At 45.2% G+C, this 286,883-nt stretch overlaps 8 protein-coding genes across 18 annotated transcripts in view; 4 read left to right on the forward strand and 4 right to left on the reverse strand.

Moving 5' to 3' along the window:
• The first annotated feature begins 10,538 nt into the window (after nucleotides 1-10,538).
• On the forward strand, nucleotides 10,539-24,827 carry ADORA2B (adenosine A2b receptor). Its single transcript, XM_055001598.1, has 2 exons — nucleotides 10,539-11,386; nucleotides 23,373-24,827. Exons 1-2 carry the CDS (start codon nucleotides 11,031-11,033, stop codon nucleotides 24,058-24,060), a joined length of 1,044 nt encoding a protein of 347 aa, XP_054857573.1. The 5' UTR covers nucleotides 10,539-11,030; the 3' UTR covers nucleotides 24,061-24,827.
• Nucleotides 24,828-24,923: 96 nt separating this feature from the next.
• ZSWIM7 (zinc finger SWIM-type containing 7) lies at nucleotides 24,924-45,849 on the reverse strand. The gene is made up of 6 exons (XM_055002009.1): nucleotides 45,419-45,849; nucleotides 39,611-39,714; nucleotides 35,896-35,917; nucleotides 30,948-31,050; nucleotides 26,539-26,643; nucleotides 24,924-25,437 (listed from the first exon to the last, which is right to left on the reverse strand). Exons 2-6 carry the CDS (start codon nucleotides 39,684-39,686, stop codon nucleotides 25,318-25,320), a joined length of 426 nt encoding a protein of 141 aa, XP_054857984.1. The 5' UTR covers nucleotides 39,687-39,714; nucleotides 45,419-45,849; the 3' UTR covers nucleotides 24,924-25,317.
• Nucleotides 45,745-54,491, forward strand: TTC19 (tetratricopeptide repeat domain 19). The gene is made up of 10 exons (XM_055002008.1): nucleotides 45,745-46,001; nucleotides 46,946-47,055; nucleotides 47,312-47,422; nucleotides 48,270-48,308; nucleotides 48,440-48,496; nucleotides 49,645-49,706; nucleotides 51,059-51,153; nucleotides 51,339-51,496; nucleotides 52,233-52,395; nucleotides 54,010-54,491. The coding sequence occupies exons 1-10, from the start codon at nucleotides 45,812-45,814 to the stop codon at nucleotides 54,186-54,188; spliced, it is 1,164 nt and encodes a 387-aa protein (XP_054857983.1). The 5' UTR covers nucleotides 45,745-45,811; the 3' UTR covers nucleotides 54,189-54,491.
• A 440-nt stretch (nucleotides 54,492-54,931) lies between these two features.
• Nucleotides 54,932-177,432, reverse strand: NCOR1 (nuclear receptor corepressor 1). Of its 10 annotated transcripts, none has more exons than XM_055001560.1 (47): nucleotides 177,351-177,432; nucleotides 164,434-164,611; nucleotides 162,628-162,758; nucleotides 160,123-160,318; nucleotides 158,843-159,025; nucleotides 156,737-156,850; nucleotides 150,889-150,945; nucleotides 146,361-146,413; nucleotides 144,133-144,199; nucleotides 142,924-143,096; nucleotides 141,685-141,775; nucleotides 140,291-140,469; nucleotides 138,099-138,153; nucleotides 136,391-136,492; nucleotides 118,422-118,552; nucleotides 116,835-117,052; nucleotides 112,246-112,308; nucleotides 106,535-106,674; nucleotides 105,022-105,148; nucleotides 102,559-103,114; nucleotides 100,293-100,422; nucleotides 99,419-99,617; nucleotides 96,943-97,116; nucleotides 94,974-95,134; nucleotides 94,495-94,615; nucleotides 93,447-93,548; nucleotides 91,181-91,281; nucleotides 90,012-90,183; nucleotides 89,700-89,840; nucleotides 87,787-87,870; nucleotides 85,946-86,202; nucleotides 84,180-84,534; nucleotides 81,537-81,761; nucleotides 80,736-80,942; nucleotides 80,498-80,647; nucleotides 78,734-78,907; nucleotides 78,028-78,193; nucleotides 75,040-75,542; nucleotides 73,864-73,995; nucleotides 72,544-72,689; nucleotides 71,572-71,795; nucleotides 70,269-70,406; nucleotides 68,008-68,150; nucleotides 64,783-64,836; nucleotides 61,947-62,168; nucleotides 58,517-58,702; nucleotides 54,932-57,573 (listed from the first exon to the last, which is right to left on the reverse strand). In XM_055001560.1, the coding sequence occupies exons 2-47, from the start codon at nucleotides 164,539-164,541 to the stop codon at nucleotides 57,386-57,388; spliced, it is 7,599 nt and encodes a 2,532-aa protein (XP_054857535.1). In that variant the 5' UTR covers nucleotides 164,542-164,611; nucleotides 177,351-177,432; the 3' UTR covers nucleotides 54,932-57,385. The 10 variants fall into 10 exon arrangements, with proteins under 10 accessions (XP_054857535.1, XP_054857531.1, XP_054857528.1 ...); XM_055001556.1 differs by having other exon boundaries at nucleotides 105,010-105,148; XM_055001553.1 differs by having other exon boundaries at nucleotides 141,685-141,805.
• A 10,017-nt stretch (nucleotides 177,433-187,449) lies between these two features.
• PIGL (phosphatidylinositol glycan anchor biosynthesis class L) lies at nucleotides 187,450-246,782 on the forward strand. The gene is made up of 7 exons (XM_055001291.1): nucleotides 187,450-187,724; nucleotides 191,159-191,258; nucleotides 220,810-220,900; nucleotides 233,526-233,593; nucleotides 239,955-239,986; nucleotides 243,037-243,170; nucleotides 244,297-246,782. Exons 1-7 carry the CDS (start codon nucleotides 187,460-187,462, stop codon nucleotides 244,393-244,395), a joined length of 789 nt encoding a protein of 262 aa, XP_054857266.1. The 5' UTR covers nucleotides 187,450-187,459; the 3' UTR covers nucleotides 244,396-246,782.
• Nucleotides 246,783-246,879: 97 nt separating this feature from the next.
• On the reverse strand, nucleotides 246,880-254,280 carry CENPV (centromere protein V). The gene is made up of 5 exons (XM_055001292.1): nucleotides 253,774-254,280; nucleotides 252,320-252,418; nucleotides 251,966-252,035; nucleotides 249,157-249,271; nucleotides 246,880-247,088 (listed from the first exon to the last, which is right to left on the reverse strand). Exons 1-5 carry the CDS (start codon nucleotides 254,052-254,054, stop codon nucleotides 246,964-246,966), a joined length of 690 nt encoding a protein of 229 aa, XP_054857267.1. The 5' UTR covers nucleotides 254,055-254,280; the 3' UTR covers nucleotides 246,880-246,963.
• Nucleotides 254,281-268,696: 14,416 nt separating this feature from the next.
• On the forward strand, nucleotides 268,697-271,801 carry UBB (ubiquitin B). The gene is made up of 2 exons (XM_055001071.1): nucleotides 268,697-268,781; nucleotides 269,631-271,801. The coding sequence occupies exon 2, from the start codon at nucleotides 269,637-269,639 to the stop codon at nucleotides 271,692-271,694; it is 2,058 nt and encodes a 685-aa protein (XP_054857046.1). The 5' UTR covers nucleotides 268,697-268,781; nucleotides 269,631-269,636; the 3' UTR covers nucleotides 271,695-271,801.
• Nucleotides 271,802-272,313: 512 nt separating this feature from the next.
• Nucleotides 272,314-286,883, reverse strand: part of LOC129344406 (uncharacterized) — a 34,615-nt gene continuing 20,045 nt past the window's right edge. Inside the window, exons 10-19 of one of the 2 annotated variants that reach the window (XM_055001016.1) lie at nucleotides 285,778-285,931; nucleotides 285,002-285,080; nucleotides 282,503-282,592; nucleotides 281,705-281,795; nucleotides 281,455-281,547; nucleotides 277,636-277,664; nucleotides 277,086-277,165; nucleotides 276,187-276,285; nucleotides 275,103-275,197; nucleotides 272,314-274,628 (exon numbers count right to left, since the gene is read on the reverse strand). In XM_055001016.1, the coding sequence (XP_054856991.1) occupies nucleotides 274,464-274,628; nucleotides 275,103-275,197; nucleotides 276,187-276,285; nucleotides 277,086-277,165; nucleotides 277,636-277,664; nucleotides 281,455-281,547; nucleotides 281,705-281,795; nucleotides 282,503-282,592; nucleotides 285,002-285,080; nucleotides 285,778-285,931 (975 nt within the window). In that variant the 3' untranslated portion in view covers nucleotides 272,314-274,463. The remainder of the gene's footprint in view (nucleotides 274,629-275,102; nucleotides 275,198-276,186; nucleotides 276,286-277,085; nucleotides 277,166-277,635; nucleotides 277,665-281,454; nucleotides 281,548-281,704; nucleotides 281,796-282,502; nucleotides 282,593-285,001; nucleotides 285,081-285,777; nucleotides 285,932-286,883) is intronic. The other variant, XM_055001017.1, reaches the window with a different exon arrangement.

Below are 286,883 nucleotides of genomic sequence, written 5' to 3' on the forward strand. Positions count from 1 at the left end.
ATGAGAGGGAAAAAATAGACGGGGTGGGTGGTCGTAGTCATAGTCATATGGAATAATAAAGGCCTTCCTCTGCCAATGTCTGAACAGAAAGCGAAGTGGATTTATGATCGTGAGTAAAGTCCCGCAAGAGAGATTATTTCAATTGCACAATATCCACCAATGTGAGGTCCTCCATTATGTTTCTTCTTGCAGCTGATGCCGGAGCAGCAAGAGCTTTTTGACCGCAGAGAAGTCCAGTGACATCTTAAAGACTACATTTGTTCCCACGAAAGCTTTCCTGAGTCAGAACGCATTGAATCATGCACTGAAGCGTCCATCCATTAAGCAGATACAGTTCTACTTAATGCGCTGTGCATTCGATGGAGTCGTCTCGGCAGCCTAGCGTGCCTTCTCATCTGGAATCGCCCACTTTTTTTTTTGCACAGGATGAGGCCAGTGTGAAATTGCTCAGGGTATACCAGCCACTCTCCCAATAGTTCCCGGTCACACTTTTGTGTGACTATATTTGTAGAAATGCTTTTCTGTGGATTTGGCACTCATTTCGTTTTACCAAAGGGGGAGAGAACAAGAGGTTGAAAGATATGGGCAAAAGTTGAGGCGGTGCGAACTGACAATGTTCTTTTGGTGCCTAAAGCCTGTTTCTGATGAAAAGAGGAAATGGCCTGTGCAGGGCTTTTTTTTCTGGGAAAAGAGGTGGTAGAACTCAGTGGGTTGCCCTTGGAGAAAATGGTCACATGGCTGGTGGCCACGCACCCTGATCTCCAGACAGAGGGGAGTTTGGATTGCCCTCTGCGCTGCTCAGTGGCGCGGAGGGCAATCTAAACTCCCCTCTGTCTGGAGATCAGGGGGCGGGGCCACCAGCCATGTGACCATTTTCAAGAGGTTCCGGAACTCCGTTCCCCCGCCTTCCAGCTGAAAAAAAGCCCTGAGCCTGTGAGAGGGAACACCTGGCCCAGCCCAGCATGTCACCTGGGGAGCTGCAGAAAGAGCCGTCCCCTCCCAGAAGTTCCCTGTTCTCTTCTCTTGATCATTCAAGCTTTAAAATCTGCTTCTGGCCTTTTCCTGCAGAGCAGACTTCATTGACGTTCAGTATTCAAAGGTAGCATGGATTGGTAACTCAGGTTTGGTAGACCCTTGCGCTGATTTGGGGGCGTTTCTCTTGGTCTTCGATTGGGGAGATTGAATTCATATTCATCCCCTCAACTATGAACCTCACAGGGTGACTTGTTCTCTCCCAGCTCGCCTCTAGCACTGCTACAAGATTTCACATCCCTGCTGTTTTTGCTGTCGCTTTTTCCTTGAGCACAGCAAAACTCTTCGTATTTTTGCACCCATTTCCTCTTCCCTTTGGGTCCAATTTTTCCAGTTAAATTAGCAAAATTTTTGCATAAAATTGCTGCAAAATCGGCATTTAGATGCTGTAAAAGAAAAAAAAAGATTGGGAACACCAGCAAGGAAAATGGGTGAAATAGAATTGGCTTATGACAACATTGTATGTGAACAGAAGAAGGGGCGTGCATTTTTACATATCTACCAAAGGAGGGGAGGGGTTTACTGGGGAGATCAATTGGATCGAAAGGAGCCTCTTTGGAGGAACAGCAGGGTGTTGAAACACCCCCTCTAAGGAGGGGCAGTGATGGTTTCCAGGCGGAGGTGTCAATCTCTGGTGCTTTGTGTTCAAGGAATGATTAAGTGACTCAGCATTTTTTAGCTGCTTGGACAGGTTAGATTCCAATCCACAATGGGGTAGATGGCCTGGAAGCCAGAATGTCTTGGCAGGAGTTGTCGCTTACATAAACTGCTGGTTTGCCTGTTCTCGCCAGACTTGTAGAAAGAGGCGGAGCAGTTACATTTCAATGGCATTCTTTTGGGCGCTAGAAAAAAACTGCACGGTGGCTATGGGGTGTGGTCCAGGAAGGTATGTCTTTGCTTTGTTGTGGAGAAGAACTCTCGGATCTAGGCACCTGACGATAAGCCTGCTGTTTGTACAGCTTCTGATGTGACCTCTGCCCACCCCAACAGGAGAAGCGTGCTCCCCAACCTTTAACCCACAACAGATAGGATTGTCAGTGTGCCAGAAGAGGAGAAGGCTTACTAGACATAAGACTACCTGTTGCAACTCTGCATATTGATCTCTGTAGCCACACGTTTGCAATCAGCTTCCAATGGTTTATGTGATCGTTGCACTGGATGTGACTGGCAAATACAATTGCCTGTTGCTTCCTGGCATAGATCACTGATCCTGCTTCCTTCAGCCAGACTCTACTAGGAACATTCGTTCTTACACTACTAGGGTGTAATTCTGTTTCCTTTCTGCAATGGGTGTGAGTGGAGGACCTAGCCCCACCCCACCCCAAGAGAATTACTCCCCATTGGTGAAGGCTGCCTGTTACATCTCTGTGCTGGGCATGCATCCTTCCAAGCACATGGCATGCCCAGAATAATGACTCGGGGAGAGAGACAGTCGAGGCGAGAAACTTCCCAAAATTTCAACAGCATCGTGTGTGTTTTGAGACGACCGACATGTTCACAAGCACAGTCCACTTGCCGCTCTTGCAAAAAACCAAGCACAGCCTTGGTCTTTTAGGCCACGGTGCCAGGCTTGTCACATGCCTATTTAGTGGTTGGCGCCGAGTCTGTTAATAAACCACCTTGGCTGAGCAATGCCGCGTGGCCCTCCCTCCCTGCAATGTTGCTGTAAACTTTTTACTTGCACCAGCCTGGTTGCCTTTGTACTCCACTGTGGGATTGTTTTTCAAACAAGAATGACGAGGAGCAAACGTAACCTGCAGGCCCGGTTTGGGTGGTGGTTTTATTTTTCTAAGTCTTAAAAATAGATGGTAGCGCCCAGAGTGGTGTATCCTCTTGGCATCTGCGTGGCCCAGAGGGAGCCGGCTGTTGCCATCCATGGCCAGCCGCTGGAGGAGCTGTCCCTGCCGCCACCTCTCAGCGCCTTTCCTGACAAACTGGAATGCAATTGACTTTGAAAGCAGAGCTCCCGCGATGCCCATAAAGAGTCAGTTAGCAAGAATGACAGGAAAAGGGCATGTCCAGTAATGGAACTGGTGTATTGCATCTGAAAGCACTGGGGGGAAATTATTCTCAAGGAGGAAGAGAGGAACCCAAAGAAAGCCCAGCTGGGTACATCCAGTCCTGGCAGTGACCAAGCAAATGCTTCTGGGAAGCCCACAAACAGATTGCTACGGGCACAACCATTCCCTGCATCACAGGGGCTCCATTTGTGGCTGTCATGGCCAGTGGCACTTACCAGACGCAAGGATGGCCTTGCAAGATCAGACCAAGAGCTCTCTAACCCAGCACCCTGTTTCTAACAATAGCCCTGCAAATAACAACGGGGCTTTTTTTCAGCTGGAACACGGGGGAACGGAGTTCCGGCACCTCTTGAAAATGGTCACATGGCTGGTGGCCCCACCCCCTAATCTCCAGACAGAGGGGAGTTTAGACAATCTAAACTCCCCTCTGTCTGGAGATTAGGAGGTGGGGCCACCAGCCATGTGACCATTTTCACCGAGGGCGATTTAAACCTTTAAAAACAACCCCCTTGTTCCAGATGACCCAAAGTGATGTCATTGTGTCATCCTGTGCTGGCAACCCACTGAGTTCCACCACCTCTTTTCCCAGAAAAAAAGCCCTGAATAACAACAACAGCGCTTATATACCACTCTTCTAGACAGATTAGTGCCCCACTCAGATTGGTGAGCAATCAATGTTGTTGTTATCCCCACAATGCAGCTGGGGAGCTGGGGCTGAGAGGAGTGGCTTACCCAAGGCCACCTGGTGAGCTCATGGCAGAAGTGGGATTCAAACCAGCAGAGTGCTGATTTGCAGCCAAACCACTTAACCACTGTGCTACAGCAGGTCTCTTGGTCTAGCAAGGTCAGTATTATCTCCTCAGCTGGGCAGCTGCTCTCCAGGGTCTGTCTGATCATTTTAACTGGAAATCCTGCTGGGGAATGGAGCCTGGGACCTCTGGCATCAAAACAGATACCACTGGTACCCACAGCCCCTCCCCCTGAACACTGTAGCCTGCTGATACCTTCCAGAATTGCCATACTCTGAGATTGACTGTGTCTGCATGGGGAGGTTCTGTTTACCTCTCTTTACTACTCTCTTCTGTGTCCAGTTTCCCACTAGCTGGGGCTGTCAGGTTTGGATGCCAACTAATGACTCTTTTCCAGCACAAGATTCAAAGGTCTAACACCCCCTAGCCTTGTGTCTCAATTTGAAAATGAGCTAATTTTACAATTTCACTGTCAGGCATAAAACGCCCACCCCATGTCACCGTGCATGCTCTGACAGACCTCCAAGCGGAAGCCATGTTTTGGTGGCCACACCGAGAGGTGTTTCTCTTGGTGAGTCATAATTGTGACTGTTTGTGAGGCTGTATTTCCCCCCCTTGGGGCCTGTGAGGTTCTGCTGGTTCTACAGAGGAAAGCCACCCTGGTGAGAACAAGACAGTCTCAAAAGAAGCCAGGATTTTCTAGCAGCAACGATTCCCCAGAAAGAGCTGCAGGGGAGAAGAGAACCTCTTTCACTTATATGCTTGGCTCTACTAAGTTGAGTCTGCTCCCCCAAGGCCTTTTGGGAAATATAATCTTGTATCGAACTCACACAGAGATGCAATAGTAGGTGGACTCTCTGAGGTCACTGCCTAGCAAAAAACTGCAAGACTGCTCAACTTAATCTGCATAAATGAGCATTCTGATGCAAATAGCGAAGATCAGTTACGTAGTTCTAGACTCTGGGCAAAACAATCTAGAGCCCAGTCGCAGGTTGGGTCCTGGAAGCATCCCAGGAATTAGCCACGCCCAACTCAGCAGCAGAGACAAGTATAAGGCCACCTAACCTACTTCACAGGGTAGGATAGAGGGCCACCGTGGTGTAGTGGTTAGAGCGTCAAGACTATGGTCTGCAAGACTTGGGTCTGAATCCCCACTCTGCTGTGGAAGCTCACTGGGTGACTTTAGGCCAGTCGCATACTGTCTGTCTAACCTACCTCACAGGGGTGTTGTGAAGATCGAAGGGAGGAGAGGAGAATGATATTGACCCCTACTGGTGAGAAAAGTGGTGTACAAGTGAAGTAAGTAAATAAATAAAACAGAGCAGGAGTGAAACATGTATACCATCCTGATAAACGCAAGGCACCCTACTATCTCAAAGGTTGCTGTAACCAACTCTGTGCCTGTTTATATGGAAGCATGCCCTCCTGTGTTCCGTAGGCTTGCTCCAAAATGTGCCTAGAGTTACAAATGCCCCCCCCCAAACCCTAAAGATATGGGGGGAGGGTGACAGACCATATCAGGCCAGGAAGGTCACTTCCCTGCCACACCTGACTTTCCCCAGAGCTGTGGAGGGGCAAAAGCGACAGTCCTCTACCATGGAGACATCTGCAGCTTGCACTCCGCAGTCCACACATCCTTTTCTCTCTCACACACACAATTCAGGGGCTGCATAGGAGAAGCAGGAACGTTGCTCGTTCTTAAAAAGATCGGGGGTTCAGGTTCCAGAAACTACCCGCATGGTATAAACAAAGCAAACATACATTACAAGGCATTATTGTAGCTATTAACTTTTAAATTGATTTTGTTCTTCCTCCCCTTTATCTTTGTCAAACCCCTCTGAAGTAGGTTTGAACCGGTCACAAGATTTTTGGCTGAATTTTGTCAAGAAGTGCCTTTCTCATTGTATAGCTGGACAGCTGGACCCAAACTACCTTGACTCCTCTTTTAAAAACCAAGAAGGTGCTTGTTGGTGTACAGTGCAGACAGAAATTTATTGGAGTAATTAGTGTCAAGTCAGACATTTAATAGAATAGAAAGCATAGGAACTGAAGTCCTGAACAGGTAACCAGGTGAGAGATAAATTAAGGCACTTTCTGTGATGTGTAGAACTCTGTTGTCCTTTGTCCTTTTTTGTATTTGAAATGAATACCATGTTGGTCATTTTATATAAAAGGGGGAAAAAAAGATTTTTGGTTGAACAGGAATCTGAACCCAAGGCCCCCCCGTTTAAACACAGCACTGCCCTCATTAAGCCATATGAGCCCCACACACTCCCAAAGGAGCCAAGTTTGTACAAAGACCTGGTCAGAGATGACTAATTAATACTGTTTATGATGAGGAATCTCGATGCCACAAAAGAAGTGATTAGCATATGGGCAGCCCCTGAATTTTTTTGTTGTTTTTAAGGATCCAAAAGTTGTGCTGGGTCGCAGAACCATGCATCTTTGAGCAGACGACAGAAAAGTGGGACATAAATATGTGAAATGAATAAACTTGCCTGGGAATCTGTCAAGTAAACATGTAGAGTGACAGGGCAGCACGTTCTTTACCCAGCCTCTTCAACAAAAACACCAGACTACAGCCTCATCCTATGGGAGTACCCCAGGTTTCCCATATAACTTAACACAGGATTATAGCTATAAGTGCTGAAAAAAGAGAGATAGGAGGAAAAACCAAAAGAATGGGAATGGAAGAAGATGCAGCAGAACCCTCCTATCACAGAAGAGGGTACTGCCGCACATGAAGGGGGCTAAAAGGACCTGCCCCACAAAGGCAGAGACAGGTTTGTTTATTTTATTTACTTAATTTATACCCTGATTTTCTCTCCAGTGGGGATCCAAAGCAGCGTACATCCTTCTCTTCATTTTATCCTCACAACAGTCCTGTAAATCCAGTGAGCTTTCATGGCCAGATTAGATCCTAGTCTGTCACTCTAACCAGTGCCCCATGGTGGCTAGTTCCCAGCTTCCTTTAGAAAGGTATGGGGAAAGGCAATTGAGGCACAAAGGATGGGCGTTTGCACCGGAAACCTGCCACCAGGTCTTACAGTGGGTCTCTGAACACATGCAGAGTGCTTTCTCCTGTGAATATTAGCGGATAACCTCAGTTGCACTCCCAGGCGGGGGGGGGGGGGCTTTGAATGCAAATAGATGTGGCACCTTGAAAAGCCACGCTCTGGCGAAATAGCCCCACCCACCCCCCAGGTCTCCCTGTGGATGTTGGCCAACATGGCTGAGCATGAGAGGAATTTTTCTCTAGGAAGGGGAGAGGGTGCTATGCACCTGGCTAGAGCTAGAGGAGGTGAGGGGCCACTTCTGTGAGGCTCTGCTCAGGGATGTGCCTCAATTGGCCAGGAGAAGGGGGAGGTATTGGATCACCAGCCCAGCTGTAAGTCCTCAAGTGAAACTCAGCATGCTCCACCATCCAAAGGTCTGCCGCCGGGTTCCTCAGGTAGTGCTAGGATCTTCTTTTTCAAAAACAGATTGCAACCAGAGCATCTTTGGATGCCATGTGGATGGGACAGGATGCATTTTTGCAAGCTCTACCCACATTGGCACTATTTTCCTTACATCAGCTGCCCTCCCCCTCAGCCCCCCTCCCTCACCACCCATACACTGGAGGTTTGTTTTTTGGGGACTTTGGGAATACTAGTTCCCAGCTTCCATTAAAGAAGGCAAATTTGTAGCTTTGGCTGAGTTATAACTCAGTAGTAAAAAGGGGCTAGAGATGTTAGTTCTTTAAAATGGAATTGGGGAACTGGGAGATTGTGGCAATGGTAACATTATAATGCTCTAGCCATCTGGCAAAGCTCTCCGGTGGTGGCAATGGTGCCGCTGTTTGCTTCTGTATTTGCAGCAGCCACAAGATCTCCACAGATAATCGACTCCATGTAGAAGCGGCCCACGTCTGACAGTATCAAACCTGCTTGTAAATTCCTGCTCAGTGGATTCTACTCCAGTCTCCCTTGGATCCTTCTGTGCTGAATATCTGCAGCCTTTGTCTGTCGCTGAAAGTCCAGAAAGGCTGAAATGTTCTGTGTTGGGGGAGATTCATGATGAGGAGGGAATAAATTCAGAATTTTTACAAGCAAATTGGATGACTTTGTCTGGAACACGGTTTACTTAATGAAAGGAACAGACTACTGCAGGTTTTGAAAACATCCAGAAGCGAGTACTGACAAGCTTGTGGAAAGAGAGCCTCCTTTTATCATGTACTGGAATGATACACCTCTGAACAGATCCTTTCTATATGTCTTTTTAAAAAGGCATTGTGAATTTATGTTTATTTCTCCTCTACTATCTCCTAGAGTTTGTGTGTTTATGTTTTTTAAAAAAGATAATAGAAAATGCAGAAATGGACAAACTAACTTCATTAATGAAAGGACAAACAGAAGAAGATTTTGCAGCCCCATGGACACCATTTTATGAATGGATAAAAAATAAGTATACTGACTTGAATGTAACAATATGAAGACACTACTGTAATGTATTATCAATCACAGTTAAATGTTTGATGAAATGTTATGTTGAAAGGACATAGATAAGTAGAATTCTAACTCGAGCAGACTCTATGATATATATTTGATATTCCCTACCTACTTTTTCCCTTGTCCTCCCCTATTACTATATGAGAAAACTAATAAAAAGCTATTTTAAAAAAATTAAAAATCAGTTGGCAGATTTCCATAGATAACTTCTTTTGACAGATGTGAATTATGCATTCTGCACTAAGCCCTGTCTTTGGTCATAGACATTAAAGATGAAAAACAGTACATGTTTGTAACAGTTTATTAATTATTGTCAACGATTTTATCGACCTTCTGTTTATTAATCATGCAAATAGTTGTTGTTTTTCCTCACCCTTTCCCTTTTTTGAGTAAGTGTCCCTATTGCTGTATTAATTAGGTTAGTGTATAAAACTAGCACTGATATGATAACATCAGTTTCTGGTTTTTTTTTTCAATTTAGAATCTTGATAACTTGCAATTTTTTGAATGACTAATCATGTGTAAAAATTTTACACACTTGTTGGATTAGCATTCTGGCAGATGCCTCCAGGAATGGTATGGAAGCTATGAACCTCCCTCACTGTTTGGCTCCACCAGTTGGTACTCAGAGGTAGATTGCCTCTGAACATGCAGGTTCAATGGAGCTAATTTATGTTGTAATAGCGTCTATGTATTTGTTTCTCCTTTCAAAAACACAGTCAGTGATCCTTACCTACCTAGCTTTTCCTTCCACGTTTTATACTACCCGGTAGCAAAGCCCTTTGTTTACAATGCGATCCACTATTAAAATCAGCACAAGTCATAAACCTCTGCAGAAGACTCTCATATCCGCATCATAAAACACATACCAACAGGAATGAAAAACAGCAGCTTTTCTGGTGGATCTTTTTTCCAGATAAAAGCCCTCTGAGAGAAAGCTGTCCTTACCAACTTTCTAAAAACAGCATTGACTCATTGACTGCTCGCTTCCAGTCCCATCCAAAGCCGAAGTCCCCTGAAGTCAAGGTGCTTAGAAGGGAATAACTCTGCTCAGGGCTTTTTTTTCTGGGAAAAGAGGTGGTGGAGCTCAGTGGTGGAACTCAGGACCCCACGATGACATCACTTTGGGTCAGCTGGAATAAGGGGGGAGTTTTATAAAGTTTAAATCGCCCTCGGCAAAAATGATAACTTGCAATTATGGCGCAATCTCAACTCCCCTCTGTCTGGAGATCAGGGGGGCGGGCCACCAGCCATGTGACCATTTTCAAGAGGCCCCGGAACTCCCTTCCACCCAGTTCCAGCTGAAAAAAAGCACTGACTCTGCTTAGGATCATGGGGCTGTCCATCACTGCGGTTCCCACTCCCTCCCCATTTATTCCACTCCTTGTAACACACCACCAAGTCTCCTTTTTCTTCCTTTAAGCCTGTAGGAGGTATCTTGCAGCATTATGAAACAACTCGGTATTGATGCAAAAGCATTTGAACGTTCCTGAAGCACTGAGGGTCACTCTAGACAGATAAAAGAGTAGGAAATTCGGTTTTCGTTATGTGACTGTTTTCCATATAATGATGCCAGAAGCATCTTTCATCATAAAATCCACAATGAAGTTGAAACGTGTTAACTGATCAAACAATTTGGGGAGGGCAGAATAAGTACAATTTTTAAAAGCAGCTGCCAAATAAGAAAGGTCGCAAGCATTTCAGGAGGATGAATAAAACCAACCCCTATATACAGAAGGGGGGCTCACCACAACGATAACAATACTCCAGCATCATAAAATACCAACAATTTTTCCGAGGGGAAAGAAGCAGTGGGGGGCGGGGCGGGGAGGAACCACAGGAGAAGCACAATAGTAAAACATTCACAAATTTGAGGAGTCGGGGGGGGGGGAGTATCAACGGTGTTTCATCCACTAAAATCACTCCCTATTATAACTTTGGAACACTGAGAGTAATACAAAACGCGAGAAATTAGGATCAGCAAACAAGAATGGGGTTCCTTGTGTCCGCTCCCAGGTGTCACAGAACTCTGCGTCTCTGACCGAGTAACATAATTTGGGATTTTTTATTGGTACGCCTCGTCTGAAAATTACGGTAAAGGCATTGGAGGGGAGGGGCTGGGCCGTGCGTCTCGACCAATCGGGTGCTGAGCTCCCAGAGGCCCCGCCCCTCCGTGCCCATGTGCAGAAATAGCCGCGCAAGCTGCCGCTGGAGCGCTAGAAGCGAACGGCGACTCCGTCGGTGGGACGTCCTGGAGGCTTTGCGGGGCGTCTGGCGTGGCCGGGGGTGCCCCGCGCCTGGAAGGAGGACGGCCTCGAGCTGCCCGGCGGTCTCTTTGGCGCCGGCGGGTTCCAGGAGCTGCGTTTCTGGGCGTCTGCTAGGACCTGCTAGAGCTACTCTGTGCCCTGCTGACTTGGCCTGTGCCCATTTCCCAGACTGGATCAGTGAGTCCTTTGCTCACCAGACTGACCTGACAGTCGGCTCTCTCGTTACCCCGTGGCACTTCGTGGGGGCAAAGTGGCAGTGGCTGCTGCCAGTGCTGTTATTATTTTTTTCAATGGCTGCAGATGTATCCCAGTGGGTGTGGTGCCAAGGAAGCCAGGTTGGTCTGGCTTATTTGGCGGGTCTGTCTCCCTGTGCCTGCCGTTAAGAGTTTTTTTTAGGATGGGTGCTTTCTCCTTGCCTGCTGCCTGGCTGCTCTCTCTAACCTGCTGTGGCGTGGACAGGACCCCGTCCTTGACATGACCACCAGTTTGGCCCCAGTTGCCCATCATAGCATGGATAAGTTGTACATTGCGGTGGAGTTGGGCATCGCGGTGCTGTCCATCACTGGCAACATCTTGGTCTGCTGGGCGGTGGCCATCAACAGCACCTTGAAGAACGCCACCAACTACTTCCTGGTCTCTCTGGCTGTGGCTGACATCGCTGTGGGGCTTCTGGCCATTCCCTTTGCCATCACCATCAGCGTCGGCTTCCACACCAACTTTTACTGCTGCCTCTTCTTGGCCTGTTTTGTCCTGGTGCTCACCCAAAGCTCCATCTTTAGCCTGTTGGCTGTGGCTGTCGACCGGTACTTGGCGATCAAAATCCCTCTGAGGTAAGAGCAGGCTGGGGGAGAGTTTTCCCAGAAAGGTTTCTATGCATAGAGGTTTAACCAAATGTAGCCTGGCTCACTTGCCCGAGCTATCTGGAGACTTCTGGCTTGGAATACTCTTTGCTGTGCACTTGCTGTCTGCACGATGGCCTAGCATTGGTTGGGGGTTTGGGTGGCGGCTGGCTCTGTCGTATGCCCCAAGGCCGAGACGGGTGGCCTCTAATTTCCTTTTTAAAATGTTTCCCCCCTTGCTTTCTGGGGCAGATGGTTGGCCTCATGCATCTCAAGATGGAGCAAGGCCTTGGATTAGGGAAGCCAGCACTGCTCTCCCGCCTCTGTTGTAGGTTCATTGAGTCAATCCTGATAACTGTGAACTGCTTCAAAATTTACCGCCTGCAATCTCCCATTGTGTGGTTAAGCCCGGCATTAGCAGCCAAGGTTGGCCTCCTCCCTGGCTGTGCAGCTCACTTGTCTGGGTGGGGCTGCCTTGGCCAAGTCGGCCCAAGTTCTCTTAGCTGTTTAATGGGCTTCACAGTGACCCACATCACAGGGTTATGGGAAAGGCAAATACAATCCAATGGCATGGGGTGCCTGCTTTGGGCTAGAAGGCAGAGTTTGTATTTGGTAGTAGGGAAGTAAATAAAATACAAAACAGCTCTAGAAACTTTGAGAGCATTGAAGAAATGAAGGGACTTCTATGGAACATCTGGGCGTTCCAGTTGTGTGTCTTGCTTACTGTTCTGTCTTGGTACAAAATCCAGGATAAAGAACCAAAAAGGTGTGCGATTTCCCCCTACCCGCTGCTTGTTGTCAAACCCAGTGATTGTGGCTAATAGCCATGGATAAGATGGTCAAGGACTGGTACCCATTACAGTAACCCCCCCCCCAAACTTCCATATCTAGGGGCAGTCTACCCTGGATAATTGTCTCAACTCAGTTTCAGAGCCTCAGGCAAGCCGCTCTGGTTTAGTGCACTCCCTGCTCAGTGTAGTGGTAATAGTACTGACCTACCTTGTAGGGCTATTTGTAACAATTGCTGAGACCACAAGAATTCTTTATTTTTTATTTTTATTTTCAATTTTTTTTAATGTTCATAACAAAATTATATACAACTTTCAACAAGTAGAATTTTACAGGTAACATTATATAAATTGCAAGAGACCACAAGAATTCTTGATGCATCAGTGTCGATCTGGGAACTTGGGAGACCCAGGTTCATAATCCCCCCACTAGGTAGGGTTGCTAACTCCAGGTTGGGAAATTCCTGGAGATTTGGGGGTGGAGCCTGGGAAGTGCAGAGGAGGGACTTCAGTGGGGTATAATGTCATAGAGTCCGTCCTCCAAAGATATCAGTTCCCTTAGAGAAAACAGCTGCTGTTATCTGGAGATCAATTATAATTTTGGGAGACCACCAGGTCTCACCTGGAGGTTGGCAACCCCATCACCTTGGTCCAGTATCCCTCTTTCATTGGAACCAGCCTTGCAAGGTTGCAGTGAGAATAAAATGCAGGCAGGGAGAATGATATACTCCGTACTGATCTTGGAAGAGGGGCTGGATAAAACGCACTAAAAATATGCTGTATCTTATGGGAACCTTTGACACGGGTTGCTGAGTAACATGTGCTTTTGGGACTGATAGAGAAAGGGAATCCACCAAGCAGCTGGAGGGGCCCCTCCAGATAGTGATCAGCCACTTTTGGGGCTGTGCAGGCTTCTCTGTAGCTGCAAACTCTAGAAGTTTTCAAACTGTCTTCAGGCAAATGTTGATGTTCTTCAGATGCCTGCTGAGGACCTCAGAGAACTGGCGTGCTGCCCATGCAGGATGTCTTTGGGGGGAAGCCCTTGGGGTACTCTCAGTTCAAGGGGGGGGGGGAGTAATGAAGCCCCAGTGGAAGCTGGTGCACGATTGATGGTGGGGGGGGGAGAACATTTTCATTGACTTAAAATGCTCAGTGTCGGGGATACCCAGTGAAGTTATGGGCAATAGATGGGGGATGGCTGAAAGAAAATAATTGTGCATTGACATAACTTGTGGAACCGATAAACTCTCAGCCAATGGGGCAGAGTGGTTAGAATGAGTAGGACAGGGGATCCCCCAGGTTCAAATCCCTGTTCAGCAGTGAAGCTGGTGGGCGTCCTGGATCCAGTCTCTCTCACTTGTGAGGATAAATGGAGGGAGGCAAGAACCAAGTATACTACCTGGAGCCCCTTTGAGGAAGGAGCAGGGTACAAATTTGAGAGATGTTTGGATATAGTGATGGCCGCTAGCGTAAATGACTTTCAAAGGGGACGGGACAAATTCAAGGATTGGTCCATCAATAGCTATTAGCCAGAATGGCAAAATGGAACTTCCATGTTCAGTTACAGTCTATCTCTGCCAGTTGCTGGAGGGAGGAGAAAGACAGGGATAAGTTTAGCTTGCTGTGTTTTGCTTGTAGGCTGGTTATCGGTTTGTCCATTATAGGAAACAGCTTGCTAGGCGGGATGAACCCTGTATCTGATCTAGCAAGTCTCTTTTGGTGCGCTTTAATTTCCCAGAATCCTCTGCAGTGCACAGAGGTCCCCAAAGACTGGCTGTCTGAAAGCCATGGAAGTCACTGATGGAGCACGGCTGTGGGGCAGCCTGAGACCCTGTGTGGGCTTCACAGCAGACTTTCTCCGGTGGCCTGTTGTGCACTTGAGTGAAAATGGTAAACTCACGCTGTGATTAGGGAAGGGATTGGAAATAAAACAGCCAGTGTTGTAACACCCCTGTATAGAGCTATGGGGCAGCCTTATTCAGAATACTGTGTGCAGTTATGGTCACTGTATCTCAAAAAGGGCATTGCCGAGATGGGAAAAGTACAGAAAAGGGCAAACAAGATGTTTAAGGGATTGGAGCACATTTCCAATGAGAAAAGGCTAAAGGTCTAGTGTCTTTCATCTTAGAAAAAAAAGATACCTATGGGAAACATGGCAGTTTATAAAATTATATATAGGGCAGAGAGAGGAGAGGGAAACCCGCCCCCCCCCCATAATATTAGAACTTGGGATCACCCATGAAGTTGATGGGCAATAGATTCCAGACAGACAAAAGGGAATACATCTTTACTCAATGAGCAATTAAATGGTGTGATTCACTGCAAATGGATGTAGTAATGGCTGTGAGCATGGGAGTGAGACTCATGGAGTCACCTGTGGCTACTAGCCGTGGTGACTAAAGGGGACCTCCGCATTCCGAGGCAGCAAACCTTTCAACACCTGTCCTAGGAGGAAGGCCTTTGGCTCTCTGGCCCTCCAGGGCAACTGGTCGGCTGGTGTGGAACAGGATGCTGAACCAAATAGGCCCTTGATCAGATCCAGCAGGGCTTTTCTTGTGTGTGTGTGTTTGCATGGAGGGGGGGGACCTCACAGAGACGTGTGGGTGGCCTCTCCCCACACTTCCAGTTTTGTGCGGCTGTGCCAAACCAAGGTAGCCAGAAACCTCCATGTGGATGTGGCCTCTTCATCAGAAATGTGGCTATGGGATATCGCCAGTGTGTGTGTGAGAGAGAGGGGGGCAGTCTTGTGCCCTGAAGAGTTTATTCTCAACATTTTTGCAGCCCGGAGTTCTGCTTGGCCCCAGCTTTGGGGTTGACTTCTCTTCCCGGCTTTTTCATAGCAGCTTCATTTGCAGAGGTTACCGGGTGGAGTTCCTCTTCCCCCATCCCCAGTATGGAAATAAACACAATCACCTCCAAGTGATTTGTTTATTACATTAATCACTGCATTTTCTGCTCCATGACCAGCCACAGCAGGAAAGAAAAGTGGTAGAATGAAAATGATAACATTGTCGACAATATTATGACGTCAGCCCACCAAGTCCTTCCTTCAAAAACCCCACAGTGACGTAGCATAACTTGTGTTTTGTCCCTCGGAGGCTGTCTCCTTGTAATGTGAGGAATCCCACAGTCTGAACTTCGGTGAGATGGGAATGGGGTGGCCAAACTCTCTTCCTGGCCAGGTTTCTGTGCCTTGAACTACCAGAGGTCCAACAGGTGAATCCAGCAGCCCAGAGCAGGTAGAAGCTCTGCCTGGGTGATGGGACGGGAAGAATCAGCTGCAGAAAAGAGAAGTTGTTAACCGGTTACTGGTAGCAATCTGTGATTCATTCCTGTCAGTTCGAGAGACGGGAGTGGGACCAGCAGTGTGGTTTGCTGATAATGGTTAAGCTTACCTTGAAACTTTATTTCTTTCTGTATTTTAAACAAATTTTTTTAATCCCACTTTTCTGAAAATGTGCAAAGTGAATGGGTAACTTTTCCTGTGGGTTTAGCCTGTATTCCTTAAATCTGCAACAGAAAAGCATGAACTGTTTTTTAAAAAATGTAAAAATAGGAACTTATAAACAGTGAAATTCTAAAAATAGTAGAAAAATCTGTTAAGACAGATGATGCATTTCCTTTGGAGAACAGATCATGCATAAAAAGAAAATGTGGCAAGAGTAATAGAGGGTGGATTCTGACATGACAGTTGGGCTCTTCTCTACTCCCAAACACTAAAAAGATGTCAGATCTACTCCCAAACAAGCTACTCTGAGTCTCTATATATCCCTCAGTGGGCTGTACACATTTCCGTAAGTGCAACAACTGGAAAAAGTGCCCCCATGATAGCGGAAATCCCTGCCAGGTTCTGTGAGTTGCATCCATCATGGTCTGATGTCCACTGAGCTTTTTCATGTACGTCAGAGATCATAAAGAACCTAGCTTGCAGGGCCAGAACAAAGATCCACCCTAGAGTAGCCAACTGGATACCTCCAGAAAGCTTCCAAAGCAGGACATGAAGTCCAGTTCCTCGTTTGACCTGAGGTGTGGCATTCAGAGGTAGGTTGCACTGATCAGGGAGGTTTTATTTAGCCATCATAGCTAGTAATGGTCGACAGGTGTAACCTTCCCAGTGACTTCGTCTAAAACTGTGTTTAAAGCCATCAAACATAGTGACCATTGCTGTATCTTGTAGTAGCGAGGTCCATATGTTAATTGATGTGTGATGTGAATGCGGTATGGTGAAAACCAAGTGACTAGCTCTCATGTTTGAAGTGACATGTAATGCACAAGAGCAGTGTTTCCCTGATGATGTCAGTGGCTTGAAAAGAGAAGCCAGCCGTCCCTAATGATAGACGATTAAAAAAAAAAACCACTGCCACAACCACACGGCCGCAGGAGTTTGAGCATAAACAAACGCCTCCTTGGAAAGGGCATTCCTTCCTCATTCTTCACTCAAGATTACAGATGATAAAGTGACTGAGAAACCATTGATTGGGTTGCTTCAGACAATACGACGGCAGAGGACGCCGTCTTGGGAGGGAGGGGTCTTGGGCTCAGCGGGTCATTTTGTATAATCAAAATGACGTGTGATTGCATTGGAGGCAATTGAAATTGGCCTGGTTTGCTGGCAGAGGGTGGAGAGTGCATTTCTAGGATAAGCCAGGCATGGCAGCCCACCGTGGACTAGAACCCCTGTGGCTGTGGTGGGTGGCCTGTTTGGCTTAGTGGGTTACCTGCACCTTTGGCATGCTCTGGGTTCTGTGGGTTTCCTGTCCCTTTTCTGCTGCAGTTCTGCTGTGTCTGCAGTGGCCCAAAGAATGCGGATTCTCTGGCCCTCCCATATCCGAATGATTCAAACAAGTGAGCCAAGCCAAATGCTGGCAGGCCTTTCGAGGACATCATTCCAGGAAACTGTATGGGATTCCACTGGGGTCTTTCTGGCCACAAGCCCAGGGCACTAAAAAGATGTCAGATCATGGGCCACTTGCCAAGGATTTATTTCTCCAGTCTACAGGGGCATTTCTGATTAATTGTGCTTGGGCTCCCAGTGGTGTCTTTTGGGGAGTGGCTGGGCTACAGGCAGGGGGGATGCCCAGCAGCCTTATTAATCACCAGATAGTGAAACATGGGCGATAGACGGTGACATGCCACCGTTTCCTGTCTGCTCGTGCCACAGCAGCCGAGACCATACGCTTGCTTAGTTTGGAGTTACCTAGAATGATGCAGTGCAGCACCCAACTGCGCAAACCCTTTTACCGGGCTTGGATTGACAGATGTACTCTGGGAGCACTGCAGATTCGGATTGGGACTGTGGTGTGTAGGGAGAGGGGGCTTAAGGCATCCCCGCCCCCAGGGCTGTTTTCTCAAACTGAAGCAGTTGCGTTGAGAAAGCTTTCTTGCATTTATGTTAAGTTTCCCCAAGGGAGGAAATAAGGGCTGTTTCCAGCTGAGAAAATGCTATGGTGTGTGTGTGGGGGGGGGGCTTAACCCCACTCTCCTCAAGTGCCAGACCTGGTCCACGTTGGCCCTGCACATGAATAGGCAGTGTGGAACTCCCAGGGCACATCCGTTGACCTTATCCAGAGAAAAATGTATTGGGTAGCTCTCCTGCTGTTGCTACTAACAGAAGTGAAGGATGGGGGGGGGGGCGGGATTGATAATTTGGAAAGCTCCTCTGGGATTCCATAAAATCCCAGGGGCTTGGGAGCTTCCCATTACGCCCCTCCCCTCCTTTTGACTCTCAACTGCTCTCCAGCCTGTGCCTTCTGGAGCACGCTCTCTCCTCATCAGGCAGGTATTCAATTTTTTAAAAAATCAAAGAATTTACGAACATGCATTTTCCTGCCTACCTGGGGATTCTGTGAGTACTTACCACTCTCCTCCTGGTCCTGGTTGATCTAGTTTCATTGCTTTTGTAATTAGCACAAGTCACACAGTTTATCACCCAGTGGTGCTGGTAGGGGTCCCGTTACCTTGTTTCCCTTCTTCATAGAGTTTATTTTTAGTACCTGGTTTTCTGCCAGGTGTTTCCTCTCCTGGGGAAACCCATTTTCTCATGGGTTCCTATTTCCTTGTATGGGTTTGGGTGATGAGGAGAAAACCCCAAGTGACAAAGCTGGTGAAATGCCAACCTAAAGCAAGAATGCCCTGCCCTCTGCGGAGTGGGCCGCTGGAGTTTGGAAGAGCCAAAGCTCTGTCTCCAGGATTCAAATGGGATTTCCAGGGAAGAGGCAGAGATGGGCAGCGGAGACGCACTTCAGAATCCGCAGGCAGTCAGGTGAGCTTGAAAAATAAGACCAAGGATGGTGTGAGTGACTGTCAGGTGGATAGATGCTGCCAGTGACTGCAGTCCGTCCAGCACCTGCCCAGAGCCGGCAGGGCCTCGGGCCAGACCCAAGTGCTGGAGATGCTTTGAACTTTGCCCCAAACCACTGCTGAGTGGTTCAGATGCAGCTGTGAAGCAAAAAACCAATCCAACGAGCTGCTTGGCCCGAGGAGGAAAAGCAGGTGACAGTCTTAGGCTGAGGGTGGGGAGGGAATGGAGTTCTTGGCTCAGGTTTTCTGACGCCGCTGTTCTCAAGATGGCCGGGGAACTGAAGTTGCCCTGAAGGGTGAGCAGAGACCCACAGGCGCCTTGCCTTTGGCCATGAACTCACTCGATGTGTTTGGGCAGCCCTCTTATCTGCAAAGACGATATTGGGCCTACCTCACAGATCAGTTGTAAGGTTTAATGAGACAGTATTTGTGACTTCTGAACACTCATCAAATGCAATATTGGGCTTGGAAATAGCTGGCTGTTTATTTGCCTGCGGCAAGACAAAATGGTCTCTAGGCAACCAAATATGGAAGCTTTGGGGCTAGTGAAAATGTCACTTTTCTGGAAATGTTGTACATATAAATGCTAAATATAAGCTGAAGGTGTTTAGCAAGCACTTAAGTTATAAGCACCGATTGCAATCTGCACCACTGCCATAGCTGCCCCCTTTTAATAGGCTAATAATAATTAGCTAGATCCCTCTCCTGGCCCTTAGTTGTCTGGATTACACACACACACACGCACACGCACACACTTAAGTGGATATAACAACTCTGCAAACCTCACAGGCATATTATGGAAATGGAATTAAAGCTTATTTTTAAAAATCAAAACAAAACACCCCATTTTTTGACATGAATTATTAAATGATTGTTGTTACAAACAGGCTGATGTGGCTCCAAAGACACTTCTGAGCATTAAAAGCTGAATCCATAATTACATTACATTACCAATGACTGGAAGCATGAGAAAACAATCCCTTTTGTGCCTTAATAATTTAACAATTTAAAAGTGCTTTTAAAAAAGTTGTTCTGCATGTCAGGCTTTGTTCTGGAAGGTGCATTATTCCTGTTTTACACCCAGCAGAATCAAGGCAGAGACTGACTTGTTTTGAGGTGAACAAATGTGTCTGTGGAGGAGAAGGGGAATTGGACTCTATTCTCTCAGGCGCAGGGCTGCCACCTTGTTCTTCTGTCCAGTGTGCCATTAACTGCTGTTTGATACAGGGTGTGTGCATGTTTTCTAATGGTTAGTCAAACTTCCATTCAACAGCATTTCCTGTGTAATTTCTCCTGGATAGGTTTCTCTTTTGAGCAGCAGGGCTAGAAGGAAGGGAGTAGCAAGCCATATTTGAAGATGAAAGTTAGCTGTGCTAGTGGCCTGGTACGTTTTTCTGCCTTCCTCTCCACTTAGAGACCTGGCTTGACTTGCTCACTTGAGCCACCTGAAACAAGGGATTTTCCCTATCTCTTGTGGCAAACCTGTCCCATGCCCTCTTTGCGAGACAGAAACCTTGCAGGAGGGGGTACGGTAGAAGTCAAAGCATGACATGATTCCAGAATCTAATCTCCCCAGTCTCTTTAAAGTAAATCCTAATTTAATAAGATAAAACTGGAAAAACATACCAGGGCCTTTGCCAAAACACTGGAAGGCAGGAACCACTTGATCTCAGCATTGGATATGGGGGAAGACGACAGCTTGTGTGGTTTTTTGGATAAAGAAGTGCTCGCCAGTTTTGATAACCCTCCCTTCCTGGATTAAAACTGGAGACATGTTTTACTCTTAAACCCTAAGGTTCCTTTTTAAAAAAAAATGTATTCAGGGAAGCCACACACACCCCTCTTGTGGGTCTGTGCACAGCGCTGATTTGTGTTCACTTCTGGATTATTCCAGTGACTGATGCAGGGGTGCGACAGGCAGCCTTCTCTGCGGTTTGGAGATTCCGTTGTGTAGCAAAAGTGATGATCCAGCCATACCCAATGGGGAAAAATAGTCTTGCCACTAGCAGAGGCTGATTGGCTGGAGGTAAAAGAATTGGTGACTCATGCAGAGGTCTTGTGGGAAGTGCCCTCTCTGAAAGGGTGCTTTGTAGTTTTAAATTTTTAGTTGTTTCTCACAGTAGAGTAGTATGCCCTGGCTCATAATGTGGCTCCCGTTCACTTGGAAATTCAACTTTTGCACACATGCGTTTGTTTTATGCAAGGAGGTCTCCGGCTCACGGTCCAGGTTTTGGGCAGGAGATTAGATATGCTGGTTCCTTTCAGTTCTGATTGCAGTAGATTCAGAAACGGGAGAAGGGGCAAGCTAGTCTCACAAACAAACATCACTAAAATAATCTTTGGTCAAAAAATCCTCAGAAATTACCATTTCCCCAGCCTGTTGGACCACAAGCCACAAATAACATTTCTCAACGACTAAATTTTTCGAAATGAGATCCCATCACTTTTGTGTGTTTTGAAAATGTGATAGGGTTCTGTACTATTTAACCGGCATCATTGGTCCCTTTCAGACAAAAAAGACCAGGCTCTCTCTCTGTTCTAAGGAACCTGCAGTTTCTTCTGGGGTTCAGATCTCTCCTGACCTGCAATGAAACGAAACCTAAGAAAACCAGGCTTTAAGATTTGCATTTCTGGGGAGGCCCTTTTCTGAGGAGCTCAGGATGACATGCATATACTCCTCCCTACTTCATTTTGTCCTCACAACAGCCTTGTGAGGGAGGATATACTGAATGAGTGTGATTGGCTGAAAGTTATCAAGCGCAATTTATGGCTTAGTGGGGATTTGAACCCAGCTCTCCCTAGTTCTAGCCGGACACCCATATAGCATTCTGTCACACTGACTAAAGTCATACCCAATGGTTATTAAATCCCACTTTGTTTGCAAAATTTTGAGCTAGAAAGTCCATTAAGTCTCATTTGCTCAGATTTGGCAACACTTCTTTTTAATTTGCAAACCTGCAGTGTTCTTGCAAAGACCTGCCAGCTGAGGTTCTGCATGGCTTGATAATGCGCAGAAGCGTATGCTGAAAGCAGATCCGTTGATCAGCAAGCTATTAAACATCTGCCTTTCGGGGTGTGGGGCGGGAGGGGCAAGAATAAAACATTGGCACCCCCTCCTGCTATTGCTGGTGTGACTCCCCTTATTTTCAGCACAAAATTTCCATTGACTAGATGCAGCTTGTTTCCATGGAAGCTCTGGGGGAAGACTAGAAGAATGCTGGGACGTAGTCATAGCCTTGAATTTAAAAAAACTGACCAGAGCCAAATACTAATTAGAAATGCAATTAAGAGTTGGGGGCAGGGGTTGTGTAAGGGTGGAGGATTAGAAAACATGGCTGCAGCCTGTCTTCTCCTAAGACTTTTCCTCTGGTTGCCAGCCGAGTTATTCTCTCCCTACATCTTGAGGGCTGGTATGCCTGTGCTTTTTTAGCCTCTCTGACCACCATGCAGCAGAGCATGAAAGGGGCTGCTACTTCCAGCCAAGGATTTTTGGCACTCAGGCCAAAAGCAAAATTTCCCAGGGGTGGGTGGGGGAATGTGCAGGATTGGGGCTTTTGCTGGTGAGGGAGGCAGTGGCAGTGATCCAACTTCACAGCCGCCTGCCCAGCATGGACTTCTTTTGCTCTTGGTTTCTGCTAGCCGTGTGTAGCATCTTCTGCAACTCTGGACCCCCTCAGTTTAATGCCTAGGGGAGACTTGCAGTTGGAGTCAGTCCCCGCCTCCTCACAAACAGCTCATCCTTTGAGGTTACCACCCTCACCCCTGGCTCTTCCTTGCACCCCCTCTTGTTCTATTCTTCTTGTCAATATGATCTGATGTGGGTTCCTATACTGGTCCTTTCCGTGGGGGTGGAGGGAAAAGCCCAGCTATTGAAATTAGTTTTGGTTGATGGTGCTTGTTCCACCTGCAGTGGATTGCATGCTCAGATTCCATGACTGAAGTAGCTGGAATTGTGTGTGTGTGTGTGTTGGGGGGGGTGTTAGGCGAGGGCTCAGTTGGATTGGTTACCAAAAAAGAAAATTGAACAGGCAAGTGGCACAAATCAGATCCCAGGCACATACAACCCCTCTCACATCATTTTGTTTCACACAGTAGCCAATCAGATAGGTGTCAGAGAAGGCCTAGAAGCAGGGGGACCAAAAGCTGAAATGGCCTTCTGTTGATCACAGGTAGGCTGCCTCTGAACACTGAGGGTCCATTACTCATCAGCTGGTGACAGATTTCTCTATGGATAAAAAAAGTGACCAGCCCTCCACCCTGTGGAGGTGAGTCCCACAAATTATGTATTGTGTCTCACTCCCCTCTTGGTTTTTTTGTCCTGAAACGTTCTAGAGAATTCTAAAGCTTGCAGTCCCAAAACAAATAGGAAAATTCACAGCAGCCCAAAGTACAGCGACTCTAATGAGCATTTTCAAGATTATTACCAGCCAAATACCCACAATGCCTTGGGACTGACTGTAAAGTAGTAGTTATGGCTGTGGCTCACTTCATGCTCTCCTCTTCCTAGCCTGTTAATCACAGCAGTCTAGCCTGTTCTTGGTTGCTAGGCATGCAAATAGGTCTGAGCTGCAAATGATGAATGGCTATAGCCAATACAAGGAATCTGGTAACTTCTAAAAAGTAAGAGAAAGCAGTGATAGTTTTGCTATGCAGCTCCTAACAGGGAGGGAACCTTTCTTCATGGGGAGAAGCTGTTAATTTCCCTAAAGGCTTTCTGAATTTTTCCCAAAGATGTGTTCTGCTCACATGGGTCAAGTGATGGAGGAGTGGAAGGAGACTTCTATGCATTTAGAGCCAAGCTCCTTTGGAAGGTGGCTTGTGCCTCCAGTTCAGAAGCCGCCTCCCCTTTGGGTGCTGCTGTCCTGAGTGAATTGTTTGGTATGTTGCAGGTATAAGAGCCTGGTGACCGGGAAGCGAGCTCGGGCCCTCATCAGCATTCTCTGGCTCCTCTCCTTCAGCATTGGCCTTACACCACTGATGGGCTGGAACGAGAGAGAAACGGCCACCAAGAACTGCACAGCCTCCGGCAATGAGACCAAGAGGGGCGGCTGGGATGGCTGCCTGGTCGAGTGCCAATTTGAGAGCGTGGTCACCATGAGCTACATGGTCTACTTCAACTTCTTTGGCTGTGTCCTCCTGCCTCTCCTGATTATGATGGGCATCTACGTCAAGATCTTCACGGTGGCTTGCAAGCAGCTGCGTCAGATGGAGCTCACAGGCAAATCCCGGACTACCCTCCAGAAGGAGGTCAACGCCGCCAAGTCACTGGCCATCATTGTGGGCCTCTTTGCCTTGTGCTGGCTCCCTCTCCACGTCCTCAACTGTCTCACCTTCTTCCACATGGCTAAAAACCCCAAGTGGGCCATGAACTTGGCCATCGTTCTCTCGCATGCCAACTCGGTCATCAACCCCATCATCTATGCCTACAGGATCCGGGACTTCCGGTACACGTTCCACAGGATCCTTTCCCGATACATCTTCTGTAAGGCCGAGGACTTCCCCAAGTACCCTAATGGTGCCGGAGGCAGCCGCCACCTGGCCGTCAGCAACATCAGTGCCTCCCCCGTGTGCCTCTGAGGCCTGCTTCAGCTCCTCTGGCAAGCCTTTACAACTGGCCCAAGTTTTGTACTGTAATTTTTCAGATAGGTTTTAATTTTTTAAAAACTTTTGTGCCTCTTGGAAGAATCCTACAGTTAACTTACATGCTGTCTGAGCCCCTAATGGATCAAACTTGGGGGGGGGAGGACAAGATGTGTGTTTCTTCCTCAATAAAGGGAAATTTGAATTCCTGCATCCATGACAGTGACAGGTTTTCCGACTATGCTGCTGGGGTAAGGGGTTAAGTTCTTTGAAAAACTGCTCAAAAATAATTTCCAGAGGAGGAAGTAAGGGAAGATGAGGAACAGTGCGGTTTGTGAACACCCACATGGTAGCTGCTCCCCCACCTGCCAAACATAAAGGCCTGTTCCCTTCTCCTTGCCTTTGGTTTTCTTTGTAAATTTGTCATCAGTTGTTTGATGCTACTGGTATTCTCAAATGGGAAACAGTCTAATATAGGCCAGTTACAGTATAACTCAAATGTTTTATTTTTTAAAATGATGGAAAAAGAAAAAAAAGTGTGTGCGTGCGGGGGGGCGGGGTGGACTATGGGGAGTTTAATTGGTTCAGAGGAGAGCCCTGTTGGAAGTAATATTTTTTAATAAAAGGAATTGTGTGGTAATTCATTTATGTGGGCTTTGTTTTCTTTCTCATGGAAGCATCAGCCCTGAGCTTGAAGACTGGCTGCACAGCTGAATTCTGCTCTTTTGCAGAAATCGTCCTTTTTTTGCTAAAAGGCAAGAGCAGCGAAGGCCCCAGCCCTACTTAGCCATCTCTCTGTCACTACACTTAAAAAAAAAAAAAAGACAAAAAAGACACAGCACCTATTTAGCCCTTCTGGCTTCATAGTCTCATTCGGGCCAGAAGCCTCCTGCTTGTCTGTTTATTTAAATACAAGCTAAATACAAGCAGAAATTCTCAGAAAGACAAAGTCTGCACCCACCTTCTCTGTATGGGGAAGCATGCGGAGTTGGCGTTCCTGGAGAGTTCCCAGACCTCTCTCTCTATCCAGAATACAACAAATACGTGCAGAGTTTAATCCGGTGCATTTTGTTCCTTATAGAATACTGAAAACAGTGCACTAAGATAGGTGCTCCAATTTCTCTGCAGAGGCCATTTGGGTGGAGAACAAGAAGGAAGAAAAAGACATCCACAGAATGCAGTTCCCCCACCCCCTTTGGGTTCCACCCTCCTGTACCCAGACCCTCAGCTCTGAAGCCTCGCTCTCATCTCTCTCTAACTCAAGCTGAAGCTTTCGTCCATCAGTAAGAGGCGGGTCAGCTGCTTGTTGGAAACGGTGAGCTCGTGGCATGTGCCCAGCGCCCGGCTCAGGTAGATGGCAAGAAGGTGCTTGCACTGCAAGAGAGAGGCAAGGAGTTAGGTTAGCTGTGGGGCCTGTTTGTGTGCCTCACAATGGAGGCAGCTCCCACTTCTCCAAAAATTTCGCCATCCGTCCCCTGCATATCCACCCCCCACCTGTTTGCTTAGCAATGAGGACTGTTGTCCGATACAGAACGACCACGTGCTGCCACTGGCGATCTATGTTTTTTGTCCTGAGCTTTGTGTTGCTCACCTACCCTCTTCTCAAGATAAATGGGCTTGGTCCAAGGGGGCTGGAAAGAGGACCAAAGAAATATGAGTCTTTAACAACTCTGGATGTTTCCTTGGGGGTTGGGGGGGGGCTAAAGGATAGGAAATGGGCCCTCATCAAAGCCTGGGAAGGAGACCTCACTCAGCTGAAAGGAGCAAGCAGAGAAACATGCTTGTGTCTGGAGCAGGTGGAGACTTGTGAGCTGACTGAAGCACTGTAGGAGAGTGTGGCCGAGCATGTGCATGTACTTCCAAATGTTTCTGAAGAAGGAAGAATTGCTGGTGCAAAGTCTGAAAGCAGCCCTGGGTAAGGACACATTCCTAGATAGGAGCTGTCAAAGATATGCTTGTCCAACAGAACTTCAAAGGGCGCAAGCAGTATACCTCAGCCTGTCAGATGCCGGAGATAAACGTCAGGAGACTGTCACTGACTTTATGACACGGCTCTGGGCCTCTGTAGGCATCAGGCTGGCTGTTGTTGGCACCAAGGCAACCCTTACAGAGACCCTCCATGGAGCCTCCAGGGACAGAGGCTCCATAGTCAATAAAATGTTCTCATGCTTCACTTCCCTGCCTTGGATCTGAACTTCCAAAGGTGGTTGGCTGCCTACTGATGAAAGCAGGACAATGAGCTTGAAGGGCCTGCGGCCTGATCCAGCGCGGAAATGCTTACAACCCTGCAATGCACACGCACGCTCACCCGCAACCTCCTCTCTGCCTACTCGCTGAGTTGTTTCCCCACCAGAGTTTCCTCTCTTGCAAGAGTCAGGCGAGACAAAAGCACCACATGAAAGAGTGAGAGAACATCCCCTTCGGCGAGAATCTCCCCCCCCCCCCCGCCCTGCACTTCCCACCTGAATGACTCACCAGAAGGCTGTCCCCCTTGCGCAGGACAGAGAATGCAAAAGCCGGGCAAGAACAGAAATGGCAGGAGGCGTAACAAGTGTAGAGCTTGCCGGAGCTGCCGAGCACCTGTGGAAAACAGGAAGGAGAGCAAGAGATGAAAGCTCGGCAGAGCAGGGGTGGGGAGTGCGGCTCCTCTTCCCCTCCATCTGGTAAGGAACACAACCTTGGCTTCTGCAGCACCTGATGCACTTCTTCCTGCTGCTGCTAGTCCTGCCTGAGGAAATTTTAGAAAGCACTGAAAGGGCTGAAGAGGATTTCCGGTGGGGACTTCTGTGCCCCCCTGCCATGATTAGCAAAACCAGAATAAATGATAAACCACTAACACAAATGAGACTATGAGATAAACCACGAACACAATTGCAGATCGTAGAATTTCATCTTTGTTCTATAGGCACCCCTTACCCTGTCCATAAGGAACATTTGCCTCATCCGTTGCCTTTTGGGTGCAAGACCTTCTGCTGCTTGCAGCACCCTCTGGACACAGTTTGATTTGCACAAGACCGGAAGGTGGATGGCCTCTTACTTTGGGGGGTTACTTGGCAGGTCCTGTCCAGCTGCCCAGTCTATTCTACATCAGGTCATGCAGAGGGTGTGCCATAAGCAGGGTAAGGTATGCCACCTAAGGGCTGGCACTGAAAGCTATTGTAAACACACCCGTGCACTTTTCTTTCGACAACAGATCTCTCTGTTGCCAAACTGTTTCTGAAACTCTCCACAAAGTGTGGGTGAGTGCCATCTGAGAAAGCTCTTGGGCCTGTGAGGGCCATCCAAAGACCCACACTTCTAGAGTAAGAAGGTCCAGCCCTCTCGTATAATGAAACTGAGCTACATGTGGTCGGGAAAGACAGGAAGCTTCCAAGGTCAACAGGTAATAAGGTAATAAGGTATTAGAACATGAACAAGAGCAGAATCCATCTACAGAATTTTTTTTCCTGAGGGAATGGAATCCAATATTCTGTGTTGGGTGGACTGACTTTTTAAACCTCAGGAAAGAAGTTAAAAACAGCATTTCAGGCAAGAGAAACAAAACAGAATAAAGCCTCTGCCTTTCCTTCTTCAAACAGATCTAGCAGTTTGCAGTTTAAGTCCCCAAAGAAGAAGTTTCTTGGCTTGGAGGCAATGCTGGGGGTGCGTCTGGAAAGGAATGGGGAAGAGCAGGAGGAGGCACCATAATAATGGTCCCCCCACTTTCTGTGGAGGTGGAAGAATGAATTTTTAGAATAGGATTAAACAGGAATCTTCCACGGTTGATTCCTGACAGTGGATGTCTGAGCCTCATCTACAGCCATCAGCCACTTGACTGCCTCAGTATTACGTGTCACAGGGTGACAGACAGTCCTGAATGGAGAGCCAGTTTGGTGTAGTGGTTAAGTGCGCGGGACTCTAATCTGGAGAGCTGGGTTTGATTCCCCACTTCTCCACCTGAAGCCAGCTGGGTGACCTTGCGCTAGTCTCAGCTCTCTGGAGCTCTCTCAGCCCCACCTGCCTCACAGGGTGTTTTGTTGTAGGGATAATAACAGCATACTTTGTAAACCGCTCTGAGTGGGTGTTAAGACATCCTGAAGGGCAGTATATAAATCTATTATTATTATTATTATTATTATTATTATTAGGCAAGTAAAAGATCTGGGGTTCTCTCTGGGTCCCAGAGATACCAGAAACCTTCACATTGGGGGGGGGGAATGGTCTCAGACTCAGATATAATCAACAGCCACATTAACTTAATTCTTGTATCACCAAAGTACATCCTGAAAGATTTTTGGTTAGATGCTGCAAGGCGGCACAAGAGCAGGGCGCCAGCCACCTATGCGTCCAAGAGGGAAAAACACTGGCAGGGGACCAACACACACAACTTTCTGCCTGAAACTAGAAGCCACAGACAATATTTCAGCCTGGCAGGTTTAATACTCCTGCTCTCCGGGGCAGTCTGCCATAAGACAATAAGTAATTAAAATGAAAGCCATTAAAAAAATTCACGTTGACAAAAGCACACAGGATGTGAACAGAACAGAAATAAACAAACAAAGAAGAGACAGAGGAGGGAACGCTGGAGGGAACACAGCAGGAGACGGGTTGGCGAGTCAACCAAAGCCTCTTGCTAAGAACCTCCAGGAGTGTTCTCCATTGGAGCCCTTGGCTCGTTTTGCCCCATAGCTGTCCACTTCTCCCTGGCTCAGAAGCCAGAGTGAGGGTAACACAAAGGCTTGAGCCGGACCATCTGATCACCAGGCAGCAGAGGACATTCAGTCACCAATACACCCGGCAATCGGTTCTAAATGGAACGCAAATCTCTTTCGCCAGCAATTCATCTAGGACATTTGGTTTGGGTATTGTTCTATGGTCCAACTCTGCTTCCCCAGCTGCCTGACTGCCCACCACAGAAGTGCCCACCCCACCAAAGATGGTAGGATCAGATGACCTACAACTGTGGCACCAAGTTGTAGGAAAGAGACAGCAAAAGATAGGGCTGTTTCTTTCTGTCCCTCATTGTACGGAGGATCAGGACTTCCAATTTATGGAACCCACTGCCACAGGATGTGCTGCCATCAGCTTAGAAAAATTAGCAGCTGAATTTGTGGTTGGTCTATTGAGGGGAATTTGTCCGGATGAATAAACAGAAGCACTGTGTGCAAAGGACAGTGTGCCTCTGAAGACCAGCTCCTTGGGGACAAGTAAGAAGGGAGAGCTGTAGCCTTCGGAACCTGCCTGGGGAATCTGCAGGGGCATTGGCTGACCGTTCTTGAAAACTGGATACTGAATTTGATGGGCTTTTGATGTGATTCAGCAAGGCAGTCCTGAGATTTTACATATCATGCCAGGCACGAAATACTTGGTGTGGAAAGTGATGCAGTTTCTTGTTCCTTGACAGATGGACCAGGACTGCTAAATCTCTCCAACCAGCCTTTTCAAGCAGCCTTTCAGCCTTTCCTCCACCCGCACGGCTTCCACAGCTTTCTCTGCTGCATGAAACAGTTGCCAGTATTCCTTGCAACTCTTAGTGGCCGATCCTGACTGCCATATTCTCTTCCAATACTGACATGTGAGTGTGGATGCGTGGAGTGTCCTAAGAAACCATCAGGACCAGCAGCTGCCCAGAGCTGGCAATGGCACCAAGAAGAGATCTAGGGGTGGACTGGCCCACCCTCCCTTAAGGGCACCAACGTAGTTAGTGGAAGGAGCCTGCCCATGGACTTCAGGAGTAGAGATGGGCACAAACCGCAATACAAACTAAAGTTTGTCACGAACTGGGCGGGTTCGTGCTTTGCGAACCAGCAGTTCGTGGAAGCCCATTTTCCACGAACTTCCACGAACTGGTCTGCCAGTTCATTTGGTTCATGTTAAACCCCAATACCCCTTTCCATGCCGCTGCAAAGCGGCAGGAAAGGGGCATTTAAACCCCCGATCAGCTGCTTGTCGGGGATCTCCCTGACAAGCAGCTGATCCAAGCCTGCCAGGATGAAATGCCCCTTTCCAGCACGGAAAGGGGTATTTAAACCCCAGGAACCACGAACTGGTTCACGAACTGGGGCAAGTTTGTGGTTCGTGAAATGGGACAAACCACGAACTGCACGGTTCATTTCCCCCCCAGTTCATGCCCACCTCTACTCAGGAGGCACATAACTGCAGAAACCCCTCCCTCCTGCTTCTTTCACAGTCATCTCAATGCAGACTTATCTGTCACGTCACCTAAACCTGCTGGAGACATCCGGTGTTTCTGAACACAGCTGGCTTTCTGGACTGACTCTTTCGCTATTCACTGGGAGACTTCAAAGATCACACCCTTCCTTCCCAGCTTATCGCTGTTCTCATTTTATCACTCTGAGATCATATCTTGGTCAACGGAGACATTTTATTCTGGCTGGGATGACTGAAGCTCCGTGGTGAGTGCACGCAGCTCTCTCTTCCAGCCTGAGACCAGGGGAGGGTAATTAGAAGTTTTTCATAGGATGCATCCGGTCTTGCTGCTACAAGACCCCATTTAGAAGTGTGCAAAAGATCCTCCGTTTGAGATGGCATGTACTGAGCAAAGGCCATTTCTGCTTATTTAGATATTCCTGGCATTCAAAGGAAAGCACAGAAACGCAAGGCAACCAAAGAGAACCCCAACTGGCCAAGTCCCGTTCAGAATATCCTCAAGAGCCCAACGCTAGCAGAAAATGCCTATTTAAAAATGTAACTAATAAGGTTTTATTTTATCTTTAAAATGAATGCATCCCTCCTCTTCAAGGCAGCTCACAACACAGCAGTTTTAAAACAACAGTACAACAAAGTGACAAGGCATGAACACACAGCAACAGATGAGGCGGAAAGACTCTGCATGAAGGCCTGTGGCGGCTCTTGGCAGCCAGGCAAACAGCAGAGGATCATACCTGATACACAGTCCTTCCACTGGGAGACACGATCCGCGTGACTGACTGGTGATCAGCCAAGTCCAGGGCAGGCACAGCAGAAGCCCCAAAAATGAATTTAAGCCTAGAAAGAAGGACGCTGCTGGGTTAGGTTTTGCAAAATTCTGTTTGAGACCAGATTTTAACACGTCTAAGTATGCAATTTTATGAGTATTAGGTTTATAGGTAGATTATTATCCATGCTGAGTGTGGGATACAAGTACGGTTGCCAACACCAGATAGGGAAATTCCTGGAGATTTGGAGGCTGGGCCTAGGAAGGGAGCTCAGCAGGGAGGGGGTGCCACAGGATCCACCCCCCCAAAGCTGCCGTTTTCTCCAGGGGAACTGACCTCTGTAGTCCGAAGATCATTTGTAATCCTGGGAAAACTCCAAGCCTCAGAGGGAGGTTGGCAACTCGAGATACAGTTGATCCAAATAGAAAGGGAGGGGACTGTCATCATTTAGCCACAACCAAATAGCAGCTGTTAGGATGTGAAAAATCAGAGCTGGGGCTTTGCCTGAAGTAAGTTAACATCTCTTCTGGGTAGCCAAGCAGGGATGCATCAGGAAAGTTGTCTGTTTTTCTTCTTTCTACCCTTGTAGGTATGCTCAAGTTGGCAGACTAGAAACAGGTTTGTGGAGCTAGGAACTTGTGTGGAACAGTCTGCCAACATGGTGTATAACATGAGGTTTTTGTCTGCCAAGGATACTGCAACTATCTCTGTGTCCAATGTCAGGAGGAGCCATACAATTAGAAGAGGATATCCCAAAAGATCAGAAGCTTGGCAGCTATTTTAGGCTAGTATATTCATCTGGTTCAACAAGGATTTTGCAAGCAACAGATCAGCTTGGTGAGCCATGCACAGTAGGTCTGCAATGGTACAGAGCAAATCCAAAAAGGGGAAAGTCCTGCTTTAAGAACAGCACCAGAAAGATGCATTTCTATTCTGGGAAGAGCAGCTCTAATTCCACTCAAGAACCCAAGACACAGAACTCCAGGGATTTTCAGTCTTTTACAGAGCAGCTGACCCTAATCTTTGCGTCATCACAACTGCTGGCCTGACAGATGCTGCTTATCCCTAACGACTGGGAACTGTAGAGGCAGAGAAGCAAAGTAAACGTTTGTGCGGCTCCTAAAGGACAGCCACCTGGAAAGCACGTCTTTGCTATCAGATCCCGGCTTGGAAAGAACTAGTGCTCAAGGAGGTTGGAAGGCCCGCATTCATGCTGGTTTCCAAATTTAGGACACGATTCTTCCCGCTCTTTCATTTACTTTTAATGGGCTTTTGTCTCTGCACCATGACAGGAAGTCAGATGCCAAGTCAAAATTGAACAGCTGCCGGGAGGAAAATCCAGAAGGGAGACGTGGGAAAGGAATCAGAAGATGTGAGCCAAGGACGTGCTAGAATTCATTCTCTGTGTCAGCTGCCCCTTTGTTATCTAAAGGCAATGATGATCTGGAGTGAAAAACATGCAGAGTGTACACATATGTATTGCTACTTTCTCATGGAGAAACTAAGCCTTGCATAAATCCCTCCCTCACCAAATTGTTACTTAGGTGAGACCCCCCCCCCAACCAGCGTTAACTTGACCTATCCTGACAACGCTCTCGTTTCTGAGACTCTAAGAAAAATCCACCCATCTATTTCCAGGAGATGTTTTAATAAAATCCATGAGAACTAGTTAATAGGCTTGTTATCTTTTTCTAAAGAGGATGCTGCTAACACAGCCCTGTTGGATAAGTTACACAGGTGTGAAACTGCGTAAAGGTATTGCACTGAGGTCACTTCAGAGATCTGTAGTGCTGTATCCGTGCAATGAAATATCAAGGATACTGTTTACTAAAAAAACCTACACAACACAGCACCGATTACTGGCTTTGCGTGAGTTAGCTACGTGTGGAGAGGGGTGCAGCGCCATTAGATGCAGATGTCTTCCCCACAAGTACCAACCCTCCGGTTCTCCTGATTTGTAGACTTCTCTTTCAGCCACCACTGTCAAAAAGAACAGAATTTCCAAGGGTGGAGGCCCAACAGAACTGACAGATGACTGAATAGGTGGTGACTGTGCAGCTTGGAAGATGGAACTCACATTCTAGCTGAGAGCCTAGTAGCCAAGGACAGACATGTTCAGAAGAAGAAAAAGAAGAAGATCCAGTTGAGTCACTATCAACTCATGGTGACCCCTGCCATGTGGAGTTTCAGGCATAAGATGAAGAGAGATGTTTTGCCATTGCCTTCCTTTGCAGAGCAAACTCTGTCTTCCTTGGTGGTCTCCCATCCAAGTACTGACCGTGGCCAACTCTGCTTAGCAACCAAGTCTTGACAAACTCAGGCCAAAATGGACTAATCAGGCTGCTACGTCCAGACATCATGGCAAACCTCTGTTGGAGAGAGAACAAATACAGCTTGTTCTCTCCTCCTCCCCTTGTACGTGAAGTACAATGGACAGCATCTGAGCAAACTGGAATTTGTTTCTTCATCATAAATCGGGATTACATCATTGTTTGGAATCCTGGGGCGGAGGAGGGCAGGGGAACAATCTCCAGAGTGGCCAGAAGCCTGCAATTGGAAACTGGAGCTGGATTCAAGTTTTCCCAAACTTTGAAGACTTTAATCATACTCCACATGTGAGGGGAGGAGGGAGAGGGGAGGGCACAACATGACAACAAGTTGCATTCATGTCTGTTACAAACAAACAAACGTTTGTCATGCATCTGAATGTGGTCACTATGAAATGTGGGCCAGTTCAAATACCACTGCAGTCTTATAAATCTCGCTCAGCACCTAAATAGTGTGCACATGGGCAGGGGGGTGGACTTTGAGGAACAAATAGTTTGGAGACCTTCTGCTTCAGAATGCAATTATCCTTTCTTTTAACAAATACATTACGAGTTTGTTTAAAGAAACAGAATATAAAAGTAATCGTAACAACATGATCTGGGGAATGTATCATTTGCAATAAACAAATGTAATTGATGTAATTTATACCCGTTCTACTTTAAAAAACGCAGGGTGGCTTATGATAACTAACCCCCACATTTACATAAAATGTAAGTATTTACATTTACACAGGCATAAAAGTAAAACAAGAGAAACAAACAGCAATTAAAAAGGCTCCCAGTAGCTCAAGCCCACATCATCTAAAAACCTTCACAAGGAGAAACCTCTCCTGCCCTACAGAAGTGCTTTAGTACCACCGGAAGCCCAGCTCAAAACAAGTCAACTGTGTTGGGGGGGGGCGAGGGGATTTAGCCTTCCTTCAAGTCCTTCCAGCAGAGAATTATCTAAAATTCTCTCTGGAAGGCCATCAATATTAATTAAAACAACTTTTCAGAAGGAGGTTTTAAGCATCCATATCATAGCCATAGGGGTACAAAAAAGTGGGGTACATATGAAGTAAAATAAATAAATAAAATAAAGCTGGGTTGCTGCTCTTCATGGGGATCACTTGAGCCCTGGCTTCTTCTGATTTGGCACCTGCAAGCCAGAGAAAATATTATTTTGTTCATGCATGGCTGTGAACTTTTAGTGTAAAGTGTGTGTGTGTTACGTGCTGTCAAGTCGCCCCTGACCTATGGTGACCCTATGAATGAGATACCTCCAAAACGTCCTATCATTAACGCACTTGCTCAGATCCTGCAAACTGGAGAACGTGGCTTCTTTTTATTGAGTTCAGACATCTCGTTTTGGGTCTTCTTCTTTTCCTGCTGCATTCCACTTTTCCTAGCATTATTGACTTTTTCAGATAATCTGGTCTTCTCACGATGTGACCAAGGTACAATAGCCTTAGTTTTGTCGTTGAGCTTCAAGGGAGAATTCAGGCTTCGTTTGATCTAGTACTCACTTATTTGTCTTTTTGGTTGTCCATGGTATCCACAAAACATTTCTCCAGCACCACATTTCAAATGAATCAAATTTCTTCAGTCAATTGAGTGTAAAGTGTGAGGCAAAAAACAATATACTGACACAGTCTGCCACAAAAAGATACATCACTAAAGGCTCTCGAGACCCAAAGTGGTCATCCGCAGAGGAGGTTGTCCACTGCATCTCTGCATAAGTCATGCCAATCAGGAACCATGTATAAATACAGTGGGGTAGGGGTGTGCACTTAGGGTTTCCAAATCAGGGTAAATGCCCAAATTGGACCCGATCCATAAAGATTTAGGTTTCCCGAATCAAGGTCCGCATGCTGGCCCCGATTTGGAAACCCAGAACCAAAGCTTCCCAAAGAGATTTGGGTCGCTTCTGAAAGCTTCAGGGCCTTTTTAAAGGGCTCCCTCCCACCACCCCACTTTCCTGGGTCTTCTTGGGGGCAGCGGAAGTGGTGGTGGCCTTTCCTGCCGCCCAGCTGGCCGCTGCGATGGTGGTGCAGGTGCCGGCTCCAGCCTTCTCTGCCACTCATCTAGCCACTGCAGTGGCAGAGGCACCGGCTCTGGCCTTCTCCGCTGCCCATCTGGCCACTGCGGTGGCTGCAGCCTTCCACGGACAGGTAAGTGGGATGAGAGGGTGGAGGACGGGGGGTGGGGGCTAAGTGGGGTGGGGTGGGAGACAGCTTCCCCCCTTACTTTGGTATGCTCCGAATCTTTACGGAGCATACTGAAGCGATTTAAACACCCAAATCTGAAGCGGCTTGCCACTTCATCTTTCAGGTTATTACAAATCATTTCCCAGTAAACCCAAATTTTTTTCGGGTGAACACCCCTACAGTGGGGCTTCTCTGAGGAGGCATTTTTGCACTAACAAAATCCATTGGTAAACTTCTAGACACAGAAGAGTGAGGAGTGCCTCAATTTTAATTGGGACCAAAAAAAATCCCCTTCTGCTATTTGATTTGTCACAAGGTTGACAGAGAGAAACACAAGTGAAACACTTGGAACAAGATCTTTATAAATGTTCAGTGTCAAAACGTGATAAAGCAGGTACTCACGCCGAGAGGAGGTCGTCAGGGACTGCAAAAAGAGAAAGGAAAACAGCTTACATTTGGGGCTCGGGTTTAAGGTCTATCTGCATCAAGGCAAGTTCCCCAGACCCCATCACACTCCAGCATGGCCAAGAAAGAGGACCCATCAAAGGAACAGAAGGGAGATGGCTGTGCAAGGCTGGAGCACCCAGTGGGGGCAGCAATACTCCCCACCCCAGTGGTGCCCTTGAGGGCCTCCCATCAACTTCTTCCCATGTGAGTAAATAGGCTGCCATTCAGTCCTTTGGAGAAAAAAATGTGCTGCCCTGGGTGAGACTTTGTAGGGAGGGCAGAACCTGCATGCCAGTCACCACACCAAGAAAGAATCCCACAGTGCGAAGGAGCATGTCTCTGTCCTCAGAGCCAGCCAGCACCTGCCCTCACTGCAAAGAGGTGCTGGCAATTGAGAAGCCCACTCATCCAGAGGGAGAGAGCTGTCATGAGGGCCCTCTTTCTTCTTACCCACAAAACCCTTCAAGGTCTGCGCCCCGTGCACTTCTTCGGAGAGCAGGGTGAGCATCTCCCACCCTGTGCTTCAAGAACAGTTCTGGTTTCTTGTGCTGGCTGCTGTTTCTGAGGGAGCACTCCTAAGCTGATTTCCTCAGAAGTAAGTCCAGCTTGATTCACTGGGACTTACTCCCAGGAAAGGGCTTAAGAGATGAAAGGGCGCTTGACACTGTGCCCCAAAAAATGCTTGCTATTATATTTATAGAATTTGTAAAGGCATAGAAACGTGTCTTTCCCCCTCTGGGATGAAATGCTTGGCTTCAAAGCTGGGCTTCTTGCAGGCCCGCAAACTTTAAAATGGGTCCCCAGTCGTAACCGATTCAAACCACTAATTTATCAGCAAGGCTAATCACAGGAAAAGTGTTCATTTGGGGGGCTGTTTTGGAACAGAACAGAGAGCCTCACATTGTACTAGCAATTTGTTTCATCTCCACACTCTGCTGTGATATCTCCGGAAAGCACTAAAGTGGTGGTTTTAGTACATTTACAGGGCCATGCAAAGAGCACTTTCCGGGGAGGAAGCTCCACTGAACAGACTTAAGTAGGATTCGGAGCAGAGCTGCTTAAGATGCCTCCACTAAGCTATTCCGAAGCAGATGCTCAGTCAGTGAACATTCGAACAGTTTCACAAACTGACCGACAGCCCTAAATACTCACACTTTGGAATCTTGAACATTCCTACCCACAGGGACTTCAGTCATGGAAGCCAGCAATAAAACTAAATGGAATTCCAGGATTCAGTTAGCTGACTGTCCCAGAATCAGCACGCTCTGTTTCACATAAAAACAATTTCTACTACAATATTTGCTCTCTGAACTTTGCCCTTTAGTTCTTTGAGGTGGTTTCCATGCAGGGAGGGGCTTCTGTGATTTCCCTACTTCGGGTGCAGCTGCTGATAGAATGCAGTAGCAATGGGACTTCCATATGGCAGGTTTCCTGGCATTTTCCCTGCCACAGTCCCCCAGTGGTGGCCGCCCCCACCCACCTTGACCCTTGGGGCTTTTGCAATTATTTTGAAAATTGTCACTGGGACAGTGGTTAAGTGGTTCAGCTGTGAATCAGCACTCTACTGGTTCGAATCTCACTACTGCCGTGAGCTCAGTAGGTGGCCTTGAGTAAGCCACTGTTCTCAGCCCCAGCTCCCCAGCTGTATTGTGGGGATAATAATAATAATAACACTGACTTGTTCACTGCTCTGGGTGGGACACTAATTGTCTAGAAGAACGGTATATAAGCACAGTTATTATACTGATATTTCATTGTAACAATAGGTGTAAAAGGTTCTGTGAATTCTCATCTTTCATTTTTAAAAACGTAAAACTATCCTGTTCTGTTGTGAAGCTATGCCTTTCCGCTTATATCTCCCCAAGGAAAGGGGTTGGAGACTTACTTTTTTTTAAAAAAAAGAAAGCCGGGAATTCACAGAATTCACTGTTATACCTATTGTTACAATGGTATGTTAATATAACAATAGTCTAGTGCTGAATTTTTTTAAAGTCCCCCCAGCAGCAAGAGGAGGAAACGTCTGCCACAAGGACAAGGTCAGGGAAAATAGTTGCCAAGTAAGCAGGAAAATCTTTACTTTTCCCACCCATATAGCAGCCCTCCATGTTTCACTGCAATCTTCCCCAAAACTTTGGAGCAAAGCAGGCCTGAAAAAGTTTGGAGAAAAGTTGGGGAAACCCAGAAGATGCACAGATGCTGCGGGGAAGCAGGAAAAAAAAAAGCTTCCTGACAGCCATTGAATCCAGGTAGATAAACTCTGTGGAAATCACCTAAATGCTTCACATATACTTCCCAGGCATTTTACTTATTACTTTAGGCATTTATATACTGCCTTTCTCAAAAATGAAGGCAGTTCCCTGTGGCAAACAATTCCAGATGGTTGGAACCATTAGAGAGAAAGCACTTCGACCTGGCCTGTCAGTAAGATGAGGCCATCAAAAGCTCTTATATCCTGGATTTTCATCGACAGGAGAGAAGAGGCAATAGCCCTGAAAGGTAAGTCAGTATTATTATCCCTGTGTTTGCAGGGCGGGGGGCGTTGAGGCAGAGAGGCTCACCTAAAATTGTCTAATACAGTGGTGGCTGCAGTTTAAACTGGAGACCAAAGGTACCCAGCTCTTTCTCTCAGCCTTAGCTATGCCTCATTCCCTCTCCTACAATTCTCCGTAATGCACAGAGTCACTGAACACATCGAGGCTCAAGAGCATGCCAGCCTTGGAAACAAGACATAATCCCAACGGACCAGTCGAGCCTAAGCAAAAACATACTTTTATTAATATGACTCTCTGGTTCCGCTGACACTAGAGTGGATTAGATGCAGCATAAATATGTACCATGGGATTCATTCTGTCTGGCTTACTTAAATAATTCCCTAATCTAGGGTGCAGAGGACAAGCGTTCTTTCATGTCAATTGCAACAAGCCCTCAAGAGCTATGCATCTACTTGAGCTTAGAATTTCCAGCAAGCTCTATGGCACTCTCTGCTGGTCAGCAGCAGACTTCAATTTCTCTCTAGGATGGTTGCAGTGGTGTTGCCATGACAGTAAAACAAATGCCCAGTGGCATCTTAAAGACTAACAGTATTATTTCAACATGAGCTTTTGTGAGGCAAGGCTCACTTTCTCAGATACGTATCATACATCTTCACATATCTGAAGAAGTGAGTTGTGACTTACAAAAACTCATATAGAATAGCATTGTTAGTCTTTAAGGTGCCAATGGACTTCCGTTTTATTTTCTCTCTGCTGGCTACATTTCACTGCCAGCTTCAAAAGCATAGTGGAAGACTCCATTTGCAACAGCTTCCAAGGAACAAAAGCAAACGGAGAAGGGAAGAACTACAGTATGGCACTCTGAGTAATAACGTCATAATAACATTTCATTTGTATATCGCTATTTTGGACAGATTAGTACTCATTCAGAGCAGTGATTAAAGTCAGTGTTATTATCTCCACAATACAGCTGAGGAGCTGGGGCTGAGAACGGTGGCTCACCCAAAGTCACCGGGTGACTTCATGGTTATAGTGAGATTTGAACTAGCAAAATGCTCAGTTACTATCACTATACTGGTCCCTTAGCTCCATGGAGGAAGGGTGGGATAAAATTGAATCTACTGAGACCAGCATTACAACGCTGCCTCAGAGGAGAACCTGCATCTGCCCTCACATACCACGTGAAGTCTCTTGAAAAACTTTTTCTATCTCTCTCAGCAATTCTTCCCCCACGGCTGGCAGAGTGGCGTCCATCTTAAGACTCTATCATGGATCTCTTTCTCTGTAGAAAAAACAAACACACACAGAGTTGTTATTAAAGGATAATCAAGAGGTTCTCCTTCTTCAGAAGAGGGCAAGACAAGGGCTCCATTTATTTAACCTTGATAAATCTAAGGTTTCATTTGTTTTTAAATGAGAAGAAATTAGCTCTCAGATTTCTTCATACTGCTGACTGGTCACAGGACATTTCAAACCTTACACACCGTTCATTGCAAAGCCTTCCCTTCACATCTCAAAGGCCAGAGGGATGAAAATACACACAGTTGGGGGGGGGGATGCCTCCCCAATCTTACCTACACACAAGTTAGTCCACAGCCTGCCCAGTTAGAAAGCACAAAGCACACAGAGCGCCCCCTCCCCCGACCAAGGCACCTGCAGAAAAGAGTGTGTCATCCCAAAGCAGGATAACACACGTATGAAATACAGCATACCTCAGCAATTAGATTCAATTAAAGGAAAATTAAGATGAGCAGGAGCCCACAGAATAGGTACAACCAAAGGGGTGCTATAGCACACACTGCTCTGTAAGCTGTCCAGTGTCAAAATTAATTCATTGTATGGTATTGGGGGTGGGGGGGATGCTGATGTTACAAAACACCAAATTACTGGAGTCCCTTGGGCAGTCAAGGCCAGGTCCTGCTTAGCCTAAGTTTGGAAGCAGGTACAGCATTCTTATTGTTCCTGAAAGTGACTAGTCTCAAAAGGGCAGAGAAGCCCCTTGCTAATTTCAGCCGCAATGGCAAGATCAGCCAACTTCTCTTGGCAACCTAAGGGGGGTTTAATTCTGTCTACAAAATCAGGGGGGGGGGGAACAGGGATGCTACCAAATTTCCCATCCACACCAAATCAGCTAGATAATCCCCATTTGGATTTTGCTTCTCCATCTCTGTGAAAGTCTTTACTTTTGCATCATTTTCTTGTTTCCTTGCACTGAATGTTTCTATTATATTTACACAACTTTAAAATTTATCAATGGTACATAAAAGGCGTCTAACACAAATGGCTTAAAACAGCATCCAGGCAACAAACTGAGAGGTAGCATGGTATAGTTATTAGTGTCTCAGATTAGTTCAAATACTTGATGTGTCAAGGAAGCTTGTTGGGTGACACTGAACCAGTCACGCTGTCAGCCTAACCTACTTCATAGTGAAGAATAAATGAAGTCGATAAATAAATGGACTGGGAACACAAGCAATGAAAAGGGGCAAAATAATAAGTAAAAAATATTGTAAAAATAGATTTGTACATTCCTGGGAAAAATTATAACCCAATTCATACCTGTGGAAACAAGAATAAATATAAGTAAATTTGATACCATTTATTTTATTGTTTTACTGGGCTGACTTCTGTCTCTTTACAAGAAGCCTGGCAGGCAGAACATAAGAAAATAAAGCTTTTCTCCATGCCATAAAATGTCACCTATTGCACTTCTACGTGGAAGGCCAAATGGCAAAGCCACAGCAGAATTAATAAGAAAACGACAACTCTAAATGTGGGTACATTTTTTATCTTAGGCTCGCTCATCTGTAGAAGAATGTAAGCTTTTTGAGGTTCACCAAATTCCTCATCTAGTGAACAAAAATCAAAAACTTGCATACCCCCACCCACCACCCAGGTTTTGCTCCATTAAAGTCAAATTTATCTTGTTTGTTTCTTTGTTTAATCCCTCTTACTGTTTGGGACTAACTCAGCATTCTGTCCTCTATGAGACTATTTTATGAAAGAGAGCCACCAGAAGCAAAGAACTGAGCAATGGAAAAGAAATCAGATGGGAAGAGAGAGAAATTAATATACTGGAAGGTTGAAGGAGAGATAAAGTTAATGCCGTTTTGCCTGGCTGCTCCTCAAAACAAACAAAGAATTTTCCGCCTCCCCACTCCCTCCAAGATTGTTCTTAGTTATTTAACTACACTGCATGTTTGGTAAATAGGGAGCAGTAATTCTGGCAGCAGGAAAAGATCCTGAGATTCTGACCTCTGGGGATATTAATATGTAAGATGAACACTAACGTCTGGTTCATGGCTTTGTTTTGTCCTCCTTGACAGCCACAGACAGAAAACCCCAATGTGGAGACAGAGGTATATCCCTGAAAACAATCCAACATGTCCAAAGCCTTGGATCAAAAGACCTAGAATGTGGCAACAGGGGAGGCAGGAGACAGAAGGCAAGCCAAGCATAAGGCAACATAAAGCAACAACCATTCATTCCTAGACTCCATAAGCAGCTTCCCATACATCAGAGCCACTTTGTAATTCATATTTCATTTAGGGGGGAATTATTGTATTTTCCTGATGGCTTTAATTTGATTTTGATACACTTGATATACTTGAATGTATTTGGCAACAAATTGAAAGCTACTTTGGATTCAGCTCCAAAAAAGGTGTCCTTTGCATTATATCATAAAACTGAAATAAACTGATTTTTTTTAAAAGCTTGCTTATTCATAGGAGATAATTGTGACCTAATTCCCCACCCCCACTCCCTGTATATAGCTCTATGGAATTACTGCTATGCTTGTAAACTCTAGTATTTATTCTCTGCAGTCTGCAAAAGAAAGAAAGAAAGAAAGAAAGAAAGAAAGAAAGAAAGAAAGAAAGAAAGAAAGAAAGAAAGAAAGAAAGAAAGAAAGAAAGAAAGAAAGAAAGAAAGAAAGAAAGAAAGAAAGGCGATGCTTTAATTTCCTTCTCTTATAAAAAATGAAGTTTCTGATCCTCATGACCACAGATGCAGCAACAGAACCAGCAGCAGCACCTGCAAGCCAAGCCATTGACACTGCAAAGGCAAATTACTGAAAGGTATGAAATGCCTTTAAGAATCTATTCCAATGTTTCACAGGTTAAAACAGGAGCATCCTTGTAATACCTCTATTCTGGAGTCAAGAATTACAGTCTGAGGCCTCTTCCCCACTATAACATGGCAGTATATAACTTGGAATACACTACAGCTGGTGGTATGAAACAGCAGGCTATGCATGGCAATGCATACTATGGAGAAGATGCACCTAGCCTGCCAACCATGCACTCAAGAGATTCATCTTCTGGGGATTTGGAGGGAGGGGGGTGCTGAACCTTGAAAAGTGACAATATTAGAATATCACACTAAAAATGTTTTAACAAGGTATCTGCCAAAGAAGTGAGTTCCAGGGCACAGTGTATGATTTAATATTTTAATACTTTAGCTGGACAACCTACCTACCCCTTCACAAAGCAAAACACTAAGAGATTTTTGCATCATTTTAAAGATAGATATTTTGAAAAATTCTACAAGGGTAGCTGCATTTGCCTCTTGCAACAAAAACAAAGAAGTCTTCCAGCACCCCACACATTAACATTTTCTGTGTCAGCTGAAGATTTTGTGGAGTGGAACCAATTAAGTCAGATGGATGAGGACAGTCATCAGCTGACAAATAATCCATGTATGTGTATCTCTCGCTTACACACACATACAGACTCTCAGAGAGAGAGAGAGAGGGAGGGAGAGGGAGAGAGAGAGGCTGTTTATAACTCCATAACCACATATCTCTATGTGCCTGCCATCTGCTAATTCATCTCATACATATGAGCTGCACTGGATTCTAGTCCACAAAAACTTCTGCTAGAAAATGTCAGATTTATTGTGAACAACAGCCTGCTCCACCAAATGCATGATGGGAATCCTCAGTTAATATGAGTTTATTATATTTTTGTCCTGTTCAGGCAAAACTGGCTCCCAACAGACATAAATGAATGATTGAAAAAGCAATACAAATACTATGTCTTGTAAACTTGTGTTTATTTACCCTTTGGCATTGTTTATGAAAATGTCCTTGATATTGACTGTACTAATCTCACACTGTGTAATCTGCCTTAAATCTCAGTAAAAAAGGTAAAGTATAAATGACATAAACTGAGGGTGTTGGTTAAATGTTTCATTTTTTACCTTTATTAGAGAAGAAAAATCAACATAAAAATGGGCTCAAAGGCACAAGGTTCAGTCTGATTAAGCAGGTTCCAACCCCAGAACCTTCTGCCACAATAAGATGCACCAGAAACTCTCAGTTTTGTGTTTTGTTATAATTGCCAAGATGCGTCCACGATATTGAGAGCAGCTACATCTATTTTTAACAACAACAAAAACGTAATTTAACATACCTGAGTAAAATAAAACAAAATGTTGTATGTCTGAAGTTATTTTTGTATGACTTTGAAATCTGGGTAAAAAATAATGATTCAAGTCTTTTCCTAACACCCTTCCCCTTCTGGAGGCCTATTAAAAATGTGTCTTGTTTTGCCTTTGAGAGGAACATGGTTGCCTGTTGCTGGTTTCTCTACTTGTAACGTGCAGATAAAAACATACCCCATTTCATACTGTCTGTTCTGTAACATAAAAAAAGAAAAAAAGTTAAGCTTGGTGCCTGCTTGCCTTTCATAGAGGACACGTGCAGGTCCTAACACCATGGCCTGAAAAAACTGCTTCTCGTCTTAAATTTTGCAAACTCCAGACTGATAAAAACTCCTGGTGAGCTGGAAAGCTTACACAGCATCTTATGGACAGTGTTTTTTTCTTAAAAAATATTCAGGAGTACTCTCAGTTTGACTCAAGAAAATCACCATTTTATAGTTCAAATCAGAAAAAATAAATGCAGTCAATGGACAAAATTACGAAGAACATGAGTTACCTCATATTACACAGCTCACAATAACTTCCAGATTAGCATGTAACACTTTCTTCCATCCGAGACTCAGGAAACACCGTGAAAGGAAATGATATCAGAAGACTGTCGGTGATGAAAATTATGGGTATCAATATTGCCAACCAAGCCCCTCTATAGTGACACGTGTGCACAACCAAAGAGTTTCGGTATAGACAAACTCTTTGCACTCTTTGCACAAAACGTACACAAATTGGTCACCGCCATCAGGGTGGGTGGGTGGGTAGCAACAAGACTGACCAATCACCGTGCTAGATTCCAACTACCAGAGCTCCAAGTGGCTTAGAGAAGACTTGTTTTTATTTGTCTGTACCCTAATGATCACCAATTATGCCAGCAATCTCAGGGGCGTGTTCGATGCTCAAAGACGTTCCATTTTTGTAAGACGAACAGCACTCCTAATGAGTTTAAATAGAACTAAACATCTTTGTTGCCAACATATGCTGCATAAAACTTAACAAATCACAAATCAAATCACAAATCAAAACATCCATAATAATACGTTTGGAGTTAGTTTAGTGGGAATTCCAACATTTTAAAATTTTTACGTTCTCCCGTTAGATTCACAAAATGTTTAGGGGTATGCGTACCCCTGCGTATCCCCAGGAAAAAAGCACTGCTTACGGAGATAGATCAAGATGGGTGGCCATGCTAGTCTGCCTGTAGCAGTACAAAAGAGCAAGAGTCCAGTAGCACCTATAAGACAACAAATTTTGTGGTAGGGTGTGAGCTTTCATGAGTCACTGCTCACTTCTAAGATACTGTGATAGGTGAAAAACTGAGCTGTCTCACGAAAACTCATTACCACAAATTTTGTCAGTCTTATAGGTGCTACTGTGGTATCTGAAGAGAGCTGTGACTCACAAAAGCTCATACCTTACCAGAAATTTTGTTAGTCTTACTGGTGCTACTACGGCTGCTCTTTTCTACTATATTTTGTGTTTGGCTGGTCCAAATAAAAGATGTCACATGGGATTTTGCCTGAACGAACAGGGCAGGTGACAACTTTTCTTACCCTGAAAATCTTGTTGGCCACTAAGGCACCGCCGCTACTGGACTCAAACCCAACTTTGCATCCATTCAACTAGGCCCCAGCCGCCTCCGTTGCTTAGCAACCGCCGGCCTGAACAACCAGCGCCCACTGGAGTCCTGAGAAAGGTTGACCTTGATCACGTGACGACAGGGCCGAGGCGACAATCTTCGCGAAGGCGAGCGCGCTTTCTTTCGTTTAAAAGTTATGGCACGTGGTCACGGTTTTTTTCTCAGCCAATCAGAAAGCCCTTCTGGGCGGGCTAGAGAGCGCACGGAAGTGACATGTATACAGGAGACTTCCCCTTTTTTTTCTGTTCCTCTCGCGTCATGTGCCGGGAAAGGCCGTCAAGGTCGCCCGCTTTTTCTTAAAGGGACCATGTCGCTGTGGGTGCTGCTGAGACGGCTGCCGCGAAGAAGCCTGGGAGTGGCGCCGCTTCTAGCGGCCGCTGGGCGAGACGGCCGGCGCCACCTCCAAGCGAAGGCGAGGCCTCGATCGTACGGCAGCGGGAATGCGCAAAAGCCGGACGGCGGAGCCACGCCCCTCGCCTTCAGCCTCGCCTTGTCAGGCAAGTGGGCGGTGCTTCGGGAACCGCGAGCTGAGGGGGCGGGGTCATTGGGAACGGGGAGGAGCTATTCGGTGGGTGGGTGGGGCTTGCTACCTGTGAAGGCTGTAGTGGGGCAAACAATTTTGCCCCCAAACTCCTGCCAATTTCATTTTTCTACTAATTTTTTAAAAAATATAGAGAGGTTTTTTATAGCTATAGAGAGCTGTTGTAGCACAATGGTTAGTGTTGTTGCATACTAACACTAACTTGTTCACTGCTCTGAATGGGGCACTAATCTGTCTAGAAGCGTAGTATATGTGCAGTTATTAGTTATATGACATGAGTTTTGTATGAACACAGGCAAGATATGTATATAATGTTTAAGGAGGAGCTGTGACAATAAATTCCTCTAGCTGGGAAAGGTTTTTTCCTGTCTGCCCCCAAAGGTTTCTCTGCTGCTTCCCCCTTCCAACTCCAGAACACTGTAAATAACTGTTATAAACACTGGGAGAGGGAGACCCGCATAGGGGTCCCCCAGCCTTTAGCCAAAATGACAGAGGCTCAAATAGGGTTGCCAGATCTGAGATGGGAAATTCCTGGACATTTTGGGGCGAAGGTTGGGGAGGGACCTCAGCAGGATACAATACTACAGAGTCCAGCCTCCAAAGCTGCCATTTTCTCCAGGGGAACTGATAGTCTGGAAATCAGTTTTAATTCCAGAAGAACTCCAGCCCCTACCTAGAGGTTGGCAGTCCTAGGCTCAAAGTTCGTCTTGCGGTTGATTCCTGGGACATGTCCCAATTGGGAGTCCTCCCGATCGGGAGTCCTCATGCACACACACAATGCACGCACACATGCACACACACACCCCTCATGCGCACACACACCAATATGACTGCATGCTCGAGTGACAGCAAGCCAGCCTTGACTTTTAGTGCCTCCTGATGGCCTCCTTCTTTCCCCAGCTTTTTCTCTGTTCTCCCAAGAAGCTGAAGAGGAGATGGAGAAAGATCCTGAAGAAGGCCATGCGGAAAAGACAGAAGAGAACATCATATTTTTACTGAAAAAAGCCAAGGTGAGGCTATGGGAAGAGGACTTGAGACTTGCCAGAAAATTTCCCCTGCATTTGGGGCTTGATGATTTGTCATCCCCCACATGAGCCCATCATTGCTCATGTCCCCCCCCTTCTCCCAATGTCAGCTTCATGCACCTGTGTAAGAATGGAAACGTGATCCTTTGTTGTGCCTTTTCCCAAGCTTTCCCCCACAGTTTCTAGGCTGCCGTGCTCATTGATTTAGGATGTTTTTCTCTCCCTGCCCCCTCCCCTGCAGCTCTGCATCATGAAAGGAGAGCTGGAAGAAGCTGAGCATCTCCTGCACGAAGCTGCCCAGCTCTCTCACCAGTCTGACAACAAGCAAGCCATCATCTACACATATGACACGGTTCGTTTGGGAACAACTCTGGGCTCTGCAACAGTGAGATTGGTGTGAGGGAACGAATTCGGTAGCTGAAAAATTTCCTTTAAACTAAAAAACAACAACAACTATTCTAGTCTTTAACGGAAGCGGGTAATCAGTGTCTCCTGAAATTGAGAGAAGGGGTGTGTGTTTAATAGATTCCAGTGATCAGCTTCAGTGCACCCTGGACAGGAAAAGTAAAATCAGTAATTTTTTACCATTTTAATAATAATAATAATAATAATAATAATAATAATAATAGCAACATTTGATTTATATACTGCCCTTTAGGACAACTTAACACCCACTCAGAGCGGTTTACAAAGTATGCTATTATTATCCCCACAACAGCAAACACCCTGTGAGGTGGGTGGGGCTGAGAGAGCTCTGAGAGAGCTGTGACTAACCCAAGATCACGCAGCTAGTTTCAAGCAGAGGAGTGGGGAATCAAACTGGGCTTTCCAGATTAGAGTCCCGCGCTCTTAACCGCTACACCAAACTAGCTCTCCAGTTTTTTTTTAATCTTAGCTCATGATGTAGTACATCATTTTCCATCCCCCGTTTTATCAAGTGAAGGAATGGATGCTCTCTTCTCTTACGAGCATCTTAGACATTTCACCTCCTTGCCTGTATTTTGTCCCCACACCAGCCCAGTGAAATAAGTCAGGGTGAGAAACAGTGACTGGTTCACTCAGCAGACTTCAGAGTGAGTCAGTTTTTGAACCCGGTGTCTGCCTTATCCTGGTCCTAGTGCTCTAACCACTATACCACACAAAATGATTGTGGATGTGTAAATCCACTCTGAGCAGACTCTTCCTTTGCTACGCTGTAGATGGCGAATCTGGCCTTTCTGCGAGGGCAGCTGGACCATGTAAGTGAATTCCAGAAGACAACCCCCATTGCGCTTAAAGGGGGAGGGGGCTGCAAGGGTCTTATTGGAGTCCTCTGTCTCTCTCCTGCATCATACCCTCTCTGTTGACAATTGCCCATTTCTCATTTCAGGCGGAAAAACTCTTCAAGGCAGTCATGAGCTACCTGCTCGCTGGAAAGATGGAACAAGTAAGATTTTTTTTCCCTCTGCAAGGGCTTTCCCCCAGTGTAAATAAAGCTGGTCCAACATTCCTAGATTTCTGGAATCCAAAAATCTGCAAGTGTTTGAATTAGTGCAAAATTGCATGATTATCTGGAGGGGGGCGGGGCAGGAGGGAACTGTCTATTTAAGCTTTGGAAGTGAAGCTGAAAGCTGAGTCAGACTCTTGGTCCACTTGGCAACATCCAGCACCTTGGTCTGACTGAAAGTCACTCTCCAGGGTCAGGTGTCAGGCAGAGTGCGGTCTTTCTCAGCCCCAGCTTCCTGAGATGCTTTAAGTGGAGGTGCTGGGGACAGAACTTGGGACCTTCTGCACACAAAGCTGGTGATCTGCCCTGGAGTCACAGATCCAACCCCCAACCCCACTGGTTTGCTTGATCATGGCAGGAGAAAAAATCTTTAAAATTTAGCAGTATCTCTTATTGCATCTAATTCAGCTTTCATGTTAAAAAGTAATAACATTTGATTTATATACTGCTGTTCAGGACAACTTAAAGCCCACTCAGAGTGGTTTACAAAGTATGTCATTATTATCCTTACAACAATCAACCTGTGAAGTGAGTGGGGCTGAGAGAGCTCTGAGAAGCTGTGACTGACCCAAGGTCACTCAGCTAACTTCAGGTGGAGTAGTTGGGAATCAAACCTGGCTCTCCAGATTGCAGTCCTGCCCCTCTTAACCACTACACCAAATGGGCTCAGGGGAAGGTAAGCTTTAAGGTCTATACTTAATGATATTTGTCATAAGTGCAGGGGCTGAACAGAGTTGCTAAAGAAACATGATTTTTTTTTCATACGTTATATAGGTTGTAACCTATATTCCATGTTCCAGGATGAACAAGATTGACTAAAAAACACAAACACAACACTTTTGCATCATACAGAGTTCTGTTGCTCATCTGGCAATACTCCTGATTCCTTCAGACCCACTAAGTTTTTGGCCCTCTGAGTTATACTTCCTGCCCTTTTTTGCTACTTAAGACAGCTGCTAACACCTCGGGCCTCTCTTTCCTTGTGACATAACCCATGCCTAGATCATGCTGTTTGCTGGAGTGGGCTCCTTTGTTAAATGGAAAAGTGTAAGAGGTCATGCAACCCGTTGTTTTTCCTTGCCATGCAGGATGACAATGCCATCATTGAAATATCCCTCAAGCTGGCCAGCATCTATGCTGCACAGAAACGGTAATCTCTCTCCCTTTCCCCCTCCCCCTGTGTGCACCTTCTTGGAGGCTTGTTTGCCTTCATCCATTATCCTGTCTCTGTTGAAAAGCTGACACAGCTGCTGAGGGGTTACTGTGGGAAGAATCAAGGTTAAGGTTCTGAAAGATACTGTGGTAAAAGGACAGGGACTGTAGACTATACTACTGTGTACTGTCTGTTGCTGTAAGCATGCTCCTACTAGGTAACTTGAGTCTCAGTGAAAAAGGCGGGCTATAAATAACACAAAATAAAAAAGAGATCCTGATACTGATGGTGTCCCTTCCAATGTTCCAAGGGTGAGGGGGAATTCTAGAATTGTGATGCTTTCCCATTGCTGTGGTGATGGTGCAAATGTGACGAAACCTTGAGAACGACTTCAGTAATAAAATAATCTCACTCTGTTATTCCTCTGCGCAATGAGAAATTAATATCCTGTGCCTAGGTAAGCTGACTTCCTGTACTAATTGTATGATTCAAGCCAACTTCCTTAATTTCCCATGATTTGATCAACTTTTAATAACAATAATAATAACATTCAATTTATATACCGCACTTCAGGACAACTTAACACCCACTTAGAACAGTTAGTATGTTGTTATTGCTTTTCTTCTTCACGGCCAGTGTCTATCTAAAAAGTCATAGGGTCTAAATCCGGGAAAGTGAATCTAGAAGGGAATGTGGCCCTCTTCACATATGAACCCTCTTGTCCCCAGCACAGGAAAATATTATTTTGCTGGATATGGGAAGGAGCTTCACAGAGTGTTCCCCTCTACCCTTGGAAATGTTATTCACCCTCCTCTCTGACGTATGCGATTTTAGTAGGTATGGCCAAGTCACTTGCAAGCATATTTTTGCAGTCACAAATACTTGTTTAAAAAGAAAAAAAATCAAAGCTGAAACTTGCAAGTATCTCATGCTGATGCAGGCAAACAACCATTGTTATGAGGACAGTTCCAAAAGAGACCTGTCTCCCACCCACCCCTTCCACTGACACGTTCAAGTTGCAAACTTGCCCGCCAAACACAAAATGGAATCAGTAGTATCTTCAAAAAGTAAAGAGTCCAGTAGCACCTTTAAGACTAACCAACTTATTTGTAGCATAAGCTTTCGAGAACCACAGCTCTCTTTGTCAGATGCATCTGATGAAGAGAGCTGTTGTTCTCGAAAACTTATGCTACAAATAAGTTGGTTAGTCTTAAAGGTGCTACTGGACTCTTTACTATTTTGCAACTACAGACTAACACGGCTAACTCCTCTTGTTCAAAAAGTAAAATGCTGTCGAGTGCAGTGAGCCTCCCTGGCATCTTCTTATGGGCTGTCCCCTTCGTGTCTAGGCAAGAGTTGGCATTGGCTGGTTATGAGTTCTGTATCCTGACCCTGGAAGAGAAATTCGCTAAACAGAAGGATGTGGCCGCTGATGATTTACCAGGTAGAGGTGGGGACGGAGCTTGGCTTGCTGAAACAGCGAGATCTATACAAGCTAAGCATATTTGTGGCATTGCTTTTCTTCTTCGGGGCCAGTGTCTGTCTAACAATTCATAGGGTCTAAATCCAGGAAAGTGAATCGAGAAAGGAATGTAGCACTCTTCACACATACACCCCTCTTGTCCCCAGCACAGGAAGAGCGAGTCAACACGCGTCTTCTCCTTGGCATGAGCCTCGATTCCTATGCCCGCTATCTGCTGGCACACAAGCAAGCAGCTGCTGCCCAAAGGATGTACGAGCGGGCATTGCAGATCTCTGTGGAGGTTCAAGGGGAGACACATCCTCAGGTGAGAACTGCGGAGCCAGAGGGACAGCAGGGGCTGCCAAGGGAAAAAAATATTCTATGGTTCTGTTCAAGTTGGCCGCACGTGCACATAACATTTTTCTTTTCTGCTAGTGATGGGTGAGGATAAGAAACTTGTGCAGAGAGCTATGTAAAAAGCCTGCCATTATGAATTATCGTCAACAGTCCCATAGATGCTTGTTTTTGTTTAAAAACAAAAATATTTGTGAGATGCTTTTCTGCCATTGCACCAAGAGGCCCTGGCTTCATTGCTGTGGCACCCTTCTTGCCAGGGGTGGGACTTTGTCCATAGCAGGTGGCATTGTTTTCTGAAATTCAGGCATACCTGTATCTCTGTAAAGGAGCGTCCAAATCAGGCCTTCTGGGAGGATCCCCGTAACCTCCCCAGTCCTCACGTTTGCAAGTAGATCAAATGGCCCTGGTTGTTCACCGTCAGATGATTCTTGGACTGGGATGGGGACAGGCAGATCTCAGATGGTTGTCTTTGATGGTGTGTTGTCTTGTAAAGCTCTTCTTGAGTCCCTTCCCGCAATACAGTTTTGAGAAATGAAGCCTTGGGGAGGTGGGGGTGGGCACTGGGAAGAAGGGGTTCAGGGAATTCAACTGGAGATGTCAATGTTGTTCTTTTAATTTTAAAACCCCCGGGGGCATCATGTACATGCTTCAGGAGGAAGCTAGCGGGTCCAGCGTTTTGAGTTCCAAATTCTTTTCCGGCACAGACGGTGGTCTTGATGAATGACTTAGCGACTGCTCTAGATGCTCAAGGGCGGTACGACGCTGCATACGCTCATGTGAAGAGAGCGTGGGATCTGGCTCAACAGACTGAACACCCAGAAGCCCACGTCATTTTGAATAACCTGGCCGGGATCCTAATGCACAAAGGTAGGGAGAAGTTGGGAGGGGGCAAAGGACGCGCAGGTGAGAGCCTACAGCTGGGCAAGATTTGGGGAGGGGTGGCAGCCCAAAAGAGATCTGCCTCAGACAAGCCAAGGCTTGTGCAAAACATTTACATTACAGCCTCCAGGCTGAACAAGCCAGGCAGGAAGGGGAGGCTGAGCCAGCCTGGGCTTAGTGGGGACCACGAGCGAGCTGCTGGGGCTGCTCTTTCTGCTGTCTCCAGAGGCAGGCTGTGCAACTAAAGAATGGGCACGTATTGCAGCTGAGCCAACACACAACTGAAGTTGCAAGAAAAATCCTTTGTACATCTCATGTAAGAGAGGATAAAATGACAGAAGTCCCCCTCCTAACCTATTGCTGAAGTCCTAGCAGCCAAAAAACAGGGTTGCACTTAACTGTAACTGTTGTTCATCGAGTGGTCTTCTGTGCAGGCACACATGGGAGATTAGCAAGCTAACTAAGTAATGAGGGGGCGAGTACATGCCCGGCAAACCTTCACACCCATAAGCATAATAATAGTACATAAAGCCATATAGAGAATAATGGGACCGATGGCATCTACGGTGAGGAGCCCGTTCCAAGTGGTTGTCATTTTCAGATGGGCCCAAGGAATTCTTTCTCCAGGCCGTATTGGTCATGGCAGCAATGGAGAAATGATTGTAGACAGTTCTATGATTTCAAGCATCTCACCCTCTGAAAGGGATGGAATTGAAGTGGAATGTCTTCTAGGGGTTGGAGATGGCGTTCTTGGAACCCTGGATGGACTCGATTCAACTGTTCAGAGCTGAAGAAGAGCATTTTTTCCTCTTTTGCGACTTTCAAGTCAATGTCTTATCAGCATGCTTCAACTTGAGCTTATCCTCTTTGTAGGTGGCTTATCCACCTTTCTAGGTGGAACCGACAAAAGCGTGGCTGGAACTGACCGGCACTGAAAATGCTGGAGGAACTAAGGAGGCCTGTTCTGGGCACTGTGGTACACTATCTACAGCATTAAGTTTGGAGTCGGTAGAGCCCTTCAGAACTGACTCCCAAAGTCCGCTTTAAGTCACGACGCCCTTTCATGGCACACTTTAGGAGTAAATTGTTTATAGACTGCACACCGAAAGGTGTTACGGCCCTCGCTCAGACAAAAATGGCATTTGCGGTGCTCATCTGATTGGGCCATCTTTGTCCCAGAGTGGGAACACTTCTTGAAGACGTCCTTCGATGCAGTGGAACTGAAAGCCCGAACTCGCATCTGTAGTTGTTGGAACCAAGGAGCAAAGAGAAGACACATCCTTCAGCAGCAGCAAAAGAAGAACCGAGGGAGGCAGCCGCTTGCCCCACCTTCTATAGCTGTTCCTGGGGGGAAAGTGCACAAAAAGGGACACCTCCCCCCCACGCCCAGTCTGAACTGAACGTATCACTTCATTTTCACGACTCATGTAGATCAGGCCTCATTCTGGCAGATGGCAAGAAACTTGTAAGAGGACACAGTGGGCTCACTCCCCCCCCTCCCCGCTCTAGGTGCCAGCAGCATGCCTGGTGTGTTTCCGTTGCAGCTGCTCGGTCCAGGACTAATGTAAACTCCTCTCTCTCTTTCTCTTTCTGTGAATATAGAAGACTTTTCCCAGGCCAGACAAGTCTACAAAGAAGCCCTGAAGCAGGCAGAGAAAGCAGGAGATGGCACTGTCGTTCGGTACATTCGGAAGGAATTAGCTGAACTTGCCAGGAGGTGGAAGCAGGCAAAAACTACAGAATATTCAGCGAAGAAAGGAAACGAAGGAGTTAAAAACTGAGGGCTGCTTTGCGCCATGTACTGTCTGTGCTTTGGTCGACTGCTGTGTTTTTCTTTCTTTTTTTGCACTGCAAGGACTCAGCTGTGTTGTGTGGGCAGCAGAGCAAAAGTCTCCGGCTCCAAAGCATCCCCTGAACTTGAGGAGGAGGTTGTCAGCTCGTAGCACTGAAAGGCCGGGCCACATTTCTGCAATGCCTGAGTGGGAGCAAACGGGGCTTTTCAAAGTGCTTATCCTTAAACATGAGGCAAGAAGCAGTCGTTTACATCCAGTACCAAATAAAGTTTGCCCCTGCTAGCTAGAAGAACAAAATGTATTTTTGAGTCGGGGAGGTTTACCCAATTATTTCAAGGCTAACATTTGTCATTTTTTTTAGGAACTTTCTGAGTGTTTAGAACAACTGGTAAGAGCAGTTTGACACGGGAATCATACCTGGGGGCAGGCTCTTCTTTATTGGAGGTTTTCAAGCAGAGATTGGGCAACTATCTGTCTAGGATGGTGTAGCTTGAGTTTCTCATCCAGATGGCCTCTGCGGTCTTTTCCAATTCTGGTTCTACACAGTTAAGGCTACTGTGACTTAGAGAAGGAAATGGAGAATTTGCATCGGGGAACGGGAGTGTTCTGGGTACTGTTCTATGCAGGGTTTCATCTGCAATGTATACAAAGCTCTCCCCCCACCCCTGCCCCCCCACACAACCCCCTTCTCAATTTCCACCAGTGGTAAACAAGACAGAAAGCAAAAATCATTGTGGAGTACTGATCCCCTTTTATTTGGATTGGTCTGAATTGCAGAAGTCCATTGTACTGAAAACATGGGTATGAACAAAATAGAAAGGTTTCAAGATGCATGGGTTTAGGTTGCTTCCCCCCATCTATGCCCCCCCCAAATTATCTAAAGCTCTATGCATGAGAATTGAACATACCAAGAAGAAAAGCACTGATCAGAAATTCTTTTGAACAACACACAAAACTGCATAAAGTTATTTTTGGAGATTATGATTTACAGATCCCCCCCTCCCCCGCATGAAAACGTGTCTTTTTTTTTCCAAATCATCTCCACTTTGGTTCTGAATTCTGCCTTATTTTAAAACCCCTCTGTTCAACCATGAGAGTAGTAAGACTATGGGGGGGGGTAGGCAAAAAAGAGCAGCTCACAAATAGACTTTTGCTTCTTTCTTGTGAACAGAGCATGTGGGTGCTCTTCATTTACATATCCTAGTTTTGCACTTTGTAGACATTTTGCTACAATCATCCCAAAAAAACAACAACCAACCCAAAAACGCAACTCATTGTGGGGAGAAAAAGGAACACATTTGGCTATTTCCCAAGGAAGGCAGAGGTTCTGTGTTACCCACCCACCACCAAACCAGTCCTAAGTGAATACCACATCCAAGTGAAGGTATAGAAGAAGCATGCCTTTTTTGTCTCAGTTATCAGCAAGTCTCCAGTGGTGACTACCATGTTGTGTGACAAAGACGACATGCAACTGGGGCAGCTGAGTCTTGATGCCATCCTAGGCTCAGCCTGATGGGGTTCCTTCATTTCAAAGGTGTGTGGAGCATTGGCATCTTCTGTGCTTCCCTTTGAGCCATGAAGCGCTCACATTGTCTACCACCCCAAGCATCTAAAAATCACTGATGCTCGAGGACAACTGCAAACTTTTCCAGAGATGAAATCAGCACACAGCTTTTCTCACTCAAACTAAGCGATGCTGCCTCACATGGTGTATCATCTTTAAAAAGTTATTCCCCAACTCCTCGTTTAGGTTTCTCCCTCATTCATAAGAGCAATCCTGCAGTTTCTCAGTTCAGATCCCTAAAGGACAGTTCCATGAACCAGTGAAATCCCCCCCGCCAAAAAAAACTGGAGCAGGCATTGCGGAGAATGTGAAAAACAAGAAGGGGGGGCTTGAGTCAAGAATCATACCAAACCAGGATCTGCACATTGATATAAAATGAGAAAGCTTCAAATAAGTGTGAGGGAATAAACTACAAGAAAATCGGCATTTTCCATAAAACAACAGACAGGAAAGGGGTGTGTGTGTGTGGGGGGGGGAACATTCTGCGACAGGACTAAAGAGCTATATCTTTCTTGTGAGAAGAAGTTCAAACACAGAGCCAAGAGCCTTTTAGTTTAAAGAGACTGGCTGTGTGTGGAAGAGCAAAGTTTGGTTTCAAAGCAGCAGCAGACAATATAAAAACAACTACCGGCGATGAGCAAGAATTCAGAGGGGAGTGCACAATTACAGCAGTTTAGTGTGTTCAAGCAAGGAATGCTGGCTTTTCTCACGGAAGGGTTTTTGTCTGTGAGTGAGAGAGGGGGGAAATTCACCATTATGTACCCATGCAATATTATTTTCACAGTGTTGAACAAAAATTACTTGATGGAAAAAATTTACAGTGTGGCAGAATCATTTAAAAAAATCTTGTAATTCCAGAGAATAGTTAAAATGTACAGAACTGGGGTGCGGGGGCGGGTTCAGTTTTTTTAAAAAGTTATTTTCCACAAGATCTTGAACAACCACAGAAGGAAAAAATGTGTCTAGAATTAGATGAAAAATAAAATCCGCACTTCCTGTGAACAGCAGTACTTGGGAGACCAGCCAAGGAGGCTCCGTGCCTGAGGTGGCCAAGGGCAGAGATCCCACCTGGAATATCGGAACATAATGCACAAATCTATCCTTCATTTCAGTGAGGGCATGAAGGGCTGATCTTCTAGGTGGGCTGCGCCTTAAAAGATTATGAACAACCTACACTTGAGAAAATGCTTTTTAAAAAAAATATAAAATGACCCCCAAAAGTTTATGCAATGATTTTGAACATAAGTACACCAGATATTCTAGCCAGGGGAGGGGAGGGGAAAAACCACTGCAGAAAATTACTCTATTTACATAAGAATGATTTTTTTTTTGAAGACATTATGTTATGGTTCTCTTTACAAATAAGATGTCGCTCAGGAATAAGTCCTCTTTTTAAAAACTCTTTACATATTTAAATCTTCAGGGTGCTGACAATTCCAGGTGCAGCAAGAAATCTTTCAATGGGGCTGCCGCAGAACAGATTCTTGTCACTTCTTCACCTGGCATAACCCCCATTCTCTTTCCAAAGTCTTTGGGCACATATTAAAAAAAAATAATCATCAGCCTTTCGACCCTGCAAAGGACTTGGGCGTTTTCCCGAAGGTCCCCTTTCCCCTACGGTTCAGTCATCGCTGTCTGAAAGAGTCTCGTATTGTGCTGACAGGAGGGGCGCTGGCTCTCGTTCCCATATCCGGTTGGGTTGGTGAGATGCAGCCTGGCTGACGGAGGATGGGGCGCAGGCCATTGAAGTTGGAGGGGTACTGCTCAGCATGCGCATGGTCAGAGGGTTGTACGGGAACTGGGTCGATCCTAAGGGGCGAGAGAGAGAGGTTTTCTGTAGTTAGAAACACAATCCATCCCCCAGTCCTTTGGAGGCACCAACTGTATGCGTCTGCTCCCTCCCTTTCAAGACCTGCTGGAGTCCTGGGGGTGGTTTCTTTCAGCCATGAGTGGGCGGGGCTTGAAACACACAGGGAAGGCAGGAAAAAAACCTGCACCCTGTTGTCATCAGCTGAACGTTTGTACTGCGGAAATCTGCTACCAAGAGGATCTCCCCTCAATTTAATTTCTTACAAAATGGTTTTAGACATGAACATTCTCACCTTCTAACAACTTGGGCCTCCCATGCCACCCCCAAAACAGAAAGGGGGGGGGACAAGGGGAGAAGCAAAGAACGAAAAAAGGCTCTGAAAACACTCTTAAGAAGGGTAATGTTTTTAAAACGGGGAAATAATACAGCCACCTTTCCCAAAGGGTAGGCAGTACCATCCCAACCCTTGATTCCCAACAAGCATCCTGAAAAAAACAGCATGTTGGAGTGGTTAGAGCGTTAGACTGGGGAAAGCCAGGTTCAAATCCCACTCAGCCATGAAGCCTTCTGGGTGACATCAGACCAATCACACACACTAAGCCTAACCGACTGCATAGGAGTGTCGTGAGGATGAAGCATGAGGAGGCGAGAACTGTGCATCCCAGCTCCTTGGGAAGGGCAAGACAGACAAACTTTTCTGTGGCTTGTACCCCACATCACTTAGCAGAGTCAGGAAGGGGTTTGTGTTCATGCACGTGCTACTTGTGTGTTGAGTGTTGAAACATTCCTTGGCACTCTGGGTGGATCAGTCTTGGTTTTATTGATCTAGGCATCTTCCCAGGAGGAGCATTCGCTAGCTGTACAATGCCCAAAGTTGAGGCGGGGGGGGGGGGGGAAGGGGTCTCTGCAGTTTTGCTCTCCCAGCCCCCTGGCACAGCTCACCTGTCGAGGAGGGCCTGTCTTCCCACGACCACACGGGTGTTGTCTGCCTGTGATAGTCTCCCTCTGAATGCACCGATGAGACAGACGAAGGTCTCTCTGCTCCCAAATAGCCCTGCCCAGGAATCGGCGACTTAGACTTCCGGCTCCCGGATTTGCCCATCAGCTTCTGCTTGCTGACTCCTCCTCCTGGAAAGGGAACCGAGTCAGAGTCGGGCAGCTCAGCCTGCAGACACCTTTCTGCAGAGGCCCATGTACCCTCGAGTGCATGCTCAGAACTCCTGTATGCACGGGCCACATCATTTGTTTCAATGGGGGGTACTGAATCCCTAGAGCTGGACGCATCTGTGCATACTAGGCTTCCCCCAAAAAGGTGCTTTCAGCTACAGGCACACGCTTCCATCCAGCTGATGTTGGACCGCTCCCCACTAGTGCCAGGCCTTCTGGGCTGTTCATGGATGTTCCGGAGAGGATGGGATAATTTGTATATACCCCACCTCAAGATGGGACTGGGACGAGCGTGCTTATGGGGGCTTTAAGGGAACTTTAAGGTTAGGGAGACTGAGATTAGATGAAAACTCTGCAGTGGAAAGGGAGGATGACATTTTTCAGGAGATGGAAGAGGAGCAGTCAAAGGTGTCAAGGTGTGCTTGCTCCTCAAAGCCATCCTGCGAGGCAGAGTGCATCATTAGGCAAGAGGTTGCACACAGCAAGCCCCAGTTTCATCTCCAGTTGAGGACCGTGGGGTGAGACCTTTCTGTGCTGGGCACCCCAGAGAGCTGCTGCCAGACAGAGCAGACAATGCTGAGTGAGCTGTACCAAAGCTTTGGGCTCAGCAGAAGGCGGCTTTTAGGGGTTCCTTTCCCACTGCGAATGGGGAAGGAGGGGGAGGCTGAGACCGAGGGGTGCGGCTTGCCTAAGGGTACCCAGCAAGCTCATGGCAGAAGTGGAATTTGAATTATGGACTTCATGGCACTCTCTCCACACTCCACCAGCTCAGGAAGCAGAGCAGCTTCTGCAGATCAAACCCAGGAGTGTTGAGAATAAAGAAGTATTCTCCCCTTCCCAACACCACTTGTGCAATACCATAACCCAACTCACACCATTGGGGCAGGTCAATATATTAATAGCCCAGGCTGAAGGTGAACACAAGACAGATTGTTGCAGAAGTGGAAATGTTCCACTTCCCTGCCCTCAGAGTGAGCTGTGAGAAAAAGACCCTATTCTGCACCTTCCAGAGGATTTCAGTGAAAGGTGCCTACTGAGTAGCGCCTCTGCAATCACCAACCCAGATAGATAGATAGATAGATAGATAGATAGATAGATAGATAGATAGATAGATAGATAGATAGATAGATAGATAGATAGATAGATAGATAGATAGATAGATAGATAGATAGATAGATAGATAGATAGATAGATAGATAGATAGATAGATAGATAGATAGATAGATAGATAGATAGATAGATAGATAGATAGATAGATAGATAGATAGATAGATAGATAGATAGATATAAAAAAAAACCAAACATGGTACTTAGGTTTTTTTAAATGCAAGTCAGCCCATGTAAAGTATGCTAGGGAGGGCAACAAGTGTGAATGAACAGGTCAGTGATGTCCATCATAATCCAGTCACTGTCTCAAGGAGCCGTTCCTCAGCCACTCAAAGAGGCAGTTATCCATTCACTACTTTAAAAAGCCATGCCCGAAGAAAAATGATGCAGCAATTATTGTCCGGTCTCTAATGATATGGCAATTATGGTCTAGTCTCTAATCTGCTCTTTCTAGGCAGATTGAAAGAGTAGTGGCAGACCAACGCCAGTTCTTCCTGGTTAATTCATATGCTCTGGACCCTTTTCAGTCTGACTTCAGGCTGGGCTATAGGACAGAGATGGCCCAGGTGGCTTTGGCTGATGTTCGCCAACGGTACATACACAAAGGCACTGCCTGTTGCTCCTACTGGATTTATCTGCAGTGGATACAGTGGACCATGCCAGCTTGTTGAGATGTTTTGAGGCAGATGTAGGTATCAGGGAACTAGCTTTGGATTGGTTTAACTTGTTCCTTACGGAGTGGGCCCAAAGGGTTGCCATTGGAGACTAGCTGTCCTCAGTGTGGAGTATGTATGTCCTGTGGGATTCCACAGGGCATAATTCTATTTCCCATGCTATTCAATCTCTATGTAAAGCCCCTAGGATAAATCATTTGTAGTTTTGGAACTGGATACCATCAATATGCTGATGACACTCAGTTCTATTCATTCTACCCAAATCTCCTGGAAGCACAGCAGAAGTCTAGAGCCATGGCTTGACTGCTGTGGTTAAATGGCTAAGAGCAAATAAACTAAATTCAGACAAGGCAAAAGTAATGCTAGTTGGGAAGGCTGAGGCCACGAAGGACAATGTACTTCCCTACTGCACTGCAGTTCGGCTGACCCTTGATGACTTGGTTAAGAGCCTTGTGGTTTTACTGGATCTAGCATTAAGGCTGGAGAAGCAAGTTAATGCATCTGCAAAAACGCTTTCTTCCAACCTGGTCTAGCCCAGAAGATGGCCTCCTATCTTGACTCAGCTGATCTGCCCTCTGGATCCATGCCATTGAAACAGACTAGACTACTGTAATGCACTTGACATGGGTCTGCCCTTGAATTCAACTCAGAGACTCTGGTTTATACAGAATGCTGCATCTTGGTTATTATCAGGAGTGAGCTGGATCATGAATATTACACACATTCCGCAGTCACTCCAATGGCTACTTATCAGTTACTGGGTTCTATTCAATGTGCTGGCTCGAATGTACAAAATCCTTCATGGCCTTGGACCTTCATATTGTTAAGACTACCTTTCTCTCAGTGCTTCCCTCATGGCAGGTTTGTTCATCTGAGCAGATGTCACACTGCAAATGGGCAAGATTAACAACTGCCAGTACGCTTGCATTATCTATTATGGCTCCCACCTCGTGAAATGGCTGCCTGACAAAGTTAGGAAGGTTCCCACACTTCTGTCATTCTTCAAACTATGTAAAACAGAATTATTCTGCAGGGAAGTTCTATAAAGTTAATATAAACAGAATGGTTCAGGGGGGCAGTTTAATAAAAGCAACAGGACTGTGCACTATACTACTGCGTATAATACCTATTACCTGTTGGCAGTAGGTATTGTCCTGCTCCACTGAATTGTATTCTACTTAAGTAATACAATAATCTGCACTAAAATATCCCGTCTGATGCTTTTCGTTTTGTTTCAAATGTTTTACATTGTAATTCGACTTGACTATCAGAGAGAAAGATGGACAATAAATAAACAGAATAAAATAAATGGAATAAAATTTGTCAAATTGCAAACCCAGAACATGCTGTGATCGAACTTTAAGCATCATGCCCATCTTCACCTAATCCAAACAGACCCAAAGAGCCACGAGGCACCTCCTTACCCGGATTGGGGGACGGGTTAATATCTTCCCTCCGGGTTTCGCTGTTTCCTGGCAATGCCGAACTGGAGTTGCCAGATGCCAACCCCATGGGCTGAGCCAGGACGATGCTGTGGTCCTCCCCTTTGTCGTCAAAGTTGCCCATCAGCGCCTTGCGGATGATATCCTCCAGGCCCAGGTTGCTGGCAGGATCTGCAAAGGAATGACCTCTAGCACTGACTGGACCTGGGAGGAGGAAGGAGACATGTGGGGAGCAGGAGACAACATATGCCCCGGGCCGGGGAGGAGGTGATTTGAAACAGGGACCAGGACAGAAAGGAATAAAGAAAGGGAAGAGGCAGGGGAGGGAGGGAGAGAGCGCCAAAAGGTGAGTACAGTTGATGCAAAGCTCCGAGCTTTAGCCAAACAAACTCTGAAATGGCTGAAAAGTCAGTCTGACATGCAAGCAACTGAACATTAGAGCAGGGCTGACTGTGCCACGGGGTCAGGCTCGTAACATGCATGGAGGAGGAATACCATTTCTCACGTATTAAAAAAAATAAACGGGGAGCCAAGAAAGTTAACGCAGGCATACACGCAGGTGGGAAAAACATGGCTCCTGAAACCCCACACTTCAAAGCCACTGAACTTCAGGGAACCCTCTTGGCATTGCTGATACTACAGACAATAATTTCTCAAGTGCTTAAGCTCTTTGCTCTGCCGAGAAAGTCCTATACTTCTGCTAGGGAGGCTCAGTTTGCTGCAGAGGATTCTGGGATGCATTCCACAGCGCACAGGTACAAGCCTAGGTGAACCAAAAATAGTGCCTGAAACATACCCAAGACTCTGCTGCTGAATTGCAAGTAAGCCTATGAGCAATCCCAGGGTTTTGCCGAATGCAGCTTGAAAAATGCGGGAAGAAGTCAAAGCCTCCCAATAATTTGAAGCTCATTCAATAATTTGAAGTTCATTCAAGTAACAAGCATGTCAAATCAACTGGAGGCATTTCCTCTGTGAGGAAATACTCTGCTGCCCCCACCTCAGGGAGTTTTTGCATCTCCACAGGCAGGGAGAGAAGACCGGCGAAAATTCTGTTTTACATGGAACAGAAAGCCCAGGGCGACACTTCGCCACGCCGCAATGCTTTCAGTTCTGAAACTATGTTCAGCCTCTGAGAAACGGGGGGACCATCACGCGAGAGGAGGTCCCACGTGACGTTAGCAGGAGGGATGAAACTGCAGTGCTTCGTCTGACCAAGATCAGAACATTCATCCATCAAGCTCAAAACAGTCCAGCTGTCAACAATTCTCCGAGGCCTCTGGCAGGACAAGGTCATTCTGAGCCCTACTTTCTGGGTCCCCTTTTTTACTGGACAAGGCAGGCCTGAATAAGGGGCCTTCTCTGGCATATAAAGCTGGAGGGGGGGGCTCTACCCTCGAGGCACAGCCCCTCCCGAGAAAGAGATTCTGGGTACCGAACATACAAAGCTGCCTTATACGGTGGGAAGACCCTGGGCCCCCCTCTAGTGCAGGACTGTCTCCTGACTGGCAGCAGCTCTTGAGACAGGCAAAGGCCTTTCATGGGCGATTCCAGGGATCCACAAGCCAGGAGCTCTCTCCACTGAGCCACGGCTGATCCCAAAGAGCAGAGAACAGTGCCTCCAAATCAGCCCTGGGGCACTGCACTCAGTTCCATGCCCAAGAGAAACGAGACCCTCTCCTGGGTGAGATGGGAATGACACTACAGCAGCACCAACTCTCAAACAGGAGGCAGAATCGCCCGAGTCCAAACTTTCCACATATGAAGGGTGTGTGCGTGTGTGTGTGTGCGTGTGTGTGCGTGCGTGTTTACAGTCTCCTTTCGCCCATTACACCTTGCTTCCAGGATCAGTGTACCCCTGAGCACAGCATCTGTGGGGGGCAGAAGTATGTGAGTGGGGGGATTTTTAAATCCCACACTATTTATATATATATATATATAATTTATATATATATATATACACACAATATATGTACAAATATATTTGTATATATATAATTTCAATTGCTGGATTTTATTGTAGAATTTGCGATGCAATTGTATTTTATGACTGTTGTACCCCATCCTGAGCCCACTTGTGGGGAGGGCGGGTTCAACACCGAACAAACTAAACTAAACTAAACTATTTCTGCCAGTGGAAACACTTAAGATAGGATTCAAATCAATGTATTTGCTGCCTGGCCTGGATGGTGAGCCAGCCCCTCCCATTTCAACAGTGCCAAACTGTTTTAGGTTCGTAACGCAGATGCCTAAATTCAGAGTTCTGCAGGGGCAAAAGATGACTCTCCTTCACACCCACCACCCGTGTGACAAGCCTGGCTAAAAAAAAAAAAAAAAAATCACAATCTTAAATGCATTTGCATTTATTTATATCCCACTTTTCTCCCACATTGGGAACTCAAAGCAGCTTAGAACATCATTCTTCCCTCCTCCATGTTCCCACAACAACAACCTTGTGAGGTAGACCAGGCTGAATGTTTGTGATGGGTCCAAGTCCACTCTGCAAGTTTCCATGGTGGGAGTGAGGATTCAAACCTGGATCTCTCAGGATCCTATTCCATCATACACCAGGTTGGCTCTTGGTATCTGACATCACCTAAGCTTCCAGACCTCATCACTTGCCAAGGAAAACACAGCCTTTGACCACTTCCCCCCGCCCCCCTCACAATGGCATTAATATTTTCCTGAATTCTGTGCACCTTTGTGAATTGAAAACAAACTTAGAATCAACTGCTTGGGAGAACACGTCACGGTCTAAGAGGAGCTCCAGCAAGAAGAATAAGCCTTGCCTGGAGGGCGGGGGAGTTTCAGGAATGCTTACCTGAGGTAGTGACTGCTGGCAGGTTAAAGATTTCCGTCCCTGGCTGAGCAGCAGCTGTTCACACAGGGGAGAGAAAAGACACATATCAATGAGTCGGCCAGCCCACAAGACAGCCCCCAGAGAAAAGAGTCCAGCCCTCTCAATTAAAGTCTCCTAGCTTTTGCTTGGGAGGGGCACTAAAGGAGAATAGGGAAATAAAACTTAATTTAAAAGGGCTGGGTGGGTTGCCTCTGCACATTTGCACCAGCTCATCTTAATAAGAGCAGTAATTGCACCACGAATCACATGATTCACCGGGTGTCTGGGTGATAGTCTGAGCTTGGAAGTTCCGTAGTCCTCATGGCCTGAGTGCACTGCGAGGTGCATGCTCACCGTACCCTTCATTTCAGATCTTGCCCTGATTAGCACCCTGCTTCCAGGGTTCTTAGCGCTGATGCAAACACTTCACTGAACAGGTCCTACCTAACCCTCCTGGTGTGGACAAGCCTTTTAGCGTGATGCCCCTTCACCATGGCTGCTGCATTGATCTTCCCCCTCTGCGGTGGTTTTAGAAATGTCTAGTGGTTGAGGTACCCTTTCTTACTGTATTGAAGTGGAAAGTATACTTGGCACACATACACAATTTAAAAAAAAGTTTATAAGTAATAAATTACAGCTGCTGCTTTTCTGAATGAGTTACTGATCCAACCGTTTGCTTCCGTTCAGTAATTCAGGCAGAGACATGGACAGTCTACATGGAGAGCAGATAATTCTGTCATTTCTTGGCTTTGGGAGCGATTGCATAATTGAATCATGCCCACAGAAAGGGACACAGCAAAATTATCTGCATTTCTCCCCCACCTCTGGGCAGAGGCTAACTGGAAGCAAAGTTAATGCCAAAACAGTAAAATCAGGCAGAGATACAGCAGGCAGCTTCCTCTGCATATGCTTATATTGAGCTCACAGTACCTTGGGAATTACATCCTTATACTCTTCAGTATCCTGACTCCCCTTTAAAAGCCACATAGCTTAAATAAGGTTTCAGTGTACAGCCACTTTATCCAGTCCCGCTCCCCTACAGTTGCCTCAACTCAACAACTCTACCAGCCTACAGGGATATGTTGCAGAGGTAGTGTCCCCCCCCCCCCCTGCATGTTAACCATCATCACAGCATTTTCCCAAAAGTTACCATGCTCTGGCCAGTGAAGGCTTAAAGCCAGGGACACAAAGTGCACCAAAGCCAGAAAAATGAGCCCAGTTGTTAAAAGAGCACAACTGCTAACAGCATTTCCCTCATCTAACTGACTACAGTAAAGTCACAGTTAGCAGCAATGAGAATTTAATATTCACGTTAAAATGAAATCATGGTAAGAATTATCGTTTATAGTAAAAAAGTTAACAGTCCAGTAGAACCTTCAAGACTAACCAACTTTATTGGAGCATAAGCATTCGAGAACCACAGCTCTCTTTGTCACATGCATTGTCAGTTTTTGAGAACCACAGCTCTCTTCGTCAGATTCTGTGGTTCTCGAAAGCTGACGATGCATCTGACAAAGAGAGCTGTGGTTCTTGAAAGCTTATGCTACAATAAAGTTGGTTAGTCTTAAAGGTGCTACTGGACTCTTTCTATTTTGCAACTACAGACTAACATGGCTAGATCTGTGTTTTTAGTAAAGGGGGACAGAGGTTTTTTTCATGTTCTCTACTAGCATTAATACTCTCAAGTTCTCAGCTAGAGATATGAAAGTCTGGGGGGAAAAACCATCATAAAAAGGACTTTTTCTAATTTCCCTACACAGCAAAAGTGGACATTTCAAGGAGCACTGAAAATCTCCTATATTTTCTCTTTTGAAACAAGTGAAATGCTTTTTAAGATAAGGTTTTACTGACTCAAAATGTGAGTAAGCAGTAGACATATACAATATTTTCAATATAATATAATGTGGAAAATGACAACATACTATTAAGCACTTCATTATTATGAAGTTCACTTCAGTTTCCAAATATGCTATTAGTCTTGCTTGTGATTGGAAGAGAGCGCTTGTTCAAACAGCATTTCTTTTTCTCTTCTATAAAATGTATGTTTCCTATTTTCAGTTTTTATTTTTTCCTACCCCTCACATAGACAAAACTAAGATTTGCATGTACCAGACAGCACAACATTGGCAACTCTTTTAGGCCTTTGGATTGGGTAGAGTCCCCTTAGTTTTGCTTGTAGAAAACTAAGACATTTATACTTTTCAACATCATAAACGTGACAAATGGTACAATTTGGGTAAAGTTATACATGATTCATTTTATGTTGTTAAAGTAATAACATTGGTTTAGGTCTGATAAGGAGTACTAGGCAAATTGAAATTTCACATGAAGTTTGCATTTTTATCACAGCTCCAAAGCTTCCAGAAATTTTACATCTCTCTCTGACTCTGATGCCTTACTCATACACTTTCCCCTTACATTAGGTTTGGATGTGCATTATGCTATTCCTCCCTCCACTTTAATGGAGGTTCAACTCCACTGCCCTTTTTGCAAAAACCTCCAAGGCATATGCACAGGGTGGGATGAGGGGGGTGAATACTGAAACCCTCCAAAGCCATTGAGCCCCTTGCTGTAGACAGGAGAATACAGGGACTATGAAGTGACAAAGGATGGGGGAAAGGAAAAAAACCTGACCACACGCTCTTTTGGGATTAGATCAGATCTAAAAGTGTAGCAGCGTAAGAACTGGACGATCGTAAAACATTTTTTTCTCAACTAAAATTGGAGGGACATTTTCACGCTCTGAAGAAAAGTTTGTGTGAGGGTGTAATGCGAAGTCACAATGACCTATCCTCAGAAGATTCCGTTCCTATCGTTCTGAGAGGGGTGATATTTTGGGCAGGATACCTGACTGCAAGAATTCCAGCAGGAGCCAGTGACTTGCACAGACATGCAACAGATAGATTCCTTTGAAGGTGAGCAATAATTTTGTTCCACCTCTGCCTCAGCAGCAGTTGAATGAATCAGCCTCATCCGATGCAGTGATGTAACTGACCCCAAAAGGAGGGTGACTGGCAGGTCAAATCAGTGACTCGTGCAGAGATCGTGCGAGACTTTAATTATTTGGTTTATTGCTGCCACCAAACTAGCAGTTCTCTTGTGTCAAATTAGTGTGCTCCAAGCACACAGACTGGGAATTATTTTTGTGAAGTCAACCAAAACAAACAAACAAAAAAGGAAAAATAAAGAAGGCAAAACCCCTCTTACCCATCTCAGAGTCGCCTCCACCACTGGAGTTCAACTTACGAAATATCTCCTGTTTCTTGGACTTCACCATCGGCGAGGTGTTCTCAAGCTTGGTGAAAAATGAAGGCAGGTAGCTGATGCTCCCTGGAGAACGAGAGTCCGTCCTGCCAAGACCCAAGAAGGCCCCCAGGGAAGATATTAATACAAATGTAAGGGAGGAGGCCTGTGCAGCAGCACCCGCCCTCCCTACACTAATTTAATTATCTTTAAAAGGTGTTCTCTTTTCATGCCTACTCCACAAAATAGGTACTGAATGCCATGTTCAACATGCAACATGCAAATTATTTCAATGACACGATTCCTATTCAGCAGCTAATTAGAAAGACAGATCCCCAAATTCAGGGCAGTTTTTTTTTGGGAAAAGAGGTGGTGGAACTCAGTGGGTTGTCCTTGGAGAAAATGGTCACATGGCTGGTGGCCCCGCCCCCTGATCTCCAGACAGAGGGGAGTTCAGATTGCCCTCCACTCCGCTCCAGCGGCGCGGAGGGCAATCTAAACTCCCCTCTGTCTGGAGATCAGGGGGCGGGGCCACCAGCCATGTGACCATTTTCAAGAGGTTCCAGATCTCCGTTCCACCGTGTTCCAGATGAAAAAGAGCCCTGCCCAAATCAACTCTTCCAAATTTACAAAAAAAGTTGGAAGGGGAAGGAACAGTCTGTCAGTAAAATACTACACTTAGATGTCTGGCCTCTAAGGAAAGAGTTTCTAAGGACCAAGGATCTTCCTACAAGCCTTAAGACATCTGGCAAAGAGATTGATTCCGCACATGTTGGATAATGCACTTTCATTGCACTTTAGCAATCATTTGGAAGTGGATTTTTTGTTTCACACACGAAAAATTCAGTTCCAAATGATCTCTAAAGAGGTTTGGAAGTGCATTATCCAACATGTGCATAATCAGCCATGGTCTGGCTACTCTACCCTACCTTACACCCCTCACCAAAATACTACACCACACACTTGGTTGAAGCGAGTTAACATTCCACCCTATAAGCAGCTTTAGCTTGCTCTCCACCAGAATGCTGGACTCTTTATCACCAGGCAAGCTTTATGTCCATAGTTTTGGCTCTAGTCTTCTTGTGATCAGTGGATCCTGGACTATAGCAACAATACTCGATTTATATACCGCCCTTCACGACAACTTAACACCCACTCACAGCAGTTTACAAAGAGCGTTATTATCCAAACGACAATCATCTTGTGAGGTGGGTGGGGCTGAGAGAGCTGTGACTGACCCCAGGTCACCCAGCTGGCTTCAAGTGGAGGAGTGGGGAATCAAATCCAGTTCTCCAGATTAGAGTCCTGCTGCTCTTAACCACTACACCAAACTGGCTCTCCTTATGACTCAGCTTTCTGGATGATTTGGAAGTGCCTAAAGATACTGGGATGCTCTTCATGCATCCCATTTTGCAGGAGATGCAGTCAGGCTTTAGTACAAAAAAGATTGTGTGTGCACTGAGGCAAGTTCCATCTCATGTGCCTGCATAAAAGTACGGGGGTAGTTTGGGCCACCTGTGGGACCTCCCATTTCTCTACTAAATCAGGGTACCTTGGCCAACAACTGTTGCAGCTCTGCATGTCTATGTCACTTATGAGTCAATTTTGAGCACCCCCCCCAGGATCCCTGGGCCAGCCTGTTGCAGCAAACACAACAAGGAGTTGTGCAACACCTTGAAGACAAACAGATAAAAGCAGACACTTCCACGGGCTCTCTCTGCTTTGATAAAACAATTTGACTTTGAAGTGCTGCAACACTCCATTTTAATCCAGAACCTCCACAAGACATCCAGATGTGCAACTTTCATAGATTTTTCTACTCTTCTGATAGCTTGGATGAGAGCCAGCTCTCAAACTAGTGAGAGCCAGTTTGGCGTAGTGGTTAAGAACGCGGGACTCTAATCTGGAGAACCGGGTTTGATTCCACACTTCTCCACTTGAAGCCAGCTGGGTGACCTTGGGCTAGTCATGGCTCTCTGGAGCTCTCTCAGCCCCTCCCACCTCACAGGGTGATTATTGTTGTGGGGATAATAATGACACACTTTGTAAACTGCTCTGAGTGGGCATTAAGTTATCCTGAAGGGCGGTATATAAATCGAATGTTGTTGTTGTTGATACACATACTAGATTTCATATCTGAGTCACACACGAACAACCTTAACAACATTGATACGACCCACATGTAAGCACATGAGCAAGATGTTTCTGAAGCTTTGGTACAGCACCTCTGTTCCGAAGGCTCAGATCTTTGGGAGAGCAACAAGAGGGCATCCTGCTTGTCATGCACAGCTGGGGCCTGAGGTGGTGAGATCGGCTCGTAAGACTCCGAAGAAAGGTGGCTTCTCTCAGGGGACTTTCCAAGCCTAAAAGGTTGAAACACGAGACTGCAGAAGGGCTGGCAGGATTGATGCAAATTCACACACGCATGCTATCCCTCCTCTCAGTATTTTCCAACTGCAGGTGAAATCAATTCAAGTTAAATTGGGTGGGAAGGTCTTTGGGATCTCGTTCCTTGGGGAGATGTTAGGATAGCTATCTCATGAGAGAGGTTCCAAAACAGACAGTATCCCACATAAGCATGTTGTGAATACCTGGTAGACCCCTACTCTGTGTTCCAGGGAAGGGAGGCACCTGAGACCACAGGCTAGTCTTTTGGGCGTGGGGCAGATCCTTCAGCCATGGTTGAGAGACTGGGGTATTGCCAATCTCTCTGAGGCAAATTCTCCCCGCTTTTAACCAAGGCCCGGAAGCCTGCTGGATTAGGAAATCGTAGTTAGAACTCCGGTTAGCCTGCAGGCTGATTTAGCAGGGCTGGAAATGTGCAAAGAGAAATTCTGGAGAGGGAGGAAGTGCAGGATTCCATGCGCTTCTCTTTTGCTCTTAGCCAGGCTTAAACAAGGCCCACTAGTACATTTGCACTGGTTACCAGAACAAGCAAGACAATATTACTCTCTCCAGGTCTTCTGGAAAAGAGGTACCCAAGACAACTGAAAAAGCTAATATTCTGAAATGGTTTCCGTTACTGCCACTTTACTAAACTCCCTATTACTGTATCATGACTGAACATGCTGCTATAAGATACCCTGAGTATACTCAAAATGGTGAGATATAAACACACAAGGAAAGATAGAGAACAATCTCCATCCTGAGCCAGCAACAGCAGGCTCCAGGTGCAATGACTGGCAACAGTGGGTCGTTACATAATTAAACTGCGGGAGACCCTCTTGAATCCACACACACTCCCCCACATAGTTCAGCAATTCCACCTCAGCATAAAGCTACAGATTGCTTCTAATGTCTAAATCAAAGTATTCATCCTCTGTCCCCTCTAAACCAAACTTTGAAATCCTAGAACAGGGGGAACAAAGCAAACTAGAATTTGTACTTTGAATGCTAAGACAGGTTTGCTACGAAACAGAAGCCTTTCGTTACTAAGCAGGGGGAGGGCACAAAAGGCCTGAAAATTCCGCAGGCTCATTCACATCACCGGTGGGAAGGAAAAAGGGCATAAATCCATTCTAGCATTACCTTCCCCTGCCTTTGTCAGAGAGGTTTTCTGGGGACACTCGGGCACCCGGGCGCTGGTGGGGGCCAGGCTGCATCTGCGCTTCAGGGCTGTAGCGGTTTGAGGTTTTCACCCGATTTGATGTGGTGACGTTAGTGGGAGCAGAGGTTTGGAATGTGCTAGTGGGAGGCTGGAGAGATGGCTGTGTAGAAGCCTGGCTTCGAGCAAAATCCTGTGTAATGATTTGCTGGAGAGAGGAGAACAGGAACAAACAACAAAACAGTCCTATGAAACACTCATCCGTCACTACCCAAAATTCAGTTAACACTTAAGGCCGCAAACTGGTGTCCAGAGAAATGTACGTGGGTTTTGCCCACTGAATTGCAGGTAAATACTTTTGAACTGTAAACTGATTTGGGTGCAGTGGCAGAGAGGAAGTGGACAAAAACGGTGCGAACTGAGCTTATTGATGAAACAAAAGCAGTCACTTTTAGGTTTTGCTTTTGACTGTTTGTGTACGTGAATTCCAGAACAGAGCTGGTATTTTCTTAGATCTGAATGTACTGAATTTGGGGTAAATTTAGGCACAAAATTTGAACTTCTACATGTTCTTGGTTTTTTTTGGTTTTTTTAAGTATGTGAAAATACATGACCACAGTCTAAAGGAAAAAAAAGAAAAGTGTCAATGCATTCAAGGGTTGAACATGCCCGTCTTGCTAGACTATGTCCCCCCTGCCCCCCGCCACCATTCACGTTCCTCTAACACTGCTAATGTGCACAAATCAAACAGTAAAACTTTGAGCACAGATTTTGAGTTCCCTTAGAGCAGAACATTGTATCTGTGAGGTAATCAAGACCTGTATCTGTGTAGTTCATAACTTAAAATTCCTCAGGTTAACATACAAAATGTGTTTTTCCTTACTTTTTTCACTCGAGTCCCTTCAGAACAAGTCCAAGACTTTGGACCCCCAACCCACCTGAGGATAAAGACTTACACAGATGTGATCAGCAAGAGTGATCAGCCGGTGAGTTCGTGGCACGGGTCCCATCCCATCTGCCTGGGAGGAAGGGGGTGGCTGCGGCGACGGTGAATCATGCGGTGGCCTGTAAGGATGAATCGGCCCCTCATACTGACGGTCTCCTGGTCAACATACGGGAAAAGGAAAACACTGTTCTGCAGAGCTGCTTTGCTGAATGAGACAAAGGATCCATCCACCCCAGCATCCCAAACAGTGGCCAAGCAGAACCTGAAGTTGTGTTAATGAAAGCAAGTGGCCAAGGGCAGTCTTTGATGAGCCACTCCAGCATCAAGTGGAAGTGGCTCAATAGGAACGCAAAAGTTTTTCCCTCCACAAAATGCACAGATGTGGAAGAAAAAGATGGTTCACATATAATTCTAAAATAATTGTTTTACCAAATTATACATATTGAACGTCTTTGGGCATGCCTTCATATATCCAGTTATTAAAATAGATCTTCTTCTGTTCTTCTACTGTCTCCCCCTCAAGTGGTACTCAAAAGGTACACTATGGATATGGAGCTTCCATTATTATATTCAGAGCATCTCTCACACTCTCATAGTGGGATTAAGCCTCTATGATTTCTTTCTCCATTTTAAGATCACCTGCACAGTTTTAGACCAAGGGGATGGCAGCATGACTGTGATTCTACATTATTTCTGGGGCCAGATATTTCCATCTTCAGAGATTCTGTAGAGGACAGTCTGTACCCTCCTGAACTATCAGATCCCTTTGGCAGACAGAGCGCCACTCACTCCAATATGTCATTTCCTGCTTTTTCTTCTACAGAGCTTATACCAATGGGAAATTGCATCCCATTGATTCTTGCTGCTGCATCAGGCTTCTGAAATATAGCATGCCAGTTCCCCCACTGGGGCTTTCAGCCTTCTGACATTAACCTTGCCCAATGTTCCCTTTGGGTGCCATCCTCCCTACAGAGTATTTGCTTCTTTCCAGTGTCTCTCCTTTGTTCCTGTATGCGCACTGCCATATATTTTTGCCTCTCTTTCACATGATCACTCCAACAGATCAAAACATCCCACAGCAGAGGGGTCCCAGGTCCAGCCAACTTTCCTTAGCATCTGATACTAAGAGATATAGTTCCCCTGAAAAGGCAAGTTTCATTTAGGCATCAGGTCTAAGTTACTGACTGTATGCACCGTCATTTATTGGATGCACCTTAATTTTCTATACCAAAATGTCTTAGGCTCGCTTTGCAAATGTCAAAGAGATTGCTCTCCTGCATAACTTTTTGCAGCTTGGGTGGTAGTGGAAGAACAGAACAACTAAACTTACTTTCTGTCTGGGTCATTTTGGGAGCCTCCTGCTGGTAAGGTGGAATCTTCTCCTGAGAAGGGATTGGCGAGTTTGCGGGACTAATCACTTCAATGGTGTCTCGGGGTGGTTCATATCGGTGGGAGGAAGAGACTGCACAGATACAGAAAGATGGAGGGGTCATTGAAGAGGATTCAGTATTTTTTTTCAATTTACTTGCTTAGTACACTGAATGGAGTGGTCCTCATTTCTGAGTAAACCTGCACAGAACATTTCCTTTTCTACTTCAGACCACAGCTCAAATGCAACTATCCACACGTGAGCTAGATGGCCAATTTGAAGTTTATATTAACTTCAAACTTATCTTTGGCCAATTAATTTTTGCAAAGTGAACTGCAGACCTAGATCGCTTTCCTAATTTTCCAAGGTCCCTCCCACCCAAGTAATTAACTTTGTTCATAAAGTTTCATGGGTGGGTTTCTGTGTACATGATGCTTCTGTAGAAAAATAGAAAAAGTTTGCCTTGGGTACAAAAAAAGCTGTCTTTTTTTAACATATAGGCTTGAAGGTCTTGAGTAATACCTGCTATAAGGGCAGATAGGTGGGTGCTAGCTACGCTGCTGTTGGTTCAGGCCAAGACTCACTGCCCTTCCTCATAAAGGCAAAAGTGTTTTAAAAAATGACAAGTCATGCAAAAAAAGGCCAAGAAATTATGCAAATGTGTTCTATTTGCCTAATTTGTTCAGGCTACCAGAAGTTGAACTTCCTGGGCAAAACATTTTTAAAAGATGCAGGGTGGTACACATTCAGCAGTCGTTATAGGGAAGTCTCTGTTTAAGAAAAAGAAATTATATTCTGCAGCCAGCATACAAAACTTGGCAAAGTTGCACAGTTGCCCTTATTATGTCTCATGTGCTCTCCTTTCACCAGCCATAGCTAGGAGCTGGGGAGAGCTTGTACAGGGCCACTAAGCAGCAATGGAAGGCAGAGGGAGCACCAGAATATGAAGGGGGCCATAATGTGTCAGTGAACAGCATATTTGTTGCAAGAAGGAAGTAGACTGCAGTGGTTATCAACAGCCCTAAGCTCATCGCCAAACTCGAGGAGGAGCAACAGTGTGAGGAGACACCCTCATTGGGCCTCCCCTCAAACTGCTGCCAAGCTAAAGAAGCAGAAAGCCAGGGAAAGCAAACATACGACTGCTGGAAGAGTCCGAGCTCTGGGAGCCACGATCCCGAGCATCCTTGTCGGAGGCAATCTGCCGCGTGATGATCACATCAATGAAGTTTGCAGCTGTGATGGTGGTCTTCCCACGGGTCCGCAGCTCCTCCTCGTACTTGGATATGGAGGGGGGACCTTTGTCCTTCCCAGCTTCCGAGTAGATTGCTGAAGACGACTGGCTCTGAGGCTTGCTGCTGGAAAAGGCAGATGACGATGACGTGTACGGTCCTGGAGGCCCCCTCTTCTCTGCCTCTAGCACTTTCTGTTCCATCTGCTGCTGTTCGCTAACCACTGCTGACCGACGCCCCGGGTTCTCTTCGATCCGGCTCCCATCGTGCTTGCTCTCTTTTGCCTTAGCAACTTCCATTTGGGGGGCAGAGGCAGCTGCATCCACCAGAGCAGCCAATGCGTCAGCAGCTGTATTGAATCGTGAAGCAGGCAAGCCCTGGGTTATGGAGGGGGCACCAGGAGGGAGCTGCCTGTTGGCAAAATGGGGAACAGCTCAGGGTACTTGACCATCATTGCATTTCTAGAGCACTTTCAGCAGTCACAGAGCTTCACAGACAACCCTTACTTCACTCTTATTCTACCATCATCTTGGGAGAGGCATTCCCAGGTTTTTTGTTACACTGAAAAAAGCTGCCGGCATGTTTGAAAGCAAGAATACTTTTCTTGCGCAGCTCTTCCACCTCCCCAGTTTTCAAAGTGGCGGGCTTTGAAAGCAGCTTTTTTCAGCTAAGGGGAGGGGGATCCTCCTCCTGTCAGCTGAAAAAAGCTGCCAGCATTTGAAAGTAGCAACACTTTTCTTGTCACGCAAGAAAAGTGTTGCTGCTTTCAAACGCCCCCCGCTTTTTTCAGCTGAGGGGTTTGAAAACAGTTTTTAAAAGCTGATCCTCCCTTCAGCTGAAAAAAGCAGCCAGTGTTTGAAAGCAGCTTTTTCAGCTGAGGGGAGGGAAAGCCCCCTTAACAACAACAACAACAACAACAACATTCGATTTATATACCACCCTTCAGGACAACTTAATGCCCGCTCAGAGCAGTTTACAAAGTATGTTATTATTATCCCCACAAGAAACACCCTATGAGGTGGGTGGAGCTGACAGAGCTCTGGAAGAGCTGTGACTGACCAAAGGTCACCCAGCTGGCTTCAGGCGGAAGAATCGAGAATCAAACCTGGGTCTCCAGATTAGAGTCATGTGCTCTTAACCACTATATCAAACTGGTTCTGTCAGCTGAAAAAAGCCACTGGTGTTTGAAAGCAGCTTTTTTCAGCTGATGGGAGCTGCTTTTAAATGCTGGCAGCATTTTTCAGCTGATGGGGGATCCCCCTCTCATGAGCTGAAAAGCAGCAGGCTTGCAAGCAGCAAAAACAGTGTTGCTTTCAAAATTCCCACCCTGCTTTTTTCACTGGATGGGAGGGGGAGGAGGGGGTGGGAAGTCTGAAACGTTTCTTGCTGTTTGCAAATGCAAACAGCTAGAAAAGTGCTGTGGTTGCCCCAAGTGATAAACCACAAACCAAACAAACTGGTTTGCAAACTGGGCAAATTCATGGTGGCTGTTGTGGGTTTTCCGGGCTGTATTGCCGTGGTCTTGGCATTGTAGTTCCTGACGTTGCGCCAGCAGCTGTGGCTGGCATCTTCAGAGGTGTCACCTCTGAAGATGCCAGCCACAGCTGCTGGCGAAACGTCAGGAACTACAATGCCAAGACCACGGCAATATAGCCCGGAAAACCCACAACAGCCATCGTTCTCCGGCCGTGAAAGCCTTCGACAATACATCAAATTCATGGTGGTTCGTCGCTTTTTATGAACCACGAACCACCATTTTCCCAGCCCACGCCCATCTCTGGTGCAGGCATCTCCTAAAGCCAAGAACATGCATTCTTTTTCTCCATAGGAATTTATTTGAAAGAAGAACACCCCCAGCTTTTTGATCTCTGAAAATCAGTTTCTAATTATCAGATTTCCAATAGATGAAACCAATATACAAGAGCAGGGTTTTGGATGAAGCATGGCTCCAGGAGCAATTCTTGGCATAGCAGTGGCTACTAGAGAGTGTGGGACGTTAAAACCATCTTTCCCTGTCCAGCTTTCTGGTGTTCCGCCTGTTCTATGAGGGCCACAGCTAGTCTAGGAGAAACAGCCGTTCCAGCAAGCATACAGGATAGGGTTGCCAAACTCCAGGTGGGGTCTGGAGCTCTCTCAGAATTACAACTGTTTACCCGGTGACAAAGATCAGTTTTCCTGAAGAAAATGACTGCTTTGGAAAGTAATCTCTATGGCATTATACCCTCCCCTCCACAAATCCCACCCTCCCCAGGATCCACCCCTAAAATCTCCAGAAATTTCCCAGCCCTGAGTTAATACCTCTGGTGCAGGACCAGCTGTAACCATCCTATGTAGCTGGGCTTGCCATGAAAGCTGAGGGGAATCTATGGACCATCTGCACATTTTTGCAACTATCATTAACTGATTAAAACCCTGGCATTCAACTGATAACTTCTTTAATCATGCAACAGCTCTATGTGACGCATGTCCTCGGCTTTGATGGAAACAATCTCCAAGCCCAATTCAACTACAAGTATCCAAAGTGTACTTAACAGTTATTCTAAGAGGAAATACTCTGGTTATACCCCCTATGAAGACCAAGAGACAGACAAGGCCCCTCTTTGAAAAACAACAGCCTTATTCAAATACAACCATCGGCCCATTTAGCTCTCAGCTGTCTACAAAGCCTACGGAATAGTTTTCCAAAGTCTCAGACAATTGTCTCTCCCTGCCTTGGTCATTCAAGGATCCCTCTTAAATAGAAATGCCTGGGATGGGCCCAGGGACCATCTGAAGGCAAAGCACGTGCTCTGTCCACCGCAGGGATCTCTCAAAACAGTTTCTCTTTGTTAAGTCAAGAAATGAATCTGCAAGCAGCATGCTGTGGCAGACTCTGGGGCAAGCACTCAAACCGTACATGATGCGTAACTGGGCAGCAGGATCCAGAGGGGTGATCACACTCGTTCCATTGGATCCCTGGAAAATGCTGGGCCTCTGCTGCAAGATATTCTCTTGGCTCCTGACCGAAGGGGAGGGTGAGCGGACGTAGCCATGGCTTCCAGGTCTCCCTGGCTGCTCAGCGCCTGGAGGAAGAGCAAATGAAATATTTAAAGCCATTTCACAAGCCTAAAACATCCATCTACACAGGAGGAGGAAGAGAGAAGCGCTTCTGCAAGATGCAGCATTCTGAATGGTGATGCCACCATTCAATTGCCTTCTGCTGAGGATGGTTAATTCAACCTCATCTCCACCTCAAATGCTGTGAGACAAATTGCTTCGGCAATCCAGAACCACCCAAATGAAATACTCTCAGTGGAGGCTCCTTGTTATGCCTCTGCATGAGCTACAGCTCTGGGCTGTTTTATTTCTGCTAGAAAGGCATGTCCAGACTCTCAGAAAGAATTCTTACATGCAGAAGTACACAGTAGCCTCCAATTTTAATTCAAAACTAGCATGTCTGAGCTCTTAGGAGCATGGGAAACTCTTCCCTTCCTTTCCTTCATCTTCAAAAAGGGGGGAGGAGGAAAGGAGAAGCATTTGCCCCTCTCTGACTCACACAACTCCTTGTTGTATTTGCAGCAGCCAGCTCCACTTCACAAAGATCTCCGGCAACAGGCACTCACCTGGACGAAGGTAAAGCTCGGAGGGAACAGCTGCTATTCTCTCCCTCTCCCGTTCCCGCTCTCTCTCGCGCTCCCTCTCCCGTTCTCTCTCCCGTTCACGTTCCTTCTCCCTCTCACGCTCCCTTTCTCTCTCAGCATTTGCAACAGCAGAAGCTGCCAGATGTGAAGGGTGCCCTGCCAAACAAATAGGAGAAATGCTTTGAGAAACAGTGGCAGGCAGAGACTGGCAACAAAAGGCAGATCTCCACTACAAACCCATCCAGGTTTTATATGCCAGTTTCACCATCACAGCTTCCTCCCAAAGAAATCTTGGAACTGTAGTTTGGCAAATGTCCCTCACCTTGCAAGGGTTCCCAGAGGAGAGGGGATGTCTGCAAGGACACTAAGTATGGAGAGAAGATACATCCCATAATTTGAAGGATATTAACCTCAGACACACAGACAAATCCCAGAATGCTTCCCACCACGCCCACTTGCTAGCCATACAGGTATGTACGTGGCTTTATGAAATATATGGACCACCATTCCACATAACAAGAATTTTCCAGCAGAAGGTAACATGCTGTTGCTTCTTAGAAACGGTTTCCCTGATGGCCTAGGAGGCAATGCAATGATGTCCGGAAACCAGCCAAGTCAGGTGAACAGCTTGGAGTTTCCTGCAGGAATAACCCTGCCTAACAGGGCCAGAGGGCTGTCACAGTTGAGAGCCAGATGCTCATGAGTGGGGCGTGAACGGGACTGGCTCCTCCATTTAGGCTAATTAATGGATGTATAAACTAACTGATGGCATCCCCTACCAAAGGAGGGGGGGGTGGCGAGACAGTTGATTTTGAATCCTACCTACTGGAGATTTTCAGGATAATAGATTCTTGAGTGGGGAGGGGGATGCATGGGGAGGGGGATGCATGTGGAGTCACTGACTCTTAGGACTTGCTCCCAGAGAGAGTGTACATCAAATCAAGAGGCTGGAATGTTTTTACGAGTTGTTTAATGGTGCTTAATGGTGAAAACCGACAAGGTTCTCACATGCACTAGGAAAGTGAATTGCAGAAAGTAAGGATTACTCTGGGGAAACAGATTATCTGCCACTTAGTTTGTCCCTCAACACCGGAAAGTTCATGAATCAGAGCACCTCCTCCCTTGGTTTGGCTCTCGGATTGGGTATTTGAGGTTCAGTGCCTCCGAACACAGAGGTTTCCGCTTGGCCAGCACACCCAAACTATTCGGTGCTATAGTTTGTGATGTGGGTTTTCCAGGAAAATTTGAATTGGACATTTTTTCAATCTAAATTTAAATAATTTAAATAATGCTAGCAAAAAGAGGCAAATACATCATATGCAAGCACTAGGGGTTATCCATACTTCATATTCACATTTAGCCCATTTGGCATGACTGACTGGCAATACAGTGGCCCCGACAACTAAAGGTAAACAGATTATAATTTACATATGTGGGGCAGAATTTTTTCCATGGAAAAATAAGAGTGCCAGCAGATTTTCTGCCCCGTATCACTGGCTGCAGTGAGTGCCACAAATCAATGATGTATTGTGACCAACAGCAGAATGCATTCTACCTACAGATTGTATTTTGCCCACATGCCTCGCGGAGACGACGCCAGCTTCCCTAGCAGCACTGGGGCCAGCCTTTGTTGTCAGGGTCGAGGAAACTTTCGATGCCCAACCCAGTGCAGCTAACAGCCCATCGTCATTTGCAGGGATGTCCCTGTGGCTCTTACTCAGTACTTCTGAGCAGGACAGCCCTTACCTGGGGACATAGAGGGGGGGTTGTAGGGTCGGGTTGGGAACGCAAGCTGCGTTCCAGGGATGTACGTAATTCTGTCCATCGGGGGAGTGCTTGTTCCTCCAGGGTGAGGTACTAAGATAGTGGGAGCCATGCTGTTCAGATCAATTATTCCTGATTGAAAAGGAAAAAGGAAGTTGTGGTGTCAGGTGCTAATTCAGCCTTCGTTCTAAAAAGCCCAGGCCAGGTGAAGCAGACTCACCTCTTGCTCCTGCATAGGGAAGTGCCAGCGTTTGCTCCCGGGGAGAGAGCCCCCGGGCAATGTCAGGGCGCAGGTTGACCTGCATCTGCTGGGAGGTGATGTAATCATTTAAGATGGTCTGCCGGGTGTTTTCCATCGCATAGAGCTGGTACTGGCTTGGGTATCCAGGCGTGGGAGAGAGTTGGCGCTGGAACATGTAGGCAGTAGCTGCAGGAGCAGTGGGGAGGGGGGGAGAGAAGGGAGAGAAAGGAAAACAAGGATAATATGTGGAGCAGAACCACTTGGAGCTTGAGCACTAAAGGCTCTCTGGATAACAACAATGCCTGCACTAGGACCATACCGCCTTGGTGGACATTCAGCCAATCAGAACTCCTAAGTCTGAGCTACTGGATTCAGGAAACCAGTTACTGAGTTTCCTGGCTAGTGCTCAGAGGTGATAGGGAAACTAGAAGACTATAGGTGGCAGGATGCTCTCACCCTTTGAACTGGGGAAGCTGGTTTCATCCCCCTTCCCCTGAGTTAGAGAGTCTTTGTCCCGCTTCTAGAAACTTGAAATTTAAAGCTGGGATTTTTCAGACTGTGCTCGAAGGAATTCTTGGGTGCCTTTGCAGTTTGTCCGGACCAATTTCCCTTGTAGGATTGCAATCCACTGGCAACCTTCCCCTTAAATGGGCAGGCACAGAATGTTCCCAAGAAAACCTTCGACTTTCACTGAGCCCACAAGAGCTGGCATAACTCTGGGCCTGTCGCCATGTATGGACCACACATCAATTCCCATGAAGGAGAAAGGAGAGTATGTACCGGGATCCAGAGCCCTATGAAACTGCATAGCAGGGTCCAGGTGTGAAGGGAGGTGGCTTCTGTAGACCTCAGGAGTAGCACCTCTGTGGTGGGGGTCAAAGGGGCTGTGCGCAACCACAGGATCCACCCCTGGTACTGGAGATTTTGATGGGACACTCTCCCTCTGCGTTGGTGTAAGTGTAGATTTCCTCTCATGGTTGGCACTCTTCCCAGAAGATATGCTGGCTGAAAAAGAAATGTGGTCAAGCCTACCAGTTTACAGGGGTATGTTTCAAAGTGGATTATTTTAGTCCTAAGGAGACCAGAGACACTGCTGGGGGCGGGGGGAGAGGGCTTTCAGAATTGCAAACCAGATCTCCTGGCTTTGAGTTGCTAGCGAGAACTGACCTTTGCCTGTCCATTCCTTTCTCCCCAAAATAACCTACGCTCTGATGCAACACCTCTGGAGTGACTCAGTGCCACAACGAAAATTGAGACCCACAGTTCTTCCCTCTGCAGCCAGCTGGTCGCTGCTAGTTAAAGTTTGCCGGCAAGAGCAGTAAGTACTGAGCTTACATGAACTTTAAGTTTACCTTTAAAAAAAAAAACCCTCCCTGATGCTGGAAACGTTCCTGACTCCTGCCGCCATGTCTCAGATTCTCTTCTCCCTCCATACCAGCTGCCACTCCAATTGCAAAATCAGTGTCCTTTTCTTTCATAAAGAATCTTCTCACTACGCACTTGTCTTTTCTAAAGAACCAGTTTAATATAACAGGCCCAGACCTGGGAATGGGAAGACTGGGTTCAAGTCCTCCTTTCATGGGTCATCCAGTAGCATAACCAGTCATGTACTGGCCTCACCGTTAATTATTTAACACACTGGGCTATATTCTTAGGGATCTGAGAATATACAGCAAATGCTTTTCCCTGAGCAAGGGATCTGTGTCAGAGGAAAGGTCTTTACACCTGGGGTAAGTGCTGTCGTTTGCCAATGGACCCATTCGATCCAGGCCATAAACAGAGCTCAAGAAAGATACACAAGCCAACCACAAAAGCATTAATTTGCAAATCAGCCAAATTCTTACCCATGGTCCAGATACAGTAATATGCACAAGACTGAACAATTCATCCCGGCTTCTATCTTGACCCCCAAACACAACCTTTTAAAACATCCAGGAAATTTTAAACAGCCACACATGGCAATCCCCAAGACAAAAGTCTGTTCTTGAAGCAAGTTTCTGCTGGAATACTCAGCAGGTGGTGGATATGCCTGAACTGGAGGTGGGGGGGGGAACACCCCTGATTTTGGCATGGCCAGCAAAGAGCGCTCCCCCTCACCTTTGCCACTAGATGCCATTATGCTGCAATTAAAAAGGCAGGCAGCCCACCATTTGTGAAAGGGAATCCTTGACTTCATGGAACGTTTGACAGTATTTTGCCAATCACGCAACATGTGGAGGAATCGACATATGATTTGTCAATGGATTGGCAGCATTCCAACGTAACCGTGGCCACAAGCGCAGGCAGAATAAGGCTCCTGGATCAGCTAGGCCAAGTATAAGAATGCAGAAGCCAGGCTCCTGCCCTTGCCTAATCAGTGGACAGTGCATTCCTTCATCTGCCACACAGGAAGCTCCATCTCCTTCAACTAACTTCAGAGAGAACCCACTCCAGCCCCGCTTGCAGTCTGCCACTCTGTGGGTTTCCTAGCCAGGAAATATCTTGCCATTGTGATACATGCCTTGGTAACATCTAGATTAGATTACTGCAGTGAGCTTTATGTGGGACTGCCCTTGAAGACTGTCCAGAAGCGACCATTGATACAGAATGCTGTGGCCAAAATACTGACTGGAGTAGGTCATAGGAACCATATCACTCCAGTCTTGCGCTCGCTCGCTCTGTGCGTGTGTGTGCGCGCACACACGCACGCACACACACACAGGCTCCAGATCTATTTCTAAGCCAATTCAAAGTGCTAGTATTGACTTTTAAAATCTATATGCTGGGAGTCGCTGTTCCCATATGAACCTACTAACCACTCTGGTCATCTTCAGAGGCCCTTGCTTTGGGTGCCCCCCAATATCTGAGGCAAGATGAGTGGCAACTCGAGAAAGGGCCTTCTTAGTTGTGGCACCAAAACTTTGGAACTCTTCCCCAGGAAAATTCATCCGTCTCCATCTATCGCTGTCTTCTGCCAGTGGGCGAGCACTTTTGTTTTGTTTGGCATTCCCTCATGTTATTAGCCCTTCTATCTGTTTGTTTTTATGTTGTTTATGTGTTTATATGTTTGTGTTTCCAGCCTTTTGATTTAAATTAAGTATAATATCTGTTCTTATCAGTTCAATAGGGCGGCATGTCCCCCAGTGACTGATAGTCAGGTCTCACATATGTATTCACTGCTACTCTACCGTGCTGAAATGAAGCAATACAAACATTCTCCACTAAGTCAATCTGGTCTTATCACCTTATACTATGTTTTATCTAATTGCTTTGTATTTTATATGTATTTCTATGTTAAATGCTTTTAAATATCTGAAATGTTTAAATGTTTTGTTTTAATGGTCCCCAGCCTTGGGTAGAAAGTTAGCACAGAGATGTTTTTAATAAAATAAGCACGTCAAACCACACTTAAGAACTGGTGGATACAGGAAACCAACAACACACCTTCTGGCACTCTATTCATCATGGGAGAACTCCTGGACATGCTTGGGTAGTTCACAGGGGTCCTCCGTGCGCTGGTGTCTTCATAGATCCCAGGGCTTACTTGCGATTTGGGAGCTTCGTGGAGAGTCGACCGGAGGACTGAAGGCCCAGAGCTGACCACAGACGTGTGGCGGGAACGGACCTCCCCGGCTTTGGCGTCTTCATATTTCCCTCGCTCCACGACTTTCACATTTTCAGACACCATCTCCAGCTGTGGCATTCCTCGGGGGAGCTTGCTTGGCCCAGTGATCAAGGACTTCACGTTGTGTTTGATAGCAGACTGGCCTGAGCTGCTTTCATATTTTATGGGTGTACCCTGAGTGGGAGGGGAAGAGCATCGTGAGCACAGGAAAGAAGAACCCTGCAGGAACCTTTCCATGTGGCACAGGCACCTTCTAGCAAGGGAGTTACACTCTCCAGAAAGGCTGTTTGGTAACTTTTCTATTTAAGCACTATTACCTCCCCCTGAAGAAGGCAGGGGGGGGCGAGAAACCCTTTTGGAGCAGCTTAAACCAAATAATACAACGAAAAGATAAGAATGCAGCAACCAGACGGCTAACTAGAGCCAGCAGGAGAAACCCAAGCCAACATATGGCACTTGCTTTCACAGCTAACTTCTGGGCACAATTTTTTTTTTTTAAAAAAAAGGCCTAAGTCAACCATTTTCAGTCTATGTGCAAGGGGGTATGCTAGCGTGTTGGGAGACAGGTGAAAGCACACTCCGGGAAATAATAAAACTCTTGGGAGACCACAGTAATCAAGCATGGAAGTGGTTGTCTTCTGTAATTCAGGATGAGTCAGTGTTCTGCCCCCTGACTTAATTCGACATGCCTCTGCTCGGGAAGGGGGATATGAAAAGGGTGGTAATTTTACCACATCTCTGCATCAGGTGCGCAGAGCCTATTTTACTGTCCTTGTCGCAGAATTATATACTCCACATCTCAGAACCAGCTGTATGTTATTATTGCTGCTCTGGACGTGCCTTCCAAAGAGAAGGCATTCCCAGGTTAATAACTAGTACAAAAAGAAAACACAGGATGGGCTCTTCAACAGAGGGGTAAGCTGCTCTTGCTAGGGAAATATCCACATCTCCCCCAGCAGCTGGAGAAATGGCAGTTCTGCTGATTGGTGAGACTGCAAGGGAGGAAAAAGGTCGATCTCTCTGACACCCCTGCCCCCCCCAACAAAATCAAAGAGGTGGGGCACAATGGCTAATTATCAATAAAAGCCATTCCAGAGATGCATTCGTGGATCCTCCAACATCTTGTCTAGTCTGGCCCTGACAACTTCTAAAGTTAGCTTTCCCCAAGGTAATGGTGAAGTACACCTCCACATTTATTTTGAAAAGAAAGGAAAAAATGCCTCAGCTTTTGAAAAACTGGGGAAATGCTATCCTAAATGGCTTAAATCAAGGAGTACCTGAAAGAATCTCTACTCCTGCATGCTCCTCTGCAGGGTCCCAAAATTAAAACAGGCCCTTCTCCGTTCAGGTGGGTAGCTACCAGGAATAGGCTCTTCTCTGCAGCTTTGAATGCCCTCCTCACTTAATTCCTTGCTGGAGGACTGCCCCCCCCAATTCATCACACTTTGTAAGCTGGCTGAGACCTTCCATCACTCATTGTTCTTCTTTCTGACTCCCCTTGGGCTGTCTGACTGCAGAGATTTGCTCTAAAAAGCCTCTGTTTTGCCAACACAGAAGCTTCACAATCAATCTGATAGTAGCTTACCTGAGAAATGGAACCCTCAATGATAGGCCGAGCACTCTGGACTATCTCTGGGGTCTTGCGGCTTTCCTGGCTCAGCAGATCCTGTCGTGGGATCTCATGGATGGAGCGCCCCATTTCTTTGATGGTGGTGACTCCATCATATGGCTTCCCCTTGGTAATGGCACCTTCAAAGTTCCGTATTGGCGGAGATTCCTTCTTAATCATCTTGGGGTACTTCAGTCCTTCGTCGTAGTTCTCAGCTGTAGCTCTTGGAGTACCTTTCCAGGAAAAAAATGGAAGAATACAAATCTTCAGTTAGACTTAGTCAGCTCGGCTAGCTAACTTGCCAGGTTATTTTATTTTATTTTTTTATTTAAAATTTCTATTCCGCCCTCCCCGCGAGCGGGCTTAGGGCGGATAACAACATATTAAAATACAAAATACAATGAAAACAGCGTATTAAAATACTATAAAAATCCAAACACATTTAAAACAGGATGGTGGACAGCCTTCACAGGGCGAGCCTGAAGACAGACATTTAGCAGCTTCCACTTTCAACAAGAAATGCAAATGTTGCGTTTCAAAAGGCACACAGAAATTGATCACAAATATATACACTGAATTTTGCTTGTCCAATCTGCCCTGGTAATACTCTGCATTCATCAACTAAAATTCCAGGTCATACAACTTAAGGGTAAACGTAGTCCCCTGTGCAAGCACCAAGTCATTACTGACCCATAGGGGGATGTTGCATCACAACATTTTCTTGGCAGACTTTTTACGGGGTGGTTTGCCATTGCCTTCCCCAGTCATCTACACTTTACCCCCAGGAAACTGGATACTCATTTTACCGACCTCAGAAGGATGGAAGGCTGAGTCAACCTTGAGCCGGCTACCTGAACCCAGCTTCCACTGGGATCAAACTCAGGTCATGAGCAGAGCTTGGACTGCAGTACTGCAGCTTACCACTCTGCGCCACAGGGCTCCTAGATACAACTTAACTGACTATAAAGTTTTACGAAATATAAAGAAAAACTTCACTAAGACTGCAAAAAATAACACCCTTGTTTTAAAAATAAAACCACCTTTGTTTTTAAAAAATGCACATATTGCTATGAAAATAGGATCTCAACAAGGCAACTCTCCTGGAATCCTAGACCTTTTTCAAAAAAACATTTTATTCCAAACTCTCAATAAAACGGTTGACTGTTCTAGGAGTGTTTTAAGCCTCCACCTTGTATAAGTGGGATTTCAATACACCGCCCCCCCCAAACAGGACTCAGTGGTAGGCAGAAAGAAACAGTGGGTGTGTTATGGGGCAGCCATCCACGGCCAAGACAAGGCCAACTCAATGACTAACAGTGCTATCCTCTTCCACCAGCAGAAGATTCCTCGCACCAGAAAAGAGTCTACAACAGCAGAGCCAATTCACAGGATCTAACCCAATACAAGAAACAAAACCCACAAAGGGTACTTTAGATCTATATTAATGCACCTTTGTTCCTCTCCTTCCCAAAAATCAGATGGAAAAAGAGAAAGATATGGTCCCTAAAAGGACGGGTGAGAAGGTGAAAAAAAAATCAGTCCTCCTGAAAGTTCAACAACAAATATCTGCGCCAGCTAGTGCAACATGGGGGTGCATTTTTGAAAAAAAGTACAAGAAAATTAATCCAGAAATGAATGATCCTGGGGGGTTAAAAAGGGAATTTCTTTTTAACATTTTGTTTACACTTATTGAATCTATATATTAAATACATATTTTCTGAACTCAACTGATGTGACCATTTACACGTTACATACAGACTTGAGCATGCAATGAATATTAAACACTTTTAATGGGAGAAAAATACTCTTGTCTCTACCTTGCATTATGGAGCCAGATAGCACAGTCCTCTCTTTCAGTTCTGAGTGAGGGCTTCCCCGAGGGAGAGCACGGCAGATCAAGCCTAAAAATATTTTAGGAGTTAAGAAAAATGACACGGACTCTTTAGATGGTAGGCAGTCATACTGGTCCACAGAAAAATCTCAAAGACAAGAGCAAAGCAATTTTTTTTTAAAAATTGAGGGCCTGCCGAAGTATCACACAACAGAGAGCAAGCTTCCTAGTTCCCTAGAATGCTTCATCAAGCTGGATGTTTCATTCAAAATCAGAAAGCGGGGTGAGAAAACAATGTTTCAGGGCTTGGTGGAGAAACCTCTAGTTTGCAAGACTGTTGTCCCTTAAAACACAACACAGTATAAGTTGCAGACTCGGCTGGATTAGATGGTGTTGGGCTCTCTCTTAAAAAGTTATTCAGATGCACTGAAGGCCACTGGTATTAGGGATAACTCTGAATTTCACACCCTCTCCATTTTATTTTATCTTTAAGCATTGAGGCAGCAAGCCTGTTTTTGCACCATATTTTTCGGGTTAAATCAACACAGTTTTTAACATCATTTTGGCATACAGCGTAAAAGGAATATCAACGTCAGCCACAAGAACAGGAAGGCTCGCAATGATGACAAATGAAAACAAGGAGATGCAAATTAGGCCTTCCATAATGGGGGCATCATATCTGATCATAAAATCAGTTGCTGGCTTACAGCGAGGATCTTACGCTGCGTCTTCACTGGGCCCTTTTCTATATTGGCTTTGTGGAATCCCTACACAGCAAGCTTCAGAGGACCCTGGAGCACATTTTAAGGCACATGCCCCTTTTGCACAGAGCTCTGACCAAGTCTAATTTTTCCTTGTGGTACCCCTCCCAGACCATGTCTCCACCCCAGCTGTCACAAATTTCTAGGGAAGATTCTTGAGCTGGCTATCTTGCAGACATTTGTCCCCAAATTATCATCTGCGAAATCCACAAGGAGTTTCCAAGGAGCCCCAAAATTCCCCATTCCATTGGAAGTTCATGGCCTTAAACCATCAACATCTGCTTATAACTGCATTCTTAACATGAAGCGCTGCCAAGGGGGTGGCTTATTTGGCCAAGGCTCTTTTTGCCATCTTAATTTTGGGTGCAGTGGGCCAATTTCCCATTAAGCTTCACTCAAGTGAGTGAGACTTGCTTCTGACTAGGCTGCAGAGAGGAGGGGGCTAGGGGTACACATTGCCAAAGGCCTATATCACCGGGAGGGAGTGGGGAGGTGGCAAGATGCCAGAGAATTATAGTCGCAGCACACCTGTTCTAATCTAACATCTTCTGTGTGGTTTCTTCCGAATGTGGGGTGGGGGCCAGAGGAAATTTATCTTGGGGGCCTACAGCAGCCCCAGCTTCCAAGGCATGTTTGGGCAGCCATATTGCAACATAACCTCTCAAGCCATCTGGGGTTAACACAAAGCTATTTCTTCTCCCTTCTGATCAGCATCTTTATTGCAAGACAGTTTCCCCAGTGCTAAGACCACAGGCTCTCTAATTCTGGAACAGGAGACATGTGCAGAAGGGGAAAAAAGACGAGACATTACGCTGCATGATGTATTGGTCATTTATCTATTGGACAATTTTTTACTCCATTCTTCCCCCAAGGATCTCTGATTCTCCCCTCCATTTTATCCTCACAACAACCCTGTCAGGTGACTCAATCTGGCACTAGCCACTACTCCGTGCTGACTACAGGCCAAACAAACCATGACCAAGGCCTTACTCAAGAGTGTATCACTACATTCAGCACAGATCATGGAAAAGGAGAGACTAAATAAATATATAAATCCATCAAGGTTACAATCCAGTTTGGATTCCTTCCCGACCCCAAATACGGAGGTGCTCTCAGAGCTACAAGGCACTTGTTTTACCTTCTAGTGGTGTAGAGACGGGAGATTCTCTCATTGACATCCCTTGCTTGATGTTTCCTTCTATGGCATCGTAAGACCTCTTCAGGCCCATTTCATGAGCAGTTCTCGGACTCCGGCTTCCCTCCCGTACGTTCTTAATGGCTGTTGAATTATGCAAACATGTTGCTTTAAAAATGTGCATAATAAGGAAACCCTGCTAGGCAGAAGCGATAACAGCAACAAGGTCAGTTCTGTTCTCGTGTGTCCAAGCGTGCTGGTTGTCAACCCGTATTTTTGTGCCAGGCACCAGCAATGCCCAAGTTCTATACTTACCGTCATAGGTTATGATGTGCCCGCTCTTGCCTTCGTAAATGACATGGCCTTTGGCTGCCGCTGCCTCCTCCCTACACTTCTCAGGGCTGCTGTCCTCCGTGGCCAACCGGGTAATGGTTCCTTTCAGCAACACATCAGCTGCAATCCCAGACTGAGACAGAGCTGGTGTCCCCTGCAATGAAAGCAATAGAATCTAGATGCTCCAAGCCATAGATGGAAGAAGGGCATTAACTGGAACCTTAAAATCCAGAGAATGAGTACCTCCACCTCTCCTTGTGTGATCCAGGAAATTCTCACTGGCTAACTGTGGGGACTAGATGGACCTCTGGAGCAATCCAGCATGGATCTTAGAAGACAGATTACCATCTTGGGGTAGGTCATTAAAGAGGGTTTTGAAAGAGGGGATACAGCTTTGGAGATAGAAATGGGGAGGTGTTTTATGTATTCAGAGTGGCCAAGAAAGAGGAAGTATGTTGGGAAGAGGAGTGTGTGCGTACAGAGAGAAAGCATAAAGGGCATTATTATGAGCAAAGCTGCGTGATTACATGACGGGCTTTTGCTGGGCAGTGCCACTTTAGTCTGTAGGGAGGGAAACTGCATGTCCGAATGCTTTCCCCAATACAAAAAAATTCCTGGCTTGTAGGAAACTAGTGCGGCCAAAGAAAAGGATATCTCAGATTCTTTCTCCCTCATATGCTTCGTTTTTATATGCAGGAAATTCTGTGGGGAAACCACTGAAAGACAGAACCCTCCTACTGAAGTCTGAAGTAAAGGGAAGCAGATACTGAGACAGGTTCAGACACATTGTTTAACATTATTGTTCATTTGGTTCCATATTTTATCTCCCGCCTTTCTGCTCAATCAAAGCCACATGGAGCAGGTGCAGAAAAAGATGTGAACGATGAGCTGGAGAAGAGAGGCAGGCAACGTAGGAGCAGGACAGAAAGCCACATCTGTCTGCAGCTGTCTGGAAAAGGAAAGGTTCTGTCCTCTGTGGGTATCAGCATCACATCATGGGACGAGCAAGGTTTGAGTCCAGTAGTGTCTTAAAAGAGTTTCCAGGGTATAAACTTTTGAGAGTCAAGCTCCAGATGCTACTGGACTTGAACCCTGCCCATCTATTGCAGCCCAAAGGGGCTACCCTCCTGAAACATCACAGGATGAAATACCTGAGTGATGGAGCCTCGCAGGGAAGGCATTGTTTCGACAGAAACTTTGCTGGCTGGTGTCCCTCTTGTTATACTTCCATCTTGGATGGTAGTCGTTGTACCTGATTGAATAGATCACTGGTCATACACATACAGAGACACCCCCTCAAATGCATTTATTTCAACATGGCAAATAAACTGGATGGGCATGCAAATATTATTGTTATGAGAAAAGTTAACAGCCCCTGGTAGCAACTGATCCATTTACTCCCTCCCTCCCTGCCCCTTTTAACAACTATTACATTTTCAAGATGAAGATGCTTATCTTATCAAGGAGTTAAGGTACTATATATGGTTCTCCCTCTTCTCCATTTTATTCTCACAACAACCTTGTGAGGCAGGTTAGGCTGAGAGCAAACAACTGGCCTGAGGTCATCCAACAACTTCATGGTAGAGGAAGAATTTGGACTGAGGGTCTCCCAGCCCAACACTCATACCACAATAACCATACTGTCTTTGTGTTGTATATTGAATGCAAAACATGTATGGCGTTGACAATATCAATGATAGTAGGTCCAAGGAGCCCATAGCTCTGTACCCACCCATCCCCGGAGATATTTGGACTTGTGTCTCTCGACACAAGTACACCCCCCACTTCCCTGCCCTGCCACACAGTAAATTGTTTTTGAAACAGAAAAGAGATTTAAAAGCAGTTTGTGACATGTTCTTGGGGAATTGGTGGGGAGAAAGTGTCAAAATCAGGGAAAGTATAAAAACAAAAATACGTAAGTATTTAAAAAACAAAAAAGAGGGAATAAGACAGATAAAATAAAAGACTGGTTCAAACTGACGAGATTAACAACTTTTTCAAATGTCAAAAATCTAAGACTGGATGAATTGTTCGTCAGTGTATGGAATACAATAACACTGAAGTGTAATATTAGCTTTTCGGTAGTAGTAATATATGATGAATTATTGTATAAAGTATTTATGCAATACAATGTATACAGTTTGTATTTACCGTTCATGTATCATTTGTAATAAAAACTACAATTTGCACTTGACATGCTACAGCCTCTGGCTCTGCTTTAGTATTCCTCCAGAATTACCTTTTAATCCCCCCAAATGGTAGTGCAGTATATTTTTATTAGGGTCAAGTTATCACAAAATAGTAAGCAAGCTCTTGAGTTTTCGTAGAAGTAGATGTTCTGTACAAAAAGCAAGATTTGAAGAAGGGAGCTTTGACTCTTGAAAGCTTATACACTGAAAATCTTCTTGGTTTCTAAGGTGCTACTGAACTCAAAGCATGCTGTTCTACTAGACCATCACAGCTGCCTACCTGAAATTATCTTAAAAGGAATACTGGATGCTCTGCAGATTTAATGGGATTAACAGGATGCACCATGGGCTGTTGTGACAGATAGGAAAACTTCCCTTTGAGCATCTAAAAGCCAGCCATTAACTAGGATCTCAACACTAATGGGAGCATCCAGGTCCTGTAAGGCTGACAGCTGCAGAAAAAGGTAGAGTCTTTATGTTAAGACTGCTGTAACAAACTGCAGGAATAAACCAAAGAGCTGGAGAACCAAATCCCATTTTTCCTTTTCGTTCAAGGTCCTGGAGTAACAAAAAAATTACTTTGAGACCAAAGCCTGCCATCCATCTCAACTAACCTTGCCAGTTGCCCACCTACAGCAGGCAACCTCCCACTCTCTGCCACCCATTGCCTGTATTCAATCTATTGAACAGGAGAAAAAAGGGGGAGGAGTCACAAACACCATGACATCACTTCTATCATAGTGCTGATGATGCTCTAGGAATTTCTCCAGTCTCTATGATCTTTATCATAGAGATTGGAGGAATTCCTCTTAGAACGCCGTTGACACTGTAAGGTCACTTCTGCATGGTAAGCAGGAGCTGACACCATTATGTTTGTGATGCTCCCCCTCCCCAAGCTCCGCCCTCAAAAGTGTGGTAGGTGTCAACTCCTCTCTCATGAAACAGAAGCCTCAACTGGTTATCCATCTGCCATTTGAAAAATGGGGACAAGACAGGAAAGCCACTTGTGAATCTCTTGGCACTTCTGCCAAAGATGCTATTTCAGTAGACAAGACTTTCTGCAGTCTGAAACTTCTCCATTCAAAAACATACACACAGCTTCTCCCACCATGCTGAGGAGATCACATTTCAATCTTACACAGCAAAAAGAATGCCATTTCTTGGGTTCGGTACAAATCAACCGCCTTACAAATTTGTTTGCTGAACAAGTTGATTCTGGGTTACTAACCTCGAACCACGCCTTCATGCTGAGCCCTGACCAACAGGCCCTCTGGCTGAGAGTTCTGGCTCCTGGGAGAAAATTCTTCTTGCTTGATGTACGGCATGGAAGCTTTTAAGGAGGAAAGAAAATAAGTTGGGGGTATTTCTCAGCTCGGAGGTGCTTTTTTTAAAAAAAAACTATTTCCTCCAGAGTTAGCAATCTTATCTATTACCACCACCCCTCATTGTCTGTCTTACCTACAAAGAGATTAGGAAGGAGGAGATTCTAAGAGAAGTAACAAAATTTGAAAAACTGTTGACCTAAAGGGCCTTAATCAACAAATATGCTTAGTTGATGTTATAATGTAACCCTGTTGAAAGCTTTATTTAGAAGGCAGCAGAAAGATCTGGGTCGCTGAGTTTGTCAAAAGGTGTCAGGTTTTTTTAAAGTTAATTTTAATCCCTTGAAGTTCTCTGCTGGTTTATTCTTCCAAAAATATTATGAATGATAATAATAATATAATAACATTTGATTTATATACCGCCCTTCAGGACAACTTAATGCCCACTCAGAGCGCTTTACAAAGTGTGGTATTATTATTCTCACGACAATCACCCTGTGAGGTGGGACGGGATGAGAGAGCTCTGAGAGAGCTGTGACTGACCCACGGTCACCCAGCTGGCTTCAAGTGGAGGAGTGGGGAATCAAACCCGGTTTTACAGATTAGAATCTTGCCACTCTTAACCACTACACCAAACTGGAGAAGGTACATCAACGTCATCTTCTCTCTGAAGATTATTTATTTAGATACCTACACTCTGGTTCTGCCCCTAATGGAGACCCAAAGTGGCTTACAACATAGTTCTCCCTGTTGCCATTTTGTCCTCTCAATAACCCTGTGAGGTAGGCTAGGCTGTGAGAATGTGATTGGCCCAAGACCACCCCACAGCGGAATGAGGATTCGAACCAGGATTTCTCAGATCCAAATTGGCACTGCTGCCAGGATACAGAAGCAAAAGCCGTTTGAAGTCGGGAGCCTGGGTTTCCTTCTGAACATCCTCATCCTCGTTCCTACCTGATTTGGCAGACTCTTGTGGCCGCGGCAGGCCCAATGATATGGAACCCACCGATGGCTTTGGTGGCTCTTGGCTGTAAGAAGACTGACTGTGGGATGTTAAGTAAGTTCCGGGTGTCCCCTAGAAAGAAAGAAGGAACGCACAAAATTAGCACCACAGCTTCAAGTTGTATTATCACATAAAATTAGATCACAATACTAGTGGTACAGATTCAGCGGCCCAATGGCCAGATCCTGGCCCCGGGGCAGCCCCCACTGAGTCTACTGTGCACCTTGGGGAGTCTTTATTTGGGCAAGCCCCTTTGCCCTTATAGTGTCCAGTCATGGCTGAAAGGACCGAAGAAGATCATCCCCATCCAACTTGGGAATCTACAGGACCCAACGGTAGGTTCTTAGGGACTCTCAGAAGGGCCTTCTCAGCTGCCCTGTCCAGAGTATGAGGAACTCTCTTCCGTAGGAGGAGAAATCCGTGCCCTTACTTGTGAGATGGAGCCTCCCATAATGAAGGATGGTTTCTCTGATGGGATCACTGTTTTGGAGGATGGAATCAGAGGGGGTGGCGGTCTGGTGGGCCGTGTTGTTGGGGGCCGGACCCCTTCAGGAAGGCTGGTGATTACTTGATGAGGAGCTGGTTGGAGAACTGGTGCGTGTGGGGGTAGAATAAGATACTTTATTAAACATGCAGAATATTTCTAGACTAATTTTTAATTGACAGAAATTAAAGTTGCAGACTACAAGCAAACCAAGAAGATAATGAAAATACACGTTGACCCAGCAAACCAAATTTTAGCAGACATCAGCATTAAATTATAAACAGGGCTCTGTTTATTCTGCATGCACAGGATTTTCCACTAAACTAGAACCTGCTCGCTTTTATGGAATTTTAGGAAGCCTCTGCTTTAAAACTTACAAAGTTTCTATCAATCATGGGCAAAAGAAAATGTTTTGAATTCACCACCTTTGAAAAGGCTTTATACAAACAGCTTGAAATCATTCATCCTAGAAATACTTACTCAAAATTAAGTGCTGTCACATATATCATTTTAATCATATATACACGTGATTTTTGGTAAACACTGTATGACCTTTAATGTCATATTTTAGCAAGTTGTGGAAAAAAAACAGATGTTCTTTCATCTTTGACAGCTAATTAAAAGTAGTTGGGAAAAGGTAGGTTAATGATTTTTTAACTGTTAAGAAGAAGCAAGCGTGACACTGTGACACTGAGAGATCTCTGTCTTTTGGTGCTACACCTCTGAAGATGCCAGCCACAGCTGCTGGCGAAACGTCAAGAACTACAATGCCAAGACCACGGCAATACAGCCCGGAAAACCCACAACAACCATTGTTCTCCGGCCGTGAAAGCCTTCGACAATACAAGTGTAATTTGCTCATTTAACATTTTGACATCCTTTAAAGATTAGTGGAGTCTTATCTACGCAGGTGCACAATATCATTATCATTGGCTTTGGCAAGATATCACGATAAAAAATCTGAAGCAGTAGCTAAATCTAAGACCAATCGCATCTTTATATTATTGTCACATGCAAAAGATCTTAGAGATGTCTTTATAGATAGCATATCATTTCGTGTAAAAGGACATTGCTCAGGTCAGAAACTAGGGTTTTGATGAAGAAACTCTCAAGCAGAAGATTCTAGGTGAGAAATGTATGTGTGGTTGTTGTGGGTTTTCCGGGCTGTATTGCCGTGGTCTTGGCATTGTAGTTCCTGACGTTTCGCCAGCAGCTGTGGCTGGCATCTTCAGAGGTGTAGCACCAAAAGACAGAGATCTCTCAGTGTCAATGTATGTGTGTCTGTGTGTTTATGGAAACTCCAAAGCATTTCATAGTAGACTAAGGATGATTTGATTTTAAACCAATAATAGTTTTTAGTGACAAAGATTTGCTTCTTATTGCATGCATACGTTCATCAATTATTGGATTCATTTTAATATGCCTTTGTATTTCAGTGTCTTGGTTAATATAGAAGACTAGGATTTATTTCAATAAACAATAAAGATTTAAACTTTAAAGAAAGTATCTGTGTACCTTGATGGGAAAGAGTTAAATCAAGAACTCATAAAATATATGCAATGAGAAGCAGGTTCTCTAAAGAGAGATCTGTTTTCAGACCTTATCTGAAGCTCTCTGAATCTGTTCAGATTTGGGGATAAAAATCTCTATATTGGACAGCTTAGAAGCTCTAATGAGGAATGGATAAATTAGTCTGTCACACTCACCAAATTTACTGGAATTTACTCCCAAGTAGATGTGCATAAGACTGTAGCCTTAATTTCACCCAGGAGCACACACTTTGTGAGTTCTAGTCTGGGAACCTGATTTTGCCATACCACATGCGTAACTAACACTTGAGAAAACAAATCTCTAAATTTAGCAGCAGGTGAAACCATTATACTCTCTGTGAGGCAGTCTGCCTGGCCAAAGGTACCTGGTGGAACACTGTAGCGAGTGGCATTCATGTCCGGTTGCGGAGAGGCCTTGCTGACCTCCCTTGGAGACAGGCGATAGGGTGAGGCAGATCTCACCACCGCATTCTGCATCTGCGCTTCTTGTTCCATGGCACGCTTCACTTCAGCATAAGGCATGTAGGCAACCGGTTTCCCTGTAGGAACAAAAAGTGCCAGAATAAGAGGCAACCATGGATATAGTACATAAACTGAGAGAACTGAGCAAAATTGTTCTCTGTCCTTCCCTCCCCACAAAAACAAAAACTTGCAATGTGGGGTTGTCAATGTTAATTGGCAGGGGAATCTGGCAAATAATTTTTTAAAAAAATCACACAATGCATTATCCGCTGGTGCAATCTGCTGCCCTAGACACTGTGAGAAGTGTCACTAGTTGAGATGGCTTTAACCAAAGGATTAGTCAGATTCAGGGAGGAGGACAGGTCTAACCATCCTCCACAGGTATCAGCCACAATAGCTAAGTTGAGCTTCCATATTCAGAGGCAGCATATGAGTACAGAGACATCACCACCATGATACCACGATCGCCAGCTATGCTGGTGCACTTGAAAGAGTGCAGTACAAGAACGTCTTTGGTCTGATCCAGTAGGCTCATTATTGAATTCTTACAAGATTATTTTGATATGCATTGCTGTATCTCAACTAACTGCCCCTTGTGTAAATTATGAAAGCCGCAGTATCAATCCACCCTCAGGCAAGGCCAGGGTCTCCACGTATTTGGGGAACTCCCCAGTATGAAGAAAAAATAACTTTGTAAATTAGCTGCACATCCCCCTCCACCAAAAAAAAATAAAATTAGAGAGATGAGGACTGAAAATGCTACAGAAGTGATGGAATGGTGAAAGCACCCAGATGGAAAAGGAGAAGCCAGTCAGCCTTCTCTAGCGCCTGAGAGCGTCAGGATTTCCGAATTGTTCTCATCTCCTGCAATTACATGTGTACGTGTGTGCTTGAGAGAGAGAGAGAGAGAGAGAGAGAGAGAGAGAGAGAGAGAGAGAGAGAGAGAGAGAGAGAGAGAGAGAGAGAGATGTGCCATCAAGTCACTTCTGACTTATGGTGATCCTACGAATGAAAGACCTTCAAAACATCCTATCATTAACAGCCTTGCTCAGCTTGCAAACTAGCTTCCAGTACTGAGTCGAGCCTTCTTATTTTGCATCTTCTTTTCCTACTGCTTTCCACTTTTCCTAGCATTTTGTCTTTTCCAGTGAGTCTTGTCTTCTCATGATGTAACCAAAGCATGATAGCTTCAGTCTCGTCAATTTAGCTTTAGATAGAATTCAGTTATATGCAGCTCTTATTTGTACACACACGCGCAATCGGTCAACGAATTAATCAACATAAAATCAGAGCCAGTGTGGTATAGTGCATGGCAATTAATTGTGCTACTCTGTTAAAACATAGTATTATATGTCAGGCCTCTGGTGAGTTTTAGCGTGCTTGTTTCATTGTGAAGCATTCTGAGCAACAAGGAAAGATAGAAATGTAACAGTATGACCAGTAATAGAATGCAAAGAAGACATTTCTGAAGCAAACTGAGCCTTTGGAAACTCTAGGCATCTCTCTCCTGGGTATGCCAAGCTTTTCCCATACTCAATCAAAAGAAGCTGCAAACATCAACGCTGGAGGCAAAGAGAACACATTTTGGCCGCATGGCATCTGGGGCAACCCGAGGTCCTTCTGCCCAGTCTCAAGTTCCACTCATGTTTTGCCTCTCAGCTGCCACTGGCACCAGACCCAGGACACGGTGGGGGAGAGTGTGCATCACTCGACAAACATGCACTGCATTTTTTAAAATAAGGAAGTGAAGAAGGGAAGCCTTCAGGTGCCCATACACCCAGCACCTGTAGACTCATACTACCTGGTCTCCTCTGTCCAAATTTCCTCCTGGATGGAGCCTGGCCTGCTTCTCTATCACCCTCCAATAAGACAAGCAAGAGAGCCACTGGCAGCAAGAATGTGTGTGGGGGAGAAGAGGCAATCACCTCCATTTTATAAACTCTTAGGAACTTGAGCGGGCCACTTTCACAGTTTCCCCTTTCCCCTCCCTCTCACCTTGAACTGGTCCTTCTATGCCTTTAGAGACCTTACTATGCCTTTTTTAGAGAGGTTCTTTTCTTCTATTGATTACATTTACAAACTTTTTGTGCAGGCCCGGAGAATCTACCAAGTAAGAAGAACCCCCCCCCCCCGCCCCGCATTATCTGCCTGTATCTTGGCTTAGTTGCTTTCGCGACTGTCTCAAGCCACCCAACTTGACTACTAGGTACAGCGCTTCTTCATCCTAACCCTGCAAGAAATTATTTGCAGATTCTGCTCTGTGGCAGTTAATTTAAACTATTCTTGTTTTCTGCCTCTCTTGCTTCCTCAATGGGCTGAAGGTAACAAGCTCCCCGGGATATTCCCAGGTACTATCAGAGTGCCAGTCAGTTCACCTACCATCCCACTCAACATTTGGACTCTTGGAAGTGCCACAGGGACTAGCTGACCTCCGGCAATCCACTTCCATTTGTTCTTGCCTCTGGCGCTGCTGATCCTCCAACATGGTCGACTTGTGCATGGCTTTAATATGCTGTTGCAAGAGCGTGTAGCCACTCATCGGGATCCCTTGGGGTAGCCCCTGCAATGTAGAAGAGACCTGCAGGAGAGGAACACCACAGGACTGAAAGGACAGCCACACAGCGTCACTATTAATTCAACCTTTGCTGTCATCATTTAATGGCAAACATTGTAGTTTAGAACACTCTTTAGATCTCGCCTTTTCCTTGATGTGTTTCCCCCCCGCCCCCCCCCCCATACTTGCAGGAAAATTTGGTCTAGAGGAGTATTTCATCATGTTCTTGTGTTAGAGGATAGGAGGCCCAAAGAGCATGCAATGCGGCTCTCTGCAGTGGAGCCCAGACGCGGTGCTACCAACTCAGTGAGAACCTCTTGAGTCTGTGCACAAGCTATTTTTTGAAACAGAACTGCAAGGAAATAAAAAGCCAGCAAGCCCACCAGCCAGATCCCACTCCTGCTGATCCATTCTGCTGCGTATGCAGGGAATGTAAAAGAGTGTTCTCTGAGGTCAGTGCTGAGCTAACCTGCTTTTAAAGCTGAGCAGAGATTTGAATTTGGGGTTACCAGCCCCAAATACAATAATTTAGACTTAGGGGGTTAATAACAGGGGACACATCACCTCTCAACTGAAAAAGCAAAAAGGGGGGGGGACATGGATGGGGCACCTTCTCTGGCAAGGAGTTTTGCAGCAGAGAACCTTAGCCCACCATGCCACCCTTGCTTGGTAAAGCATCCACTCTCCCTAAGAACATACCATGGGTGGAATTATGGCAGCCCGATGCTGAAGCTGCTGCAGGTCCATCTGCCCTTGCTTAATGGTGGGGGACACCAGCAAGGGCCCCGTCGGGTTCAGCAGAGAAGGCTTTGAGTCCATTGTGTAGATTCTGGAAGAAAAATTACATTAAAAAAGGTGAACTGAAGAATCTGGCAAGGGGTCATGGAGCAGAAGCGCACTTTATAAATGCAATTGATCTACACAGTAAGGAACTTATAGGACAGTTGTGGTGATGAAACTTCTAGCAGTGATTGGCTCACTTGACTGTGTGTCATGGAGGGGCCTCAGGCAGCTATTGGTGGATTTGCTCTGACCCCTAAAGAGGGGCAAGATTGATAGGAAACCAAGGAAAGGCAGTGACAGGAGAAGCCATCGTCTATGAAAGCAGGCTTGGAAGAAAAAGGAAAATAAGGAGAAGCGGGGGGGGGGGGCAGGAAGGCGAAGGTGACAGAAGTTTGTATGCTGATTTGCAGTAACCAGCCGAACCATCAGCTGTAAGTCCACAGATGTGTTATGCTCAGCTATTTTAAAAAGGAAAACTGGATGCAATCCAATAGTCTGTCAAGGCCTCAAGCTTGTACTGGCAACCTCGACATTTTGACAGCAGCTTAAAGGCCAGGTTTACCATCACAGAGTTTGTTTGTTTTTAAAAATCTAGACCAGTCTCTCTCTCTATTAATTTACATGGTAACTTCTCTTGAATAGTCTCAGGGGTGTACTAAGAGCCTTGGGAGTGACAAAAGAAAGAGACAGACAGATAAGCTGCATCCAACCACGCAAAATGTGTGCAACTGCCTAATTGTCTTTTAGAACTCATTGCCATAGGATACAGTGATGGCCACTAGTGTAGATGGCACTAAAAGGTGACTGGGCACATTCATGGAGGGAAGGTCCATCGGTGGCTAAATGGAATCTCCATGTTCAGAGGTGGTGTACCCTTGAATGCCAGGTGCTCCAGGGAGGGGCACCAATAGGGGAATGCTTTGCCTGATGTGCTCCTGTTTACGGGCTTTCCAACTCACGTGACTTGCCTTTTCAAGAAATGGAACAGACATGGAGTTTGATCCATCAGGGCTTTTTTGCCGTTCTTGTGTTAGAGGATAGGAGGCCCAAAGAGCATGCAATGCGGCTCTCAACTTCAGACCCTGCCTGAGGAACTGATGGACGCTACGCCAAGGTAAAGGTAGCCTGTGCGAGCACCAAGTCATTACTGACCCATAGGGGGACGTCACATCACAACGTTTTCTTGGCAGACTTTTTTTACAGGGTGGTTTGCCACTGTCTTCCCCAGTCATCTACACTTTACCCCCAGGAAACTGGGCACTCATTTTACCGACCTCGGAAGGATGGAAGGCTGAGTCAACCTTGAGCCGGCTACCTGAATCCAGCTTCCGCCAGGATCGAACTCAGGTCATGAGCAGAGCTTGGACTGCAGTACTGCCACTTACCACTCTGCGCCACGGGGCTCTTGCTACTCCAGGACCACTGAGGAAAGAGTGATCATAAGCGTGACAGATTTTAAAAAGGGGAGATCCTTCAAATCCATTTTAAGATCTTTACTACTGCAATTAGATATCTGCAGAATTATAAAGGTTAGAGAAAGTGAGAAGAGAGAAACCTCCCCCCCTCTCTCTCTCATGATAACATAGAAGGTTTCCCCATTTACCTAATGAAGTTAACTAACTGCACATTCAGGACTCACAAAGGGAAGTGCTTTTTCACATAATGAACAGATGGAACTTGCTTTGACAAGAACAGAGGATGGCCATTGTCTTAGGTGGCTGTTTGGAAAAGCACTCTGAAAGGCTTGCATATCAAACTGATGGCAATGGGGAAGAATAACTAGGGAAGCCGGTTCCCATATAATGCTAGAGAGGCCTATGAACATACCCTGCAATGTAAGTGTCAGTAAAACAGTGGCCCGCCACTGCTCACAACTGGGTTCTAGGCACAATGGATTCGGGACCAAAATCAATACAGCAATTCTTATGAGAACTCTATTCTTAAAGAAAACTTGAGATAAAGGAGCTGTGACAGCCCTGCAACTCCTGGACAGTTCTCTATCAGGAATGTGCAATAATCTCTAGACGCTTTCAGACAACATGGTAAGGCAGGTGGAACACGCCGTGCCGGAGCATCCAAACGCCTTCTGCATGTGCTCCTTTGTCCAGCTGCTGTCCCACAGTCCCAGTTCACTGAGCAGAGAGAAGAAACTCCCTCAATTGCCTGCGGTAGTTCACCTCACCTCTGCCTATCAGGTTCTCCATCCACATCCTCATCAGCACTGCAAGTGGCACTGGAATCATTGTCAGAGTTGGGTTCCAGCCTCGGGGCACTGGCCTGCTGGGCAGGACCAAAGTCCATGTCTTCAGGTTCGAGCTTCTCCTTGGGCTTGCCCTCATCCCTTTCTTTGGCATCACTCTCCATTTTTACTTGAACATCCTCTGGGAGTCTCACTTCAGCATCGATGGGCTCCACTTTGGTATGCACGGGAAGATTAAGCACAGGTTTGATATCGACTGGCTGGCTCCGATTCTCCACCTCCATGGACTCCTCCCCTTCGGTCACTGCTTCTTCTTTCACCTGCAACTCGGCATTCTCGTTTTCAGCTGGCTTAATGCTCTGAGCGGGCAAGGGAGGGGACGCTGCCGTGGCAGTTTTAATGGCAGATTCCTGCTCCACTGCTGCCTCTGTGGTTATCCTAGAAGAGCTGTTCTCAGCCGGGGCATCTTCTGAGGGCTTGGCAGCTTCCACTGGGGAAGGAGATGGAGCACTTTCAGTATCTGAGCTATTCTCAGCACCTGGAAAAAAGCATCAAGTCAAGAGTAAGCATTCCAAAAGTAATTAAGAGGCATTAATTGGCTACCAAATTGTTCCTGCTTAGTATCACAGAACACACAAGGGTGGACCTGATACCGCTGTGGGGGACTAGGGATGAATTCTGCACTTCTGCAACTGCTCAACGTAACCCAATTATATCACTCTTGGGAAAATATGTCCCGTCCTCCTGCTTCTTGGCTAACAAACTGATTTCTGCTCTGGCCATCTCCTGCCTTGACTACTACAATCTTCTTTCTCTGGCCTCCTAAGCTCTAGCAAGAAATCTGCCTTGAAGACCATTCACATTTCGTCATTCAGGCAAGCCTCATTCAATCACTTCCATAGCAACTCATTCTTCATGTCCTGGCCTTGGAAGCCTTTCACAGGCTTGACCCACCCTCTCCTGCAGTCCTCACATATCAGCAAGATACACAGCATAGAAGTACTGAATTAGAACTCATCAGGAATGCTACTAATAATCCTGACTTAAACAGAGACTTCGGGTTATTTTTACTCACTACAATCTCTAACAACTCTACAGGATCCACTTCCCAGAAATCCTGATTGGCTGCTCTTAGCGTGTTTTAATAGACTATAACCTTGTACCAATATACATTAATTTTCACTTAAACATCACATTGCGTATCTGTTCGAACCTCTGATTTTCTTATCACTTATTGTGTGTAATTACTAAATATATTTCAAACATACATCTGCAGAAATGAACAATGATTCATGAAACCTCTTATTGAACTACTAGCAACAGAGCCCATAACATCTAGATTAGATTGCTGAAATCCACTATATCTGGGATTGCCCTTGAAGAGGGTCCAGGAGCTACAGCTGTATAGAATGCTGCAGCCAGAATGCTGTCTGGAGGGAGTCGCAGGGGCCATGTCACACCATTCTTGCTCCGTCTACCTGAGCTTTCAATCTGCTTCTAGGCCCAATTCAAAGAGCTAGCATTGACCTTGAAACTCCCGTATGGCCTGCATGGACTATTGTTTTATTTTTCCATCCTTTCTTCCTCACTGTCCCTCATGCCTGGAACTTGCCAGAACATTAATCTGATGCCATCTCTCTCTTTCCCCTTCTCATCCACAAAGCCTTTTGCTTTTGTTTAAGTCCTCAGTACTCATCGACCACTTGAACAAATAGACTAAACTAGTATAACTGCAATTCCAGCAAGCCCCCTCTCCCTGCCGTCTCCCCCAACATCGAAATCCAGCCTGCAAGCTCACAGATAAAGGCCACCAGCAAGCAGCAGAGGCTTGCAGGATCTTGACAAGATCAGATTTTGCTTATCGCAAGACACAGAGCTCGGATAAGCGTGAAGTATGCCAGCAGCAGAGAAGCAACAAAGGTGAGTGCAAATCTGGCCTCTTTACTACATGCTGCATCGTTTACTGATTTGGCTAGTCCAGTAGCATCTGACCCTTGCCTTAAAAACTGATGAGGAATTTCTGAAGGTGATCCAAGGCTGCAGGTGACTTTTAAATGCACAACCCAAATTCAGAAGCAGCCTGGTGCTCCCTTTTTAAAAATTATTGCCTTGAGCCAGACTTGGAAAAGGTGGCAGAGAAATATTCTAAAATCAACTAAAGCAGGAGCTTTCCATCCAGCTTGCAAGCTGCGTAGCCATTGCTTGAAAGCATCAGTCCACCAGACTGCAGCATTAGCTGGTGAGGGCCAGTACCGTCCAGCAGCAGCCAAACAGAAGGGCTGAGTACCATTAAGAGCCAGGAAGAGTACATCCAGGTCTTCACCCACTTGGGGGGGCACCAAATTGGAGGTTAATTAGTCCCATTCACAGCAATAGCACCCTCGGGGGGGGGACCCATGGATCTGCCCACCCCTGTCCTAAATGTTTTTTCACCTCTGGAATCACCTTCGCTGTCTTCTGGGTTCTCTTCTTCATTGGAGGCCTCAATGTCCTCATCTTCTTGAGCAGAGACGGTTGAGGCCACACTTTCGCACTGCGATACTTCGCGCTCCTCGCGGGGCTTTCGAGAAGACTGAAAGGCAGAAAAAGAAGGGAAAGGTCCTTACTTAAATTCTCTTTACATGCACATTCTGGCTTCAGGTCTACAGCCTCAGCTGCATTAGACAGCCTTCTAGCTTCACTCAGTATCAGTCAAGAACGGGTCTCTCAGCTACAGGACCTGGCTGCATCAAAAGGCTTGTCACACATTGTATTTTTGAAGTGCACACCCAATATCCTTCAAGTGTTCCATTAAAACTGCGAAGGAGAGAAGACAACAAATATATGTTTTAAAGAGTGTGTACCACACTTGTCAGAGCTGGAGTGCAGAACTGTAGCCAGTAATAATTAAAGGTTTGCATAGAAATGTGAAGCCCTAACTAGGATAACCCAAGTGAGCCTAAACTTGTCAGATCTCAGAAGCTAAGCAGGGTCAGCCTTGGTTGGTAATTGGATGGGAGACCTCCAAAGAGGCATTTTATGTTGTTAAAAAATAAAATAAGTTTAGGCTAGGTAATCAATTACATATACTTAATTTTTCTCAACATTTTGTTTTTTCCAAAACACCCACAAAAGAGTTCCCCATGGCTTCAACAGTTTACATCTCTAACAGTGAAATCCTAAGCAGAGTTACTTCAGTCTAAGCCAATTGACTTCAATGGGTTTAGAGTGGAGTAAGTCTGTTTAGGATTTCATTGTAAGTTTGTAGAGTGTAATGTGTAGAGCCACCATTAGAAATGTCTTCCATGCATGTTTTCTAGCAGAGGCAAGATAAGGACAACACGCCCTTCTTGATCCCCACCAGGCCTATGTCTTAACTGGGACAGATGACACACTCTCATCCCCTGCCAACTTGTGGGTGGTGGGGCATTACAAGTCCCAGGTTTCCAGTGCATGGCAGAGGAAACCAAACCTAAACCCTGCTAAAATGTGCGCTGTTGGCACTCCCTGGAAGCTCTTGGTCTAACTGGCCAAGACCAACAACTCAAAGTGGTCTTGCTCTTCCAGCGCTGTGCAGAGCTCAAGTAGCTTGCTCTTAAGGGCCGAGGGCTTGTACTGACTTCTTCACCCCATCCCATGACTGTGATTGGTCTCTGCCACTTCCTGTTCATGAATCAACATCCCTGCCTTGGAAATTCCTCTTTCCATAAGCATGAACAGACCCAGATTTCCCTTCCTGCTGTCACCCGTTCACATCTCAGCTTCCCTCACTTTCTGGCTTCCTGCAGCTTGTTTCCTTTTATGCCCACCTGACCCTCTCATCAGCCTGCTTTTGTTGGGTTCTGACCTTGATTTGCCTCTCAGGCTGTGATTCATGTTTCACCCTCTTGATCTAGACATCTTGTCTCACCTGCCCTGAAGCATGCATATGCCAATCCTCCCCGCCCCAGGTACGTATCAGAAGGACAGCTCAACTCACTTTCTGCTTGTATTGCTGAAGAAGACTATCAAGGTTGTGCCTCCTTTTATAGTTGAAATAGAAGTTCTTACACTGGGCCTCGCTCTTTGTTGCCACCATTTTGGCTATCGCTGCCCAGTTTCGTCCATGTTCCACTAACCCTGTCGAAACAGAATTTGAAAAATTTATTTAGGTGCATATGAGATGCCTTTCTTAAAATAAAGGAAGAACAGAAACATTTTTAAAAACCAAGAATAATTAAAACCCCTCAAAAGATCTTGTTACAGCAGTCAAGCATCCACTCCCATTTGCTTGGTCAGTGTCTTTTTAAACGGCCTGTTCTAGGGAAATGCCAGAATTCCCCAATGAAAAGACTAGAAATGGCACCAGGCCATTTCCCAGAATCCCCTGCAACACTCAAGGGATCCTAAACAGATGCTGATCCAAGAATCGCTCCTCAAAAAGGAAGAATCATTTGAGTTTATATGAGAGGAAAGAGAATACAGATGGACAAATAGAAATCAAGCCCAGTCATACAGCAGGCTCATTTTAAAAAACAACAACATACAAGTATATACTAAGGTGTTCACCGATATAATCCTCATCAAGCATAAAACTTCATAAAGCATACATCTCAAACTACAGTTAAAAAAAATCAGATTGTTGAGGAGCAGTAGGAAACCAGAAAATTGTAACACGAAAGAATCCAGCTGCAGAGAAAGACCGATGAAAAACAAAACAGCTCTGGACAGCATGAAAAAAAAATGCAGGGATGCCAGCACCGTGACCTCACAAAACCAGCACCCACTGCGCAGAACATGCTTAATAATGCAAGGCAGGGTGAATCTACGGGCAGGATTGTAACGGACTGTTATCCGTGCCTTGCTGAAAGATCCTACTATCTCAAAAGAAAGATTTATCTTTGACTCTTGGACAGCTTTCAGCAATTAGTAAGGCCTGTCAAAAAGAACTTTGAACAATCTGCTTATCAGTACATTATTTATATAGGGTACTTATTGCTTTGCCCCTTCTCATCAAAGTACACGGACACCTTTCTAGAGTTTATCGTTTCCTTTATTGAAATTGCACCCTAGTTTCTTAATGAAGCAGGTTATCAAAATATATATTGTTAGTAATATAAATCCTACAAAAACAGAACACAGAAAGGCAGTAAGTATTAGGTTTGCTAACATTTCCTAATTAATTCTAAGTTTAAAACAATCAAAGTTTCTATGAAATGTGTAAGATGCTCACCTGCATTCTCATGAGATTTCTTCCAATCAGAATTCTAACATACTATCTGAATTTGAGTGTTTTATAGGTTATCTTATGCAAATATCTAAGATCTTTTCACATGATAGCATAAACAAACTATGATTGGTTTAATACTTCATTAGATAATCACAATTTCTATTGTATAACCTTCTAATTAGCCAAAAAATGACATTATATCCAACTTGCAAAACCAAACTATCAATCTGTGGAAAATGACAGAAAGAGTTAAGTTGATAGATCACCAGTGGTTCATTTTCTGATAGAGGAATGTTAATCTAGATACAGTCCACCATTTTTAATTAGCTGTCAAAGATGAAAGGACACCTGCTTAGGAAACCTAACATTCTGAAAAAAACCACACAGACAGTTCATGCAAAGTTGAGAAGTTCACCCCAAATACTAGTGTACTGCTTTATACTGCTTAGTATTGCTTACTGCAATATATTTTTAAGCTATATTACTGCAACAGGAGAGGCCACTGGCCCCACAGGCTAGCACTTGTGCCACACAACTGTTGCTCACAGAACTTGTTTTCATGACTTGGGGCCACAGTGCGCTTACAGCCCAAGTGATGTACCACCATGAAGCTCTGGCCAAAAGCCAGGACTGCAGAGCAACCAGCCAAATGAGCCTCTTTGCAATAGTAGCAGAAAGTCATGTGATGCCGCCTAACCTCTATAAAAGTTTGCTCAAGGGCCAGCCAAGGGGACCTTCTGCCAGTGAAAGATCCCTGAACCCTCTGGCTCCACCCGTCTTCCCTGTCTGCTCCCCACAGCATACTCACAGCTACCTATAACCCAGCTACAACTGCCATGTTTCCAATGGTGCATGCACACAAGCAACCAATGCATTATGCAAATCATGGCAGACTGAATTGAGGGATGGAGAGATGGTAGCCACTGCTAGCAGCAAAAAAGAGAGACAACAAATGCCAGAACCATGGAAATGACAGCAAGAAAGAGACGTTCTCTGTGCTATTCATAGAATCCCTGTGTAGTCCATGGGCTGCCTGCCAAAGAACAAGGCTGTGGAAAATTGCAATGGGAGAGTGACTAGCAGAAGTCTTGTTCACATATACAGGAGATACCTGAGGTGCTTTGCATGTTCCTTGGTACAGAAACTGTCTTGCAGTTAGAAAGCTAGCACAGGTGTCCCCCTCCCTCCTCTCCCCCCCCCACTTTGCTTTCCACCTTGGTTTTCTACTTCCAAGGAACTTTTTACAAAAGGGAACATCCCCAATGCTGGTCCTTCATCTAATGACTGAAGGAGTACAGACTGCTCTGCCACCTCAGGGCCAGAAAAGCGTAGTGATTAGAATGGTGGATTAAGACCAGGAGACCTGGGTTCAAATCGCCATGCAACAATGAAGTGACCAGTCACTCTCTCAGGCTGATCCACCTTGCAGGGTTGCTTTGAGAAAGAAAACCACTTCAAACTCCTGGGAAGAAGGGCAGGATAAAAATTTGATAGGCAGAAAGAGCTCGGCTGCCCTATTCCCACTTCAGTCTCCTACATGAAAGCACAAGACCGAAGTGTTCTTGACAGATGTCGAGTGGCGGACAAGCAGGCCCCGCAGAAGCTTGGGTCATCCAAAAGCCTGTAAAACTGCCCTCTTAAGATAAGCATTGCCCTCCTTTCTCACACAGTGAAACTGAAATGCTCATCGAGGGGGGGGGCAGTGAAGAGAAAGGAGCTCGACTCTCTTAAGGTCATGTCATGTCAGAGCCAAGAATAAAAACCAGGCTCTCCTGACCCCACATAACTGAGGGCTTATCAACTGGATCATGCTGTCTCCCCAGTTGACGTAACCTAATTCTCCCTTTGCAGGAAAGCTGCTTAAGCCCCCACAGCCGACTCTGAACACAGTGCACTGGCGGGACAAGAGCTGGGCAAAGTCCACCGTCGTGGCACGAAGCAGGACTCTGCAGGGTGCAAAAAACCAGGGATTTACAGCGCCACCCAACCTGAGCGTTATTGAACCTGGCACACAGGATCAGCCACCTTGCGTCAGGTGTATCAGACGGCCTCTGAACTCTACCCAACACCACCCAGAAACGGGCTCCTGGGTACAGCACGTGGAATCGACAGCCTTGTCACACAATACGTATTCGAAGCATGCAGCTCATCTCCTTTAAGCAGCTAAAATGTAAAGGGCAGAATACAACAAATACTTTTTATTTAAAAAAATGCACACGTCACACAAGGACACTTAACATAACTGGACCGCCATTCTTGTAGAACAACAGGTTTGTTGCATCTAACATGGGAAGCAACCATTAGAAATTTCTCTTGTCCGTTACGTGTGTCTTTTCTAGTAGTGGCAGGACAAGAGCTGCAGTTGAAAAGCACAGAACATACTTCTCTATCTCTCCAGGCCCTTGACTCAATTTGGCTAAAAAGCAGAATGCCAGCCCGCCACGCCATCCCTTGTCAACAGGACAGTGGAGGGGCTTACAAGCCTAGGTTCCCTGTGCCTGGCACCTAAGGGGTTGGACTTCCTTCTTCTCACCTTCACCTCTTTCCATTACAACTGGACTAGGCAGACTGGAGCAGGCTTGGATCTACCAGCACCATGTCCCCCAAGGGCCCTGCCAGCACACCTCGAAGTGAAAGGGGTGGTGGTGAAGAGGATCTTCTCAGCTGTGGCACCACACCTGTGGAAATCCCTCACACTGGTGCTTATCTCATGCCAGCTTCATATCTGGCCTATCACTCAGACCTCCTCCCGCCCTACTAGTTAATTGTTAGTTATGTTTCTTTTTCTTGTGCTACCTTTTTCTGTCATGGTCCTGCAACTTTGTTCTGAAGATTTGTTTAACTTTATGCTGCTTGTTTCAGGCATTTAGAGAATTCTATAAACATTTGTTTTGTTGCTAGATTATGCTGTCAGATCCAATTTCTAACTATTTTGTTATCTTTTTAAAAAGTTATATTGCTCATGCCTTCTAGTTTTAAGCTTCGCTTCATCAGTGGCTGGAAATTATCTTTAATTTTTTTAACAGAAAGCCAGCGTACAAATAAGTGCAACCCTTTAACTTTTCTTTCCTATAAAGAACGGATGTCATATTAATCTGCTGTGGGGGAAACTGGCCCAAAAGGATGCTCTTGTGAACGGCTTTCCAGCAAAGGTAAAACTCGTCCGTCAGCCTTGACTCCTGATGGAGTGCCACCCAAATCTGGTAACGATGGCACAAAACATCTTTGCTGTAATGAGCTAGACAACAAGCTTCCCTATAAAAATACACTAAAGAGTTTGGACTTTTCAGATTAGGGAGAGAAAAAGGCATCTATGGGTATGGTGGAGGGAGAGAGAACATGATCAAGATTTATAAAATTATGCCTGATGAGGAGGGTGTAAAGAACTTTTTATCCTCCTCCCAAAATATGAGCACTCAGAGCCACCAAATAAGGAAAAAAACCACTTCATCATGTAAAGCAATTAACTTGTGGAACTCAATGTTACATGATATTACAATGGAAATTAAGTTAACAAATTTGTGATGGACCTTCACAAAGGTCCATCAATGCTCAGAAGAAGCAGCATACTTCTGAGTGCTGGACATTCACGGTGGCTCTCCCCAGTCTTTCCCAATCCAGTTCCCAGGGATGTTTTGCCTGGAGATTCTAAGGACTGGAGCTAGGAGTTCCTGCACACAAGGAACGGGCTCTACCACTGAGCCCTGGCCTGTTCTCACACCTAAGTATAAGTTGCCTTATACCAAGACAGAACCTGGGTCCATCTAGCTCAGCTTTCTCGACTCCGACAGGTAGTGTCCTGTACAGTTTCAGGCAAGGGCAAATTGCCAGAGCTACCAGGGATTCTTTCAGACTCTGGGGATCAGATCTGGGGCCTCCGGCATGCACCCTCCTCAACAGATAATGCTATGCAGAACAGTTTAAACTTTTTTCCCCCCCTACATGCAACCATTACTCTTCTGAAAAGTTCCCTCTATGGGCACCCCACCCCACAAGCCAGGGCATGCTGGTTCATCCCTTTTAGAAACTGTCATGCAGGAACCAACCCATGACACCCATTTCAAAATGTGTCCCATACCTGATAAGCGTTGCCAGAGACTGCCAGTTTATGCCTTAAAAAGGCGTGCCAAAATCTAAATCAGAAGCCACCAAATTCTCCAAATGCCAATGCCAGCTCAGCTAAAAGAGTGGGGTTCTGAAGATGGGTAGGGCTTCCAATCTTTCGAGTCACTTTTCTTCCCCAACACAAAACTGCTCTACAAAATCATTTTGTCTAACTTTTAAAAAACTACCTGACAGTTTTATGTGTTAGTTTCCAGCAATTGTCCTTTGAGTAAATGTATTTGCAAAAGCAAATAGGCAATCAGGTTTTGGCTGGGGATGGAAGAAGTTCTGAAGGTAATTTCAATATCTGCTGCTTTATAGTTGAACACATGCAAGCACACACACACACACACACCCCGTATGAGAAAGGTTTTTACCTTTTTTTGCAACTTCCATCTCTTCTTCCGTCCAGCGGGAGGTCTCCACTGGCTCTGCCAAAGCTGAAACACCAAGAGCAAATCCTGTCAGATGGCAAAGCAGCCAGGACCTGCACTTTCAGCCTAATCTATTAATCTGTTTACATGACGGACCGCTCAGGGAACGATGCCGGGTGACAGCAGGAGACAGTCAATTCTTATTAAGATCCAAACCAAGGGACAGAGAGAAAAAGGAAAGAAAGATCTCCCTCTGTGGGTAAGGAAACTGGTGAAAAAAAGTTACCATTTATAATTCCAGCAACGTTGACATACGCAACCTGCCCAACACATTTTGAGGATTGAAAATTCACCACCACTTATTAAACTGGGAGGGCTGGGAATCTTTAAAAAAAATACATCTGATTTCAGTTGGGCTTGGCTACTACCAGAGATCTAAGATGTCAGCAAAAGAACCTGAGAGCTTTTGCATGCAAATCCCCCCACCGAACCACACAGAGAAAGTCACAGACATGAAGTTGCCTCATACTCTTAGGCAAGCAGCACACTGCTACTCTGGCTAGCAGTGGCTCTCTGGATTTCAGGCAGAAGTCTTTCCTGATTCCCAGGATCATTTAACTGAGAGATGCCAGAGACTGGACCTGGGACCTCCTCCCTTCCCTCATCCTCATCCTGCAAACAGCAGGGTTAACGAGAGACTCGGTATAAATCAAAGCTCAGATCCTGAGGAACAGTTAAAGAGCTGTTAGAAGGCACCCCAAGGGTCATCTAGTCCAGCCTCCTGCACAATGCAGGAAATTCACAGCTATCTCCCCGCCTCACCCCCCTCAGTGACCCCTGCTTTATGCACCTGAATGTCAAACTTGGCAGTGGGGGCAGAATTAAGCATCCTGAGAACCAAAGCTTTCACAAAAGGAAAAATCTAGCCACTGCAACCCACGTACTTCCACCCCAGGAGGACGGGTGCATGTGTGCTAGTGTTAGCCAAGCAATGCTTTCCCAGGGCTAAGGGGGCCCCCATGGCTTCCCCACAGCTAGGAGGGGCAGATTTCCAAGACATTTAATATAGCTTGCAGAACTCGGTTTTTCTTGGGCAGAACTGGTGGAAGTTTTGTTGTAGTTTGGAAGGTACTAGGAACAAAGCAATTGAACAAAGCAATCTTAACAGCAGGATCTCTTGTTCTTGCACATACCCTGCTTCTCCCCTGGGGAGTCCAAGTGGAATGGACTCACATGCCAACAGAACTTCCATAAGGGAATCTTATGGCCCTGCTAAGAGGTTTGACTTGGGGGAAGCTGGCAAGAGAGCTGGTTGCAGAGAGAGCGGAATATAATAATCCTACTATATAAAAGGCAAACCATGTTCCTGATGACTCACTTCCTATCCCCATGCAGGCGAAATATGCAGGGATAAGAAGCAAGGCAGGGACAAAACAGTTTGCCTCCCCGCTGCCTCCTTGGGGGCCTCCAGAGGCCTGGAAAGGCCCAGTGAGCTCCGGGCCTTCCCACTGCCTCGGAGCTTCTGAGGAGCCCTTCGCTACTGCAAGAAGGCTCAGCGTAGCAGCAAGGCCCTCCCAATGTTCTGCAGCAGCTGGGGGGCAGAGCTCCTCGCCACTTCATTGGGCCTTGGGAGGGCTGCTCACAAGCTGAGCCTTGGCCGAGGGACTGGAGGTGGAGGGACCCCCTGATCTCTTCCCCAATCCCCCTCTCGACTGATGCTGCGGGGGAAGGCTTGAGGGGAGAAGTGCTGCTAGGGCCCATTGTATTTTCCCAAACAATGGGCCTTATTGCTAGTAAATAAATAAAACAAATAAACTGCTACCTCTACTTCTGGAATTCTGCCCATACCGCTTCATCTCTGTCCCATCCTCACTCTCGGTCTTTTTAATGTATTTTTCATTCTACAAATGAAGCCTAAGTATGTGTATTTCCCCACATTCCTCCCTTGGCTCTCCCTACCCCCCACCCCAGCTGTCTTCATCTCCAAATATTTAGCGATTCCTCTGAGGCAACCTGCCCTTCAGGGGTGCTACTTTCACACAGTGTCATGGCACTATATAATAAGTCCCACGTGCATCACTGTCAGACTGATTAGCAGCTGGGGGAAGGGGGCTACCTTCTCCTAGAGCGTACGGCTTGGCTAGCTTGCTTGACTCATCTGGAACGTTTTACTCAGCATCAGCCCCTCCAACAACTCAGCTGCTCTCTGCTTTGAAGCATAGCATGCTCCAAATTAGGAGCCTTGCTTTTTGTACATACATGGGGGGAGGAGATATTTATTTACCTAATTTATACCCCACCTTTCTCCCCGATGAGGACCCAAAGTGACCTACATCCTTCTTGCCTCCATTTATCCTCACAACAACCTTGTGAGGTAGGTTAGGGTACCTTTGGGATTTGTTTCAGCCTTTGGTTTCAGAGTTCCAATTGCAGATGCTCAATAAAGTAGCTTTTGGGTTGACAGAACAAAACATGTATGTGCATATTCCCCCATCCTGCTCTGTTCTCTGAGGCTCTGGGTTACCTTCTGTGTGCAGAATCGCACTGAACCATCTTTGCTTCCTCTTGCCCCCTTTTAAAGATTGCACAGACATACTGATTCACTATACAGGTCAGAAATAAGAGCTACCAAGCAAAGGCTATTGTAAAGAGCCAAACATATTTCTTAAACATCAATGCCACGTGAGTGGCATCTCAGCAGAAAGAAACCTTGTTTTTGTTTTGCTTTAAAAAAAATGCATCTCCTGTTCTTAAAGTAGGACAGCCAGTCCTCAGACAAAAAAGAAACTGTTTCCATGCAACTGTATGCCCATTTACAAAACCTGTAGCTGCATCTGAAATTCTCTTTCTCTCTGCTATCTGCACTTCTATCCTTGGTTCTATTTTCTTATCTCCTGAATGCTGGGCTCAGGGCCACGTTTAAACTGATTATCTTTAAAATGAATTTATTCCCAACAGTGCATTTCTTAACTGGTAAAAACACATTACTTCCATTCTCACTAATTCTCATGACCACCCTATAAGGCAGAATACTACTTGTATCACATGCCACAGGCTGCCCAAACTGCCAGTGTTAGGGGTGGTACTGTCCCCTCCCCCCATCCCCATTCAGCATAAGGTTTAAGTTTACTGCACAAGCCATACGTAATGCCGATTTGAGAGAGATGCCACCTACTGGCCTAAGGACACTGAGGGAGCTTATGGTAGAAGGTAAGCTACAAGTTACAGGAAGACATGGCTGCTCTCAACTCTGTTCTCCTCAACAGAGATGCCCCTATCTACCCCTTTTTGCTTTCTTATGTTGTTGTGGTGAGCCATTCTGTTTGGCCTCTTTCTATTGCTGGTGCCCCAATTCATTTTGTGGCATTTTAACCCCCTTTCTACGCACAGAGCACAAAGACCAGTGTTAAATTTAATAGCAATTATTTCTACCAATTTTTTTTAAAGTAATTGGGGTTCTCAAATCAAAGCAGCGTGGCCACAAAATCTGGCAGCCCCCCACCCCCAGTTCAGAAATTCATTCCTGTGTCAGACCATTTCAGTATACCATAATAAACAAATAAAAAAATAAGGAGGTTGTCCAATGTGCCTCTGATGTATGAGTCACTAATCTCATTTTGAACCCCTCCAGAAGGCCTCCATTGGTAGTAGGTGATTCTATTGCATCTCTGCATAGGATGCGGCTGCATGAGTCACTCCTGATGCAGAGAGAGAACAGAATTAGCGTCTCTCTGGGGCAAGATGCCCAGAACAGCGACTCATGCAGAACCACAGAGTAAATATAAACTTTTGTGTGTGTTTACTTTCGGGATAAAAAATGGAGGCATAGTTTATTATTGCACAAAGCAGCCTGTTTTGTGAAATAATGAACGATGCCTCCGTTTTTTATTCAGAAAGAAGCATGACTCGGCTTCCAGGAGTCTGAGAGATGCTGTTCCAATTATACACAACATGCCGTGTGACATCACTACCCTACCTCGCGAGTTTCCCCACCATGCTCCACTTTGCCCCTGGAGGGGCAGTAGACTTTCAACATGGTGGAAAGAGGAGATGACACAGGCTGCCATTTTCAGTGGCTACTTTTGGTCCTGCAGGATAAATAATTCCAGCCCGAGCCAAGGCTGACCACGGTGCTGCTCCGTGCTTCTTCTTTTCATGTGCTCAGCATCCTGTTCAAACTACGCCACGACACGCACAACCCTACTACACATCCATTAGCCAATATAATGCTTGCCTGGCACTTGCAAGGCTGCTTGCGTTAGTGGCTGAGGGTCCAGTTTGAACAAGGCGCTGGGCACGTTGGGTACGCTCTTCTGGTTCACCAAGTGGGGACTTGTAGTTATGCTTCTACCACCATTATTCACAAAGGCGCTCAACGCCAAGATGCAGACCCTTTATGGAGTCCTGCACCTTGCGAAAAACAGGCCTCCTTTGTTCTCAGCAGCTACTTTAAAAGCTCCACAATATTTTTCAACCAGAGGCAAGCAACAGGTCACTTAAAGAACTGAAGAAAATAAAATTCTGGCATGCAGAAGCAGCCTCCAATGGGTAACGGGCGTTTCTGCTGGGGACTGCGGTGCAGCCTGACTTACAAGGTTCTGGAGGAGGAGGCAACGAAGGTGGTGGATCTTCGGTAGCAGCAGCTGCTGCAGCATTTGCTGCTGCAGCTTCGTTTGTCATCGACCTGGTGATCCGGCCCTTTCGTCGGCCTTGGCTATTGGCAGTCTTCCGCCCCCTCGGAGCAGCCTGCTCCCTTTCCTCAGGCTCCTCTGGGGCAGCTTCAATCTTATCTTTCTCTTTGATATTTTCTCTGAGAAGTAGAACATGGAATAAAACCCTAAGAAATTTAATAACATCCTGTCCCCCAACCCCACTTCAACAGAAACAAAGTCAAGGAAACAGTTTTTCTTTTACATTAACCAGTGTAGGATGATGGAGCAAGTTTCGGATTCACAGCAGTCTGTATCGATGGTACTGCTTCCTAACGAAGATTATATGCAACTCAAAACCTTGCAAACTCTTGCAGTCAGCTAAAATTGGCCTCCTGCAAACCTAAGAAGGCCCTGACCTGGATAGCCCAGGTGGGCCTGATTTCATCAGATCTAAAAAGCTAAGCAAGGTTAGCCTTGGTTAGTAATTGGATAGGAGACCTCCAAGAAAGACCAGGGTTGCAGAGGCAGGTAGTGGTAAACCACCTCTGTTAGTCTCTTGCCTTGAAAACCCTACAAGGGGTCACCATAAGTCAGCTATGCCTTAAGGACACTATCACCAAACATAAGAAGAGCTGTGCTAGATCAGACCAGTGATCCACTAGCCCATCATCCTGTTTTTAAACAGTAACCAACTAGTTGCCCTGGAAGGCCAGCAACAGGGTACAGAGAAGCCAAAGCTGTCCCCTGATGTGGCCTCCCACCGCAGGCATTCAGGTTTGCTGCCTCTGCATACTTACCATGGCTAGTAGCCACTGATAGGCCTCTACTCCATGAATCCGGGTAATCCCCTTTTAAAGCCATCTATAGTGGTGGCCATCATTGCAAAATAATTTTACTTCCTCTGCATTGCAAACCGGATTGTCCTTGTTCAACTAAGCCACAACATGGTCTTTGAGGAATGAGCTAAAACACTGGCTACTCATAAAATCAAGACCCCAGCATCCTGGGCTGAGCATTCCACTTGGAATAGGGAGACTGAGGTTCAAATCCCCACTTAGCCATGAAGCCTGCTCTGTGGTTGTAGGCTAATCCATTTCTCAAACAAGCCTGCAGCACCAACTCTTCCTTAAGGGTCTTGGATGCAGGCAATCTGCACGCCTAGTAAAAAAAACCAGGTGCACATGCAGCCCTGAAGAGGAGGACAGCCACTGAATTCATCTTGGAGAAGTACAGCCTGGTTTCCTGTTCAAAGTTATTTCTGGGTGTGTTCCTGTGCACCTGGCACAACACATCCCTGGATGGAGCCCACTAAAGACTCGTGAGGCTCCAGAGGGATTTCCTCTTGTGCATAAGTGACTGAGTATGGCTTGTTGCTAAGAAATCTCCAACGAGGGAAGATTCCTACAGCAGATTTTTGGAGAAAGATGTTAAAATATCTCCTGCTGTGGACAGACCCTCCTCTGATTTATTTAAGTAAATATTAAAGGAAGTACAAATACATGTGAAGAAAGTCACTTGAATACTCACTTGGATTCTTCCTTTTCGTCTTTTTCATCTTCCTCTCTCTTTTCCTCCTCTTTTTTCTCAGTTTTTTCTGCCTTCTCCTCCTCGATTTTTTCTTCGACTTTTTCTTCTTGGGACGGACGTGAAATCTGTTGCTGAAATGGAATCATTCTAAATTACACAGCAGGACTAGTGACTGCGGGGCAGGGGAGAATCGAAAGGTTTCAGATAAGGATCCAGGAGAGATTTCTTCCCCACCCCTCCAAAATCAGTATGAACAACCCAAAAAGACAAGCCACTGAACAAATACTGGGAGTAGGGTAAGGAGTCAGACTGTGCCATGAAATCCTCGCGTTGCAGTCATGCAACTAAAATAATAATAATATTAACAACATCAACAACGTGCCATCACGTCACAACTCTAAATTATGGCGACGCTCTCATGAGGTTTTCATGGCAAGCGATGAGCCAAGATAGTTTGCCATTGCCTGTCTTTGCATAACAACCTTAGACTTCCTTGGTTGTCTCCCATTCCAGGACTTAACTGTGGCCGACCCTGCTTAGCTTCCAAGCTCTGTCAAGCCTGGGCTAGTTTGGGCTATTCAGGCTGCTACAGTCACGCAAACAAAAAAGCTACAAGCCCATTTGTGGCACAAAGTTTCCCCAGCTGCAGCAACAGTTTGCAAATGCTTCCCTGCGTGAACAAGGCTTCTGGCATCTGGTTGCAAAAGAACCAATGCAACTGTAGATTGTCATAGCCCAGAGGACCAGCGGGACTTTTGCTAAATCGTTTTTCTTTTTTTCCCTCCTTTTTTTTTGCTAAATCATGCGCTGTTTTTACATGTCCCCTAATTTCACCGTGTGGTCTGGGGCTGGCTGCTGCTTTTCAAAACAAACCTGGCTGCTGAGAATGTAGATTGTCCAGATCCCCAGTTTGCCATTTTGGTCAGCTCACACTAAAATTAAGCAGCACTGGTTTCCATGTCAAATGGCTTGCTTAACACTTAATCCTTTTTTTTAACAGAGAGGGCCGCAGGGGCGAACTAATAAAAAATGTCCAGGGTTCAAATTCATGCTCAGTCAATAATTCTACAGTGATTCTTAAGCCAGTTGCTGTTCCTTGGCCTAACTCCTCTTGCCAGACTGTGGTAGAGGATGTGAAAAGGTGATCAGAGGTGTCAATGGTGGGAGGAGGGAGAAAGAGGAGAATACAAATAGAAGTTCAAGGGTGGGGGGGGGGTCATTTCTCTTTTCATCCTATGGGCTGTTTTAAATTTTTGCACTGTTAAAAAAGAAAGCAAACTTTGGGAGACCACAGGAAAAAACCTTATGAACCATCTTCTCTTTTGCAATGAATGATACTAAAAACGTGGAGCAAAAAATTCTTACAAAAGGATTTTCAGTACTAGATGATAATTTCTACAGATACTGCAGACATGTTCAAGAACATTTTTGTTTAAATTTGACAGGTTTTGTCCACAATTGAACGGCCATTGTGTGCATTACAATAATATACTATCAAGAGTTCAGTATTTTCAGTGGTGAACTTGATATCCAAAAATATGCTGGGAGCTGTATTGAGATTGTGTGACAGTGTTTATCCAAATAATATACTGTGTTTTCGCTACTAAACTTGTTTTCAAATTTCAGCTTTATTTTTTCCTGACTCTCAGATGACGGTAATAAGGTATGCATGCTAAGGTAGTGAAGGCTACAGCAATTTGCAGCTCTGTGTCAAATACTGGGCATATTTGCGAGTTTGCGTGTAGAAAGTTGAAGCTTTAATACTTTCAAGTTCCATGAATATGCCAAATAGTACTATTTGACATGCTAAATTAGTATAATGCATTTTTGTTAAAACAGTGCAATTAGGTTTGACAAGAAAAAAAAGTGTTCCGTAGATTTAAATCTTCCCCCAAACAAAGCATTTCCCCATTGCTTCTAAGTTTCTAGAAATTTTACATCTCTAGGGTAACATAACAACTCAACATCACACTAAATTACTTGGAGAAAGACTGGGATAGAAAAGATGAGCTGTTTGACAAGCCAGTATTCCTTTTTAAAAAACAAAACCAACCATGTATCCAAGCACAACGCTTTCCAAGCTGAACATAGTTCTTCTCTCCTGCCCCATCCCTCACAACTGTTACTGGAAATCAGCTGTTCCAGTTCTAAAATACCAAAGTGATATTTAGATAAGCAGGTTGGAGAGTGCTGGGCATAGTGGGAGGGGGGCGCAGTATTTCTGGGCCACGTAAAGACCCCACAGAGTGCCCCCACCTGCTCGATTTATTTAGAATAACAAACTATGCCAACACTAATATAGTCATGCTTTGCTCCTGGGAACACGCAACGTGCATCAGTTCGGTTGAGGCCGGGGGGAGTATTTACTAAATTAAGAGAAGTATAAACTCTACCAAACTGTCTCATCTTGCAAAAGCAGACAGCATGACGTTCCTGCTGCAGAACAAAACAAGCGTTGGGGCTTGCTGAGCCCCTCGTCCTTGAAAAAGAAACTGGTATCAAAAGGATAACTCATCTGACCAAGAAGACAAGCAGATCTAACCACTAGGAAGTTTCTCCTGCACAACAGCAGGGTAGATTGTGCCTCATTGCACATACTGCGCATGCAGGAGATGCCATATGGATGTTCTGTTTGGGGCACCAAAGCTCCTTGGGTCAGCCCTGATCAACAGGTAAGAAAAGAGCTAGAAAACGACAAGAATTAGGGATGTAAAAATAAGCTCTTAAAGAGTTTTCATATGTATTTATTACAAAAGGGCTTTTTGCCCAGCCTGTTCTCTAGTTTTCTCCATTTTGTTCATTCCTTTTCACCTTTTTTTTTTTTAGCCCACTGGTGAAAATTTCAGTGGTGACAGTTCTACCCCATTCCATTAGTATAGCAGAAGGGGGTGGGGGAAGAACCCTAGTCTCTTATCAAGCAGAGAGAATCCAAATTTGAAACTGGAATTTTCAAACAAACAACGTGACTGTGATATTTACAGTCATCCTTAATAACTGGTATAGCATCGGCTGCATTGTGATGCTTTGTCATGTTAAAAGAAACTTTAATTTCTTAAAATGTGCAACCAGGCACCTACTAAACCTTTTCACCCCAAATCTCTTTTTGGTCAGTAACAATTACTTAACTTCCATTATTAAAGTTAAAGGCACACTGAGCAATTTTTTCAAATAGAAAAAAGGATCACCTCCCATGATTTAAAAGTAAAAGGTGAAACTCTTGGAGGGAACAAATCAAGACCTGGCTCACTTCAAAGCATTAAGAGTGGAACGTGGGATCAGCTGGTGATCCGAAGTATTTCTTTAACAAGATATCAGACGTGCTAAGGTAAAAAGGTTCGTCACTCCCTCCGCTTCCGAGTCAAGCTTGAGGCACTCAAGGGTTAACTTGACAAAAGTTCAGAAGAAATTCCCCCCACCCCACCCAGCAGACAGAACCGATCAGCTGCTTCCTAAATAGTCCCCGTTTTACAGAAACAAGAAGCCAGTAACGAGACGAGAGCTGGCTTGCCCCGCAACCTCAACACAAGCCGATATAGGAGAACCCAAAAGGCAGTTTGAAACACAAACCTTCAATCAGCTGAAGCTTCAGTGACGGACGTACCTGCATTCTCCTCTGCGGCTTAAAAACTCTTTTACTATCCACAGCCAGGGATGGGTGTGGGGGGGGAGGGGGGAGGGCTGTCTAATAAGGCAAGTTTAAGGCTCAAGAGGACCAGGGGGGAAAAAATCCCCTGGCCCCTTCAGAGAGGGCTGCCTGACCCAGCCAAGTTTTTATTCCAGGAAAAAACAGTGTCATCACAGCCACTTAAGCTGCCCGTCTCACATGCAAGCTCGTAATCTGGCCGAGGTCACTTGAGGTAATCTCCCGCTGAGCAGAGCCTTGATTGGCTGTCACAGAAGCCCAGTGCTTTTCTGTCTAGTCAGATCACCAGACCGTACCACCTGCCACAAGAGACGTGGACTGATCCACCGGAGGTGGCAGCTTGTGCTGAGACCGCAGAGTGGACTACAGAGAACAGTCGTCAGAGGCCAAGTTTTGATGCCTGAGGGCTAAGATTTTAATTCACTTACCATAAGCAAGCTCTAAAATGGCATTTCCCTGTTAATGTCCAAAGCCCGCTAACATTAACAGGGTGAGTAACTGGCTTTTATCCTTTTGCGCACACATACATATACACACACACACAATTCTCCAGTTCCTCCATCTTCCCTGCTGTTAATACTAAGACTGAACTTCCAGCTTTTTTCTGCTTAGGAACTCCAAAATAATAAAGGAAAAATTAAATTTACTTAAAATGTTGACACACACCATGTGCTCCAATCACTTAAGATGTTTCCTGAAGCACAGCACGTAATAAAATCCAAAACTAATAAGGACACCAAGAGAACATCCAAGCAGCATAAAATTCAAATTAAAAACAGCACAAAACCTAAAAGCCAGCACACAACAGCAACTTACAAGACAGTAGTAAAAATATATTGGGTTGAATCCAGAGTAATATTTCCATTAATGGAAGGCACTTCAATCAGCTGAATGAAGCGTTTTCATTCCCCTGAACTCTGAATCCACCCCTTGATTACAAGATATCAGCAGCATCATATATCATGCTAGCTTGATACCCGTGTTTTGCTACAGTATTTAACTACTTTAAATACAGTTATTACAGTTATGGGTATGCAACATTTTTTATAAAACCCTATTCAGGAGTCTCGTACCGTCTTTCTTCAACTGTCTGCAGTTTTTATTAAATGTTTTTTACCTCAGAACACAGAGTTCCACAGCTGACCAATCAGAGAGGGGGAGGGGTGCAAGCAGGCAGGAGGCTACCCTACAGGAAAGGCAGGCCCCACAGGGAGACTGGCAACCCCAGTGACCTTTTAGGGGAAGATGGAGGTGTATTTGACCTCAGAACACATTCAATGACTCCCAATAGCAACTGCATACTGTTTAGAATGTGGAGGGTGAGGACCAATTAGGCAAATTACCTCTGTTTTCCAACTGGGGGGGGGAGATGAAGTGTGGAATGTTGTGAGCCCCAATCAGCCCACATATGCAAATAACCTTGAAAGGCTGGCCCAATCAGGGAAGAGTGGCTGAACTGGCAGTGGGCGGGGGCACAAACAGGCAGCAGCCTGCCAGCCACACAGGGAAGCTATATCCCTTTGGGAAAACATATTTTACCACTTTTTACCCCCTTAGGAGGTAAATTTCTTAAAGTCCCTTCTTAGTGGGTGTTTACATCATGAAAGAAATGTTCTCCCCAAATTTCATGTTTCTAGGTCCAGAGGTTTGGGCTGGGCGTTGATGAGTCAGTCAGGACACTTGTCTTTATATATACAGATTTGAAGGACAGTGTGGTATAGTGGCTGGAGTCATGGACTAGGATCTGGGTGCCCCAAGTTCAATTTCCTGCTCTGCCATGGAAGCTCACTGGGTGACCTTGGGCTAGTCACATACTCTCAGCCTAACCTACCTCACAGGGGTGTTTGAGAAAAAATGGAGTAGAAGGGAATGATGTAAGCCACTTTGGGTTCCCATTGGGGTGAAAAGCAGGGTATAAATCCTACTATATAAAAGGGTAAGTGTGTTCTAGATGACTCTATTTATTTCATTATATTTCTATTCCGCCCTCCCTGCAAACGGGCTCAGGGAGGATTACATCAGTTAAAACACAAAATCAGCAAATGACAAAAATTCACAATTTCATAAAAGCATTTTAAAATTACAGTTCACGTATAAATAATTTAAAAAGATATCAAGAGGATGGCAAACACAGTATAGCTTAACTTCACTCAGTTAAAACAAAATTCTCAAACGGACTGGTGGTAAAACATCTTGTGAGGAGAGTTAAGCATTAATCATCAATTCCTTCCCCCCCCCCCCCCCCGCCCCGCATATGGCTGGCACAGGCCTGGCCTTAGCCATACGCCTGGCAGAACATCTCTGTCTTACAGGCCCGGCAGAAGGACAACAAATCCTGCCAGGCCCTGGTTTCAAAAGACAGAGTTCCACCAGGTCGGAGCCAGGACCAAAACACCCTCTGGGGTGTATGTAAAGAGAGGCAGTCCCGCAGATATGCAGGTCCCAGTCCTCTTAGGGCTTTATAAGTTAATACTAAAACCTTGAATCTGATCTGGTACTCCACTGGCAACCAATGCAGCTGACATAATATAGGTGTCATGTGAGTTCCAATTGGAACCCCAGTAATAACACGTGCAGTTGCATTTTGAACCTAACCTTGGGACCAGACTCAGGAGAAGCCCTGCACAGAGCAAGTTACAGTAGTCTAGTCTAGAGGCAACCGTTGCTTGGATCACTGTAATTAAGTCGTGGGTCAAAAGATAAGGGACAAGCTGCCTGGTCTGACCTACTTCCTACCCTGGTGTGCCACTAGAGGGCGCTGCCACAGCAGGAAACCCAGGCTGGGATCAGGAGCAGAGCAAGTGGCAATACCCACTCTCCCCTTGACTTGTCTGGGATCAGGCATAGAGCAAGTGACAATGCCTCCCCCACCCCTTTCACTTGGCCGGGATCAGGAGCAGAGCAGGTGGCATGCCTGCCCCCACATTCACCCAGCTGGGATCAGGAGCGGAGCAGGTGGCAATGCCTGCCCCCCGCCTTCAGCCTGCCAGGATCAGGCGGGGAGCAGGTGGCAGTGCTCACTCCCCACCTTCACCCAACCGGGATCAGGAGCCGAGCAGGTGGCAATGCCCAACCCCCACCTTTACCCAGCTGGGATCAGGAGTGGAACAGGTGACAATACCTGCCCCCGCCTTCACCCAGCCAGGATTAGAAGAGGTGCAGGTAGCAATGCCCACCCACCACCATCACCTGGCTGGGATCAGGACCTGGTGGCAATGCCAGCCCCCCACCTTCATCCAGCCAGGATCAGGCATGGAGGAGGAGGCAACACCCACCCCCCTTCATCTGGCCGGGATCAGGAACAGAGCAGGTGGCAATGCCCACTCTTCGCCTTCACCTGGCCAGGATCAGGTGCAGAGAAGGTGACAATGCTCCCTCCCCGCTTTCACCCAACCAGGATCAGGAGCAAGCCAGTGGCAATACCCGCCCCTCACTTTCACCTATCATGGATCAGGAACAGAGCAGGTGGCAATTCCCACCCAACCACCTTGTCTTCACCCAGCTGGGATCAGGTATGGAGGAGGCAGTGCCCACCCTGCCCACCCTCCCCTTTCTAGAGCCCATTGTATTTTTTCTCACAACAGGCTTTGTTTGCCAGTGAAGTAAAATAAAAGAAAGAAAACATTTCAATCTTTTTATTCTGCTTGTTTCCCACAGTGGGATTCAAGGCAGTTTACAAAGTAAAATACGCAAACGGTATCTAAAGCAGTCACTTGTAATCAAGTTCTCTTTAGGTAAAACCGGACATAAGGGATTCTAAAAGAAATAAAATTTAGCAACAGCCAGCACCAGAACTCAGCCAAACTCAATTCCACAGACGAATCACCACCGAAATGTCCCTACCCCTTCTGGACACCTGCCTCTGCCGTTGATGGGAACCAAAGAAAGCCCCCAAAGTAACACTGGGGCAGGTCAGCATAACCACTGAAATTGACTAAGTGCAACAAAACTACCTCAACCAATGAGCAAAGACGCTTAAAAACAAAGGACTCTCTTTCAGGCACAATTTTATAAAAGAATACAGGGGAGTGATGCCGCTAACAGCCCTGGAAATGAACAAGACAACTGAAGGTAAGTCAAAGGCTCCCCACCCCCACCCCCCATATACATGAAGACCTTATAAATACTTCTTGATTGGTGAGGCCAAAGGGTGAGGAAAGCCCCAATGAGCCACAAGATAAAATGGCCAACAGATGTAAAGCAGGAATCCCCAGTCACCAAAATTAAAAAAGACTTAAAATTCCTCCTTGAGGAGACCTTGTTCAAAAGAGTGAAATACGAGAGTGAAATACGAGTAAAAAAGAGTGAAATACGAAACACTTAACTGGACATTTCAGGCTTCCCCCCCATATGAAAACTGCTGTATTTGTATCTTCGAAGATGTATCTTCAGAGACCATAACTGAAATCACAGGCCACAAATGAGACAAACTACAGAGCAGCCTTTGACACAGTAGACCATGCCATCCTGCTGAGGCATCTGGAGACAGAAGTGGGCATCAAAGGAGGTGCCTTGGACTGGTTTAAATCGTTTCTCATGGAACAGACTCAAAGGGCTGCCGTGGGAGATCAGCTGTCTCCAGAATGGGAATTATCTCGTGAGGTTCCACGGGGTGCAATCTGTGGAACCTCCCCCGCTCCTATGTTATTCAACCTGTATGTAAAGCCTTTAGGAGAACTCATTCGCAGCTATGGAGTGGGATGTCATCAATACGCAGACGATGCTCAACTCTATACCTCGCTATACAGGTCCCCACAGGATGCAGCAGAAATCTTGGATCGCTGCCTGACAGCTGTGATCAAATGGCTGAAAATGAACAAATTGAAATGAAACCCGGACCAAACGGAAGTGATGCTTGTTGGGAAGGCAGAGATCTTGAAGGACACTGTACTCCCCCGCTTTCAACGGAGTTCGTCTGACCCTTGAAGACTCGGTTAAGAGATTTGGGGTTATACTGGATCCAGCACTACTAGTATAAAAAGCAAGTCACAAAAAATGCTTTCTACAACCTCACTCTAACCTGGAAGATGGCTCCCTACCTTGAGATGGCCGATCTGGACACTTACCATGTTATGTACCATGCTATGGTAACATCAAGACTTGACTATTGTAATGCACTATACATAGGTCTCCTGTCTAAGTTAACTAGTAGACTCCCGTTGGTGCAAATTGCTGCAACTCAGTTGTTATCAGGAGCAAGCAGAAGCATAAATATCACTCGCATCCTGCAGTCACTCCACTGGCTACCTATCAGTTGCCATGCTCAGTTCAAGGTATTAACTATCACATACAAGGCTCTTCATGGCCTGGGTCCAGCATACCTACGGGACCACCTCTCTCCCTATGTTCCTCCACGGCAGCTTCACTCACCTGAACAGGATCTCCTGCAGGAGCCACCATGCACATGGGTGAAATCAACAGCTGCCCGTACACGTGCATTCTCTGCGGTGGCCCCTGCTCTACGGAACAGCCTGCCTAAGGAAATCAGGAAAGCCCCCACTGTCCTGGCTTTCCTCAAACAATGCAACGCTGAATTATTCAAAAGGGCTTTTTACTCAGATAGGAGGGCTGAATTTTAGGAAGGTGGTCTCAAAGAGATGCTTCATTAATGAGTTAGGGAACCACAGACTTCACCACTGCGTTGCTTTAGGTGTGACCCTATTGGGTAGTTCTGTGTTGTCTAAGGCCTAGAACTGCTTATGCTCTGTTTCAGCAATTCTTCAACGCTCTATCAGATTTTTGCTAATGTTAGTTCTTTCATTTCATTTATTCACCCTACGGCAGTGTTTATTGAAATGTCCTTCATATTGACTGTACTAATCTCGCACTATGTGATCCACCTTGAGTTTCAGTGAGAAAGGAGGACTATAAATGACATAAACAAACAGGAATGCTGGACTGGGCTTCAAATGGAGCACAACTTTGAACTTATTATTTATAAGAGAAAACGTACACAGCTACAAATCCAGAAGGAAGAAGCATCTTAACTTGGCCTGTCCCGTTTTTGTTGGAATCACAGCCACACTTACACGCAAAACTGAGAACAACTTCAACATCCCAAAAACTGAGAACACAAACAGGTAGAGAGCGACTGCTCCTAAGACAAGAACCTCTCAAGACCAAACACTCAGGACAAATCTAAAACATTTTAGTTCTCACCAACAATCATCCAAATACTACAATTTCAACATTTTAAGACAACGGCTTAAACAGAAGACAAAGATGACATATAGCAGCCACACAAGCCAAAAAGCTAGACACCTGGAGCTGGATTATCAGATTGGGCCTGATCCTATTCAAGTGACAGGAGTACTGAAGGGAAGAGAGACTAAAGAGATGAGTTTCAATGAAGAGTGATCGCAAGCATCAAAGTTAGGGGGTAGGTAAGGAAGGAAAAGCCAAGACATCAGTTGGGAATTCAGCAGGCAAACCGTGCTGCCGACGACACACTTCTTATCCCTGTGCAGGTGCAGTACACGGGGATAAGAAGCAAGTCAGGGCCAAAATGGTTTGCCTCCCTGCCACCTCTGCAGGGCCTCCAGAGGCCTGGGAAGGACCTCCAAACAACAGGAACAATTCCAGGGTGGAAACTCCTTGTAGGAGGTGATTTATCTGACAAACTAAATCGATCTTCCCCAATGCAAACTACTCAAAGAAATCTCTCTCTTCATTGAGCTTATGCAGGTGTTTGAGCTGAGAGATACTGGAGGGAGTTTCCTCCTGAAGAGAGGATTATTCTCGTGCATATAATAACTATCCCCATTACTTGTTCTCCAGGTCTTTGCAGACTTCAGTCAAGTTTCTAAATTTTGCTTACTTATTTTACGCTGCTTTTCTCCTATAGTGGGGGACTCAAACCAACTTGTAAAAATAATACATGTATTAAAAAAATTTAAACAAAAATATACAACTCCACTCAGTTCAATCTTACAGCAGGTAATGAGTCACAAGGATATCCTGGGCTGGAGCTGGTTTGGCTGCTTCAGCCCATGCAAGGCCACAGGCTAAGAACTCTTTGGTTCTTGCCCTTTGACTCATGCCTCTGGCCACACTCAGGATTCAATTACCTGAAACACCTGTTAGCTAATACCTAGTTGGCCAGACCAAGCAAAGGATAAAATGCAGCTTCAGTCCTAGAATAGTCAAACAAAGGTCCCAAACTGGAGGCTAAAGAGTCTTCTCTTTAAATAGCAAACAGCAGAACACAGCAAGGGAAAGCAAAAAATATTTTGAAGCTAATGCCCCATGCACTGATGGAGTGCCTTTAAATCTTTAAATCTGTACTCAGAGGCATCTGTCTAAGAAAGGGAAAAGATAAGGAAGAAATCTTGGAGGAGGGGAAGGTGCAGCAAAAAAATAAAAGATAAAAAGGAAAAAAATCAGACACATTAAAGACCCCAAAGCATTGTTCAATATAAAACATGCATCAATCATATGAAGTAGGATCTAAAAGTAGTAGGCTCTTGTCCAGACAATTCTCCCCTTAAACCATACTCAGATGGCACAAGCCTTCTAAAAGGAAAACTAATATCCAAGTAGCTACAAATTGTGACTGGTCTTGGCAACCAACTCTTCTACTAGCCAGCTGCAAAACCCAATCCTACCACAATATTACCTCTAACAATCACTCTTGGAGCTAACAGAGTTTATGCTAATTGAGATAGTTAACTGGAAAACAGTTCTTTAAACTTCAAAAAATTCAACTTATCTTTAATCTAAACTAATGAACACGTATTTTTACTTTTAAGCTGTGATTTTCTAACTGTGACCAGTTTGCCCTTTCAAATTCTTAATTTTATTAACAAATATATGATTTTTACAGCACAAATATTTTATTTATTAAAATATTTGTGCCTGGCTTTTTTCTCTTGGCTAAAGGCAGTTTACATATAATTAAAACATTATAGATAAAAGCCATAAAAGCCTCAAATGCCACTCTGACAACCAGCTTTTCAAACAGCATAGCATGGGTTCATACTGTAGAACATGTACATTTTCTGGTGAAGGAAATTTTTCCACAAAATATGAAGAAATGTGGTCTAATCCATGAATTCTTTACATTTGAAGTTTTGTTTATACCTGTCAGGTGGTGCTTAGCGTCACCTGTCCTACCCAACAAGACCCTGTGTAATGTTTGTGCTCTAATGCTACGGGTATAACTGAAGGCTGACACTATTTCTTGACTGTGATGTGAAAGTATGCAAGGGAGGGGCTGTCTCTATTGTTATCTGTAGGTTCTTCTAAACTCCTCTCTTCTTAGCCTGGGAAGAGATGCTTGCACGGACACTCACAACTTTGAAACTCCTCATACGTCAGCTCTGCTTTTTCCCGCCTAGATTTTCTCTCCTCTTGAACTTAGCTGACTGTTACCTTAAGGGGGTGGGGATTTGGGAATTCAGCCACACTTAGAATCCTATATATATGTCTTGTGCTTGTCGAGAAACGTCATTCCTGGCAAAGATGGAATAAGATCCTGACACTGGTAGCTTATCACTAAAGTTCTTTAACTCATGCAGTGAAGTCTTTTTTGAGAGTTACTTGGCAGATCTTTACAATGCCCCAAAATATACAGGCAGTACCGTATTCCACCTTGCGGAATGGCCTGCTTGAAGAGGTCAGGAAAGCTCCCACCTTCCTGGGTTTCTGCAAACAATGCAAAACTGAATTATTCAGGAGTTTTTTTACACAGGTAAGAAGAGTTGCGCTGTGAGGAAATGACATAGATAGATGCTTGTGATAAAGTGACTACAGATTATACTACTGGGTACTGTCTGTTGATGTAGGTGTGCTTGTTAGTTTCCACATCATTTAATTATCTCATGTCAAATTGCTTACATTTTCTTTCAGCGCTCTGTATTCAGATTTACATCTGAATTCAGATTTCTGCTATCCATATCCTACTGCATTGTTATTGAGTGTCCTTGCCACTGATCGTATCAATCCAACCTATGTAACCTTTCAGTCTCGCTGAGAAAGGCATACTATAAATAACATAAGCAAAAATAAATACATTTGAGCTTATTATAAATGCTATACATTTGCTATTGAAGGGATGATCCAAGGCCTAAATTCCTGTCCAAAGAAGGGTATTGTTTTATTTATTTTTAGACTGTTTTACTACCTCTCCCTCGAACAAGGCCTAAAGCAGTTCACAGCTTTAAAAATGATAAATATTATATATTAAAACTAAAAAAAGATACCACAATTGAAGGATCCTACAAGAATACAACCAACTGTAAAAAACAAAATATAACTAGGTGGCAAATTGGTTACAGAAGTGAAGGTGACCAGCAAGTTTTCCAAGAATGAGTTCAACAGCACCTTGAAGTCAAAGATATTTTTGGTTCATAGATAAGGAGAAAGGCCATATTTTAGTCTAGAGCACATGCTTTGCATTTGGAAGGTTCCCAAATTCAGGTTCTGGCATTTCCAGCTTAAAGCATTTCCAACAGCTTTGCAGGGAATAATCTGTGAATGGAACCCTCACCTGCTCTGCCATTCAGAGCAGACAATACCTAATGGGCCAGGACAATGGTCAGGGCAGCTTCATGTGTTCAAAGCTGCTGCCCTTTGCAGACACCAAGCTCCATAAAACACAGCAGGATTTATCTCTGAGTAAATATGCATATGATCAAGGTGATTATCAATGGAACACCCTGGCTACTGTGTCCGGAAAAAAAATTTAGTAGTAGCAAATCTGATACAATTTTTTTTTAAAGGAACTCTTTAGTCTTACCTACAGGGCAAAGGCGGTCCTTTATGTAGTAATAATGCATTTGTTTTCCTCCCTCATCCCTTTTTTCTATAGCTGAGAAGATCAAGACAGAAAGGAAAGCAGAAATGGATCCCAGAGACCGCCAGAGTTGCTTCAAGTCACAGAACAAGCGTGAGGCTGGAAATGAACTAAAAATCAGCTGCAGGCCTAGAACTACAATGCTCTTAAAGACACAAAGCTGTATGTTCGTTTGTCCTAAACCACTTGAAGACAAAAATATCTTGGTAAGTGCTTCTGTGGGGACACTGCTCTTACATAAACTAACAAGCATTTCAAGCATATTATGAATCACTCTCTGATAAGCCATGCAAAAAAGCAACTCCAAAATACAAGTATTTCAAGAGCACAAAGATTTGGCAGACAAAAAAAATTATAAAATATGAAGGTGCAGAGGTACTTTAAGTATTGAAAATAACAAATCCCCTGGCAGGTATGCTGTCCCAGCAAAGTTCCACAAGCAATTCATCAACACAATATTAACACAACTAACCAATTTAATACCATCTTGGAGCAGGGCAGAATCCTGGAGACATGGCATGGATCATGATAGTTCCTGGACAAAACAAAGATCCCACTATATGTTTATCATACTGCCCTATTACCCTTCTCAACAAGACGCACAAATCTTCTCGTCTCTGTTGTCTGGTAGCCTCAACGGTTTAATTACCAAATCCATCAATTCAAACCAAATCAATCAGGCTTCATCCCATCGAGGAGAATCTCAGACAGTATTACAGAGCAGACATGAAACATTATTCGTGACTGTCAAGTCAAATCCGTCCTACTAGCAATATTTGTAATTAGATGACTTTCTTTTTTCAGTTGGACACTCCTGTGGGTTAGCACAGCATTATATAGCAATCCAACTGCAGTTGTAAAAGTTAATGGCTTTAGAGCAACAGACTTTCTGGTCCAGTGGGAAATGTGATGCCCTCTCTCTGCTAGGTCTTGAGAACTCCTAACTGAAGCAAACAGAGACAATCTTAAAATTATGAGTATTAAAATGGAAAAAGAACACTGTATTTACTGATGAATCTTAAAATTATGAGTATTAAAATGGAAAAAGAATCCCGTATCTGCTGATGAATCTGTACTGTGCATTATTTCTCCATTTCTATTTCTCCATATTCAAGGTATAAAGGATGGCAGATTTTAAATAAACCAAAAAACAGATCTATTAATATACCTTGTCAGATTAAAGAACGCTTGAAAAAGTATTTGTGTATAAAAGGCTAACATTGCCATGGTAATAGTGGTCAATGCAACAAGAAACAGATCTGCAAAGAACAGCCTCTTGACATTGATGGATAAAATAAAAAGATATATCTCGATGGAGCGCCTTAAATATTTCATGGTTAAACAGAATGACAGCTAAAGCCATTGTTCTTCCAAAGTTACTACGCCTATTCCAGACAATTCCTATTAACCATTCATAGTAAATACAATAGCAGCAAGTTATCTTTGCTAAGTTTCTATGGGCAGGCATAGAGGCCAGATTCAAATCGAATATAATATACCACTCCAGAAGTGGAGAATAAGCTCTCTTAGCCTTAAAGTACATTGTGAAACAATGTTATACTACTAGGGAGAACCTAAAGGAACTTAAATGGCTTGATTTAAAGAAAAACATTTAGGAGGTCTCTGGAAGAGTTAGTATGAGAAACAGAAGAGGACCTATATACATAATCAATGGAGATACAGTGAATGTGGGGAGAGATGTAAAGGGCCAGTGAAAGAAAGAGGAGAGAGAGAGAAAAATGGAAAAAAGTTTTCTTCCAAAGGTTTTTCAATTTTCCCAACAGAAAAAAATCAGATAATTTAGGGGAACACTTATTTTATCTTATTGAAGGAGAAAAACCTTGTCTTAACAAAGCATTCCACTACTTCCAAATCTACATCATGAACAAGTCTGGAGATCTCACTTTTTCCAGTTGAAAAACTTGAGGGAGCACTAAAAAAAAAACCCCAATTATACAATGAAATGAAATCCTGCCCTCAAGTCATAGTTGACTTATGGCAACCCTCGTGGAGTTTTCAGAGGTGGTTTGCCATTGCCTGCATCTGCAACCTTGGCCTTTATGGGAGGTCTCCCATCCAATTACTAACCAAGGCTGACCAGACCCTACTTAGCTTCTGAGGTCAGGCTCTCCTGGGCAATCCAGGTCAGGGCCCTGTACAACATACATATAAAATATTTTCACTTTTTTTGTTTAAACATAAATAATTTTGGCAACGATTAATATCCAAACATGCTGGTTATGCTTCCTGCAGCTTCCTATGGTGGCTCTGCACTTCTGTCCAAATAATATACTACAGAATTTGTTTTCTACCTTCAACTTTTATTGTTTCCTACCTCTCAAATGGCAAAAATTAAAGATACATGTGCTATGGTAGCATAGGGTACAGCAGTTTGCAATTGTTTCTCAAGTACTGGATATGTTTGCATTTTTTCATGCAGAAAATGGATATTTAATGGATATTTAAAACTTCTTAAGTATCATACGCAGTACAATTTTATATGCTAACAAAGTTATCAGTGATGCATTTTATGTTGGTCCATCAGTTAAAAGTCGTTCAGGTTTGACAGGAATATTCCAATTTCCCCAAAATGTCAAGGCCCTCCCCCCCCAAAAGCTGGGGGGGACACATTTTTTCCCTGTGACTTCAAAATTTCCAGAAATTTTAAATGTGGGGAACATTCGTATCAGTAAAGTATCACTTTACGAATTAATTAAAATTGGTTTTCCATTCTTGCCACTGCTAAACCACTTGACTCCATTAGTTTATCTTGCAAAAATTCCCAGCTGAATGCTCCAAGTTACTTTTGAAAGCAACTGACATGGACGGCCTCCACTCAAGAAAGTTTATGCTGCGATAAAGCACACAGTAGCTCCAGACTATTCCACAGGGAAATCAGCCGGTCACTCTCATACTCCTTATTCAAACCATCAGGGAAGTGCTATTTATAGACTTTTTAATGTTTTCTTAACAGAGTTAACATTTCCTTAACATTTAAATCATTTAAAAATATGTTTTATTTATGCTCCCAACCAAATATTATTTTCCCTCTATTATTCGGAAAACTCCCTTTAATAGAACGCCACTGATTACTTTTGTAACTAATTAGAGTAATAGTCATTACATATGAAATAGATTTGAGATCACTGTTTCTTCTCCTTCATTCTTTCTTTTTGCAAGATGGTTCCTGAATTACCGCAACAAATCAAACACAGAGACACAATGTACTCTTCGTTTCATAATAGGGAGAGGAGAAACAAAGATGTCTCCTCCTATTTTCTACCTTTCTCTCTGCAGCTGGTCCATTACTTAGTCTTGTGCTGGACTGACAGTAGGTAATAAACTGCAGCGCCAAATGTCCTTACTCGTGTGGTGCTGAATTGTTCTTTAAACAGGTTCCTTACCCCTCCTCCCCACCCCCAAGAAGGATGAGAAATACACAATACACAAGAAATGGCAGCTACTGATCTGCAGCTTTGGGGGCAATGATAAGACAGGAAGAGCTGCTCACCTGGGCCAGGTGACAATCAAAGTCAGGCAACTAGGCAGGGAAACTTTTGCAAACTGAAGTGGTGGTGGGAGAGGAAGAAGTGGCCCTTTTGCTTCCAGGCTATGAACAGTTAAAGACAGCTAGATAGGCAAGGCAACAAACACTGCAAGATTAGCTTGAAATAAACCAAAGGCACAAACACAGCAGCCGTGCTGGGCTGCAAACTCATCTCTTCAGTTGTGTTTACAACCTTCCAGCCTGCCAGCTCCAACCTCATAGACAACCAAGCTGAAATGAACCTAGCCATCTTCCTGAGGGGCGGGATCATCCACCAGCCAGCACCAAAACAGACCAACCCACGTAACACAGATTGAGGTGTGCCACAAGTGGAGAGCAGCTTACTGAGCAAGAGGTCCAGATGGCTCATGCAAGCAAGCCAAACCAGATACTGAACAGGCTCAGTGGCCAGACCAACGAAAGCTTGAAAACATGAGACCAGCACAATAATTAATGCCTGGAATCCCCTCCCAGACCTCCAATATTGCTCCTTTTCTCTATTTTCCTTCCTCAGATAGACTGCTTCAGAGTTAAGAAGCAACTAGTTCTATGCAACACTGAGGGTTAAAAGCCAACAGATCCCAAACTGTGCTATGGCAGATCAATTTGGCAAGAGATGGGCTGAAAAATGCCTCAGAAAATTAAGCCACCAGTCAAGACACACTGACTCGCCCCTCTGCCAATATACATTTGGTGGCATCATCCTAAGGAACAATGCATGCAGTGGGATTCTCTGACACAAGTTGTGCTATGGTCAACAAGTCAGGAAAATCCCAGAAATACCCCAGTCCCGTTCCTGAGCTTTGACAGAAAAAAAAAGGGGGAGCAGAAAGCGACATTTACTGGCCTACGCCGCTGAAAACCAGGAGAAAACCAACCTTTTAGTTCAGGAGCTGAGAAAAAAAAATGTAGATAGTATCAAAAGTCTGAAAAACACTAGCTCAGAAACACTGGCACAAGTGGAACTTGGCATGGGAAAAACACACCTGGTTTCTCCCTCGCCGCTTGCCGTAGTTCCTTCGCACTAGGGCTTTGTAGTTTTCATTTTTCTTGGTCAAGTAGTAATACAAAACACAGTCCGGAACATTCTGAAACAAACAAAAAAAAGGATACATTTACAAGCATTAAAAATGATAAAGGGAGGGTAAACAAATGCACTGGGCAGAAGCCTTTGCTCACAACAGTTTCTGTCACAACGTTTTGCAAGACATTTCATTATTTTCATTGGGTCTACCCTGACTGGAACTTGTCTTTATAGAAGGTGGTGGGCAGCTTTTCAAAACTAGAGAAATTGCCTTATCACCAAATGCAGCTCTTGTGAATGGTCTCTTGTACTTTCCCTGATTATAGGTGAATCTTGCGTCATTGTGTCTCAACCTGCATTTCCTGACTCTTAATCATGCTGCTTACAATGATTTTCTTTCATAATCTTGTATGCATATTATACACTCTATTATATATTTTACAGTCTACCTAGCAAGGACCCTCAACATGCATCTGGGAACTTGGGGGTTCAAGTCCACCCAGGCCCAGGCTAGAAGAAAAACCACATTAGTCTCTGATAGGGATGCCAGGTCCCCAGCGCTTACCTTTTTTGTTATTCCTGGGTGATCCTTGCGTACGCACATAGTACGTGCGCACTTCTGCAACTACACAATGGTGTCGCTTCCAGGAAGTAACGTCATCACGCAGACATGGGAGCACGTGCACACTTCTCAGAGAGCCTATTTGGACCCCCTGGCCAATTTGGCCCATTTGAGCCAAAATCGGCCCGCCGAAAAGCTCAGGAGTGCTCTCAGGGGTGGTGTGATGATGTCACTCTTGGAGGTGATGTTGTTACATCACCCCGGGAGCGCACCCGGGGTGGTGTTCCCCCACCTTTCCTCCCCCTGCTGGCCAGGTGAGTAAAGGCAGGAGACAGAGGGTGGGAGTGGGAGTGGGGGATCCCCTGCCCCCAGCGGGGGAATGGCATCCCTAGTCTCTGAGGTGCCAGAAAACTTCCCTTTATTTTTGTTGCAACAGACTAAAAAGCTGCCAGGCAAGGAAATCATTCAAAGCATCTCTCTGCTAGGTGCCTGGTCCTCAACCATGCAGAGAGAGTGTCATGTTCACCTCCTCCTGGTTCGTGCCTTCTTAAAAATCTATTTAGAAAAGCTATGCATATACAGTTATCTTGAAATCTATACATAAAGGAAATATACAAGTTTACCAACATATTTGGAGAATAAGCCATCTAATCGAGGACATGTCCCTTCCTTGACTAGTTAACTTTGTTCTTCCATTCACTGAATAAAGGTTTTCCATAATGTATCAAGCTGCTTCATTATGTTTCCCATGCAGTAAACTTAAGCATTATAGATCACTTCTTAAAGGTTTGGACCTTGGGCCAAAATGACCGCATTTAGCGCACAGAGAAGAGGATGCCCCCCTTCATCCTCAGTCCCTGCTACTGTCCCTTCACCCCTTCTAGATAAAGAGTCAGGCATCACAGAGCAGGCACAGCAATGCCAAAATCTTGCAAGAAAAGACACCTTGTGGGGTTTAGTTGTTTCTCTCCCGCCTGTCTATGAGTAAACTGCTACTACTAACATGTGGCAATGTGACTTTGCCAAGCAAGGGGTGAAAATGTGTGCACACAATAAAGGGAAGGAAAATCTCTACACTTTGAGGAGCACACACACAGACCTCCCTTACCTTTCTTTCTAAGTAGGAAGCAATTAGGCCAAAGTTCTTGGGGTGCTGGACAAACCTGTAGAAAAATGCAAAGGAAAAGCAAGTTTCAACTGCCAGCACATTTGGATTTCCAAGACTAAGGGAGCAATACTAAGCAGGTCAACTCAGAAGTAAGTCCCATGTTATTCAACAGGGCTTGCTCCCAGGAAAGCATCCTGAAGACTATAGCCTAAAAGTTCCCCCTAAATTACATGGGCTGTGCATACTTTGACCTTAAAATAAAAAAAAAAATCTGTGCCAAGAACCGCTCAGCTCTGCAACTTCAACAAATTACAACAGATTTAAATGCAAGGCAGTGGGCAAAGTACTCAAGGGGCCCCACCATCACCACATACCTAGTGGAAAACCCCTTCCCCATACTATTGGTCTCTTTCATTGAGATTTCAACAGGATCATCTTGCGAGACTCGACCTTATCTTCACAGTCACAAGGGCTAGAAATGTGATGCTGGATTTTTTTTAGAAAAAGAACCTAAAAAGCTGAGTTCGGGGATGCTGCATTCTGCATTCAGAACTCAACCCAACACAAGAACAGAACACATACAGCCATGATCACTCCAATAAATGGATCAAGAACTAATAATAATACAGCAGAAAAAATAGATTGCATTTATATCCTGCTTTACTTCCTTGGAATTCACGGAAAGCTACGTGGCAGCAACTCCTGCTTTCCTTAGTGGAGCCCAACTTGATTGGATCCACCTCATCCAAGATTTGGTTTCCAAACACTGGCCACCTGCGAAGCTCATGGGAAACTGTTTTCCCTGCTGGGGATACTGCAGGGACTCAGAAACGAGTTGCTGGGGACTCGGCAACTCCCTTGCTAAGTTGCTGGGATTCAGAAGGGCACTAAAGTCCAAATGTTGCACCAATATAGATAAAAGCACATCACAATAATCAGTACTAAGCAACACTATGCCATGTACTTGTATGCTAGATGAACTCTCAAACTTTGCGTGAACCGTCTGTGTGTTTTTTTCTAAGTGTTAGGTAATTCTAACAGGTGTGCTTTAATCTTTTGACAGTTAATTAAAATAGTGGACTCTGTCGAGATTAATGTTCCCCTATCAGAGATTCAACCAATGGTGATCTCTCAACTTAACTTTTTCTGACACTTCTCAGAGATTTATAGTTTTGTTTTGCAAGTTTGAGTATAACGTCATTTTTTACTAATTGGAAAGTTGTACAATAGAAACTATGAATATTCAATGAAGCATCAGCCCAATTATCATTTGTTTGTGCTGTCACGTGAAAAGCTTAGATATTTGCATATGATGACTTATAAAAATGCAAATTCAGATAGAATGGCAGAGCTCTGATGGAAGAAATCTCTTGAGAGAATTTAGGTGAGAATTTATCTTTGCCTATGCATTTCATAGAAACTTTGATTATGTTAAACTTAGAATTTATTAGGAAATGTTAGCAAACATTTCTTACCGCCTTTCTGTGTTCTGTTTTTATAGGATTTATATTAATAGCCATTTATATTTTAATTACTTGCTTTATTAAAAACTAGGGTGTATTTCCAATAAAGTGAAATAAACTCTAGACAGGTGTCTGTGTGTTTGATAAAGAGTTGCAAAGTATAATAACATAATAATAATAACATTTGATTTATATACCGCCCTTCAGGACAACTTAATGCCCACTCAGAGCGGTTTACAAAGTGTTATTATTACCCCACAACAATCACCCTGTGAGGTGGGTGGGGCTAAGAGAGCTCAAGAGAACTGTGACTCGCCCAAGGTCACCCAGCTGGCTTTGTGGAGGAGTGGGGAATCAAACCCGGCTCTCCAGATTAGAGTCCCGTGCTCTTAACCACTACACCAAACTGGCTCTCCAGTTTGAAGTAATATTGAACCCTATATAAAATAAATGTACTGATAAAGGTGGTTCAAAGAACATAGCTGTTTGACAGGTCTGAAAACTAATTGCTGAAAGCTTTCCAAGAGAAAAGATACATCTTTCTTTTGGTTAAGTGGAAGCTTAGTTTCAGAAACGGGCAAAAGCTCGTTACACAAAGACGGAGGCTCTAGGCAGCTACTTCCCCATCTCCACTTTAACCCCTCTGTCAACAAAAGCTACACAGCTAATAGTGTTACTATTCTGAAAAACTGGCTTTTCATTCATGCACACCTCCCCCTCCCCAGTTACTTTTCTTTGAAGATCTCCTTTTCATGGTCGGTCCAGACATTCATGAACTGCCGGTCCTTGTACACCTTCATGGGGTCTTCCATCAGTCCATTCATGTTAATAAACTTCACACGTCTCTGTTCCGCGTCAAACATCATGGGAGGAATTACTGAGAGCTGGCGCATCTGTTTCTCGTTATTCTACAAAAGGAAAGACACACCCCATATACACTTTAATAGTACACAGCTTCTGTCTTTGCTTAAGGGGACCTAAGTCAGTCATCACAGAATCAAAAACACTTTTTAAAAGCTCAGCTCTCACGGTGACCTTCCAATATTAATTTAAAATACTTTTTAAAAAGAAAGATCACTCCTTTGGCAAGGACATCTCTACTTGGCGCTGGTGCTATGAATCTGTCTCAAAGAGAAAAGTTCCATAGCAAAGACTTTGAAAAGTTTGCCAAAACTCAATGCTGGACATCCCATAAGACCCACTCTATACGAAAAACAACTACTTCTGGGTTTTTAGTTTGAGACTCCAAACAACTGCATGACAAGTGGTGAGAGGACATGGACTGAGAAGAGCTGAGTTCAAATATCCACTCAGCTGGAATTATTTTGGGCAGGCAGAAGCTGCCAACCTCTATGCATGTCGTAGCGCTAGGATTGTTGGGAAGATAAAATACTGCCTGCCCACCTCAGCCATGACATGCAGAGCTCCTGGAACTGAAGGGAGAGAGTCACGTGGGATATAATTAAAGGAAGCCCCCTAGATCAGCTGGTAAAAGGCTCAAAATCTGTTCATGCAGGAACATGTAGATTAAAATCTAGATTTCCTCAGAGCATGCACAGAATCATCTCTTTAATCTGGAACTAATTTCTTTCAAAGCAGAAACTGGAGATAGCAGACAAGAATTGGTCTCCAGCTTAAATTATTAATTTAAGAAGTTACTTGCCTAGCAGAAGTAACTGGATACTTCATGTGGGAAAAGAATTGCCCTTTTAGCCCACTAAGATGCTGCCTATGCCCTTCTTGGGCTCCCAATTCTACCCCTCTCTTCCCTCTATCAGAACAACCAACTGGAGAGCACCTAAACATGAGTCTTTGCCCTCACCGCAGATTGAAAGGCTGCTGCCCTCTCTTCCCTCCCATCCTTTTGACAACTTCACCTCTGTCAAATTTTAGACTGTAAACTTCTTGGGGCAAGAACTTGCCTCTCACCATTTGGCTGGTCACAGAGCAACAGTACAATATAAACAAAGAACCGAAGCAACCTCATCTAAGCATACTAGCATGGATTGGGAGAATGCAGCGTACAATACATCTAAGCGTACTAGCATGAATTTGGACAATGCGGCGTACCCCTGCCCCTCCTCAGATTTCTTGACAGAGCACAAAACAGTAGCAATCCTCACCTCCTGCTCTGAAAGTCCATCAATTATTTCTGAAATTTCATGCTCACTTCGAGCAATAGTTGCCGAAAGGCCAGCCCCTCTTTGACCAACCCTAGGAATGTAACAAGAAAAGAAGTCCCGGCTGAAAAAAGGAAACATTTCAGAATCAATGCGGGCCTTTCACAAGGCAGAGGGGAACCCTCCAAAAACAGAACACATACTCATTGACAAGGACAGAAAATTTAAAACATTTTTCACACATTATTCTATACAATACTACAATTCAAAGTCCCCTGAAGCAGCAACAGGTTCAGGACAAAGAAAGCACATCTTCACAGGACACAGAGTTAAACTTACGGCATTCACTGCGTCAAGATGTGTCGATGGCCCTAGCTTAGACTGCTTTTCAAGGAAAGGACCAGATAAATCTAAAAGTATTGAGCCATGACAGCTAAGTGTCATATTTAAAGGCAGTGTAACTCCAAGACCCAAAGGCAGGGGGCAGGCAATAGCCATCACCTTTTTGTTCTGCTTATAGGCTTCTTCAGACCCCTAACTGGCTGCTGCTGGAAAAGGGGATGCTAAACTACAGGGACCTTTGATCTGACCCACAGATTCACATGACAGTATTTCATTACCAAGTGGCTTTGTGAAACATGTCAGTGGGCCCTCGAATCTGAGTCTGGGCTGTGAGATTCTCAGTTCTGCACCAAGACCAAGTGGACTCAGCAACCTACACAGCTAGCAATCTGCCTTGTAATTTTCAAGCTGGCATAGTGCAGAGGTTACACGTGCAGTGAATAGACCTGGCATTCCTTGGTTCACACCCCACCTCTGTCACAAAGACTCCAGGCAACTGGGGTGGTGGAGTTAAAATTTCTCAGGGCCTCAACAGCATGTCTGCCACATAAAAGACGGCCTACTCTGTAGGACAGCTGCAAAGGTGACTGAGGTACCACATGTCAGGACACTCTCAAGTGCATCTGCATGTGAAGCCGGAGCACTGCCTCTTGTGCTTTCGGCCACAGAGTACATGAACAGCACTATATAAATGCTTCATAATTATTCCCATTATGCTACCACTCTGGATTCTGCTAGTCACAGAGGCTAAATAAAAGCATCACGGGGCAACAGAATCTTCTGAGAATTCTGAAGAGCAGTGCCCTGCATGAAAATCACCTTCCTAAAGGCCATTTAAAAAAAAAAAAAACACACACACACGAAGGAATCTTCTAGTGACTTTGATGGTATGACAACTACCTTTGAAACCGTTCCTGCTGTTCTCGCTGCTTCCGGATTTCAGGGAACTGCTTCTCATAATATTCGCGCGTCTTGCTTTCCTTGGCCTTCCTGCGGGGATTATTTTCTATCCTGTCGACTTTTTTCTCCCATTCTTCCATCAGCTGGTCGTAACGCTGGCAAATCTTCTGCTCCTGTTGAATTCCACACGCAGAGCAAACGAGTTACGAGAGCAAGAAGTTCAAACACAGCGAAGTGTTATTGTTGAAGGCTTTCACGGCCAGAAAACAATGGTTGTTGTGGGTTTTCCGGGCTGCATCGCCGTGGTCTTGGCATTGTAGTTCCTGACGTTTCGCCAGCAGCTGTGACTGGCATCTTCAGAGGTGCAAAAGAACCCCCTCAGGATACAGTGAAGCCTCCCTCCATTAGCATTCCACACCCTGGGAAACTCTTACAGGATGACTCAGCCCAAACCCACCTTCCTGAGCAGATATAAATTACCTGCCAACATCTTCTCCACACTGAGACACTGAGAGATCTCTGTCTTTTGGTGCTACACCTCTGAAGACGCCAGTCACAGCCACTGGCGAAACGTCAGGAACTACAATGCCAAGACCACGGCGATGCAGCCCGGAACATCCACAACAACCACAGTGAAGTATTCATTACATCACACAAAACGATAACAAGTTTTAGCTGCAGAGACAGGCTCAGGACAAACCCACAGGTCAACCGCTGCTGCCGTCTGATTTTCACTGACAACCAGTGAGAGGTGCCATGCAGCACGTGACACAGTTCCCTGTCTGTGCAGCTAATGATGTGGTTCTGCCTGCTTTCCAGCACAGCAACAAGAGGGGAACAGCCTTTTGCTTCTGGCAGAGCTCTGGAATATAACGTGGCATCAGCCTGCACACACATAGCCACGTCAGAACCACACTGAAGTCCCGGTGAAGAGGCTACATGACAGGGCAATGCAATTCATGAACTATCTATCCTCAGAGGACTCTCCCTCCTGGGCAGCAGGTGGCAGCTCCACTCTGCAATTAGGCTTCCTCACTCTGAAGAAAGGGGTGAGAGGAAATGAACAGCAAAGGCAGTCCTCCCTTCTCAACCACAACTGTCACATCAAGATTGAAATCCTCATAACTTGCACACGTTGGCAAGCAAGGGACAGCTCACACTCACACAATCTCCAAGAAGTTACACAAACAGATAAAAAGGAACCCTTACCCTTTGTTTCCTAGCATGATTCCTTCTCTTAAAAAACAAAATCAGCTTCTTTCTCATGACTTGGTTTCTGGAAAAGACACACAACCCAGTGAGAGAGGGGTTTCCCCCAAGCCAAAACGGTGCATTTGTCTAGCATTTGCCGCAGCAACAGAGATCTGAGGTATTACAGAGCACCTGAAAGGCATTTGCAAGAGATCAAATCCAACATTCCAATCAACTGTTAATATTTAACCTTCAGTTTCTGGCTCTGGAATGCCGCAGAACTATTTTGCATTGCTGAAAAGGCCACTTAATTCAATCCTGCTGATGCAGTGGTTATGTTAGGAGCAGTCACATCATTTTAGCCATGACAAAGAGATCATGGTCCAGAGAAGATGGGGAATACAAGACACAAACACAGGATATCCTTCACCCAAAGCCATCCTGTCCCAACCTTGCCTTCAGGGCCTCCAAGGAAGAAGGCTCCTTCCGTAAGAATTCAGTAATTGCTGTGTAAGATCAGACAAGAAGTCTGATCTTCATCCAGCCCAGCATTCTGTTTCCAACTGTGGCCAGCCAGAGGCCTCTAGGAAATACATAAACATCGATGGCTTTCCCTTGCTTGCCTCCAGCGCTTGCGACAGAATGCATCTATATGGAAGTTCCATGGTTGTATAGAGTTGTCCTCTATGGATGTGCCAAATTCTCTCTTTAAAGGCCATCAATACCTCTTGCAACCATGAACCCGTCAAAGCAAATGGGCTATCTGAACACTGTCCATAACCCAACTGCCAATCTACTTAATCAATAATTTCTGAACTCCATTTCTTGTCCCTGTCTACAGAACCAAAGCACCCCCCCCACATTGTCTCCAATATGATTTTTTTTTAAAAAACCCTGTCATCTTAACCAGCCAAACCCCTGCACAACCCTATCCCAAATGGTTTCTGAAGCCTGCCCAAGCTTCAAAAGCTATTTGCCATGTGGCACAAGGACATAGGGGGCTGCTGCACTTTGAGAAACTTGCTTTGGGTTTTGCATGCAATGAGCTGTGCGGGTCTTTGAATCTTGACTGATGTTTTACAAGATCTTAAATGCTCAAGAAAAACGTCTGCTGAAACCCCAACCCGTCACAGCTCCATGCAGACACTGACTGCTAGTTTTTACATTCTCAAAAAGGGAATGGCTTTTTTATCTTTCCCAGCAGCTTTCGGTGCATTCTGAAACTGGTTTTGCACTCGACACCATGTAATCTCTTTAGGTCTGCAGCCTGTGTTCCATGTTAAGGCCTTTGTGGTGTCTTTCATTATTACAATATTCTATCCCAACTTTCCCAACAATGGCAGCTCAAGGCAGCATGCAACCTGCGTGTTCACCATGCCCTTAAATCCCTCTTTTTCTCTGTCTTTCCCACCCATCCTCTTTGTTTGTATTCATCAGCAAGCCTGAAGAATAACTTTATGCAGGGCTTTTTTTCTGGGAAAAGAGGTGGTGGAACTCAGCGGGTTGCCCTTGGAGAAGATGGTCACATGGCTGGTGGCCCCGCCCCCTGATCTCCAGACAGAGGGGAGTTTAGATTGCCCTCCGCGCCGCCAAGCAGCACGGAGGGCAATCTAAACTCCCCTCTGTCTGGAGATCAGGGGGCGGGGCCACCAGCCATGTGACCGTTTTCAAGAGGTTCCGAAACTCTGTTTCAGCTGGAAATAAGCCCTGACTTTATGGAATTCAAAAGTTTATTATAGTTTGACTGGTCACAGCAAAAAGGCATTATGTGACACTTCTGGGAATTTTTCAGTGGACCAACACATCTCTTGGCAACCTCAGTTCTTTAACAACACATACAGCAAGTCACTAGAAGTTTTAACATTTGTAGCACAAAATTCATTTCATTTATTTTTTTTATTTTGTTTTATTCTCAGTAGGATCCCCAAACTGCTCCTGAAACTCTGAAGCACAACTGATTAAAAAGAGAGCTCGCATGCAACCTAAGCAATTCTCCCCTTAGCTAAATCTTGCAAACAATCCCTGAACAGCTTTTTAAAAGACTGTGGAATCGACAGAATCACTTGAAGAATTGGGGGGGGGGGGTGGAAAAGAAAACACCCAAAGCCACCTGTGCACATTCACCCCTTTCAAGACTACAACCATTTGCCCAAAGAATACTTCAAATCTCAAACAACCTCAAACATGGTAATTTCACCCTAGAATTCCTCTCTTGGAGGAAGCATGACACAAAGTAAAATACTTACGTTTTGATGTTTTCATGGTACACCTTTGTGTCTGATGGCTGATTATAAAGTGGCTGCAGGACAGAGAGATATTTTGTTTGCATTTACAGTACTCACCTCTGAAGCTGTCTCACATCAAATCAGACCATTCATTAATCCTGCTCAGTGCTGTCTCCTGTCTAGCACCAGCTCTCCAGGGTCTCAGGCAGAGAAAGCTCTTTCCCAGCACTCAGTGTCTGAGATCCTTGAATGGGTGTTGCTCAGGATTGTTCCTGCAATGTGTGTGTAGGCCCGGGGGTGGGGGAGGGGGCAGGACACAGTTTTTTCCAAGGGAATCTTGGGGGAACAATGAAAAACTCTTACTTTTTTTCTTTCTGGAATGAAACACTTTTAAGAGAAGGTTTTACTCACACAAACTGTGCTACTGTAGCACAAACATTGATGCAAATTATCTACAGCATTACATAATGAGAATTATATGCAGTAATCATGTTGCTGAAGAGTGCCCTGTGTCACAGCTGACTTACAGTGACCTCTGGAGAGGTCTTCATAGCAGGAGACTAACAGAGGTGGTTTGCCACTGCCTGCCTCTGCAACCGCAGTCTTCGTTGGAGGTCTCCCATCCAATTACTAACCAAGGCTGATCTTGCTTAGATTCCAAGATCTGATGAGATCAGACTTGCCTGGGCTATCCAAGTCGGGGTGCAGTAATCATGTACAACATCTTTTCAAGCATATTTTTATTGTTTAAATGTGAAAAATTCTGTCAACAATTACTATGCTTTGTGGTAGGAAGTGCCCTCAAATCATAGCTGACTTATGGCGACCGCTAGCGGGGTTTTCGTGGCAAGAGACTAACAGAGGTGGTTTGCCATTGCCTGCCTCTGCAACCCTGGTCTTCACTGGAAGCTATAAGTGTTTGATAATACATTCAGGAGTTCAGTGTTTTAATGCTATAACTTTTAACTTATATTTAAGAATGCCAGAGTCCCACCTCTTGTGGCTCTGAGATTGTTTCTGTCCAAATAATCTTTTTAATTTACTATAAAATTATTCAATTTTTAACGTTTATTTTTTCCTACCTCTCAGAGGGCAAAAAATAAGATACTCCTGGCAGAGGCAGCATAGGAACTAGGGGTGTGTGATTCAGGTTTCTGATTCGAAAAAATACCTAAATCGGACCCAATTCACAAAGATTCGAGATTTCCAAAACAGTGCAAGAGGGGCAGGGAGATTCCCTCATCCCTCTTGCATCAACTGAAGGCAATGGCGGGAAGGTAGGCTTAAGTCTGCAGCCTGCCGCCAGGCACTCTATTTGCCCGCTGCAGAATTCCCTGGCCCCTTCCGCAGTGGGCGAAGGCAATGACAGGGTGGTAGGCTTAAGCCTGCACCCTGTCGCCGGGCGCTCCATTCGCCCGCTGCAGAAGGGGTCAGGGAATTCCCTGGCCCCTTCCACAGCGAGGAAAGGCAACGGCAGGAAGGTAGGCTTAGCCTGCACCCTGCCGCCAGGAGTGCCGTGGAAAGGGCTAGTTTAAACTGGCCCCACCACTCATTCACTGGATTCCAGGGAGACAGGGAATTTCCCCATCTACTGGGCATCAAGTGAAGAGGAGGCAGCAGCGGCGGGGCTAGTTTAAACTGGCTGTGCCGCCGCTCACTGACCCAATGTCGGGGAGACAGGGAATTCCCCCACCTCCCCCAGCTATTGGATGAAGAGGAAGCTGCGGGGGACGGGGAAGCTTCGATGTGCTCCAAATCTTTACGGAGCACATCAAAGTGGATCAATAAGAGGATTTGGTTTTGTTTTCCCAGCCATGTTGGACGCGCCTCTCTGCAGGTCCGAGAGGAAGCGGCCAAGCAGCCTGACCGGGTGGTTGACCTGCAAGGGTTAACCCCCGGGACTCCCAGGTAGGGGGTCAGGGTCTGGAGCGCTGCGGGAAGAGCCCCCTGAAGTCGATCCAGGGGGTAAATAGACCGTCTGCTCCTATGGAGGCCGGCAGACTTGCGCAGCACACCACGTGCTGCCGGGCCATGGAGAACGGCAACAAGCAGATTTAAGGTGAAAACCTTTAAGTAAGCGAATCCCTTCTGTTACTCTAAGCGTATGCGAAGGATTGGTGGGAGTTGAAGCTTAAGAAGGCTCGGATATCTTCCCCTTCATTGAGTTTTGGAACTTAGTTGGCAGACTCCCCCCCCCCCCAAGATGGCGACAAAAAAGCAGAGCCCTGCTGTGGGCAAATCAGTTTCGGCTGTGTTGCAGGGGAAGGGAGAGACTCTTGAAGAGGTGGTTAAATGGTTGGTCGTTGAAGCTATGAAGCCCTTTGTTGATAAGCTAAATGAAATCGGACAAAGGGTTGGCTCAGTTGAAAATGAAGTGAAAACCATTAAAGATGTAGTGCTCGAGGCAGAGGAATCTGCTCATGAAAATGCAACACTCATGAGAGCTACAAACAAAGAAGTAAAGCTTTTGGAGAATCAATTGATAGGACTACAAGTGGATTGTCCACAGACGGTATTGCATTTACAGAATGTGAAGGAGGAGGAAAGTGAAAATTTAAAGGACTTGGTGTCGCAACTTTTGGCGTCATTCGCAAAGGCAACTAAAGAAGAGTTAAAAAGCGATATTCTGGAAGTCCGTCAGACATCTTCAAAATCTGCAATGAAGCGTCAGCTGCCTTGCGAGATTATTATTGATTTTTCATCTAAGAAGACTCGGGACACCATTTTATACAATTCGACCAATGTGGACTTGGACTTTCTTGGTAACAAGGTTAAGATATTGAAGGACGTTCCATTTTTAGCTCGGAAAAGAAGATTCAAATACAAAAGGTTTGCAGCTCTTCTGAGAAAGCATGATATAAAATACAAATGGTTATTTCCGGAAGGCATCTGATTTAGATATAAAGACCAAGCCTACAAGATAATATCGGAAGTACAGCTGAAGGATTTTGTGCTTAATCATCAAGAGTTCGAGCAAGAAGAAGATCCAGAATCTGAAGGGGGGAGTGGGAAGGAGGGAGGGAGTGCAGCTATTGTAGCTGTTCAAAGAGAACTGAGACCGAGACGCAGGGGAGGGGAAGAAGACCTGATCCTGACTGTAGTTTGTATCTTATAAGATCTACCAATCTAATAGCATATTAGAAAGTTTAACTTTAAATAATTGTATTATGAAGGGAATTCAATTGTTGTAGTTGTAGTTTGTGTTCTTATGTTGTTTTTTCCATCTCCCCTTGTTTCCTTTTTCCTTTTTCTGTTTGTAGTTTTGATGTTAGTAATTAGAAAATAAAAAAAAATATTTAAAAAAAGTGGGTCAATAAGCAATTTCTGAAGCAGCGTAGCAATTCAGAAATCGCTTATTTCCGACTCTTTTTAGGGAAAGCCAAATCTTTTGCTGCACACCCCTAATAGGGACCACCAGATTGCAATGCTCATTTTGCTCATGTTTGCAACTTTTACTTGAAGACTAAATCATTTATAATTTCAAATTCCATAGAAAAGTTTTATATGCTAAGTTATTAAAATGCATTTTAGGTTGTTAAAGCAACAAAATAAGTAAGTCTGATATGAAACTAAGTATTATGCATACTGAAATTCCCCCACAAATCGCAGTCCCCTCCCTGCAAAAGTCTCTGATTTCCCAGGCCGAGGACCAAGGAGGGTGGCTCCCAGCCAGTGCAAGCCAAGGCAGAGCTGCAGTTCTAGCTCACTCCTATTCCTTCCTTCCCACCTTTGTGAGGACAGAGCCCTTTTAGTCATTGCAAGTACGGTGGCTGGAACACCTTGTATAGGGACCCCACAACTGGAACCCACGGTCAAATGTCCTTGAAATCTGGGAGTTCTTTAGTAAACAGATAGCATTAGCTCAGCTGCAATTTGGCTGGTGGAAAAGCCACACCATCACCTTTGAACATATCCCCCACAGAGAATAACAGAAGATGTATTGTCGAAGGCTTTCACGGCCAGCTGCTGGCGAAACGTCAGGAACTACAATGCCAAGACCACGGCAATACAGCCCGGAAAACCCACAACAACCATCAATAACAGAAGAGTTGCAATTCTTTGCAAGTATGATGGCTGGGGGCACCTTATTCAGGAACCATTAGTCCAATTCACTTGAAACTTCAGATTTCTTTAGTGGACAGACAGCAATAGCTCTGCTGCAATTTTAGGGTCATTTGGTTGAAAAACAGTCACTCCATCCTCCACCTCCCAAAAAGTCACCCCTAGGGAATAACTGCAGACCTGAGGGACAGGAAGGTTTTCTGTAAAGGAAGCCTTCCTCACTTTGTCAGAGGAAAGAAACAACACACCACAACAAGGACGGATGGCAAACAGAGGTTTCAGCAAAAGGGTAAAAAAAAATTGTCAACTAGCCCTATTAAGAGTTGGAAAATGAAATGACTGCAGATAGGTTCTTCCCCCAATAGAAATCAGTGTCATTTTCCCCCAACAGAAATCAGAGCAAAGAAGAACACCTGTGCCAAGGGGTCTGTAAAATCTCGCACCTGAAGTTATAACAAATTTCTTTTCGGAGCACACCCCTACTTACCAGTTCAACTTTGGGGCCAAGGCCTTCAAAGATGCGATGAGCTTCCTCGGCTTTTTTCTGCAAAGGAAAGTTATCGTTTGTTTGCAGACAATGAAGAAAAGTCTTCAAAGGCTCTATCCTTCCCTCTCTCCTTTTTTAGGATCACCCTTCGTGTGGCACTTAAGCCACAATCCAAGAAGTCCGCTGGTTCAAGCCACACACTTTCGTCTCGGGCTTGACACTCTCAGCACCAGCAACTTTTGCCTGAGAAATGCTTAGAAGAATCTTACACAGATCAGAAATCTTGGGCAGTGATAAAGTTCTGAAAAGAGCATCAGTTGGACCAGACCAAAAGGTCCATCCAGTCCATGGTTCATGGACTGGGCTAATCAGACTGTCACCTGGAAAACCTACAAAAAGGGCTCTAAAGACAAAAGTTGCCTCTGTTGCTGGTTTCCAGCAGCTGATATGCAGAGATGCATCGATACATGGAGGTCCCATTTAGCCGTGAGGGCCAATAGCTCGTAGCCTTCTCCTAGAGACTCACATGGCGCCTACCCTGCTGCCTTTAGGTGACAGTCTTAGTTTTACTGTATTTGTATTAGTATTTATGACCTGTTTGCCACTTGCTAATGTTTTATGACAGCCTTTTACGATTACTTTATACTGCTGTGGCATTTTATAATAGGCTTGCAACGGCTAAATCTAGGATGGTTTTATTAGTGAGGGTGTCAGTTTTGCTGCGCCGTTTTTTATTGACCAAGGCTGAGCTGGATTTTTAAATGGCTCTGCTATTATAGTTAGATGTCTTGAGCAGGTCTCGTGGAGAAGCCATATAAATCTACCAAATCCATAAATAAGATAGCCATTGACTGACTTTCCCTTGAATTTGTCAGACTCCCTTTTAAACCCCTCTAGGATACTGCCCATCCCCACATTCTCTAGCAATGTTCTACGGCTGTCCTGAACTAATGACCTCCCTGCGTTTCAGTATTCTGAGAGTGGGAGAAAAGTTCTTTTCCTCTCTTCACTCCCTTCATGCCATGCTTAGAAGACTGGCCTCCAGAATTTTCTCCTAAGTCATCCTGTTTTCGAAGTATTTAAAGACACTCATAGCCCACACTTTGGCAATTCTGTCCAAAGCAACAGCTTAATCCTGAAGGCAGAGAAATCTTGTGATATGCAAGAAGAACAGCGCACGGTCGGGATGCACAAAAGCCTTCCTCGTCATCATGCTGCAGGAGATACGCTACTACCTATATTGCTTTAAAGTGCTGGTTTTAGGAGTATTTCATTCATCATTCTTTCATTTCTCCTCCCCCACACACACCCTCCATTTCAAGGCAAGAGGTGGAGGGGGGCGAATTTTTCCCCCACCCGCCAAATGTTTCTGTTTGCCCAGGCTTTAATATGTCTACAGGACAAGAAAAGGAAAACCTGAAGGGAATTTTTAAAGTGTTTCTTCTCCTTTTTTAAAAAACACTGTGGGTTTTACATATTGAGGTGGTTGTTTGGGAACCTGCATTTAGACAGCGGTTTGTTTGGTTTCCAAACAGCCCTAGAGACTGAACTTTAAGCCCTCTTTTTCTGGCCAAAATTCTCCTCCAAGAACAGCTGAACTTTCAACTCCGAAATTATCCAAACTGACCTCACCTCCTCCTTTGACCATGCTGCAAGGCAACTGCGCTCTTGCACAACTGCTGAAGTGCAAAAGCACACACAAGTCACAAGCAGATCTGTGTGCGTTCCATGGTGCCATGACCACATGGCATAAGCACAGAGTTTGGTGCTGAAACAAGACAGCTTTTGGAGAATCTGAAGGTTGATGCTTTGCTTTTTTTAAGAAAGGAGGAAGTTTCTAGTTCATAGGGTTGTGAAGATATGTCTGAAGCTGAATGGGAAATGCCTGCTGAAATCTCAGAAGCTATACAGTTGCACTCATGCGCTCAACATATTTGTGTGCATGGCTGATACAGATAAGCAGAATTACACCAGTCTAAACCCAATTGACATCAATTGGCTTAGACTGGAGTAACTCTGTTTAGGATTGCATTGACAGAACAGGAATGGGAACAAATGTGCTGATCCTGCTGCCTCCCATTCACATGACCAGATTCCCACTTGTTCCCACTCCTATTCTGCGTGTGTCAGCGCATAGGTTTCCTGTTCAGAGACAGAGAGAGAGTGTTTCTGGGTCCTTCGCCACCCATAGGACTAGCAAAAGCAGAATTCTGCTGGAATTCCAAAGCCACAGAGCACAAGCCAAACACAGCCCAATACAATGGCATGATGCTTGGCAGAAGATGTGCCAACTGCCCAAACCAGATAGGGCAGCTCTTTGGCGAGGTCAAACATTTCTCCACCTGCTGCTGACAGATAGATAAAATCAGGGCTTTTTTTCTGGAAAAAGAGGTGGTGGAACTCAGTGATGAAACTCAGGACTGCACAATGACATCACTTTGGGTCAGATGGAACAAGGGGGGAGTTTTTAAAAGTTTAAATCGCCCTCGACAAAAATGGTCACATGGCTGGTGGCCCCACCCCCTGATCTCCAGGCAGAGGGGAGATCAGATGCTGCGCGGAGGGCAAGCTAAACTCCCCTCTGTCTGGAGATCAGGGGGCGGGGCCACTGGCCATGTGACCATTTTCAAGAGGTGCCGGAACTCCGTTCCACCGCATTCCTGCTGAAAAAAAGCCCTGCATAAAATACAGGTTGGTGTAGCCGTTCCAATCAGTTTATTGACTTGAGCATTTCCAGTCAATGACCTTCATAGTTTGGCTGAAAAGATCCAAGAGTTCAAAGTTCTCTTTCAATGGCATGCTTCTGCAGGCCAGAAGAGCTGCAACCCCGGTGCCTGCCCTGGACCTCTCCATCCAAAGGAACCCCTAGGCCAGGGAGGAAAGAATCTGCCTTTTCACTTGTCTTTTGCAAGTCATTTGGTTTTGCCAATTTTAATTGCTGGTATTCCTGATTCGGTGGTTCCTTTTTATATCACGTAAGCATCATTACAAACAAGGAGGGGTAGAGCTATGTAGGCAGGAAAAGGATAAATTAAGTTTTATTTTTGCATCAGATATAACAGAAAAATAACTGGCAAAAAGAAAGAAACTGATATGAAAATAAAAAGTCAGGCATGTATAATGAAGAAACGGGAATTTTTTGAGATGAAACAGCAGGGCTGAAAAATTCAACACTCCTAACACGGTTCCCTCCCCCTAGCCCACCCAACCTACCAAACTTCTTTCAGGTCTCCCACTTATTCATATACCTCTCCACTGCTGCCTTTACCCAACCCTTTCCATCATGTTCCATTACAGTAATTATTTAGGTAATAACAATTTATAACATCATAAATGTACACAGCATGTAGCAGGATATGAAGGAGAAATAGGTCTCTGCCTCATGGAGTTTATCATGCAAAGCCTTGATAAGGAATAGGTAGCCAAGCTTGTAGACAAAAGCAAAACCATTCAGGATAATAAAAGCCAAGCAGACCATCAACAGCCCCCAGAGGCCTCTCCATACTCATATGCAGGCAACACCAGCCAATAACATTCAGCATAAGTAATGTGAATGGGACATGTTCTATGTGTCGACACTGGCAGTGAAGAAAGGAATTGTGGCTTTTCAGATTAAAAGGAAAGACCACGGGGGCGGGGGGGGGAGCTAACAATAGAGATTTACGAAGTTAACATATGGTAGAGAAAGCAGAGGAAGAAGTTTTTCTCCCTCTCATACTACAACTTAAGAGTTACCCCAATGAAAAGTGATCAGCAGCATTTTCCAAATAGACTAAAGAAAATGAATTCTGCAAACACATACAGCCAGAGTACAGAACATGCTGCCAAAAGATGCAGCGACAGTCACAACACTCATAGAGAGAATAGACAAGTTCAAGAGGGAAGAGAGGTGGATCAACAGTTATTCTCCATGAGCGCTAAATGATCCTTCTGGGTTCAGCGGTAATATACCTCAGTGATGGAGGACCAACAACAAAAATGCCACGCTTGTTAACTTCCAACAAGTCTCCCGCCTGATGCTGCTAAAAACAAGATGCCGGATATCTTGGACTGACCCGGACAGATCGTTTTAAGAATTTTAAACTCCTTTTTCCTGGTAATCTTAAATTAAACTGAAGACAGACTATGAAAACACACCCAAGCGGCTCTGGGGTATCTGTGCTTCGGCAGCAGGCTCCTTCTCTTAAATTTCCATGCCCCTCAACAGCATCCCGTCTAGCCACTCTGAGCTATTCACCCAGAAATAGCCTTCCCCAGTTTGACCCACTGGACCTAATCTCAAAGTATTAAATGTAACGGACAGGAGAAAAGCCTGGAAATCTGGGGTGGCCCTGCATTACTCACCAGCCAGGTTAAGGACTCCTGAGTGCAGCAAAGCAGCTGGGCTTCAGAGAACCCAAGGGAAAGATGGAGGTTAGCAAGCCGGGCAATGGAGATCTCTGCAACTCTTTTTTAATAGGAAGGGGAGTTTGGCTTAATACCTCAGAGAAGCAGCAGCCGAACCCCCTGGACCCAGAGAGGCCTGTCTCCCCTCCCTCCAGTGATGGAGACCGTATTGCTCAACAGTTCTTACGCTGTAAGCTCAAAACAAACAAACAAAGGAGGTCTCAAACAGCATTATTTAAAATAGAAGATGCGCATGGGCAATATAATCAACTCATGGCACACAGCCTCAAACCAGTCTCTGTTACAGACCAGCCTTGTAAAAATGCCACAAACAATTCTTTCTTTGCTTGTCTGCCAATACCCAGATGGCAATCCTTTGCAGCACATGAACAGCCTCCAAGAATAGCACTCTTCCAATTGACAAGTTTCCCAGCCAGGTCACCTGGAGGCAATTGTTACGCACCCCAAGCAAACGGAAAGCAACAGACTAACGGGAAAGGGATTCAAAATTCTGCACCCTCGTCTTTGATTCCAGTCCCTTGGCATTAAGTATGATTTTCTCGATAATCACATCACTGCTGCTATTAGTGCTACTGCCACCGCCGCCACCACACCACAGCAGCAGCCATTATTTCCTTACTGGATTAGATATTGAAAATGGAGACTCAGTTCATTCTATGAATTCTAACAGACAGGCTTATCTTGCAGGGACATGTGATACGCTCCTGACCACGAGGAATCCTGCTTAAGAGCTTGTAAGATGTCACCAGCCGCTGGCCATGAGGCCTCAACACCCTGATTCAAGGCCACAAGGGGCAGAAACTTACCCATTTCAAAATAAAAGCGAAGATCTGAGGAAGCCGAGTTCAGCAGTCAATGCTAACTTCTGCAGTATATACAGAGGCCTCAGTAGACCATCGCTAGCCAGACTTAACAAGGCAGGCTTACTCCTACATCAGCCACAAACGATGAAAAAAGTCCTACCCTCTGGAGGATGCCATTTACTTCCCACTTCAATTGGTAACCCAGAAAAAAATGAGGGGTGCGAATAAGCCACAAACGTGGCAACTGAATCTGGTAGTAAACTATTTTTTTTAGGATAGGGGTTGAAGCCTCAACCACCGGCAACTAACTGCCACCATCCAGGCCATGTCTGCCAAGAGCAGGTTCATTACTGGAAGATGATGCAGAGCAAAAAACGACCTACAGCTCATAGTAAGAAAGCCAAGCCAAGCCAAACAAGGCACACTCTTCAAGTCTCTAGCCAGTCAGAATCTATGGCCAGGCCACATTCATACCCCCTTCTGCCAGGCAGACAGGTGAAGGTACATACTCAGCTCTGGCTTGTAGGAAGTCCAAAAGCCCCAAGATGATGCACATTCTCTTGCAGGCACAGAGGAGAAAACAAAGGACTAAGGTGCACACCACATCAAAATAGCAAGATTTAAAAACCAAGCTTTACCCGATTCTCGTCATAAATAATCTGGACAATACTGCGATGTTTCTGTTCCACAGGAGGAGGGGAGACAGGCCTCTCTGGCTCTGGAGGTTTAGCAGCTTCTTCTTCGAGTTGTTGCTAGGAGACAAGGGGGGGCGAGAAAAGGAGAGGGGTGGAATCAGCCATCCATACCATGTAACTCTTGCTGGTAATGAGTCACCAGAGATAAAGCCAGCATCTGGAGCAACAGTTTGCTACGACAGGCAATTTGAAAGGTATGAACAAGCAAAATTTAAGAGCGACCAGCTGTGCCATTCACAAACAGGAACACATTTCTGTAGCGATAAAAATAGGCAATAATTCTGCATTAAGAGAGAACAACTTCCACTCCCTAAGCTGCATCCTGTAACTGGTACTAAGCATCCTGCGTGCAAATTTGCTTATCTTGCATGATCTATTCAGCTTCCAGTAGTTATGGAGGAAGAGCCAGGGCTGCTGCAGAGATGTGCCCCTTCACCCCTATAATAGACTGCCCCTCACTTCTGAGGCTACCTGACATTCCCCAATATATAGTCTGTTTCAGAAATGGAGGGGGAGGTGGCAAAGCTCTGAGGAGGCAGAATGGACTGCAGCAGTCAAGAGTGCGGGCGCAGGATTCCAGTTTTAAATGCTCCTTTGCAAAAAAAAATAAATTCTCCTTGCAAACCTAAGCTAGAACAGCAGGGAGAAAGATTCTTAGTCCTCCCCCACTCCAGGCTTCTTTTCCTACCGTGCTAGTTATCTGCTGTCAGGGAGTATTTAATTTAGGGAAGCATTTCAAAAGGCGCTCCTCCACCTGCCGCCCATTCTATCACCTCAGGGCTCTGCCACCTCATTTCCCTACAACTTCAGAAGAACAGTTAACACAAAAACAAAATCAGTAGGTTTTTCATGTGCCAGAATCATCCTATGCTTAATGCAGAACATAGCCCCATGTGGATCAACAGACCAAAAGAATGAAGCAGGTCCAGAGTAGAGGTATTCTTCTGTAGATGTAGGGGATCCCCCGGGTTTGCAGAAAAATGTGGAAAGCACCTTTAAATGGAGGGGGGATTAAATACCCACAACCCAAGAGTAGAAGCTTGTCTGTGCTTGTGCAGACAATATAATGCAGCAACCTTTTTCAGGGTGGCTGTAGGATGGGTGGAGGAGGGAGCAGCTGCCACCCCAACGAGGTGAGTGAGATAAAGTGAAAGCTGGAGCCAACATTGCACATGCCAGGCAGGCAGGCGGACAGGGAAGATGCAAAGATCGGCACCCGACTGTGTGAGCCAAGCAGATGTTGGTGGTGACTCTGCAGCTCAATGTTGGGGGGAAGCATGGGATTCCCCTCCTCCCACAAGCACCCTGGATCCTTGCTTGTAATACATTGCACATCTTCACAATACAATTTTGGGCGACAAACACTTGACAAATGCTGCAAGGCTTAAATGCAGATCAACAAAGGTCAGGCATCATTCCCCTCCTTTCTGTATATTCAAGGCATATCAACTGAAGGGAGGAAGCACAAGGTATTTCAAGCCAGGATCTAGGCACCATGGAGAAGAATCCTCCCAGGAGTCAGGTGATCCAGGACTGCCAATCTCATGCCACTATTCCGCTACAGAGCTCAAGACCTACCGCAGTGCAAGCACCATGTCTGTTACAAGCAGAAAATATGTGGACTGTAAGAAAGTGTCTGCAATAAACGCAGGTACGGATGGTGTCAACACTGAAGCAAGCCTTGGAGCTATGCCATAGGTAGTGGCAACACAGCAGAATGGACAACTGAAATAGAGGCATACGTCTGCCTTCTCCGCACCCCCAGATAATCATATCTGCCTGCCCTCACCTTCACAGCACCTGACTCTGAGCAAGGCCCTTGATCTATCCACCACCACTGCTTGAGCCAGACCCTCAGCCTCAAGAAGTTCTCAACTCCTATTCAGGTTGTGGTTTCTACCTTTGTTCATCTTTTTCCTCAAACCACCTGGCGGGAGCTCACCTTCACGAAGCACCTGACACTACCTGTGGATATTTCAGTCCTCCTCCCTTTTTTGCAACAGACCCTACCCAAAAGGCATGCCCTGCAATTCCTAGGCCACAACTTACTTGCTTCTTCTTCAGCTTGAGGATCTGCTGTTCCACTTTGGCAATCTCTCTGTCCACCCGATCCATGCTCTGGATCAGCTCTTCCTTCGACAGCTTAGACGGAGAAGCATTCTGGTCATCTCCGCATGACTGACTTGACATCGGTGACGGCGGCCCTTCATGCTTGCCTCCAAAAGCTGGCTCCTGGTGTTAAAGTGCAGGGCAGGGGGTGCAAACAAAACATACTGAACACCTGGCTGAATGACAAGCAACTCCTTGCTAAAAGTAGCAAGGCTACATGGAGCAACCCACTGCTCATAACTCTCTGCCATGCTTAACTGGCAAATGCCTTTAGGTTCTTTTTGCTCTACTCAGTCTTGTTAAGAGGGCTATTGAACTTCCCCCCTTACAGGTGGGGAACAACACCAAGGGAGTGTGACTTGCCTAATGCCACACGACAGAACCATAATGATGAACTGCATCAAGAGAGCATCCACATCTGCCCACCTACTTTTCATACAAATATTGCTCCTTGAGATATTCGGGATAGACTACAGAAGGCCTGGGGGGCTCAATTTCCTCTCCAGAAATATCTGATCTGATCCTGGATCTCACATCCTCAGTATGTATCCACAAATGCAAAGGTCTCCACTCCCACCAGGAATGGCCAAAGCTTTTCTGCCATGTACCACCATTACTCATTCCCAGGAGCTGAAGGGTCACAAACAGGACAAGGAACAGAGATGTAATAAGGAGGGCTCTGCCCAAGCCTCTTTTACTGTGCACTCCCGGAGCAAAGGGCCTTTGCCTGCGTCGTAACTCACCAGGCAGCAGGTCAATGGACTCAGCCAACACTGCCACCCTTTCAGTTGTTGGCTCAGTTCAAAATGTGATCTCTGTTAGAAGTAATGTACTGACCAGGCCTTTGACTGGGCCTGAACCTAGGACTTTATCAGCCATTTTACCAGTTCCGGGACAGAAGACTTGAATCTAAGGGTAACCTGAACTTGCAAAGCACGTTTCATCACTGAGCTGAGACACTCCACCACCAAGCTACGTTTGGGCTTACATAATGTTTGTATAGAGGGAGGAGGGGGTCAATGAGTTAATTCACCCCAATGACACAGTGATCCCAAGGCCACCCATCCCACCCACAAGAAGATGCACTGAAGCTTGATTCCTGACCCCATCCTGCCCACAGTAAACTGCCTTTGCACAGGATCAAATTGCAAAAAGCAAGCCACCATTGGCTTCATTTTTTAAAAGAAAGGATCACTCACGCAGCCAGGAGCTGGCTTTACCTTCTTTATGTCTGCTGAACGTAAACTCTCTTGCAATGGGTGGACCAAGGGCAGAACCGTGGAAGCACTGACCCGCTGGAATGGGGCGTCAGAAACTTGGTCCAGACGTGGCCTCTTGGACTCCAAGGAGTCATGATCAGCTTGTGACGGGCCAGGATGAAATTGTGGCTCGTACCCCGACCTCCTTTCCTGAGGCCTAAGAAATGTGAGCAGTAAGAACAGGTGACTCCTTGTCCCTTATAGTTACTACGACAGGACCGGCATACTGGAAAGGCAAATGACTGCCAGGCAGTCCTGTCCAAGCACTGTGCTCTGCATCACAGGCCTTTCTTTGCGTTCTCTACCTTTAGAAGCAAGGTAGGTGGTCGAAGCAGAGGGAGTTTTCATTAGTCCCAGCTTCAGAATGCCTGGCCAAGACTTCTTTTAAAAAGTTTCAGCAAGCTTTTGAGTGACCGGAATGTGGCTCCAATTCCCCCTTTGACTTTCTGCTTTTGATCACATGGCAATCTAAAAATCAACAGCTCTCATTTTAGTTGTTACTTTTTAGTGTTCTCAATTGTTTGTTTCAGTGAAGGTACTTTTGAATTTTGCTTTCCAATTCATTATGGTTATCATTTACGTGTTGGTTTGATTTGATGAACGTCTGTTTATTAACCACTTTTAAACAAACCAACAAACATGTAAGATATGTTCATGTAGTATATAAATAAAGTGGCAGCCATAACCAGCAGCCACAGAAGCTACAATGAAGGGAAGGGCCTAGTGCAGCCATCCTACTGAAGGGCAAAGGCAGCCAAGTGCCCATGTTCTATAACCTTTTCATGAAGTATGCAAAACACGCATCCATTCTGCTTCTGAGGTGGTTGTCCTGTGTCAGGGCTATAGCACTTAAGATTATAAGTATGTAACTTTTGCATAGCAAAAATAAAACATTTCTTCCACAGCGACCTAACTGGTCAGGGAGAAAGGTTCTAGCTTAGCATTCTTCCCATGTGGAGGGATTTTTTTACATAACAACAACTGTACGCTTATATACCGCCCTTCTGGGCAGATCAGTGCCACATTCAGACAGGTGAACGAAATCAGTATTGTTATTATCCCCATAATACAGCTGGGGAGCTGGGGCTGAGAAGAGTAGCTTACCTAAAGCCACCTGCAGAGCTCATGGTAGGAGTGGAAGTCAAATTAGCAGAGTGCTAATTCACACACACACGCGCGACATGGAAGAGTGCCCATTTAATATGAGAAAAAATCACAGAGGGCCGTACAGAATCAAAAAATTTAGCATTCCAGTGTTCAATATGCAAAATCTAACTTCAATCCTTCTTTGCCCCTTTTATAAGAAGTCATCGTTGTCAAAAATGCCACATTCCAAGTTCTTTTGTATCAGTCCATCTTCAAGGGCAGATCCTTTGATCACTAGCAATTTGTTTTGCTCATTCTCACCGAAGTTAATAAAGATGTAATTCTGTGTCAACTTAAAGTTCTTAAAGAAAGTTAACAAGGGTACCTTGGAATCCAATGACATTTCATATTCTGCAAAGACTTTTATCAATTTTAATCCCTTGCATTGTATAATTAATATTTCCAGAAGAGATACATTACATCTTCATTAGGAGTGTACCATTTAAACCACAACTACATTTCAACCTCAAGGGGGTTAAATACCATCTTAACTGCACTTTAAAAAAAAAATTCTTCATAGAAACATTTATTACTCTCCTGGAGACATTTTCCCAGATAGTCTCATTCCTGTTGTAGAATATGTTGCCAAATATATTTTCCTATGTATTTATATATTCTTTGTCTTTATTCTACACACTAAGCAAGAGTCAGCAAATTTCTCCCACCTGACCTTTTAACGTTAAACCTTCTAACAACTCGCACTTTGACTGGTGTCAGGTCAAACTCTTAATTTCATACTGATTGTGCTACAGATCTCGAACTGAAATTCTGGAACAAGCGCGTACGGCATCTGTTCATTGTAGCCAAACTTCTTCCTAAAAAAAAAAAAGCTCACTCCTTTCTCACCAGTAATTAATCACAGTCAGCTGAGATTGGCACCAGTCGATCCTCTCTCCAAACAACATGCTTGATTGTAAACCACTGATGCTAAAAGAGATGAACCTGGACTTAAAAACAGCTTTAGATTCTTTTCCAGACTGCCAAATTAGAGTGCATAGTTAGTATGCCTTGTTTTAACTTCTTGCATCTCTTATCATGATGCCACAATGTCCGTTTCATTTCTTCTCTGCTTCAGCTCATGCTCTCATGAAATCTCATCAAGCGGTGCTTCTGAGTCGTCACAAGGTGCTGCCTATTCCCTTGTGAAAACATCTTATCAATCGTAAGGACTAAGGATTTGCTTTCCTTTAAAAAAATGAAGTTGAGATCCTCACAGATGCCGAATGCTAGTTTATGTACTTGTGTAGCACAACTACTAAATACACAGAGTCCTGGACAGAAATTCCTCGAACTGTTATATATTTTTTTAAAACCACCTACCTATCTGAACCAGGGTGAAATTCAGAAAGCAAGGAAGGCCTTCGCCGGAGTTGCTGTTGCTGTTGCTGCAGAAGCTGGGTTGCCTGGCTGACTTCCAAGTGTGAAGTGCGAAAATCGGGTACAGCAAACTCCTAAAAAATAGTACATGCATCAGGATGGAATGTTTAAGATTTAAAGACAGGGAAAAAAAACTTAACTGGAACTATCTTTCAGTCCACGATCCCACAAAAGGGCTTCCATGTTACTCAAGTGCTCCTGAAAATAACTCCTTCCTCTGGACTTGAGAGGGAGAAAAAAATACATCCTCACTACAGCTAACAGCCCACGGGGGAGGCTGCATAACGGGGCCAACAAGGAACATCCATAGGTTTGCAGACCCAACAGTTCCTCAAATTCACCACCGAACGGTGACAGAAATCCACAAAAGCTGGCACCTTGAGGAGTCCATCTGAGTGGAAAGTTGAGCAAAGCTGCCTGTTGGAGGGTGCGGGGGGAAATGAGGGACAAGCTGCCCACCTCTTCTCATGCCTCCCAAATAATAACTGGCCCCATAACATACTGATTGAAGAGCCATGTTCCTATTTCTGAGGCCTGGAACGGAAACGCAGCTCTTTAAACCCAGGAGCACCGAAAGTCAGCTCAGAGAAGCTGCCTTGTAGGACAAGAGCTGGCAGCAAGCAGAGTTCTCGCTCGTCACGAACCACCAGCTCCATAGGCCAGTTTCACTCTAGAGCTGGATTTCGGCACTGCAAGAGCCACCTTGCTACTTCCCTGCTCCAAAACCTGCAATGCAGCCTTTTTATATCTCACCCATTTATTGTCCTACAAGTGAAGACCAACAACAAAAGATGGTCATTTTTAACTTGCTCCCCATGGCCTCCACAATCCACACCTCATGGTCCATTGGGGACCTACAGCTAAATTAAAATATTTTCTTTTTAAATCACAAGATCTTATTGCATGCTCCCCACTTGTAAGAACTGATTCCTAAATTAGGAATGCTTTTTGTTTCCTCTAGAAGGAGGGGGGTTTTTTGTTTCGGGGGGGGGGGTTACTTGCCCTAGTAAAAATGACTTGCACCCCGCCCCCAGTTGTTGATACGGACTCTCTGCACTTCCTTGAAGTTGACCGATTGTTACCCTCTTCCTTTACATATACACACAATCAAGTATCTCTTAATTTATTCTGACCTCTGCTTGGTCAAAACCCACTAAGCAACAGTCTTCCACTGTCCACCCTATGCAGATTATTTTTAATTGTAGATCTTCATATCTTTTTCATCGCTATCTTCAGGCCTTGGTGAACTTCCTAACTGTACCAACCCTTTCTTTCCAGTTTATTTGGAAGATATCTACATGTAAGAAGTAGAAACTGGTATATAACCAGAAAATACCCACCATTATGGCAAGCAGAGGAAACGAAAGGAGCTTTGCCCTGACTAGCAGCTATGTCTTGAAGTATTTTCATCCACTGGAGCACATGGGAGATGTATACTCCTTATACTAAAGTCAGAAGGCACACATTCATATAAATCTTGTAAGATAAGGGACTAACATGCCCTCAAGGTAGGGAGGATATTTTTGTCCTCGTGTCCATCAAGAAAGCTTGACAACTAAGAGGAACCACGGAAAATCAGACCCACTTCTGTCCACAATAGCCCCACCCTGGATTGAATTTCTTGGTCATGCCTGAATGTTACAAAGAGATAAAACCCAGAAACTAGCTTTTCTATAGGGAAGAGCATGACCCATGCAGACTCACCAAGTCCCCCCGCCCCCCAGACTACACAGGGTGCCTGATACTTGCCTGCTGATGTCGGCTGCCAGGGAACGTGTACTGGACCGAGTGTGCCGGGTAACGGTTCTGTTCTGTGCTAAACGCTCCTTGGTTAGGAGGGTAGCCTGAGCTTGACATTATTGGAGGAGGAGTCTTTCCTAAGCTGCAAGATCAAGACTGGTGAGCAATCATGTTTCCAGGAACCCGCCTAGAGGAAGAACAAAGAGATTACAGATAAAAAGCCACCGAAGACTGAACTGCAGCCCCAAACGCATTCCAGCCACAGTTCACATAAGTGTAACCGGGACTACCTATTCAAGCTTTTGGACAGCGGCACTGATTTAAAACAGCACACATACGTCGTATCAGAATGCAGCAGAATGATTTTTCCAAAATCACCTAAAAGTAAATCTACGCAATACGTGGTTTCACTGCATTGATCTTATAATTGTGATTTCACGTCTGTTGGTATACTGGGCTTTTAGCGCGTTCTCTAATTCTGTTGGTCTTATACTGTTCTTATTGGAATCCGCCTTGAGTCTCAGGAAGAAGGTGGGCTAGAAATGAAGTGAGTAAATTAATAAACACACACAGATCAAACAACACAATGCCAATCACAAATTGGGGGGGGGAGGAGAAATGTATTACAGAGAGGAGATAAAGGGCCACACTGGGTGTCAAGCATTAGATGGTGCAAATATAGCTATGCCTGGTTGTAGCTTTGCTTCTGGTATACCAACTTAGCAGCAACACAGCACTGCAAAGGCAGGCAGGAATGCCACCCTGACTCTGTGCCAGCAGTCTACCAGCCAACTGTGCTCCTGGGAAATCAGGGCTCCTTCGTGAGAAGATCAGAAAAAGACAAGCTTCGTCAAACAATACGCCTGCCCCTCATGACGGGCCTTCAACTGCAGGGAACAATAGATGTCTTTTAAACCAACATTTCCCAACCTGTGGACTGCAAAGCTTGTGAAAGAGGGTTACCAGACTTCTGAAGTTTAACAGATTTGTGCATGATCTTTTTTTGAAGTGGAAAACCACATCAAGTAAACTTGTGGGTCACATACCGTAAAGCAGGGCAAATTGCGGCCCGCGGGCCACATGCAGCCCGCTACAGAGTTTTTTGTGGCCCGCCAAGACAGTCAGAAAAATCCGCCTTGAACCGAGATTTCCTTCCCGTGCGCGACCGAAGATTCGTCTCGTATTTTCCACTAGGACAGCTACATCAATACGCATGCGCAGTGTAGATACGCGCTTTTGCAGTTGATCTGGTTAATTTCAATTTTGTCTTTGCAACAGCAAATCTATAAATTTCCAACTTTAGTGAAACCATGAACCCTCCGAAAAAACGTAAAATCGGTGATGAATGTCGTGTGTTTAATGAAGAATGGACAAACAAATATTTCTTTGGTAATACAGGGAATAAAGCAGCGTGTTTACTGTGTCATGAAACGATAGCCGTATTTAAGGAGTACAAGTATTTAAGGAGTAAAAGGTGTGGCCCTCTGCTAACCTCCGCTACCACAAAGTGGCCCCTGAGCCAAAACAATTGCCCACCCCTGCCGTAAAGGGTGGGAACCACTGTTTTAATGCACGCTCCTGCTTTACACAGGCAACAAGGATCTCTAACAGGCCTGGCCAGTGCCTTGCATGAACACAGTTGTGTGTCTTAGAAGTGCAGGAATCCTTGGTAACGGTGATATGGAAAGTGCTCCCTGAAGTCTGAAGTCATTCTTGCTCGGGCCCAAGTGTGCCACAAATGTCAGATTAATATGTCACCTGTGGTACCCATACGAGAAAGTAGCAAGTACTAAGGAGAATCCCAGAACACAATCCTAACTAGGAAACAAATTACACCATGATTATCCAACTACGCTAACTGAGTTCTAAGTCAGTTATATATACACATACTCTACTTCCACATGTAGACGATTTGCCATGTAGCTCTTGTTGCCACTGCAAAAGCATAGATACAACCAAGTATCCACACAGTAGTTCTCTTCTGAGCACTTTGCCTGCCTCAAACCCCAACAACCACCATCACTGCAGGGCTTTTCTTTAAAAAAAAAAACCCTGGGAATTGCTATTGAGCTATAGCATAATACTATAGGCTCTTTAAGTACAAGAAGACCACAAGAACATTTTAACAACCTACTGTTGTACCATTTTAATATTTCTCAATAACAATTGCCAGTTGCTTTTTAAAAGCTCTTTGGTGGTAGGAGGAATGGAAGAGCTATGGTAAGTTGAGGCAATGTATCTTGGGGATGCTCCTGGATCTGGACCTACTACTGAATATGCAGGTGGCAGATGTGGCCAAGAGCACCTTTCATCAGCTCTGACTGATTAGTCAGCTGTGGTCTTCCCTGGGCAGAAAAGATGTGGACACTGTGGTGCATGCCCTGCCGTAATAAGATTACGGCAATGTGCTGTCCTTGAAAAGTGCTCAGCAACTTCAGCTGGTACAGAATGCTGCTGCCAAGATACTGAATGGAGCGGGTCATAGGGACTTTATCTCTCCAGTCTTGTCTCAGCTACGCTGGCCTCCATTTCTAGACCCAATTTAAGATGCTGTTACAGACTTTTAAAGCTCCATACAGTCTGGAACCAGCAAACCTTAAGGACCACCCATACAAGCCTACCCAACTGTTACGGTCATCTTCTGAGGCCCTGTTTCTGGTGCCCCCACCTTCTGAGATTAGATGGATGGCAACCCAAAAGAGGGCCTTCTCAGCCATGGCACAGAACCTATGGAACTGCCTCTGCCCAGGGGTATCAATCTATACTCTTCTATCACTATCTTCTGCTAGTAGCTGAAGACTTTTAAAAATTTTGGATGGCATTTCCTCAGTGGTCCCCCCTTCATGCCCTATGTTTTAAGCGCTGTCTCTGTATTTTAACGTATGCATTCCAGTTTATCATCTGTTTCTATAACGTTCTGTTTTAATTGTTAGCCACCTTTGTGGCCCTGGTGAGGTAGAAAGGTGGGATACAAATTTTGTCAATAAATCAAACAAAACCTTCAAAGATACGCACTTTCACGTCCACAGGGTGTGCAAAGGCTCTCTGACTGCGACCTTCCTAAAAAGATCATGTTAGATCAAGTCTGGGAAGATCACAGCAAAGCAGGGGAAAACCCAGGAAGTGGATGATCAGGAGACAACATCATGTGGGTGCCAAACCAAGGCAAAACTTCCATGTGGAAGTAGCCACGGACTCCACCCGACTGACCTTTCTCAACCTTAAAGAATAACAGTCAACAAGTGCACACAAATTCTACTCACTGCATCACCCCCATGAAAAGCTGTACTTAGGCACCAATCTATACCAACCAATGTCACGGATGATGCTGCATGAAATAAGAATTTATTTATTTATTTGCTTTATTTATACCCCACCTTTCTCCCCAGCCACAGAATAATCCCAGCAAGTTCTGTGGAGCACCAAACCCTTCCACAGTCTCTAGCGAGCCAGCTCACTCCTTTCCTACTGTTGCCCCTCCACACAAGAATACAGTTCTGCCTCTGACCTCCACCAGCAGCACCATATAGATTTCCTTTAACTGAAGCAAAATAGTAAAGAGTCCAATAGAACCTTAAAGACTAACCAACTTTATTGTAGTATAAGCTTTCGAGAGCCACAGCTCTCTTCGTCAGATGCATTGTCAGCTTTCGAGAACCACAGCTCTCTTCATCAGATGCATTGTCAGATCCATCTGATAAAGAGAGCCGTGGCTCTCAAAAGCTGACAATGCTCCTGATGAAGAGAGCTGTGGTTCTCGAAAGCTCATGCTACAATAAAGTTGGTTAGTCTTAAAGGGGCTACTGGACTCCTTACTATTTTGCTACTACACACTAACATGTCTAACTTCTCTGGATCTTTTACTGAAGAGCAGTTTAGTCTTGTGTATTGCCCTGTACATGAGCAACAGAACTAAAAGCCCATTTAATTAAAACAAACCGTAAAGTCAACATTACAAGCAATTATGACTTCTGAAGCAGTTCAGAGACTATGAACGGGATCAGATCAACTCATCCAAAAGCTCTGCTGGATGCTCAGCCACCAATCCAAATGAAGATACTAACTGGCCATTTTTCTTGACTGGTTCATGGTTTTGTTTTTAAACTTGTAAATGTGATAAACTACTTATTTTAAAATCACTCTATATACAGCTGAGAGTGGGTTAGTAAGGAAACGCAAAAAGTTTCATAAATAACATACAGATATGCAACCCATGACTGAGGTGAGCTAGCTGACATGAGGGACTTGACTCAGTGGAGAGGCCTTCAACACAGTGGTGAAGTTGTAAAGATCCAGAACTGAGCTACAGCACAAAACATTCTGTGTGTACGGAGTAATTCTGTGAACAATGCAGTCACAGGCACAGAATTCACTTCCGGAGAGCCTCATATTAAAGAACAAAAGCTCCTAAACCTCACTGCTAAAAAGGTGTGCTTGAATGTGCACAGACAATGCCCAATGAACTGTCAGAATTTCAAGGAATGACTGAGCAAGATTTCCGGTGGTTGAAGGGTGGAGCATCAGTGCCCTGTGCAGTATTTTGCCCTTCCTGTGACAGTTGTTAGTAACCAGCTGTTCTACCTGTGCATATTTAAGACTGGCTCTGCATCATTTTAGCATCTGTAGCAATCAAATGCTTTCTTAGTACCAACCCCCTCAGAATCTCATCTGGCCTACTGTAATTGTGAGGGTTGCTGTTCAAATCTCCACTGATAAGGGATGCACGAGTAAATCCCATCCAGAGATAATGAAAATCGAGAGCTTATTTTATTGATATCATTTGCCCCACCCTTCTCTTCAAGTGGGGACCAAAATGGCTTATGTAGTCTTCTTCTTTTCCATTTCAACTTCACAACAATCCTGTGAGGTAGGCTAGGCTGAGCCAAAGTCACCCAGCAAGCTTCCATGGCAGAGTGGAGATTCAAACTTGGGTCCCCCAGATCACAGCCCGGCAAACTAGGCCACAAGAAATACAGAAGAGCCACTGGCTGCAAGTCAGAGCAAAGCCCAGGTGCCTGGTTGCCCCCAGCTTGAAATGTTCAGATGGTACCAAAAACATCTCTGCCCCTGCACCTGTGCTCATGCATAGAACCCTGCCCTTCTGAAGATAAGGCCAAATCACCACAGATATGAGTGAGGACCTATGCCCTAGATACAAAGCCAAAACACAGTCCTCCTACATTCTAGGCAGGAAGCTAGGGTTCTGCATCTATCACTCCTGAGGTTTGGCAGTTTCCTCTCCCCTCCATCTTGCTGGCCTGCATGGGACTGTGACTGACTGCCTTCCATTCAATACTGCAAAGAATCCATTACAGAGCAGAGCCAGTTGACCCGATAATCCCACGTATTTCAAAAATAGCACCGCTTATGCTTGAGAGATCCACATTGAAGCAGAAAGAGACCCCCCCCCTCTCCAACCTCGGCTAACATTCAATCACAGCTGCTAGTTGCCATCATACATAGCCACCCTCTCAAGACTTGCAAGGAACAGACCTCCATACACCATACTTTGGCATGCTACTATTGGCCAAAGCAGCATCCATTCTTGAGACTCCAACACCCTTTCAACAAAACTCTGTTGCTGCACACTTGGGGATGTTCCCATCAGCATGAAAAGGGCTGGGCAGTTCAAAGAGGAACTTCAACTGCCAACAGGCTTGTTACAGATATCAAGTGACCATTTACAGACCATGCCATTCAGCTTTATACGCCCCAGGCTGGCAACCTGACATTTATTTACTTCATTTATACCCTGCCTTTCTCCTCTACAGGGACCAAAGCAGTGTACATAATTCTCTTTTCAGTTTTATCGTTACAACAACCCTGTGAGGTAGGTTAGGCTGAGTGTTTGTGACTGGTCCCAGATCACCCAGAAAGTTTCCATGGCAGTGTGGGGATTCACACCTGGCTCAACCAAATCTTAGTCCAACACACTAATCGTTACACCACCGTCTCTCTAAGGCTGTAGCTGAAGGGCCAGCAATACCCCCCATTCATCTCCAGGAGCCAAAAGGAAGACAAAAGGCTCTTTAATAATAACATTATAATAACATTTGGTTTATATACCGCCCTTCAGGACAACTTAACATCCACTCTGAGCAGTTTACAAAGTGTGTTGTTATTATCCTCATGATGATCACCCTATGAGGTGGGTGGGGCTGAGAGAGCTCTGAGAGAGCTGTGACTGACCTGAAGTCACCCAGCTGGCTTCAAGTGGAGGAGTGGGGAATCAAACCCAGTTCTCCAGATTAGAGTCCCGCGCTCTTAACCACTACACCAAACTGCCTCCTCCAGATGGCAAAGTGTAATACAACATCTGTCAAAGCTTTCCACTCACGTTCCTCAGATGCTTCCTCCCTTATTTCTGTCATGATACTAGGCAAGATACCAGCAAACTTCTAGAGCACATTATAAGGAAAAGACTACAAAAGCCTCCCTTTTTAGGAAAAAAAGACTAGGGAATAGGGATTTAGGAAAAAGGGATTCGATTAGGGAAAAGCCTAATCTAACTTTCTCAGTCTAAACTACTTCCCAGGGTTGTTGTGAGGATAGAATGGAGAGGAGAACCATGTAAGTCACTTTGGGTCCCCATTCGGGAGAAATGCGGGGTATAAACCGAGTAAATAAATAATAAAAATGAGCCCTTTGCTGGAGCTTCGACTAAAAAGCAAGGAAGAAGATGAGATACATAACAAAAAAGGGGGGAGAGACCTGGTGCTACAAGGAGATGCCTCCAAGGGACTGCCTATCCCACCAGAAAGAATTGGGAAAATGGGAAGTGTATGCACTTCAAGCTAGCTGCCTTTCAATGTAGCTTCTACTAAAAAGTCTATGGGACTTCTGAAACTAGCTTTATGAGTAAGAATATCTGTCTCAGTTTGCTCCAAGAACCAAACATTACTAGCATGACCCTCCAGTGCCTCCTGGAGAAGGAACACACGTACCACTTAGGTTACTTCAGGATAACTTGCACACAGTATTAGGCAGGCACGTTTCCAGAGATGCATCCCCCAAAGATACAGAGGGTAGACTGAAACAGGAGGAGGGATTCTACGTTTTTTAAAAACGTGATTTTTACAAGTTTGTTATATTTGCAATCCTTTAAAAAATAGCTTGGTTTAAAGTGGTATCTACATGTCATATCAACCAATTCATCAAATGTAAGTACTTCTATTAACTTTGCTGCTGGTGGCAATGGGGCGGGGGGACCTCGCATGGTTCCCTACAGCCCAAGCCCATGTTCCACGATTCCCGGCATAGCCTCTTTGGTAGTCAAAAGAAGCTTCCTCACATCGATAGAAAAAATAGTAGAATCAAACTTATAATCTTTTTAAAGATTATAAATCGTTATCGTCTCTCAAGCATGCTAAAACCTACTGCCAAGTTTTATAAATGTAACATTTATGCATTTGATACTACACAAATTAGAAACTCTTAAGACCATCAGCCAACACTTAATGGACGTTTTGTTTCACTATATCACGGAAAATCCATTCTTCCCAGTCAACCACCAGCTCTCATTTCAGAAAAGTTCGGTGTCTTCAAATCAGTTATCTTGCTCAGTGTCCTGAGAAGTGCAGAGAGAGTCCCACACAATCTTAAGTGTCACCACTCCTTCACTGCTCCCCTCAGCAGGTATCAATTTTGTAGCACATTTGACATGTTAGCTGCGCGACAGTCCCGGACAGTATAAAGGCTCAGCGTTGCAATCAGCATTAATTGTTAGAGGAATCAATTAGCACGCATGTTTGGTCAGAAAAATACATGAATTAGAAAGCTGGAAAGGGAACAACTCTCTTTCGCTGTATGAAGATGCATGTCAGTTACACCCTCTCCAGAACATCCTCTTGTTTCTTCTCTAAAAAGAGTTAAAAACGGCTTCAGCCTGTTCACAGACTACTTCAGGTGTATACCCCAGCTCTCTGAAAGAGCTTCCCTCAAGAGGTCAGGGGTCCAGCCATCCTGCCAGTATTTAGAAAGGCCTGCAAAACAGTTTAATCTAAGAAGGTGCTCGGAGGAAAATGGGCAGCTGGACTCTTCGTGTAGTGTTTGACTATGGCTTTTTTTCTGCAATATTTATATTACTGATAGTTCTATCTTTTTAGCGTTTCTGGAAGCCACATTGAACTTGATTTTGGGAATGGTGAAAAAGGTGAGAAATAAATGATTTACTAAATGAATACGAATATAAAAACTGATTTGTCACTGATCTTGCGGGCTGGTAATATCTGCTGAAAGCTCAGAAACAAAAAAGTGCTTTGTTGCTGGGAAAGGACAATTCTTTGTCCGGCGCACATGCCCACCATTGTCTGCACTGTTATGTGGAGCATGATTGTAAGTCAGAGCACCTATCACATATTGCCTGTGATATCGTATCACCACTGATGGCAAGCCCCGTTATTTATTTTTTTAATCAGCTGCATTGGTGTGTGGCTTCCAGTTTTTTAAAAATGTTCCCACAGAATATGCATTTTTCTGCTATTCCATTGTAGCCCTGGGGTGCTCAGAGATACATGATATTTATAAGCTTCAAATTTATTGACATTGTACTGTCACTGAATGGCCATGGGTGGAACAGGCACACAGAAGGTAAAGCTTTAAAGAAGGGATCTTTCCAGCTCAATATACAACCCGCCACCCCAGAAAACAAAAACACCAACCAAAAATCAGCCACAGGAAGAGGCTATCCCAGCAACAAGGCTGTCCGCTGCCACAGTCCCTTGTATGGCAATTAGGTATTGCCCAACAGCTACTGTAACGGTCCAGCGCACCTCAAGCTTACACCCTCACCCATCGTTTAGAAAGACCTCTGCCACTCTACACTTACCGTCAACCTTCTGTTGGGTTATTTTTGGAGATGTCACCATAAACCCACCAAGAAACCTAGATTCGGATACCTCCTCTGTAACACAGGTCAACATGCACACAGTGCTAGGGATGTCTCGTAGCATTAACAGAGCTGGATGCACCCAAGAGGTAACTGCAGCCTATCAATTGTCCAAAGACAAAATAACACAACTTGGCAAAACTCATCTACAAAAATGTCACCAGCCTGAAAAATATTATTTTCTATCTCACTTGTTCAAATATCCAATGCAATCAGCCTCCCAGCCTATCCACCTCACAAAACTGTTGTGCGATCAAAAAACGAGATAAGAAAATCATTACTTTTACACTGAACTCACTAGAAGGGGGACATAACAGACAAAAGGTAGAGATTAAGAAACCCAGAGTAACTTATGTTCCTGGTCCCTAAAGACCCCTTTGGTTCCTCCAATCTGTTGCACATGCCTATATTCCTGCCTCTTCCCCTCTGGCCACCAGCTTCTGTCCTCCTTGGTGCTCAAAGTGGATGCCAAAAAGCCACCCACAGTCACCATGTCTCTTCCTGTAGGGGCAGACCTCAGACCACTTTCCCTCTCGGCCTGTGCTACCTCACAGGATTCTTCATGAATGCAAAATAAGTACATTGTGACTTGCCCGAGTCCATAAGTTTGGCTAGAAAGAAACTGAAAATATTCATCATTCTTTTGAATATTCAAAGGGCCCAATACACATTAGATCAGTGTTGTCATCCTGTACTGCAGATAGGAGTGAGGCTGAGATAATATAACTGTAGTCAGAAGTCACGGCAAACCTAAGTTCATCCCTGATGGGCACGAACACAGCTTGTGGTGTGCTTGCACATTTCCCTTCCTCTGCACATGCAATATGGCTGAAGGTTTCCTACTTCGGGAAACCTTCAGTCAAAAGCCAATGCGCAGTATTGTTTGAACAGGTGTGTACGCAAACAAACTGAAGTTTGTTATTCCACGGTGTATTTAATCAAATACAAGATTACTTTTTTTTGTCAGGTATGTCATCAAAAAAGTGGAGGGGATCTTACATTCATGTACAAGTTACAATTATGTCCAGTAATATTTTTTTCTGTATGCATCACTTTTTTTAGGGTGCATGGGTCTTGTTGAGAAGAAACAAGCTCCAATTTGCGCAGGGACCTGCATTTGGATGCCACTGTAAAATGGTGTTTAAGACTTTCAAAACCAGGAACACTTCAATGGCATTCCATGTGTGAGGGAAAGGAGGAGAGAAGCCACAGTCAAACTGAAGTTTGTCACAACATCTGAATGCAGCCAGTGCCTTCCCTAAGGCCACCTAATGAACATCTGGCAAAGGTGAAATGTGAACTCTGGACTTCCTGGTTTACAGCAGCATCTCTTAACATTATGCTAGAGCAGAACTCAAACGGATGTTAATCATTGGCAAATCATACATTTAAATATTTAAAATAATTCTACACTGATCCAACCACCACTGAGAATGAAGTCAGTAGAACAGCTAAATTTTGTACAAAAAATGTGAGGCAGGGAGGAGAAGAGGGAAGAGAATAACTTTGGATTGTCATCCCGATATTGCAGATATGGGCTTGAGGCTGAGAGAGCATGGCTGCAGTCAGAAGTCATGGCAAGCCTCAGTTCATCCCTGAAGAGCATGAACATAGCTCGTGGTGTGCTTGCACCTTCCCCTCCCTCTCTTTGCACGTGTTGCAGTGTGCTTGCACATTCCTCTCCCTCTCTTGCACGTGGAGTATGACCGAAGGCTTCCTGCCTTCAAAAGCCAATGTGCAGTACACTATACCGATAATCAACTCTAATTAACGTGGAACATCAGTCAAGACCATCTTCAAGCAAGCAAAGGACACCCAAGAGTGAAACAGCAGGCAGACTTTTCTGATATCACCCAAGTTGCAAGTGCATTATTAGTAATGCACTTGCAACAGGGCCTTAGCCATTGAAACTTGCAATGCTTACAAATATCTGGAACACCACAGCAGCCTCAGCAACACAAGCGCTACATCTCAGGCAGCAACCAAGTTAGTGAGTGGGGGAAGACTTGTCAACCTGCAGCCTCTCTTTCAGGAAATAAAAGGAGTTATTGCCTCTTTTAAGATTTAGGCAACTGTGATAGTTGTATTCCCAACCACCCCCAATGTCTAGACAGATGCAAAGATTATGTGTCCACAGAGAGATGACTACCAGTGTGTGGGACTTCCCCTGCTAGAATCTTTCACCCCTGCTCTCCATGCCTCACATCACACCCCACATGACAAACTAAGAGAGAAAGTCTCGCCTGCAATTCTCTCAGGCTGCTCCAGCACCCCAAAGGCTGGGGGCTGGCAGCCAAAGTTGCACCCCAGGGCATAAGACCCTGGCCTCCACTCTCAAGACCCAGCACAGATTTGCTCATCCTGACCTGGCAATCAAAACAGAGGCTACACCCATCATCCCAGCCCGAGGCCTTCTACTTATCTCTCCTACTCCACCTACTTGCCCCAACATCCCTAGACAACCCAGTAGGTGATTCCAGACAAACCTCTCCCCCTTTTTCTTAGTTAACGCCAGTATCCAAGGTGCTGTACAAAACACAGCCAAGATCTGGTTCGTCTGCCAGACAACTTACAACCTACAGCACTTCCTTCAACTTGACCAGTGCTTTTCCTTTAACCTAGCATATGCTCTGTACTATGGAATCCAGTCATAAGCCACTTCCTATGCAAAATCCAACATCCCAACTACAAGCACTCCCTTAACTTCTTCACCCATTTCTCCCACACACACACAACTTTTCCAGCTCACAGTCACCTCTTGCCACACTGCAGCTGTCACTTCTCAATATTCATTTCCCCTGCAGACAAGCTCATCAACATTCATGGAATCTCATCATATAAACTTCACTCACTCAGCCCCTGTTATACTTCCCCAGAGAGACCATCAGGCCGCCCTCCTCACACTTTCATGTCCCCATGACTTACCCTCACCACCACCATTGTCTATTTACCCCAATAAACAGACATTCATCTCTCACACACCCCTTCTTGAGTTCCACCCACCATTGCCCAACCTCTTTAACCTCTCCTCAGAATTTGGCTGCCCCTCCCCCCAACCTATGAAACATCAGAGTTCTCTCATCCCCTCTCCCCCATTCTGCCTCTTCATCTCCCTTCCCCAATATCACCCTACCTCCCCCAACTCCTTCCCCCTACCCTCTCTGGTCTCTTCGACCCCTTTCTCCTAGCACCCAATACGTCACCAGCCCCCCCCCCGAAGTCTGCTTATCATAATGCCCGCCATTCTTACACATTCCTTCTCCTTCCCCAATTACTCAAGAGCCCTTTTATACACACACACTCCCAAGCCTGCTCAACCCACCACTTTGCCCTACCCTTCCAGAGCAGGACTCTTTCTAGCCGACATCACCTCTCTAATTTCCTCCCCAACTCTGTTAGGTTTTCTAAAAGCCCCCTCCCTTTCTCTGTGCCCCCAGCCCACCCCTCTCCTCCTTCCCAGTCTGAGATCCTCAGCCCACCATTCCTCTCCAAATATCCTCTTTTTCTCCCCCCCCCGCCCACCATACAGCGCCTTTGTTGGACCACCTGCCCCTCAACAAGGCCTGATCGCAGAACACCCAAGCCCACCTACCTGATTTCCTAACCCCCCCCCACAGAACATAATGAGACCCCTCCTACTCGCCCAGTGTGATATGCTTTCCTTTCTCCAGCCGCTCTCAACCTCAGCTGAGAACACACACACACACATCAAGACTGGAGTCACCCTAACCGCTATACTGACAGCCCCTGCCCCCAACCCCCTTCCTAATTCCCAGGTGACTCCTCCTGCCGCCCCCCGATGCCCCCCCTTCCTGGACTCGATTACCGCCCGACACTCACACGCACCGGGCAGCCTGGTCCCCGCCTCTGCTCGCTCTCCCCCACAGCCTCCTTGATTCGCTCCCCTTTCGCACTCGCAAGGCCTGGGCGGCCCCGCGCCACCGTCCTAAGGTCCAGCCCCCCCGGCCCCGCTGCCTCCCCAACCTACGGGGCTCTTCTCTCTGCCCCTTGACGGCCGGCCCTCCCCGCTTGCGCTTACCGACAGCGGGGCGGGCACGGTTGCGGTCACTCGACGCCGCCGGAGCCTCACCTCCGCCTCAGCACCTCCTCCTCTGCCGCCGCCATTTTGGCTCCTCCTCCCTTCCCCCATCCCCCCTGGCTCCGGAGGCCCCTCCCCCGCCTCGGCACCCGAAGTCCTGGCAGCCACATAACAAAGGGGCCGCCTGTCTTAATCTTTTATTTGTAAAAGAGAGCTTCCTCTCGTAAACTATGGGGAGGGAGTTTATTCGGAAAGGGCTCGAGACTGCCTCCTCACGCGTTGCTTCGGGAGACAGAAACAGACGGGTTAATCCAAGTTCTAACTACAATCCTTCCAGGACCGGCCGGCCGGTGCGGTAGTGAAAAAATAGACAGGCCTCCCTCTCTGGGAGGTGGGAGAGACTGGGGACTGGGATAAGCGTGCTGACCAATAGGAGAGCAAGGAGAGAAAGGGCGGGGCCCTGAGCTCCCGGCCAATGGGAGAGACTAAGCCAACTAGCTGCGAGCGAATGGGATAAAAAGAGCGGAGGGTGTTGAGGAAGCGCTGGCTATTTTTGAGAGGGATAAGGCGCTGTCCAATCAGAAAGGAAGAAATAGGAGCATTCTTTAAGTCACCTGTCCTGCTACCAATAGGAGTGCTTTATCTATCTAAGGGTTAAATTATCCAATGAAGAAACTAATGTGGGGGGAGTAGAAAAGAGCAAGAGTCCAGTAGCACCTATAAGACTTAACAAAATTGGTGGTAGGGTGTGAGCTTTGTGAGTCACAGCTCATTTCTTCAGATACCTTCAGGGGGAGGTTAAACTTTGGCATAGGAGAGCTAGAAGAGAAAGTAATGGTTGGCCAATGATTTTAAGTTTCCCTCCCCTTTTCCTTAAATAATTCTGAGCCTTTCCTCAGCATGAGATAGTTTGACATCTGCAAACAATTGTTTTCAAAACGAACAAAAGAAAATTATTTATTTTTCAATGTGTTTTTCATTTATGTAGTTCATAAATATTTATGTTATCTTGATGTTAAGAATAATAGCACACACAAAATAACTCTAAATACAACATGATACATGACAGCTATACACACATATTTAAATACACACAAGTGAGGGGCTCTCAAACAACTCATCCTAGGGGCGGGGATAGATCCAGAGGAGTTAGCCGTGTTCGTCTGTAGTTGCAAAATAGTAAAGAGTCCAGTAGTACCTTTAAGACTAACCAACTTATTTGTAGCATAAGCTTTCGAAAACCACAGCTTTCTTCATCAGATGCAAGAGTGGGGAAAACCCCTCTCCCACGGGCTTCCTGCATCTTCCCTTTTTTCACCTTCCTCTTTCCTCACCAGTTTCTTCTCCCAAGCCAAACATCCCACTACTGCCACCCCTTTTTCATCCCACCTCTTTACTTCTCTCTCCCCTACACTTTGCCAGCATCTTGCTCTCCTGTTGCCACCTTGTCCTGCCATCTCCTCCTTCCCAGCTGCTGTTGCCACTATGGTACACTGCATGGACTTGCTAGCCAACCCCACATGGTGAGAACCGTGGCCTAGCAACTTGAGATCTCGTTTTTTTCTTTCATGTTGGGGAGTTCAAATTGCTTTCAGCATTTTTAAAATTTTCATTTTTCAGCAAAAAAAAATTCTCTGTGCATAAGGAGTGCCAGCCACTGACAGGCAATATCCAGGAGATTGAAGGGGTGGAGAATCATAGAATCCTAGAGTTGGAAGGGGCCATACAAACCTTCTAGTCCAACCCCCTGCCCAATGCAGGATGAGCCTAAAGCATCCCTGACCAATATTCATCCAGCCTCTTCTTGAAAACTGCCAGTGAGGGGGAGCTCACCACCTCCCTAGGCAGCTGATTCCACTTTTGAACCACTCTGACCATGAAAAAGTTTTTCCTAATATCCAGCCGGTACCTTTGTGCATGTAATTTAAGCCCATTGCTTCGCGTCCTACCTGCTGCTGCCAACTGGAACAGCTCCTTGCCCCCAACTGGAACAGCTCCTTGCTGTTCATCTGAATGGCATGCCACAAAAGTAGGAACATCATGTCCAGCTGTGCAACTGGAAGTGATGTCACTGTGTCAATGGGATGCACTAGCATTTTGTTGAAACTCAAGATGCAGTGACATAATTTCCAGTTATACAGCCATAAATGATATTGTGGCATTGCTGGATAATGACTGAGCTGTGACTTTCTGCGCCATTTGGAGTCTCTGAGTTGACTTTGAGGGGAGACCTATGTAGAATGCATTACAGTAGTCTAGCCTTGATGTTACCATGCCATGAATCCAGATAGCCAGACTGGCTATGTTAAGGTAAGGGGCCATCTTCCAGTCTACTCTGAGCTGGAAGACCTTTTTTGCAGCTGCATTAACTTGCTTCTCCAGCAGTATAAGCCCTAGGCTCTTAACAGAGTCAGCAAGGGTCAACTGAACCTTGTCAAAAGTTGGAAGCACAATGTCTTTTAGAATGCCCGCCTTCCCAACCAGCATCACTTCTGTCTTGTCTGGGTTCAGTTTCAATTTGTTTGCTTATAGCCATTTGACCACAGCTGTCAGGCAGCGACTCAGGACTTCTACTGCATCACCTAGGGTTTGGGATGGTAAGATATAGAGCTAGGTATCATCTGCATATTGATGACATCCAATTCCTATCTACAAAGGATTTCTTCTAAAGGCTTCACATAAAGGTTGTATACCATGAGGGATAAGATTGTGCCCTGTGGAACCCCGCAAGATAATGCCCACACTGAAAATGCCTGGTCAACAACAGCAACCCTAGGAGGCCATTTAATTAGTAACAATTTAAACCTATCAAAGGCACACCCCCTGATACCTGCTTCTTCCTCCAAATGCTTCAATAAGATGGCGTGGTTTACCATATCAAAGGCTGCAGATAGATCAGGAAGGAGCAACAAGGATGCATGGCCTTCATCTTTATTCAGACAGCTGTCATCAACTATAGCCATCTTCGTCCCATAGGATGCAGAGCACCAGAGTTATCCGGTAAGACAGGGAGCTGGTCTGCTACTGTTCTCTCAATCACTTTGCCTAGAAATGGCCAGTTAGAGAATGGGCAATACTTGGCCACATCATTTTTTTCGAGGGCTTGTTTTTAAAGTAGTGGCAGATGACCAGCTCTGTAAGTGGCTGCAGGAAGGTGCCTTGAGTTACTGACTGATTTATGATAGACATCAAGGGCTCATTTATGTGATCTTTACAATACTTTAGCAACCATGATGGACAAGGATCCAGTGTACAAGTAGTGGCCTTCACAGAATCGTTTCAATATTTGTCACTGTAACTGGGTCAAAATGGTTCAGAAGCAGACCCAAAGTTGTATTAAGCATTTATTTTGCTTCATGTGCATTACTGCTGGCTTCCAGATCATAGCGTATTTGTGCTATTTTATTAGCAAAAAAAACTTTGCAAAGATGTCACAGCTAATTTTCTGTTCTTAAGCCAGTAAAGGTTCATATTAAGGAATCAGAAGAAGTCCATATACCTTAACCAGCTGTGAACCAGCTGATGCAATGGTTTCAGAGAAATAATGTTTCTTCCTGCTATAACTGCTGCTTCAATGGGCTCTGTAGCACACTGTATCAGATTCAGAATTAGTTTTCCTCCAGCATCTTTCTAGACGTCTTCCAGCCCTCCTTAGATCACCCAGCTCCATGGTAAATATTGGGTTGGCTTCCATCATAAGGGTGAGAGAGGCAGATGAAGAGCAATCTTGTAGATTAAATATATATTCACACACAAACAATACAGTGTTTATCAAATTGGTGTCTGGAGGTCCTTGAGCGTTCATGAGGTTACTCCAGTGGGTCTGTGAGGCATGTCTGTTGATGTAGATAGGCTGTCTGTCTGGATACTGTCTCTTGATGTAGATAGGTTTTGTTTCAGCCATGTTTAATCTCTGTATCCAGAACTATGCTTGTTTTCAAATTTCTGCAATCCATACCCTATTGTATGATTTATTGAATGCCCCAGCTGTTGATCATATTGATTTACACTGTGTAATCCCTCTTGAATTTCAGTGAGAAAGGCAGACTATAAATAACATTAATAAATAAATAAAAACAAATAAATACTGAAGAAGTAGCAGCTGCAGAAATAATGGAGAAATAACTTCAGTCACTTTTGCAAAAAATTAAAACATCGTGGTTATACTGTGTGATCTATGGAGGTCGTTTCAAATTGCTAACGTCTCCCAGAAAGGCAGCACTTAATGCAATTTTTTCCTTATAATATGCTGAAGGGGAAAAGCCCAGAGATAATCTTGTTTTCTGTTTATACCGCACCACATCAGGGATGAAAGTAGCAGAAATATGGAGATCTAAATTTTCTTCTCCTGTCCCTTTCTTGGAACCAAATAAGATTTGTTAAGATCTTTTCTAGTCCTAACATGGGCTTATCTTCATTTTTCATTTCTTCATTGCGGTCAACTTTGCTGCTTGGCAATACCAATAAATTTGGTGTCCCCAGACCTACTTGCGCCTTTGTTTTAAAATAATTCTTTAATTGAAAGCCTAGGGCATTTGTTATTTGAGATCATTCCAGTGTTTGCCAAGCATCCAATCTTGTTATATTACCTCCCAGAGGAAGATTTATAAACATTAATAAATTTTTGAAAGGATACTAATTTTAATAGCTGCAATTCTGCCTAACCTCAACTTTGAATATGACCCCAAATTTTTTTTTCAAAACCTCTAATTCATCCAATAATTTTAATATTGATATATCCCATTTCTTTTAAATTCTGGTGTATCTAAATTCCTATATATTTTCTAGATTATCTTCCATGGTATGCCACAAAAATTATGTATTATGTTATGTTCTTATCCAGTGTAAATGAATGAATTCTCATTCAGATTTCTTAATATTTACAATGCAGCCTGATAAAAAGTTTTTAAAATGATATATAATATTAATACTGGATTGTTAAAGTATGTTAACATCAGGGCTTTTTTTCAGCAGGAACGTGGTGGAACGGAGTTCCGGAACCTCTTGAAAATGGTCACATGGCTGGTGGCCCCGCCCCCTGATCTCTGGACAGAGGGGAGTTGAGATTGCCCTCCGCGCCGCTTGGAGGTGCGGAGGGCAATCTCAACTCCCCTCTGTCTGGAGATCAGGGGGCGGGGCCACCAGCCATGTGACGATTTTCTCCGAGGGCAACCCACTGAGTTCCACCACCTCTTTTCCCAGAAAAAAAGGCCAGGTTAACATAAATACAGATTAGTTGCTGGATTATAGCTCAACCCTAGGAGAGCGGCATCAAGGAGGTGCCATCCTAAGTCATCATCCTCACTTCAGTTATAAAACTGAACTGCTTTTCACTGTTTTCCACTGCAGAAGATTTATGCATTTAAACTGATGGCAATCGAATAATTATTCATAGTATCAATGGCCCTAAGTGTTTTCAAAAGGCCTCCAAAACACATTTTAGATGGTTAGATACATAATAAACATACACAAATAGATATATAATAGTACTGAAAAACTAATTTGTTTAATCGACTTTTTAAAAAAATCGATTCAAGATGTCATTGTTGGTGCTATCCTGATAAATCGGCTAGCAGATTTAAAAAACAAACAATTTTTCATACATAAACTATGAATGGCAGGCTCCGTTTTGGAAGAGGCATCCTTCCACTCTCGTACAGGAAAGAATACCTCACCAAAATGCTTCTTAATTAAATGTATACAAATTTACTTGAAATATACAGTATATATTAAAATGTATAACATTTTATATGTATGCATGTGAGAGAGATCTGATATGCTAGAACAGTTACAAGTGAAAGCTGGGAAATGTTAAAAATGTTAATGTTTAATTTTAAAATCTAATCTCACCACAGGCATGAATTCACTCTATTGTTTTAGGCAAACGATTATAGAATCAACCAGAGCTTTTTTTCTGGGAAAAGAGGTGGTGGAACTCAGTGGGTTGTCCTCGGAGAAAATCGTCACATGGCTGGTGGCCCCGCCCCCTGATCTCCAGATAGAGGGAAGTTTAGATTGCCCTCCCCACCGCTGAGTGGCACAGAGGGCAATCTAAACTCCCCTCTGTCTGGAGATCAGGGGGCGGGGCCACCAGCCATGTGACCATTTTCAAGAGGTTCCGGAACTCCGTTGCACCACGTTCCAACTGAAAAAAAGCCCTGGCATCAACCCTCATTGGGGAATAACAACATTGGCCTGCCTCGCAAGACTGATGCTAGAATTATGGAGATAATGTTTGAACGTGCAGAAGTACTAGTATAGTATGTCACAACTGCTACTAAGTTTTTCTCATCCTCTTCCTCCAAAGAGCACAGAGTAGTATATATAGTTCTCCTCTCTTTTATCCTCACAACATTCCAACGTAGGTTAGGCTGAGAGTGGGGGATTGTGGGAATAAGTGGGAATTTGGCTAAGTGGGGATTTGGACTTGGGTCTTCCATGTCTTAGTCCAGCATTCTAAACCCTACATCACACACTCTCTTAATATAATCTACAGCAGTATTATACACTAGCTATTTTTCTATCCCTTGTCTCTAAATGCCCACTGAAGCCTGTGAACATATTTGTATGACCCCATCTGTTGAAATTAATGGGATTTATATCTAAAGCAATATGGTTAATATTGGACTGTATAGGGCTTCCAAGATTTTTAGCTGAATGGAGTTTCTATGTTTGGTCTCAAGAAATAGAATACAGTTCATAATGAAGTTGATCAACATATTTCTGCTCTCATTGGTTCTTTTTCCTCATGATTTGGGGAGCAGCAGCCTTTTGTGGAAAGGATAATCTTTTCCATTCTGTATTGTACTCTGATTAAAACAGCATTCAGCTCATAGCCAAAAAAGCTGTGCTTTACCATCCCCCAAAATACACTGTCTCGAACAAGGTCAAATTAGTGTGTTTTATTATCACAAGGGCTTATTTGTATGGATAGCTTCTCCATCATTTTAATAGCTCTGTAAGGAGCAGAAATCCACAGGTGACATTTTTCTGGGCATGGAGAAGACAGTGGTGGTAAAAGTTTAACCTTTGCTTTCAGCCTGTTATAAAGCTTTCAACCTGTTATACAGCTTTTAAAAGCATATAAATCTGTATCTATAAAAAGATGACAACCCTATTTATAACATTAGTACTTCAGCTAACATCCTTACTATTAAGAAGAATGCATAGAGAACTGCCAAACTCTGTATAAGTGGCCTTGTGGGTAGCACAACTGCAAAGGCAACCAAGAGCATTAATAATTTTTTTCCTGATACAAAAAAATAGTTTGCTCTGGCTTTGTGCATTTCTGTTTTTAAACCCTCTGTCTGGCATTCATGCTCAGAACATATGAAGGAGTCGGGAATTTTATATATAAAAAATGCAGGAGATTTAAATACCTCTTTGAAACAGAGACAGCAAAATATCCCAGCAAAAAGTGTGGGTGGGTAGGTGGGGGTGGGGTTGGGGGTTGGAAAGTATTTTCTAACAGTGCGATCCCAAGCAGTTACACTCTTCTAAGTCAATTAAAGTCAATTGTTTTTAGAATGGTTTAATTCTGCTTAGGGTGGCACTGAACTGAATCACAGATGTAAAGCTCCTTTCTTAGACCTGAATGAAAAACTCACCCCTCGCATCTTATATTACTCTTAGTAAGCAGAATAATATATATATACAGAGACTTGATTTTGGCCCTGGAATACCCAGCTTCAAATCTTGCCTTCAATACAGAGAAAATCACTCCTTTATATTTCTGTATACGTCAAGTCTCTTCTGAACTATGGTAATTCTATGAATTAACAACCTCCAAAACATTCTATGATTAACGGTCTTGTAAACTGAAGGCCATGTTTACCCATTTATAAAATGAAAATAATAACAACAACATTCGATTTATATACTGCCCTTCAGGATGACTTAACACCCACTCAGAGCAGTTTACAAAGCATGCCATTATTATCCCCACAACAAAACACCCTGTGAGGTGGGTGGGGCTGAGAGAGCTCCAGAGAGCCGTGACTACCCCAAGATCACCCAGCTGGCTTCAAGTGGAGGAGTGGGGAATCAAACCCGGCTCTCCAGATTAGAGTCCCGTGCTCTTAACCACTACACCAAACTGGCAAATCAGAGTGCTTGACGAACTAGGGGTGTTGGAAGGGTGAATGCAGTAAAGTTTTCAGAGCACCTTGCAAATTAAGCCTCCAAGCTATTCATTGTAAGTAAATTCCACTAAAATTAATGAGATTTACTTCCCACCAATTACAGTTATTGGCTAAGAGTCTGCAATCTATATTCAGTTGTGAGTGAATTCCATTGTCATTACCGCATTTTCTCATAGTAAATTCATGGCGTTGGGCTTGATAGACAGACAGATAGATACAGGAAGATTCTAAATCTCAAATGAGAAGAAATCCTGATTTCAATTGGACTTCCTCCTTTGTAAGCATGTATAGAACTATAGCTTTAAATTTTAAGTAGAAGGAACTTAAGACCACATATAATTAATTTCTTTTCTGCACAACGGCTTCAATCTTATAGTGTCTCTACACAAGACGCCTTGGTGTGTGTTTGTCAAGTGTCAGGAGACACAATGTTAGCCGGGAAGGGTAGTTTTGAAAGAAAGAGCAGGCGGAGATCGCTCCAAAGGAGATGAATTGTCTCACAGCTCTCCACCACCTCCCTTCTGGAGCCTTTGCCTTGCCAAGGCTCAGTTAATTCAGACTTTTAAGCAGTGAGGGTGGCAGGGTAAAAGCTCTGGAAGGAGAGACAGTCTAGCACGCCAGAGGCGGCAAAGGGCTGTGAGAGAATCCGTCCCCTCCAGAGCGATCTCCACTGGCTCCGACTTTCAAAACATCGCTTCCCGGCTAACATTGCGCCTCCTAACATGTGAAGAACACATGTCAAAAGTATTGTGTAGAGAGAGGCAGGCTTTAGAGGGACAGACAAAAACAAATCCAGGGTTCTAAAGTTGCAATGCAGAATGAAATAACACTGTGATGAAGAACATTGGCCGCTCTTCTTTAACATCATGCTTGATTTTGCTTTGTACAGAAGCTTTTATCTCTGTGATGGTTAGGCAGGGAGTGTTTCTCCTGGTTCTGCATTTGCCAACCTAACAAGTTTGAACTTTTTAAGTTAAGCAGACCTATCCGTGCAGATGGCTTAGGACCCATGTCTCTCCCACAGTGCTTTATAGGGTCCAAAGGTGGTGGTACTGTTGTTGCTTTATCTGCTGTTTTGGATTTTATTAAGCTAGCAAGCATTAGTAACCCACCAGGTTCTCTTGAAGTGTGGAGATTTTAAAAAAAAAATTGTTTGAAATCATCCTGTTGGATCAGATTAATGGTTCACCCATTCCATCCTTCTCTTTCCCACAGTAGCCTACCAAATAATTTTAAAGAAGCCAGTGAGCACAGCCGCTGGCAATTGTCCCAATAAAGATATGCTGATTCTGTCTATGGAGGTCACAGTCTGTCAAGAGGGTCTCCTGGAAGATCTACGGGTCAAGCCATTCCTTCAGAAGTGATATTCAGGCATTCTGCCTCTCGGACTGGGAGAGTTCACCTACTCATCTAGATGGTTAGTCGTGTTGGTCTGTCTGTAGCAGTGAAAAAGAGCAGGAGTCCAGTAGCACCTACGAGACTAACAAAATTTGTGGTACGGTATGAACTTTTGTGAGTCACAGCTCACTTCTTCAGAAGTGAGATGTGACTCAGGAAAGTGCTTTAGGTATCTGAAGTATTAGTATTCTTCAGGTATCTGAAGAAGTGAGCTGTGACTCACGAAAGCTCATACCATACCACAAATTTTGTTAGTCTTATAGGTGTTACTGGACTCTTGCTGTCATCATAATCTCTCCTCCTGGAAATTGTCCAATTTCCTACTAAATCCCCCTAACCAACTAGCTATCGCTGCCTCCTGCGTAATCCTTTCCACGACTTTCCGACGCGTTTACTTATTAACTGGCTATTCCGCTTTCGGAGAAACTCCTGCTTGTCACTGTCACGATTCCCGCCTTCGCGTCGGCGGGAACTTGCACAGCCGGAACCATTATTTCTATTATTCGCGGTACCCGTTTCCGCACGGACCTTCCTTGTCCTTCCGGGTTTTTTTTCTTTGCGGGGCGCGTTATGGCAGCGACAGGAATACCGTTTGCCTTGCTGCTGTCGCCCCTTGTTCTATGGCTGGTCGCCTGCTGGTGGCTGCGGCGAAGCCGCGGGACGATGAGGCGGGACTGCAGGGCGCTCTTAGCTAACGGACGGGCCTGGCGCGAAAGCGATGACGCAGTACGAGCGCTGTTTGTAACAGCGCACCCTGATGACGAAACGATGTTCTTCGCTCCCAGCATTCTCAAACTGGCTCAAGCTCGGCTGTGGCTGCTCTGCGCGTCCACAGGTGAGGGGAGGAGGGCGCGGGGTTGCCCAGCAACCGCTACGTCAGCTCCACCGCCGCGACGGCTCTAGCGTCACCGTTGCTTGGCAACGGCTCACACCAGTGAGTGCGCGGAGTGTGACGTCACGGGCGCCGGGCTTCTTAGACTGACGTTTGGCCGCCCTCGGAGTCTCCGACGCAGGCTGTGACGTCAACTCGAAGGCCGGCAAAGTCACCGGTTATGACGTCAGTTAGAAAGCTCAACGTCTTTTTACTGTGAGGGAATTCTGTTGGGAGCTGACGTCGTCTCACGGCGCGCTTAGTTTCCTCAGTTTCCCCTTTGTACAGTGAAGAAAATAGCCCACCCAAAGCAAGGTATCTGTTAGTCATGATGCACACAAACACACGTCACACCATGTAGAAGTAATTTGTGGAACTCTTTTGGTTGGGAGGAAGCTCAAGATGGGTAGCCGTGTTAGAATGGCTGTAAGCACACATTCCAACTGTATCTGAAGAAGTGAGGTGTGCATCACGAAAGCTTATTATACCCTACCACTAGTTTTGTTAGTCTTATTGGTGCAACTGGACACTTGCTCTTTTTCTTTTGGGAGACTTTAGTAGGACCTGAGGAAAATTCCTGGAAAAGAAGAGATTAATCAATAAATACTAGTTATGATGGTTAAATGGTTCAAAGGTAGGTGGCTGGAGACAGGCCGCAGAGATCAGATCAGCTGGAGAAAATGGCTGCTTTGGAGGGTGGACTCTATGGAATTACACCATGCTGAGGTCCTTTCCCTCCCCAAACCCTGCACTCTCCAGGCTTCTCTCCCCAAAGCTCCAGGAATTTTCCAACTTAGACATGGCAACCCTATGAATCAGAGGCGGTGTAATGTAAAAGAAGTCTAGTGGCACCTTAAAGATTTACAGCGTTTATTCCAACACAGGCCTTTGTGAGTCAGAGCTGCCTTCTCTAGACGTGGTTAAGAGGAGAAATCAGTTTCCGCAGTGTGCCTCTCAGTGCCATTTGCTGGTGGACAGTAACAACAGGAGGCTTGGCCTTTGTTTCCCCGTTAGTGGACCTTCCCCTATGGGAAACAGGGTGGTGGAATGGATGGACCCACTTTGATTGGATCCAGCAGGTTTCTTCTGATTTTCTGTAATTTATATATATTTGTGCCATCTGAGGGGTCTGCTGCAGAGCCATGATGTGAATTTCCATAGAAAACAAATGGCTCCCTCTTCTTGACTTACTAGATTCCTTTGCAGCATAGAAGTCCCCTAGCACATGCATGCCCAACCTCTCTCTATATGTCCTTTGTCCACTCTTTCCACATGTGCCGTCCTCTGAGCTCCATCACCTCCATGCTTCTAGTTTCTCATTCTACCTTCCACCTGAAAAGCCTTTGGCAACTGGGTTTCCAATAATCTCTTCAGGCGCTGAGGGAAACTTTACTCTTGAATGTATTTCCAAATATGTGAAAAGACTATAAAGTAGAAATGGCATAGCTGCCACGGTGTAATGATTAGAAGGTTGGATTAGAGAGATCTGGGTTCAGACCCCCCCACTCATCCCAACAGTTGACTGCATGACAATGGACTGACCACTTTCTCAGCCTAATTTACTTCATAGGATTATGAGCATAAATTAAGAGGAAATGGCCATGTTGGCCACCCTCTACTTCTTTAAGAAAGGGTAGGATAAAAATGAGAGAGATGGATTTTGTTATTAAGGCTAGTGAGCATCAATCAGGCAGGGTTTTTTTGATGTGTCTTCCTTTTTGGTACACACTTGAATGACAGCTAAATATATATTATATCTTTGAAGGCTTTTTCAAGCTACAGAGGACTCTCCTATTTTATTCTCTCTCTTTTTTTAAAGAGTTGGGGTCATTGGTAGTATTTATAGACTGTTTTCTAGTATTTACTTGGTATGCTGCTTGAGCATTCTATAAGCTAGAAAAGTGACTCACATGTTATATTTTTAAAAAACTAATAGAAAATTTTCAAGGAAATATAATGCCTTATGCCTCACCATCACTATGGCATATTGGGTGACTTGTGCTAATCATGAAAACAGCAACACCAAGCCACCCACAGACACTGTTGTGGCTTCTGCATACTTGGGGAATTCCCCAGACACAGAGGAAAACAGGATTCTACACATTAGCCCAAGGCAAAAGAATAAAGCTGCAAAAAAAAAGGCCTGGTGATGACTGAATGTTCTCCAGGAGGAAAAGAATAATAATAACATTCGATTTATATACCACCCTTCAGGTCAACTTAATGCCCACTCAGAGCGGTTTACAAAGTATGTCATTATTATCCCCACCCTGTGAGGTAGGTGGGGCTGAGAGAGCTCCAGAGAGCTGTGACTAGCCCAAGGTCACCCAGCTGGCTTCAAGTGGAGGAGTGGGGAACCAAACCCAGTTCTCTAGATTAGAGTCCCGCACTCTTAACCACTACACCAAACTGGCTCCAAGCTGGTCCCAATGCTGAGACCAGTGTAAAGTTCATTACTGATAGAGTTGCCAACCTCCAGGGCAGGACTGGAGATCTCCCAGAATTACAACTGACTCCCAGATTACACAAATCAGTTCCCCTGGAGAGTGGATTCCATGGCATTATATCCCACGGGTCCTTTCCCAAATCCCACCCTTGCCAGGTTCCACCCCCAAATCTCCAGGAATTTTCCAACTTGGAGTTGGCAATCTAAGTTACAGGGAGAGGGGAGTGTATTCCTGCTCAGGGCCCTGAGACTTTCTAGAAATACCTAGAGGGGCAAATTTGTGTGTATGATTTCTAAATCCTCCAGCCTCGCATAGGATTCTTCACTAGTCCCTAGATTGTCCACCACTATTGGCAAGGCAATAGGAGACAGAGAAGCAGGTTTGTGTGACACCAGCAACTACCACTAATTCTTTTTTACATGTTTCCCAAAGAGGGTATAAAATTTGACACTTTGCCCAGCCTATGTATGTAGTTGCCTCCTTCTTAACCCACCTGATATCTTTTTTTAGATAGATAGATAGATAGATAGATAGATAGATAGATAGATAGATAGATAGATAGATAGATAGATAGATAGATGATAGATAGATAGATAGATAGATAGATAGATAGATAGATAGATAGATAGATAGATAGATAGATAGATAGATAGATAGATAGATAGATAGATAGATAGATAGATAGATAGATAGATAGATAGATAGATAGATAGATAGATAGATAGATAGATAGATAGATAGATAGATATCCCAGCAAAACATTCTTTAAGGTGTCACAGGATTCTTCAAGTGTTTGCCACAATAAATTACTATGCCTTGTCTAGTGAAATGGTACATGCACAATCATTCCTTTTTGGGTGCCATTTTGGTGCCCCAGCTGCCAACGCCTTGAATTTTGTTCTGTTTCAAACTGAAGCAGAGTGCTTTGATATTTGTCTTTGTTGCTTGCAGGGAATTATTACAATCAAGGGGCCATTCGTAAGGAGGAGCTCCTGCAGAGCTGCGCGACCCTTGGTATCCCTCCTTCCAACGTGACTGTCATCGATCACAGGTAATTCTCTACATTTAAAATTGGCATTGTCTGACAGAAGTTTTGTGATACCACATAACGTTCTATATGTGATTGACATATTTTTCAAGTGAACCGTGCAAGCGGTAGCTCTCCATAGGCTTGTTTCTTGTCTCTACTTGCATGCTCAAACAGTTTAATTGACATTTCTCCTGGATAAAAATGCTAAGAGCAAATTCACTGAGAGCAGGTCTGTCTATAGTTACTGACTATCTATAGTTACATAAGGTAAGGGCTCGGTTCACACATGCGTATCCATCTCTTTATTTCACCCCTGCCAGTGATTGCATGTGAACTGATTTCAGTGAAGAGTCAACTGAGGGCGCTCAAGAGGTTCTTCTGCAATCATATGGAAGAGGAAAGGGCTCAGTGACGCTGGAAAGTGTTACAAAGCCTAGGCCCCATGATAACAGCAAGAAGAACTTCACTGGCAGCTTTATTAATGGATTTGCAAGTCAGCCACTTCACCATTCCTTTCCCATCCCCCCAACCCAGACATCTTCTCTCCTGGTTTTACAAATAATCAAGCTATTTAAACATTTGCCCAGGTTTGGCATGACATACTAAAATATTCATCAAAGACCAAGCCTTTTCTTTCCACGTGACTTCATTAGTGCCTAGCATATTGCAAGCTAAGCTGGCCAGCCTTGCCTTTCTGAACAAGCTCTGTGCCTTTTCAAAGTGTCTGCTGAATTTGCCTTGGGATTTTTTTGGTGGGGGGAGGGTTGCCTACTTAAACCATATGCTATTATTTATTAATTTATTAACAAAAAATGTATTCCACCTTTCTACCCTCATAAGGCTACCAAGGCGGCTAACAAATTTAAAACATATAAATTAAAATATTTATTTATCTATTTACATTATTTATAGTCTACCTTTTTCACTGAGACTCAAGGTAAATTAAATGTGAGAGTTAGTACAGTCAGTTCCAAAAGGTATTTCAGCAAACAATGTAAGAGGGTATATAAATGCATATTTACAAAGATTTAAAACCAACAGAAGTGCAATACAGAGTTGAAGAAATGCTGAAACACAGCAAAAGCCATTGTAAGCCTGATATATTAAACAACATAGAAACTACCCAGTAGGACCATACTCACAGCAACAGACAGTACGTGGTAGCAAAGTCTATAAGCCCTCCCTTTCATTTACTAATGCATCTCTTTGAGACCCCTTCCTTCCAGTACAGCCCTCCTATGTGAGTAAAAAGCCCTCTTGAATAATTCAGTCTTGCATAGTTTGCAGAAAGCCAGGAGAGTGGGAGCTTTCCTGACCTCTTCAGATAGGCCCTTCCATAATTATCATCTTTAAAACCACTAAAACCAACACCTAAACGCATAATTAGAACAATTTTAAACGAGAATTTAAAATAAATACAAAAAGATCAAGCAACAGTTAAAGCATTGGGGAGAGAGGAGGGTTCATTGAGGGAATGCCAAGTGAAACAAAAAAAAGTCTTCGCCCACTGGCAGAGGAAGGCAAGAGAAGGGGGCAGGCGAATCTCATTGAGGAGAGAGTTCCGGAGTTTTGGAGCCTCTACTGAGAAGAAAGTTTCTCAGAAGTTGTCTGAGAGAACCTGGGTCAAGTGCTGGCTGTTTCCACATCGATGCTTTGCTGTCCCCCTCATGACATTGTATGCTTCTGTCTTTGCCTCCACTTTGCAGAAATTTTTCCCAAACCTACCATGGCATGGGTTTTTTGTAAAGAGTTCACCAAAGAGCCTTTGGACACCAAGCGCATGGGAGAGTGCATGTTTGCAGATCCGTCACCCATAGGAGTCATTTTCCTTGCCTCACTCCCCATAGCCACCTCACAACCACCACATGGAGCCTTTTTAAAAAAAATGAATTGCTAGATCCCTATAGAGTTACAATGATTTATTGCCATGATCTACTAGTACCAAGCTTTCATTTGTAAAAACGTATGTCTCTAGGCCTTTTCTCTGCGGAGTTATAAAGGGAAAGACACAGACTGCACATTTCCCCTTATAATTCCTCAATAAAAATGACAAGATTTTTGCTCTTTTAAAGAATAATGAAATCCAGAAACTAGCAGAGCATTGCGATAGACTGTTAAAACATTATAATGCTATTAAAATCTAGCAATTCCTGATTTTTTTTTCAGGAAAGCTACACAGAGAATTGTCTCTATGTGGAAACAGCTGTTATGACTATAAAGTTGAAACTTAATGGACACTAAGCCGAAAAACAATATGGTACATAAGTAACATTTGGGACTTAGGATTGGACCTTATTTACTTTAACCCTTCAAAAGAAACCAGAATTCCCATTGGGGTTGCAAGGACTAACCCTTTCTTCTGCATTTCCCTCTTCCTCTGAGCTGTTGCTCTTCCTCCCTGAGCAACAGGAGAAAAAAGGGCTATCCTACCCCCTCAGCCACCACTCCCTTGGAGCTGCTTCTGAAATACATGTCTCATTGATGTAGAATGCTCATAGGAGACCACGTAAGGTGATACAGTGCCAACCAGCAGACAACCCGCTCCTTGGGCCAGCCCCAGGATTCTCGTCAGTGGAGGGCTGCAGCTTCCTTTGTGCCTTTGCTTCCATGTGTAACACAGCAGGAGCTGGAAGGGCTGCTTTTGGGGACCTTGGGCAGAAAGCATGTAGCCCATCTCCAGACTCCACAGCATTCTTCCTCCTCCCCCACCCCGCTCCCATCCACCTATATGTCCTACATTTGCCTGTGTACCCTGCCTCTATCTACTCATGAGCCCTCCCCCAGTGCATACTCACAGCTGCCCACAGTCTCTTTTCCCAGTGATGCAAGGCAGTGGCTGACTGGGGAGAGCCACCCTGTGGTTGCCAAAAGTGCCACAACCATACCCCAGCTGTACAACCTTCCCCAGCAGTGTTGGCCATTACATGTACCTGAGAACACAGGTGGCAGAGTACTCATAAGTGGACAGGGAAAGGGTGCACTGATGGGTGGCAAGGCATGGAGCATGGAGTCGCCAGCAGTGGGCCCTGCTAGAAGCCCTGGTCGCTGATAGCTGGTCCGCCTCAGGGTATGCTGGCTCCATTCCTGGGGACGGGCAAAGTCGGTTGTCTTTCTCCAGCAGAAGGGGCCAGGTGGGGCCTCATTTCCACTGTGCTGCAGCATCTGCTTGAGATCTATAACTCAGTGTTAAGATGCCATCTTGTTTCACAACAGGAAAAAAGAGAAATAAAGAGACCTTGCAGTGTTCTTGTTTTTGTTTTTTTTACAGAAGTCGCCATAAAAGAAGTCCCACCACCCCACCCTCATGTGTCCTAATCTCCTTTGTGTCTCAGATATTTTCACTGCAGTCAGTTGGGAAGGCAGGAGGAAGCAGCAGTGCTTGGGCTCTGCATTGCAACATCTGGAGAGGAGCCAAGCCTTAGCAGTCCCTTGATTTCTTTTGGCCCCCAGCAAGGGAGGTCAGGGATGGGCAGGTCCAGGGTGACAGGGCATGGGTGCGAGAAGACGCAGCTCTTGCCTTTAGCGGTCATTGGGAAAGACTTGCGGGGCGGGGGGGGGGGCAATATTAAGCAACAGCTTTCCCCAGAAAGTGGGTGTTAAGCAGGGTGGCATTTTGCAGCTAGGAGCTCCAGATTCCGTGATGTGTAATCACAGAAATTAATCCTATTTCTCTATATTTGAGTATCTTGTCTAGTATGTTCCTATCCCACCCTTCCTTCAGGGAGCTCAGGGCAGTGTATGCTGGTTACCCTCCTCCATTTCGTCTCCACTTTCACCCTGTGAAATAGGTTTGGCTGAGAGGAAAAGACTGGTCCAAGGCCACCCAGCAAGCTTAATTGCAGAGGTCTCTAACCACTGTAGCAGCTATTTGCATAATTTCCCTTATTTTACATAATCTAGTCATTCAGGTTTGCATAATTCTGCTTCTAGTGGTCATGGGAAGGGGGAAGGCCTGCTTCTTGTTACTGAGATTCGGCCATCTGTCTGGCTCAAGCAGGAATTGCTCACATATGGAGGGCTAGAAGCTTGTTTTTTGTTTTTTTGGGGGTTTTTCTCCCAGTGGAAGTGGAAAATCTCATACACTTTGTAGTTTTCCCCTAAGCAGTCCCCCAATCTGCCTTCTAGTCTTTCTGGAGTGCTATTTAGTGTTTCCACCAGCCTGCTTGTTGGTTATGCATGAGGTGTTAAAGGCTTGGAATGCCCACGAAAAGCATAAAATGCATTGCTTTAAAAAAGGAATAACTTGATAAAAATAATAGCTACAATAAATGCTTTTAAAACATCTTTTTGTTTGCCGTTGAATATACCCAAGAGCCATCTTTTAAATATTGGTAAGAATTTTATCTTCTCTCTCCCCCGATTGAAATCTGAACACTGAACCTATTTTCCCTCTTGACTACGAGATGGAATAGAAACTTGCCCCCTCCCCACCTTTTTCAAAAATAGAATCTGCAATTACCAGAATGCTGACCTCTGAACCTGATACTAAATTTATACAGGCCTACGTATGCCTAGGGACAAAACCTCAGTGAGTCTGGGGGAAGCTGATCCCGACAGATGTTCCAGGCTTTTCCCTTGAATTTTCAGAGGAGTTTGTTTTTTTTTTTTTTAATCTTTATGGGCGTTTTAGTTAGGAAATTCTGAAAAATGTAAATTATTTTGTACGATTATTCACTAATAAATGAACTTGCTCCCACTGATTATCCTGCGAAGATACTAGAATAACTAATGTGTGCGTGCGCGTTCTGGAATTTTTGTAAATTATACAATGCTAATATTCAGTACAACACAATAACTTCAGACACACTGTCTGTTTTGGCTGTTCCACTTTAATCTTCCTACCATCTAAGTGTCCCCTTTGGCCCTCTAACCACAAACTGTTCTGGCTGCAAGTCTGTGTATACATGTTATATAGCAAGTCATTTCCTGTTCAAGTCCAGAGATAATCGGACAGACACAATCGCCCGACCGCTTCTCCTTTTTTCTGCATTTCACATTTCCTCTTCACATGTTTGAGAGATCCTCACTCCAGAGTGAGGTCACTCTTATCCTTGGCAATCACCGCAACTAGCTGGGGGAGGGATTCCCCCACACTTCTTCCCCTCTCCGGTGGTATTGAGTAAACTGGTGAAATTTCTGAAGAGTTTCCCAAGAGTAGGGAAGGCCGAGGACATAGCAGAGAACTTTCAAAAGATGAAACTACGGTTTGTCCCAACTGACCTGCAGAAGAAATAAAAGACAACCAAACTAACAACCATGGCCAGTGTTTAACTAGTTAAACTGGTGAGGTTAAAGCAAGCTAGCGGAAAGGTGGAAGCTCTTGACAAGACACAAATGATTACAAGAGGTACTTAAGGGCAGGCAAGCTAGTAAAATAAGTTTCTGAGCTGGCAATTTTATTGGATTTTCCCCCCAAGGCTGTAGTAGGGCTCACTCTCGTTCCAAGTGGAAGAAGACAGATGAAATGATAAAAATTCTGCATACAGGTTTGAACACCTTCATCTCCAAGAAGACATGCTAGAGCAGGAAAAGGTGCTGAAAAGGGCAAGCCCAGTGATCCGAAAGTTGCAGGCCCCCACCATGAAAGTCTCCCGAATGTGGGGCTTTTCACTTTGGAAAATCGATAAATGGGAGACATGATGGAGGTTTATACAGTTATGCATGGAGTGAAAAAAGCTGAGAGAACTATTTCTCCCTCTTCTGAAATACTAGAACTCAAGAGCACCCAGCAAAGTGAATGGGCTATACAGTCAGAACAGAAGCTGTAACAGCATTCCACTCCCAGTCACCAAAGCTAGGGAGATTCAGATCTGATTGAAAGTGAAATTGGCAAGGCAAAAGTACTATCTCTGGGGATGGTTGTTGGGGGTTTTCCGGGCTGTATTGCCGTGGTCTTGGCATTGTAGTTCCTGACGTTTCGCCAGCAGCTGTGGCTGGCATCTTCAGAGGTGTAGCACCAAAAGACAGAGATCTCTCAGTGTCTCCGGCCGTGAAAGCCTTCGACAATACATATCTCTGGGGAATTTGCGCTCACAGGGCATCTTGTTGAAATTGAGCTGCCAGCCATCCAAAGTGGCAGTCCAGTTTTTACAAGGTCTCAAGGCAGAGCGCCTCCGCACTCCCCTTTGTGTGTTCCTTTTAAAGCAGGCCACCGAATGACTACATGCATGTGTGACAGAAGCCACATGTTTCTGCACATTGGCTGGGCATCCTGTTTTCTGAGATTTTCTTTACCTTCTCCCTCAATGCAGAGCAGAGGCAGACTTGGTCTCATCTCCTGAACCCTGGCAGCTGGGTCGCAGGGGCATTCCCAGCGCTTTAAAAGCAGGAGCCTGTCCCATATGAAAATTAGTCTCATCTTGAGGGGTGAAGGAAGGAAGAAAACATGGTCCAGATGCCAGCAACTGAAGTCCATTTTGCAGCACTGAAGGCAGGATTGGCACTCTGGACAGCAGGGAGGGACACATTGCATGTTTTAAGTGAAGTCTGTAGACACTGCGGGCTTACAAGAGATTATTGGGCAACACATTTAATTTATTTTTCCTGCATTCCCAAAATCAAAGCAAGATGTTTATTGGTTTAGCCAAAAGCTATTGCAAAACTTCACAGATGGATGCCGTAAAATATCAGTTTGGGGAGCATCCATGGCTCAGCAGGAGAACACATGCTTTGCATGCAGAGAGCTGGTGTGGTGTCTTGGTTAGAGGCTCAGGCTAGGCCTGGGGGAAGCCAAGTGCAAATCATCACTTGGCCATAATGCTCAGTGGGTGCCCACAATCCATTTTCTCTTTCACCCTAGCCTACCTCATCAGAATGTTGTGGAGGATAAAATGGAGAAAGGGAGAAGTGTGAACTCTGTATGGAGATTCTTGGAGGAAAAGCAGGATACAAATTAGAGTGACAGATAGCACAAGGTCCCAAATTCAATCTCCACCAGTTCAAGTTAAGCCAAGGCAGCAGATGTTGGGGGGAAAGCTTTCTCTGTGTCCTAGTCACTGCAAGTTAGAGTGGATTATACTGAGCTAGATAGACCACCAGTGTGACTTTTTCAATGGCAGCTTCATGTGTTTAGTGAGTTCAGAGCCAGCCTTAACACACGATTGGCAGATCACCCCTGCAGTGTGTAGCATTTCTCAAGAAAAAGGTTTATCTGAGCCTCTACGCTGCTGCCACGAAAAGAGGTCATTCAGCAAGGTCCAAAGTTTATCAGATTTCTTCCAGAGGTTTCTGTACTGTAGGCAACCCAGACTGGCCGCAGTGGCTTCATGACAATCCATACTTGCCTTTTACATGGAAAGTTCATGGGCTGATGGAAATCACAGCCTCAGCTTTGAAAGCTCAGTGCCCTGTAATATCAAACATTTAGAACAGGTTTATTTTAAACTACCTGGGGGAGTTTGTCCCCCCCTCCCCAAATCAGCAGGAAATGCAGATGGTATCCCTTGCGATGCTGCTGGAGGCATTTCTCAGCCACACCGCTTCTCTAGTGCTCTGGTTTAAGCCTTCTGAGCTCCATGCAGGGATGCTGCTGTGGCAGTTGGAACACACGTGGTCTCATCAGCTACTTTCTTGCAAGTTGGTCTTGATGACAGGACCTTAAAGAATACTGCAAATAGCCAGCTCTTGGCATCTGCTCTGAGCCTTTCTGATCACTCACTACCTCTCCTGACCATGTGAAAGTATCTTCTCGGCCCATTCCCTCTCCCATGATCCCTTCCCTTCTCAGTTTGTTATTCATGACCAGCGCATAATTAACTTGTGGAACTCACCACCAAATGATGCGATGATGGCTGCTGGTTCAGACTGTTTTAAAGGGAGCCTAGACAAATTGTGATTCATTTTGATACTAAATAGAGGGAGAATGTCTCTAGGTACCAAATGCATGACAAATAAGGAGGGAGGCCTGTGGCATCTGTGGCCTTCCTAAAATGTCACTCTGCAGGGACTCTTGGACCTAATGCAGCAGCATGCTTGCTTTCTTGTGTGTGTCCCCTTGTATTGCAGGGGGGACTTTTTTCTGCTTGGGAATGATTCTGTGTTAATAACAAGTCCTAAAAAGCTGGGCAGGTCAACCAAGGCTCTGGCCGACAGCCAGTCTGCCTTGTCAAATTAAATAGGAGACGTTTCCAAGTCTGCTTCCCACTCGCCCCCCTACTCTGAAAAGGATTATTCGCTCAAAGGAAAGGCTTCTTAGACCTCCCCTCCCCTCTTTTCCAATCTGCTTCTTTGGCTCCTGGCAATTGAACCTGGCCAACCAAACTTTGCAACGAGAGAGAGAGAGATCAGCACTGTGGCTTCTATATGATGAGGCTGGGCTAGGTCAGGCCTAATAGCTGCCAGGCAAAATAATAGCCAGGATTTGTTTAAAGAAGAAGCAAAGGTGCCAGGCCAGGCATAGCTACTTCCAAGTTTCCCTGACTTTTTTTTTTAAAAAAAAATCTCAGTCCAAACAGGAATCTACAGCTCCATGTAGGTGAACAGATGCTTCAGTTTTGTAAGTGTCCAGTGTGGCTTGGTTGTTCCCACCAGGACCTTCTCTTTGGCTTGGTGTGGCTGTGGGGAATGCCTGATGAATGTTTGCAGTGGCAAGCCAAGAGCCAGAGTTGTTGTTTTTCTCCATCCATGAGCTACAACCCTCAACTAAGGATGCCAACCTCCAGCTGAGACCTGAAGATATGCTGGAATTACAACTGATCTCCAAACTACAGAGATCAGTTCCCCTGGAGAAAATGGCTGCTTTGGAGGGTGGGCTCTATACCATTATACCCTGCTGAGTTCCCTCCACAAACCTCAGTCTAGGCAGACTCCATCCCCAAATTGCCAGGAATGTCCCATCCTGGAGTTGGCAACCCTACATAACCCACATACTATGCACTTTGCAGTGATATGGGCTTTCCATAGAAAATTTGAATGGAAAAATTTTCCCATGTGAATTTAAATAAATAATTTAAATATTTAAAAAGTGTTATATGTGTAGTGTGTGTGTGATGTGCCATCATGTCGCCTCCGACCTACGGCAACCCTATGAATGAAAGACCTCCAAACTGTCCAATAATTAACAGACTTGTTCAGATCTTGCAAACTGGAGAATGTGGCTTCTTTTATTGAGTCCAGCCATCTTGTTTTAGGCCTTCCTCTTTTCCTACTGCCTTCCACTTTTCTAGCGTTATTGATTTTTCCAGAGAGTCTCGTCTTCTCATGATGTGACCAAAGTATGATAAGCTCAGTTTTGTCATTTTAGCTTCTAGGGAGAATTCGGGCTTGATGTGATCTAGAACCACTTTTTTGTTTTTTTTAATTTGGCTGTCCATGATATCAGCAAAACTCTCCTCCAGCACCATATTTCAAATGAATCAATTTTCTTCCTGTCAGCTTTCTTCATTGTCCATCTTTCACATCCATACATAGTGGAGAATACCATAGTTTGGATTATCTAGATCTTGGTTCCTAGAGAGACATCCTTATTTTTAAGGGTCTTTTCTAGTTCCCTCAAAGCTACTCTTCCAAGTCTCAATCTTCTTCTGATTTCTTGGTTGCATTTTCTCTTTTGGTTGATGATTAAGCCAAGGAATAAAAAATCTTGAACCATGTCAGTGTCCTCATAGACAACTTTAAAATTGTGTAATTCCTCTAGTCAGTATTTTAGTCTTCTTGATATTCAGCTGTAATCCTGCTTTGATGCTTTCTCCTTTAACCTTCATCAGTACTTGTTTCAAGTCTTCACTCTTTTCTGCCCGTAATGTGGTGCCATCTGCATATCTCAAATTGTTAATGTTCCTTTCACCAATTTTTAACTCCACCTTCTTCTAAATCTAATCCAGCTTTACTTATGGTATGTTCTGCATAAAGGTTGTACAGGCAGGAAGATAATATGCATGCTTGTCTGACACCTTAGCCAATTAGAAACCATTCTGTTTCCCATATTGTATACTAACAGTAGCCTCTTGTCCAGAGTACAGGTTTCATATCAAAACAATCAGATGTTGTGGCACAACCATTTATTTTAACACCATCCATAGCTTTTCATGATCCACACAGACAAGAGCCAGTTTGGTATAGCGGTTAAGAGCGCGGGACTCTAATTTGGAGAGCCGAGTTTGATTCCCCACTCCTCCACTTGAAGCCAGCTGGGTGACCTTGGGCTAGTCACAGTTCTCTGGAGCTCTGTCCGCCCCACCCACCTCACAGGGTGTTTTGTTGTGGGGATAATAATGGCATACTTTGTAAACCGCTCTGAGTAGGCATTAAGTTGTCCTGAAGGGTGGTATATAAATCGAATGTTGTTGTTGTTGCTAACATGGGCTGATTTTCTTCTGAAATTCCTTGATATGTTCCATTCACTATCATAAATTTGCTATGTGATCTCTAGTGCCTCTTCCTTTTCTTAATCCAGCTTGAACATCTGGCATTTCTTGTTCCATGTATAGTAAGAGTCTTCGCTGTAGAATTTTAAGCATCACTTAGCTTGCATAGGAAATTAATGTGATAGTCCAATAGTTGCTGCACTCTTTGGCATCCCCTTTTTTGGGAATTGGAATATGGACTGTTTCCAGTCTGTAGGCCATTGTTTTGTTTTCCATATTTGTTGACAGATTCTTGTTAAGATTTTGATGGATTCAGTTTCTGTAGCTTGAAATAGCTCTATTGGAATCCCATGTACTCCAGGTGCTTTATTTCTCCCAATTGCTGTGACTGCAGCTTTCACTTCATTTTCTAAGATTTCTGGTTCTTCATCAAAAGATTCTTCGTCAAAGGTATCTGTCATCTTTCCATCTCTTCTGTATAGTTCTTCAGTGTATTGTTTCCATCTTTCCTTTACTTTGTCCTGATGGGATACTATGTTGATCTTTCAATTCTGAATTTGACTTTCCCTTTGCTTTTCTGGATCCTGGATCTTATGGAACAGATCTCTTGTTCTTCCTTCTTTGTGGTTCTCTTCTATTTCTTTGCATGGGTTATTATACTAATTTTCTTTGTCCCTCTATGCAAGTAGCTGAAAAGCTGCATTTAGAATTCTGATTCTATTTCTGTCACCTTTTTCTTTTGCTTCTCATCTGTCGTTAGCAATTTTAAGAGTTTCCTCATTCATCTATTTAAGCGTCTCCTTTTGACTAAAGGAATAGTCCTGCACATTCTTCCTAGAGAATATCTCTGGTTTCAGCCCATAGTTTTTCTGTGTCACGATCAATTAAACTTAATATCGCAAATCTGTTCTTTAAATGGTCTTCTTCAGAAATATTATTTAGATTATATTTCGGCACTATGATTTTTTTTGTGTTTCTTTTTAGCTTCATTCTAATTTTTGATAATAGCAACTCATGATCTGTATCACAATCAGCTCCTAGTCTTGTTTTAGCAGGTTGTTGGCTTCACAAAATTCTATGAGTTGCTCTCCTGCTTCATTTTTTGATCCTAGTCCAAATTTTCCAACGTTTGACTCTACTTTGTCTCCTACTTTTGCATTCCAGTCACTTATGATTATCAGCATACTTTGTTTAGATGTATCATCAATTTCTTCTTGGACATTTGCAAAAAAGTTTTCAATTTGTTCCTCCTGAGCATCTGTAGGTGGGGCATAAACTTGAATGATAGTTATGTTAATAGGCCTTCCGTGAAGTCTGATTGATATTATTAATTGGTCCGACTTTGCATTATAGCTCTTGACTGCTTGTGCTATGGCTTGTCTCATTATAAGAGGAACACCGTTTCTTTTGAGTTTGTCATTTCTGCAGTAAAACACTTTGTTTTGGTTTATTTTACTGAAAATGCCCTGATTCGGTCCACGTTAGTTCATTCACACCCAGAATTGTGATGTATAAATATTTCATTTCTTGTTTTATGATTTCTAGCTTATCTGGTTCATACATCTCACATTTCGTGTTCCTATTATATGTATTGCACAGCTTTGGACGTTCCTTTTGCATATATTCACATCAGCAAATTTAAATAATGTTACCTAAGGAAGATATTATGGATGTGTATGGTGGGATTTCACTGGACCCCTGGAACGACAGCTAACTGTAATATTGGTGCTTCTTGCCAACAGTTAAAAACAATTAACAGTTAAAAAACAAATGTCTAGTCCTTATGTCTATGAAGTTAGGCTTGAAAGCAGGCTAAGCTCTGCCTACTTAAATATACTTAAAGAAAAAAACCTTAAAATATACTTAAGAATACTTTTTAAAAATTTTAAAACTTTAACGTTGCAATCCTAAGCAGAGTTACTCCAGTCTAAGCTCATTGATTTCAGTTTCGGATTGCACTGAAAGAAACCGCAAGGACTAAATGAACAAGATTTCCAGTGAATTGAGGGAGGCACTTCAGTATCCAAGCCAACTAGCAAAGTAGAATGAATTATGTGAATTAAACTTATACAATCTACTTGGTTTGCATAATTTATATAGGAGGCAGAACTCAACTTTTCTTGCTACAGAATTTGTATTGCCCGGACACAGAATTTTAAGTTTTCCTGGATACACTATATTAACCCTACTTATTTTGACAGAATTATTTTTATGTAATGCTTTTTAAATGGTTTCTTCATTCGGTCTCAGCTAAACCTTCCAAAACAGCTTGCAAAAATTATAACACATATTATAATAATAAAAGGGAAAAATGGCAACCAAACAACAGCATGAAATCAATGACAAAATCCCAGTGTAAAAGCTATCTCATAAACCTCTCATTTCTCAAAGGCCATGCCCTAAACCGCAAATGTCAGAGTAGAGAAACAAAGCAATACATCTGCACTGATCAAAACCCTCAGAACCGAACAGGCCTGCCAGAGGGAATAGAAATGTTCTTGTTTGTTACCTAACACAGAACAGATTTGGCACCAGGCAGATAGAAGTGGAGGTAACACAAAGAGGTTTTGTGAGTCAGTGGTACAAGGGCTGTACGGGGAATACCTGTGTTAAAGTTCCTCAGCCCGCCATGAAGTTTGCTTGGCTAGTGATTCTGCCAGCTAAATCTACCTCAAAAGCTTCCTAGAAGAATAAAAAAGGAAGAACCATGTATATTAACCTGAGCTTGTTGAAGGAATGGGAGGATAAAAACCTAATAATACGATATTTGGTTAGTGATCACAATGGAAAAAGCCCTGTCACTGGTAGATGAGATCTGTCCAGAAATAATAAAGGGAGATAGTAATAATGAGTACACTTAGTTTGGCTCTCCTTTACCTGGTGTGTTGAGATATCACTACAAACTCAATTTATAGCGTGACTGAGAGTCTCTCTATACAAGACGCCTCGGCGCACGTTCATCAAGTGTAGGGAGATGCAATGTTTTAATAATAATAATAATAATAATAATTTAAAAAAATAATTTATTGCTATCATTGGCCAGTAAACAGTTTGAAGGGAAGCGAGTAAATAACAATTAAGAAAATAATGATGTTAAAAACAGAATACATTCCCATATAAACAGAGGTTTAAAATTTCAAATATTCAAAAAATTAAGTTAAAATATCAAAACTGAAGATACAATTAAACCTATCTATGATTCTTTATCTCTCTCCTAATTTGGTAAGCCGACCATCCAACGTTGGCAACCATCCTGGTCAACTTTTGATTGTTTCTCACCAATATAATTGACAAAAGAATTCTTCTGTTGCGACCTGGATAAGCATTAATAATAGGGTTGATAAAAACTTCCCTGATGTTATGGTATAAACTACAGTCAAAAAAGACATGTTCTGACATTCCTGTTAGCCAGGAAGCGTAGTTTAAAAAGACAGAGCTGGCAGAGATTGCTCCTCAGAGGGTTTGTTAATTTCATCTTCTCCTCCAGGAAGGCTCTGTCAATTTCACCTCTCTAGTCTAAAACTGCAGGAGATCATGTCCAGAGGGCAGCAAGGAATGGAAATGGGCTGGAGCTACCTTCCAGAGCTGGGCTTGAACCTGGAAAGGTTATAATGGGCTGAAGTTTCCCTTTTGGCCCCTTCACGCAGCTCCAGTATATAGCAAAGCCTTTGCCCTGCTGTCAGCTCTGTCCTGGCTATCATTGCAACTCCCAACACATGTTCTTCATGTGTCTTATGTCTTATGTAGAGAAACTCTGACTCCATCCTTTTTGGGGAGGGGAGGGGAGGGAGCAGCAGCCAGAGAAGATATTTTCTCTGGACCATAAAAATGATTTTCCAGGGTGAACAGAGACTCAAGTCCAATAAATTTGATGGGCTGCTTCTCCCCCCTCCTTTGGCATTGTTGCCCAGCTGTGCTAAAAGCGACCCTTTGGGCTTTGTGGGGCCTCTCTCATTTTTCTCTCCACAAGAGCATCACTGATTTCCTTGAATGTATGTTTTCAGCAAAAGAAAAACAAAGGAAGACAGGGAAAGGCAATAGGCACCTTTTCAGTGTTTTAAAAAGATGCATCCCTGCAGATCCTTTCCCTCCCCAAGGCCCTTTAAACGAGGAGCAGCTTTTAAAGCCTGTGACAGGGCAATTTCAGAGGTAAAAGAGGCGGACAACTCCTGTGTCTGCAAGGGCACAGCAGAGTTCAGAGTGTGGGGCTGGAAGCAAAGGAGGCCACAGGAGAGGCGACAGAAGACAAAGGCGCTTCTGGAGCTGTGAGCAGAATGAATGCAAAAGTTCCCTCCTCTTCCCCACTTTTGCGCCTCTACTCCTGTTGACCTAAATCTGCTCGGCATGTTTCTTCTACACTATGCTTGGTTTCATTTGAGCCTTGCTGGGTCAGACTCAGGGTGCGTCTAGTCTGGCATCCTCTTTCCCACAATATCTAACCAGACACCCTCTATCACCAGAAGGTCCACAGGCAGGGCTTCAGAGGCCCAAACCACCCCTTAGTGTTGCCCTCACGGTATTCAGAGGTGCACCGCCTCTGAATGTGGAGCCATCTTGATTAAAATAGCCACTCATGGACCTCACCTCCATGAATATAGTTTCAGGTGGGTAGCCATGTTGGTCCATAGTAGAAGAGCAAGATTCGGGTCCTGTAGCACCTAAGAGACCCACTAGATTTCCAGAGTATGAGTTTTCAAGAGTCAAAGCTCCCTTGACACATGGGAATTTCCCCACTCCACATGTATGACAAAGAGAGCTTTGACTCTCGGAAGCTCATACCCTTGCTGACATTTAAAAAGAATCAGTATATGGCTACAGCATATAGCAATGTGCCTGTGCTGTTTTTTGTTTTTTTTAAGCAGGCCAAAAGTCTGCCAGTGATGAAGGAGGGAATGGGAAATGGGAAGGGATGCTGTGGAGAATCACCCTTGCATTGTTGCAGTGACAACCAGTGCATTCAGAAATTGTCCCTGTGTGGAAACATGCTGAGTTCATTGTAAGGCAGGTAATCAGTTTTTTAAATATAGCCTTGTATAAAAGTTTGCAGAAGTTATCCAGGCCACATCTATCTGTTCATCCTGATCTACACATACAGCCAAACTTGGTGGTAGAATGAACTGTACCGCTTCAGGCTGTAGGTGGAAGGGCTCAACAATTTTGAATGTAAGGAGAACAGGATCTAGCCTAGGGTGTTATCAGCTGTGCTGCTTTTATGCCTGCAGGGAATTTTGTAATGTATGAGGGCATTCAGAAATATAAAACCACCACCCCCTCCATAGAAGCCTGCAATCTGAAGCAGTGCAGTTTATTCTACCTCCTCTTTCTACAGCATGGATAGGACACGCCTCAGTCCTGTGTGTCCAAAAATGGGGGGGAAATGCCATTTTGTAAAGCTTCTCAACCTGGTCGCTTGGATGATGTTTATTCACCTAGAATTCTGCTTTTCAGAGACCTGAAAAAAACGAATCCAGAAGGAACTGTTCCTACCCAGTGAGGTCAGCATCAATTGCAATTTCAGCAGTAAACATCTTTATTCCCACCCCCGCCCCTCCCCTACACACTTTTTTTGTTCTGGTGGTTGTCTAACGGGTTAATACCCGACAAAACACAATTTGAATAAGAGATGGGAGCAGGGCAGCCAAAGGATTTGATTCTGCAGGAAAGTAGGTCAGCGGTTTTTCATTATTGTACTCGGCCAACCAAATGTGGTTTTCATTTAGGAGTGAACTTGGCTGACTCCACAGATGGTCAATTCTTCTCAGAATCCAGTCCTTAACCATAGCCTAGTACATGGACTGAGTGAACTGAAGGCAGGCAAATATTTAACTGAAAGGAGCCAGGGTGGAGGGCAAAGCTGGCTTCAGCTTCTATCTGATACGGTCATGCAAACAAATCAGACATAGGCCAGAGTGAAGGACCAAGTGGCATTACCCCTCCCCTGCCCCATCCTATCTTCTGGGAACCAGCTTCAGAAGAGTTAAAATGGCTGCAGACTTCACCGGCTTTGCTGCGGCCTGACACTGACGTTCTCACAGTTCAGAGAGACGGCTTCTACTCAGCAGCTGCTGTTCAAGGGCCCTGCTAGCTATAGCTGCCCAGTGTCTCGGTTCTCCTGTTTTCCTCTTAGTCAATACGAGCAACAGAGTAGGGACATTCAGTAAACCATGCAATATGATATGCAAATTTGCAGAGACTTGAAAACAAGCAGAAAGCCGATACAGAGCTGAAAAAACCAGATATTTGCATAACTGCATAAGCAATTCTAAACTTGACATATTAAACCATGCACAAACTACCCCATAGAATCGTATTTACAGCAATAGACAGTACGCAGTAGTGTAGTCTACAATCCCTATTCCTTTTTCAGTGCATCTCTTTGAAATCACTTCCTTACAATACAGCCCTCTTATCTGTGTAAAAAGCTCTCCTGAATAACTGAGTTTTGCACAGTTTGCAGAAAAAACTGGGAGCTCTCCTAACCTCATCAGGCAGGCCATTCCATAAGGTGCGGGCCACTGTGGAGAATGTGCATGTACGTGCAGTTGTTGATTTTTCCCATTTGCGGAGTGGCACCTACAGAAGGCCATGTTCAGATGAGCGAAGCTGCCATGGTAGATCATAAGGAGAGAGGCAGTCCTGTAGATATGAGGGACCAAGGCCATGAAGGGCTTTGTATTACTGTGATAGCCAAAACCTTGAACTGAGCCTGGTAACTAGAGCAGCTAATGGAATTATCCTAGAATGGGAGTAATACACATGCCCCACCTAGCTCCTGGCAATAACTGAGCTGCTGCGTTCTGCACCAACTGGAATCCGCATGAAAATAGCACATTATATTCAGTTATGACATAAAAGAAACAATTGAATAGGGAACACCAGCAACAAAAGACTCATAATGATCTAAAAGAACAAATTCAGACATCCCTGTTTACTCACAAAAAAACAGGATGTTCCTTCCCTTCCACTCCATCCCCTCCACACCCCACTGAGCCTTCTTGGAGGCAGCTCAGGTAATGGGGTGAGAATATAAATATAAATACAAGAATGTCCCTATTTTCAGCTGTGAAATGTTGGAGGATTATGATGTTTAATGTTTAGAAAAGCTCACAGCGTTTATGGTTTTTCAGGCTGAAAATTTTATTTCCCATTGCATAGACTCTTGTGTTTTTACAGACTTGAATATGATTTAATGGCTCTTTCAGACTAGTAAAAACATCTCAACGGTGTACTCAGCCAAACCCCTCCACCCCCACCCGGGTGTTGGCAAGGAAAATCCTAGACCTTTTAAAATATATTACGCAAACAGATTTTGGTTTGAAGAGCTGAACAAGGCAAATTTGAAGCAGTACAGACAACAGACAGGCAGGGGGGAACCCGCTTGCCAGTAATTCCTGGAAAGAATGGTGCTTCAGAACTATTCCCCACAGATGGGGATGTTTTAGGGGAGGGGGGAAATGCAAATGTGTGTTTTAGCCTGGCTAACTTTCTACCTTGAGAGAACCTTTTCCCACAGAGATTGGCTTTCCCAGGAATCTCTGGGCATCAGAGAAGGTGCCGGAATTATATTACAGGAAGTGCACCCAGTTAGCACTGGGGCACCATTCCCACAGGACTGCCCACAGCAGCAGAAAATCATTTGTGGTGGACAATCTGTCTCTTGGGAACGCTTCTCTCCTATTTCTGATCTTCTCTGAGGCGCCGGAGGAACAGAATGCAGATGGAAAACCACTGCTTTGACCCAAAGAAAATAGTGGAAATGAACTGTCTGCCATGGAAGCTCAGTGTGAATTAGAGCTACTAACTCCTACTGATTTAACAGTGATCATACTTAGTACTCGGTTCATACAGCTTGGGCGGGGGGAGGGGTTGTGGCTCAGTGGAAGAGCCTCTGCTTTGCATGCAGAAGGTCCCAGGTTCAATCCCCACCATCTCCAGTTAAAAAGGATCAGGCAGTAGGTGATGTGAAAGATCTCTGCCTGAGACCCTGGAGAGCTGCTGCCAGTCTGAGTAGACAATACCGACCTTGATGGACTGATGGTCTGAGTCAGTATAAGGCAGCTTCATGAAGTTACTATGGCTGCATCCAGAAAGGGGTGTGACAGTCTACGTTCTCTGTGGCAGTAACAGCAGCAAGTGGCATGGGAATGGGTAGGAATGCTGTCCTGTCCACACACACCCATTGCTATGCCACTCGCTGCTGCTGCTCCCCCCATTCTTTTTTGCAAAAGCACAGATGCAAAGGCAATTGCACTGAGACCCCACCTATAGCCCATAACTCCACCCCCAGGCTTTCCCCTCATCCCCCCCTTCCTGGCAGAGTTATGCTGTAATGATAAAAAGCAACTCAGCTGGGAAATGGAAAAAAAGATCTTAAAAGGGCTAAAGGCTGCGGTGGGGGAGGTGATAATGTGTGGCAACAAGCTGCCCTGTCCCTGACTGGTCTTGGGCATGCATTGAGTAGCCTCTGCCTGCTGCTAGTGCCATGAGGCACCTTTCCCAAATTAGTGTTAGACGTCTGGAAAGGTCTGGGGGGGGGAGGGGGGAGTGTTCCCGTAAGTTGAAACAGAAGTCATGTGGCAATGGTGGTGCTGTTTCCAACAGACTTGGTAAGAATAACTTTAAACTTCCATAGCAGATCTCTTTGTAGGGTTCATCTTCACAAAAACATTCCATCTATGTAGGCAGGGCTCATTTCGAGGAGGAACACACAGGAATGCAGTTCCAGCAGTTCCCCAAAGAGGTCACATCAGGTGGCTCCGCCGACCTGACTCAGCCATTTGGGCCTGTTTTGGCCTAGATTGGGGCCAAAACATCCCGGATCGGGCCTCTGACGGGTGGTGGATCACTCTCCCGCTCAGCAGCGGCCCGATCCTGACCATTTTGGGCCCCTTTTTGGCCATTTTCAGCCCCTTTTTGCCATTTTGGGCCCAATTTCAGCCCTGAATGGCCAGGACTGGGTCCAAAACAGCCAAGATAGGTGATGTCAGGGGGTGTGGCATATGCACATCAGTTATGCTAATGACACACTTCTGGTGATGTCAAGGGGTGTGACATATGCTAATGAGTTATGCTACTGAGTTCCTCCAGCTCTTTTTCTACGAAATGATCCCTGTATATAGGCTTCATGGGCTAAAGGCTAGCGTAAGTACCTGGCAGCAGGAGAGGGGAGGGAGGAGGACAGGCTCACTCCTGGTGCAGCTGAGCAGACAGTCTCCGCTCCCCGCGGGGGGCCTGTGCCATCAGTCCACAAGCTGTGTGCACTTCGGTGTTTTCAGCAACCTTTCGTCTGGACTTTGGACCGCAGAGGAAGCCTTACAGAAATTCAGCAGCGCATCTTTCTGAAGCTTGTCAAAGGCCACAGAAACTGTAACACTGAATAAGGGCAAGATAGATGTTCATCTTTAAAGTTCAGAGTACACAGAGAGTATCTTGTGCCTTGGGCACCTGCGGCACACTCCCAAGCAGAAAACAAGCAAATACCCAAATAAAATCTAGAAAGCAGTTTCAGATCCTCCCTTGCTTCCCCGCACCCCTCATGCGAATGCTTATGCAAGATTCTGGGCTATACACAGTGCACACATACCGTGTCCCCCACCACACACACACACACACACACACAAATAGTCACGCTGCCGGGAATCTGAATGTTGCTTTTGATTAAGGTCTTCATTAACATTAGGACCTCTCCACTTTCCCCTGTCCCCCTTTTTCATTTAAAACCTTTTATGAGACAGAGAGGAAGGAAATGTGTAGTGATCCAAAGAACAACATGCATCAGGGAGAGGGGAAGAAAAGGCTTCGTGGGTCTCTGTACATTCATTTTTTTAAAAAATCTTCTTAACACTTATGAAAGGGATCTTCTAGTTCTCATGGCTGCCAAGAGAGCTTTCACAGTGCTGCACAGTGCCATGTGAAGAATCAGCTGTAGTAGATAACCAGGGTTTTTTAAGCAACATTAAAGAAAAAGAAGATATTCTTTAATGTATAGACCTCGGTCATATGAGAAAGAGCCAGAACTTCTTACAGTTGTTTTGCTTTTATGGAGAATTACTGATAGAAAATCTATCTGATGGTTTTCTGTCTTGTATTCTTCTGATTAAAATATATTTCAAAGAAGAGTATATCTGATGCCTGTCTTTTACCTGTCATGGATTCCTTTTGAATATGTATTTAGCCTTTGCTTTGTGATGGACTCCCTTTGCATATGTATTTAGCACATTATGAATGTACTTCATTTCAATAATTATCATTTTCAATTTGTTATATTGTCTCAAGGATTTTTCTTTATGGGTAATGTATCCTGTCCATTATAATTGTACAGTGTGGTACTTTGTAGTACTTTTCGTCTTTTAGCTTTCCACACGATGTCCCTCTTTGGTGCTGTACGCAGTGTCATGTGACATTTTAGATGCCAATGGAGTGGCTGAATTAGGTTTCTACTGGGGGAGCCTGACACCTCAGCTTAGTTCTTGCTCCAGTCCTTAACTAGCAGAAGCAGAATTATGCATTAGTAAAATTGGAATGAACTGTGCAAAACATCATTTGGCGTGTACTAATTGCAAGATTTAGCTTCTCTTGGCAACAAATGTAATTTTGTTTTTAATGCAGAATATATACCCAGCCGCTTGCCCTCTAGTCCTTAAATGCCAAAACAAGTAGGGTTTTTTTCTCCGCCAGACTGCCATTAGCTTTCTGTTATTTATTTGTTTTTTAAAAAGCCTACCATTGCTTGGGATGGCATATATGGCCTTCCTCCCTTCTGTCTTCATAAGAGCCCTGCGAGGTAGGTTAGCCTGGGAGACACAATTCCCCGCTGCTGGATTGTTTTTTAATAGCAGGCAGTGCAAAGAGTGCAGAGACTTCCGCTGGGAAATGTGAATCTTGTCCCCAACCCTTCCTTGCCTGTTTTTTGAAATGCTGCCAGGAGCCACCCTCCCTCTCTCCCCTTTGCCCCCATGTGACTAGTGTAAACAGCTCTTGCGAAAGCTTGCCTGTAGTGGGCCAAAGTTGAGGAGCAGTATCACAGGGTTCCTGAAGTAATGGAAGCGCTGAGCATGCTGGAGCTGCCCTCGGGGTTAATTGAGAGAAGAGGGGAAGAGGGCCAGTTCCTACAGCAAAGCCCTTGGGGTTGCATCATATTTGCATTAAAAGAGGGAAGGAGCTCAGAGAGGCATCAGAGTAGTGAAAGAGTTTCAGCAGCTGCACTCTCCACATGGCAGCCCCCTTTCAAAGACAGCAAATGTGGCACGGTGTGGAGGGGGTAGTAGTACATTGCATTTGGATCAGAGAGACGGGTCCCACCGGGAACTTAAGAAGAGCCCTGCTGGGTCAGAGCAAGGGTTTCTTTAGCAGGCTTTACAGCTGTGTAAAGATGTCTTTGCAGAGTCCACAGAGCAGGACATGAAGGCATCACCCACACATACACACTAGCTCTGTTCATACTTTATAGTGAATGCATGTACAATCTGTGTACAGTGTACGCTTGATTTTTGTTTATATCTGTTTTGAGTGGTTTTTATGTCAACACATGTACAACTGAACATGTGATCAAAATAGTGCATTTATCCATTTGTTGTTGTTACGGTACACAGCTTCTAAGAGGGATTCCTGAGAGGGATGCTCCATTTAGCAGTAGTGACTAATAGCTGTTGCTGAAATGCTATTTTTTAAAAAATAACATAGATGCATTCATGGGTGATTGGCCTTTGCATGGCCATTAGCTGAAATAAGTACAGAGCACTCTTTTCTCTAAATACCCAATGAAAGTATGGCCATTATGTGATTCTTGTAAGATTTTCCGACACTGTTGGAAACAGAACGCGGGATCAGGAGGGCTTTTGGTCACATCCAGTGGAGCATAGATCCAGAGGAGCTAGCCGTGTTAGTCTGTAGTCACAAAATAGTGAAGAGTCCAGTAGCACCTTTAAGAATAACCAACTTTATTGTAGCATAAGCTTTTGCGAACCACAGCTCTCCTCGTCAGATGCATCTGACGAAAGCATAAGCTTTCGAGAACTACAGTTCCTTATCAGATGCATCCGATGTGGAGAACTGTGGTTCTCAAAAGCTTATGCTGCAATAAAGTTGGTTATTCTTAAAGTTGCTACTGGACTCTTTACTATCCAGTGGAGCGTTTCTCACATACACCTTCAGAAGTATACACAAGAGAGGTCCCCCCCCCCAGTTCAGATGGCCCATTTCTGAGCATTGCATGCTGCTTATATATGGTAAATATGTGAATTTATATTGTTTTTAAAATATATTGTTATCTGTCTTGGAGATCTGCATTAGGGTGGAAGGGCAGGATATAAACACTCGAGTTAACTTATACATAAGTTAACTAGAGCAAAGAAGAAAGCAAGGTTAAGCTTGGAGGGCAAGCAGTGGAATAGACAAAATAAATTATACACTTAGTAATTTATGGAACTCACTGCCACAGGATGATCCCTTGCTTAAATTACTTTAGAGGAGGATTAGGCAAATTCAGGGAGGAGGTGTGGTTTATCAACGGCTATTAGTCATGCCCAGACCTAGATGGCCTAGACTAGCCTGATTTCAGAAGCTAGGCCGGGTTAACCCTGGTTAGTACTTGGATGGGAGACCACCAGAAAGTCAAGGGTTGCTATGCAGAGGCAGGCGACAGCAAACCACCCTGAACATGTCTTGTCTTGAAAACCTTAAGGGGTTGCCAAAGGTCAGCTGTGATGTTATGGTGTTTTCCACCAGCAGCATTAGTCATGCTGGCTGAATTGGACCCCCTTGTTTGGAGGCAGTCTACCTTTGAATGCCAGTTACTGGGAAGCAGCAGCAGGGGGAGACAGAGGCTTCTGTGCTCCTGCCCGTGGGTCTTCCATGTCATCTTAGTTGGCTGGTGAGGGAAACAGAATAGCTAATTGGTCCATGGAAGCATGGCTGATCTTACAGAGGTCTTGAATTTCCACAGGGTGTCAGGAAGACCTCCTGCCCCATCTCTCATCCCTCTCTCCTCAGTGGGGACAGGATTGCCCTCCCTTGAAAGACTCCTCCCACGTCCCTTTCACCCTGTGAGATTGTGAGTGTTTTCAGTGCGCTGCCTGTGTGGTGTTCTCGTGCAGTGGACGTGGTGTACCATCCAGCTGGTGGTTAAAAAAGAAGGAGGGAAAGCAACTTGGAAAAGAAGACACTGAATTGCTGTTCCTTCTGACCAGCCGCTAGCCCTGCTCTGCCAGGAGGGTGGATTTCCTTCCTGGCACCATGAGAACTGGCAGGCAGGAGCTGCAGCTCCTGGATTTGCCACCCCCAGCTTTTCCCCACTGCAAACAGATCCAAACTAGATGTTTGCTTTTTTAAATAGTTGGGTTTGGGTTCACAGTCACACAGCAGCTGCAGGGAATAGCTATTAAAAATAAAGCAGAGCTGGTTTGGGCTCAGAATTGCCACCATGGGACAAAACAGTGCCGGGGGAAGGGAGTTATGCCCCTGTTTTTGCTGCTCCATGTTTACAGAATACTCAACATGGAGCAACAAAACTGGAAAATAACGCGCGCCCCCCCCCCATGCTGTTTGGGTATAGAAAACAGTTGGGGGGGGCAGGAGCCCTTCCTTCCCGCACAGTGGTGTTTCAAACTAGCTCTGCTTTATTTTTTAATACCCATTCCCCACAGCTGCTGTGCGGCTGTGGAAAACCCAAATTGGGGAATCCAATCCCCACTCTTTAAAACAAGTGAACGTCTAGTTTGTCCCTCAGTCACCATTGCTGTAAAATGGAAGAAAAGCCCAGCTGGATCAGGGATGTATGTCAGGGAGCGGGGGGTGATTTAGCCTGGCATCCTGTTTCCAAGCAAAGCAGGAGTGTGTGGTTCTGGCGGCCCAGAAAATGTCCAGCTTCACCTCTCTTGGGAGCCAGCCTGGGCCTGGACCAACGATTCAAGAATAAATGCAGCTTTCCTGGTTGTGCCTCACCCGTACAGAATTCTGAGCTGCCTCTGCAAGAGCCCCTTTTTTCCAAACTAGCTTTTGCTCCTCCTGGTTTCCGTTCACTCGGAAGTCTCTGCCAGTTGTTCCAATTTGAAAGGGGGATGAACGTGGAATCTGTCTCCGCAGCGGTTTGTCCTCCCAATTTGTTACCAGGCCGCTGAGGCACCAACATCAGATGAATACTAGATTTCCCATTACGATAAGCAACTGCATCATCTCTGCAAATGCATATTAAACTCCCGCAGACATATCATCCATAATACATGAGAATATATTTGAATTAAATGTATCATTCAAAGGGAAATGCTTGAAATGCTTCCCGCAGGACGGAACAACCATGAAATCTGGAGTGGGGCTGGTACTGAATTTCATGAACACGCTATTTCTATTTGAAAATTTCCATTTCTGACAGGGGTTCTCCCCTCTCTGGGTATCTTCTGCTCCCCTGCTCTGATCATCCTAATGAAATTGCACAGAAATACTACTATAAAAACAGATGCCTGATTTTGCATCAGTTGCATTAAAAATTGTGTTAAAATGGCATGTGAACAGGATATAATGTATACATGGTGTAAAAATGGCATTAAAATGTCTTAAAAGAATTAAATGGAAAACCAGCAATTAACAAGCCAGAAAGGGTCATGATGACGACCAAAAAGTGAAAAAGCACCTTCCCTAATCTGCAGAGTTTCTGCATGAATTAAGAGGTGCCTTTGCAAGAGAGAGAGAGAGAGAGAGAGTGCTTGAGAGCTGGTGTAGGGTTAGAGTGTTAGAGAAGGAGGGTGGAAGCCCGAGTTCAAATTCCAACTCTCCGCAAAGATCTCTGGGTGACCTTGGGCCAGTTACTTTTTCAGCCTAGCTCATCAGAATGTGAGGATGAATGAGGGAGGTAGACCATACTTACCACCCTAAGTACCTTGGAGAAAGAGTGGGATAAGAATGTGATTGGTAAAACAGACACACAAAAGGCTGAAGCTGCCAAAAATGGCAACCACGCATCCCATCTCATGTTGGAAAGTCATGACATTGATGTATCCCCATTCCCTGGCTCCACATTATGAACCGTCAATGGCAGGAGGTGGAGAAATATGGAATGTTGTGACATCATAACGTGAGGGACATTCTCATGTCCTTGGAGGGGAACCGCTATTGGTGTTGGTTCCCTTACTGATGCGTTTCTGGCCACATCAGCCTTGAGATTGTGCATTCTTGTGCACATACTTGGGAGTAAGTCTCGCCAAGAAAAGGGGGTGTATACTTCTTGTACATACAGAAATGTCTTGTGCTGAGTAGACCTTGGCCCATTTAGACCAGAACTGACTGCTCTGGCGGATAGCTGCTTTTGGGCACCTGGGGGTTGAACAACACAATGCACTTTTCTTGGGAGCATCTCTTGATCCAGTCAACAGATGTCTAGGAATTCCATTCTCAGAATGTGATACACAGACACGTGGAGGCCCAATTCAAACTGAGACAGGAGTGTGCAGAAAGAGAAGCTTAAGCCAACCTGGAATGGCTCTTTGGGAAAACGGAACATGTGCTGATGGGTTACCTGTGAGTTTCCCTGGCAGAGGAACTACTGGCACCCTGGGGCTGTTTCAGATCAGGAAAATGGCACTGGAGGAGGCTTAAGCCCCAGGTGTCCACAATCTATGACCCAGATTGAGCCCCTGCATTTCTGGGAATCAAGTTGTGAGCTCAAAATTTCCAGACTGAGAGCCAAACTAAAAGTGACGTCTTACACAGGTTGGACACTAGTCGGCTTCCCCCAAGTTCTGATGGGAAATGTAGGCATCCTGGTCTTGCAGCTGTAATGGAGAGCCAAGCTGTAAAACCAGGGCGCCTACATTTCCCATCAAAACCTGAGGGAAGCCGACTAGTGTCCAACCTGTGTAAGACGTCACTTGTAGTTTGGCTCTGAATCTATCAACTGGACCTGGAAATATACCCGGGAAAAGTGCATTGCATAGTTAGACCCTCAGTCCTTCCCTGCTTTGTTGCCGGAGATTCCGAGTGGCCTTCCAAACATGAATCAGATGCTATGGCACTCCGCCAAACACCTTGGGTCCCGTTCGAAAAGATGAGTTAGGGGCAGAGGAAAGCAGTCCAGTGCAAGCAGTGAGAACAGGAAACCGGGCACGGGAGTGGGCCTCTTTTCCTACAACATTAAAATGATGGGATGCGTGGTGATCTTTGCAAGGCCACAAACTGGCACAGTGTGAGCTGGCCCAATGCAAATCAGCCAGAGCTGTGGTGGCACCATGGCGTCAAAGGTTTGCTGGCGATAAAGATGTGGTTCTTGTTGTCAAGGTTGCCTGTTTTAATAAGATGGTTTCAACAAAATCTCAAGAGCCCATCTGATTAAAATCAACCACATCCCCAGCACATAATTTGACCTAACTCCTGGGCTGTCTTGGGTTGAGCTGATCTGCAACTGGTTTGAACCCAGAGGAATGTACTCCAGCTTGAACTTCAACCTCATGTCAGTGGTGCTCTGCCTTTGCCCTCCCCCTTTCTGTAGCCCCGTCCTTTACATATATGTAGACTGGCTGTCATTGTTTAATCTCTCCAGTTTTACTCTGTGGTTCCTCTCTCGATGGCCAGCCTAGCGAGGCAGACAAACCCAAGGTCAAGAAGCAGGAAAGTGGAAAGGGCAGGGTCCTTGGAACAGGCTCCAGGGAACGTGCTAAAGTTCATATCACGCTCACTTCTTTATCTCTGCAACCTTGAGCGACATCTGGTGCTACGTTAACCCAATAAATACCAAATACCTTGTGAGCCCAACCAGCTTGGTTAATCAGACCCTGCTCAGTTTTGTTGTTGTCGGGAAGATCACTGCCACTACAGGACAAGCTTGGTCTGGGATTTCTGTTTCTGTTTTTGAATTCACAGCTCTGCTAATGTTGTTCACATATCTTTGTAAACCAGTTTTCTGCTTTGATCTGCTAATCAAGGCGAAGGATTCCCCCCCCCCTCTCGAAGACTCTGCTGTTCCTCTGCAGTGGTTCCAAAACACCGAAGAGAACATTTGGGTGTTCTAAGAACGAAGTATGAGTTTGTGGTTTTGGTGCAAGTTTGTGGTTCAGCTGTAATATGCAGGTGGCCATGACAACAGAAGCTGGGATGGCAGAAGCAGCAGCTATTTTGTGGTGTCGGAATCAGCTTTGGACTCCCACACCATTTTTAAAGGACCACCCAAATGACTCAGGCACCTTGAAGCAGTCTTAGAGCCGATTCTGTACTTTTTGAGTAGGATATTGTACCTCTGCTGATGGCACACTCTCTGGAATGTGTGGTTTCTCTGGTGAGTGTGTTTGTGTGTGTTTCATCCTTTCTCCAGGGGGCTAGGCATACAATGTCATCACAGGTTAATCTGATATTGGAATAGATTTGGCGGGAGCAACAATGATGGTTGGAGGTCCAGAAGAAAAGGTTGAAGGAACTGGGTATGTTTAGCCCAGAGAAGGGGAGAGTGGGGGCAGGATAGAGCTCTTCAGGTACCTGACAGTTGGAGTCTCTTGTTCTCTACACCTCCAGAGGCAAGACTACAACTCATGATTTAAGGTGAGGAGGGAACATTTTGGTTAGGAGAAAGTTTCTTATGTTGATAATGGTTTGACAATCAAACCAGTTACGGTGATTGGAGGAGGTAGTATCATAGAAACACAGAATCATAGTGCTGGAAGGGACCCCAAGAAAATTTCCCAAATTTGCTTTCTCTTGTAGCCATCTGTCAGGAATGCTTTTGCTTTGGATTTTCTGCACTGAGCAGGGGGTTGGACTAGATGACCCACAAGACACCTTCCAACTCTAGGTCTCTGTGATATGGTGTCTTGCCGAACACCACCCAGTGAGCATCACGGCAGAGAGGGATTTGAACTCTCATACCCCCTGTTCCAAATCTCACAATCTACTATGCCACAATGACTTTCGAATGCTGTGCCTCGTGACAAACTGAACTAACTCCTTTCACCCTCAGGACTCTGGGAATAATGAGCAGAATTTCTCTGGTATATTTTCACTATTAACTAACTAAAACTTCTGAGACTGTTTAACCCCCTTACAACATAGGAGGCAATGGCACAGGGCATTGTGCTCTCCCTATAAGGCTTTGGAGTTAATTTTGGCTTGCCGTCATATCGGTGTGCTCCCAGCGATTTTGATCTGCTGCCTCCAGCTGTTGGTTTCCATTGAACTAAGGTGACCTTCATCTGTCGAAAACTTGTTAAAACCTGCCTGGCTGCCCAGCAACATTATCCAAGGGAAACCTGGCACATCAGATGCACTGCTAATGTGGCTTTAGAGCACTGATTCCCAATTCTGTTTTGTGTATGTGGGGGAGGGGTGGTCCTTAAACTGTTGGGGTCCCTATTCTGGCCTCATTCAGGGCCCTGTTGTCGGTTTCAAGAAATGACAGTCAGATAAACGGTAATGTGTATTAGCAATATATGTATATAAAATATATTGAAATTAAATCAAAAGAGTTTTCAGCTAAACATTAGGAAGAACTTCCTGACAGAGCACTCCCTCAGTGGAACAGGCTTCCTTGGGAGGTGGTGGCAGGGCCGGCACACCCATTGAGGCCAGGTAGGTGGTGGCCTCAGGGCGCGGGGTGCCGGAGGGGACGCTGGAGAAGGCGCGGGGGGCAGGAGTGTGCGCCACGGTGCTGCAGCCTCCTAGCCCTCCCGCCCACGCCGCCACCGCCACCAGCACACGCCCCCGGCCGGGATCAGCAGCCGTGGGCAGGCGTCTGCGGCAGCGCAGGGCAACCGAGCAGCTGGAGCTTTTCCATGCCGATTGGGTGGTGTGATTTGAGTCATTGATGAGAACAGACACGGAGAGATAAATTGAATGCCCCTGAGGAAGTCATGTTGACGAAGAGCTGACTGGAAAATTTGCTAGCCACAGTTCTGGGCATTTCCTCTGCATTCGTGCTGGATTTTCATACTCTCCCATGTTCCATCTAAACTTTATGATTCTGTATGCTGCCCTCATTGTGTATAAGCCTGCATGACTCTCCAAATCAGCTCAACTGTCTCTATTGGTGGCTCCCTCTTACATCTGAAATCTACAGGTGTGAGAAGTGGGACCTTTTCCATGGTTGCACCTGTCTTGTAGAATCAGCTCCTCTTAACTTTGCTATTTATTTCTAAAGGTCGTAAGCGTGTGTGTGTGTGTTTTGTGCCATCAAGTCACTTCTGACTTATGGCAACCTTTTGAATGAAGGAATGGGCCTCCCCTTTATTCTTCAGTGTATGAGGAATTCCTTCTGCAGTGCCCATCTGTGCAACTTTGTTTTTATTTGTTCCCAGGGATCTTCCTGACCATCCGTCTGTCAAATGGGACACCAGTCTGCTGTCTACCCTGATCCTGAAGCATATTGAAACCAACCAAATCAACCTGGTAATAAATCCTTTGTTCTTTTCCAGAGTCTTCCCCCTCCCCAACTGAAACATGATGTGGGTGTGGCCAGTGGCATAGATGACTGTTAAAGGTCTAATGGCCATTCCCCGTGATAACTCCAGGGGGCCTCGATGTACTCATCTGAGCACCAGGTGCTGGTGTTAAGGGATGGAGGAGGAAGCTATCCATCACCTTCCTGTCCTGTTTGTGAGGGCATCTGGAAACAGGGGCAGGGGTGGACTGGTTACCAGCAAAGGCCCTCCTTACAACCTTATTCACTAGTGCTCTAAGTCTTGAACATGGAGGTGCTCTGGGAATGTGGATGTTCTAGGGAGATTGCTGTGTGCTCCCCCCTTTTAAAAAAGATAACATTAAAAAACGTTTTAAAAGCTGAAAATTAACCTGCAGTTTTTGTCATTAGCATCGGTGTCTCTCACAGTTCTGGCAAGTTAATGCTTTAATGACCCGACCACTATTTGGTAATAGCTGTGTTGGACCCAATCTTTGATTTGTCGAATGATTTGACCTCCCTTGACCTTCTTTTCCTTTAAGTGCTGCATATTGAGGGTTGCTCATAGTGGGAACTGGTAAATATCTACCTCCTTCACTCGCAAGTCCAATGAAAAGCTGGGAGTTCCATGAGCTTGGTCTTCAAAGTGAAAGTTTCTATTTACTGAGTCCAGTGAGAATGCAGGTGCTTTATAAGCATAGCTATTAACTCTTCCACCCGCACCATTTCCACGTTGTGTCTCAGCATGCTGCATGACATCTTGCTGAGTGTTTTGACTGACACTGAAGTGCCCTGAAGAGCACGCAGCGCTCCCTTAGCTGCCAGCATGCTTGGGTGAAAAGAATAGTATGGAATTGGTTGTTGGTTCCAGCAGGGAAGTTGGCAGGTTGGCCAAGAAAACTCTGGAAGCCAAATTTGTCAGCATCAACCTAATTCTACCTTTCTAGGACAGAGGTGAATGCCACCTTTGTGTCAGAGTGTTTGCTTCATGACACAGAGCCAGGTGCAGTGGAAATAACTACTGGTGAGTCGGAGGAACAATTCTTCCACTTCTGTTGCATGATAAACCATGCAGACAATGGGCTCTCTTGTTGACAGAATTCCTCAGTCGTCTGGCAATAACGAGACTGTCTACAGTCCCAGCAGGTTCTGAGAAGAAGCCGTGCTGGTATCTGTGTTACTCTCTTCTTCCCTCTCTTCCATGATGTCTCCTTCATTCTCTCGGCTGGCCTGGAAACTGGTGGAGCAACTCAATCACTCTTGGAGAGCCACATGGATGCATTTCATCTAAGCCCCACTATAAATACTGCCAATGCAGAAAAACATTAAAGCTACCAGGCTCAAAGCCAGAACTGATTTACGGACACTGGAAATTATTTCCTGCATGCCAGATTTATGAGCAAAAGCCGACAGCTATTCAGGGCTGTTGGATCTCCGTCTGGGAGAAAGTGTGTCCAGGCAGGTTGTATGGTTTTGGCAGTTGCTGGACAAACCCAGAGTGGCCCACCGCTTTCCGCCCAGCACCTACAGCAGAGCACCTACACAGGTTATCATAGATGTGGGGAAGTGATTCTGGGTTGGACTAACACAGCTCCTAATTTCTGCTATGCTGAATGGCAGCTTTCTTATGTGAACTGCAGCAGGGCCACGTCAAGCTGTATTAGGAAGTTATATACAAAGACATGTGAGTATCCAGTCCAGGCATCCTGAGGCCACTTGCTGGGAGCTTGGAGAGCAGCAGGCAAGACACCTGTTGGCCAAATAAGTGTAGAAGGCAAGACTCACAGTATCTGTGCTGAACGTGGCCAATCCACAGGCTTCATACAGCTTGCCCTTACTTACTGCTTGTTCCCTTTCAAGGTCTCAGTTCCAGCTTTAAACCCTTTGATTCCCAGTTGAACTAGACCCTTCATGATTTTGAAGGTCCTGATGTATCTGGAAGGTTACATGGGCATTGGTGGGCTGTGACACGACGTGTCAATACTGGAGGACCAACGTTCCCAAAGCCCTTTCTGGCTAGCAACATCTCCAACTTGGGCCGCCGGGTCTAGTGGTTGGCTCTTTAGACTTTGAACTGCGAATTTCTCAGGCCAGAGGGACAACACCTAGTGCTGAGACGTGCTGATGGCAGTGATTTTCTGATGACCTTCTCTAGAGTATTATAGGGACCTTCTCTAGAGACTCTGCAGAACTGGGGCTCAGTGTGGGCATTATAGGCAGGGCCATGTGTATGCCGGGATTCTGGTGGGGCATGAAGTTCAGCTTCCCGAGAATCAAAGTTGCTGGTCCCTGGTCTGCTCACATATGCTTGCAAGTGCATGGGCAACGCCTGTGGAAACCATACAGTGGCCGAGCAAGATTACCAGAAGCTGCAGGCAGCTTCAGTACACAGCTCTTGACTCCACACCACGACTAGCAAATGAGCAGTGGTTGAATAAATTGTGCAAAGTAGGGATTTTTATTCAACTGTGCTAAATTTCCATCATTTAGACAGTTTGCCAAATTCAGCTTTTTTGGCACAGCATTTGGGTTACCAAGAGGCAGAATTTTTGTTGCGTTTGTTTTAGCACATACAGCCCTAGCTCCAGGATGAATTTCATCTTGACGAGATGCCAAGGTCCCAGGTTCAAGACCCTCCCATGGGCTCCCAGGATTTGGTGCTCTTTGCCCTTGACCTTTGTGGAATAAAATGGTAGGTGGAGGAAGTGACGTGACTGAATGGCCAGTGGTAGAAGAAACAAGACATCTCTTTCATAGGAAGGAGTATCTTCATTGACTCCACAGGGCCTCATCGGCATGGATCTTTACCTAATGGACTATGTTGCATTGGTCCAAAAATATGTAACTTCTTTCTTGCAATGCCACATGTGCAAAAGGAGCTCAGATGGATTTTCCTTTCTGTTAGCGGCAGAATGGGTTTCCCCCACCCGTTCAAAAAGAATTTTGAGATGCACTACTTAGTTCAGCTGCTTTACCCGTTCCCACCCACAAAAGCCCACCTCCTCTGACCTCTAAGGGTCATTCAGAAGAAGAAAACGGGCAGGTCCTGTGACAGAGCAGGTGTAGAGAGGAGAATGCCACAGCTTCCATCCAACCAACAACTAACTTTCACATCAAGAGAGCCTCTCCTGTCCTGGCCTTTTGTTCCCAGAACTGGTCAGGCCTGTTCGCCAACCTATGGTATGGTGTGGGGGGAGCAGGGGCTCTCCCATGCTGTACAATTCAGGTCAGCTGTTTGCCTGGCTTCATTATCTGTCAGCTGGTCTGATGGAACAGATGTGGTTATTAAGCAGATATCATCTCTGGTGGCCCTTTAGTGATCCAAGAAGTTGTGTTGAGCCTGTCCTTGTCAGATGCTCCAACCCATTACTTATGGGCTAGTGACAGGCCAAAGACCTAGCGGCACAGAGGGAGAATGTGGTAATCACCCTTAGCAACATTGCCCAGACTCTGCAGCTAGTGGCACCCTGGTGTCCCCTGAACCCCCTGAGCCAGGAGATTCCGAGCTGTTTGTACAAGAGTCCCAGCAGGAATTCTTTGCCATCCCAGCTCTGACCAGAAGCCCTGGTGGTGCAAGGGAGCTAGTGCCTGATGCGCAAGTTTGAGCCCTGTGGTGGCTACCAGCCAATGGTGGTTAATCTTTTTTTTAAAAAATGAATTTTTCTATTTTACCACCTCCTGGAATGCTTTGTAGTCTCTGTTTTTTGACCCAGTCATGCAACACTTAAGCACTTCCTCTTCCTCTGATAAATGAGCTGTTCTTCACACGGGAAGAAGGGCAGGCTTTTGAAAGCAGCACCGTTTTTTTGGCACAGCCAGGTACGCATTCTTTATCCACAGCTAGCTTTGCTGGAGTGTACCGCAGTCCCTGATTCAGATGCTGATCTCCCCAGTTGGCTGTCAGCTCTGGCTTGGATCACCAGTGACACCTCCTGCAGTCTACCAACTGATGACCCAGCTGTCTCTTTCTGAGTTTCACCCACAGTGGGGACTCAGTTACCCAAACTGAGAACCTTACGTCTAAGGCTGGGATCCAGCACAGTCACTGTCTTATTGTGCGCTCATGCCCAGAGCCGAGGTCAGCCCAAACCAGATGCTGGGAATTTATGTATGTATTTATTACATTTATATCTTGCCTTTCCTACAATGGCATACATCGTTCTGCTCTTTTCCATTTTTATCCTCACAACAACCCTGTGAGGTAAGTTAGGCTGAGAAAGAGTGACCGGCCCAAGATCACCCATCAAGCTTCCATGGCAGAGTGGGGATTTGAACCTGGGTCTCCCAGATCCTAGTTTGACACTCTGACCATTATATCACGCTGACTCCTTCATAACTGAATGCCCATTCCATATCTGGATTCAACCACTATTGAATCCAGCTGGGGCCAGATTTTGATATCGTCTAGAACACAGGCTGCAGCTTTGCCTCAAGGAGACCTCTCTGGATTTGGCTCACTTCTAGCAACTGCAAGTCTGGCCACCATGGGAGCAAGGGCTGGCATCTTATCCCTAATTTTGGGGGGAAGCACAGTGGTTTCTCATGTGAATGGGGGCTCAGGAGCATCGCCTGTGGCCATGGCTTCCCTGTGTGCTATTTAAAGCAGATTAACACAAGGTATGCAACTGCGTTCTGTGGTCATGCAAAAATTTCGAGTTCTGACGTGGGTCCTTCCTGATCAGGAAAAGACTGCTGTTGCCTTTCCTCCCCACCGACCAAGATAACAAAATTCAATAGATATATTGTTTGTAAAAATTGTGCCTGCTTCTGCATCATCCTTAAGGGCTTTAAAATGGTGCTCAACTGCTGCAAAAGAGAAATGGATTGGGGAATATCAGCAGCAAAAATGGTAAAAGGAAAAAGCCCAGGGCAACGACATATGGAAACAAAGAGATTCAAGAAACGGCATATTTGACTAGTAAGTAAGTAATTTATTATTACAGCACTTGGCCAGTACGTTAACCATAAAATTTAAGTGCACATTTTACAACCATTTGAAACATGAAGCATATAAGTATATACAATTTAAAAACATAATTTCCTAATATCTATCAAAATTTGTAAAAACCATATTTGACTATCCCTTGGTTGTTATTTCTGGGCTGGATCCTCCTTTCCAGCTCCCTTTGCTCAATTAGTAATCCTGTTCAGATTGGTGAATGTTACTCAGCAGGTGGGTTCGGTGCTGAGGTAGTAGGTTGCCAAACCAAGACCGAGCTTGCATTCCTGTCCTGAGGCCTGCCCTGCTGCCAGACAGAGGCAGAGGCCACACCTTACCATGGTTTTCTCAGGACTCTCGGGCTGCTCCCCTCCCTCCTCAAGTGGCACCTTGTGTGTGTTTTAAGCCCTTCCTCTTGGCAACGGCTTGCTGAGCGGGTTGAGAGTCTCTTTCATCCTCCCTCTCTGACCTTTCCCCCACTGCCTCCGGGCCCTGCCTTGTGCAACTGGGCCAGAGCTGGGAAAGGCTGTGTGTAAGCAAGGGCACAGCATCTTCCCAGCGTCCAAGGAGTAGAACCGGATGGGCAAGAAGTGAGGAAAGTTTTTGTCAACACTCGCTTCCTCCCAGGCAGAGGCTAGAGCAAAGTCAGGCCCACGGCTGCCACCCCCTGACCGGTGGGTGATGGCTATTATGTTGGAGCTGAGGGAGGTGCCATCTTCCTTTGGATTTCACGTTATCATCGGCCTCAGTTTCGTTCTGCTACAGGTTTTTGGCTGCCCGTGAAGATGCTTTAGTTTCTTCTTTTATGTTACTTATATGCCATTTTTCTGCCGTTCATACACAAACAAATGTAGGGAAATGTGTACATTTTAAGGGGGGAAACTTAGACCCAGGAAACAGAAAATGGGTTAATTTTTCATAAGGGAGAAGTATTTTTATTATTTATTTTTATTTATTTAGGTCATTTATAGACTGCCTTCCTCACTGAGACCCCAGGCGGATTACACAGTGTGAGATTAGAACATTCAAGATCAAGGACACTTCCATAAACAGTGCCATAGGGTAAATAGATACAAGTTTACAAAGCTATAGCCGTTAGCAGGAATCCAGTACAACATAGTGGTGAAGTCTATGGTCCCTAACTCATTAGTGAAGCATCGGAGACCTGCTCCCTACAATCCAGCCCTCCTAATCTGAGTAGAAAGCCTTTTTGAATAATTCAAGATGGCAGCAATCAGTGCTTGGCTAATTGTTTGGCTTCCCTTTGGATGAGAACCATAGGCAGTAAGCTATAAATTATCAAACAATTTAAAACAATTTAAACAGTTGAAAACAGTTCGTGGTTGCCATTTTCCCTCCTGTACTGCAGGAGGACTTTTTGAGTGCTTTTACAACATTTTTTATTTTTCAACAATTTTTTGATTTAACAAATTTATCAACAGTAAACAAAAGTAAACAAGTTTTAACAGTACAGGTAAATTGGTAAAACAAAAACAGAGAGAGAGAGAGAGAGAGAGATTTGAAGTGCCTACATGTAGCCTACAATAAAACGTACATATTTGGAGAGCCAAAAGTTTCACACTATTAAGGTTACAATAAGAAAGGGTCTATTGGATATTTTTTGCTGGGACCAATGTCTTCTGTAATCAAATGATCTAGTACTGGAAGCCAGTCTTCCCAAAAGTCTGATTGTATCATTGGCGATTCAGAACAACAGATTTGATATGTTACCTTCTCCATGTAATACTGGTCCCAAACTTTGTTAAACCACAGGGGTAGTGTAGGGGGTCTAGGGTCCTTCCACCTCAAAGCGATGGCTGTTTTAGCTGCAGCTAAAAGCATAGCCACCCTTTTCCTTATAATAGTGGGTATATCATAGCTTGACCATAAGTTAAGTAAAATTGTTTCAGGTTTAAAAGGAACTATAATACCCAACATTTGTTTGATAACAGTTGTTACATCGGACCAAAATTTGCTTATCAAAGGACATGTCCACCAACAGTGAATAAAGGACCCCACCTCACCACATCCTTTCCAACATTTGGGCGATATTATTTTATTGGCATAGTTAAGCTTCTGAGGAGTGATATACCAACGTGTCAAAAGTTTTTGAGATTGTGACTTTACAGAAATTAAATTAGTCTTAAATATTGGGGAGTTCCAAATGCTTGACCACTGTGCCTCAGAAAATTTAATACCGCAGTATGTTTCCCAAGCCAGTTGGTATGAATAAGGCTTGCTTTTTTGGGCTTTCAACATTATTTTGTAAATCTTTGATAGAAGACCCTTACTTCCACTGCCACCTGATTTCAGTATTTCTTCAAATTCAGTTATCTCACGCTTTAGGGAGCTTTGTATCTCAGGAGCAGCTATAAGGTGTTGAACCTGCAGGTATTGGAGCCAAGAAATCTTGGCTTGCAACCGTGCTTCAATCAGTTGTTTAGATAAGAGCTGCCCTCTTGAGGTTATATCGACAAACGTTGTAAGCTGTTTAGATTTCCATTCTGCAAAGGAGTCTTTACTGAGGGCAGGTATAAACCACTTTTGTCCTGTAAAACATGAAAAAGGAGAAAAGGACGGTGCTACTGAAGCCCTATTTTTGTCCCAAATCCCTAGTGCCGGAGCTAAAAGTAAGTGGTTTTTAATTGCCTTGGGACGTTCAGGTGCTGAGTTCCAAATAGTTTCCTGCATTGTTTTGGGTAGTGTGTAGTGCTGTTCAATAGCTTTCCAGTCAGCCTTAAAGTCAGACTGCAACATAAGGACCAGGTAAGTAAGTTGGGTAGCCTCATAATACAGTCTAATATCAGGCATTCCTAACCCACCCTGTTTGGTGTGACTTCTCAGGGTAACAAAACTAATCCTAGGCTTTTTTCCTGCCCAAATAAATTTATTCAGCAGTTTCTGCCATCTTTCTAAGGTGTGTGGTTTAATAAAGATGGGTAGTGCTCGAAAATAAAATAGTATCTGTGGGAGTATTAAAGTTTTTATTAAGTTGATTTTTTCTAGCCAAGTTAGTTGTAGCCTTTTCCAGCTACTTAATGTTCTAGATAAAGAAATATAGAGCTCATTGAAATTCAAGTCCCATATTTCATTCAAATTTAATGGTATTTTTACACCAAGATAGGACCAATTGGATTTAATCCACTTATATTTGTAGTTTGTTTTAATGAACTGGGTAGTGTCTTGCTGTAAATTCATGGGGTATAGTTCAGACTTTAGGTGATTAATGGCCAAACCGGAGACCAATTTGAAGTCTGTTAAGCATTTTTCCACAGCTGGTAATGAGCTACTAGGGTCTGTTAAATACAACACTAGATCGTCTGCAAAGAGGCTAGTCTTATAGGTTTGTTTTCCAATCGTGATTCCTTTTATGTTGGGGTGTAATCTTATTGATGTTGCTAAGGGTTCTATGGCTAAGGCAAATAAAATAGGGGAAAGGGGGCAACCTTGTCTGGTACCTCTTCTAATTTGAAATTCTGGTGAATAAGTACCATTGGCTCTTACTATGGCTTTAGGAGAGTCGTAAAGTGCTCTGATAGCTTGTAAAAAATATCTGCCAAATCCCATGTGCTCAAGTAAGCCTAATAAGTAAGGGACCTCCACCCTATCAAACGCTTTCTCCACGTCCAACGATAGTAGAAAAGCTGGTAGCTTTTTTAGGGTGCAATGGTTAATTAAATCTATGGTTTTTCTTATATTGTCAAAGAGATTTCTCGTGGGCATAAAGCCGGCCTGATCCAGATGTATATAATTAGTGATAAAGGAGGTTAGTCTTTTTGCTAGTATAGAAGTGAAAATTTTTTGGTCTTGGTTTAAAAGGGAAATTGGCCTATATGATTTGGGGTCAGTAGTGTCCTTGCCTTTTTTAGGTATCACAGTAATTTCTGCCTCCTTCCAGGATGGGGGGATCTTGCCTGACTTCAGTACAAAGTTGCAAGTATCTGTCAATGGGGTTAGAATCAGATCTATATATTTTTTGTAGAATTCTGGAGGGTAACCGTCCCTTCCAGGGGCTTTGTTATTTTTGAGCGATTTAATTGCCAATTTAACTTCTGATTCTGATATTGGTTGTTCCATGATTGATTTGTGTTCATCTGAAATGCTACTAACTAGGTTTCTATTAGATATATAATCTATTAACCTAGCAGGCTCTGGCGAGTCTGAGGTATATAAAGTCTGATAAAAATCTGCAAAAATATTTACTATTTCTTCAGATTTTGAATGCATTTGTCCTGCTTTATCTTTGATAGCCTTTATGGCGTATGTCATGGTTTTCTCTTTAACTTTTTTAATAAGGAGTTTAGTGGATTTAGGTGACCTGACCCAATATTTTTGCTTAACATAAAGTAATTTTTTCCGAATCTGAGCAGTTTCTAAGCTTTCTAGGGCTTTCCTTTCTAAGGTTAACTGTTTATAAATCAGTTTGCTACAAGATTTCTTATGTTCCTGCTCCAAGCTTTTAATTTTGGCAACTATCTCGTTTCTAGTTTTCTCTCTTTGTTTTTTGTGATAGGAGGCTGCTGATATAATTTGCCCCCGAAGAACAGCTTTCATAGCGTCCCACACCAGTTCTTGGGAGACACCGCAAGCTGCATTTAGTTCAAAATATTGCTTTATATCTGAGGATATTTTTGAATAGATTTGTTTGTTGAATAAAAGTGAAGTATTTAATTTCCAATTTGTTTTCCTTTGCATTTTACACCCTAAACTGAAAACACATTCCGTCCAAGCATGATCAGACCATAGTTTCTCACCTATATCAGTTGAACAAACTAGATCACAGAGTTTAGGTGTCAAAAAAATATAATCTATTCGTGTATATACGTTATGAACAGATGAGTAGTAAGTATAATCCCTTGTGCTTGGGTGTTGGATACGCCAAATGTCTTGTAAGCCTGCCTTATTTATTATACCTGATAGTTCAGAGATACCTGTCCTCCTAACTTGATGGCAGTGGTGTTTTCGGGTTTTGTCCAAATCATAATTCATAATAAAGTTGAAGTCCCCAGCAAGAACTATTTCTCCTTCTGCAAAAGAGTTTAAAAGTGTTAGGGTGTTGTCTATAAAGCTTATTTGGTCTTGATTTGGTGCATAAATTACAGCCAATGTTAGCAGCATATGATCTAAACTGCCCTTTAAAAATAAAAATCTGCCTTGTGGATCTATTTTTGATTCCTTTAAAGAAAAATTAGTTTCTTTTGAGAATAGTATAGCCACCCCTCTGGATTTTGATGACCCAGGGGATTGAAACTGCTGGTTAAACCAGCAAGTCTTAAAAACTGGCAGGTTAGAGGTTTTCAGATGTGTTTCTTGAAGAAATAATATTGAAGGTTTCTGTCTTGTAAGGGCAGTTGATATTCTTTTAAGTTTGATTTTATTGTTTAGACCCCTACAATTTACCGAAATAATTTTATATTTCTGGTCACCCATTATCTATGTAAGAAGTCTAGCGATAGATCAATATTATTTTGGCTAGGGTGAAAATATAACAAAGTTCTTTTAGACCCTCTTAATTTTGGCCCCATCATCTTATAGTGCATAGCAAAAAATGTAGCTAAATCTGCCATCAGATCTCCCTGTGCTTTTGTTAGTCTAAACAAAGAGAACACCACTTGTATGTTCAGTGGCCAGTTTTGAACTATGATTTCATAAATCAAATCCATTAACACACCAATACATCCCAACCAAGTCAAAACCTCAAATCCCCAGGACAATTTTCCAATTCCTTCCACCCCCTCCCTAATTCCATTCCCTCCCTCTGTTAATTCCCCCCCTCTCTCCCCTTTTCTATCCTTTACAGCAACAATTTTTACTAGATTGAAAATGAAAAAGATAAGACAAAAGAAAAAAGAAAAGTCAGCAACGGCTGACTGAAATAACATATGCCACCCTGATTTCCACCTTACAACAAGGTGAAAACAAAAGAGCTTTACAGCCCTAAACCAGGAGACAAAAAAGGAAAATAGGGGGGAGACTGCCTAGACTCTGAATCCCGGCCTCCACTCCAACCTCTTTGTGATCATAAAGTTTGTCTTGTAACAAAGGCACCCTGGGTCTGCTGACTGCATGCGATTAGTTTTCAACGTTTGTCTTGCAAAGCAGAGCTGACTCTCTTCCAACTCTCAGTCTTTCTTGGTATCTTGGATTCTTCCTGTAGATCTTTCAAAGGTGGGTTATGCTCAGCAGTGAGGTTCAAAGTATTTAATAGAGCATGTCCTTCTTCCAAATCCTTAGCAACAATCAGATTTCCATCATGAAGCACTGAGAGCTTGGAAGTCGATCCAATCCACCTGTATTTCAAGTTAGCTTTTGCAAGTGCATTGGTAATTGGCTTTAGGTCTCTGCGCATTTTTAATATTTCTGATGGCAGATCAGGGAACACTTGAATTTCTTTGTTCTTGTAGAGCAAATATCCACGTCTGCGCGCCTCTCTTAGAATCTTTTCTTTTGATCGTAGGTCTCCAAAGATTACCAAAATATCTCTTGGCAGGCGTGATTTATTTGCTGCCCTAGATCCCAATCTAAAAGCAGCTTCAATGTTGGGAGCAACCCCTTCTTCCAGTTGGAGTACTTCTGCAAGCCAGGACATTATAAAAATGGGAAGCTCTGTATGTTCTTCCTCATTTTCAGGGAGACCCCTCATCTTCAGATTTCTAGCTTTAATTTTCATCTCCAAGTCGATTATTTTCACTGATAGTGCTTCTTCTATTTGCTGGGTTTGATTTAAATCTTTTTGCAGATTAATCCCTAGTTCAAGGGCTTTTTCAGCTGTTTGAGTAACAGCAGCTATAGTTTCACTAATGTCCTTGAGTTGCTTTGTAATGGGCTCTAGGCTGCTGTTTATCTTTTCATCTATTTTTTCAGAAATGGTGGCAATAATATTGCTTTCCAATATTTGGATAGCTTTTGAGAACTCTTGTTTTGTTAACCCCACCACACTGCTTTCCCCGTCGGCCATTTTAGCTCCGTTTTCTGCTGAAGATTTATTGCAGTTTTTGGCTTCTTCAGGGGCAAAAAAAGCTTTAACTGTGGCTGACTGCGCGTGGGGAGGCTTTGGCTTACCTGCCCCTGTCTTTCCCATCATATCAGGATGCTTTTATGGCTTTGTTTTGAGGCTGGAAGCAGGCCGGGCCCAGAGCTCTAGAAAGGAGCAGCCACCATTTCCAAGCGTTGCTCCGCCCCCTCCTTTTTGAGTGCTTTTAAAGAAAATCAGCAATTGCTATTGCACCGGACTGCAAAAATGTTGTAACGGTCAGTTGCCATGATGTACTTGTTCCTCTGAATTTCAAACTTTCATTTTTAAAAAAAAGTAAGTCTCTAACCTTTCAACTATGGATAGATATATTTATATTTCTTAATCTATTTCCTTACCCTTCCTTTTGTTCCCAAAATTACCCTTTCATCATCTTTCGCTCTGATGCATCGTTCTGCTTTGCTGGAAGGTCCAAACATGCCTGTCTGTTTTGATGCTTGTGGGCTGCTTCTGGCCATCCAGAAGCGGGCCATCCTGTACGTGCAAGAGCTTCACGTGTGCATTGCAGTGCCAAATCAGACGTCTGGGACCAAACCCCTCAAAGTAGCACCCCTGATCCCCACAGTCTGAGTGCTACTCAGGAGTCTGAGTCTCTCTTGCCACAAAAATCACCGTTGCTTTTTGGGTTTTCCTCCCCTTACAGGTGGTGACCTTTGATGCTAGAGGAGTGAGCGGCCACGCCAACCATAAATCTCTTTACGCTGCCGTCAGGTATGGTTTTCATCCCTTTTGGCAAGCAAAGCTGATACTTTTCCTAAACAGCAGATAGTACTGGGCAAGGTAGCCTTGGTGTAAGAGCGCTTTAAAAGCTACCATTTTAAAAGCTACAGTGTTTTGCCAGGAAAACCAGAATTTTGCTACCAGTTGCATAATGATATTCTGGACATTTGCATAACATTTCAGAGTTTGCATACTTTATTATACAGCATGCTTTAAAATTTAAAATTTGCACAATGTTTTCTGAGTTTACCAATCACAAAGAGCATTAGTCTGCAATCACTGCAGAATCTTATTCACCTTCTGCTCTATGGCATAGAGACTGGAAGCTTGGGAGTATTTTCAATTAAACCTGGGGTTTTTAAGGAGCTGAATTTTGCACCCAGTACCAATTTGGTGTTGCCACGGAACTGTAGAGTAGGCATAGCCTTGAGTCCAAGATATGCCATTGGGGAAGGGAAGGGCTGGAGCTTGGAAGCATGCAGAAGGTCCCAGGTTGTGAGTCTCTCTGCATGAGTCACCTCGGCACATGTTCGTCAAGTGTAGGGACCGGGAGACACACTGGTAGCTGGTCATAGATCCTGGGAAGCATTTAAAAATACAGAGCTGGCAGAGATCACTGCTCAGAGGGTTTGTTAATTTCATCTTCTCCTCCAGGAAGGCCCTGTCAATTTCACCTCTCCAGTCTAAAAGGGTGTGGGATCACAACCAGAGGGCAACAAGGAATGGAAATGGGCTGGAGCTGCCTTCCAGAGCCAGGCTTGGACCTGGAGAGGTTATAATGGGCTGGTGTTTCCCTTCTGGCATTTCACAGCCCCTTCACACAGCTCCAGTGTATAGCAAAGCCTTTGCCCTGCCGCCAGCTTTGTCTTTTTAAACTGCCCTTCCCAGCTAACGTTGCATCTGTCGACACATGTTCTTCACATGTCAGATGTCTCAAGCCTCTCCAGTTAAAGTGTCTTGTGTAGCTGGCTTGGGACCGTGGAGAGACACTGCCTAGGGGACAAATGGTTGGTCTGAGTCTACAAAAAGCTTGCCTGCCTATTTTTAAAAAAAATTGTAGCAGTGGGATGTGGGGGAGGGCAGGGGAAAGGATATCTTTCCCATTCCAAGTCCCTGCCAAAGCCTTGCATTTTTATTTGAAGCCACAATGAATCTGAGCTTTAAAACAACACTCCCAAAATGGCAACAGGGAGCAAAGCAAAGCTGCAACCTCTCCCCTCCTTGGAAAGGAGCCAGGCAGAGCAGCTCTGCCATTCACAGACTCTGATGACAGGAGAGCGCAGCAGAGCCTCCCCTCTCCTGCCCCCCCCCGGCCCTGTGTCTACGAATGGATCTGAGATTTCCCCATCTGCAGTCCTAAAATGGATGTGCTGGCTGGGGTCTTCTGCCTCTAAGGAGGGTCCCTCCCAGATCATTTGCTCCTCTGGCTCTCCTGCTGTCATCCCGCTGAAAGCCTTCTGTTCTCTTAACCAGTTCCACCCATTCCCCCTCAATGTCCGGGAACTCCCTAGCAGAACATCTGTGTGGTTCCAGCTCCCTTGACGCCTTCACATCGCTCCTCCAAACCCGTCTTTCCCGTGATGCCTTCAGCTCAACAACTTGCCCATCCTCCCCCAAGGGTCCAGCAATTTTTCACTCTTGATACCCTCTCCTGCATCATGGTGCTGTATTAAGAATTATTATTACTACTTTTTATGTTAAAGTCCTTTCTGCTTTCATTTGCTGACCTCACTGTTTTCACCTGGTTTTGCTGCTGCTTCCCCCAGGCTGCCTGTTATATGGCATTTTTAGACCACTGGCCCAAACATGTTAACATTTACACACATGGAATGGTGGAAAACTGGCAGGAGGGAGCAGAAAGCGGCATGAAAGTGCAGACTCTGGGGTTCGGTTTGCACAAGGGAGAAGTGACAAATACTACTCAACATGAGATTTTGAGCTGAAGTGGCAGGGCACGCAGCATCCCTAGTTCGAACCATCTGGCAAATGGTCAGGAAGCCCCACAGGATGCAGAAGGCTGTTTCTGCCCCCTCTCCTGCCCCCTAAGCAGTGAGCCTATGTGTCGGAACAGAACCTGTGTGTTCTCCCACGTCCTTTGCTCCCAGTTTGGCCTGCTGCTGCTTCCACACAGGGTCTGCAGGGGTTTGGGTATTCATGACCCTATTTTTCCTCCCTCTGTGTGGCTAATCCCTTTCTTGGGAGCCAGCCCGATAGCGGACAGTGTGCTCAGACAGGGCTATAGAGACATCTCTGCTGCTCACGTCTGCCCAAGCCTTATCACACTCCATCAGCACACTGGCCACCACGTCGTCCTTGTTCATCGGGCCATTGTGAGGCGATAAGAATCTTGTTGCATCGTTTGTTAGGAGTATGGGACATTGTGTAATTATTTAAATTAGCACAGGACTGGAGAGCTCAGCGGCTGATGCTTCCCTCTACTGGTTTCCTGTAGGTAACGCGTGGGAGAGGTTCAGAGCACGGGTGCACCAAGCTGCCCAGTCTTTCCTTTCTTTTTATTTTCTTATGTTGCCGTTTTGAGTCTTTTCATTTTGACTCTTTTCATTGCTGGAGTTCTCAGTTAATTTGTTTTTTATGCCTTTGTTACATCATTTACATGCAATTAATGCAAAAACAGTGTTTAAAATCACATGCATTTAACGGGGTGGGGGGGTGGAATCGGCACAAGAAACAGAAAACAGCACAAAAATAAAATCTCATGGGCTCAATTTCCAGAAGGGTAAAAGTGGAAACCAGAGGGATTTTCAAGCTGAAGCAATGGAGGCAATATTTGGTTCCATCCATAGGGGTGTGAAAAGCAACTTTGGGTCATGGAATGAAAGAACTGATAGACCCAGACTGAACCATAGAGGCGGGTGGATTTCCAGCTGAGTTCCAATAATCTTTTTTTAGAGGTTTGTTGGGAGCCCTTGATAAAAAGATTCATAACAAGGAGGAAAGCTCCCTTGGAATGCCGTTTGCTCAGCACCAGGCAGTGATCTCCCCGGTATTCTCAGACACTCTGACCTGAGGGAATGAGCTGTTTGCCTTGTGAATCCTCTACAATAAATAACAACGACAACAACAACATTTGATTTGTATACCACCCTTCAGGGCAACTTAATGCCCACTCAGAGTGGTTTACAAAGTATGTCATTATTATCCCCACAACAATAATCACCCTGTGTGGTGGGTGGGGCTGAGAGAGCTCCTAGAAGCTGTGACTGGCCCAAGGTCACCCAGCTGGCTTCAAGTGGAGGAGTGGAGAATCAAACCCGGCTCTCCAGACCCAGATGCCACTGCAGCTCCCACTCTCCAGACCTGGCTCCCACTCCTCCACTTGAAGCCGCGCTCTCAACTACTATACCAAACTGGCTTTACTATTTGGCTATACCAAATAGTAAAGAGTCCAGTAGCACTTTTAAGACTAACCAGCTTTATTGATTAAAGACTAACCAATAAAGTTGGTCAGTCTTAAAGGTGCTTCTGGACTCTTTACTATTTTGCAACTACAGATTAGCACGGCTAACTGGATCAATAAAGCCAAAGTTCCTCTTTTGCAATGTTGCATATAGTTCTCCCAAGTATTAACTGGAGCTGATTTTTCTGTGTTAATTCAGTCATGCTGACAAGTATATCTATGTAAAATCCAAAATTCAAAGAGAACAGAATAAATAGAGATAAATGGGGCAAGAGGTCTCAAATATCAGGAGGAAAGCAACTTCTAAAATTATGTCTGTCTTACTATGTGAGTAAGTATTTTTGTATCACGTTTAAAATGTCAATGGGGTTAATATTTTCCTATTTGTGGTGTACAGGAAAGCTTTCCCAAACTGAAATATTTCACAAACTAAATATTAAGAGTGTTTTTTCTTAAATGTAGTTTATCCACATGATAAACTGCTCTTAAGTAGCAGATTAATCCTGACTGAACGTATCCCATTTCTAAATCCTCATATCGTACCAGTGTATGCTGTTTAGCTTCTCGGTCAGATTGTCACGCACATAAGAGCCAGTTTGGTGTAGTGGTTAAAAGCAGCAAGACGCTAATCTGGAGAGCCGGTTTGATTCCCCGCTCCTCCACTTGAAGCCAGCTGGGTGACCTTGTGTCAGTTATAGCTCTCCAAAGCTCTCTCAGCCCCACCCACCTCACAGGGTGATTGTTGTGAGGATAATAACAACACACTTTGTAAACCTCTCTGAGTGTGGCATTAAGTTGTTCTGGAGGGTGGGATATAAATCAAATGTTGTTATTATAAAGGAAAAATGTTTTGTACACTGAGTGTTATAATTATATGCACTTAAATGTGTCCTACTGAAACTCTGTTACTGGTAAAATCTGATTTTACCAGGGTACTTTTCCTTGATGGACTTAAGGACATCAAGGTTCCTCTAAAGACAGAAAGGTGTGAAGCCTTTGAGGTAGTCCAATGCACATAGACTCCCACGGCGTAAATCAGTCCCACTCAAACAGTGGACTGGAAACCAGGGATGGTGAGGGACTGATCCTCCTTTGGACAAGGGTTGGATGTTGCTTTCGAGTGTCAAGGCTTCTCTGCAGATTGTCTGCCTCTTAACTACTGAACTACTCAATGACACGAACACTTGCAACTAGAGAACCATTTAAACCACTCGGGGTCCCCATCAGGGAGAAAGGTAGAGTACAAACAAAGGAAATAAATAAATGACCAAAAGCTCCACGCCCTTTGGAATTCCCAAGAAATGGCAATGGCTTCTGCTCCTTGTCAGAGGAAAAGGCCCTCTTTCTTTGTTTCTTCCTCATTTCCTACTGCAGTAACACACCAGAGCAAAGTCACTTCCAAAGCAAACAAGCAGTTCTGTTACCTGGAGTGGTCTCCTTGTGAGTAAATAGAGTGAGGGAATTAGCAAGCAAGGAAGACAGCTATGCGAGAGGCCGGTAACCATGGGATCTTTTTCCCCAATAATTTACGGAGTCCTTTCCCAAGAATACAGACATGAAGCCAGTGTTCTTAATTAAAGGATAATTGTTTTTTTTTCGAGGGGCAAATGCATACACACACAAGAGGCCTAGGCAAAGCAGTGATGGTGGAATAGATTTGAGGGACTGCAAGGCTATAATTACCTATCCAGAGAGCAGGGAAGTCCGCAGAGGGAGAGCTTCAAACGCCAGCGTTCTCGGCTAGGAGAGCAAGAGGCTTAGGGCAAACCTCAAGGGAACAGCGCTTTGGATCCAATAAGTGTGTACGGAGAGAGAGAGAGGCTTAGGGGAGTGACACTAAGGGAGCAGCCAGGAAGCATGCACAATTTGAATGGGCCAAGACACTACTCTTACAGAGTAAGACATGCCCTGAGGTGGGGTAGCCCACCTAGCTGTTAAAACAAAGGCTCCAACAGTCAGTTCCTGGGACCAACAAAAGGTTTGATTACCTTGATTGGTAGCTGCCGGGGCATGTGAAAGAGAATGCAAAATTTGTTCTAGCACTGCACAAAAGGGGTAGTTTGTTAATGAAGTCCACTGGAGCTAAGTTGATGAATTTAGTTGGGCAATGTACCTTCCCAGGAACGAACCGTAAATACTTATGGATGTCATTTGATTAGCTCCTCAATCAAGGACAGGAGATCTCATCACCGAAGGAGGGGAAGGAATGTGTTAAGTGGGGATGACTCTGAGACCTTTGTTGCACTGGACTCCTCCTGGAGCTGGAGAGACTTCAAATCCAATCACCACGAATCTCTCTGCATTCCTATGCGGCATTCCATTCATGCCTGGATCTCCCGGGTGGGACTCAGCAGCTGTTAGCTGATAGTCCTCTGGCTGCAATACAAACTGCCATTTTAAATCCAGAGGCCTGTTGCCATTTAAGCAGCCATGTTAAAGCAAGCAGCCATATTAACATGGCTGTTAAAATGGCGGAGACCGGGCCGACTGCTTACAGTTCCTGAGTACTCCCCTCCACCATTTAAATGGAGCCTGGGTGGAGTTATGGTGTTAGACTAGGATTAGGGGTGGGAGAGCTGAATTCAAAGGCACACTTAGCCCTAAAGCATGCTTGGTGACTTTGGACTGCTCATTCCCTTTCAACCTACCCCCACAGGGCTATTGTGAAGATAAAATGGAGAAGGGAAGAGTAATGTATGCTCTCCTCCCAGCTCTTAGAGGAAGGGTAGGGAAGTGGTAGATTAGCCGGAGATGAATCAAGTAAGCCTTGAATTGGGTGATCCTCCAATTAAAGGGTTGTGAAGTTCACAGCCCCTCCTGGAAACCTGACCTCAAGAGGGGCCAAGCACAGCTCCTTGTGCCTCTGTTCTTTTAGGAGGAATTGAACTAGTTTCCTGTGGTGTATTTACTCATTGTATTACCTGGAATTTACAGATACCTGCACTCGGAGTGGAAGCTTCCAGAAGGTATGTTACACAATACTATGTATTGCTTGATTTTAATTGATTTTATTGATTTATATACTGCCTCTTTGCAGAAACAAATGAAAAACATCCAATTGCAATCAATAAAAAGCAAACATTTTAAAAGTGGAGCAGCCACCATTAGAAACATTTTTAAAACAAAAAAAGAATTTAGCCCCCATAAAAACTCAAAGCAGTAAAGCCAAGAAGCAGAACTAGCCACTTTCCACACAAGACACTAAGGGGCTCCACGGCTGGCATTCGAACACCTGCATGAGAACGTCGCTAACACAAAAGCGTTTTTGCTAATGTAAGTTTTTCGCTTTCCCATTGCAAACACAGGTAGGACAGAAATCTTAAGAGAGGACGTGGATTTGCCTCTTGATTTTGCATCTTGTGAAGAATCGCAGGGGAGGGTGGGATCCTGCCGCACTAAAAAGTCTTCAGCTGACTTTCCGCCCCTGTCAATATTCCATGCCTCCTGAAGCAGCAGGTTCCACCCTTATCGGGCTGTTTTGGATATTTTTGTCCTCTTTTTTTCTTCGGCTTAATTTATGAAGGCATATTTTTCTGCAAGCCTGGAGAGTCCATGAAAACCCCAGCCTTGTCTGTGGGTGGCCTTGTGCTGCTTTTGAGATTTTGCACGGAGGGCCGGCCACACTTAAGAACCATGTGACACTGAGAGATCTCTGTCTTTTGGTGCTACACCTCTGAAGATGCCAGCCACAGCTGCTGGCGAAACGTCAGAAACGTCAGGAACTACAATGCCAAGACCACGGCAATACAGCCCGGAAAACCCCCAACAACCATGTGATACATCCTTGCTCATAGAAAAGTAGCAGCTCCAGGGTTTGATGTTGTTAATTCCCTGCCTGCTTTTTAAAAGTTTCCTGGGCGCTCTGCCACACAATTCTTCTAAAGCTATACCTGCTGTCTCAGAAAGTATTCCCATTCTATGCTAGACCAGAGAGTCTGTGACAGTCAACTTTCCATCTCCTGAAACAGGCCTTTCCCATTTTTCTTGTGAAAGATCTGAGAAGAGCACAGTGGCAAGTAGTTCCTTCCCACCATGAAACAGAGAGGACCACTAGTGCAAGATAACTTTTCAAAAAGGAATGGCCATTTTATGGAGGCGAGGTCTGTAAAAAAGGCTATTAGCCATGATCGCTAAACCATCTTCCAAGATCAGAAGCCGTTTAGCTTCATATGGCAAAACACCATAGGGTAAAAACTCTGGTCTCTTCCTGAGAAATGCAACAAACATTTTCGCTTCCACAAAGGTTGCCCTTATCAAGCAGCTAGATTCAAGCAGCTTTGCATAGACAGGTCCTGTGCCTGAGAGGCCCCTTCAGCCAGCTGTACATCCTGGCGGGCTGCTCCACTTGCGTCACCCTTTTCCTGACCCACAATCGCCCAAGGCCCTGGGAGCTCCCGTCTTGCTGCTTAAGCTAAGCTGTTCTAAATATAGCCACAATTCCCAGTATGTCTTAATTTGATCTGGCAGGCATCAGGGGTTGTGCATTAGATGGGCTTAAGCAGTGTGTGTGGGGGGGACACAGTGACGTCAGGCCCTGCCCTGGCTGGCTGGAGGGCAGCTGGAAAAAGCACGTCTGTCGGCAGAAGCCACCTGCTCGCTTGTCTCTGAAGCAGGGACTGGAGCCTGTAGGAGCGGCAAACCTGATGGGATGGTACCATTCTACTAATGCCAGAGTCCCCCAGGCTCTTTTGCAAGGATGTCACAAAGATTAACATTAGGTTTTTCCAATGCTTCTTGCTCTTTATTCCTGGCCATCTGAGACTAGGAGAAGAAAGCTTCTCTTCTTTCTTGGGCCCCACTCTTGCCTACAGGGAAAAGGTAACTAGGAGCACACAACTGGAGGCTTGGGGGCCCAGAGAGCTGGACAAACTGCCGGGGATATGCCTGTGCAAACCAAGGGTCTTGTGTGTGAGGGAGTCTCTCTGGGGCTCACAGTGGCTCTTGGCTGGCTTTAGTCCTGCCCACTCACTCTACAACCCCGGCTAGGAAGGGGGAGACGATATGGAGGGGGTCGTTTGACACCAGGTGAGAGCTGTAGCATTGCCTGCAGTCCTGGCTCTCGAGCATCTCAGGCCTGCCTCTGCAAGTCTCTCTGCATTCTGCCTTGTCCTTTGACAACCACAAGGCAGCTCTTGTTCCGTGTCCAGTGGGATAGTGGAGTATCTCAGGGACACAGGCTTGTACGGGGGATTAAATGTTTGAACAGCTGTCAAACCTGACTGACTTAACATCTCCCGTGAGGCTTTTCCTTGCCCTTCTACAGCAAAGAACTCCTGAAGTTGCAAATCCCAATCCACAGGAAAAAGATTTATAAATGAAAAAAACCAAAGACATTTCTCTAAGTTTTTCTCTAAGAGTCCTTTCATAATTTTGGGAAATGTATTACTCACCATGGTTAATGTCAGTCTGTCTATCTGAAAGCTGCACGAAAAGTGTGACCAAGGACCAGAACGCAGGATGGGGCCCTGTACAGAAGAACAGGCATGCATCTCAATGGCTGGTGTCCTCTGGGACACAGCAAGGCTAGCCCCACTCTCTGATGCCCCTGGAGCACCTTCCTGCATCTCCTACAAGATATCCTCCAGGAATGAGGAGAGGAAGTTAAAGGTCACACTGGGCAATATAGTGGTGTGGGGGTTAAAACATGGCCACCACCCTGATATCGGAAAGCTCAGCAACCTCAGGCTAACGTGCCATCCCTCCTTCCCCTTCTAAAGACAGTTCCAGGGCTGTGCTGTAGGGTGGGTGCAGTGTATAAAGGTCGAGTTCTTCTGTGCACGTTCAGCATTGGACAGCACCCTCTTCTGGAAGTGTTTGTTTATGACACAGGTGTGCCTGCCTCCCCCCTCCCAAAATGTGAGATCAAGACCATTTTTTGCCTGAACGTCTCTCAGCAGTTCTGCCCCTCAAGTAGCTAACACGTTTACTGGCATGACTCTGGCAGATTTGGGCCGGAGGATTTTGTTTCAGGCGTGGCTCCCCCAGCCTGTCCTTTACATCCTGTTCCTCTGTCTAGGCTGTCAAGTCCTTACCCTGGAGACGGTCAGCCTCTTCCGGAAGTACCTCTCCATCCTCGATGTCCCCATCAACTGCCTCCACAGCCAGGATGTTCTCTTTGTACTGACAGAAGAGGAGGCGGAACTGGCCAAGGTGAGCGCTGCTGGCAGCTTTTGTTGGTGTGCTGGGAAGTGCCACATTCAGGGCGGTTTTGGATGAACTAACTTGGCCAGTCACCATCCAAGTTCTTTCTGGGATTGGCTGGCTGGGAAAACAGTGATGAGAGGCAGCACAGGGTGCACCCAATTGCAGTTGATGGGCAAGGCCTCTTTGAAGCCCCATCTCTGCTGTCAGGTTCAGTGTTTCCAATCCGCTTTACTATACCTGGTTAAAGGGGTTTTGCTTGTGCCCCCCTTGTGCCCACAGCCAACCATGTTAGAGGGGTCACTTAGCATCAACCGCCTCCACAGGGGTGCTGCTCAATTTGCCTTCACTCCAGTAGTGTCTGGTGAAAGGGTTTAATCCTGAGAGAGACTTTGGGGGTTTTGTGCCTTAGCTCAGTTACTAGAGCTACCTGGCTGTGGTTCTTCCACAGGTTGTTTTTGCACAGTGCATCTCCTCCCTGCTTTCTGCATGGCAGGGCACGTAAGCGGACATAAGTTCATCCGTGCAGGCCTGGTGGTGGGCAATATTTCCTATCGGAGATATGACATGCTGGGTAGAGTGGGAGGTGGCCACCACCCACAGGAGGGAACTGCAGCGATCAGTGAGAGAGCTGTTTGGCCAGAATAAAGTGGAGAGAATAGGGTGATACACTCTGACCCCAAGAAGAACTTGCAAAGAGGACTTTGCCGCTGTGTTCTGTTCAGCAGGTGCCCTGAGCCTTCACCTCCCTGGCCCTGCATCCCCACCTTGACATTTCCTTTGGGCCCCACCCAACAAATACAATTCTCAGTATTCTTTGACGCCTTAATTCAAGGCACCCCCCTTTGTGCCCTCTATAGGTTTGCCAAAGGGACACACACACTGAGCTGACTTATGCCCTTTCAGACGGCTGGTCCGTCTAGCTCAGGACCATCTACTCTGACTTGCAGTGGCTCTCCAGAATCTCAGGCAGAGGGAGGTTTTCTCCTTCACCTTTAGCCTGCGGTCCCGGGGATTGAACCTGGGACCGAGCTGGTGCGTTACCATGGAAGTCAGGGCCCTACCCCTCCTCTTCACCACACACGCCACCCTGACCTACATCTGACTGCAGAGGGATCTTGTGCTCTTCTCCTAGAGAGCCATGTGGTGCCACCGCAGCCAGCTCCTCTGGTTCCGCCGCCTCTATGTATTCTTCTCACGCTACATGGTGATCAACTCGCTACACTTCCTCTGATGGGAAAAGGACTTCATCAAAGACTTCAGGGGCTTCAAGCAGATTCAGCATGAAAGATGCCTAAAACTCCATAAAGCTCCTGCTGAGCCAAGAAATGAAACCGAGTGAGACCCAGCGCCAAGCAAGGGAAGGCCCGTTCCTGCTGCAGGAGTTCTTGCCTCTGGCCAGTATCTGGATTCTACCAGTGACGACGTTCTGGCTCAACAGACCCAGAAGCACAAGACAAAAAGAACAGACTGGCTGGTTCTATGGAATCGGGCTAGGAGAGACCTTTGCAACATGTCATATGCTGTTCCAGGGAAAGGGTGGGGGCATCCCTAGACGATGGTACCAGGACACTTTGCAGCGTTTTTTTTTAAATGTGCATCTTTTTTACAAGAATACATAGTAGCTTGAAATAAACAAGACTGTCATGCCATAACAATATTGCAGTACTTGGGGGTGTAATATCATCCCCTGCTCAAAATTATGAGGCACATCCCAAGATGAAGAGAGAAAAAAGGGAGGTGACTGAAGTGGAAAATGTGATCGTAGGAGGCCTCCAACTACCCTTATATTGGCAAATATGTTAAAGTCAAGCTGTAGAAATTAGATTTCAATCTAGACATATTTGACTGTGCATTGAAGCAGCTGATCAGCTGTAGTGATTCTGGCCTTGGTTCTGAGCACGGCTTGAGACCTGGTGTTAGATGTAGATGCTGTTGCACTGGTTGGGAATGGTGACCACAGTGCTAGTAAGTGCAGCATTTGTGCCAATGGAAACATCTCCCCAGAGTCCAAAACTATCATATTTGATATAAAAAAGGGAACCTTACAAAAATGAGGGGGACTAAGAAAGAAAAGGGAGAATTAAGAGAGTATTCCTTCCAGGATGCCTGGAAATTGTTTAAAACTGTATTGAGTCCCAGACAGAATGCATACCTCAAATCAGGAAAGATACCAATGACTCAAAGAAGCCATAAAAAGCCAAAAAGGCTTCTTTTAATAACAACAAAAACTGCACTTATATACCACTCTTTTAGACAGATTACTGCCCCACTTAGAGCAGTGGACTAGTTAGTGTTATTATTATCCCCACAATACAACTGGGGAGCTGGGGCTGAGAGGAGAGGCTTACCCAAGACCACCTACTAAGCTCATGGCAGTAGTAGGATTCAAACCGGAAAAGTGCTGATTCACAAAGCAACCACTCAACCACTATGCCATAGCAGTCGTCCGTTGAAAAATGGAAGCTTTCGCTGGCCAAGGTGAACAGAATACAGGTTCTGGCAAAACAAATGCAAGTTGACAGTAAGGGAAGCAAAAAGGGAATTTGTAGAGAAGACTGGTAAAAACATTAAGACTAATAAATATTTCTTCAAATATATCAGAAGTAGGATACTGCCTAGGGAAGTGGTTGGGTTGTTAGATGACCAAAAAAAAAAGGATTTCTGATTTCTTAAGGGAGATGGGGAGATATCAAAGCGAATGAATTTTTATTGTATCTACTTTCACTGTGGAAAACGTGGGGCACATACCTACACCAGAGTCACTGTTTTGGGGAAAGATGCTGGACTAAATAAATAAATGGACCACTGGTCTCATCCTTCTGGTGGAAAGATATAATTCTGGATAGAGTCCATAAAAGGTAATTTCAAAACAATTGCATTTTAGGTGAAAATTTAATTTGAAAAGACGCCAAGATGTGTCTCTGCGCTATAACACCAGAAGTATCCAGTGAGGCCATTCCTGGTTTTCGCTGGCTGAACAGGATCAGCGCCCTGAAAGGCTGCCTTCTTTCTTTCCGCCATCAGTCCTTCTCCCTTGGCTTGTGCCACAGATCCACCCCACACTGGGGGCCTTGCCACGGAGTCCTTTGACCAAGGCATTTAGTGTGCTTCTATCTTGGCACACTGCCAATGCCCACCTCCCCTCCATCCTGGCTTTGGCCCCTCAGATCCATTCTGCCCTGGATCTGCTCTTGCTCGATTAAGGCACACAACCAGAGAGGCCAAGGGGACACTTCTTGCTTAGGGTAAGATGGTCCCCTGGAGAACTGACACACGTTTGATGCCCCCAGAGAGCAAAGTTCTTGGTTAACATTTTGCCAGGCCCAATTCCAACAGTGGCAGCATCTCCCTGTGCCACTGATTGAACAGAGGCACTGGGTTAGATCCGAACTAAATTTTTCATCAGTGAAATTGAACTTTCTTCCCACTGCAACCCACTGATCTCCCCAAAATGCTGCTACTGGCAAATAGGGGACTCCGAGGAATAACATGGTGGGGAGGGGTCTGCAGCGGGCAGGGAAAATCAGTGCAAACTGCCAATTTAGTCTGGATCCAATCCATTATCTTCCACTAATCCACAGCGAGCCCAAGAAATCCCTTGCTTTTTAATCACAATGAGAACTACTGACTTTTTTGTATATGAAAGTTGAGATTCCTGGGGGTTCCTGATTCCATTCTGCCCGACTTAAAAGAAAAACAGGCAGCAGCAGGAGGGTTACTTTACAAAAATACAAGCTTTATTTTCTAAATGGTGGAAACGGGGATTTCTTGCCAAGCTACATTTCTGCTATTGGCGTGGTTATGGTTTCGACAAGCTCTTGATTGTGGGATGTGCCTTGATGGCCTTTTCCCACTCCTTGCCATTGATAGCCTCCATGGTGATGCTCCGCACTGTGCCTTCATCCAAGCAGTGTGGCGCTATTCCTAAAAAGAAAGAAGTCATCTATGATGGAGAAACTCTAGATACCTGTTGGGAATGCTTCTCTGAGGGCAACGATATTGTTGCTTTTCCTTAAGTGCATCAAGCTGCTTGGTGAAAGCTTTACAAAGCCATGAACAAAAGCTCAGGCCTCTGTCCCAGAGAGCTTGCTGTTCGACCCAGACAGAAGAGAAGAAGATGAATGTTAGGATGAAAGAGGTGTTAGCAGTCGACCCTGACCCTCACGCTAATAGGGAAGCTTATGAATATGTTATATCATAAGCCCCTCTCCTCATGTGTTTTAAACACACAGAAACACTGCCTCCATTTTCCTCCCTGTTTTCTAGTTAGCTGTGTGCACGGCTTTTTTCCTGGGAAAAGAGGTGGTGGAACTCAGTGGGTTGCCAGCACAGGGGGCAACTCTTGGTGGAAGGTGGTGCCCCTGGTACCACATGCGCATGTGCAAAGTATGTGCATGCTTCCAGGACCACACAATGATGTCACTTTGGGTCAACTGGAACTAGGGGGTAGTTTTTTAAAGTTTAAATTGCCCTTGGCAAGAATGGTCACATGGCCAGTGGCCCCACCCCCTGATCTTGACAGAGGGGAGTTTAGATTGACTCCACGCCACTGAGGGTGCGGAGGGCAATCTAAACTCCCCTCTGTCTGGTGATCAGGGGGCGGGGCCACCAGCCATGTGACCATTTTCAAGAGGTTCCGGAACTCCATTCCACCACGTTCCAGCTGAAAAAAAGCCCTGGCTGTGTGTGTATGTTGTGCGTGATTATCTGTGTGGTTACTTTTGCTACCCCTTCAATAAAAACCATTCTTGCTGAACATTCGTTTCTTTCCATTAAGGCTTCTCTAGAGGAAGGATCCTCCTAGACACTGGTGGAGAAATCTCACTTAGCTACTCCTTCTAGCTGCTGTTCCTTGTACGCTAATTCCCCCAACTCACAAGGAAACCACCTATTTGGAAAATTGGGGGGGGGGGGAGGCTGCATGAATGCAGTTACACATGGTTCAATTTCATTTTGGTACCAGATGAGTACAAAAGTGTTGTGCAAAACATTTCATGAGGAATTATGATGGGAGGCTCGTTCTAGGCAAAAGGGACTGGAAGGGAGGAGAGTGTTTTAAACTGCTATTCTGCTACAGAGCCCCCGGCCAAGAGCACATGGAATGCCCTAGTGATCTCTTGGACTGTTCCATGTAACCCGTATAGATGGGAATATTACTGGACTGCAGGGACAGGGCAGAGAAAGAGAGCTCTCCACCACCCAGACTGGTGAGGATTCTCCATTTCCCTCTCATCAGAGGCACTCACATTGGTGATAAAGCATGAACACAGCAGATCTGGGGTTTTTTTCTTCGTAATTGGCAATTACTATTATGCTATAGCATTATAATGATCTATGGTCATGATCTACGAGTTCCTCTGAATTCCCAACATTTTAAAAAGGTACAACTTAAGCTCTCTTTCAGTGCAATCCTGTGAAGAGGTACTCCAGTCTAAACCCATTGATTTCAGAGGGCTTAGACTGGAGTAACTCTTCCCAGGATTGCACTGTTTGTTGTGTGGATATAGGTGGAAAGGTGCACCCCTTATTACAATGAAAAGGGCTGGAGGCTTACTTTAAGAAACGAAAGCTGGGGATTCAAAGGAACTAGCACTATAGCAATTAGTGGTATTGGGGGGAATAGTGGCTGGGGGAAAAGATAAGGCAAGGAAAATGGTGCCAGTGTAGGTGAGACCTTCAAAAATGTGCACCTTCCCATGCACACAGCATGCGAGTGCACTTTGACTGCAATCTTTCCAAAAAGATCATGTCAAATCAAGTTTGGGAAAGATGAGAGCAGAGGAAAGCAAAACTGGGAAAGTGAGTGGTTAGGGGACATCATGTGGATGCTGAAACAAACCAATCGTGCTGCAGCCTGGAAGTCAAACCAGAGCAAAATCTCCATGTGAAAGCAACCCAAAATGAGGGCCGGTTGGACATGCAGACCATTGCTACCACCTTATGCCTGGGACAACTCAGATCGGAAAGATGAGCAGCTACAGGCAATTCCTACCGTAGCCATCCGGATTGGAGCGGGGAGTGTAGAAGCTCTGGACACCACAAGTCTTGCAGAAGGTGTGCTGGGCACAGTGGGTGTTGAAGGTGTAGGCAGTCAGGTTGTCGGCACCCTTGGTAGAAATAACAACATTGCCTCTTTATTTGCCAGCTGAATATCCCACTCTCCCACTGCCCCTTAGCACGTACTCCTAAGTAGGGCCTGCCAAGCCCTTCCCAGACAGGACTGCCGTGATCCCCCGGAGAGGGCAGCGATTCTCATTCCACTCTGACCAGGGGGGAAGTGTTCATGGCTGAGGCACAGTCTCACCTGGGGACCTCCTTCCAGCAAGACACACAATGGGATCAAGGCTGACGGAGATGGCAGAGACTGGCTGATGAGCCAACGGAGAACTGCGGGAGAGGCGTGTTGGGGCCAGATCCCTCAGATAACCATTCCTGGTTGGCTATCCATGCCTCTGCCCAGAGGGACTTTTTTCACTTGGTGTGGGCCTGGGCCATTGCTGAGCCACAAGCTCCCATCAAGCAGGGAAGATGCAGGAAAGGAGGGCCTGGATGCTCTGGCCAAGAGAATGACTGAGGAGAGGAGAGGGAAGCAACTTAATGAGGGAGCTCCGGCAGGGTGAAGGGGCAGCCAAGCGGAAGGCACAATGGAGACCGTCTGTGGAGGCTGCAACAGGAGATGGATGGTGTCACTTCCTTTTGGAGAAAAGCAATTCCGTATCTGGTGACAGTGGTATGCGAGTTCCCTTTGGCCAATGCCATCCAAGAGTCTCGCTACACGTTACTAAGTACCTAGGGATGTTCGAGTGAACCTCCTTTCGCATGTCCCTCCTCCAACTTTCCATGCACTCACTTGCACAGTCACACTTCAGTTTGCTCCAGGTGAGTTCATTCATGCTTTTGATATCAACTGCTAAAGGTATCCTAGTTTCCCCCCTATCCATTCATTGAATTACAAAACTTGACACTTTCTCACACCTTAAAGAAATGCTAATTGGCAATTCAAAGGAGCCTACAGCATTTGTTCTGGCAGGGAAAACAGAGTGGAATTGGTGCTTTGCCCTCCAGAATCACTGGCAGATGCAGCCACACAAAGGGAGCTCCCGTGAAGAGGCATTCGTGTGCACAGAGCAAGAACAGCCTGCACAGGAATTGAGGACTAGACATACAACCCTGCACCTGAGCGTCCCTAGGTACTTAGCAACATGTAGAGAGACTCCCCAGGCCATCTGTGTGGGCCCAACTATTCGAGGGCTTGGGGTTCATGAGACTCTCCTAGCCCCAAAGTGGATCCTGGGCCACCAGAAAGCAGCAAGTCCCCCTGGGTCACATGGGCTGGGAGCTGAAGCGGCAGAGCCCAGAAGTACTAGGAGGGGCTGCTCCACTGAGAACTGCCGCTTGGAATGTTCCTTTGCCTACAAACGCCTTTCATGTAGAAAACCAGCTCAGCAGGGAGAAAGGTTCTCCGTGCTGGCAATGCAGGGAGCTTCTAACGTAAAAGAGCATTTCAAAATGTGAAGTGGTGCAGCCCGTTCTACCGCCTTGAGAACCAGACCTGAGTCAGAAGGCCTGATGCGATATGAAAAGGCTCTCTTCTGTGAACATTTTGGAGGAAAAAGATCCCTTTCTAATATCCTGTTCCCATCCAGCTTTTTGGATTGCAACACAAATTAGAACCAAGTCTGTGATGGTGAATCCTTTTTCTCTTATAAAATAAGGTTTGCATTAAAAACTGTTGTGGAAATTGTTGCTCTGCAACCAGGGATCAGTCCCCTAGTTGCTGTTGGTTCGCTGCTTGGGTTTGCCTCTTACCATAGACATGTAAAGAGTGCAACCTCACTTGATCTTTCCCTAGTACTAAACTGATGTCTCTGCTGAGAATAATGTGTCAGCAGTGAGAAGGTCTTATGCGAGACTAGAAGTTCTTTACTTGTAAAGACATAATAATTAAAAAAAACAGTTGGGCAAGGCACCAGACTTGGGCCCAGCCTACTGACTACTTAAAGCACTATGAAGATACAGAATACAAGTTAGCATGCACAATACAACAACATTATAAGATAACTACAGAAAACTTCCCCCATTCCAGAGCTCTGGGACCCCCCCATTGCACAGCCGCAAAGGCTAGCGCTAGCCTTTGCGTGTTGGCAAGTGAAGGGTCCTGAGTATCTGGTTCGTCCCTCTTTTATAGGGAGGTATCAAAGTCTTGTTAACATCCTAATCAATTACATTGTCTTTGTTCTTGAAAGACAGTTCCGTTGAGGGTCTTTCGTGTAAACACAAGTCTACACATCCCTTACCTCTGTGATAGACTGCATCTTTGATATGCATTTGTAATTTGCAAAGGAATGTTCACACACCACTAGTCATAGGATATTCTGTTCTCCCTGAAGATAAGCTGTTTGCTGTTTGTCCTGGTGTCCTCTTAGTGATTTACATGCAATGGCCAGATGACCCTTCAAAGGTCTCCAACAATTAACAACTTTTATAGCCTTATCTGACACAGAGGGTGAAACCTTCTCAGGAAACGCAACTTTATTTTGCAGAGAGAGAGAGAGCCTTTGGAAGATTTCTTTTTCCAAACTCTAGCTGGTTCTTTATTTCTAACATGGGCCAAAAAGGCCTGGTTCCGACCCACTAACAAAATTCTGACAACAAAAACCACCACCACCACCCCCAATTTGCAAATTGCATAGTGATCTCCTCCAGAGGCAGCAGCTGCTCCACCACCCAAAATCTTCCTGGAGGGGCTCTCCAGGCTCACCCACATGCACCCCCCCCAAAAAAACCCCTCTTCAACCCACCTCCAGCAGCTTGAAACGTGAGGCAGGCACAATGAAATGCCGGTTTTGCTTCTTAACGCAGATGGTGCAACTGGAAAAAAGAAGAAAACATGCTTGGAGGGAAACAAACCACTTCTGGGATTTCTGTCCACACACACACACACACACACACACACACACACACACACATGTTTCCAGAGGTACACATTCATCTCCAAACCTTTGCAAAGCAGGAGATCCTCTCCAGATTGAGATCTGGATTATGCTTGCCCCCATTCTGGGTACAAAGTAATTGGTGAGCAGGCACTCTTTTGCGGCAAAGGTCCCCGCAGAAGGGCCAACGTGTCTTGAGGGGGCGGAAGCTGCATCACTCACTTGCAATCGAAGACGTGCAGGTCGGCCGGGGCCCAGACCTCGAAGCGGACGGCTCCGCAGTGACAGCCCCCGGTGTGCTTCACCAGTCCCTGGTACTCGCTGGGGAGAGAAAGAGGGAGAATGGAGACTGGCCAGGATCCATTCAAAGCTGCAGGAAGGTGCCTGGACACCCATGTCTAGAACATGTTTGCAAAAAGGGAGAGAATGATTTGTGGATCTCCTGGAGAGAACGCAGCGGGACCCACCAGGGCCCAAATCAAAGCAAGTAGCTCCTCTGGGCAGGGATTCAAATGCCGCTCTTCTACAGCAGGACTCAATCTGCTGCCTCTCGGGCCTCCGCCTCTTTTCCCAAGAAGAGCCCTGCTGGAACAGACCAGTGGTCCATCCATTCTGAATACTCGGTTACACACAGTGGTCACCCAGCTGTTCTGGAGGGGCAACAAACAGGCAGAGATGCTACTTCCAAGCGCTGGCTAAAGACTTACTGCCTTTGGTCAGCATGGCTTGTAGCCCCTGACGCCCTCTCCTCCATACTTGCAAGCATTCTTAGGTCCACTGGCCGTGAATTCCACAATTGAATTAATTACTCATTAAGTAAATTAGAACTTCTTTTTGTCCCTCCTCATTCTCGTGCCCATCAAGTCCATTGGATGCCTCCAAATTCTAGTATTTTGGGAGGACTCTACCCCCCCCCCATACACACATCCATGGCCAGTTCTCCACTTTTAAGCAGAAAGGGACCTTTTAAGAAATCCCTGGGACTGGACTGGACGTCATAAGCAAGACAGGTTGCCCACTGCCCCAAGGTGCTTACAAACCAAATGTTCCTAGTGGGGTGGAGACCAAAGAAGGTCAAGAATAAGGGGGGCAAAGGAAGACAGAGCGCCAAGGCAGAAGAGGAAAGCAGCGCACAGCAAATCTTGGCAAACGCCCTCCGTTCAGTTCAGCTGCCGATAAAGACCTGGGTTTCGCCAAGGCTGCACAGTCCCGGTGACCCAAGGGAAAGTCGTGGACTCTGGACCTTGGCCACGTGTTCGCCGGGCCACAAACTTCGCCCCCAGGCCTCTCTGCCTCCCGGAAATGCCCCCTGGGCTGAAAGAAGGGGCTTGCGTGTTCCCCGACTCTTAGCTGGCAGTCGCTTGCGCTCCCCCGAAGGCACCAAGGGCGTTCTCTGCCAATCTCCCCCCACCCATGAACCTACGGGGAGCCCTCGGAGGGGGGTGGCCAGGTCACTGGGGGAGGAGGCCTCAGCACGGCCCTGCGCCTCCCTCCAGCGAAGACCGGGCTGCTGCTGAGCGGGAGCGCGGCCTGCCCGGGATCGCGCGCACGACCGGCAGGTGCGCGCTCGGGCAGGTGCACCTCCTCGCCCAGCTTCCCCGCGGGGAGATCTTGGCATGCAACAAGTCCCCGGCTGCTCGCAGCTTGCACGACCCCTCCCCCGTCGCTTGACTCACAAGGTGTCCAGCAAGAGCTTGGCCGCCTCCTCGCAGCTCACCCGCTGGCGCTCCAGGAATTGGAGCCAGCGCTCCTGCTGAGCTCCCAGGGCCAGAGCGCCGGGCTCCTCCTTCGGGCTCGGGGGCGCCGCGTCGCAGGCCACCTGCCGCTGCGAACCCTTGCCCTTGGAGGGCCGATCCCGGGCGGAAGGGCTCCCGGCAGGCTCCGGCGGCTTCTTTCCCCCGGAGTGGGGGCCTTTACGCGTTGTCGCGGCTGCAGGGGACCGCCTCGCCTTCCCCATGGTGGTCACGCCGCCGCTGCCCTGGGCCTACAGCCGTGGCCGCAGGAGGGCGCTCCCGAGCCGCGCAGCTGCTCCGACAGGGAAGCCACGTGGCGGAAAAAGAGGAGGATCGGGCCTGGCTGGAGGGGGAGGGAGGCAGCCCCTCCTCCAATGCTGTCTCCGGATCGACTCGCAACGCCCTAGAACGTGCCTGCCACCGTCAGCATGGCGACAGCGCTTTAGAGCATGTGCAGAGGGCGCTGCCCCTCCTCGCTCCTTTCGATGCGCAAAATGTTGCCTTGGGTGGACAAAAGGACCTTTCCCCCCATTCCTGCCTCCTCATCCAGGTTGTGCCTGACAAAGCCGCTTGTGTAGGCTGCGTTGTGCGTCCTCTAACAATTCTGTGTCGTCTAAACCTCAAGAGCTTGCATCCTTTTTTTGCCGCCCCCTACAAAATCAAAACTTGGTATTTGGTCGTGTAGGGAAAACAGACCAAAGTCCGTCGTCGTTTCCCCCCAGAGGCCTCCAGGAAGTCCATAAGCAGCATCCCTTCCCGCTCTGGTTCCCAGCTTCTGATATTTGCAGGTAGCTTGCTTCTGAACATGGATGTTCCACTTAGCTATCATAGCTTATGGCAAGCTGAGAAATGGCCAGTGGTTGAATGCAATCTAAACTCACTCATGGGAACTGAATGCCACAACCTACTCTTAGTACTGCCATAACTACCCATGCCTGCAAACAGGGCAATCCTATATTTAGCTACAAAGAATCTGAGGAGCAGGATCATACTCAAGAGAGTTGCAAATTGGTACCTTGGGGGAGGGTGAGAAAATGTTCCTTTGTTGCAGCAACGGAAGAGCTGGGTGGGGTTCACCCAGATCCGAACTGTGTCAATCCAAGCTAGGTAATTGGGCGTTTTAGGTCAGTCAGCTATTTCTCCCATCTGCTGCTCTCAAAGCTAGCTGATGCTTTTGCTGCCCCAAAATGCTGAGCATAGCATCACATCGTTGGCTTGTGCTCTCAGACTAGGCCTGGTCTGGCTCTCCTTTTCCTGAGGTCTAATTTCAAACCAGGCGCAAACATGTTTTCTTGACGTCATGGAGATGGTGCAATAACAGAGAAAAGGGCACGTGCAGAGTGACTTTCCCTTGACGCTAGGCCACACCCAGCCGCACACCTGGGAGGGAGTATCCATTCTCTGTGTCACAGTTCTCTTGCCTACTGGCGCTAACATGGGGACTGCTCAGCCAGCCAAGCATTTCTCCTCCAAGCCAAAGCTCTTGCATGTGGCCGGAGGACTATGGCAGCTGCAGAAGAGGGTGCCAGAGGAGAGCAGCAACAGCCAGCTGGCTGTGCTTTGTTTTGTTTTGCCATCATCCCCACAAGTGGCTGAAACTGGCCAATGGTCCCACCCCATTTCACCAATCACATCCTAAAAAGGGGATCCACTGGATATTCTTATCCTTACAGCTTGCTTATGCCTCATGCCAAAGCATCTATAAACAACCAGGGTGACTCAGCTGCAAATGTGGGCGATGCATGCCAGCCCCTTTTAAGTAGGTGCTCATACACTCCTACACTCATGGTATGATCCAGAGTGACTGGGTGCACTTCCCGTGGTCTTACCTAATGGGGCGGAGTTGCTTCAGATAAGGGGAGCCAAATGTCATGAACCCCCATGACTTCTCAAGCCTTGATGATGGAGGAGAGTTAGACGAGGGTGAAGCGGGGCACCAAACTTTAGATTTCAAAAACATTGGTGTCCTGAGGAAGGGCTAGATCAGGACAGGGTGGAACTGGGGGAGGTGGTCAGCGTTTGGCAGAACGAGTGTTGCCTAGATCCCAGTCCTCACAGAACATCGCTTTACTGGGGCAGGCTAGTGCAATGGCCCAAAGTCACAATCCTTGGGGGAGGATGGATTAAAGCAAGGCCAAGCAAAAGAGATCTTCGTGCTGCACACACGACAGTTACGTAGGCTGGCCTGGCATGCAGCGGCATAGCTTAAAAATGGCTGGGCAACAGAACTGCAGTTCTGGAAGAAGCTACACAGTACCCATTGGATATTTCACAAACCGCCAGGCTTTGCTTTCCTGGCTCTGTAATTAAAAACGTCATGCGTGGGTGTGGGTGGGAGAAAATTGCGGGGGTGGGATTCCTACTCCCCCGTCACACTGTCATCACTCTTACCTGCCTCCTCACACACACACACACCCATCCTGGCCTACAGGTTTGCCGTGACAGCAGTTACCTCCCACCCAACAGCTTCACTGCTGCTGCCAATGGACCAAGAGGTAATAGCATTTCTGCAAACGCACAGAAAACAGGTTTGGTGGGGAGAGGATTTAAACCCCTCCATGTAACTTGCACACGTTTTCAGATTTTTCTGCAAACCTGGCCGGGGGGGGGGGGGTCCCACAAGTTTGCAGAATCATCAGGTTTGTAGTCAAGGCATCCCAATTTTTAGCTATAAGCCTCCAGATGTCAGGATCACTTGGATCTTAGATATGTGATACCTGCACATACATTTCAGGTAAAACCATCTTTTCACTCTCTATTCTACTTCAATGGCATTCACATGAGGGTACATATGACACTCAGGCCTAGTTCACAAATGAGAGGGCAGAGCCCTGAAGTGGTAAGGATACAGAGCATCTCTCCATACTGCAAGAGGTGGGTTCCAGCCTGCCATGTTCTTCTGCATAGAAGCGCCCTGCAAGCAGAAATCTAGCCCAGCTGGGCAAAAGGTTCTGTCCTCTACAAACGCCACTTTTGCATGCTGTGCTGTTTTTTTGTTTGCACAAAAGGCAATCCTTGGCGATCTCCCCCCTGCAAACTGAAGTTGTGTCATCCATTCTGCCACACCACTTTAGGGTTTTACTGCCTCATTCCCCTGCACTTGTCAACCAGAGGGTGCCCAAGGCAATTTAGTAAGTAACATGTAAATACATCCCCACAGCTGTCTGAAAGTTCCTTTTACGAAACAGGACCCAACCATTCAGATTAAAAGGGGGAAATCCTAACTCTGCTGTCCTTTTAAAATCCCGTAGATCCCACTAACTCCACCATTAACTGTAGGGGAGGCGATAGCTTTCAAAATTGTAAATACAAAATTAGTTTTTTTAAAAAACACACACACACACCTAGATAGCACCTCTTAAATTTCCCATCAGCTAGAAAAGGAAGCGGAAGTTGTCATTTCCTGTTATTCCCATTTAGAAGAAATCCCAAGAGTTAAATCGAGACTGAGTCACTGTTAAGCTTCTGTATGTTAAAGAGCCTGCCAGAGCGGCTCAGCAGAAACTAAATGCCCCAGATTGTGACAGCCGGTCATACCAGCTTGTTTTTCATTTGAACCAGATACTAGAAATAAGATTCACAGGAAACTCTGGGTCAGCTGCTGTTTCTTCAGATGCTTCTCTACCCTCCCCCTCCAATTCCTCTTTCCTTTGCGTTGTTATTCCTGCCTCACATTTCCAAGCAACGACACATCTCAGAGGCGAACACTCGCCCAAGCTGGTTCCCTTGGGAGGAGAGAGAACTAGAGACTTGTGGCATTTTTGTACTTTTTGCTTTATTTACAAATTTACAGGTAGAACACAAGTGAAGAGGTGATGGCCCTCCTCTGGCACAACAGTTCCCAAACCCCACATCACACCCTCAGAGACAGAGTAATCCTGTACCTTCTGGGCACGTCAGTCAACTCGCACAACAATCGGCCTCTCTGCCCATCTTGCCTTTCCATTCATAGCACTGTGCCTTCTTCACCCAGACCTACTCATACCTGCCTCGGCTGGGAAAGGAGTCATCCCGTCTAGCCCTGGGGGCTGCTTGGTTGGAGCCATTATGGCACACAAGAAGGGAGCAAAATAAAACAGGAGTCCAGCCCGTGGCACCTTAAAGGAGTGACTAAATTTATTCACATGCATGTAGCATCAAGCAGAGATGTTATCAGCCTAATGGATGGACACTTCAGTGCATCCGATGAAGTGAACCCTGACTCCAGCTGTCTTTAAGGTGCCACTGGGCCTGTTGCATTTTGCTGCTACAGACCAACAAAGCTACCCATCTGGAGAGATCAAAATGAGGGATAATACCCTAGTCATTAAGAAGTGCTGCCAGGCATTCTCAGTCCTTGTGTCACTCGAAACAGACTGAGTCACAGCAGACAGAGGCTAAGTATATGGGACAGGGTTGTTCAGAAATGCCAAATAGGCGACAGCATTTTTTAGTACCATCGAAGTCCTGGTTCTCATATGTAAAGCTTACCACCTCTCTGGCTCAATTAATCTTTTCTCAACAGCTTTTCTCTCGCCTCCCCTTTTAACTTACCTTCCTCCACTGGTTGTCACAAAATAGGATGGAGTGTTTCCCCATGAAGAGCTTAACTCCAAATTAAGCAAGCCAACGCGCAAGCCTGTGACTTCCATCCTATGCCCTCTGACCTGAGAATAATCCCCGTATAATTCAATTGGGGGTGGGGCAATTTGCTTCATAGTAAATAGGGCTTTTTTTCAGCTGGAAGGCGGTGGAATGGAGTTCTGGAACCTCTTGAAAATGGTCACATGGCTGGTGGCCCCGCCCCCTGATCTCCAGACAGAGGGGAGTTTAGATTGCCCTCCGCGCCGCTCCAGCCATGTGACCCTTTTCTCCCAGGGCAACCCACTGAGTTCCCATTACCTCTTTTCCCAGAAAAAATGCCCTGATAGTAACTATTCTTGGGGTCATGCTGGGTATCTCTTGCACTGATGTTTGCGAGTGTGTACAGCAACACACACACACAGCAGCAAAGGGCACAGTCAAACAACATACAATCTAAGCAAATGAAATCAAACGGGACCTGGGGCAGCTGGAAGCTGCTCTCCTCACCATCTCTGCAGATAGGGTATGATGGGAGGGCCCTTGATGAAGCCATGCAAAGGCTGCATCTGTTCAGTGATGGAGAAACTGTGGGATAAAATTGGACCTGTATAAGTCAGACACTTTATCCCTCTTCATCGTTCTTTACCCTCCTGACAGTACCAACAGCCAGGGTACAATTGTTCCAGTTTTGTAGAAGGGTAGCAGAGGATGCCTGCTGTCTGTCCAATGAACCACATGGCTTGGAATCTTCTGCCACAGCAGTCCCTGTGGTTAGAACAGCAGGCTTTTTATCGGTTGTGCTGCTTCCCTCAAAACTTTAATTTAAAAAATGACCTTCCTAAATCACCCTGGACAAAGCTTATTCATTTCTCCAGTGTCTCTTGACTCTCGCATTCTGATGAGTCAGTGGGAACTCTCTGATACCTTCCTCCTTTATCTGGTTTTTGCATCCCCTTTAAAGAACATGTCTCTTCTGATTTTGCAAAAATTACCTGTCTCAGAAGATTTTACAAAAATTGCCTGGCTGGATAGACAACAGGTCTCTCTTGTCCAGCACCTTTCCTAACAATGCCAGTCAGGTCCCCCCAGAGAAAACTGGGCATATAGATGGACATTAGAGATGGAGATGAACCGGGGAAAAACCAAACCATGTGGTTCGTGGTTTGTCAAATTTCACAAACCACGAACTTTCATGAACCTGCCTCTGGTTCGCGAACCGGTTCGTTTGGTTCGTGAAAACATCACATCCAGGTCAGAAAATCATCACTTACAAGCCAACAGAAGTTCACTTCCGGGTCAGCAGGAGATCTGCAGGAAGTCCATCCCCTGTTGCCTAGGAAACTGATTGATTGGCACCAGGCTGCCTGCAGTGACGAACCAAAAAACGAACCAAATGAACCACGAACCAGCCTGGTTCATGATTAATTTTGGTTCGTATTTTGGCTCGTGCCCATTTCTAATTGACATCCCCATTTATTGACTCTAACTAGTCTTATCAGACTAAACTTAAGTCTGCTTCTCTCAAGCTAAGAGGGCCCTCAATCCAGCCAGCGTAGCCTTATCATGAACCCCTGGGGCCTCAGCATCAGCTTCCCTTCATTGTAAAATTCTAGCCTGCTACTACCTGTAGTAAAGTCCTCTGATTAATGGAGGAAGGGGGGGTAGAAACAAGGAAAGAAACATCTAGAGATAGGGAAAACCTTTCCAGTTAATTTGGGGCGTTCAGGTTCGTTACTTAAGGAACTTAGGCATTTTCCATTCCCCCTCCCCCCACTGCAATCTTTCTGGGCTACTGCACAAGTGACTCAGCAGAACAAAGTTCCTGGAAGAGCTGCCCGCTTGGTGATGCGGTCTGATAAATTATGCCAAAAGGAACAAAGTGCTGGGAAGGTCTCCTGCCTGAGCCTTCTTGAAAATGAATGAGGAGGACTATGCAGAAGGGCAGCAGTGATCTCACACTGCGCCTCTCCATTTCACAGGGGCTTGCACAAAAGCTGTTCCCAGTGGGGGATTGTGTCCCCAAACCTGTTATATTCTAGTTGCTGAAGTAAGGAGAGCTGGAAAGACACCTTTATCTTCTCTGCCATTTTTTTCTTGTGGGGTCAAGGCGGCACCTTCTCCAGCAGAGGTTTAAGAAATGTGCAAGAATGCAGAACACTGGTGGAATTGTCACCTTCATATCTAGAACAAGGTTAGTCCTTAGACAGGTGCTTCGCCTCTTGGCAAGGCTGCCTGATGTCAGGGTCAGGGCTCCCTTTTGATCTAGGAGATCTATTTCTTTGAACTTGTTCTGTGTGGAGGTCACTTGGAAGATTAGTTTTTCCACTTGAGACTCCTACAGTACAAACCTAAGACTTGAATAGGATCCTGGCCTGCTTAGAACAATTTCATGAGTTGAGTGTTACGCTATCTAGCCCAAAGAAAGGATTAGTGATGGATCTCAGTGTTGAAGAGGAGGAGTGAGAGAGGTATTGGGGTGTGATTCAGTGTCTCCTCCAGGACAGATGGCAATCTCTGAGCCACAGTTGCCTTCACTGATTTGTGTATCAGTATGTAGCTGGGAAATAAAGGTGAGTGCCACAAACTGAGAGCAGATTTGTTTTAAAAAGGCTATTTTACTAGATCAACGTGGCGTGAGATTGGCTCTGCAAGCTTCCAGATTTAATAGAACTTTTCACAGGCTTTGCAATGCACTGTGTGAAGCTGGCAAATGAGCATATTCTTTCCCCAGCCTATTGGTCCAAAGCCAGGCATATCCAAAGGGCTCTTAAGTGGCTTGTCCCCTGTGGCTGGGGGGGTAGATCCAGAACTGACTCAGGATGTGGTGTCTTGTATTTTTCCGTTTATTTCAACTGTATTTTTGTATCTGATAAGCTGCCTTGGATCTCCACTGGACAGAAAAGTGGGGTGAAATATTTAAATAAATAAACTTGAAACCCACCTCTTGAATATTTTTCACTGGCTTATCCTACCCTTTATTGGAACGTCGCTTTAGAAACATGCTCCACCTAGGATTCACCGCCTGCCCTAGAAAGACAAGTCCAGACATGTTAAAAGTCTTTAGGTCACAGCTGGCTTTTCAAGGTTGTTAAGCCATCTGAACTCTGCCTTCAGCTGCTTGGAAAACAATGTTGCCTTGTAAATCTGGCCAAAGTGATTGAAGCAAAAACAAACAAGCCCTGTTTACTACACTGTTTTTTTTTAAAATGGGAGACATGTACTCATTCCCTTTATAAAAACCAGGTTGCCAAAAATGGAAAACAAAAAGGATCATGTACAAATCTGTGTGCAGGACATTTCTTGTGAAAACATGGAACTCTCTTTGTAGAATACAGATTCTTCTGTAGTACTGCCCAGTGTCTTTTATTTACAACCTCATTACTCTCTCGTTGCTTCTGAGAAATGCTGGAGCATAAATACCATCACGCTGATCACAAGATCTGCCCTCCCTCACTTTGCAATTACGGATGTGTTACAGTCACGAGCTGCTTGTGGAGCATTTAGTCATCTGGGATTCTCAGGAAAAGCAGGAAGGATGAGATACATTTTAATAGCATTCCAGAGTTATCTCTGTACGTTCCAGAGCTTCCCCACAAATCAGTAAAATCTACAATCTCAACACGTGATGCAACATAAATAGGTCAAAATTCACAGGATCAGAAAAACAATGCTTTCACAAGGACCCACCAACATCGACAAAACAATATGCAAGCTTTCAGTCCTCTGGTTAGGTGTTCAAAATTTGTTTCAAAGAAAACAAAACTGGTTTTGAGCAATGACATGGTTCTAAGTTTAAACCTCGTTTCTCTCTTGTCTGCACCTTGTTGCAGTCTTAAAATGGAAGAAATTAATTGTCCTTTACAAATATTGGCAGACAAAGCGGTGGGGGGGGGAGCACAAGAGGAAAGCCTGTGTTTCCAGCACAGTTTCGTCACTGCTAATGCAACAGTTTCAAAAAGAAGTACTTAGGAGCAGATCCTGTCCCAGAGGAAAATGAATGGCATTTGTTTCACTCGGACGAGATACAATCAGTAACAAGGTTTGGTTTGGGGGCTGGAGATTTGGCCTATATGGACTCTATAGGATTATAACCTGCTGAGCTGCAGCCGCTCCACAAACCCCACCCTCCCTAAGCTCCACCCTCAAAATCTCCAGGTCTTTCCCTGCCTGGAGTTGGCAACCCTAACCCTAACCCAACACCCCACTGGAAAGAGGGCCCAGTTAAAATGGTCCCCCTATGGAGGCTCATAGATACTATCAGATTCCTGAATGCTCTGGGGGATGTTAGCATTTCAAATATATTTATATATGATAAATGGTGGAATATGACGATGATAAACTGCACTAAATCCTCTATGGAATCCAGCTTGTTCTTGTCCCAGGATAGCTTCATCCTGTATCCGTGACAAGAGTTTCTTATAAAGCAGGGAAGCATATCATTTGTAGGGGCAATAGTTACATGGTTCTGTTGGATCACCATTTTTATAAATAGGAACTATTATTGCATGTTGGCAAGAGGTAGGCATAATACCTGTCTCATTAATCTGCATAAAAACAGGAGCCAATATATCGGCCCACCAATCAGCACCTACTTTAAATAACTCCACGGGAACCAGGTCAGATTTTGGAGCTTTACCAGATTTCATTTGGAAAATTAAAGATTTAACTTCTGCAACTGCAATTGGAGGCCATTTTTCTATTTCTTGGGATTTCAAATACATTCTCTGTTGAGACTGTGGTGGGAGCATGAAATGTGGAGCACTTTGAAACTATCTACAAGGCTAACTTTCATCAACTTCTGCTCTGTTCATAGACCAGACTCAAAGAGCTCTCATTGGAGACCAGTTATTAGCGTGGGACCTATCCTGTGAGGTTCCACAGGACACAGTACTATCCCCCATCCTTTTCAGTCTTTAATGTAAAGCCCTTAGAACAAACAATTTGTAGTTTGGAGATTGGCTGACATCAGTTTGCTGACAATACCCAGCTCTGTATATCCTTATCCAAATCTCCTGGTGATGTGTGTAGAGGTCTTGCAGCACTGCCTGACAGCTGTAGTTAAATGGCTAAGAGTGAACAAATTGAAACTAAATCCTGGAAAGCCAGAAGTCATGCTGGTTGGGAAGATGCCTGTCTTGAAGGACATTGTACCCCACTTTTGATGGTATTCATCTGACCCCCCCTCCGTTGACTCAGTTAAAAACCTTGGGGTTCTTCTGGATTCGGCATTCCTGCTGGAGAACCAAGTTAATGCAGCTGCAAAAAATGGCTTTCTTTCAACTCAATCTAGCCCGGAAGATTAACCCTTCTTTGATTCGGCTGATTTGGCCGCCTGGAGCCATGCCACAGTATAATTGAGACTGGGCTACCAAAATGCACTCTACATAGATATCCCTCAAAGACAACTTGGAGACTCCTGCTGGTGCAGAACACCACAGCTTGGCTATTATCAGGACCTAGACAGAGCATGCATATTAATCCAGTCTGCAGTCACTCCCTGACTGCCCATTCGTCGTGTCTGTGTAAAGTGCCCTCTGGTTGCACCCAACTTAGGGCAGCCCCAGCAAGAAGGCCTTCAAGGCGAGTGAGAAGCAGAGGTGGTTTGCCACTGCCTTCCTCTGCTGAGCCCTTGTTGGTGGTCTCCCATCCAAGTGCCGACCCTGCTTAGCTTCTGTGATCTGACGAGATCAGGCTATACCATGCTGCCTTCCTGCCCATCAGTTACCAGGCTCAATTTAAGGTATTGGTTATCACATACAAAGCCCTTGATATGGCCTTGGTTCCTCACATCTACAAGACTGCCTCTCCCCCTATGCCCTACCACAACAGCTTCACTCATCTGAGCATGGCCTTCTGCAGGTGCCACCCTGCAAATGGACAAAATGAACAACTGCCTGTATGTGTATATTCTCTGTTGTGCCCCCGACCTTATGGAACGGCCTGCCTGATAAGGTTAGGAAGGCTCCAGGCTTTCTTTAAACTATGCAAAATTGAACTATTCAAGAGGGCTTTTTAATATAAGCAGTGCTGTACTATAACAAAAGATTCTTGGGTAAAGGTTTAGAGACTGTAGACTATGGGCAAACCCACACTTACCGGCACAGCGCTAAACAGGCGGAGTGAGAGCGTCTTTCTGGCGCGTTTTATGACGTCGTCACACCACGAGAGTGGCATCATGGGGCAATGACATCATAAAACGCACCAGAAAGACGCTCTCACTCCACCTGTTTAGCGCTGTGCTGGTAAGTGTGGATTCAGCCTATATTACTGTGTACAGATCATACTGTCTGTTCCTATAACCTTATGAAGTAATTTTTGCATTGTTTAACACATCATGTTCATTCTTATGCATTGTTTCAGCTCTTTTTCAGATTTTTGATTTGTTACAGATTTCTGCAATCCAAATCCTATTGCATTATTTATTGGATGTCCCATCCTGTTGACTGTATTGACCTTTGCTGCTGAACCTGCCTTGAATCCCAGTGAGAAAGGCAGATTATAAATAATGTAACTAAAATAAAATAAAATAACAAACCTGTCATTAGGTACAAATCAAGTTCACCACAGCAGTCGGCACAGGCAGTTCGAAAAACAAGCCCAGTACCTATTAAAACTGGTATAGCTGGAAACAGTTACATTTCTATTTTTAATTTTTGTGTGCAGGGACAACCCAAGATATTCTGGAGGCTAAAACAGAGAATCTCAGATACCAATAGCGCCATCCTAAAAACACTTTCCTGGGAGTATGCCCCTCTGAATAGACCTGAGCACAATTCTGAGTAGACTTTGTAAAAATATCATACTCCAAATATGGTAAACTCCACCCCCAATTTTATCATATTAGGTAGAGCCAGTTTGGTGTAGTGGTGAAGAGCGATGGGACTCTAATCTGGAGAACTGGGTTTGATTCCCCACTGCTCCACTTGAAGCCGGCTGGGTGACCTTGGGTCAGTTACAGCTCTCTGGAGCTCTCTCAGTCCTTCCCACCTCACAGGGTGATTGTTGTGAGGATAATAACATACTTTGTAGACTGCTCTGAGTGGATGTTAAGTTGTCCTAAAGGGTGGTATATAAATCAAATGTTGCTGCTGCTGTTGTTGTTAATACAGAACCCTATCCGTAGGGCAGGACCTGTTTGTAAGTAACATGGCTTCCCCCCATTGTGTTTGAATCCAGCTTCATCTGACAGCACCACCCCGAATTAGTGCATATCAAGAGTGGGAGATTATAATTGTACACGTCTCCAATATACTTCAGTCCAGCTCACTTAAGAATCAAGAAACCCTCTCCAAGTACATTTTCTATTGACATTCAATTGTCATTTGCATTAGATTTTGATTGTTGACACGTTGGTAGCCAGTACAGCATAACAGTACAACAAACACATGCAGAAAAATAAAATGCAAATATTGATATGTAATGTGATCCATTACTAAAAAGCCATGATTAATTTTATTATCTGTCACATTTTTACTCTTCCCTTCTTCCAAGGAGCTCAGAGTTCTTGCTCATTTTAATCTTCATCACACCTCTGTGTGTTAGGTTAGACTGACCGAAGGCCACCCTGGAGCTTCACAGCTGATCCCGAGAACCAGTTCTTCTGGTCTAACATTCCAATGACTTATACACCACACTGGCTCTATTTTGGAGTGGAAAAATACACTTCACCCTGTGGACCACTGTCTGCAGAAAACAGATGCTGCCAAGATTACAGTTGGTCTCGCTCAGTCTAACCTACCTCACAGGGCTGTTGCCAAGATTCCATAGGAAAGGAGGACCAGGGGTGGTGTCCTGAGCTCCTATGAGCAAAGACTGGATAAAAATGTGACGGGTTGGAGAAATGAGCAGTAACCAAGGGTAAATAAAAGTTTACATGAAAGAAGTATCCATCTTGTTAATTTCTCCCAGAAGTTCCATATTTACAAGTGCTAGCAAACCATGGAACACTATTACATAGCAGAAGACTGGCTGTCATGTGCCACCAAACTCTAAAAGAAAAACTGAATGCGACCTAGGTTCAAAGGCAGCAAGGTTGTATGTTATGCAAAGTAGATTAATTTTGGTTAAGTGCTGAGAAGGAAATGGTTCTGTACACTGAGCATAGTTTCCTATCAAAATCTTGCAACTGATAAGCATTCCATTGAATTTCATACAGTATAACTGATACAACACTGTAACTTTATCAGCTTTCCAACCCGCTTTTTGAAAAAGTTAAAAAAACAAACCCCAGGAACACAAGTTTTAACTGTTGGAAAGGGTGGGGACTGTTCCAACAACATGTGACTAAGAAAGTCATCTACTCAAGATAACTTTATACTGCTTAGTTATCTTTTAACCGATTTCACCAACCCTTTTGTAAACAGACTGAAGGCAATCAAAAGATTCCTCTCCGCTTAACGTTATTCCAAAACATATTTACAGCGATAGATCAAGATGGGAAGCCATGTTAGCCTGTCTGCAGCAGTAGAAAAGAGCAGTAGAAAAGAGCAAGAGTCCAGTAGCACCTATAAGACTAACAACATTTGTGGTTGTGCTACTGGACTCTTGCTCATACTTACAGAGATGAGGGTATTCTACAGTACATGAATATAAAAGACCCAGTAGCCAAACAAAATCCCTATCAGGCCTTCCTGCCGGTAAACCCCTAAACCTAGTTGTACTTGATTATTTTTTGGAGGCCTTTACCATCTGATAGTTTTTCAGATCTTATAATCTGTCTTGTGTCTTAGTGAGAAAGGCAATCTATTAATGAAAATGACCTTCCTCCTCCTTGCTGTGGCCATTATTGTACAAATGAACATTCCCTCATCTTCCCAACAGTTTTGATTTTTGAATGGCACAGGCAACAATCAAACTGAGTGAACCATTCAGTATTTGAAAATTATGTTTTAGCACTTCAGAAAACAAAGGCTGTGGTGGGACTTCCATCTAGTGCAGAACTGGTGGTGGTTAGACAGTCAGACTGGGAATTCAAATTCTCCCTCAGCCAGTGGAAAAGATCAAGAGTTTGGTATCACCTATAACAGGGGAGGCCTGTAGGTTCTGTAAGAATAACAAAATTCGTGGTAAGGGATAAGGTGTGTGTTACAGGTGACTTCTTCAGATACTGCAGTATCTGAAGAAGTGAGCTGTGGCTCACAAAAGCTCATCCCCTACTATAAATGTTGTTATATAGGTGCTGCTGCGTTTTATAGGTGCTGCTGGACTCTTGCTCTTTTCTACTGCTACACAAGTCTAACACAGCTACCCAATCTTGATCTCCCTCAGCTATGAAGCTCCTTGAGCGACTTTGAGCCACTCACTCATTCAATTCACAAGATCCAGAGGAGCTAGCCATGTTAGTCTGTAGTCGCAAAATAGAAGAGTCCATTAGCACCTTTAAGACTAACCAACTTTACTGTAGCATAAGCTTTCAAGAATCACAGCTCTCTTCGTCAGATGCATCTGACGAAGAGAACTGTGATTCTCGAAAGCTTATGCTACAGTAAAGTTAGTTAGTCTTAAAGGTGCTAATGGACTTTTCAATGCACAAGGTTGTCGATAGGAACAAAAGAGGAAAAATACAATAGGTCCAACTCTAAACTCCCTGGAGTTAAAAGAAAAAAATAAAGAAAAAAATATATCTGATGGTGGGGGCTCGATTTCTCCGCTTTGGCTCGAGAAAGCCAGGCGGGAAAACTGTAGGCCCCGTCCAAAAGACTCCCCCCCGCTATTTTCCCGCTCACCCAACCCCCTTCACTCGGCCCTCTTTTCTCCCATTCCCCGCATGCGCAAAACTTTCCTCTTCCCCCAAAGTCTGCTCCTTTATCGCGGCGGACCTTAGCAACAACGGTGACCTCACCCCTCACCAATCAGCGACGAGCAATCCATCGCCATTACGCCTCGCTAGTCTTTCTATCCCTCCGGATTCTTCCAGACCTTTCCTTGCCAACAGCCAATCAGTGACCAGATTCTTCCTCCCTTCGACCAATGCCTACCGAGCACGGTTTTTAATCCCTCCTGCCGCCCTCCTTCGGGGAAAAAACTGCATCGTTCGCGAAAGAGACTTTTCTCCGCTAGCTAGATATCCTTCCGCTCCTCAGCCCACCAACCCCCTTTGCTGTTTCTTATTTGTGGTTCATAGCTCGGAAAATTAAAGTAGCTTCTTTTTTGTCTTCTGGGATAGAGATAGATAGACATTTCCAAAAGAGGTAGGAGCTTTTTAACTTGTTTACCCTCCGGACTTTCTTTTACGCGGAAGGACACTTGAAAGGGCGGGGCGTTCAGTGAAGAGATACTATATATAACTGTGACAGTTGCCGGGCAGACATAGTTGACGCGCCTGCAAGAGGTAGTGCGCAGGGAGTTTTCGCCTTACACAGTCAAGTCGCGGCGATCCTAAGGAAGAGGTGAGTATGGAGGGGAAATGGAGGGCGTCGAGTTACCAAAGGTCTCCTCGCCTGGCGTAGTTCAGGACGAGGGTTTTTAACGACGGTTGCCTTGGCGTCGTGTCACTTGGCGCGCTTTGTGGCGAGGTAACCGCGGGGGGTGGGGACGGGACACAACTGGGCGTCCCACTGAGGCGATGGGGCGTTTTCGTGGCGGGTGCGGTTGAGGGGACCAGGGGGCTTTTGGCGCCCCCCTCGAGGTAAAAACGGCCGCGAAAAAAGGAGCTATTTCGCGCAACTAGAAACCCCATAAGTTGTAGCTTTTCCTCAGCCTGACGGAGTTTTCAAAGGGGACCTGAACGCCCGTTTTCCTCCCACAGCCGCTCATTCTGATTTTTTGTCATATATCTTCCCTTCCCTCTCACAGTTTTGTCGCGTGACCCTTTGTCTTTCCGCCATCTAGAAGGCGTTCAGGATTGCGCTGTTAAAATGGAGGGGGGGTGCTTGGGCTAATTTTATGGGTTGGGTGGGGCCAACGAGGTAATAAAGTGATCTTTGAGGTGGGGCAAAGTATTGTCTGCTTTTCGGGGTGAAGGAGACTATTCTACTGCTCCTACCGTGTGTAGGTGCTGCTGGACAAAAACGTGCTACAACCCCCGTGATGTGGTGGTTTTTTCCTCTCTCGCAAGCCTCTTTACTGTAGTAAAGAGGGAACGCTATCCTTAAATGAGCGTTGTGAAGGCTTGCTAGTACTGGTGTGGTGTAATTGCAAATTCCTGTGGGTGTTAATCAGCACCGGATACTGTCTGCGTTGAAATAGGAGGGTGGGGCAATTAAGCCGCAGATACTGATGTTCCTGTGTCATTGCAGCTCAAAATGCAGATTTTTGTGAAGACCCTGACTGGCAAGACCATTACCCTGGAGGTGGAGCCCAGTGACACCATTGAAAACGTGAAGGCCAAGATCCAGGACAAAGAGGGCATCCCCCCTGACCAGCAGAGGCTGATCTTTGCCGGCAAGCAGCTGGAAGATGGCCGCACCCTGTCCGACTACAATATCCAGAAGGAGTCCACCCTCCATCTTGTGCTGCGCCTGAGGGGGGGCATGCAGATCTTTGTGAAGACCCTGACTGGCAAGACCATTACCCTGGAGGTGGAGCCCAGTGACACCATTGAAAACGTGAAGGCCAAGATCCAGGACAAAGAGGGCATCCCCCCTGACCAGCAGAGGCTGATCTTTGCCGGCAAGCAGCTGGAAGATGGCCGCACCCTGTCCGACTACAATATCCAGAAGGAGTCCACCCTCCATCTTGTGCTGCGCCTGAGGGGGGGCATGCAGATCTTTGTGAAGACCCTGACTGGCAAGACCATTACCCTGGAGGTGGAGCCCAGTGACACCATTGAAAACGTGAAGGCCAAGATCCAGGACAAAGAGGGCATCCCCCCTGACCAGCAGAGGCTGATCTTTGCCGGCAAGCAGCTGGAAGATGGCCGCACCCTGTCCGACTACAATATCCAGAAGGAGTCCACCCTCCATCTTGTGCTGCGCCTGAGGGGAGGCATGCAGATCTTTGTGAAGACCCTGACTGGCAAGACCATTACCCTGGAGGTGGAGCCCAGTGACACCATTGAAAACGTGAAGGCCAAGATCCAGGACAAAGAGGGCATCCCCCCTGACCAGCAGAGGCTGATCTTTGCCGGCAAGCAGCTGGAAGATGGCCGCACCCTGTCCGACTACAATATCCAGAAGGAGTCCACCCTCCATCTTGTGCTGCGCCTGAGGGGAGGCATGCAGATCTTTGTGAAGACCCTGACTGGCAAGACCATTACCCTGGAGGTGGAGCCCAGTGACACCATTGAAAACGTGAAAGCCAAGATCCAGGACAAAGAGGGCATCCCCCCTGACCAGCAGAGGCTGATCTTTGCCGGCAAGCAGCTGGAAGATGGCCGCACCCTGTCCGACTACAATATCCAGAAGGAGTCCACCCTCCATCTTGTGCTGCGCCTGAGGGGGGGCATGCAGATCTTTGTGAAGACCCTGACTGGCAAGACCATTACCCTGGAGGTGGAGCCCAGTGACACCATTGAAAACGTGAAGGCTAAGATCCAGGACAAAGAGGGCATCCCCCCTGACCAGCAGAGGCTGATCTTTGCCGGCAAGCAGCTGGAAGATGGCCGCACCCTGTCCGACTACAATATCCAGAAGGAGTCCACCCTCCATCTTGTGCTGCGCCTGAGGGGGGGCATGCAGATCTTTGTGAAGACCCTGACTGGCAAGACCATTACCCTGGAGGTGGAGCCCAGTGACACCATTGAAAACGTGAAAGCCAAGATCCAGGACAAAGAGGGCATCCCCCCTGACCAGCAGAGGCTGATCTTTGCCGGCAAGCAGCTGGAAGATGGCCGCACCCTGTCCGACTACAATATCCAGAAGGAGTCCACCCTCCATCTTGTGCTGCGCCTGAGGGGGGGCATGCAGATCTTTGTGAAGACCCTGACTGGCAAGACCATTACCCTGGAGGTGGAGCCCAGTGACACCATTGAAAACGTGAAGGCTAAGATCCAGGACAAAGAGGGCATCCCCCCTGACCAGCAGAGGCTGATCTTTGCCGGCAAGCAGCTGGAAGATGGCCGCACCCTGTCCGACTACAATATCCAGAAGGAGTCCACCCTCCATCTTGTGCTGCGCCTGAGGGGGGGCATGCAGATCTTTGTGAAGACCCTGACTGGCAAGACCATTACCCTGGAGGTGGAGCCCAGTGACACCATTGAAAACGTGAAGGCCAAGATCCAGGACAAAGAGGGCATCCCCCCTGACCAGCAGAGGCTGATCTTTGCTGGCAAGCAGCTGGAAGATGGCCGCACCCTGTCCGACTACAATATCCAGAAGGAGTCCACCCTCCATCTTGTGCTGCGTCTTAGAGGGGGCTGTTAATTGTGTTTGCACCGTAGCAGTCAGTTTTAATATTGTATGGTATATGCAAGTTTAGTAACTGCTGGACTGTTTGTGTAAAAGCTAATAAAGTTTTTTGTTGCACATTGGTTGATTGTCGTGGTGAATAAAGAGCTATGTAACCTAGATTTCTGACAGTGGTAGCTGTCTTAATTCACTTTGTGCCTGAGACTTTGTTGTTGTCCAGGTTTCATGTTAATCATTAGATGTATTCTTACCTAGAATTACCCAGTTAAAAGGATCATGATCAGGCATGTGTTTCCTGACCACAAATGTGGGAAGGAGGCACAAAGTTGAAATGGCAATCTGGGGGGAGGGGGGGGGCGCGGAATCTCTGGCTTGTTTCTGGGTTCTCTTTTTTTTAAAAGCCACTAGTATGTAGGTGTAATATTATTAATGGAAAGGTCTTTTCAGATACTGAAATAATTAACTGCTAAAAGCTGTAGTTTAATTTTTCAGGTGTAGTGCTTCCAGTTAAAGTGGACTTAATGCTGAATTGGACAGAAGTCAAGTTGGGTTGGGACACGGTTAGCTTTTATTATCTGAAAGTTTGAACAAAATCCAGAAAGCATTGTTTTTTAGGATTTTATTTATAGTCTTTAAGTTCTCCCAAGCAGGATTTGGGTTGTAAGTTGAAATTGCATGATGCTATATTCTAACACACAGGTGTTCCACTAGCACCCCTAGCTGTTATAACTGAATTACCCTCAAGCCATAAATAAGTAATTGGGACACATGAACAGCACTTCAGGCCTGCCAACTTTGTTTAGGTTACACGCAGACAAGGGCAAAGAAATGGGTTGTGAAATGTGCCTGTTTTGATCGTAAGTGGCACTATCTACAGGACATCCAACTGTGTCTTTGTTTTTAGTGGAACCCCCCATTTTTTCTGTAAGCTCACAATACATTTTTGGAGTAATTTGAATTTGCTTCAGAACGGGTTTCCCATTTTTTAGTTCTTAATTGCTGCATGTTGGGAGGGGTCTGGGATGCAGGGCTTTAACCCTGGGGTTGCATGAACAGTGTAAAACAATGCTGCTGGCTGCCAAAAGCTGTTGCAAGTGAGGAAAAGTGGCTACCTTCTCTGGGAAAGCTGCATGGCTCCTAGTTAAGAGTTTCTGTGCTAAAAAATCTAGTTTAGATGATTCTACACAGTAAAATACTAAAGCTTTTAAATAGTTATAATAAATGTTTTGATACCTGCATGGCAGGCTAATGGTTATTAAAATTAGTTACAGAGAAGATCTCAAATTGGAAATTCAAAAGCCTCGGCTCAGCAATTGGATATAATGGGTATTGATCTTTTTCTAACTGGTCAAATCTGGCAAAGTAACATCAAGGGGGAGGGCATTGGTGTACTTGGCATAGTGGGGTCTTTGTTCTTTTAAAGGACAACAAGCCCTCTTGACTGTTTAGAACACCTAATTTGGGACATAGCCAATATAGATAGGTAACTGCAAATTAAGGTAATGTATAGAGAGATCTTTCTACAAATCTGGAACATCCAGGTTTGTGGGGGGAACTCCCCGTTCCCCCCAAAAACGAAGTTTACAAAAACCCAGGGAAGTTCCCTCACTGGTACTTGTCAATTCTAAATGTCAGGTATTTTTCTCTACAGCTGCTACTTTAATGGGGGGAGGGGACTCTACCACTTGAGTTTTGCTATTGCATTAAATATTTTGTGGCTGTTCTAGAAGACTAAATATAATCTACTTCCTCAAATTTGGAGGGAGGATTTTGTCCCTCAAGCAAGGCTGTTGGTTCTCAGGCATTTGGTTGCACTTGTTCATATTTTTTAAACCTAACCAAGATTGCTTTTTCCCTCCACAATACTCCCCCCCCTCCATCATTTGTCAAAACTAAATCAGACCAGTTCTTAGCAGGTTGACAATCCTCTTCACTCTTGAATTTTTTAAAATTAATTCTTCGTTTGTGGCTTGTTAATATGAATTTGCATAGTAGCTGTGTAAACCAGCTGTGGCTACTTACTGTAGACTCTTCATCAGAGGTGGTTGGTGTCACTTCCTAATAGTTGATCTCCCTAAATGGGGGAGGGCAATACCTTTACCAGGAAATACAGAACCCAGCATACTTCTGACAATGTACTTGTTTGGCAGTAAGTAATGTGGATGTGTTTTTTAAGAAAACTGCTGCCTGGATAAAAACTACAGGTGGCTTACAATTGGAGACTAAACGCAATGATAAAGCTTTTTTAAAAATCATCATACAAAAGGATTAAAATCTAAATGGACTCATGCCAAATAAAGAGCACTATAAGGGTAAAACAAGTCAAACTCCAGGATAAAAACCAAAATCAACATTTTTGTCTGGTGCCTAAGAAGCAGCCAGGCTGGGACCAAAAGAAGATTCCAGTATGTGAGGCCACTCGCCTCTGAAGAAAAGAGATGCAAAGCAAGGTATGCGATTCACAAAGTACTTAGGTGTGTGCATGGTACTGATTTTATTTATTCAGTGACCTAATAGGGAGTAGTATGTACTAACTTGTGTAATAGCCACAGCTATGTGAAATGGCTAGTGCAGGAGATGGGGCCCAGCTGAGCCAGTGGAGGGAGCTTTGCTCACCCCTCTGATGCAGATAAGTGAAGCTATCCCAAGAAACAGTTCCAGGAGGGGAGCCCTGCTGATAGAAGCCTTGATGCGTCAACTCTCCCTCTGAATGTTACCGTTTGTTGGAGGTATTGGCTTCACTGTGTGAAAACTACTTTGGCAGTTTAAATTTTCTGACACAAGTCACAGATTCTGGTAATTTCTTTTGCAAGCTACCAGCTGGGCTTTGTAACGGGCCTCTGTTCCTCTTCTGATTATGGCCTCCAATTTCGCTCTCATATGTTTTCTTCTGGGTTCTGGAATGTCCTCTATTTCTTCTTCACTGATTTCATAACCAAATATCTCAATCTGGAGGTAAAAGGGAAAAAAACTGCAGTAAGGACCAGAATGGTCTTCCAGTGGTTGCTGTTGTACAATGTTACATTAATAAACATTCTTGCATCTTAAGAGGAGAAGGGCTGGAAGCAAAGCTGAATGCGATAAAGAGCAGGAGAGACTGGGTGGAGGAGACAATGAGCAAAAGGCCCGGCCTTGCCTCCTAACCAAAGATTCTGGTAGAGCAGTTTTAAGAGGCTTCAGTGGTCTCAGAAAAAGGCCAATGGGTACCAATTTTTAACTTGGAATGCATAAAAGGGACATTTCCTTGCTCAGCCCTTTTAAACTTTGAAAAATTGCTGTGTGATAGATGAGCTATCGAGTTACTTCATTTACTGAAAGCAGGTTTGGCAAGGTTTCCTACCAACAATAATTACATTTCTGTCTGGATGGTCTGTGCCATAAAATAAAGGTGTGGCAGGGGGGTGGGGGTAGGTTTTACAATACTTTTGCATTTGTTTGGTCTTGATGGTAGTTCTGAAGATGCTCTCTTGTGGCTGCGTCCAGTTGTTCCCTTGCTTCTGCATTTGATCCATGAAACACTAAGGACAAGACACCTTGGGTAGAAGGTTGCAACCACCTCTGCGTACTGTCTAAATCAGTTTAAATCTAGGCATTCTAGCTGAGCTTAGTTGTGGATTACTGACTCCTGATATAATTGATATGTCTAGTTTAAATACAAAGAGGACATAATTCAGCTACAAAACATGGTTTAAACATTGATGGACCCTATGTTCATTGTTCAGTCCTTGTGTGGGTTTTAAAAGGTTTTTTTTTGTGTAGCAGGTGTTGGACAAGACCTTTCTCTGCCCGAGGCCCCAAAGAACCTGTATCTATGAGATGAGACATAGAGCTAGATGAACCAGGAGCTTCATATTTTCCAAGAGAGAATTACTCTTCACTACCTCTGAAACACACAAAACTAGATTGCCATCTTCATTATGACTACACTGAACAAGGCTTTGACAAGCCGTGCATCAAGCCAGGCTGATCTGTGTATGCCAGTAGGATTGAGCATACAAACCTTCCAGTCCCAGTGGTCTTCGGCTGAGAATTATGGAGGATATAAAATAGATAACTTGCTCTCCTTAAAATGGTCTAATCCTTTTCTAAAGCTCTCTTATTGCTGCTGTTGGCTGCCCAGTGAACTCTGCATGGTTTGGCCTTATGTGAAAATTTATTTTTATCTGTCCTGGTCTCAGTCTTGAGTGACCCTGAGTTCAAGCATGAAAAGGGATGAGAAGTATCTGTTCACACACGGTTCTGTGCTCATCATTTTATAAATCTCTGCCGTAGTTCCTTTCCTTGATAATCTTATGTAAAATCTGAAACATTTTAGCCTTTATCTTCATTTATTTTAAAAAGTCAGAATTTCATCTGTCAGTCGGCTTGGCTAATGGCTGTTAATTTTTATTATCCTTCGGTTGGTCTCACTTTTTAAAAACCATACTGTTATCAAATAGTTTTTATAACATCAGGTGGCAATCTGTTCCACAGGCTACAAGTATCCAGAGATCAGAAAACTTCTTACTTGCACTAACTGTCGCCATCATTTGCTTCAGCAGTTCAAGTGTGAGAGTCCTAGCTTTATTTTCTCTGTCACTTGTTCTTGGTGTGGAGTTCCCTGTGGCTTTAGTGAAAGAAAACAGATAAATTGTGGGATATTATTAATAAAACAGTTTTGCAAATGTTTATAAAAGTAGTTAGCTTACCAAAAACCCTGCTAGCTTGCTTTTTTACAGAAACCAAAGTTATTAATTTGTGGGAAATGGATAGTAGAATAAAAGAACCAGCAACCTTCTTCCAATTTGTGGGAGATTCCAGGAAAGGAGGACTGGAAGCGATTCCTGCTTACTATCAGTGACCAGCCTGTTAACTGGAGGAAAGCATCAAAACAACGGGTTATAGTCTCTCTCAGCCAAAGTAATTAACAGCAATTTGGGCCTTGAATTTCTGGCCTTTAATAGCAGGAAGGAGACAGAGAAAGTCTCCCATACAACCAGAGATGCTTTTGGATTTCTCATGTGTTTCAGCTTTGAAGTCCCCATTTTGTTTTGGCTTTTTTGTGCAAATTGAACCTGTGATACTTTATTTTTTGTACTATTTTCTGTTTACACCCATTTTTCCTGTTAAACTTCATGCATTTGTAGCATTATTTTTGTATCAACTGCATGCCAACAGTATGGGGGCAAACAATATACGGGCAACTGAATCGGAAACCCCAGCAACAAAAAAAGCAAAATGAAGTGTCTCCACAGCAACACCAAAAAACAAACAGAACCCCTTTGTACACCCCAAGACATGCCCCGCATAACTGTGTTGTATCTCCGAATCTGCCAAACTGGCCATAAAGAGGTAGGTGCCCTTTGTTACATGTAAACAGGCCACTAGCAAAGGCTGCTGAATAAAAACTGCTGCATTTTCACTCACCTGTTTCTGCTAAGGAAAAATGAAGTTGTGAGGCGTGAGACGGCACTTGGGATTGTGGTGACGGCGCAGGGGCTACAAGACTGCAACAAAGAAGATCATATTTGGTTTTTCAAAACATTGAAAGGAATTTCTCTCTTGTTCCTACTAAAAATCCCTTTGTTCTGCTGTGAAATGCTCCTTGGACCCTAGCTGGAGGGTGGGGGGGGGGGCCTAAGAGGCACAGCAGAAAGGGGCTGCAAGATAACCTTTTTAAAAAAACAACCTGGGATTAATAACATTTGATTTATATACCACCTTTCAGGACAACTTAATGCCCACTCAGAATGGTTTACAAAGTATGTTACTATTATCCCCACAACAGCAAACACCCTGTGAGGTGGGTGGGGCTGAGAGAGCTCAGAGAGAGCTGTGACTAGCCCAAGGTCACCCAGCTGGCTTCAAGTGGAGGAGTGGGGAATCAAACCCGGTCCGCGCTCTTAACCAAACTGGTTTTGGTGATATGTAGGTTTTCTGATATGTAACAACAAACCAATATATAATAGCCTCTTACCTTCCAACAGAGTAGGTCTCCAAAGAAGGCTATAAGAGAGAGACAGCAAAATGTATTAATTTTCCTTGACCAGAGCTTTTTTCCCCACAGTAAATGTAACCGTCCCGGATTTTGTTGTCAAACTGATAAATTACAGCCACCTCTCTGGAATGTGACTGTTAATTCCTTAGTAACAGAAGCTAAGCTTGCCTACTGAATTGAGTTTCCCAAGGCCTCTGTGGGGGTAGCTACCCAAATTCAACCTGCAGCTCCTAGTAGAGAAATGTGCAGGAGTCAGTACTGGACAGAAAGCACAGTGTCGTTGCTCACCTTGCTTTTCTGAGCAGTAAGGAGTTCTAGGACCTTGCGCTGAGCTGGATTGGTCCCCTTGGAAGGAAGACAGCGCTGGTGTCTTGCAGAGAATTTGTAGTATTTTGCTTTATTTTTACAAATGTACAGATAGGGCACACGTGGAGGCACAGAAGCATTCCTACAGGACAGTAGGGCCTGCTACTTCACATCCGATTCCCAGAGGCAGATCTTGCAGTCCCAAAGGCGCTTCAGCTTACTTCCCACCAACGCAACAATGGCTTCTCCTACCACAAGCCGCTAATTAGACAGAGTAAAAACTCACGGGAGAAATCAATCCACAATTTACACATATACCAAATGAACATTATTCAAAGTGCTCGTGTGCTTCAAATTATATCAATTCATACCCAACTCATACACAGTTTCAAGAATATTTTGCATGCCAGAGAGAATGAACTGCCGCCTTTGTCCGGGTTACCAGATCTGTTTGTGCCTTATTAATGTTTACAGCGGATGGTGAGGCCCCTGAGGAAGTGATTCTACGAAATCTGAGCTTGTGAGCCGGCCCCAGATAGGGCGTGGAGTTTTGTTTCATCTTTCCTCTCTTCCACCACTTCACAGAGAAAGAAGATACAGCACTATTTTCGCTTTATATGAAAGAGACTAAACTCTCGGACCTTGATGTTCATCTCGGATTTGTTCCTTTCTATTATGTTTATGAATGTACAGCCCCTATGTTTGGGCATTTGAAATATTCTTGAAACTGTATGAGTTGGGTATGAATTGATATGATAATTTGAAGCACATGAGCACTTTGAATAATATTCATTTGGTATATGTGTAAATTGTGGATTGACTTCTGCCATGAGTTTTTACTCTGGTCGAATCCACATTACTCATTCTAAGTCGCATGTTCCCCGCATTCCCCACACAATCCCAAGTGCCGGTCACATTACCACATTAAACAGACGCATTTCATTCGCATTTCTCCCAAATATGTGGTCACAGGTTTTCAACGGGAGTTTCACAGTAGCCATGAACGGGCCAATGCACAATTTATGCGTTTTTTTAAAAAAACCACCCCCCTTCCTGTCTCTCCGGCCGTTCTGAGAGTTCCTATTGGCTGATTTAACTTGCAAGTGCTCCGTAGTCTGCAAAAGACTGGTTTTGACTTTATAGCATTGGATTTATTGATTATGCTGTTTCTGAATCAAATCTGGTAGTTTGAAAAATCATTTTGGGGTGAATCCATCCTCAGAACGGACTCGCGAAACTTCCTTTTTAACTGTTTTTTATTTTTTTTATTTTATATTACTTTAATATCGAAATTACAAAATATTGAAATAATGACACTCCAAGGAAGTGAAACTTCAGTAAAATTCAGACACTGAACTGTCCTGAATAGGAAATGCCCAGGAAAGCTTCCCACATGCTTCCAAATTTCCAAAAAAGAAACAGGAGAGAGCCATCAGTGCTGTCAGTGGGGGAAAGAGAGGCATCATTATCTTCAATGATGTTTCTTTATAAGGCAAAATCGAAATAACGGAAAAGTGCGCTAAAAAAAATTTAAAAAATGGGCGGGGAAAAAGGTCCCGCCACAAAAAGCGGTTTTCGAGCGGCCGTGTGACCGGAGGGACGCGCGAGAAAGATGGATTGGAAGCAGGAATGTGAACGAAGAGGAAAAAATCGCGGATTGGAGGCAAATGGAAGATATCTGATAAACATGCGGGTAATGGGTGAATGTGGATTCGACCTCTGTCTAATTAGCTACTTCCCACCAACGGCTGCCTCTTCTCTCGGCCACTTCCCAAATCTGCCTCGGAGCCTGTCAGCTACTCTCCGGAGTCTTTCACTTGCTAGCATCTACTGTCCTTGTTTTCATTACACTCAACAGAAATCTGCCTGTCATTGAGCTGGGGAGGGGGTGGACGTTATCTTTAAACTCTGATGAACTTTTTGCAATCTGCTAGACTTTATAAAGTCCTTGGATTGGTCCAAGGCTACCACAAGGACTTTCATTCGGAGGTGGGTAGTGAGTTCTCCAGGGAGAAGTAAATTCCTAGGCATGCGTCCTGCCAAATTTCAATCAGGACAATGGAATGCAGGGAGAGGGTACATATACCTTCCCCTTGGACCATTTTCCTGACTTAAAACAGCCCTGGAGGCACTATTTGCTTGTTGGGGCTCCTGAGCCCGCCTGGCGGGGAGGGCGGACTAAAAATCTAATCAAATAAATAAATAAGGTACATGTAGGTTTCCCCAGTGGAGCAAGGCGTGCCCCCCACAGGCCATTTTAGCGTGAGAGGACAGTGCTGGGAGAACAGGACAAAGACACAAGCAATCTCTTCTCTTTGGCCTTCTCACACCAGGGAATTCTGTTTCCAGGAGAGATCTTGCAACATATCTGATCACAAGCCCTGGTGGTGGGTGTGGTCATGACCCAAGGATTTTGTAGTGTAGTGTTAGGGGATACAGCTGCTGCTGAGATGAGACCTTTATCATGTGTGACAGACTGTAATAGATGTTGGAAATGTGGAAAACACACAGGAACATTTTATCACATGTGGTAGACTTGTCAAGATATACATAAATTTTGGGTAATAGCGCATACAATGATCCAAACAATTCTACAGATGCCAATACCTTTTAAACCTGAGTTGTTTTTATTGAATTGCATGCCAGATGAATTTAGTAAGGATCAGAAATATTTTATAACACATGCAGTAACGGCAGCTAGAATTCTATTCGCATATTATTGGAAACGTCAAATGATGCCTACTCAAGAAGAACTAGTGGCGAAGATTATAGAGAGTGGAGAAATGGACAAATTGACCTCAATATTGAAAGGGCAAATGGAAGAGGACTTTACTGGGCCCTGGACTTCATTCTATGAGTGAGTTAAAAAGAAGCACAAAGACTTGAGTATATTAAGGATATAAAGGCTAAAAAATAATTTGTTTTAACCATCACAGTCTACCTATTTGTAGTATCAAATTATATGTAATGTTGCAAGCAGAGTATTTAGCGTGTTTGTTGATTTCCCCTTCCCATGCCCCTCCCTGTCCTGACCTTGTTAAAATTCAATTTTGTGTGTGTGTGTGTGTGTGTGTGTGTGAGACAGACTGTGCCTCAGTGATGACAAGCCATATATGTAGGACAACCATCCACACATCCCCAGCAGCCTTCCAAGCTCATTACAACATCTACATTAGAGAGCTAAACTGGTTTACCTATCTTTCCCTCTCCCCACGGAACCTCTATGAGGGGTATTAGAGCTTTCTGCTAGAGAATTTTCAGCAACCTTGCTTTTCAAGGTTTTTTTAGGGGCGAACGATTTCTAACAGTTAAAATGGTCTAAAATTGATCTGTTTTTGTATTACAGATCACATAAGGGTCAGCCATGAAAATAAATGCAAGCAGCACATGTGTCTAGAGAATGACCTTATTTGGAAACACCTTTGGTACCTTTCAGTAAATTTGTTCATTCAAACTCCTGTTTTTTGGGGGGGGAGTATGGGGTGTGATTACCATCTTCCACTCTTCAAGTCGGTTGACTTCATCTTGCAACCTGCTGATCTGCTTCTGTGCTGTGGTTTGTATTTCATAACGAAACTGCCTCTCCTGGAAGATAAAATTTGAGAGTAAAAAAGTTTGGCAGGAAAGATTCTCAAGTTTCGTTCTCATCGTTTGATACATAGGCATAAAGTGAACACTGGGCTGAAGTTATGTACAGCTTTCTGCAGCCTGTTCCACTTTATTCCAGGTTGAAAGAGGATACCTGTGACAGTTGCTCTTCCAGGTGGGATTTCTGCATTTCAAATTTCCTTGTGGCTGCTTCTAAATTCTGCAGTAATCGTGTGTCCTGTTGCCTGCAATTCCATTAAAACTGTTTGCAGAAGGCTGCTCTGGATAACATGTAGCTAATGCCATCACAGATGGGGCCCCTATGTGGTTAGGCTCCTCCCACTAGGGATGCCAGTCCCATGTTGGGGGACGGGATCCCCTGCTCCCACTCACCCCTGCCCCCACCCCCCCTTACCTGGCTGGTGGGGGAACACGCCTCCTGGGGCATGCTCCCAGGTGGCACAGTGTGTTCCTGTACACCACAGTAAGCTGATTCCGAGCTGAATTGGGCTGTTACGGAGTGCAGGAGCACTCCAGGGCCCATCGCATCACCCCAGCAGTGCTCCTGTGCTCCGCAGTGGCCCAATTTTGCCCAAATCCAGCCCAATTTGGGCTGAAATGGGCCACTGAGAAGTGCAGGAGCACTCCAAGGCCCGACCATCACGCAGTCCCGGCAGCACTCCCAAGGGTGGCACATGGCCTGTGTGGTGATGTCACTTCCTAGAAGTGACATCATTGCACAGGCCAGGAGCGTGGGTGAGGGCAGCAGTGAGGTAAGTGCCAGGTCTCCCACCTCCCACCCAGAGGGTAAGGGGACTTGGCAACCATAGCTCCCAGTCTGTGTAATACTTAGCCTAATGCATAAGTTCTGAGCAGAGCAGAGCCTTCACAAGCCAAAAAGCAGGGTGGGGTGGGGCTGGAAATGTTACAGCCGGGTTGTTTGGGGCCATACCTCTTTAGTTCTTCTTTTCTGAAGGTTTGAAGCTTCTCTTCCTCTCTCATTCTTTCCCCATGTTGTCTCTGTTGCAACACACGCTCCTCCCTGAAAACCAAGACACATTTCAGTTGCTTCTCTGAATGTGGTTCCCCCCCCCCACTGTCTTGGTCTCTTCCCATCCTTGTACAAGGGCCAATCTGGTGTAGTGGAGTGGTATCATGGTTGTAGGGTAGGGTTGCCAGCCTCCAGGTAGTGGCTGGAGATCTCCCGGAATTACAACTGGTCTCCAGGCCACAGAGATCAGTTCACCTGGAGAAAATGGCTACTTTGGGGGGTGGACTCTATGGAATTATGCCATGCCAAAGTCCTTTCCCTCCCCAAACTCCTTTCTCCAGGTTTGTCCAGGTTTCACCTCCCAGATCTCGAGGAATTTCCCAACTTGGAGCTGGTAACCCTATTGTAGGGGATGCATCAGCCCGCTTGTAGGCCTCAAGAAAGCCTTTCCCACATGCACAGGCCTGCCTGGCTGTTAATTCACCTGCAAGCTAGGGTTCTCAGGTGCCCACCAGTGGCGGGCAAACTCTCAGGAGTTTGCCATCTTGCTTGCCCGTGTTCTTGCACTTTGTTTGGGGCTGATCTGGACCCCAAACAGGTCCCACATGGAGTGCAGGAGCACTCCCATGGCCAGCGCGATGACGTCTTCCAGTGGTGACATCATCGCACAAGCACGGGAGCGTTTTGCAAACGTGCATAAAGAGGACCTTGCTGCCAGCATGAGGTGTAACTGCCAGGTCCCTCCCCCTCTCCCGGTGGGAGGGTATGGGGACCTGGCAACGCTACTGTAGGCCTTCTTTTCCAGGTACCTTCCAAGTGTTAGAATGGGACTTGGTGATATGGAGGGAAAACAGTCAATACCAAAGAAGACAGTTCTTTCCTTGAAGCTGAGCAGTACTGAGGTTGCTTTTGGATGGAGCGGATCCCTTGGCCCACAGTAGATAGGGCTCCCAACCTCCAGGTGGTGGCTGGACATTTCCTGGAATTAAAACTGATCTCCAGGCTACAGAGATCAGTTTTCCTGGAGAAAAGGGCTGATTTGGAGGGTGAACTCTGTGGCATTATACCCTGCTGAAGTCCCTTTCCAAACTGCACTCTTTCCAAGTTCCACCCTCCAGCTCTCCAGGAATTTCTCAAGCTAGAGCTGACAGCTCTATTTGGGGTGAATCTGGCTTACTGGGATGTCTCATGCTATTCAACTGCATAGTTTTACACTTGGTAATCCACCTTGAGTCTCACTGTTTTGATTTAAAGACCAGAAGAGAGGGCTGGTGTAAACAGAACAAGAAAAGGCAGAAATGCAATTGGTGTGGTGGAAAAAATATTTTATGTTGTCAAGTCCAATAAAATATTTTTTCCCGCTGAACAAGAGAAGCAATTGGTGCATTTCAAAGCCCCCAGAGCAGTTCTGCAGCTTAGCCTTGCCTTAGAGGCAAGAGTACATTCCTTCCTAGGAAGCAAAACAGTAAAGAGTGCAGTAGCCCCGTTAAGACTAACCAACTTTATTGTAGCATAAGCATTCGAGAACCACAGCTCTCTGACAAAGAGAGCTGTGGTTCTCAAAAGCTGACGATGCATCTAACGAAGATGCAGTTGACGAAGAGAGCTGTGGTTCTCGAAAGCTGGCGATGCATCTGATGAAGAGAGCTGTGGTTCTCAAAAGCTTATGCCACAATAAAGTTGGTTAGTCTTAAAGGTGCTACTGGTGCTACTATTTTGTGACTACAGATTAACACGGCAAAGTCCTCTGGATCTTCCTGGGAAGGTCATGTTCATTTAAGTCATGGGATGCTATCTAAGATTTCTCTTCCACTCCGTGGAGACTGAATATTCATGTTCTATGTGGCAGAACTGAACTGTCTTGTTAAACAAACACTGAGGGGGCCTGGGTGGGAGAGTGTATAATCTTGTGATAAAGTGTCAGTTATGCATGCATGTAAAAGATACAAGATACAAACAATTTTCCCCAGGCCAGTTTGGCTAGGGATCCTGATGGTGTTTTGCAATCTTCTGGACATGGAGTAAGGGTCATTGGGTGTGTGTGTGTGTGGGGGGGATATTTGTGAATTCCCTGCATTGTGGAGGGGGTTGGACTAGATGATCCTAGAGGTCCCTTCCAACCCTAGGATTCTATGATTCTAAATACAAGCCCAGTTGTAATTAGAACGGGGGCGGGGGCAGTGTCTCTACCGGCCTGGCTGTGTTTTCTTCGAGCCAAGGAGAGGCAACTTGTAGCTGCAGAGCCAAAAAGGACTGTAGAAAGTCCCTGACGTTCACAATGAACACAGCTGAGCTAGTTGGGATATTACTTTCAGACTAAATCAGAAACTGTGAAGGATCTGCTTTTTGTGATTTGCATCTTGGATCTTTGAGTTTCCTTTTACAAATGCCACAGGAGCCAAGCCAAGCTTTTCTCCTTTCACCCAAACTGTTTATAACAAGAAAGGCCCTCACAGGTACCTCATTCTCCTCCTGTCTTCTGGCCTTGTCCGTGGAGGTGCTGATGTTTGGGAGCCTCTATAGTTCCATGGAGGAAAAGCTCAAGTGGGAAAAATAAGTTTTAAAAGATGAGCGAGAACAAGCGTTTCCCACCCCATCCAAAATTTCAAAATGTGTTTGGAGATACAGTTGGACAGCCACACCTGTCTTTGAATCTTTCCAGATATCATCATGTTTCTTGCCAGGAGTCCGGAGAAACAGGGATAATGGCGGGATTTTGAGTCCTGGCTATGTCCACACTTTCTTCAGCCCTTAATGGGTGGGTCTAAGAGTGCGTGAAGAACAGCTGGGTATTTGGAGAGCCAGTTTGGTGTAGTGGTTAAGAGTGCCGGGACTCTAATGTAGACAACTGGGTTTGATTCCCCACTCCTCCACTTGAAGCCAGCTGGGTCAGTCACAGCTTCCAGGAGCTCTCCCAGCCCCACCCACCTCACAGGATGTTTGTTGTGAGATAATAATAACATACTTTGTTAACCACTCTGAGTGGGTGTTAAATTGCCCAGAAGGGCAGTATATAAATCAAATGTTGTTGTTGTTGTTATTATAAGAAGCCACGGTGGAGTTCAAACTTCTCATAAAACTGTTGTTCCACAGCTAGTCCAATGATTTTAATACATCTGAGAGTTAATAAAAAGATTACTTGATTTGTTCTTCAACAGCAGTTCTTCTAAAGTGCTAGTTTGGGGATACCAAGAACGAGGAAGGAGATAACCTGAGAGGGTAAACAATCAACTCACCTTGGGTGGGATCATGGATCGGGAAGGCTTCGTGGCTGTCTCTTTGCAAATGTTGGTAGAGTTCTTCAAAAAAGTGTTTTCCGATCATGTCTTGGAAACCTTGCATGGACAAGGTCAGTCCCTGAGCTTTTAGCGTCAGTTCCAATTCAGCCGTCTGCAGAAAAAAGACAAGCAAGCAAATGATTTGAGTCTTAGAGAAAGTGAGTTCCCTGTCATGAAATCCAGGGCCTGAACCAGAAAGCTCGTAATCGGAGGTTGCTGCCTAGCCCACTGAGCTATGCTTGTTCAGGATTTGGAGTTCTCTTCAGAGTGGGAACCAAGATGCACATCAGCCCCTGTGATTAGCAGGCAATATACAGTCTCTGGATTGGCCAGGCTTCGGATCAAGGTGGGAGCCTCTCTCTCTTCCCTTGCCTGGTCCAACACAGCAGCACCGTCTGCCAGTTGCACTGGCCCCAGAACCAAAGGGGTCACTAGCTGGATAATATATGCTCCAAGTCTGGTTACAGGTATGGCCTCCAGTAGCCTCAGGTTGGCCTGTGCCCCCCCCCAAGCCTTCTCAAGGTAAACTGGGACTCCAGGAAACTTATAGATCAAAAGAAAACCATCAAACTGTGCTTGTCAGATAGATAGTTATTTCTTGTGCTGCTTTCAAGTGTTGTCAGAACAGTCTAGGTTTCCTCCTGAGCCTTTTCAGTGGTGGCCCCTATTATGTGTTGTGATTTCTGCTCATAGTGATTTCAGCTCATAACAACATCTTTATTGAAGACCAAAAGCAGACAGACAGCACAGAGTCAACAGGAGTAAATATATACACATAAACCCCACACCCCTTTCAAACAGTAACCAATAAGAACAAACACAACTAGAATCCTTATTTGCATCAATTATATATAATGTAGGGTTGCCAGGCCCTCTCAACCTCCCGGTGGGGTGTGGGTGTGTGGGCGTGCGGCCGTGTGATGATGTCACTTCCAGGAAGTGATGTCATCACATGGCTCGGATTGGGGCCACTGCGGAGTGCGGGAGCGCTCCTGCCCTCCACAGCGGCCTAAACCGTACCCATTTTTGGCCCAAATTTGGCTCATTTTGGGCCTGTTTTGGCA

This window comes from Eublepharis macularius, chromosome 17 (assembly GCF_028583425.1).
Source record: "Eublepharis macularius isolate TG4126 chromosome 17, MPM_Emac_v1.0, whole genome shotgun sequence".
Taxonomy (NCBI): domain Eukaryota; kingdom Metazoa; phylum Chordata; class Lepidosauria; order Squamata; family Eublepharidae; genus Eublepharis; species Eublepharis macularius.

Coding starts and splice junctions, on each gene's coding strand:
- ADORA2B (XM_055001598.1), top strand. CDS start 11,031: ATGACCACCAGTTTGGCCCCAGTTGCCCATCATAGCATGGATAAGTTG. Junction 11,387..23,372: donor GCGATCAAAATCCCTCTGAG/GTAAGAGCAGGC, acceptor GGTATGTTGCAG/GTATAAGAGCCTGGTGACCG.
- ZSWIM7 (XM_055002009.1), bottom strand. CDS start 39,686: ATGGACGCCACTCTGCCAGCCGTGGGGGAAGAATTGCTGAGAGAGATA. Junction 26,644..30,947: donor GTGGAAGGACTGTGTATCAG/GTATGATCCTCT, acceptor TGTTTTCCACAG/GTGCTCGGCAGCTCCGGCAA. Junction 25,438..26,538: donor GCAAGGGGGACAGCCTTCTG/GTGAGTCATTCA, acceptor TCTCTCTTGCAG/TGCAAGCACCTTCTTGCCAT.
- TTC19 (XM_055002008.1), top strand. CDS start 45,812: ATGTCGCTGTGGGTGCTGCTGAGACGGCTGCCGCGAAGAAGCCTGGGA. Junction 47,423..48,269: donor TCATCTACACATATGACACG/GTTCGTTTGGGA, acceptor GCTACGCTGTAG/ATGGCGAATCTGGCCTTTCT. Junction 48,309..48,439: donor TGCGAGGGCAGCTGGACCAT/GTAAGTGAATTC, acceptor TTCTCATTTCAG/GCGGAAAAACTCTTCAAGGC.
- NCOR1 (XM_055001551.1), bottom strand. CDS start 164,541: ATGTCAAGCTCAGGCTACCCTCCTAACCAAGGAGCGTTTAGCACAGAA. Junction 106,675..112,245: donor GATGGAAGTTGCAAAAAAAG/GTAAAAACCTTT, acceptor CTGTTTCGACAG/GGTTAGTGGAACATGGACGA. Junction 91,282..93,446: donor GCATGAAGGCGTGGTTCGAG/GTTAGTAACCCA, acceptor CTATTCAATCAG/GTACAACGACTACCATCCAA.
- PIGL (XM_055001291.1), top strand. CDS start 187,460: ATGGCAGCGACAGGAATACCGTTTGCCTTGCTGCTGTCGCCCCTTGTT. Junction 233,594..239,954: donor TCTCTTTACGCTGCCGTCAG/GTATGGTTTTCA, acceptor TGGAATTTACAG/ATACCTGCACTCGGAGTGGA. Junction 239,987..243,036: donor GGAGTGGAAGCTTCCAGAAG/GTATGTTACACA, acceptor TCCTCTGTCTAG/GCTGTCAAGTCCTTACCCTG.
- CENPV (XM_055001292.1), bottom strand. CDS start 254,054: ATGGGGAAGGCGAGGCGGTCCCCTGCAGCCGCGACAACGCGTAAAGGC. Junction 252,419..253,773: donor AAGCTCTTGCTGGACACCTT/GTGAGTCAAGCG, acceptor TTCTCTCCCCAG/CGAGTACCAGGGACTGGTGA. Junction 247,089..249,156: donor CTCCAATCCGGATGGCTACG/GTAGGAATTGCC, acceptor CTTTCTTTTTAG/GAATAGCGCCACACTGCTTG.
- UBB (XM_055001071.1), top strand. CDS start 269,637: ATGCAGATTTTTGTGAAGACCCTGACTGGCAAGACCATTACCCTGGAG.